The 288,358-nt window shown below is 38.3% G+C and overlaps 2 protein-coding genes and 5 long non-coding RNA genes across 12 annotated transcripts; 2 read left to right on the forward strand and 5 right to left on the reverse strand.

Annotated features, from left to right (window-relative positions):
* Window positions 1–1,748: 1,748 nt before the first annotated feature.
* ABHD3 (abhydrolase domain containing 3, phospholipase) lies at window positions 1,749–53,192 on the reverse strand. The gene is made up of 10 exons (XM_077899747.1): window positions 53,181–53,192; window positions 51,765–52,139; window positions 51,198–51,361; window positions 49,728–49,910; window positions 30,241–30,286; window positions 14,530–14,642; window positions 8,867–9,040; window positions 6,508–6,556; window positions 6,263–6,428; window positions 1,749–2,625 (listed from the first exon to the last, which is right to left on the reverse strand). Exons 1-10 carry the CDS (start codon window positions 53,190–53,192, stop codon window positions 2,447–2,449), a joined length of 1,461 nt encoding a protein of 486 aa, XP_077755873.1. The 3' UTR covers window positions 1,749–2,446.
* A 10,775-nt stretch (window positions 53,193–63,967) lies between these two features.
* LOC144315548 (uncharacterized) lies at window positions 63,968–72,881 on the reverse strand. Of its 2 annotated transcripts, none has more exons than XR_013381258.1 (4): window positions 72,633–72,881; window positions 68,535–68,632; window positions 66,070–66,105; window positions 63,968–65,539 (listed from the first exon to the last, which is right to left on the reverse strand). It is a non-coding gene; the product is annotated as an uncharacterized LOC144315548 (long non-coding RNA). The 2 variants fall into 2 exon arrangements; XR_013381257.1 differs by having other exon boundaries at window positions 72,336–72,881.
* An 889-nt stretch (window positions 72,882–73,770) lies between these two features.
* MIB1 (MIB E3 ubiquitin protein ligase 1) lies at window positions 73,771–210,788 on the forward strand. Its single transcript, XM_077900234.1, has 21 exons — window positions 73,771–74,038; window positions 95,051–95,222; window positions 97,958–98,087; window positions 105,399–105,503; window positions 107,953–108,019; window positions 109,605–109,809; window positions 120,975–121,158; window positions 127,980–128,124; window positions 129,897–130,030; window positions 134,147–134,254; window positions 150,906–151,103; window positions 158,798–158,949; window positions 179,949–180,081; window positions 183,583–183,669; window positions 185,413–185,574; window positions 189,360–189,541; window positions 191,287–191,479; window positions 195,566–195,644; window positions 199,133–199,246; window positions 200,545–200,645; window positions 204,316–210,788. The coding sequence occupies exons 1-21, from the start codon at window positions 73,810–73,812 to the stop codon at window positions 204,454–204,456; spliced, it is 3,021 nt and encodes a 1,006-aa protein (XP_077756360.1). The 5' UTR covers window positions 73,771–73,809; the 3' UTR covers window positions 204,457–210,788.
* LOC144315547 (uncharacterized) lies at window positions 166,229–172,343 on the reverse strand. Of its 4 annotated transcripts, none has more exons than XR_013381255.1 (3): window positions 171,698–172,343; window positions 171,201–171,376; window positions 166,229–170,028 (listed from the first exon to the last, which is right to left on the reverse strand). It is a non-coding gene; the product is annotated as an uncharacterized LOC144315547 (long non-coding RNA). The 4 variants fall into 4 exon arrangements; XR_013381254.1 differs by having other exon boundaries at window positions 171,730–172,340; XR_013381256.1 differs by having other exon boundaries at window positions 171,251–171,376; window positions 171,749–172,338.
* A 6,151-nt stretch (window positions 210,789–216,939) lies between the features above and the next one.
* Window positions 216,940–223,174, forward strand: LOC144315549 (uncharacterized). The gene is made up of 2 exons (XR_013381259.1): window positions 216,940–219,527; window positions 221,021–223,174. It is a non-coding gene; the product is annotated as an uncharacterized LOC144315549 (long non-coding RNA).
* Window positions 218,592–219,286, reverse strand: LOC144315546 (uncharacterized). The gene is made up of 2 exons (XR_013381252.1): window positions 219,062–219,286; window positions 218,592–218,844 (listed from the first exon to the last, which is right to left on the reverse strand). It is a non-coding gene; the product is annotated as an uncharacterized LOC144315546 (long non-coding RNA).
* Window positions 223,175–252,876: 29,702 nt separating the features above from the next.
* Window positions 252,877–253,922, reverse strand: LOC144315125 (uncharacterized). Of its 2 annotated transcripts, XR_013380903.1 has the most exons (4): window positions 253,769–253,922; window positions 253,479–253,670; window positions 253,118–253,313; window positions 252,877–253,005 (listed from the first exon to the last, which is right to left on the reverse strand). It is a non-coding gene; the product is annotated as an uncharacterized LOC144315125 (long non-coding RNA). The 2 variants fall into 2 exon arrangements; XR_013380902.1 differs by having other exon boundaries at window positions 253,118–253,670.
* Window positions 253,923–288,358: the final 34,436 nt, after the last annotated feature.

A 288,358-nucleotide genomic window follows, 5' to 3' on the forward strand; every position in this document is an offset into this window, starting at 1 on the left:
TCTTTTAATGCCATAAATTTTTTTTCATTCCAAAATTTGCTCATTTACGTAACTTACCATTTGAATAACTGTTTCCCCATACTATCACCAACACTATATATTATTAATCCTATATGTTATTAAACTTATAATCTCATGGTCACCATTCTCTTTGTTTTTAAATTATGTACTTCCTAAACTACTAGTGAGATTGTCCACCTTTTTATAAATTTATTGGCTATTATTCTGTGAGTGTACTTTGTATATCCCTGCCCATTCTTCTATCAGATGTTTCATTACCAATTTTTAAGAGTTTCATTACCAATTTTTAAGAGCCAAAGGGCTTTTGGGGATACTAACCTACTGTAGTATAGCAAATGGTTTTCTCTGTCATTTTTATTCTAATATTGTTCACAGTGGTTTTGTAGAACTGAAGTTTTCATCTCTATATAATCATATCTGTCACTTCTCTTTTGAAAATATTTTACTTATTTATTTGAGAGAGAGAGAACATGGCCACAGAGGGAGAGGGAGAGGAAGAAGCAGACTCCCTGCCAGGCAGAGAGCCTGACTTGACCTCAGTCCCAGGACCCTGAGATCATGACCTGAGCTGAAGGCAGAGCCTGACTGAGCCACCCAGGCTCTCCTTTGTCACTTCTTTCTATGCGGGTTCTCACTTTCATATTTTGCTTCAGATGCACCTCCCCACTCTAAAATTTTTCCCATGTTTTCATCTAGTGCTTTTATGGATTTAAAAAATGTTTCTCTCTTTAACCTAGCTGGAATCAATTTTTGTATGTAGAGGGACGTGAAGCACTACCTCTCCCCCTGTAGCCCTCACCAATGAGTAAACAGTTTTCTTGATACAATTTTTGTTTACAATTTAGAAGGTAAGTCTGAAAGGCAGGATCAGCTCCACATGAACCATACAGGCTGAAAGTAATTATTACTATTGAATCAGTATATATGCTGTCCAGACAAACAAAGCTCTGGTATCATCAGTGCTATCATTCTAGACACAGTTATAAGGGAGTTTACAAGCACATTATTAGGAACTCTCACAAAGTGGCACTTTTAGTTAACAATTTTGTGTTAATATGTTTTGTACATGATTCTCTTAATGTGATAACTGGGCAAAAATGTACATATTTTATAAACAGGTGGAAATAGTAAAAAGAAAAAAAAATAAGGGGGAAAGAGGTTGAATGACATGGAAGCTACCACTCTCGGCTGGCCAGTCCAACAACCATTGGCAATCCCTTCTCCTTTGCTTGCCTACATGACAAAAGAAAAAGTTTACAAACTTGATTTCCCAGCCTCCTCAACCAGGGTGCCCATATGGCCCAGTTCCAGCCAATGCATATAAGCACATGTCTTAGATATGTCTGGCCCCACTCCTTTCCCCTTTTCCACAAACCTGACGTCAGAGCTGCAAAAGACATCCTGTTGTCTAGGAGATAACTAGCTACCCTGCTAAGTGGAGTGGAAACAGAAAAATCCTGAGTCTTTGATGACATTGGAAACCCCTACACCAGTCCTGGCCTGCCTGGAGACTTTTTATCATGCAAGATAATTAAATATTGTAATTCCCAAGTCATTGTTAGGTTTCCTGAAGCTGAAAGTATTTTTAATTGGTACAAGTGATGTGAACCCTATATTCTGGAAACAGTGAAACAAAACATTTTAATATTTCTTACTAATGCACTCATGAAATTATCATAGATTAATTTCTAGGGATTACTTTTTTATAAAGACTCAAAAAGAAACAATTTAAAATGATAGAATTTATTTTAATATATTGATATATATGTATGCACATATACTATTTTAAAAATAAGCATGTAAACTATAATTGTTATAAAACATAAAACAGCCTTAATTTAATATTATCAGAGTAGTAATATTATCAGAGTATCAGCATGTATAGACATCAGTCTAATATTGTTGATTTGCTTTTTAAAGTTAGGATACATAAAAGGTTTAGTGCATTGTATTTTATCTTATTTCAGTTTTCATATTCTCGTCATTAGGTATAAATACCCTTAGGAATGTGCCAACTTACAACTTACATTCAAATAACCAAAATCTCTTAACAGTTATTAAAGTACCATTAAGTCACCTAAAATGAGTAATCTAAAAAAATACTAGCCTAAATTAAAACCCTGAGGAATTAAAATCTTTTTACACAATAGTTTTGGTTAAGTGCAATTCCATGTCTGACTACTTTAAGGTCATACTTGGTAAGGCATAGTAAAAATAAAATCTACATGAGTTACAATCTAAATCTATATTTCATTTCTTGCTACAAAGTTGTTTTGTTTCCCCCAAAAAAGTAGTTTTTGCATGTCATTCTGGACCTCTTCACCACCTGCTGGCTCATCTGTTTTATATACATACAATAGTTAAGATTTGGGCACTAAGCTGAGCTGCCTTTATGTGATGGTTCAGACAAAATGCACCTAAAGAATTACATGTTAGAGAGTTCATGTCCATGCTCCACCATGGCCTGTACAAACTGCTTGAAGACTCGATCCATGTAAGTGGACTGACGTGGCCAGATTCCCTCCAGAAAACCAATATGGCCTCCATAAGAAGTAAGGACCAATGCAACATTAGGGTTTTGCTTGGCAGTTTCAATTGGAATAGCTTGAGGTAAAAAAAGATGAGAGAGGAAAGGGTAAAGAAAAATACGTAATTATTACCAGTTTCCATTACGGCAAATACACACTTTTAGCATTTCCCATCGTTACAGACTGAAACACCATGACTTAAATAAATATTTGTAATGACTATGGCTAATAGAATAGGTCTAATTTGTATCAACCATTTATATTCTTATAACAGGTCATGGATACAGCTAGGTACTGAACCATTATTTTTAGAAGAATCAATCCAAGTGTTTACTCAAAACATAAAAGTATGAAAAGGCCCAGTCTTGTTTTGAAACAATAAAGTAATTCAAGGTATGGTGAATCCTTACATTATGCTGTAAGATCCTCACTTAGGTATTACATCAGGAAAACAACAACTCATCACCTTCATGAGAACTATAAATTCATTATGGATGAATTTGATTTATTTTATATGAAGTTAGATTCCTGAAGGGCCAGTTGTTGGCCATCTTAAGGATTCAAAGTTATACAATGATTTTTTTAAAATATTGATTGATTGATTGATTGGGGGCGGGGAGAGAGAGAGAGAGAGAGAGAGAGAATGAACAGAGGGGAGGGGTAGAAGAAGCAGGCTTCCTGATGAGCAGGGAGCCTGATGTGGAGCTCAAAGCTAGGACCCTGAGATCATGACCTGAGCTGAAGGTAGACACTCAACCAACTGAGCCACCCCAACACCCCTATACAATAATTTATATAGTAAAAACATATATAGCAAAAAAGAGTGCAATGAAATACTTCGTTTTGAAAATACAGTTGCTATATTTAAATAATTCACTAGTAATGACAATCTTCATATATGCTACAAAAATCTATCCCTTTTTTTTTTTTTTATGATAGTCACACAGAGAGAGAGAGAGAGAGGCAAAGACACAGGCAGAGGGAGAAGCAGGCTCCATGCACCGGGAGCCCCACGTGGGATTCGATCCCGGGTCTCCAGGATCACGCCCTGGGCCAAAGGCAGGCGCCAAAACGCTGCACCACCCAGGGATCCCTATCCCTTTTTTTTTTTTTTTTCTATCCCTTTTTTTAAAAGATTTTATTTACTTATTCACGAGACACACACACACACACACACACACACAGAGGCAGAGACACAGGCAGAGGGAGAAGCAGGTTCCACGCAGGGAGCCTGATGTGGGACTCGATCCTGGGACTCCAGTATCACGCCCTGGGCCGAAGGCAGGCGCCAAACAAGCTGAGCCACCCAGGCATCTCTACAAAATCTGTCCTGAGTAATAACTTCACTCTAAAGGATGTGAATTGAAGTTGTTTTATTTTTATTTTTTCTCCCATGCTTAGAGTTCACAGTGAAAATGTTTTGATTTAAGATCTATAATGAATCACAACCTGGCATGAGAACTGTTTTAATTTCAGATACTGCTAAAGCTTATCTCCTTAATTAAGTTAAGGTGGTTGTTGCAGTATTTTAGACCTTTAGGTCTTGGGCAGAGTCTTAAGGGTAAATGAGCTAATTAAAGGTAAGATCTCCGTACCCCACACCCTTCTAATGAAGGAAAGGAAGCTGACACAGCTCCTCTCACAGTTCTCTAGGAGAACGAAGACCCTTATAAGATGGAGCTGCTGCTGTGCGCAAATTGCTGGTTCTAACGATGTACTCAGTTTGACCCCTCACAATGCTCCCTGAAGAATAAACTTCAAGATCCTAAATCAAGGCTCAGCAACCCAAGCCCTTGCCCAAATGGGTCCTGCACTCACATCCTTAGCCAATGCCACCTAAAGAAGAGTATCTCTTATCTTGGGATAAGGCATGTGAGCTCAAGGGGAGGGGCGGGTGAAATGACATATTATTTTTGCTATTCCTTTTTCACCTTACATTAAAGGCTTTGACTTAGAATGCTTCATTTGCCTCTGATTGAATTATTATGAGTCCAAATTTCACACTCTGGATACACTCAGGAATTTCTAACACTGATACTTACAGTTCTATCAGAAGAACAAAGACTGTGCCACGTTGGAGTCACGTGAAAGATGCTGGCTGCCTGTGCTCTCAGAATGCAGACAATTGCCTACTATTTCAATGTGGCAAGACTATCTTAAGGACTTGGGAAAGAACAGGGAATAATGAGTTTAAATTTCAACCAAGGGGGCAGGTTAAAATGCTGAGAAATTTTGGTTGGTAAAAAAAGGGCCTGTGAAATATTAAAAAAAAGAGAAACACTACACTTTCTTAATCCAATGAAAATAGGCTAAATAACCACCACATAATTCAACGAATACTAAATTTCAGTTTCAGTTCTTGATTTGTGGTGAAAGGCCAAAAAGTTCCAGCCATCTAAAGTCACTTGCGTTTATCATAAATCACACAATAAAATGATAGGTGATTTTTATTTTTATATACTTTGGGGGATTTTCTGAACTATTGATAATGCATATATGTTGTGTTTGTAGTCAGATTAACTCTTTTTTTTTTAAATGAAGTACTTGGGGAAAATGTTTTTAAAGTATTTGGGGGGAATAAGAAGAAACTTTATAAAAGCTTTGTGGGGGTACTGGGTGGCTCCATTGGTGGAGGATGAGTGTCTGCCTTCAGCTCAGGTTGTGATCTCAGGGTCCTGGGATCAAGCCCTGCTGTCATGTCAAGTGCTCCCTGCTCAGCGGGGAGTCTGCTTCTCCCTCTCTCTTTCCCTCTGCTGCTCCCCGCTGCTCATGTTCTCTCTCAAATAAATAAATAAAATCTTTTTTAAAAAAAAAGCTTTTTGAAATTTCATTAGATAAAGAATTAGAGGTCAAGTCTGCTGATCCTCATGATGAATTCTTATCATCTTATGTTGCTTTGATGTATGAACACATGTGTATATATCTTTGCCACCAAATTCCGTATTTCTTAAATTACGAGAGCAAGGAAGTTAATTTGGGCATAATTTCCTTTTATAGTATCCAGGGAAAAGCAGACTGTTTCCCTTCAAATGTGACCAGATGTGCTTACACTCATTGAGACAGTCAAGGACATCATGTTTATAAAGTCTCAAGTTTTCTTTCAGGTTAAAAGAGGAGAAAAGTTCCAAAGCCTTCTGCTTAAGAATCTGAGAAGACGGGATCCCTGGGTGGCGCAGCGGTTTAGCGCCTGCCTTTGGCCCAGGGCGCGATCCTGGAGACCCGGGATCGAATCCCACGTCGGGCTCCCGGTGCATGGAGCCTGCTTCTCCCTCTGCCTGTGTCTCTACCTCTCTCTCTCTCTCTCTCTGTGTGTGACTATCATAAATAAATTTAAAAAATTAAAAAAAAAAAGAATCTGAGACGAAAAGGCAAATGATGACAGTGAACTTATGAGGCAAGGATATTGCAACATAATTTGTCCAAAGAACAGTGTATTTGATAAGAAGGAAAGGTTATAAAAAATGAGAACAAGTGAAATATTCAAAGTCATAATTCACTCAAAACCTCTTAAAATGAACCAGATAAGGGTCTGTGAAAGCATTTAAAATGATCTCAGACATTTAGATACTAAATTATCAGTATCTATTTTTTTCTATTGCAGTGGAAAACATTTTATATGACATTTTACTTCTCAGTATTGTATGTTCTTAAAAAGAACAGTATTTTAAAATGGCTACTTCATATCAAGATGTATAGAAATATGTTAATTTTACCATGACTTGGTGAGAAAACATCATCCACAGAATTCAGACACAACACTGGGATTCCTACTGACTTCAGCCTACGATTGGGGCTGGCATCAGTATAATAATCATCAATTGTTTGGTACCCAAACATGACTGAAGTGAATCGCTTATCAAACTCTCTGATGGATTTAGCCTGAAAAATAAAAACAGATTATCTCCATCCTTGGAATTGAAAGAAGAAATCAAAATTTTACATAAATTTTCTCTCCTACCTTCATAACATGATCCATGTCTATTTGTTTTACAAACATGTGCCGGTGCCTGCAGCAAAAGAATTTCAAAGGTAAAAAATTAAGATAAAAAAAACCGAAGGTCATTGCTATCTCAATCATACCTAAAGTACATCATAATAAATAACTGAACAGTCTAACACAGGGCACAAAGTTGGCACTCAAATATTTACTTAATCAGATTAGCAGAAGTACATTGATATTTTTCCTCAAGACAATTTTTAAAAGTACTTTTTTTTTTAGAGAGAGAAAGAGAGGGCTGGGGGGGAAGAGGAAGAGGGAGAGAGACTCCTAAGCAGGTTCCACACCAAGCAAGGAGGTTAACATGGGACTCGATCTCACATCTTTGACCATGACCTGAGCTGAAATCAAGAGTTGGATACTTAACCGACTGAGCCACCCAAGTACCCCCAAAGTACTTTCTTAAAAAATTGAAGGCCACTGATCTATATTTATTTTTATTTTTTAAAATATTTTATTTATTTATTCATGAGAGACAGAGAGAGAGAGAGAGAGAGAGAGAGAGAGGCAGAGACACAGGCAGAGGGAGAAGCAGGCTCCACACAAAGAGCCCGATGTGGGACTCAGTCCTGGGACCCTGGGATCATACCCTGAGCCAAAGGCAAATGCTCAACCACTTAGCCACCCAGGCATCCCTGAACTAATTTTATAATAATACACATAAATATTGCTTCATAACAAGTTGTACCTACACACTGCTACTATTAAATCAATTTGACTAAAAAGGCCTTAAGTATTGCCAGAAGCTTTCAATTGAATAAACCACCTGAAGACATTATTTTTAAAATGCTATGTTGAAAATTAAATTTTATATTTTATATACTTATTTTTTAAATGGTGGTCACTTTTCTTTTTTTCTTTTTAAATATTTTATTTCTTTATTTTTAAGTAAGCCCTACACCCAATGTGGGGCTTGAACTCATGAGTCAGGAGTCACATGCTCTACCAGGTGGCTCAACGACTCAGAGCCAGCCAGGTGCCCCTTAATGGTGGTCATTTTTCTTTCTTTTTTTTTTTTTTTAAAGATTTTATTTATTTATTCACAAGAGACACACACAGAGTGGGGTGGGGGGGGGGGGGAGGCAGAGACACAGGCAGAGGGAGAAGCAGGCTCCATGCAGGAACCCCGGGTCTCCAGGATCAGGCCTGGGCTGAAGGCGGTGCTAAACTGCTGAGCCACCCGGGCTGCCCACTGGTCATTTTTCTTATAAAATCAATGTTAATTCCCAAATCATTCTCTTCAATTTTCTTGCTACTGTCCCCCTTTTCACTGACAATGAGTAATTAGTGATCTAACTTTTTAATATTTTAAGCAATATTTTATAATCAACATATCTAACTTAATAAGGCTAAGTTTAATGTAATATCTAATATCAACTTTTGGGATATCTATGGTTTTCAATAAGTCCTGTACAAATTCACTGGACTTTTTATTTAGCATTTATATTACATTGATTAATTCACCTAAAAACAGATGGTAAAAGTCATCAAAATAGAAACAGAAACATCTCTCCTTTGGTACCATACCAATTTAAATGGTAGAAGATATACAAACAATTCCAGAAAAACTAATACAAACACAGTAGTCTGGTAATGTTAAGAACTGGGGCGGGGGTGGGGTGGGGCTGAGAATATCCAAGTGAAATGCATTTCCCTAAGCTTCTAAAACATATGGTTGCTTGTAGGGCACCTGGGTGGCTCAGTGGTTGAGCATCTGCCTTCGGCTCAGGTCATGATCCCTGGGTCCTGGGATTGAGGCCTGCATCGGGCTCCCCACAGGGAGCCTGCTTCTCCCTCTGCCTGTGTCTCTGCCTCTCTGTGTCTCTCATGAATAAATAAAATAAAATCTTGAAACAAACATATACTTGTAAGCATATGCTTAAAAAACTATATTATTCAGCACTAAAAACACTTAGTACATTGCTTATTACCTAGGAAAGAATTAGATATTTATAGATTAACAACAGGTAGAAAATCTGGGGAAATAGCCCATAATGTTATTCAACACAGTCAATGTTAACGTTTTTAAGTCTTTTGGAATAATTTAGAACAGTGATCTTCAAAGCAGGGGCACATACCCTAGGGGTTGTAAAACAGTCCACTGAGATACAGAAAGAAAACATTACAACCTTTATGTACATTTTTAGCATTTACTTAAAACCTTTTTAGTTTTGTATATAAAAATGAATATTTGGGTACCATAGTAAAGGTATATAATGTAAACATAAGTATACAGATCTTAGCAGTGTTATATAACTTTTTTCTGTTGAGGCATGTACCCCAAAAAGTTTGGAGACATCAGATTTTAAAGATGACTTACTTATTTACTGAAGACTGGAGACAAGTTGTCAAGTAATAGTTAAAAAGCAGCCAGTTGAGTGGTTTCTCCAATGACTCAGAGCAAGCAAAAGTATTCCAACCAACTGAAAAAGTTGCAGCTGCCTTTAAAGGAGTTTTCGGCCCAATTTTGCCCAGGTAATTCAAAAGCAGCATTCTAAAATGGGGAGAAACAGGAAACTTTGTGAGGAATTTGTTACCTCTCATGATATCTTATTTTTAACTATGGACTTTACCTTAACTATGGAGAAGAAAAAACATAAACCAGTGTTTAAGACCTTTATCTTTGGAAAAATATGCAAGTATCTTCATTTTTTCCTTAGGTTCACATACTTATTTATCTTGTAGTTGGCTGTAATGTGAATAGCCAAGGCATACCGTTATTATGTGTATGTGTATCCTTGTATGAAGGAAAATATAAGAAAAATCCTGTGTAAGAGTAGGGTGGGTTTTTTCCTTCCTTTCTCCCTTCCTCCTTCTTTCTCTCCTTCCTTCCCTTGCTTTCCTTCCTCTCTTTCTTTCATTTTAAAAAATAATATTGGAGGTTTATTAAAAATATGCAAATCCTTGGGCCCCAGCTTCTAAGTGAATGTTTAATTTTGGTATGTGAGGGGTGTTTCAGGCCAATTTTCCTATAATGGGCAATAGAATAAATATTTTGGGCTTTGCTGGCCATATAATAACTGTCACAACTACCTAACTACATGGTTGTAGTGCAAAAGCAACTATAGATAATACATAAATGAACAGACATTGCTGTCTTCCAACAAAACATTATATATGGATGAGATTTAAATTTCATGTAATTTTCACATGACACGAACTGTTATTTTTCTGATTTTTTTCCAGCCATTTAATTAAAAAAATTTTTTTTTTACAGACTTTATTTATTTAGGGGGAGAGAGAGATACACACTCACACAGCATGTCCATGTGCATGCGTGCACGAACTGTGGGGAGGGCAAAGGGAGAGCGAATCTTAAGCAGGCTCCATTCCCAGTGCAGAGCTGACATGGGGCTCCATCGCACAAACCTGAAATCATGACCTGAGCCAAAATCAGGTGTTGGATGCTTAAGTGATTGAACCACCCAGGTGCCCCTTCTTCAACCATTTAAGAATATAATAACCATTCTTAGCTCTTGGACAAAACAGATTGCCAGATTTGACCTGTGGGCCTTGGCATAGATGAGAGAGTGTGAGGAGTGGTTTTCAGACATGGCTGCATATTGTAATCACCTGGGGAGCTTTCAAAATTATCACAGATCTCTGGGTTTAACACTGGAGATTGTGAGTGATGGGTCTGGTTGCCTCTGAGCTCTTGCTTCCTAAATGTAGTCTCTAAAGGGCTCCCAAACTTAAGAGTTAGACTTTTTGAGTTGTGGTAGAGCTCTTGGCCCCCGAAGTCACTTGTTTTCTCTTCCTATCCTTTCCTGTTTAAGCTAATACAAATGTCAGAAATCCAAGTTTAACATTACCAAGAGAAAGGATGATAGCCTAAATTCTGTTTTTTATTATATATTTTTTTAAAGATTTATTTATTCATGAGAGACACACAGAGAAACAGAGAGAGAGAGAGGGGCAGAGACACAGGCAGAGGGAGAAGCAGGCTCCTCACAGGGAGCCCATTGTGGGACTTGATCCCGGATCCTGGGGTCACTCACTACCTGAGCCGAAGGCAGACACCCAACTGCTAAGCCACCCAGGCATCCCTATTTTCTGTTTTTTATTACTCCAATTGTGGAGGTTCTGAAATAGAATGGATAAAAATTCTGTATTATTCTCTTTCCCAGCCCAAGTGGCTTGCAGGGAATGGGATGAGGCTTCAGATCAAAAGTGGAGATTTTGTTTTTGCAAATGACTCTTAATAATGACCGTATTCCTGGTATACAGTACTGTGGTTCACTACGTCATTTACAGAATGTTTACTTTCCTGCAAACAGTTCATTCCAGGGTCCTAGTTTTGGTGGTACTAATTCTTTGGCTGGAAGTCACAGTGTGCTGGGAAGTTGGTATAATGGGCAAACTGGAAGGGTTGGAAGGGAAGCTCTCAGGAGTAGGAAGAAACAGTAGTATCCATGGCCAAGTCAGCAGAGCATGGTGGGAAATACTTAACTATTATGCAAGAGAAAAATAATATCAAGATGTCACTCCAAAAAAGGTTGTTTTACTTTGATAATAAAAGGACTCCATTTTTTTTCACCAAATGAAAAGAAACAGAGAGACAGAAAAGGAATCCATGAATTAACAGACTTAAGAGGCGGGACGCTTGGGTGGCTGAGTGGTTGGGGATCTGCCTTTGGCTCGGAGCATGATCCCGGAGTCCCAGGATTGGGTCCCGCATCAGGCTCCCTGCATGGAGCCTGCTTCTCCCTCTGCCTGTGTCTCTGCCTCTCTCTCTGTGTGTGTCTCAAATGAATGAATGAATGAATAAATAAATAAATAAATAAATATCTTTAAAAAAAAAGAGAGAGACTTAAGAGGCATACTAATCCCAATATATAGATATTCTCTGGTTCCTGACTCAAACACACTGTAAAACCAACTGTCGTACCTGGGTGGCTCAGTGGTTGAGCTGTGGGACCTAAGGAATTTAACAAAAATCCCCTACCCCTGGACAAGCAGAGCAGGACTAACTCCATTTTGTGCTGCACCCGCCATCTCATGTATAACCCCCACATGACCTGCTTATTGCTTAAGGCACTCCCCCACCCTAGTCAAGCAGCTGAGCACACCCTTACGGGAAACTGGCTCATATAGGAATGCGGAACCCCTAACCGCCAAAGAATGTAAACCCCGCCTTTTGCCCACCAAACCTGCACACCAATTCTGACCAGAGTGATAGGCTAGTTCAAACGGTCACTATAGGGTAAATGGTAATTCAATTGGCCACCTGCATGCGGACCGACATGACTATGCAACTTTCTTTTTTTTTTTTAAACTAGGGGATTGCTTTTTTTTTTTTTTTTTTTTTATGATAGTCACAGAGAGAGAGAGAGAGAGAGGCAGAGACATAGGCAGACTCCATGCACCGAGAGCCCGATGTGGGATTCGATCCCGGGTCTCCAGGATCGTGCCCTGGGCCAAAGGCAGGCGCTAAACCGCTGCGCCACCCAGGGATCCCACTATGCAACTTTCTGTGTGTGTTACAATCTCATTGGCCACTGGCCTCTATAAAACCGCTACGCCTCTTAACCTCGGGGTCCAAATCCCTGCTCTGCTGTGTCGGGTATACTTGGATCCAAGCTCGAGCTTGCAAATAAACCCTCGTGCGCTTGCATGGTGTCGGCTCCTTGGTGGTTTCTCGGATTTGCAATCTTGGGCACAACAGAGCATCTGCCTTCGGCTCAGAACGTGATCCTAGGGTCCTAGGATCGAGTCCCGCATCTGGCTTCCCACAGGGAGCCTGCTTCTCCCTCTTTGTCGGTCTCTCTCTGTGTCTCTGATGAATAAATAAATAAAATCTTTAAAAAATAATACAATAAAACCAACTGGGGAAACTGACACTGACAAAACACTTGATAATTCTTAGGAATTATTGTTAGTTTTGTTCGGGTATGATAATGGTATTTTGTGTGTGTGTGTTTTAAAGAGAGTCTACCTTTTAGAGATACCTACTGAAATATTTATAGTGATATCTGATATGTATTTAAGATAATCAGAATTAGGGAGGAATGGCGGGTGATACTGATTAACAAGACTATTGGTGAGTTGATAATTATAGAAGCTGCATGAAGAGTTGATTAATATTGAAGCCAGATGATTAGTATATATGGGGGGTCATTATACTCTTATATATACTTAGAATTTCTATACATTCTTTATTTTTTTAAGATTGATTATTTATTTATTTATTTATTTATAGAGACACACACACACACAGAGGCAGAGACACAGGCAGAGGGAGAATCAGGCTCAACGCAGGGAGCCTGACGTGGGACTCGATCCTGGGTCTCCAGGATCACGCCCTAGGCTTCAGGCGGCGCCAAACCGCTGCGCCACCGGGGCTGCCCTCTATACATTCTTTAAAGCTTGTTTACCAGCTCATTGGGAGCTGAAACCTGACTGGGTCTAGCATGGCGTGGATTCCTTGGCTAGACTCAGTTCTGGCTTAAATCCCCTACTTGGTCCCAGGCATCACAGGCTTGGGGATTACCCCAGTCTACAGGGGCACTGGACATTAGGATCTTCGACACTACGCTTTTGTCTGTTGCCTTTCCAAATGAAAAAAAAACGTGTCAAGCTGTAAAACACATCCCCAAGTGGTAAGCCCACTTGGGAACGTGTCACAGTGCTAGGCAACTAGAAAGGGTGCTTCCTTCAAACAATTTACAAGACATTAATATTCAACCAGCTGCAAAGGCTAATGGTCAAGTTTTGCCTTCAGGCACTGAGGATTCAAAGTGACATGAATAGGCATTTCCCAGGAGCTTCTGAATAGAGAATCTGGGCCTGTTTATGTAAGGTCTGGCCTTTAAAAAGTCAAGAATTTATATGATTAAGGGGAAAACTTCAGCCTGCACCCTGTCCTCCACAGCTCACATTATGGGGCATAGGAAAGAGAAGTACATCGAGCACAATTCGGAGGTTCTGACTGGGTTTTCTGCTCTGATTCAGATTTCTTCCTTTAGTAGGTCAAGCCAGACCTTCCATGCTAATGTAAGAAATGTATTCTTTTCTTCTTAGTTTTATGTTTATCAGAATCTAAAAAGCTGTGGTTAACAACTATTTTTCAGAATCTATCATTTGTAAAGCCTGTTCATCTTCAAGTAAATATGCTTCTGAGATGTTCTGAAAATTGAAAGATAAATCAATTATAAAATTAAGAAAAAATATTTTCTATCTCATGTGTTTGCTGATTTATAAATGTAGTTTTGGTCAAGCGTTCAGGGAATCTAAGCATGGTAAAATTCCAGATAATTAAAATTTTGGATTTTATTAAGTTCATAATCATTGGAACAAAAAGACAAATAATTATTAGTAGAAATGAGTAAACATGGTATAAATATTCCAACTAATCCTCAGTGTAACTGCAAGAAGCACAAAGTATAATAATATTCATATGCTTAAAATAGCAGCTAGAGTAGGGGTTAACAATAAAACTTCAGTTTCTAAGAGACCATTCCAGGGTAGGTCCATCTGCCCAGCAACAAAACAAAACAAACAAAACCACCACCACCTGGAGAAAAAAATTTTGAAGGCCTCTTCAGCTGGAGAGAGCAAGAAGTAATTATTTCTATGATCGGAATGATGAAAGTCAGGCTACAAGGTCAGCTTCCTGTGTGGTGCCAGAGGACGCACTTACAGGGACAGCTGGGAGTCAGTACTTCAGGGAATGGGAAGGTCAACATGGCAGCTGCTGAATGATGGGAATCAATGTCATAAGGTTTCAACAAGCCTCCAGGCTCACAAAATCCTGAGTCTCCCAAGGAAATACTTTATCCTTTTCACCACAGAGACCAACTGCCAAGCAAACATACTACAATTTGCCTGGATTAATTCCTTCATTCATTCAACCACACGTGGTAAAATAAGATAAAAATAATCAAACATTTATTTTTAAATGTCTCTGTGGCTTATAGTCTCCTGAAAGAAGCAGTCAAGTAAGAGCACTTCTCCCTCAGACATTTTAGGAAGGAAAAACCTTACCCTCCCATCGAAACCCCTGCTGCCAGGAAAGGAGCGGAAGGGTACAGACTGTGCACGTGGTGAATAACGGTCTCCAAGTCTTCGGTGTTAGCACAACAGTATGTCCTCGGTGTCTGTAAGCAGAGACAGGCAAAGTATAAAATTTGAAGTTCTAGAGGTTAATGACTTGTATAATGCAGAAATGTAAAAAGAGCAAGAAGACAAATATGAGAAAAAAACCTTTGTTTGAACATATTGTAACAATTTATCATCCTCCTATCTTGCAGTATATGCCATTTAAAGTCAACACTAGGTGCACCTGGGTGGCTAAGTCAGTCAAGTGTCCGCCTTTGGCTCAGGTCACGATCCCAGACTCCTGGACTGAGTCCCACATTGGGCTCCCTGCTCAGCAGTGAGTCTGCTTCTCCCTCTCCCTCTGCCTGCCATTCCCCCTGCTTATGTGATCTCTCTTTCTCTCTCAAATAAATAAATAAACTCTTTAAAAAAAATTACTATCTGAGTTGGCAATAACCAAAGACTTTGGTCATGCAAGGAAGGCTTGATAGAAATAGGGCAAGACCAACACAAATACCTTAAATTAAATAGAATACACAGTACCACATTCAAATGTCTCTCCAACTTAACAAGAACAGAGTCAATTTAGAAAGAAAAAGCAAAGAATTACACTTTAAAAAAAATTATGCCTGACAAAGCCAAAGTACTTCTTTATTTAAAAAAATAAGCAAGCTAGAAAACAAAAGAGAGTTTACAATAAGGCCACAAAAAAATTAAATTGTGGTTTGGTTTCTAACTGGGGAACTGTTTATCCTGAGTGCTGTCTACCAATGAGGTTGTGTGGTTTTCTGGTTTTCTGGTGTTTTGCCTTCACTCTAGATTAGGCAATTTCTAGCTGGATTTATTAATGACATATGTTCCTTTACAATAATATCTCCATACAGTCCCAGCTGTGCTATACTGCAACAGACATTTAGAATGTTAAAATATGTAAAGCTGATTATGCCTCAATACATAATGCATTAAAACAAATGGTTTTCATGTGAACTCCAGCAATAAGGGCTCTATTTCTATCAGGAAAGCTTCACAAATGCTTTGTTTGAGCTGTGGGAGGAGAGGGCAATCCTCTCTGTAGAATAAATGCGAGAGTGTGTACATGGATATGTGTGAGTGTGTGCATGTGAGATAAAATAACCAGAAACTGACTGACATGGAGAGGAAGCTGGTGAACGCTGCTATAATAAAAACAGTTACCTGTACCATTCCTGACTTTACTATTCCAATAAATGATGATCACAATAGTAAGGTTCTGTTCACCCACCATTCAATCGCTAAGGAGAAGCCTAAGATAACTACAATTTTTAATGATCCCTCCAATGAAACTCAACCTAAAGCATTCCCTACTGCCTACTCTCATCTCTTTGAGGTCTGCAAATAGGAAACTTTCCAAAGACAAATGCTAACCTGACAAGATTTACAGCAGATAACAGTTATTAAATAATTAATTCTGTGTCTACAAAACCCTAAGGAAAATCCCACTATTATATCTATTTTATATAGGAAACTGAGTTTAGGGAACCCTGGGTGGCACAGCGGTTTAGCGCCTGCCTTTGGCCCAGGGCGCAATCCTAGAGACCCGGGATTGAATCCCACGTCGGGCTCCCGGTGCATGGAGCCTGCTTCTCCCTCTGCCTATGTCTCTGCCTCTCTCTCTCTCTGTGTGACTATCATAAATAAATAAAAATTTAAAAAAAATTTTTAAAAAAAGGAAACTGAGTTTAGGGAAGTTAAAAGATTCCTGGCACACCTTACCAGCTAATATGAGACTGAGATACTTTATTTTATTTTATTTAAAGATTTTACTTATTTATTCATGACAGAGAGAGAGAGTAAGAGAGAGACAGGCAGAGACACAGGCAGAGGGAGAAGCAGGCTCCATGCAGGGAGCCTGACGTGGGACTCGATCCCGGGTCTCCAGGATCACGCCCTGGGCTGAAGGCAGGCGCTAAACCACTGGGCCACCGGGGCTGCCCTATTTATTTTATTTTTTTAAGATTTTTATTTATTTATTCCTGAGAGACACAGTGAGAAAGAGAGAGAGGCAGAGACACAGGCCAAGGGAGAAGCAGGCTCCCCACAAGGAGCCTGATATGGGACTCAATCTGGGATTCCCGGATCACACCCTGGGCCAAAGGCAGATACTCAATGGCTGAGCCACCCAGGCGTCCCAAAGCTGAGATACTTTAAAACATACATTGTGATTAAATGCATTTGAGGGGTTCAAATTCAATGTAAAATCTAAATGGATTAATATCTACTACCATGCTCTTTCATAGTGACTGAACAATTTGTCACAAGAATTCAGGTGAAGAAATCCTTACTTGGTATTTTTATTACATGAGAGTCTCTTCACACTGCATAGCTTTAAAATTTCTCAATTATTTGTGACAGTCACCAACATGTACTCTTGTCATGCAGGCTTGAAGTGAATGCATGCTCACACATGAGTTCATACGAATATATACACAGAGGTCAAGGTATGAAAAAAATGGCCTGCGGAAAATTATTACAATGAGAAAATAGTGCCAGGAAGGACCTGGTTCCTTATTTACACACATGGATATTGAGGCTCAGCAAGATTGAGGAATTTGCCAAAGGTCACAAAGTAACAGAGCCTGGATCACATGTTTGTAATTAGTTAACTACGTCTTGTAAAGCACCTGGATACCATGAGGGATTTAGTCAATAAATCAGCATCTGGGGCAGCCCTGGTGGCACAGTGGTTTAGTGCCACCTTCAGCCCAGGACGTGGTCCTGGAGGCCCAGGATTTAGTCCCACGTCGGGCTCCCTGCATGGAGCCTGCTTCTCCCTCTGCCTGTGTCTCTGCCTGTCTCTTTCTCTCTCTCTCTGTCTCCTTGAATAAGTAAATAAATAAAACTTAAAAAAATAAATCAGCATCTGGTATCATCAGATATAGGAATTGATTTTTCTGTAAATGTTTTTCTCTAGATGGATTACATTAAGATCAAAACTGATTAATACTGGCATGGATCAAAGTTGCCAGAACTCTGAAAACTCAGCAAAACTAGAACCTTTACGACATGATCTGCTTCCTGCCCACTCCCTTGGTTTCTGTGGTGGTGTTACCCCATTCTCCTCTTGCTGCTGGCTTTCCATTTCCTGCCTGGTTCCTGTCATTCTTCTCACAACCGCAATGTAAGTACTCATTCCCAAAAGTCTTGTCTTAGGCCTGCATCTGCTCCTCTGGTCAATATTTGATTCTTGAAGGACTTACCCACCTTCATGGCTTTATCAAACCACCTCTAGCAATGACCAAACCAACTCTGTACCCTCTCACCTCATCTTGAGCTCTAGATCCAAATTTCCAAGTTCTAGTAGGGAGCCTCACTATTGTGTTGTCAGTACTCCAAATTTAAAATGCCCCAAAGTAAACTCTTCTCTTTATATAGTGCTATAATGCTTCTCCTAACTTCCCATTTTTTTAAATAAACAACACCTATATTTTCCTAGTTGAAATGATAGGTGAGGGACGCCTGGGTGGCTCCGCGGTTGAGCGTCTGCCTTCAGCTCAGGGCGTGGTCCCAGGATGGATCCCGCGTTGGGCTCCCTGCAGCAAGCCTGCTTCTTCCTCTGCCTGTGTCTCTGAGTCTCTCTCTGTGTGTCTCTCATGAACAAATAAATAAATCTTTAAAAAAACCAACAACTGTAGGTGAAAGCAACCCTCTCAGGTCCTCTCCCTCCTCAGGAGCTTTGTACTATCACTTTGCTATGGCTCAATAAACCCTGTTTTGCTGCCTACCACTCTGTCTGGTCTTCGAAGCGGTATGACCAAGAACTGAGGGCACGAATGGAGAGAAAAATCCTGTAATGCTGATCTAAGGACACAGTGAGAAGACTGCTATCTGTGAACCAGGTAGCTGACCTTACCAGGTCCTTTGCGCCTCCAGATATGTTTGCCAATCCGCTTGGGATTTTCTACAAGAAGTCTGCTGCAATCTTGCAAGCCACCACCCTGGCTGAATAGACAGGCCCATCAGGCCACACACCTCAACGTACCCATAGGCCCTAACTGACCAATGGGCTACCTACAACCAGGCAGAGTTACCAAAAAGGGAGCATTCCATACGTCCCCATACCTCATCTTACCCCTTTACTATTTTTTAAAAGATTTTATTTATTCATGAGAGAGACAGAGAGAGGCAGAGACACAGGCAGAGGGAGAAGCAGGGTCACCATGGGGAGCCTGAAGCGGGACTTGATCCCAGGACCCTGGGATCACAACCTGAGCCAAAGGCAGATGCTCAACCACTGAGCCACACAGGGGTCCCTCATCTTACCCCTTTAAATACAGCCCCCACCCACTGCCTCCTGGCAGGCAGCCTCTCCTCTGCTGTTGCCTTGCAGTGTCTTCAATAAACTTCTCTCTCCTAAAAAAACAAAACAAAAAAACCCCCAAAAAACCGTGCATGACATTGCCTTCTCCCTCTCCCTTAATTTCATAGCCAATAAATTGCCAAGTCCTGTAGCTTCTTCTTCCTCAGTGTCTTGTGGGAAACACCAGAAACCCCTTCTTTTCACTCTAGTAAAGGCCTGGTAGGTTAGATTCTCCTGAGACAGGATGGGAGGACCAATAGTTCATTTGGAGGTGATACCAGGAAGCACCAGTAGGGGAATGGAGAAGTGAACTAAGGAGGGTCAATAAAGAACATGCGACCAAGCAGTTTGTGGCTATGGGCAACAGGGATCCAATCCTCTTGAGGCACTTTAGGACACTATGTGAATTTGGCTCAAACTGATCCCAAATGAGTGGCAAGACTGCTGGGTTCCGCTAGTTCCCTTCACCCACTGGTTGAAAGCTGCTGGTTAAGCTCTGGGACTCCTGGTTGGTCCTGAGCACTGGTCCAGGTGGCTCCAGTGGCTAGAGAAGCCCCTGGGCAAAGGGATGTGAGTGCTTGCAGGTGGAAGCCATCAGGGAGGCATGCACGGGAATTTTAAGTGCCACAAGAATAAGGCTGTGACAAGGGTATGGCACCAACTGTCTCCGTTACCAGGCCTTTTTGCCTCTCACTTGGACAGCTGCAATAACCACTTAACTGGTTAACTCCCAGCCTTTGCTTATAACCACTTATAATTCTATCTCTCTCTCACTGCCAGATTAATCTTCCTAAAGAACATTTCTAGCCCTAATCATGACAATATTTTTGCTTAAAATTCTTGTGAGCTTATTCACTGCTGACTGAATTAAGGACAGATACTTCTGCCAAGTGTTCAAGGCCCTCCACAACATGTCAAGCAACCTTTCCAGGCCTATATTTTACTATTTCTCCATGGGTAGAGTCTGGTCAATGAGACACGTCTATAGTTTTGTGTGCTGGCTTCATAGTATCTTTGAAATCTATGTAAACTTCATCTGCCAAGTATCCTTCACTGTCAACTCTGCCTGCTGAAATCATGCCTTCCATAAACATCGGGTAAAAGGCCAAGACTTGGCCCCCGACCTCTATAACCTCACAGCCTTTCCCAATTCTACCCTTTATTTTCCCAGCCAGTCTGCTCCTGGCCCACATTATTACCTACTTGTCCTATAACTATCTTACCTCTATCTCTGACAGTCAATACTTATTGAAACACACAGGACTGAAAAATGAAAAGACTTGATTGATTAATAACTTCTGCTGGTGCAAAACTATATGGTTATATCACATGACGTCTTGCTACTTGATGGTTCCAACAGGAAATATCATATGCTTGCTTTCTTCCCAGGGCTTGACTCTCACCAAAGAATGGATTCATGCAGGATACACAGCAAAGATACTAATTGCTAGGCCTGACAGAAATTTTTTTCAGGTCTAAAAATATAACTAGTGGCTTTTTAGACAAAACATTGGTTAATTCTCAGTTGCTAGGGCTACTAATGCAACCAGCAACTAATCCTATTGCAGTAATTCCTGTCTTTTTCCAAGCTTCCAGAACAGAGGTAGAGTAATCCATATCTAATGAGAAAAGGGATTACGGGAGACCGCGCAGGATTCAGCTGGGGGGTGGTGGTGGTGGTAAAAACTCTTTTTTACAGTGAGATGAGGATGGGAACAGTATTCTGGAAAAATGAAGAAAATCTAAAGGATAGATAACCTTCCAGCAGATGTTTGGGCATAAATATTTTACAAGTTAGAATAATTTGAAAATAATTACAAACCAAGATATTGTTCAAGTTGTTCAACTGCAGCTATGATCCGGGAGAAACAATAGTAGTTTGTTTAATGGCTTTTAGAGGTTCGTTTAAAGAAAATTACTGAAGACAAGATGAAGCAAAAATAATTCTTAATTGTTCACACATAATAGGAAAGGAATAAAGCATGTATTTTATATTCATCTATGGGCTACATACAATCTATCCTTCTTAATCAACTTCAAAAAAATAGACAAACTGAGTTCTCCCTAACCTGAAAGAGAATTTTCCTGTCCTGGTTTAAAGGTCATTTGTTTTAAAATGCAAATTTAATTTAAAAAGTTTTTTTTTTTTTTTTTTTGCCTAGAAACAAATTAAAATTCACCGTTAATCAGGTAGCCTGACTCTCTCTAGCTATTCTGGGAGGAGATGAATTTGCTAATCTGAAGCAAAAGCCATAACCCAGGACCCTTCTCTCAGTACTGCAGTGGCCTTACATCCAGTTCTGAAATGGGCCAGCTAGGATTTTAGTTTTCCATCCAGTAAAATGACAACTGAAAAAGACACTTATATGCCTTTTTAAAAAATCATTTCAATTTTGGTTGGCTGATGAATTTACAAGTATAGGTAGTATGCTATGACAGGGGCAAGTCTTACACTAACACCTCAAGGGTGTCTGGTTCAATGACCAGAGTTTGATAGTAACTTTTGCTACAAGTAAAATAATAATTTCATTTTTATTTTATTGTAATGTCTGATAATCATTTAGAACTTAGAATATTTCATTTTACAGCCTTCCTCTTTCAAGTATCTAAAGGTCTGTAACTGAAATATTGGCTAAGATGCCCCTCAAAGGAACTCTGTGACTCTTGGGTGCACCTAGGCTCCCAGAAGAAATCATCCTTTCATGAGTACTAATCATGCTTCGGAACTGATCTCTGTAGCGTTTTTATTGTTGCTACTGTTTTGTTTTCATTCCACCCACCCCTGGCCTAGTACTAGTGGCTAGATTTGCCTCTAGTCATTTGCCCACATTGATCTTATTTTTGGAAGATGAGTCTGTTAAACAGGAAGTCAGAGAAAACAACAGTATAATGAAACTGGCACTTTAATGAATAATCATTTTACATAGTTGTTGATAGACATGTAAAGTGACTAAGTGTCTACATGTGCCAGGGACTTTGATCGCTTCTTTTTTTTTCTTTAAAGAGTTTTATTTATTTATTCATGAGAGACACAGGGGGAGGGAGAAGCAGGCCCCATGCAGGGAGTCCAATGTGGGACTCGATCTCGGAACTCCAGGATCATATCCTGAGCCGAAGGCAGATGCTTAACCGCTGAGTCACCCAGAAGCGGCCCCTTTGATTGCTCCTTAAAATAACTAGCCACAAAACAAAGGGCCCCTGGAAATATCCTGGCCACCTCTGTGGGCAAGACGGCCTATGTGCCACATTCCCATTCATTTCTACATGGCTATAAACAAATGCACTCAAGCATATGCAGTCATGCTGCACAATAAATGACTGCAGTTTCGTAGTGGCTTAGAGCAGATCAGCCAGGTAGGCAGGAGTAATCCTTGGTCAGGTGCCTAAGAAGCAAGTCTTGTGCCCTGCCCTGGCTGGGTTTGGCACCAGAGATGGCTTGCCAGGGTCAGGGTTCCAAGGTGACTGCTATCACCTCACAGCAGTCTTCAGCCCTGCCTGTACTTTAGACTCACTGGGAAGTATTAAGACAAATCACAGACGCTTGGACTCCACCCCAGACCAAATGAATCAGGATCTCGGTGGGGGATGGGGTCCAGGGATTGGTGTTTCTTAAAGCTTCTCAGAGGATTCTAATGTGCAGCCAGGGCTAAGAACCAATTGCTTGGAGAGCAGAAGAATAAAGAATAGGGTGAGAACTGAGCCAAGGGAGGAGGAGGCTGCAGTGACAAGAATGACAAAACTATCTAGAGTGACTTCGAAAGAGGGAAACCTAGTGCTATGGGAATTCCTTGCAGTGCACCGGGAAGTGCTGCCAAACATCGCATACCTTATAGGAACACCCGCCCCATATTAAATTCAATAAATGGTAGCTAACTATTAAATTATTGTCATTATTATTCCTAGGAATTCTTTAATTAACATTCTTTTTTTTAAAAAAATTTTTTTTAAGTTTTTATTTATTTATTCCTAAGAGACAGAGAGAGAGGCAGAGACATAGGCAGAGGGAGAGGCAGGCTCCTTGACGGGATCCCAGGACCCCGGGATCACGACCTGAGCCAAAGGCAGATACTCAACCGCTAAGCCACCCAGGCACCCCTAAAAAAGATTTTATTTATTCATTTGAGAGAGAGAGAAAGGAAGCACAAGCAGGGAGGAGTGGTAGAGGGAGAAGCAGACTCCCCGCTGAGCAGGGAGCCCAACAAGGGACTAGATCCCAGGACCCTGGGCTCATTACCTGAGCTGAAGGCAGATGCTTAACCCACTGAACCACCCAGGTAACCTAAACATTCTTTTTCTTTATTTGAAAATTGTTTATCGGGGATCCCTGGGTGGCACAGTGGTTTAGCGCCTGCCTTTGGCCCAGGGCGCGATCCTGGAGACCCAGGATCGAATCCCACGTCGGGCTCCCGGTGCATGGAGCCTGCTTCTCCCTCTGCCTGTGTCTCTGCCTCTCTCTCTCTCTCTCTCTGTGTGACTATCATAAATAAATAAAAATTTAAAAAAAAGAAAAAAAGAAAATTGTTTATCTATAGAGAATTGCACAATCTTTTGTGTACCTACCACTTATACCAGTTGGTATTACTGAACTGGACCTATCAATGTTAGGAAAAAGTTCTAAAGGATTCAACACATTCATACCCATGTTTGGCTGAGATCAGCCTTCCTGGGTTGTTCTGATCAAGTGGAGGAGGGAGGCAGGGTTTATTTCTGGAGCACTTAGGAAAGAGCAGATGTGGATGGGGCACAATGGTGCGGGGAAAGGTATGGTGTGTGGGAAAGGGGGTGCCTGAAAGTATGAATATGACAACTGAATTGTGCCCTGACACTGCCCTATATGTTCCTCTTCCCTCAGACCATAAGGAAGGTCCTTAATCCCTTCTAAATGCCTATTTCAGAAAACGGAGCTTAGGAGGAGAGCCCTACACCCCTCCCATCACATTAACTTCCAAAGCTAAGGTGGAAAACCTCCGTAGGAAACAAGAGCAGATTTCTCTAGATCTGAGTCCTTCATGAACCTACCCATTATCTAATGTTGAGGTAGGTACCCTCTTGTTGAAAACCCTTTTTATCTCTAACCCTGGATTTTTAGCCTGACTTGACTTAAAGCCAGTGCTGAAAGGTAAAGACATTCCAACAAACAGCCTGAGTTTCTGCCCCGAGACCACCAATCAGGTTTATGACCTCAGGCCTGTCACCTCCCTTTTCTAGAGGCATCTTCACCTAAAAAATGAGCTTTTCAGGATTAGAGGATCTCTGAAGCAAAGTGCCAGGCAAGGGTGAGATAAGTGCTCAGAATGTAAAATGTCAGAATGTAAAATAAGCACACTGCTTCTCTCACCAAGAGAATATTGCTATGACAAAAAAAAAAAAAAAAAAAATCCGCTCACTTCCACAGTGTGCTTGGAACTGAAGGTGACTTACATTCTGTTGCAGTCCCTTGTCTTGTCAGAGGCTGATATCAGATAATGTGAGAGAAGTGGAATTGATCCGTAAAGCCACATTTTGAGCAGTACCTGCTTTAAAGTATCTTCTAGCTTCTGCTTTCCCTTTTGGCTCTCCCTTACCTGCTGAACTAGCTCTAACTTGACTGGAGAGTGCCTGAAGGAGGCTTTTCTTTATCACAGCTTTATGAGACATGATTCCATGCCATACAATTCACCTATTTAAAGTGTACAGTTCATGGGTGTACTCAGTGGGTTAAGCATCTGCCTTTGGCTCAGGTCATGATCTCAGGAACCTGGGATCAAGCCCTGTATCACATCGGGCTCTCTGCTCTGCAGGGAGCCTGGTTCTCCCTCTCCTTGCTCGTGCTTTATCTCTCTCTCTCTCTCTCAAATAAATAAATAAAATCTTTAAAGAAATGGGTTTTAGGATATTCAGAGTTGTTCAACTACCACCACAATTTCAGAACATGTTTACCTCCCTAAAAAGAAACCCTTTACCATCAGCAGTCACCCTCACTCTCTCATCCCTAGGCAACTACTAGTATACTTTGTCTCTATAGTTTTGCCCTTTCTTTTTTCAAGATTTTATTTATTTATTTATTCCTGAGAGACACAGAGTGATGCAGACATATAGGCAGAGAGAAGCAGGCTCCTTGTGGGGACCAATACAGGACTCTATCCCAGGAACCCTAGGATCACGACCTGAGCCAAAGGCAAAAAAACCCCTGGACCACCCAGGTGCCCCTTAATATTTTATATAAATGATATCATACAACATGTGATCTTATATGACTGCCTTCTTTCACTTAGCATGATATTCTCAAGGTTCATCCATGTAATAGCATATCAATAGTTCATTCTTTTTTATTTTTTTAAAGATTTACTTATTTATTTATTTATTTATTTTATTATTTATTTATGATAGGCATAGAGAGAAAGGGAGAGAGAGGGAGAGAGAGAGAGAGGCAGAGACACAGAAGGAGGGAGAAGCAGGCTCCATGCAGGGAGCCCAATGTGGGACTCGATCCTGGGACTCCAGGAACGCGCCCTGGGCCAAAGGCAGGCACTAAACCGCTGAGCCACCCAGGGATCCCCAGTTCATTCTTTTTTAATGCTGAATAATATCCAGTGATATGGAAATACTACATTTTCCTTACTCATTTATCCTTTGATGGACACCTAGGTTCTTTCTATTTTTTGGTTAATATGAATAATGCTGCTATAAATATTCATGTATAAGTTATTGTATGAAAATACATTTTCATTTCTCTTGGTTATACACATAAGAGTGGAATTGCTGGGTCATATGGTAATTCTATGTTTCACTTTTTGAGAACATGCCAGACTATTTTCCGAAGAGGCTAGGAGGTAATTGTATTTTAACTTTTTGAAGAAGTGCCAGACTCTTTTCCAAGGTGGCTATTTTCCTATTATGCCTAGAGACAAAGAAGTCTGTATGATACCATAAACAAAAAAAGGGGGGGGGGCACTATATAGCTTTCAACAAACTCAATTTTGCCTTTGTAAATTATCATTCCTAAACTAAGCTATAAACATAATGCTTCATAAAGTAATAATACTAGGGAGTGTGTGGCTAACTTGGATTCCTGGATTCCTAGCCTTGAAAACCCAACTGCAGAGAGCAAGAAAAGGTACCATCTACTCCAAGGGCTCCAGGAGCCCTGCAGGAATATCTGAGTGTCCATCTACTGAGACTAGGGCTTTCTGTTTCCTATAGTTAACAGTCCCAGGGAGGGCAATATGCAGGTTTCTCATTTCCCAGTGAGCAAGGCTTTTGGCTTTTCCACAATTCTGCAATGTGTAATTGGAAACGAGGACAAGATGGTAGTGGAAAATTTCTTTCTTATTCTTCTCTGCAGAAGTCATAGTAATCCCTATGAATTCCAAGTATATCACCAACATAATTTCAGCAAAACTTTTCCTTTTGCATTTCTTCCACTCCTAAGAAAACTGCTTACTCTAAATTCCATTTCACCTTTGCCAGTCTTTAATTTCAGTTGGAGAATGTGTCTTCCTGTTTGATCTTTGCTGAATCATCTTTTGTTCTTTGTTATGCCTTCAGGAAGGTCTCATTCTGGATCTGAGCCACATTAAATCCTTTCTGGAACAAGGTGAGGTATAAATAAACATAAGAGTTCCTCTAGTCTGAAATAGTAATTGTTCAGAGCTCTAAGGCAGAAAGGAGGATTATCAAGGGATTTAAAAATATCAAAGATAGTTCTAATAATCAATATTGGCATCTCATTTTTATGATCCATTAGGGTATAAGAAGTACATATTAAATTATAATTAATTTACTCCCTTAAGTTTCTTTTTTAAGGTAGTTATTTTAAAGCATATAATTGTGTTTTTTTGGTTTTGTTTTGTTTTTTGGTGGAGGTCCAGGTGTGCCCGCGCACCTGGAGCCCCCTAAAGCATATAATTATAATTACATTTCAGTTATTTTATATCTTTACTCTTTTTTATGTTAAATTACATTAGCCTTTGTGATACAGATAATTGCTGGGATGGGGTGGGTTGGGGGAGGTATTAGTTCATCAGAGTGCAACCCAGTGCTCTGTATAAGACTCCAGAGACCTGGGACACCTGGGTGGCTCAGTGGTTGAGCGTCTGCCTTCAGCTCAGGGCATGAACCCGGGGTCCTGGGATTGAGTCCCAGATCAGGCTCCCTGTGGGGAACTTGCTTTTCCCTCTGCCTATGTTTCTGCCTCTCTCTGTGTCTCTCATGAATAAACAAAAAGTCTTAAAAAAAAAAAAAAAAAGACTCCAGAGACCAAGCTACTCTTACCCATTCACTTAGAACTCTAAATTCTTTAACATTAAATAGAAGTTTTATAAAAAAAATAGAAGTGCTTATTTGTTTACAATCTCTTAGTAAGAACACGAAGTGTTCTTGGAGGTTTTTCAAAAAACCAATAAACGTTATGGCTAAAAGTTACTGGGCTGCTGCATTCTTTCAAAGCAAATTTCCAATTAACTTTCAGTGCTAAGGGTAGAAGGCTTTCCAAGCTTCTTGCTCTTCCTTTTCTCTCCTCCTTCCTCTTGGTTGTGTTCTAAGACTCTATCCACAGACCATGCCCTTTTGGTGTTCAAACTGTCCCTAAGCAATCTCAGCCAGTCCCGAGTTCTAGGCTGCACTTGTGTGCCCCTGCTAATCTGTTTCTTTCTGCAGCTTGTTTATCTCTCCTGAGGCCCAGTCTACAATATCCAACAGTTTAGTAGAAATTTACACCTGAATGATCTCAAAGAACTTGAAACATCTAAAACTAATTTTTTAACCCCTTAAATCTCATAAATTCTCCTAAATTTCCCATTTCAGCAAATATCAAAGCCTTTTACCAATCAGCCAAGCTAGAAATGTTGGCCTTGACTCTTCTCCCTTTGCTTCCTTGCAATATGATTAATATCCTTTCTGCCTTGTGAATACCCTTCATTTTTGTTCTCTCCTCTTTCTTCCTCCTACCTGTTTTTAAACTCTGGGTAAATCTGGGGCACCTGAGTGGCTTAGTTGGTTGGGTGTCTGCCTTCAGCTCAGGTCATGATCCCAGGGTCCTTGGATTGGGCCTAAGGTTGGGCTCCCTGCTCAGCGGGGAGTCTGCTGCTCCCTCTCCTCTGCGCTCCTGCTCTCTCACTATCTCTCTCTCTCTCAAATAAATAAAATCTTTAAAAAACAAAAAAACTCTGGGTAAATCTATAGTAACTTCTTTCCAACTGGCCTCCCAGCCTCCAGACTCCTTCCATTCTATCTCTTTTCTACAACTGCTGCCATGGTTCCCTCTCTCTAAAACATGGACACGATCAAATTATTTCATATGTCAATTATACCTCAATAAAGCTGAAAAAAATGTTAAATGTCAATGGCTCGACAGTACATTCCTTGGATTCTACATGATTCTTCAAAATCTGGCCCTACCCTTCTAGAAGCATCCCTGTCACCTCCTGAATGAGAGGAAATATAATATAATGGTTGAGGACGTAAACACACAGTCAGACTCCATGGATCTGAATCCTGGTTCCGAATTTCCTGGCTAGCACATGTTCTTAACCTACTTGTTCCTCACTTTCTTCAGTTGGTAGATGGGAGTGATGATGGCTATGTTTAACTAAATCATTGTGTTGTTACTACCGTTGAACATTAAGTACAAAAAGACATAACTGACATATTCTAAGGACTCAGTAAACGTTAGATAAAATTGTCATCATTATTCCTCCATCAGTCAGTACATGCTCTTAAATCTCTCATTCTTTACGCTGAGAAAGCCTCTCTATTCCCTCTCTGGGTTTAATACCACAGCCTTCAAGATCCAACTCAAACTTGCCTCCATTACCATGTTCTTGCACCTCCCCCAAGCAGTTGGTTATGCCTTTTCTTTGTATATCCTCTCAAGATCACATCCAGCATTGTACTGCATGCATATATTTTCAAGTATCTGAACTCTGTCCTACAACTTAAGTGAAAGCTCCTAGGGGTTAAGGTTGTAGCTAATATCGTGTCCTCACCTTGTCTTGAGGTGAGGTGTCTTGAGGTCACCTTGTCTTGTCACCTTGTTCTCACATTGCCTTGTCTACTGTCTGATTTAATAGGCATACAACACAGCTTTGCTGAACGAACAGATCTTTGTCCCTTACTTTATGAGACTTTAGTTTGCAGCACATTATCTTCTTGAGAGCTTCAGACCATTTGCTCCTGGTTTTTGTATCCTGGAAGCACCCAGAAGGATACATAGTGCATAAGAGCTGTTCAAAAATGATTTTGCTGGTCCAGGGCCACAGTGACAAATTAAAATCTTTCCCTTTAAGTTTACCTACCATCTGTCTACAAGATTTCTAAAGGGCTGGACTAAAGAAGGAAATGTGAACATTCACACCAAACTACTGATTGTGAGGTGCTTGAGAAAGAACATAAACATCTTATAACTTTAGTTTTTGGAATCATATTGACCTTGATTCCCTCCAGGACCTAAGTCCCTGTAAATCAAAGTGTAAGAAGAGCCCCTTCTCTCCAAAGTTCTCACAAAGTACCGACATTAGTGACATGATTATTATACATTTTTATTTCTAGCATGACTTAATTAATTACAATCTTAATATTACTCTCTATCAATGGGTCCAAAAACAAAACAAAATAAGGTTCCTTTCAATTCTAGTAGAATTGTCTTTGACCTGTTGCAGTTGTAAGGATTAACAGTTGAAATCCTTCAAAAAAATTTCAGTGAAAAAAAAAATTTTTCAGTGAATTCAGGTTCTCACTTCAACTCACAGGTTCAAACTCAGATAGAAAGATAATTTTCTACTTGGTGGAAGAACCTCTAGTTAGAACTTAAGGGGTCAGAGGGGGAAAAAAGCTGAGTAAATAAAAAGATTTAAATAATATTCCCCTGTGTAAACGTTGGCTGACAAAACAGGTACATAACATAGCACAATCCATTTCATGACAAAAGTAAATTTCTTAAATGAAAAAGAAATGTAGATAAATATCTATTGATGTCAAAATATCATAAGTATAAAAGTTATAAAATAGAATCTTAGTTTCCTTAAAAATAGAAATATATTATATGTAATTTCCTTATGACGTACAATCTGGATATACATAGACTAAGGGGATTCCCTGGTTGTATGAGTCTTACAGATTTCCTTTTTTTTTTAGCTTGAGTTCTCTCCATTTAAACAAAACAAAATTTCCTTTTTTGTTGTTGCTTATCTGTATTTTTCCACCATGAACTTGTATACAGTTATTTTATTTATTTATTTATTTTTGTATACAGTTATTTTAAATTAAGAATGTGCTTTTCATCAAAAAACTAGAAATAATTATTTTAAAAATTAAGCGATTGTCATTAATTTAGAGTTACTTACCAAGAGGTTCTCCCCTGCCACTCCTCTGTTGTTAAAAACCACACATCTAAAAATCAGGAAAGTAATGTCTGTTATTTTTACACGTAATTCTTGCTCACAATACATATGAAAATCATTTTAGCAGCACTGTTTTAGGGTACTAAGAGATTTTTAAAGATCTGTTCCACAGACATGAGAATGTTTGGCAATTTCATCTAAATGCATTAAAATATATTTCCACTTCTCTAACTTCAATATGTGAGTTCAAATCAGAAAATTGTATATTGAAGGGATGTTAAATTTTCCTACAAAAAGCAAAAATTTTACAACTTTTTCCTGTGCATATGTGTAGGCCTCCAATAAATGTCATTAAAACACTTCTAAACACAAGTCTTATTTATTTACTTATAAAGTTTTTATTTTTCTCAGTAATCTCTACACCCAACATGGGGCTCAAACTCATGATGCAAGCTCAAAAGTCACATGCTCCCCATAATGAGCCAGTCAGGTGCCCCAATACAATCAAATTTAAACATTTTTTTGCCTCCAACTAAAAAAAAAAAAAAAACAACACCCAAAAAACACAAAGGTCCTCTACCTATTCTATTTGTAAGACTAGCAAGTATCTATTCCTATTCTAAGAAATAGCTATTATTCCCTCAAGACTTGACAAATACAGAGACTGGAATTTTACCTGAGGTAAAAACATACCACAGGTAGGAGCCTGACATCTGAGCTGGTAGAAAGAGCCCCCACTAGGCTACTGCTTGGTGTTCAGTTGACCTAAGGGAGGAAAGACAAACTGTGTTTCCTATTATCTTATTTGCCTCTCCTGGGTCAATGGTCATATGCAAAGGGCTTAGAGCAGTGTTGGCTCATGGTAAGCATACGGGAAAGTCAGCTATTAGTAGCAATGTTAATTGTAGTGACATGGTAGCTTTAATAAGTCATTCTGCGCTTAAATTACTTATTCTTATTTAACTCTTGGTCAACCAGAACCTCAGATATGTATTTTTTGCCATCCTCAAACCAAATCCTGACTTGTGTCTGCAAGGATTCTCTTTGAGTGAATCTATCTTCATGTTGATTAAAATTCATTTTGTTTTCCTCTGCATATTTACCCAATCAAGGCCACTTAAGGTTCTAACTCTCTTCTTTCAGGGTGGTGCTTATCATTGAATGGGTTCTAAGTCCTGATAAACTGTCTTACAGAACATTCACAACTAACTCCTATGGTGGGGGGAGGGGTTTGATTTCAATGTGGCATTCAGGGTATGTTTCTGCAAACTTTCATCTGAAAGTTCATATAAAAATTTTATTAGGCCCAACTGAAAAAAAGGAAATGTTTAAAATATCAGAAATCTGATTTGAGAAAAAGCTAGAAATATTACATTGTATTGACTAGTCAAAGAAAGATCTTAAATACACTCTGAAAACATGTGGAAAAGTTGGGAGTAGGATCAGTCCTTAATCTTTTCTTGCTAAAAAGAATGACAAGACAGGGGCACCTGGCTGCCTCAGTTGGTGGAGTGTGCAACTCTTGATCTTGGGGTTGTGAGTTCGAGCCCCACACTGGGTGTAGAGATTACTTAAAAATAAAATTTTTAAAAAAGAAAAAGAATGGCAAGACAGGCTAGACATAAATAAAAATTTATGCTGGCCACATGCACTTACTTGCACTTAAGTCACGCAAGAATTGAGGCTAAAGTTGATGGTGACCTTGAACCTTGAAGCTCCTAGTTATCCAGAAAAGAACCATCTTTAGAGAGCAAACACTAAATAAAGATTAAAATGGCTTCTGAGGCAAGATGTCATCATGTGACTGCCACTGAGAGAAGGGAACAGAACTAGTGAGGGCAAAGAAAATGATGATCTGCAAACTCATGAAAAACAGTCTGTACATCTGGGATTTTCTCCCAGACTCAGACTGGGATATCTGCACTTTCCTTCAGGCAACTTTGAAAAGTAGATCATAGCTCTGATATCTCTTGCTAGAGAAGGAAATGTACCAACCTCTCCACAGGCATTTGTTCCTGACAATGTTCAATCAGTAGCAGTCATCACTGTATATACTTCTAGCCTTGGAAATTGGGCAGAGAGATAAGGAAGAGTGAGGGAGAAAAGCTGCTAGAGAGGAAGGCAGAATGATGGCTGCCATTCTGTCCTTTTTTTCTTCACTCCAGTTAGTGGCAAGTAACCAGCTTTTTCTTTCATCTAACAGCCCCTTTTCTACCCCAATAGCTGTCAAGAAACACTACATATAACGCTAAAACAGCTGATTATACAACTACCATTCCTAAGACATTTGATAAGCCTCTGCTAACTTTGTAACATCTCTCTCTCCAAATAATTTTTACAATTTCTCCCAATTTTTTTGATCTATGACTTTATTTTTAATTATCTTAAGCCTTCTCACAGAATTCACAAATTTGTGCTGCTGATATATCTCTTCTACTTTAACCCATCTAACCACTGGCAAAAGCACCATTACCAATCATATACATATGGTACTTCCGTGGTTATGTTTTTGAATAGCTGTTTCGAAGATGATCCTGAATTGTAACTTAGTCTGACTTAGTAAAGAATTCCCAAGCTAAGTCTGCTGCTTTATCTTGTCACACTGAATTTTAAAAGCATCTGACCTTAGAGATCTATAAAATGTGAGAAGTGTTAAATATTCTTTAAGATTATACATAAACCACACTAAAAAATGCCTTTAACTAAGCAAAAGGCGACATTTTATTTACTTATTTATTTAAAGGCTGTATTTATTTGAGAGAAAGAGAGAGAGAGAGAGCACGCACGAATGCAAGAGTGGGAAGAGGGGGGCAGAGGGAGAGGAAGACGCAGACGCCCTGCTGAGCCGGGAGTCCTGCGACATACATGACATGGTGGGAGCCGGGGAAGCTTGATCCCAGGACTCTGGGATCATGATCTGAGCAGAAGGCAGAGGCTTAACTGACTGAACCGTCCAGGTGCCCCAAAAGACAACATTTTATATGCAGGGAATTTTAATTAATTGGCATAGTTAAGACCAAAAAGATAAAGTAGACATTGCCCTCTTATCTTTAGCCCTTGCCTTTAACAGGCTAACGAACACAATTTGAAACATAGCTGAATCTTGCTGTTCTGTGAGACACAAGGGATTTCCTCAGTATTTAAATACATTAATATAACCACTTATAAAAATCTACATATAAAACCAATCTCCTATAAGTTTAGAGATGGCATTTACCATTTCTGTGAAAAGCTGAACATTACTAATCAATTCCATATTTTTAGAAGGGGGAAACAGTGACAGCACATGCTGAACCAGAATTACTATCAAAGTTCAAAAAGCTGATCATATTCATTTAACCACAAGCCAATCTTATTTAAATCAGGACTGTCCAAAAGAAATATTCTATCAGCCATTCATGATCTGAATTCTGGTGAATGAGATCAATTTAAATATGGTATACATAAAAAAAATCATGAGACATTTTTTTTTGTAATAAATAAGGCAATGGCCAACTATTACTCCTTAGTAGCTTTTTTGAGATAAGCTACCAAGTCTGCTCTTTTCCTTTAGTTTTTTTTTAAAGATTTTTATTTATTTATTCATGAGAGACAGAGAGACAGAGAGAGAGAGAGAGGCAGAGAGAGACATAGGCAGAGGGAGAAGCAGGCTCCATGCAGGGAGCTTGATGTGGGACTTGATCCGGGGTCCCCAGGACCACACCCTGGGCTGAAGGCAGCGCTAAACCACTGAGCCACCTGGGCTGCCATCTCTTCCTTTTCTTAAAACCAGCCAAGATCATTTTTTAAAAAATATTTTATTTATTTATGATAGACATATATATAGAGAGAGGCAAAGACACAGGCAGAGGGAGAGGCAGGCTCCATGCTGGGAGCCTGATGCGGGACTCAATCCCAGGGCTCCAGGATCGTGCCCTGGGCCAAAGGCAGGCACTAAACTGCTGAGCCACCCAGGGATCCCCTGGCTAAGATCATTTTTGTTTCAGGGATGTATTTCTTGGGGTTCTCCAAATACTCCATCAGTGTCACCTCTCCCCAGGTGATGCCTGTATTCTTGCTGGCATCCCTATAAGAAAATCTAGGGGCCTGACTTGTCTTTTGCCCAAGTAAACTGTGGAGATTTGACTCAGCTTTTTGCTTGCCTCCCTTTTCCATGGTATAAGCACTGGGCACACTTCTGAACAAAAGTCTTCTTGCCTTTCTCAACATCACTCATTTTTATTTTTTTTTAAAGATTTATTTATTTTAGAGAGAGAGAGAGCATGAATGGGGGATGGAGCAGAGGGAAAAGAAGGAGAGGAAAAGAATCTCAAGCAGACACCTTAAGGAGCACAGAGCCCAATGTGGGGTTCAATCTCACAACCCTGACATCATGGCCTGAGCTGAAATCAAGAGTTGAACACTCAACCAGCTGAGCCATCCAGGTGCCCCTATATCATCCACTTTTATTTATTTATTTTTAAAGATTTTATTTATTCATGAGAAACAGAGAGGCAGAGACATAGGCAGAGGGAGAAGCAGGCCCCATGCAGGGAGCCCAACATGGGACTTGATCCCTGGGTCTCCAGGATTATGCCCTGGGCCGAAGGCAGTGCTAAACCGCTGAGCCACCCAGGCTGCCCCTATCATCCACTTTTACTTTTTTTATTTTTAAAGATTTTATTTATTTATTCATGACAGATACACAGAGAGAGAGAGAGGCAGAGACACAGGCAGAGAGAGAGGGAGAAGCAGGCTCCATGCAGGGAGCCGGACATGGGACTCAACCCTTGGTCTCCAGGATCACACCCCGGGCCAAAGGCGGTGCCAAACTGCTGGGCCACCGGGGCTGCCCTACCATCCACTTTTAAATTGCTCTTTCGTCAAAGAGCAATTTAAAAACAAAGGTGTCCACTCACAAGCTGTATGTTCCACTCTCTAAACTCTCCCAAAGAGGGGTACCTGTGTGGCTCAGTCAGTTAAGCATCTGCCTTCGACTCAGTCATGATCCCAGGGTCCTGGGATTGAACCCTGCATCAAGCTCTCTGCTCAGCAAGTTGTCTGCTTCTCCCTCTCCCTGTCTTCTGCCACTCCCCCTGCTTATTCTCTCTCACTCTCTCAAATAAGTAAATAAAATATTAAAGGGGCACCTGAATGACTCATTGGTTGAGCATCTGCTTTTGGCTCAGGTCGTGATCTTGGGGTCCTAGGACTGGGTCCTTTTATAATGCCTTCTATTTTTTTAGGCTTTATTTATTTGAGAGAGAGTGAGAGAAAGAGAGGGCATGAATGGGGGAGGAGGCGAGGGAGAAGCAGGCTCCCTGCTGAGCGCAGAGCAGGTCATGGGGCTCGATCTCAGCACTCCAAAATCATGATCTGAGCCGAAGGCAGCTGCTGAATCGACTGAGTCACCCAGGCACCCTCATTTTTTTTTTTAAGATTTTATTTCCTGGGATTGAGTCCTGCATCAGGCTCTTTGCAGGGAGCCTGCTTCTCCCTCTGCCTGTGTTTCTGCCTCTCTGTGTGTCTCTCATGAATAAATAAATAAAATCTTAAAAAAAAAACCTCTCCCAATTTTTTAAAAGATTTATTTATTCATGGGAGACACACACACACACACACACACACACACACAGAGGCAGAGACACAGGCAGAGGGAGAAGCAGGCTACACGCAGGAAGTCTGATGTGGGACTTGATCCTGGGTCTCCAGGATCATGCCCTGGGCTGAAGGTGGCGCTAAGCCGCTGAGCCACCTGGGCTGCCCTCTCCCAAATATGTAGGAAATATTTATTTAAATACCTAAATATTTATTTAGATGTTCTTCTCAAAATGGAAATAAATATTAAAAATTACCAAATAAAGAATAAATCCGGTCTTAAGAACTCTCTGAGACAACAGAACATGTTAAAAGGAAAGCAGGTAAGTCTTCTTTAAGGAAGGTTAAATAAAAGGCATAGAGCTACCATAGCACAAGATTTCTCAACTTTTAGTGCTGTGGACATTTTAAACCAAATAACAGGAGAGGCTATCTATAGCCTCCTTTACTGAAAACCATTATTACAGTGAGATGGACCAGATAGCCTTGAATCTGCTCAAGCCCAGGGATCTGTCAGAGTAAAGAAATTTTATCAGATGACTGTAAGTACTTTCTAGTTCTAAGATTCCACAAGTCTGGGCAGTCCGGGTGGCTCGGCGGTTTAACGCCGCTTTCAGCCCAGGGTGTGATACTGGAGTCCCGGGATCGAGTCCCACGTCGGGCTTCGTGCATGGAGACTGCTTCTCCCTCTGCCTGTGTCTCTGCCTCTCTCTCTCTCTCTCTCTGTGTGTCTCTCATGAACAAATAAAGAAAAAAAAAAAAGATTCCACAAGTCTTTGAGTCTAAGAACAGAATCAATAATCAGAGGGTGGAGTGATTTCAGATAATAATAACAACACATTACCTTGATTATTGTTTGCTATGTGTCAGATCATGTTCTAGGCACTTTATATAAATATTAATATTGGAATAACCCCTTCATTCAAAAATTATTAAACAGACTATTTAATGAACTGAAGATTGAGCTAGAGCTTGTAGGAGAAAAATGAAATATAAATATAAGGTTCCTGGCCTAAAAGAGAGTATAGCCTAGTTATGTTGAAAAGAAATGCATCATGTTTTCAGTTGAACAACTACAATAAATGTAATATCATCAGGCAGTATACAATTCAATGTCCAATGAATGGTGTAGATAATAAAGCCTTGTGAGGTCAGGTTGCACAAAACTGATTAGGAAAGAATTTGTGGGAAAAAACAGATAGTATGCTGAGACTTGAAAAATGGTAAAGATTTCAGAAGAAGGGAAAATATGGGATACAACATGGATTTTAAGAAGTAATGTAAGCAAAGATGTAAGGTAAGAATGTATAACATTTTCTAAGGGATGAGAAAATATATCATCTTAGCAGAAACATGGCTACAAAAAAAAAAAAAAAGAAACATGGCTACACAGAGTATAATGACAGAAAAGAAGGATGGAGGGGCACCTGGGTGGCTCTGTTGGTTGGGTGTCTGCCTTTGGCTTGGGTTGTAATCCCAAGATCCTGGGATCAAGTCCCATGTCAGGCTCCCTATTCAGTGGGGAGTATGCTTCTCCTGCTCCCTCTGCCCCTCCTTCCCACCCATTCACGTGCTCTCTCTCTCTCAAACAAATAAATAAAATCTTTAAAAAAAAGAAAAGAAAAGAAAAGAAGGATAGAAAAAAATAGGTTAGTACCAAAATAGGCATAGGGTTCTGAATGCCAGGTTAAGAAAAGATAACAAGGTGGTTATACTTCCAGAAATGTCAGAGAAGATCTTATTAGGCCAATCCTTCCAATGAACAGTATCTATAAATTATAAAGGCAATGGAGGATGATCAAAGTAGGTAGAAACTAAATGAGAGTTGACACTTGGAAGAAAAAAAATGGCATTGGGTGAGCTCCTCTTTTTATAGCTTTTTGCCTGAGGGGAGGCACCAGTTGGTATCATTCAATGATGGATAAATGTCAGATAGAAATGCTATTTCGGGGGTGCCTGAGTAGCTCAGTTGGTTAAGCGGCTGCCTTTGGCTCAGGTCATGATCCTGGGGTCTGGGATCGAGCCCCACGTCTGGCTCCCTGCTCAGCAGAGAGTTTGCTTCTCCCTCTCCCTCCACCTCTCCCCATGCTTGTTTGTGCGCGCGCGCTCTCTCTCTCTCTCTCTCTCTCTCAAATACATAAATAAAATCTTTTTTTTTTTTTAAAGAAAGAAATGCTATTTCATGGGCTTGAGAAATCAGAAAACAGTTTGGTACATCTATAGCAGCTAGAAAAGATAGGACATTTTCAGAAAAGAGAGAGCCCCAGAGGAAGAATTCTAAATTCTGGGTAAAAACTGAGCCCACAGCTCTAGCTAAGCTTTCATCTATACAGATGTGAGGCTCTGAGCAAATTAAGGATAAAACACTGAATGGAGATTTCAGCTGCTCTCAACCACAGATGAAATAGAGTTTGAAGTTTGAATTTAGGCAAATTATTTGCCTGATGGGTGCCTGGGTAGTTCAGTCGATTAAATGTCTGCCTTTGGCTCAAGTCATGATCCCGGGGTCCTGGGATTGTCCCATGTCAGGCTCCCTGCTCAGTGGAGATCCTGCTTCTCCCTCTCCCTCTGTTTTTTTCCCCCTGCTTGTGCTCCCTGGTGCTCTTGCTCTCCCTCTCTCTATATATGTCAAATAAATAAATAGAATCTTTAAAAAATTATCCACCTGATAAGATAAACAAAAATCAATTCTCTTTGGAAAAATATAACAGAATCTAGAGTCTCTACAATGGATCATTCAAAATGTCTACAATCCAATCCAAAATTACTAGATCATGAAGAACCAGGAAAACATGTCAATACTCAAAAGATAAGATAGTCATTGTAACTGACTCTGAGATGATCCGTATTTTAGAATTAGTACATGAGGATTTAAAGCAGTTATTAAAACTATGCTAAAGGACATAAAGAAAAAATAAGTTTGTACTAAATTAAAAAAAAAGAAATCTCAGCAGAGGAATAAAACCTATTAGAAATGGAAATTCTATGTCAGAAAATATAGTATATGAATAAAATACTCACTTGACTTACAAATTATAGTTCCAATGTAAAGATGAAAGAGAAATAAAGATAGAAAAAAAATGAGGGACGCCTGGGCGACTCAGTGATTTAACGTCTGCTTTAAGCTCAGGGCATAATCTTGAAGTTCCGGGATCGAGTCCTGCATTAGGGCTCCCTGTAAGGAACCTGTTTCTCCCTCTGCTTATGTCTCTGCCTCTCTCTGTGTCTCTCATGAATAAATAAATAAATAAATCTTAAAAAAATGAATTAGAACCTCAGTGTTTTGTGGTATATTATCACAAGATCTAACACACATATATCTAATTGTGGTCTCAGAAGGAGAAGAAAGAGAATGGAGCAGAAAAATATTTGAGTAAATAATGGCAAAATTTTTTCCAAGGTTGATAAGACAAAAAACTCAGTCTCAAGAAGAGGAAGAGAAGCGGTAGGGGAATAAAGGAACAACAACAAAAAAAACCCAGAAAGCAAAGAGGAAAATGGTAGGCCTGTATCCACCATATCAACAGTTACATTAAATGAAAATGGAGTAAAAAAATCCAATTAAGATAAAGAAATTCTCAGAATGCCTGGGTGGCTCAGTGGTTTAGTGCCTGCCTTCTGCCCAGCGCATGATCCCAGGATTGAGTCCCACATCGGGCTGCCTGCATGGAGCCTGCTTCTCCCTCTGCTTGTGTCTCTGCCCCTCTATCTCTCTATGTGTCTCTCATGAATAAATAAATAAAATATTTAAAAAAAATAAATTCTCAGACTGAATAAAAAAGTAAGACTCAACTATATGCTATCTATAAGCAATACATTTTATTTTTTTTTAATTTTTATTTATTTATGATAGTCACAGAGAGAGAGAGAGAGAGAGAGAGAGAGAGAGAGGCAGAGACACAAGCAGGCTCCATGCACCGGAAGCCCGACATGGGATTCGATCCCGGGGCCTCCAGGATCGTGCCCTGGGCCAAAGGCAGGCGCTAAACCGCTGCGCCACCCAGGGATCCCAAGCAATACATTTTAAATATAAAGACAAAGATACTCTGAAAGTTAAAGTATGAAAAAAATGATGAAAACAGTAAGTATAAGAAGGCTAGAGTGGCTACAGTAATATCAGATAGACATCAAAACCAGAGATAAAGACAGACATTTCATAATGGTAAAAGAGTTAAGTCACAGGAAGACTAAATAAAAATCATAAATATATCTGTGACTAATAACAGAGCTTTCAAATACATGAAGCACAAATTGACAGAATTAAATGGAGAAATAGAAAATCCACAATCTTGAATCAGAAAAGACCCCGAATAGCCAGGGGAATATTGAAAAAGAAAACCAGAGCCGGGACATCACAATGACGGATTTCAAGTTGTACTACAAAACTGTGATCATCAAGATAGTGTGGTACTGGCACAAAAACAGACACATAGATCAATGGCACAGAATAGAGAATCCAGAAATGGGCCCTCAACTCTATGGCCAACTAATATTTGACAAAGCAGGAAAGACTATCCACTGGAAAAAGGACAGTCTCTTCAATAAATGGTGCTGGGAAAATTGGACAGCTACGTGCAGAAGAATGAAAGTAGACCACTCTCTTACACCAAACACAAAGATAAACTCAAAATGGATGAAAGATCTAAATGTGAGACAAGATTCCATCAAAATCCTAGGGATCCCTGGGTGGCGCAGCGGTTTAGCGCCTGCCTTTGGCCCAGGGCGTGATCCTGGAGACCCGGGATCGAATCCCATGTCGGGCTCCTGGTGCATGGAGCCTGCTTCTCCCTCTGCCTGTGTCTCTGCCTCTCTCTCTCTCTCTCTCTCTGTGACTATCATAAATAAAAAAAAAAAAAATCCTAGAGGAGAATACAGGCAACACCCTTTTTGAACTTGGCCACAGTAACTTCTTGCAAGATACATCCATGAAGGCAAGAGAAACAAAAGCCAAAATGAACTACTGGGACTTCATCAAGATAAAAAGCTTCTGCACAGCAAAAGAAACAGTCAACAAAACTAAAAGACAACCTACAGAATGGGAGAAGATATTTGCAAATGACCTATCAGATTAAGGGCTAGTATCCAAGATCTATAAAGAACTTATTTAAACTCAACAGCAGGGATCCCTGGGTGGCGCAGCGGTTTGGCGCCTGCCTTTGGCCCAGGGCGCGATCCTGGAGACCCGGGATCGAATCCCACATCGGGCTCCCGGTGCATGGAGCCTGCTTCTCCCTCTGTGTCTCTACCTCTCTCTCTCTCTGTGACTATCATAAATAAATAAAAATTTATAAAAAAAAAATTAAACTCAACAGCAAAGAAACAAACAATCCAATTATAAAATGGGCACAAGACATGGACAGAAATTTCACCAAAGAAGACCTAGACATGGCCAACAAGCACATGAGAAAATGTTCCACATCACTTGCCATCAGGGAAAAACAAATCAAAACCACAATGAGATCCCACCTCACACCAGTGAGAATGGGGAAAATTAACAAGACAGGAAACAACAAACGTTGGAGAGGATGTGGAGAAAGGGGAACCGTTTTGCACTGTTGGTGGGAACGTGAACTGGTACGGCCACTCTGGAAAACAGTGAGGAGGTTCCTCCAAGAGTTAAAAATAGACCTGCCCTATGACCCAGCAATTGCAGTACTGGGTATTTACCCCAAATATACAGATGCAGTGAAATGGCAGGACACCTGCACTGCAATGTTCATAGCAGCAATGTCCACAATAGCCAAACTGTGGAAGGAGACTTGGTGTCCATCGAGAGATGAATGGATAAAGAAGATTTGGTCTATATATACAATGGAATATTACTCAGCCATTAGAAATGATGAATACCTACCATTTGCTTCGTCATGGATGGAACTGGAGGGTATTATGCTGAGTGAAGTAAGTCAATCAGTGAAGGACAATAATTATATGGTTTCACTCATACGGGGAATATAAAAAATAGTGAAAGGGATTATAGGGGAAAGGAGAGAAAGTGGGTCAGAAATATCAGAGACAGTGGCAAAACATGAGAGACTCCTAATTCTGCGAAACGAACAAAGGGTAGTCGAAAGGGAGGTGGGTGGGGGGATGGAGTGACTGGGTGATGGGCACTGAGGGGGGCACTTGATGGGATGAGCACTGGGTGTTATACTGTATGTTGGCAAATTGCACTCCAATAAAAAATAAATATTAAATAAAAAAAGAAAATCCACAATCTCAGTTGATTTCAACTTCCTTCTATCAATAAGATGAAAAAAAGCTAGTAAAGATATAAGCAGTCTGATTAACACTACCAACTTTTTGCCCTAATTTACATTTATACAACACTACATCCAACGGCATAATACATATTTTTTTTATAAAAATGATACTACTTCAACATTTCCAACCTCACTAATGTTCTAAAGATATTAAAACAGATGAATATAACTCATGTTCCTTTTTCTAGAATGCAAAGTATCAAAATCAAACATAATAATTAACAAGAATATATTATTAACTGTATTACACACCCAACTCCTGATTATCACATAGTAATGGAGAGCAGTGAAACTTAATCCATAATTCAAGAACCTCATTCTCTTGTTTCAACTCTTTCCCTACAAAATCTATTTCCTGAATATGAAACATGACTTGTTTGCCTGTTATAAGACATAACGAATTTCTCTGATGAAAGAGTCTTATGATATTACAGGTCTATATTATTCTGACAGACAATAATCATGAGAAACCAAGTAAAGGAGAGTTTTGAAGAATGATCAACATTTCAAGAATCTAAAAAAGAAATAATACATTTATCTGTAATAAGGCTGTATAGTTGAATCTTAACCTTGTCACACATTAACTGTCTAACTTTGGTGAAATTATGAACACTGTAGTCTTGATTTTGGTTGGCAAAATTAGCATAATAATACATCTCTTGGCATTAGGTACATGTTAAATAAAACAACCTAAGTGAAGCAACCAGGATGTGGTCTATCATGTGGCAAGTAATACATAAAGCTAAATTTAATTACTGTAAACCAAATGGCAATTCTGGTTATCTCTTGCTGATCAGAAGTTCTGAGTGGCCCTATGAACTAAAAAAAAAAAAAAAAGATCGACAATAATTAGCGCAATTCATTTTTTTGGGTGTAATATTTTTTTCAAAGGATTTATTTATTTATTTATTTATTTTTTCTGAATATTTATTTATTTATTCATGAGAGACACACAGAGAGCAGCAGAGACATGGGCAGAGGGAGAAGCAGGCTTCCTGTGGGGAGCCCAATGTGGGACTTGATCCCAGGACCCCAGGACCACGACCCGAGCCAAAGGCAGATGCTCAACCACCAAGCCACCCAGGTGCCCCTAGGTATAATATTTTAAAACCAGTAGTCATAAGGAGAAGAAAAGTTAAAGTTCTCCTTCATGTAAAGACACTGAAAACTTTATACAACTAGCGCTAAGCTCTCTTTCAGGAACTTCTTATAACATTTTTTAGAATCTTTTTTCCCCCCATCAGCTCTCCCATTTTCCCTAACATAAGTACACTGTTTTCTGATGTTCTTAGATTTTATCTTACTCATTTGAATTCTAGCTGGGTCTCTTTGGTATCTCTACAGATTTTGTCAAGTAAAGAACCAGTGGAACTAGCTTACAGAAAACCCTACTTAATAACAGAAGTGCTCTATGCTAATAGTATGAACTAATAGAAATAAATTCTTCCAGTGTCATAGATTACTGAGGCAACTTTAGGAGCCAACATTCAGTCAGAAACTCCATCTTAGCAAGACATTACCTTCTTTCTATACCACTCATCGCCTGGCCAGGCACACTGATATCCCTGGGCCCTCCTGGAATGGTTTCTTGCCTGGTAATAGGGCGTAGGCAGTAAGTACCTCTTTTCTATCTAACTGGACTAAAAGAGTGTGACTCTTCCCTATGCCAAAGACATGATTCACTCCTTTAAGATTCACAGATAATACTTTTTTAAATGTTCATTCTTCGTATAGATACACGCAATCCTTGCAGTTCTATGACATATACTTATCTTGACAGATGAGAAACTGAAGTATAGAGTGATTGAATAATTTGTCTGTGGATACACAGAAGCATATAACAGGGCTGGGACTTGAACCTAAGCAGACCTGATTCAATAATCCACTTCACCACCTCACTGTGCCGCCCTGGGCTATTTAAACTAGTAACATTAATGTTTCTTTTTCTATAGAAGAGGAGTGTTCTGAACACAGAGTACTCTTTGAGGGCATGTCAACTCTGATTAAAAAAAAAAAAAAAAAAGGCTTTGTCCCTGAAACTTTGTTAACTGAGGTATCATTTTATAATGGAACATCTAACAATTAGTTCCCTAGGGAATGAGACCACTTGTCAGTATCCACCATAACTTTTTTCAGAAATATCATTAAATAAGGTGAGCTCTTCACCTAGTACCTTCTACTATGCATCATGTCATCTAGCCAGTCTTACTGTTAACTAAAGTTAACAGTTAACTAAAGTCTTTCTCAAAATGTTAAAAGTTAAATTGTTTTAACAACAACAAAAAAATGGTAAGAATACTTTTAGATAAACACATCCTGGTGTTAAAGTGATTTTTTATCTAAGATACTGCTTTTAGACTGCGAGTGGTCAGAACTTGCCCTACTGTTCCAGCTACCACCCCTTCCTTCCTCTCTCAGGAAAAGTCCATAGGTGACCTCTGAATGCCCTTCTGATACTGTAGGAAAAGCTATGTGTCACCTAAAGCTTAGTATCTCCTAGTGATACTTGCCCTAAATCCAAAGTTCACAGGTCCAAATCCCAATCTGGAAAGCAAAGGAACATTTATTTTTTATTTAAACATTTTTTGGGGGGCAGCCTGGGTGGCTCAGCGGTTTAGCGCCACTTTCAGCCCAGGGTGTGATCCTGGAGTCCTGGGATCGAGTCTCATGTCAGGCTCCGTGCATGGAGCCTGCTTCTCCCTCTCCCTGTGTCTCTGCCACTCTCTCTCTCTCTCTCTCTCTTTCTCTCTGTGTGTTTCATGAATAAATAAATAAAAATTTAAAAGTGTTTAAAAAAAATTTTTTTAAAGATTTTATTTATTCGTGAGAGACACAAAGAGAGGCAGAGACATAGGCAGAGGTAGAAGCAGGCTTCCCGTGGGGAGTATAATGCAGGACTTGATCCCAGGACCCCGGGATCATGACCTGAGCTGAAGGCAGATGTTCAACCAACTGAGCCATCAAGGCACCCCACAAAGGAACATTTGAAACTATTTTTAAATCATCTCCCACTTCAAATCTCAAACATGTAAACGATGGACATGGCATCCTTGCTATGAATAGGTGGGCTCTGCAGTGAAAGATCTTAATCCTGTCAAACCACCTTTAAAAGCCAGTGCTTTCTGTAAGTAGTTTTAAAAATGTGGCAAGAAAAAGAAATTTCTTGAAACAAACACCCACAATCTTGAAAAAAATCCCTCCAATTAATCCTTTTGTTCTTTTCTTTTTAAAGATTTTATTTATTTATTTATTCAAGAGAGACGCAAAGAGAGGCAGAGACATGGGCAGAGGGAGGAGAAGCAGGGTACATGCAGGGAGCCCGAGCCCGATGTGGGACTCAATCCCAGATCCTGGGATCAGGCCCTGAGCTGAAGGCAGGCGCCCAACTGCTGAGCCAACCAGGTGTCCCCTTTCTGTTCTTTTCTAATCCCACTCCTGTTTGCCTCCTTGCCCCTTTCCTCTGTCAAACTTACAAGATGTGTGATCCACTCCTGCTTTGTCTCCTGAGATCATCCTAGCCCTCAGGAATTGGGCTTCTTTCCTCATTGCCTTGGTGAATCTTCTATGATTTTGCTTTATCTGTCCTCATTCTTCTTGCCCTTTCACTGGCCTCTGGCACTGCTGACCTGTTCCTTCCGTCTATAAAATATCTCATTCGGTGTCTGATATTCCAGAATCCTGGCACTTGTAATAATGACAACTCAGTGCTAGAGACTGCCAGTTATCTCCCAGTATCCATCCTCCTCTTCTTTCTCTGTCACAGAATCTCCTAAGTTTTCATTTTCAAGCCTCCCTTGAGGCTGAGGAAGAGCAGGCCTGTATGATATAAGCAAACATGGTATGCACAAACTGCTGGAAAGCATCCTTAAAGAAAGATGATGCATTCTCTAGTCTTTTTTCTCCTTCTTGGGTATTGGAATGTAGATGTGATAGCTGGAGCTAGAGCAGCCATGGATTATGATGCAACACTTCCTGATACTATAGAGCCCTGGTCTAATTTCTTTTTAAAGTCACTATTATTTTGAGTTTGCTATTATTTGTAGTCAGTCCTGGTTCTCTCTAATGCATTTCTTTCCTACTATTGCATATTCTTTGTCACTTCAGCTAGACTGTATACTCTTTGGGAATACAGGTTCTGATAAAAATACTTAATGACTGACCTAGATTTCAATGGACTTATTATTACATAATTCTGGATGGGTCGATCTTTTTAATATTAGTTGGGGGTGGAACAAAATAGTAGATTAAGCCTCTCAGGGATCCCTGGGTGGCGCAGCGGTTTGGCGCCTGCCTTTGGCCCAGGGCGCGATCCTGGAGACCCGGGATCGAATCCCACATCGGGCTCCCGGTGCATGGAGCCTGCTTCTCCCTCTGACTGTGTCTCTGCCTCTCTCTCTCTCTGTGACTATCATAAATAAATAAAAATTAAAAAAAAAATAAGCCTCTCAATAAAAGAGATCAAAGTAGAAGATGATTTGGATGTTCTCAGAGTTACTGTTTTTTCCCCCTCTTTTTAGTTGTAGTGCTAAAAATTAATTCAACAATGGGAAAAAGATTTAAGAAAAGAGATAATATTCAGGTACATAAAATAATATCTATTAGACTGTATTACCAAATAGAGATTTAAAAAAAAAAAAACAAAGCTTGAATGAATGGATAAGATTTCTAACTACTTTATCCGCTACTAATTCTGAATTGGTGAACCTTAACTGAAAAGTTCTGTCTTTGTCAGTTTTCAGGTACAGGAAACACAAGTTTTGGGGCACCTGGGTGGCTCAGTTGGTTAAGTGTCTGCCTTCAGTTCAGGTCATGAACTTAGGGCCCTGGGATCCAGTCTCGCATTGGGCTCCCAGCTCCACAGGGAGTCTGCTTCTCCCTCTGCCTCTCCCCTTATTCTCTCTCTCAAATAAATAAAAATCTTAAAAACAAAACAAAACAAAAATGGGGATCCCTGGGTGGCTCAGAGGTTCAGCGCCTGCCTTTGGCCCGGGGCATGATCTGGAGACCTGGGATCGAGTCCCGTGTCGGGCCCCCGGCATGGAGCCTGCTTCTCCCTCTGCCTGTATCTCTGCCTCTCTCTCTCTCTCTCTCTCTCTCTCTCTCTATGTCTGTCATGAATAAACAAATAAAATCTTTAAAAACTGCAATAAAATAAACCAAAATTTTAAAATAGCAACAATAGTAAACCTTTATGTTTCACTTTATCCATATGCCACAAGTTAAGTTCTCTCTAATGTTTAAATCATATCTCAGCAGTGAAGCAGCAACAGTTCCCTGGTGATCTGATCCTCTCTACACATTCAACCTTTATACAAGATAGTAACAGGGCTTAAAGAAAATCATACCCTCAAGGTACTGAGGTGTTTATGATGCCTACACAACTCTTACTGTGTAAGAGACATTATAATATAATCCAAACATTCCTATAAGGAAACTAGATGTTCATATTTCCCAAGAAGTAGGTTTGCTCATACTTGCTCTTTAAATTATAAAAAGTGTTCTATTCTGATCAGGGAATAGAAGGTCTGGGAAGGAACATAAAAACATTTCTAAAGACCCACTGTGTTCAAGTCACTAAACCAAGCACTTTCTATACTCTAATTCATTTAACCTGTCTATAGTAAGTGAGAAGCTATAATTGGTAAAGTTAAAAATTAATTGCTAAGGTCACTCAGTAAGTAAAAGTTCTAACATTTGAACCCAGGCCCAGCTCTAAATCCCATGCACATACCACTCTATTACACAGCCTCAAAGGATTTCTACCAAAGTTCAGACCTTTTTTTTTTTTTTTTTTTTAAACTCAGTGATCTTTGGAACTGCCTTGCTATCTGTGGTAGGCTGCAAAAATATTTTGTAGGCTATCCTATCAAGAAGTATAGTCTAGGGATCCCTGGGTGGTGCAGCAGTTTGGCGCCTGCCTTTGGCCAGGGCGCCATCCTGGAGACCCGGGATCGAATCCCACATCGGGCTCCCGGTGCATGGAGCCTGCTTCTCCCTCTGCCTGTGTCTCTGCGTCTCTCTCTCTATGTCTATCATAAATAAATGAAAGAAAGAAAGAAAGAAGAAAGAAAGAAAGAAAGAAAGAAAGAAAGAAAGAAAGAAAGAAAGAAATCTTAAAAAAAAAAAAAAACAAATGAGGATAGGCCCAAAGGCCACTGAAAAGTTTATAGACCTTTGCTCATTCATGGATTCTGCTACTTTCAAGCCCAGACTAATTCACTGCTAGTGTTCAGAACCGCAAATAAGTTGTCTTCAAAACAGCTGACAATGATTCAGTCCAGTCTTCCCTTCCCATGGGCTCCTTGTGGCAAGGACAACTTCTCACAATTCTTTCTTTGTATCTCCTCATAGTATCTAGCACAAAAATCTTTCTTATATCATACATTCTCAATAAAATTTCTGAATCAACAGTAGAGATTTTAACTCTTGGGGGAGCTGGAATCTTCCAAAACCTTTGAAACACAGTGTAATGATAGCCATGGTCATGAAATCTGGCAACTTTTACAAATGATTGAGAAAAGCCTTGTTGTACTGGTAACTCCAGGGTTTACGAGATTTAGTCCTTGAATTTCAACTACACTGTTTTTGAAGGCACTTCCTAAGTCTTGGGAGACAGCTCAGGCCAAGTATAGAATCAGCAATTTAAATATGCACAAAAGGCTTTATGATCTGTACTTTTTGAGAGTAAGTTTTAGCAAAAAGTTGGAATCAAGCCTCACATCTAACTGGATGGTGCTAAACATGGAATAATGACGAATTCCTGCTATTAGTGCTAATTTTACTGGAATAATACTTGTGGAACACCTATCAAAATGTCTGAGAGACTGTCATTTCATGGACAAAATATGTTTTATCTATAAAAGATCAGAGTTAACTTGTTAAAATTGATTTAGTTCTTATGATATTTCCCCATTCACATAAGTGTTGTTATTATAAACCCTACATCAAATTTTTATACAATGTTTCAAGTTTAACAAAAGATGCAACTCAGAGTGTTCCATTACAATAATTACCATCTGCTAAAAAAGATGGACCACAGAAAAGCAGTACTTTTCACAATGATTCTGCTTTAAGAGTTTAGAGCTGAACCTGAAACTTATGATTGCTAAACCACTTGCAAAAATTGAAATTGTACCTGGTCACTAAGATAAATAATGGATACTAATGAATACTATGGCATTATTGACTGGACATTAGTAATGTGTATCTGCAAACTCAGGTGGATGAAGAGGCATGTATTACCTCTGGAAAAATAAGTATCATCTACAAGCTGATTCTGAATATTTTTTTACATTTGAGATCTGAGCCAATGAGACAAGATTAGTGGATTCAGGGCTCAAATATGGAATGAGACATGCGGGTCACCATGTACTCTCTCAGGGGTCTGTAATGGCTATTTTCCATAGCAATCTTTTTAGTGAACCTACTGCTTCTCAGACCTGGGTCCTATGTCAATTCCTAGGTAATACTAATTTCATTCATTCATTCAAGCAAAATCTGCTGAGTGTCAATTATGCTAAGTTCTATTTCTTGGGAGATGATTCAGTTATGCATCTTCCTGGGGGAAAAAAGAAAGGCAAAAGAGGAAGGAGAGAAAAAAATAATTTAGGGGATTGCTTAATCCATACAAAAAATAACAAATATTACTGGTACCTGTATCCTAATTCTTCACTAAGATGAATCATATGAAGGATATATGATTCCTTGCTTGTTCCGGTGAGGCCAGGCAACAATAAGATAGTAGGTCTGGTGGTAGCATCCATATAACATTTACTGTTATAGTTATCAAACCAGTCCAGTGAAATCTGTCCTCCATCTGCAGTTTTAATAAGTTCACTGAAAAAAAAAAAAAAAGAGACACACTCATTAAGTGTTTTAAGTCATGTCTTAATATTAGTGTCTTAATTTTTTTAAATATATGACGTGATTTGGTCATCTGAAAAGAACTTTTTTTTCAGCATTCACTAACACACACTTCTATCACTCTCTGTTATTACTAGAGTGATATGAAATAAGCACCATAAAGTATTTCCAGCAACATCCCAGAAAGGTAGCATATAAAAATGAACTTCAGGGACTCCTGAGTGGCTCAGCAGTTGAGCACCTGTCTTTGGCTCAGTGAGTGATCCCAGATTCCCGGGTTCGAGTCCCACATCAGGCTCCTTGTAAGGAGCCTGCTTCTTCCTCTGCCTGTGTCTCTCATGAATGAATGAATGAATGAATGAATAAATAAATAAATAAATAAAATCTTTAAAAAAATGAACTTCAAAGTACTTCACATATTTATCTTAATCATTCCCTCATTATTCTAAAATATCCAGTATTTAACCCCTATTTGATTGAGGTCACCCAAATAATTCATTAGGGAATTATGAATAAGTAAAATGCTGATCCGATCACTGCTGTGGACCTTTGACTCAATAATGCAGTCTCCCCACAGAGTATATTATAAACTGTGCTTCGTAAGTATTTGAAAATACGTCTCACACAGTATCTCTGAACTTAAAGAATTTTCCCAAATAGTGTAAGTTCCAGGCAACAAAAGGAACTTGAGAAAGACTAGATGACTCAGGGAAATTAATATTAGGCACCATCTAAATCTCCTGGTTACTGAAAAATTCTGGACCATATCTTTAATACCTCAAGGACATGATCATCAAGAACCCATTTGCTTTTTAAGAGGATGTCCTTTTACAGGAGTCCATCATGCCAAATCCAAATTAATTGGCATCCTTCTCCACTCCATCCCTACTCCCAGCATCAGTGAATTGGTACACATCATCAAAGGATCTAGGTCCTCAGGGACAGATGCATGCCACATTGGAAAAGAGTAAACCGCCAAACACTTCTCCAGAAATAAACCGTTTACATCAAGGCTTGGGTGTGCACACACATGCACACACACGCGTGCATACACACACACTGTGAAAGGCAATACCTGAATATTTTCCTGCAACTGAGTGTATGTGTGTGTGTGTGTGTGTTTTGGGGGAGGGGGGTACCGATTTCCATGTTCATTCCCCCTTTCTTGTCTAGCTGCTTACCAAAGGTTACCCGAGAGCTAGGAGGATGCAGGAAACCCCGCAGTTTTGAATGAATGACTGAACACGTAAAGGTACTTACTTCCTGTACTGCACTGAGGGCTTCGAAGTGATGAAAGGTCTCAGGAGTGTCTGTCCTCGACTCTCCCAGCACCAGACTGTCGGGTAGTACGTTTCTGTCACCACGGGACAGTGGTCCTGAAGAAAGCGGCTGAAGCTCTCACCCCCCGTCACTAGCTGGGGCTTCTGTGGGGGGGGGGGGGAGCCAGTATTACGGCAGAGGGTCCAGAACGAAGTTTCTGCCCACCGTACCCCAGAAATGGGCAGCCCCGCCCCTCGCGCGCGCTCCCTTCCCGCTTCCATCTGCTCCAGAAGCCCGGCCCGCGTTCTTCGCAGTCGCACGGGCCGGACCCCTCGGGACGGAGGCTAGAGCCGAGGTGAGGGCGTGGTTCTCGGAAGGGCCGGCGGGCGGCGGCGGGCGGCGGGGCAGCGCGAGGCCGGCGGGTCCCGGGGCCGTCCGAGGGCGCCGCATGCGGGCGCAGGGGCAACCGGCCGGCCGGGGCGCGCTGGCCTCCGCGACGGCCCCGCCGCCCGCGCCCGCGGCTGCAGCTCCCGCCTCGCGCGCTGCCTGCGCCAACCCCCGGCTCACCTTGGCGATGCTGCTCAGGTAATAGCAGGCGTAAGCGACGCTGAAGCCCAGGATCAGGGATAAGCCCACTCCCGAGCCGAAGAAGCCGACCCGGACGTGGTGCTCCAGGTAGAGGGAGAGCTCCCGGGAGAGCATCCGCAGGTCCATCGCTAGGCGCTGCGTGGCCTGGCTGGGGGCCCGCCGGCGGCCAGCACCGGGAGCGGGCGCGGCGCCGCGGGGGATCCGGGAGCGGGGCGCCTCTCGCCCCGCGGAGCGCAGCTTCCGCCAGCGGGCGCGGCCCCGGGGCCCCGGGAGACGCAGCCCAGCAGCTGGGCGCCGCCGGCTCCGCCCCGGCCTCCCCGGAGCCGCCCCCGCCGCCAGCCACTCAGGAACCTTCTAGACGCGCGGCTCCAAGCGCGGCCACCGTGGGGGCGAACCGGGACTCCCGGCCGGCTCGCGCTCAGCCTGGGCGACCCCCGAAGGTGCGCAGACAGCGAGAGCCGACTTGGGGGGCGGGCGCGGGCGCGGGCGCGGGGGCGCGGGTAGGCCCGGCGGTGCGCGGCCGGGTCCCGGGCCGGGCACCTGCTCCTGTGACCTTGAAGGATTCCGCGCGGCGGTGCGCCTCACTTACTGTGAGCCCTATAGGGGCTTAGGGTGCCCCGGAAAGAAATTGGGGGAGTTAATGCGAAATATATGTTGGGAGAATGCACTATGTGCGGGGAGAACATCCTACGTCCCTCAGAAAGTTGTTTCGCTATCAAAAAGAGAAAAAACTCTCTATAATGAGGATATTCATACTTTAGATTCTTCTGAATCCTTTCAGTTCCTTAAGTATGCCTTACGTGGGAAGTGATTACGGAAAATAAATAAGGAGATCAAGGAAAGGAACTAGGCTTCAAAAGATTTTAAAGCCTATTTGTGGTTCGCTAGTGCCTTGAATTTCTGGAATTACAGAAATTCAGTTACTTAACGTACGGACCAGAAACCGTTATCAAGGATGTTTTCCTAGGCCTGTTTATGGCAATACGACTAAACCAGGAGATACAGGCATCTAAAAGAGCTAGAAGATTTAACAGTCTATTACTAAGAACTCCACCCACCTAGAAGTACCAAGAGTGGCAAGACTCAAGCAGGCAAAAAGAAAGAGATAGGCAAAAAGAAAGGGCTGTATAGACTAGGAAAAAATTTCACAGGATTGTAAATTAATCATAAAAACTAGTGATCGATAAGTGGGATGAGCCAGAAGTGAGCCATTTATTAGGTCACGGTAACTTGATGGTTGTCAGCACCCAGAATAATATAGTTGCCTTCACTGAGCCTGTTTTTTTTTTTAATAACCTGTAGAATAATAATTTCTACTTTATAGAGTCTTTGAGATGGCTAAATGAAATAATGTATGCACTGGTCTCACTCTGAGCATAATTCTTTTTCACTCACTGGTTCTTGCATCCGAGCACACCCAGAAAACACAAATATACATGCTGGTTGCCATACTTGACAATTTACATGCAGCATTCTTTTTTTTTTTTTTTTAAAGATTTTATTGATTTATTCATGAGAAACAGAGAGAGGTAGAGACGCAGGCAGAGGGAGAAGCAGGCTCCATGCAGGGAGCCCAACATGGGGCTTGATCCCAGGTGTCCAGGATCATGCTCTGGGCAGAAGGCAGGCGCTAAGCCGCTGAGCCACCTGGGCTGCCCAGCAACATTCTTTATAATGCCTGCATGCACCTTCTGCTCTGCCTACCGGTAAATACATATATATTTTATTTTGCTTAAGTTTACAATAATACCGTAAAATACTTCCTGAGCATCACAATGTGTAGGAAGCATCTAACCAGGGAGTAAACAACTCTGAATTCATCCACTAAGGCAAACCATTTATTCTTTTGGAGCTTCAATTCCCTGACTATAAAATAAGATGGTAGAGACTGAACTTTCTTTTCTTTTAGAACATTCACAAACTTCTTTAAGACCTATCCCAATTTAGAAATACCAGAAAGGGAGACAGAACATGAGAGAACAAGGGGAAACGAACAAGGGGTGGTAGAAAGGGAGATGGGCGGGGGGTGGGGGTGACTGGGTGACGGGCACTGAGGGGGGCACTTGATGAGATGAGCACTGGGTGTTATTCTATATGTTGGCAAATTCAACACCAATTAAAAAAAAAGAAACAACTGTCAGATAACTTTTGTACATTAAATTTTTTTTGTAAAAAAAAAAAAAAAAAAGACCTATCCCAATTTAGATGAAGAAACGAGAGCTCAGATCCTAACATGACCCCTAATAACTTCTTCTGCTGGTGTCTATGCCTGTGTATAATTCCTTCTCCCTGAGTGCAGAGAGGACCAGTGACTTGCTTCTAACCAACAGAATATAGTAAAAGTGATGAGATGTCACCACTTCTGTGATTACATTATATTATGTGACTCTAGCTTAGCAGACAGGAGCTAAAAGGCTCTCCTGCCACCTTGAGGAAGCAAATAGCCATATGAACTGCTGATGGAGAGGACCACATAACAGGGAACTAGTGGTGACCTCCAGGACTTGTGGGGGAGCCTCTAGCTGATGACAGCTGAAAGGTCAGGCCTTTAGTCCCACAAGTGCAAGGAAATGAATTCTGTCGACACCCTGAATAAGCTTGGAAGCAGATTCTTCCTCAGTCAAGCCTCCAGATGAAAACACAGCCTGCCCAACATCTTGACTACAGTCTTGTGAGATCTGGAGCAGAGCCCCAGTTAAGTCGTGCATGGAGACCTGATCCATGGGGCTGTTTAAAACTGCTAAATTTATGGTGATTTGTTATGTAGCAATAGAAAACTAATAGAGAAGATGAAAAAGTCCCACAAAAGCATTCAGATATTAATAAATATCAGCGGTTCATTTTTGCCTACAAATGTACATTTGAGCCTTAAACAACACAGAGGGTTAGAGGCACCAACCCCCGCACAGTCAAAACTGTGTATAACTTTTGACTCTTCAGACACTTAACAGCCTACTATTAATGGAAAGCCTTACTGATAACATAAACAATTAATACATATTTTGTATGTTATATGTATTATATACTATATTCTCATAATAAAGTAAGCTAGAGAAAAGAAAACGTTATTAAGAAAATCATAAGGAAGAGAAACCCATCTATAGTACCATACCATATTTATAAAGAAAAATCTCATAGGGCGCCTGGATGGCTCAGTCAGTTAAGTTTCTGCCTTTGGCTTAGGTTGTGATCCCAAGGCCCTAGGCTGGAGCCCTGCATCCCGCTTCTTGCTCAGCGGGTGGCCTGCTTCTCCCTCTCCCTCTGGCTCTGCTCCCCCTGCTTATGCTCTCTCTGAGAAATAAATGAATAAAAAATCTTAAAAAGAAAAGAAAAAAGTCCTCATGTAAGTGGACCTGTGCAGTTCAAACCCATGTTGTTCAAGGGACAATCATATTTATTGAAGGAATGTTTTAAATAAATTAAAGTTTTCAGCTTTCTTTCTTTTTTTAAAGATTTTATTTATTTATTTTAAAGCAAGAGCAAGAGGGAGAGAGAATGAGCTGGAGGAGGGGCAGAGGAGGAGGGAGAGGGAGAACTCTGTGCTATTTTCACAAACCTGAGATCACGACCTGAGCCAAAACCAAGAGTCAGATGCTTAAGTGACTGAGCCACCCAGGTGCTCCAATTTCAATTCTTTCAATCAATATTCAAAATTAAGAAATACTCTAAGATTTTTAACACTTTTCTTTATACTTCTCTTTAATTAATTGTTACAATGAACATTTATTACTTTTTAAACAGCAAAAATGTCGTTTAAAAACATACAAAATTAATTGTAAAGGAATAAATCATGTGAAAAGATATAGCTAAAAGTAGGAAAGGCCAAGCATTCTAAGATGTGATGGAAAACAAGTTTTAAATAGGAACAGGTCTTCACAAATTGGGTGGAATATGCCCTGGTTTCTTTTACAGAGGAATGACATTTAGAAACCAAGATATGGGCACTTGGTGCCCACTGGGCACTGGTGTGGTCATTGCTACTGAGGTATCATTGTGTCTAGGCCCTCTCAGCTGACTGAGTTAGGTAATATAGCTATGTATACTAACCCATGTGTACATATATTTATAACTGTATCTGTATCTATATCTATAGTTGTTTTTGTATTTATGCTTCTGTATTTACATTAAGCTAAAGATGAGTTCAGAAAAAAAGATGATCTTTTTTTAAGCCCTCCCTGAGGGCTTTTAGGAGGAAGTAAACTTCTTAATTAGTAATGTTTCTGGGTGGTTTTTCTTTAATTTTTGGATAAAGCAAAATTCTATCTATAACAGGAAACACCTTATACACTTAATCTCCTCAATTCTATGGCAAATCAGCAACAGGAATCAGGCAGAGGACAGAATGGTTTATACTTACAGAGAATGCCAGAACTGAAAATCACAAGGCATACATTTAACAAAACAAAAATTTTAGGTTACATTCAATTAAAAGAAATATCATAGCTCTGGGGCATCTGAGTGGCTCACTTGGTTAGAGGTCTGACTCTTGATTTTCGCTTAGGTCATGATTTCAGGTCATGGGATCAAGCTCTGCATTGGGCTCCACTCTCAGAGTGGAGTCTGCTTGTCCTTCTTCTGCTTTTCCCCTCAATTTTCATCTCTCTCTCTTTAAAATTAATTAATTAATTAAAATCTTTTATTTTTTTAAGATTTTATTTATTTATTCATGAGAGACACAGCAAGAGAGGCAGACACATAGGCAGAGGGAGAAGCAGTCTCCCTGTGGGGAGCCCAATGTGGGACTCTGTCCCAGGACCCCAGGATCATGCCCTTAGCCAAAGGCAGATGCTCAGCTACTGAGCCACCCGGGTACCCCCCAAAAATCTTTTTTTTTTTTAATTTTTAAAATTTTTATTTATTTATGATAGTCACACACAGAGAGAGCGAGGCAGAGGCACAGGCAGAGGGAGAAGCAGGCTCCATGCACCGGGAGCCTGATGTGGGATTCGATCCCAGGTCTCCAGGATTGCGCCCTGGGCCAAAGGCAGGCGCCAAACCGCTGCGCCATCCAGGGATCCCCAAAAAAATCTTTTTTAAAAAGAAATATTATGGGCAGCCTGGGTGGCTCAGCGGTTTAGTGCAGCCTTCGGCCCAGGGCCTGATCCTGGAGACCCAGGATCAAGTCCCACATCGGGCTCCCTGCATGGAGCCTGCTTCTCCCTCTGCCTGTGTCTCTGCCTCTCTTTCTCTCTGTGTGTCTCATGAATAAATAAATAAAATTTTTAAAAAAGAAGAAATATTATAGTTCTACATGAATTGTTATAAAAATTGTAGATGTCACCAGATTATTTATTAATAAACCACTGTGACCCCAACTCATCAGTTCTAATACTTATCACTACACTAACTGTAGCTCTATCTTTAGCACTAAGAATCCCTAACACTACGAAGCCCAACTTTAGCACTAGCAACCTGATTTCCAACTGATTGAATTTTGTGGGGAAGAGACTATATTCTGGGAACTGAGGCCAGAGACTTCAGGATGAAAAAAGAAATTTAAGTAAAAGGGCTCTAGTTACTGTCAAAAAGTCATGTTAGGAGGAATGTTCATGGGGGGCTCCCGATGGAGGCCTAGGGAAGAAAAAGAAGTTGAATTCTTGGGAGGCTTCAGAAATGGTCAAGGAGGCAGATAAGTTTGTTGTCCCCAAACCCCAGTCCCAATCTGTACTCCCTACAGAGCAGGGAGCTGGTGCGAGGCTCAATCCCTAGACTCGGGGATCCTGACGTGAGCTGAAGGCAGATGCCCAACTGACTGAGCCACCCATGTGCCCCTTATCACTGGAATCTTGAGTAAAAATCTGCTTAAAGTTTCCCTCTCAAGCTTAATCTGTGTTTATTAGATTCAGGCTATGGTAGCCAAGTAGTAGCCATAATAGGGAGATAAATTAACCTGCTTCCTCCAAGGTAACTGAAGTCATTTGGGAATGCCTTACTGTGGAGAGGATTAATTTACAGACTAACCCAACTGGAGGAACATAAAGTTGATGCTTCCACTTCCTCTTCCTCCCTCCCCAGAGGGAAACCAAAGATAAATTTTGTGTAAGATAGAATGACGGGAAGAAAGAGAGAGAGAGAGGGAGAGAGAGAAAGAAAGAAAGACTCATATGGGTTCCAATTGAAATGTTGAGGTCAAAATTATCTGAATGGAACTTTATTTATTTTTAATTTATTTACTCATGAGAGGCACAGAGAGAGGCAGAGACACAGGCAGAGAGAGAAGCAGGTTCCCCATGGGGAGCCCAATTCGGGACTCGATCCCAGGACCCCAGGATCACGACCTGAGCCCAAGGCAGACGCTCAATCACTGAACCACCCAGGCATCCCTGAACAGAACTTTTAATAGAATTCTCCTTCATGCAGAGATGCAGCTTTCTGATCATATGTAGTTGGAAAGAGAAATATTTTTGGCTGCCTTGACATCTCTGAAAACACTCTCCCTTGTTAATTCTCAAATAGCTCATTTACAAGTAAATGTACCCATAGTAGATAAGTAAGGAGTGGTCATGTGAAAGAACTGGAAGAAATGTGCTAAAATTAGTTCTTAAGCCAACTTATTTAAGTAACAGCAACAACATAAAAAGGAAAATAGATTAGTAAATTCTTAGTTGCATACCTTCCAAATTTACCTGTATATGCACACTTGTGTGACTGATGGGCTATGGTCCTTGAAGCGGAGATTAGGGGGATGAGACAATGCCCTTTTCTACCTCATCAAAGGTCACAACCTATGGTAGGCAGCATTCTATGATGTCCTCTCAAGATTTCTCCCACTGGTGTACACACCCTTAGATAATCCCCCACTCTTGAGTGTGGGTGAGACATATCAATATGATTGGATATCATTTCTGTGATTATGCTACATTATATAGCAAAGGTGAAGTGATTTTGAAGATGTAATTTAAGAAGCCCCAAGCAGTAGACTGAGTTAACCCATAGAGAAATTTCCTGGGTGGGCCTGATCTAACCAGGTGAAGCTTTTTTTTTTTTTTTTTTAGATTTTATTCATTTGACAGAGTGAAAGAGAACACAAGCAGGGGGAGCAGGCAAGGGAGAAGTAGGCTACCCTCCAAGCAAGGAGCCCGATGCAGGGCTCGATCCCAGAACCCTGGGATCATGACATGGATGCTCAGCTGACTGAGCCACCCAGGTGCCCCTCAGGTGAAGCTGACATAGAAGTCAGAGACTCTTCTGTTGGCCTTTAAGAAGTAAGCCTCCATGGGTTCTACAGCTGCCATGAAATGAATTCTCCGAATAACCATGGGAACTTGGAAGAGGATCCTGAACCTCAGATGAGACTATAGCCATAGCTGTTGAGTATGTTAGCTGTGGGTTTTCCATCAATGCCCATTATTATGTTCAGGAAATTCCTTCTTGCTCCTAGTTTGTTCAAGGTTTTCATCATGAAAAGGTGTTACATATTTTCAAATACTTTTTCTGTATCAAATGAGATGATCATCTGTTTTTTTCCCTTTATTCTGATAATGTGGTATAGTACCTTGATTACTTTTCATATGCTGAAGCACCCTTGCATTCTAGAATAAATCCTAATCCGCTGTGGTGTATAATCCTCTTTCTGTGCTGTTGGGTTAGGTGTGCTTGCATTTTGTTGAGGATTTTTTCCATCTATATACATAAGGAGTTGTTTCTAGTTTCCATTTGTGGTAGCTTTATCTGGCTTTGGTATCAGGGTAGTACTGGTGTCATTAGAATGAGTTAGGAGTGCTTTCTTCAATTTTATGTTTTGGAGGAGTTTGAGAAGCATTGGTATTAATTCTTTAAATGTCTGGTAGAATTCACCAGTGAAGGCCAATGGTGGTAGGCTTTTTTAGGGGGAAGGTTTTGCTTTTGGGTATTTTTTTTTTTAAAGATTTTATTTATTTATTCATGATAGAGAGAGAGGCAGAGACACAGGCAGAGGGAGAAGCAGGCTCCACACAGGGAGACCGATGCGGGACTGGATCCTGGGACTCCAGCATTACGCCCTGGGCCGAAGGCAGGCGGTAAACCGCTGAGCCACCCAGGGATCCCCATAGGAGGAAGGTTTTGATTAATGACTCAACCTCTTGTTATAGGTCTGTTCAATTTTTCTGTTTGTTCTTGAGTCAGTTTTGGTATTATATGTTTTTCTAGAAGTTTGTCTATTTTGGGATACCTGGGTGGCTCAGTTGGTTAAGCGTCTGCCTTTGCTCAGGTCATGATCCAGGAGTCTTGGAATTGAGCCACAAGTCAGGCTCCCTGCACAGCATTCCCTCTGCACACACCCTCAGCGCTGCTGCCCACCCCCCTTCAACTCTCCCTGCCCCTACTGGTGCTCTCTTGCTCTCTCTCAAATAAATAAATGAAATCCTTAAAAAAAAAAAAAAAAAAAGAAAGAAAATAAGCTTGTCTATTTCATTTAGATTATCTAATTTGTTTGTTTACAATTGTTCACAGTATTCTGTTATAGTCCTTTTTATTTCTGTAAGATCCATAGTAATCATCCTACTTTTAATCTGATTTTAGTTTTTTGAAGCTTCTGTTTTTTAGTCAGTCTAGCTAAAAATTTTTCCATGTTGTTGTTTCCAAAGAATCATCTTTTGATTTCATTAATTCTATTGTTTTTCTCTTCTCTATTTTATTTGTGCTCTAATCTTTATTATTATCTTCCTGCTGCTTCTTTGGGGTTAACTTGCTTTTCTTTTTCTAGTTCCTTAAGTTATTAGGTAAGGTTATTGATTTGAAATCCCCCCTTTTTTTTTAAGATTTCATTTTTTTATTCTTGAGAGACACAGAGAGAGAGGCAGAGACATAGGCAGAGGGAGAAGCAGGCCCCCTGTGGGGAGCCTCATGTGGGATTGGATCCTGCCACCTGAGCCAAAGGCAGATGCTCAACTAGTAAGCCACCCAGGTGCCTCTCTTTCTTCTTCTTAATGTAAGCATTTTCAGTTATCAATTTCTCTCTGAGCACTGCTTTCTCTCTATTCCATGAGTTTGGGTATGTTATGTGTTTTCATTCATTTTAAATTAATTTCCCGTCTCTCTTTTGATTTCTTCTTTGACCCACAGGCTTCTTAAGAGTGTGTTGCTTTGGAATGGAATATTACTCAGCCATTAGAAACGACAAATACCCACCACTTGCTTCGACGTGGATGGAACTGGAGGATATTATGCTGAGTGAAATAAGTCAATCGGGGAAGGACAAACATTATATGGTCTCATTCATTTGGGGAATATAAAAAATAGTGAAAGGGAATAAAGGGGAAAGGAGAAAAAATAAGTGGGAAATATCAGAAAGGGAGACGGAACATGAAAGACTCCTAACTCTGGGAAACGAACTAGGGGTGGTGGAAAGGGAGGTGGGCGGGGGTTGGGGGTGACTGGGTGACGGGCACTGAGGTGGGCACTTGATGGGAAGAGCACTGGGTGTTGTTCTATATGTTGGCAAATTGAACACCAATAAAAAATAAATTTATATATATAAAAAAAGAATGTGTTGCTTTGGGGTGCCGGGGTGGTTTAGTCGGTTAAGTGTCTGACTCTTGATTTTGACTCAGGTCATGATCTCAGGGTCGTGAGATTGAGCCCCATATCAGGCTCTGAGCTGGGAGAGGAGCCTGCTTGGGATTCTCTCCTGCCCTCTGCGTCTCCCTCCCCAGTTCATGTTCCTGTGTACAAACTCTCTCTTCCTCTCTCTCAAAAAAAAAAGGTGTTTTTTTTTGTTTGTTTCCACATATTTGTGAATTTTCCAAATTTTCTTCTGTTATTGATTTCTAGCTTCATTTCATTGTGGCCAGATAAGATACTTTGTAGGTTTCAGTCTTTTAAAATTCATCGAGACTTGCTTTGTAGACTAGCTTATGGCCTTTCTTGGAGAAGTTTCCATGTTCAGTTGAGAAGAATGTATTTTGTTGCCGTTGGGTGTGATGTTCCACATATGTCTATTAAGTCTAATTGGCTTATAGTGTTGTTTGAATTTTCTATTTCCATATTGATTTTCTTTCTCTTATTACTGAAATGGTACAGTGAAGTCTTCAACTGTTATTGTAGAACTGTCTGTTCCTCAATTCTGCCAGTTTTTGCCTCATATATTTTGGAGCTTTGTCGGTAAGTGGGTATATGTTTATAATTGTTGGACGTTCTTGATGGATTGACCCTCTTATCAATATAGGTCTTTGCTTGTCTTTTGTAATGATTTTTTTACTTAAAGGTTTTTTTGGTCTGTTTGTAGTCTAGCTGCCCTAGCTCTCCTTTGATTACTATTTGCATGTTATAACTAGGCTGAATATGGACTGCAAAAAGATATGTCTAAGTCTTGACTTCTACTTATCTGGAGATATGATCTTCGATGCAGATGCAATTAAGTGAATGGTTCTTGAGATCATCTTGGTCTTAGGTTGGGCCTTAAATCTAACGACAGGCATCCTTATTAGAGAAAGGAAAGGGATATTTGAGAGACACCCACAGAAGAAGGCCATGTGAAGATGCCAGAGGGCATTGGAGTAATGTATCTATAAGCTACAGAATGCCAGCAGCAACCAGAAGCTAGGAGAGAGGCATGGTGTGGATTTCTCCTCAACTTTCAGAAAAAGCTAACCTGGCCAACTCCTTTATTTTGGACTTCTGGTCTCTAGAACCACAAGAGGATACATTTCTTTTGTTTTCAGCTACTTAGTTTGTGGTAATTTGTCATAGGGAACTAATCCACATGGAATATATTTTTCCATTCTTTCACTTTCAACCTATTTGTGTCTTTGATGCTAAAGTGAATCTCTTATAGACAGCATACAGTTGGATTTTTTAACTTATTTTTTATTCATTTAGCCAATCTCTGTCTTGTTTTTTTTTTCTCTGTCTTGTTTTTAAAAACAGCTTTACTGAGATATAATTTATATACTATGCAATCTCTTTAAAGTGTGCAATTCAAGATCATCTGGGTGGCTCAGTCAGTTAAGCATCAGACTCTTGGTTTTGGCTCTGGCCATGATCTTGGGGTTGGGTTGTGGGATCCAGTCCTCTGTCAAGCTTTATGCTGCTGAGCATAGAGCCTGCTTCAGATTCTCGTTCTTCCTCTGCCCCTCCCTCCTTCAAAAAAAGTGCACAATTAAATGGTTTTTAGTATATTAGATTATATATATATTTTAAAGATTTTATTTATTTGATAAAGATAGAGAAAGCATGAACAGGGGGAGGGGCAGAGGGAGAGGGAGAAACAGACTCCCTGCTGAGCAGAGAGCCTGATGCAGGGCTGGTTCCCAGGAACCTGAGATCATGACCTGAGCCAAAGGCAGAGACTTAATTGAGCCATCCAGGGGCCCCAGATTATACATTTTTAAAAATCTACAAATAAACATATATTTCTGTAGCAAATATATGCGGTATTTTGTTATATGTATCACATGTGATAGAATGCATATAACAAAATTTGTTAATTTAACCATTTTTAAGTGTAGAATTCAGTGATATTAATCACATTCAGTATTGTGTAACCATTGCTGCTTTTATTTCAAAACTTTTATTATTACCTCAAATAGAAATTCTGTAATCGTTGAGCAATAAATAACTCCTCATTGCCCTTCCATCAACCCCCATGGTAATCTCTACTCTACTAGCTATCTCTGAATTTGACTAGCATTGGTACCTAATACAAATGGAACTATACAATATTTATCCTTTTCTGTCTGGCATATTTCACTTACAATGCCGCCAAGTTTCATCCATGTTGTAGCATCAGAAATTCACTTCTTTTTAAGGCAAAATAATATTCCATTGTCTGTATATACCACATTTTGTTTATCCATTCATCTATTAATGAACACATGTGTTGTTTCTACCTTTTGGCTGTTGTGAATAATACTGCAATGAACACTGTTATACAAATGTCTGTTTGAGTACCTACTTTCAATTTCTTTCTTTTTTTACTTGAGCATAGTTGACACACAATGTTACATGAGTTTTAGGTATACAACATAGTGATTTGACAAGTTTATATTTTGTGCTGTGCTCACCACAAGTGTAGCTGTCATCTGTCCCTGTACATTGCTATGAAAATATCATTGATTTTTTTCCTTATAGCTGTGTCTTTTCTTCCCATGACTTATTCATTCTGTAACTGGAAGCCTGTATCTCCCACTCCCCTTCATCCATCTTGCCCAACTCCCCGCCGTCCCTCCACAGTTCCTTTGGGTTTATATATAGGAGTGGAATTGCTGGATTATATTGTAATTCTTGGTTTTTAATTGTGGCAAACATAACATTAAATTTATCTTTTAAAAAAAGATTTTATTTATTTATTCACGAGGGACAGAGAGAAAGGCAGAGACACAGGCAGAGGGAGAAGCAGCCTCCCCATGGGGAGCCCGATGTGGGACCCGATCCCAGGACTCCAGGATCACCACCTGAGCCAAGGGCAGACAGATGCTTAACCACTGAGCAACCCAGGTGCCCCTAAATTCATCTTTTTAGTGCTTTTAAGTTTGCAGTTCAGTGGCCTGCGTTTAGATTGGTATGCAGCCATCATCCGTCTCTAGAACTTTTTCATCTTCTTGATAGAACACTCCAGTGAAATGTTGTAATGTGTGATATATCTTGGAAGTAGAGAAGTTATAACTGAGAGAAAGTTTATACAGTTTGGCACTAGGAATTCTAATTGGACTCTGCCAGTTCATATCTTTTCTGTGAAGGAATGCCTGAGAGCACTCAAAGGTTCATAGTAACATGTGGAATACTGAAATTTATATGTTGAGTGTCTGATCACATGCCAACAGGTAGGGAAAAATTGTCCTATAAAGTCTTCATTGGAAAAAACAAGACAAAACAAAACAAATCTTTCACAGAAATTTTGTTGCATTTCTCAAGTTCTTACTGTTGGCAAATCTAGTTTGGGAGGACAAGAAAAAAGTGTTATTTGTTGTTTGGGATCTGGAGTGCTGGTATAAATTGGTAGGAATGATGCAAGTTTGTCATAGCTCCGAGACAGATCCTGACAGGCCAGGGGCATGGGGGCTATACTGTCCCTACTTCTTGCGCAGAGTGCCTTCGAGAACCAGCCTGTAACACAGGTCTAAAATTATGAGCCCTAATAATGCTTGCATTTCTGACAATTTTGGCCACAGATGTGTTTGCTGTGACTCCTCCAACACCAACTCTTGGCACTTCTCAAAACTATGCATGTTAGGATATATTTAAAAAATGAACCTTGAATGAAGAGGAGGTGAGTCTTCATGAGAATGGACCCTGTGACACAGCCAAAACTTTATCCTATAACTCTTCCTTCCCCTTTTTTCCTCCACAAAAGGAACCAGCTGCCATTTTACAGAGTTAAGGAGCATGAGGGAAATTTCCCTTTTAGAAATTCCTAGCTAATATAGAAGACTCATATAAGTTGAGTATGAGTTGGGATGAGTATGCTAATCCCTACCCGCACTCAAGCCATTAAAATCCATTGGTCAGAGTAGTGGTCATGAAGGTCACATGGTTAATCCAATTTGGGCTCTAGTACATTGCATTGTATGATTTCTTTTTTTTTTTTAAAGATTATTTATTTATTCATGAGAGATACAGATAGAGAGAGGCAGAGACACAGGTAGGGGGAGAAGCAGGCTCCAAACAAGGAGCCCAATGTGGGACTGGATCCCCGGTCTCCAGGACCACAACCCTGGGCTGAAGGCGGCGCTAAACCAGGAGCCACCAGGGCTGCCCGCATTGTATGATTTCTGAATGCGTAGCTGGAATAGACATTCCTAGCAACTGGAAGAATATGCATATTGGCTCCTGATCTATGGAGTGAAACATAATAGTAGAAAGTTCTAATGAAAATTCTGTAATTGCCTTTTCTTACCCCAACAATAAACCAAAAACTTTCCTGGAGGGATTGCAGAGATTGGAGCCACCATCTGAGTTGAAAAATGCAAATAAGATTCCTAATCAGTTCCCCATTTAACCTGCTATTTAAGCTTGTAAAGGAAGATGGCTCTTGTGTGTTATTGTAAACTTAATCAGATAGTGACTAAATTATAGCTGTCTTAGATGTGTCTTCTTTATTTTTGTTTTTATTTTTTTATATGTTGCCTCTTTAATGGAGCAAGCATATCCATATGCAGCTCCAGCTTTTGCAGCTGTTGATCTGGCAAGTCATTTTTTTCTCTGTAACACCTGACAAGTAGCCACACAAACATTGCTTTCAGTCTTTCCTCAGGGCTGTAATCTAGGTTACTGAGGATCCATTACAGTTAAGGCATTATATTGATTTGACTTGGTGGTCTAGAAGTGTCAAGAACCCTAGATATAGTATAAGACCCATACATACCAGTGGATGGGAGATATTCTTCAAGAAAATTTTGGTCTAAAAAAAAAAAAGAAAAAGAAAAGAAAATTTTGGTCTTATCACTTTGGTGAAGTTGCCAGGAGTCCAGTATTAAGGAGCATATCAGGATATCCTTTCTAATATAAGAGGCAAATTGCTGCAAACTGCACTATTAGCTGCTAAGAAATAAAACACTTGGGACTTTTTGGATTTTATAGGCAAGATATATCACAATTATATATGCTCTTTCCCATAAACAAGTTTTGAGTAGGTTCCAAAGCATGAAAATATTCTACAGTAGGCCTAGGCTGCAGGGCAATTTTCTTTGCCATATGGGTCATGTAACCCAGGACAGCCAATGTTGTTAATATCAGTGACATGTGGAGATACTATATGGATCCTTTCAAATGCTGATAGTAGAATCCCAGTGCAAAACTAGTATTTTAGAGCAAAATTATACTCTCTTCTGTCAATAAATATTTTCCTTTTGAGAAATAGCTCCTGTTTGCTTTTGAATTGTGACTGAAACTAAATGCCTGACCATGGGATATCAACCAAGATATGTGCTTTGAACAGGTGACCAATATATGGTATTCCCACAGTCAGAATCAATAGATTCAGGAATCAAGGTGTTGACAAAGAATTCTTCCTTGCTTCTTTCCTGTTCTGGTGTTTGCTGGCAATCTTTGGCGTTCTTGTCTTAGAGGGCATCAGTCCAATCTTGGCCTTATCACATGGCCTTCTCTTTGTGTCTGTCCATCCAAATCTCCTTCTCTCTTCTAAGGACACCAGTCACTGGATTTAGGGCCCATTCTCTTTCTGTATGACCTAATCTTAACTTGATTACATCTACAAAGACTCTTTTTCAAGAGGTCAAATTCACACGTGTCAGGAGTTAGGACTTCAGCATATCCTTTGAGAACATAATACAACATGTAAAACTTGTTATGTATAAAATCCATTTTGTGTATGTGTATAATGTTATGTATGAAATGTATAATGTTACGTGTAAAATCACTCCTCCTTTCCCTTTCTCCTACTATTTTGTGTACTGAGTGTTGGTGATTGTTTAATTTTTCTCTTTTTTCCTGGTCTAGCAAAACATCTGTCAATTTGCTGGTGGTTGTTAACTTGAATATAGGTTATAGGGCATCCAGGAGGGATTATGGCTGAACCAGAAGTGGAATTAATATATTCCAGATATGTATATGGTAATGAATAGGACCTTGTGACTTTTCTTTTGGGGGGGGAGAGAAGGTGAAGTCACCTTCATTTTAAGTGGCATAGTTGCATTCTCCTATGCAGATGTATGAGTTCTTTGTTATATGAAGTTTAAGTGTGGCAGAACAGTGAGAACGGTACTGAGTATCTAAAAAGGTAGAATATTCCTGTTACTTGTAGGAAACTAGTGAGAGATCAACTGATAAGAGGAGAAGCCGGTTTTTTGTTTCCTGATTCTCTTGGAGCTTCCTGCAGCCTCTTGGAATTGCCTTGCCCGAGTAGGAACCCAAAAGCTGCAGTAGAGCATGCCCTGCACTCATGGAGCTCTGACTTTGGCAATAGTCATGACAGTGCTAGGCGACACTGGGTAGCTAGTCTCCTGCAGCTTCAGTGTGAGGGTCAGCTCTTGGCTTATTGTAACGTAGCGGAAGTTCTAACATCAGCAGCTCAAGGACACAGTAATTATGGGTCCTAGGTAACATCATTTCCTCTTTTTCTCCTTTTGCCGTCAGTGGGTAGTGGGGAGGGGAGAGGAAGGTCGTGTTTTCACGTAGTTATTAATCTGTCTTTGCTTCTTCAGCCTTTCTGACACTTTTGCAAATAATTTGGCGTATTCAATTCCCTTTGTTTAAATATATGGAGTGATTTATGTTTTCCTAAGTGGATACTGATACACTTTTCTTCTTGGGTGCACACAGCTAGGCTACATTTTTCCTCCCTTTCAATTAGATGTGGCTGAGTTCTAGATGATGGGATGTAACAGAATAATATATGCCAGTTTGGGGCTAACACTTTTGGGAAGTGAGCTACGCTCTTCCCTGCTTCCTTCAGCTACACATGGATAACTGTGGGGCATCATGGAACAAGAGCATGAGTCTCTGAATTACTATGTGGAGGAAAGTGTTAAACTACTACATGAATGGAAAATAAAACTTAATTGTATTAGAGTCTTTATAAGTTTTCGGTCTATTTGTTGTAGCAGATAGTGTTACTGTAAACTAATATTTTCTCCAAATATTACACATTTTTATAGATTGTAAAGTATCCAGAAATTCATTCCTAGTAGTAAGAATAGTAAGTGAATAACAAAACTACTTTATTTCTGGGGCAAGGATATATTTATTTTATCTCACTTATGATTAGGATAAAAAACTTACTAGTTTTCAATGACCCAAAATGTTTCTGAACAAATGGGTAAACAAACATATGTACAAAATAACTGGATTCTACACATGATAAATACATACATGACACAGTGGTTTTCAAAGTGGTTTTCATGGCGTTCTATTGCAAGAAGATGTCATCTTGGCCTGGTGCTTATTTTGGAGAATACCAATGTAAACATCTGGGGATACAGAGGATGATCTATTAAGGAAAGTATGTAAATTTTTCCATATATTTTGTATCTTCTACTCTCTTACAGGCATACCTTGTTTTCTTGCACTTTGCTTTATTATGCCTCAGACATTGCCTTTTCTTTTTTTAAAATAAATTGAAGGTTTGTGGCAACCCCTGTGCTAGGCAGGTCCATTGGTACCCTTTTCCCAACATCATTTGCTCACTTCATGTCTCTATGTCACAATTTGGTATCTCTCACAATATTTCAAATATTTAAAAATTATTTTGTTATGGTGATCTGTGATCTGTTATGGTGATCTGTGATCAGTGACCTTTGATGGTACCACACAGACCATACCCACATAGATGGTGAACTTAATTGATAAATGTTGTGTGTGGTTCGACCAGCTGTTCCTTCATTTCTCTCCTTCTAGTAGGTGCCTCCCTATTCCTTGAGACACAACAATATTGAAAGTAGACCAATTAATAACTACAATGACCTCTAAGTGTTCAAGTGAAAGGAAGAGTCACATCTCTCACTTTAAATCAAAAGCTAGAAATGATTTACCTTAGTGAAAAGGCATGTTGAAAGCTGAGATAGGTTGAAAGCTAGGTTTTTTCCACCAGTTAGCCAAGTTGTGAATGCAAAGGAAAAGTTCTTGAAGTAAATTTAAAGGTGCTAAATCAGCGAAAACACAAATGGTAAGAAAATGAAACAGCTTTATTGCTGATATGGAGAAAGTCTGAGTTGTCTGGATAGAAGATAAAACCAGCACAACATTCCCTTAAGCTGAAGCCTAATCAAGAGCAAAACCATGACTCTTTACAATACCGTGAAGGCCGAGAGAGGTGAGGAAGCTTCAGGAGAAACGTCTGAAGCTAGCAAAAGTTGGTTCACGAGGTTTAAGGAAAGAAGCTATGTCCATGACATCAAAGTGCAAGGTGAAGCAGCAAGTGATCCAGAAAATTTTGGTAAGATCATTAATGAAGGTGGCTATACCAGATTTTCAATATAGACTAAATAGCCTTCTATTGGAAGAAGATGCCATCTTGGCCTTTCAGAGCTAGAGAGGAGAAATCAATGCCTGGTTTTAAAGCTCCAGAGGGCAGGCTGGATCTCTTGTTAGGCGCTACTGTAGCTGGTGACTTTAAGTTGAAACCACTGCTCCTTTGCCATCTGAAAATCCTAGGGCCGTTAAGAATTATGCTCAATCTACTCTGCCTGTGCTCTATAAATGGAACAACAAAGCCCGGATGACAGCACATCTGTTTACAATATGGTTGACTGAATATTTTAAGGCTACTGTGGAGAACTATTGCTCAGGAAAAAAAAAAAAATCCTTTCAAAATATTACTGCTCATTGAGAGGTCTGACTCTTTTTTTTTTTTTTTTTTTGACTGACTCTAATTTTGAAAGAACTTCCACTGTGGGTAAAATTCTATCAAACAGTATTGCATGCTACAGAGCAACTGTTTGTGAAAAAGAGTCAACAGAGCAGAAAAATTCATTGTTGTCTTGAGACATTGCCACAGCCAACTGAACCTTTAGCAGCCACCACCCTGATCAATCAGCAGCTATCAATGTGGAGGCAAGACCTTCCATCAGCAATATTACAACTCCCTGAAAGTTCAGATGATGGTTAGCATTTTTCTTTTTAGCAATTAGGTACTTTTATTTTTATTTTTTAAAAAATATTTTATTTATTTATTCATGAGAGATACAGAGAGAGAAAGGCAGAGACACAGGCAGAGGGAGAAGCAGGTTCCATGCAGGGAGCCCGATGTGGGACTTGATCCCGGGTCTCCAGGATCACGCCCTGGGCCAAAGGCAGGCGCTAAACCGCTGAGCCACCCAGGGATCCCCCACAATTAGGTACTTTTAAAATTAAGGTATGTATATACTTTTTAGATGTCATGCTATCACACATATAATAGTCTACAGTATAGTGTAAATATAACTTTTATATGCACGGGGAAGCCAAAAAATTCATTTGATTCACTTTATTGCAATACTTGCTTAATTTGGTAGTCTGGAACCCAACCTGCAATATCCCTGAGGTCTGCCTGTAATTTTGATTTTTGAGCATATTTTATTATACCTATAACATGGTAGTACACATATAATTCATGCACAAATAAGTACATATATTGGAAGTACATGTTCAAAAATTTTGTACTGAAAGGATGTATAGTCAAAACCATTTAGAGACCATTGGCAAAATGTATTGAGTAGTCTTGAAATAGTGTTATTAGCAACACTAGTGTTGCAAACAGCAACATGATAGTGTTATTAAGTCACAGGATATTTAATAAGGGGATGGATAGATAAGAGAGCACTTAATACAAAGAAATACATACACTACTACATAGGTTATAGTCTAAACTGTATTTCTTAACTTCCTTGTAATCCTGGACAAATTACTACTTAATCAATCCTGACCTCATTTTCTTCTTATCAAATATGAGGACTGGGCTAATTTGAGGTTTCATATTTATGCTCACTTATACTCCAGAGGTTTTGATGAGTTTCTGTACAGCTGCTGCAAAGGTAAGAGATAGGAAAGACTATAGGCAGGCTCTAGCCTTTCTATATTGCCTCACTACCTAGCTTCCTTTATTGATCAAATGTACAGGGTAAGAACAGAGGGTCTGTGGGGTGGCTACGGAGAAAAGAAAACCACCAGGCTAGATCATTTCTTAAGATCTCTTTTCATTTTAAGGGCACATAAAATTCAAAGCTGTTATAACTAATCTTTGTTATCAAAAACAAAAGCCTTTTGGCAGCCCGGGTGGCCCAGCGGTTTAGCGCCGCCTTCCGCCCAGGGCGTGACCCTGGAGACCTGGGTTTGACGTCAGGCTCCCTGCATGGAGCCTGCTTCTCCCTCTGCCTGTCTCTGCCTCTCTCTCTCTCTCTCTCTCTGTCTATCATGAATAAGTAAATAAAATCTTTTGAAACATCAGAAATTTGGCTGGCCTATTTTGAACAAATAGTTTAAATCTTGATTGGTCTCTCAAATTAGCTCTATTTGGTCTTTGGGATTCCATATTGGTATCTTCCCTCACTTTTATTTACATGAAAAATTAAGCATATTTTATTTATTTTACTACATAATAATTAGTTGGTCACATTTTACAGCCCCTTTCTTTCCACTTGATTATTGTCTTTCCATTTGGCTATTTGATTCTGTTGGAGTATTCCTGCTACTGTGACTCTCAGGAAGAGCAATTGTTTATGCTAAGAATGCCTCCATGCCAGCTGAAAAACAATGGTTTTTAAATCCTACACACCATAATATCTTTTATTTAAAGATTTTATTTATTTATTCATGAGAGACACAGAGAGAGAGAGAGGCAGAGAGAGAAAGAAGCAGGCTCCATGCAGGGAGCCCGACCTAGGACTCGATCGGGGTCTCCAGGGTCACGCCCTGGGCCAAAGGCAGGCGCTAAACCGCTGAGCCACCAGGGCTGCCCCATGATGTCATTGAAACAACAGCAGGGGGATCCCTGGGTGGCGCAGCGGTTTGGCGCCTGCCTTTGGCCCAGGGCGCGATCCTGGAGACCCGGGATCGAATCCCACGTCGGGCTCCCGGTGCATGGAGCCTGCTTCTCCCTCTGCCTGTGTCTCTGCCTCTCTCTCTCTCTCTCTCTGTGTGACTATCATAAAATAATAATAATAATAATAAACAACAGCAGGCAGAAACCACTCTTACCAGTCCTCTTATGTTCCTTTCAGGATTGTCTTTAGCATATAAGGGCTGAATCACGTCGAGGGTGGAGGTGGTTATCAGTGGGCAAGATACATGTAAACTGTCTCAGAAGCTTGTAGTGTCTGGAGCCTCCTTAGCACCCTGACTCCGCAGGAAGTAAGAGCCACCGTGGGTTCGAAGGACTTTGCACTTTGCTCACACTCGGTACCATTCGAATCAGCTTAAAAATACGTCCCTCATCGCCCACTCGGGTTTGCTATGCTCGCAATTTACACACACACAAGTGCACGTCGCCCTTACTCTGCGCCGTGATCTGTCCTACTTCCGATCCCGTTAGCAAAGAAGGCTGGAAGAACGCGGAACGCCCGACCCACACCGTACGCCTAGGTCCGCTGGAACTTGGAGTCTGACCTCAGCCCAGCTGCCGGGTCCCCGCGCCGGCGTCGAACCGCAACCTCGGTTACACTTCCTCCAGCCCCACCCCCGGGCCAGTGGACGGGCTCTGGCCCCGCCCCTTTTCTCCCAGCCAATGGGGCGCGCCGCACCTCTCCGTCCGGCCACGGCCCCGGCGAGCCGCCCCTCCCGCTCCTCAGGCTCCCGCCGGCCGTCGCCGCCCCTCCCGCCGCGCTTTCCGGACGCGGCGCATGCGCACTCCCGTCGGGCCCTGGAGGGACGCTTAGGGATCGATTTTCGCCTCCTTTCTTTCTCCAGTCGCGCGACTCTCTAAAATCCCTTCCGCCCTACTGTCGCTGCGGCTCCCTCTCCTAGTCCGAGAAGGTGCCGCTCCAGCCTTGAGTGCGTCGGTATCCGGATGTGGAGCCGCTCTCGCCCGGCGGGGACTCTGTGGCGAGGCGGGGCGCGGCGGCGTGCGCGGGGGCAGAGAGAAGGGGGCCCGTGGGCCCGGGCGCTCGCCGGACGCCGGGAGGTACCACCGCTGCCCGCGGGGGAGGACGCGGCGGCGCCGGCGCTCGGGCGCCCACCCCGGGGCGAGGGGCTCGGGGAGAAAAAAGGCAGGCAGTTAAGCTTGCTCCCCGCCGGCCTCGCCGTCCCCCCCGGGCTAGCCTCCCCCGGCCCCCTGCGCTCCCCGCGCTCCCGGCCGGGGGAGAGCGTGGTTTCCTGGCGGCCGTCGCTGTAGCCCGGCCGGGGAGCCCGGAGGAAGCGGGGCAGTCCCCGCCCACGGCCCCCTCCCCTCTGCCCGCCCGCCGCCGCCGCCGCCGCCGCCGCCGCCTCGGAGCCGCTGCGGTCAGGCCTCCAGTCGGAGCGGGGGGCGCGGCGGCGGCGGCGGCGGCTCGAGAGCGTCTGCGGGCTTGCCGGGGCCCGCGCCGCCGCCCCCGTGAACTATTCCCACGCACCCCGGGGCTCGCTGCCGCTCCCGCCGGCGCCGAGAGGCCGGCCCGGGCCCAACTCCCTCACGGGGCCCCCGGCGGCGGCGGCGGCGGCGGCGGCGGCGGCGGCGGAGCCCACCGCCCGGGCCCCAATGAGTAACTCCCGGAATAACCGGGTGATGGTGGAAGGGGTCGGGGCGCGGGTAGTGCGCGGCCCGGACTGGAAGTGGGGGAAGCAGGACGGCGGCGAAGGCCATGTGGGCACGGTGCGGAGCTTCGAGAGCCCCGAGGAGGTGGTGGTGGTGTGGGACAACGGCACCGCCGCCAACTACCGCTGCTCCGGGGCCTACGACCTGCGCATCCTGGACAGCGCGCCCACGGGTAAGTCTTGGTCCCCTCACCCCCCACCCCCCCCCCCGCCCCGGGCGGCGCGCTTGTGGAGGAGGGGCGAGGCCGGCTGGGCGGCGGGCAGCCTGCGGGGAGCCCGCGGTAGAGCGGGAGACAGCCACAGGGATGTTGGGTCCAGTACCTGGTGGACGAAAACTTGGACAACAGACCCCGCCACCCCCACGGGAAATGGTGGCAGCACCGTCACCAGGATGCTTGCAAGCCTGGAAGGCACAAAGCGCCGGGAAGACAACAGACTGGTCCCCTCCTCCTCCTCTAGGGACAGGGTCTGGAGAGGCCTGGCTAATAAGCCATTGAAATTAATCAGCCACCGAGTGATCACTGTCTGGAGAGAGGCTTGCCGAGCCATATGGTGTTTAGTTGACGGGTTACGATTGCCGAGGGGCCTCCTGTAGCTCGGATTCGCTGAGATACCGTGTGTGTGTGTGTGTGTGTGTGTGTGTGTAGAAGGGTGTGCGTTACCTCCTGTAACACAGAACGACTCGGAGTTCGGTAGCTGAATGTTAATTGGGACCTTGTGGAATGATGTTTCGTCTACATTGTTTCATTACCCACAGAAGGAAAAACACTCTCTAAGCTGTTGAGCCATTTCCTTGTGTTAAATACTTTTTCCAAGTGGAGTAGACACCTGCCTTTTTTTTTTTATTTTTTATTTTTTTTGGTCGCTAATAGCCCATCTCGTATGTAAAGTCATATAAGAGACTTCGCCGTTCATGCACAATGAGTCAAGGTCCTCGATTCACAAATTTTCAGGGATCGGACTCTAAAATTTTTTTTTTTTAATTTATTTTTATTTTATGATAGTCACAGAGAGAGAGAGAGAGAGGCAGAGACACAGGCAGAGGGAGAAGCAGGCTCCATGCACCGGGAGCCCGATGTGGGGATTCGATCCCGGGTCTCCAGGATCGCGCCCTGGGCCAAAGGCAGGCGCCAAACCGCTGCGCCACCCAGGGATCCCAGGGACTCTAAAATTTTTATGCAATGTGGTAAACGGAAGAAGGTTTGTGTTCATAAAATAAAGATCTAACTTTATTTTATTGGATTATTTTAATCAAAACATTTTAACAGATTTGTCCTCGATACTCTATTTAGTAGAAAGTAGTTAAAATATAAAATTTGTTACTTTTCTGAATGCATAAATAAGCCACTTTTAAAAAACTGAGGTATCATCGACATATATTAGTCTTCTGTGTACAAGATAAAGATTTGTTTGTATATATTGCGAAATTATCACAGTAAGTCTAGTTAGTATCCATCCATCATCATACATAGTTAATAAAATTTTTTTCCTTTTGTGACGAGAACTTTTAAGATTTACTATTTTAACAACTTTCAAATATGTGATAGTGTTATTAATTGTAGTCACCATGCTGTACATTACATCCCATGACTTTATTTTATAACTGGAATTTTGTACCTTTTGACATCCTTCACCCATTTCACCTACTCCCACCTCTGACAACCACCAATCTGCTATTTGTACCTATGAACTTTTTTTTCAGATTCCATGTATATTTGAGATTATATGGTATATCTCTTTGTTTTATTTCACTTGGCACAGTGTTGTCTAGATCCGTCCATGTTGTTGCAAATGGCAGGATTTAATTCTTTTTTTATAGCTAAGTAATATTCCATTATATATATATGTGCCATATTTTCCTTATTCATTCATTGTTGTTGGACTTTTAGATTGTTTCCTTGTCTTGGCTATTGTAAATAATGCTGCAGTGAACATGAGGATACATTAATCTTTTTGGGTTACTGTTTTCTTTAGGTAGATACCCAGAAGTATTGCTGGATCCTCTGGGAGTTCTATCTTTCTTTCTTTCTTTCTTTCTTTCTTTCTTTCTTTCTTTCTTTCTTTCTTTCTTTCTTTCTTTCTTTCTTTTTTTTTTTTTAAGATTTTATTTATTCATTCATGAGACACACACAGAGAGAGAGAGAGAGAGGGAGAGAGAGAGAGAGAGGCAGAGACACAGGCAGAGGGAGAAGCAGGCTCCATGCAGGGAGCCCGACGTGGGACTTGATCCCAGGACTCCAGGATCAGGCCCTGGGCTGAAGGTGGCACTAAACCGCCGAGCCACCCGGCTGCCCCGGAGTTCTGTTTTTAATGTTTTGAGGAACCTCCATACTGCTTTCCATATTGGTTTATACTAATTTATGTTCCCACCAACAGTAAACAAACATCCTTGGTTTTGTCCACATCCTTGCCAATCCTTGTTATTTCTTGTCTTTTTGATAGTAGCCATTCTAGCAAGTGTGAGGTGATATCTCACTATGATTTTGATTTGTGTTTTTATGATGATTAGTAATGTTGAGCATTTTTTCACGTGTCTGTTGACCATCCATATGTCTTTTTTGAAAAAATATTCAGATCCTCTGTCCATTTTTAAATCAGATTTTTTTTGCTGTTGAATTATGAGTTTTTATGTATTTTAGATATTAATCCCTTCTTTGTATTATTTGCAAGTATTTTTTCTCATTCAGTAAGTTGCTCTTTCATTTTGTTGATGCTTTCCTTTGCTGTGCAGTGGTTTTTTAGTCTGATGAAGTCCCACTTGTTTCTTTTCATTTTTGGTGCTTTTGCTTTTGGCATCAAGTCCAAAAAAATCATTGCCACAATCATTGTTAAAGAGCTTACTGCCTCTGTTTTCTTCTAGGAGTTTTATGGTTTCAGATCCTAACTTTAACGTCTTTAATACATTTTGAGTTAATTCATAAATAAGCTACTTCTAAGGCTTTATCGTTGAGTTTGACAAAGCCTAATGAATCTGAAATGGGTTCATATTTATTATTAGCAGCAACAAAAAGGAAACACAAGCCAGCTCAGTTTTTTTGAACAGATAATTCATAAAATTGTGTTTCCTAGCTGGCTATTTAAATATTTGAAAAAGATGTATATGCGTGTCCCAAAGAAAAGATTCAACGGTACAAAAAGGGCCAGCCATTGTTATCAGTTTCTTGTGTGTTCTTACATAATACTCTATTTATTGCAGGCATGTTTATTAATATACTGTTAATCTATCTTTTTAAAGTACAAATGGTAATAAGCTATATTCTCTTTTGCACTTTGGTTTCTTTCACTTAATAGTGTATATCGTCAGTTATTCCATGTTAGCACGTGTAGGTCTACCTTATTCTTTCATAACTGCATAATATTCCATACTTAACCAGTGCTTTCTTGATAGGCATTTATATTGTTTCAGGTCTTATTTACAATGATGCAATGAATAAATTCTGTGCATATGTGCTGAGTACTTCTGATGTGGAATTGCTGCATCAAGGGATACACATATTTAACATTTTGATAGATATTGACTAATTAATGTCCAAAGACATTTTACTAGTTTACACTCCGACATGTTATACTGTATGAGGCATATACCTGTTTCTGCACACTCTTAAAATTTTATCTTTGCTACCTCAAGCTAAAGTTTGACCACAGTTCCATAATTTGGAGTCATTTTGGTATCAGTAATTGCAGGTTTATGGGGAAATTTAAATATCTTTCTAGGGTAAAGTGTAACAAATCCTATACTACAGCAGTTTTTGAAGGGTTATTAATGTTGTCTGTATGCTTTGTAGTATGAAGTATATCTGTCATGAATAGTTTCATTATCTTATATAAAAGATGTTTTTAGAAGTAATTGTTTTAAAATCTCAGTTTAATTTACAAGATAATTTTACTTATTTATTTAAAAAATATTTAGTTATTAATGAGAGACACAGAGACATAGGCAGAAGGAGAGGCAGGCTTCCCGCAGGGAGATGCGGAACTTGATCCCAGGACCCCAGGATTACGACCTGAGCCAAAGGCAAACTCTAAACCACTGAGCCACCCAGGTGTCCCAATTTTACACATTTAATTTGCTGTGTGTAACAATTCATCTTGTTCATCTGATTCTTTTAGCAGACATTTTTTTTTTAAAGATTTATTTATTTATTTATTCAGAGAGAGCGAGGCACAAGCAGGCTCCATGCAGGGAAGCCTGACATGAGACTCGATCCCGGATCTCCAGGATCACACCCCGGGCTGCAGGCGGCACTAAACCGCTGCGCCACTGGGGCTGCCCCTTAGCAGACATTTTAATAGCATTTCTAGCCTTATGCAGTGCTGTTGAAATGTATTTTAATTCCTAGGATTTAATTTCTTCAGTATTTTTTTTTTTTTCCTTAAAGGATTGAATAAATCACAAGCTCTTAGATCTGGCTTTACCCCCAGGACTATCCTACTACTTTCAATTTTCTTTTCTCTTTTTTCTTCAAGATATTTGATAATTGATGTTTATTGGTACCTTATTACATTCTCAGGATTTATTAAATATTATGTATAGTTCTGATTTTTACATAGTAGTTAAAATAAAAATAAATTTAACCTTTTTGAAGTAATTTCAGGTTTACAAAAATTATAAACAGAAAAATAACATTGGTTATTAACGAATCTACAGACCTTATTCAGATTTCACCAGTTGTCCCACTAATGTCCTTTTACGGGTCCAGGATCCAATCTAAAATCTCAATTACTTTGAGATGCTACAGTGCAGCATGACTAGAACTTTGAGCTGCATGTGAGGCTGTCAGATTCTCTAGCTCCAGTTGGTCAGTCTTTACTCTCGTGGTATTATTTTTTTACTTTATCAGGGTTCTTAATCTTTTAGATTTTCTTTGTTCCAAGCAGCAGCTCAAAGTTCTAGTCATGCTGCACTGTTGAAGTCAAGCTCTGCCCTTGGGAGAGTATATGACATTGTCACATCTATTTAACTATCAGATCTTACCCAGTATTTCAAATTACTGAAAACTTACCTCTTTTGTAAAGCTTCTTTTGTTTTTGAGAAGAATTAGCCTATTAATATTTGCTTTTAAGTATATGGTTAGGGCCAACATAAGTAATTACATTACCAGGTGTAGGCGAAAATTTTGTTAGAAATTAGAAGCCAGGGGATCCCTGAGTGGCTTAGTGGTTGAGCACCTGCCTTCGGCCCGGGGTGTGATCCTGGGGTCCCGGGATCGGGTCCCGAGTCCGGCTCCCAGCGTGGGGTCTGCTTCTCCCTCTGCCTGTGTCTCTCATGAATAAATAAGTAAAATCTTAAAATGAGATATTTTATGTATGAGATAAATGGATTAAATAATTGTATTTATTTATTTTATTTTTAAAATATTTTATTTTTTTAGTATTTTTAAAAGATTTTATTTACTCATGATATATACATATATATCATCTCTCTCTCTCTCTCTCTCTCTTATATATATATATATATATATATATATAAGAGAGAGAGAGGCAGAGACACAGGCAGAGGGAGAAGCAGGCTCCATGCAGGGAGCCTGATATGGGGCTTGATCCCCGGTCTCCAGGATCATGCCCTGGGCAGAAGGTGGCGCTAAACCGCTGAACCACCCGGCCTGGCCTGCCCTGGGTTAAATAATTTTAAATACAAATTTCCTTCTAGCTTTGAAAATTTGACTTGATGTTAAGAGTAAAGAGCTAATAACTATTCATAGAACTAATTCAGAGCTAACCTGGAGATACAAATTTAAAAACGATAACTTTCACCCTGATCAGATTGACAAAAATTGAAAGTCTAGAAATAGGATGTATTGATAAAGAATATGGGAAATCAGAACTCTCAGGTTATTAGTTAGTGGGATAGTAAATTGATAAAACCAATTTAAGAAGCAATTTGCCAATTTTGTAACTTCACAATGCACATATTCTGCAACTAAGGAAATCTAAGTGTATGTCTAGGAGATCCTCAGGCACAAGTCCGTAAAAAGGTATACAAAAAGAAATTAATTGCATTATTGTTTATAAAAGCAATAATTTGATAACTACTAAAAGATTATATGTAGAATAATTTGTCATGTTACATGAGTCTCATACAATAAAATATTAGCAGTTAAAGTGAAAGAATTAGTGTATATTTACCAAATATATGTGAAGTAAAAAAGTAAGTTTTAAAAAGATACTGTAGATAATACTATGCTTTTTATGCAAATTTTATGAAAAATTGTGAAAAATATACGTAGAAAAAGGATAAACACCTAGACAGAAAGGATCCAACCACCAGGGTGGTATTTTGGTATTTTGCTTCTCAGAATATTCTTTTTTTAAAAAATGAGAGCAATATGATTTTTTTCACTGTTTCTGAAAATCTTAGTTTAATATGTTAGTAAATCAAATAAATCTAAATTGACCTTGTTTCCATTCTTGATTTTGCTAGATGCTGTAGCTTTTAGGAGACCTCATGAAGATAGATAGTTGATCCACAGGGAAGAAGTGTCTTTCTGAGTATATTATCCTGGTTATTAAGCTCTTATGTCTTGGCTTCTACTCTATGAGGCTGGAATAGGACTCTGCATTTTCTTTTTTGCCAGCTGGGTCCTTGTTGGTTCTGCCAGTAGGGGATGACTGGAAGGCTGAAGTGGGAGAAGAGACTTGTTTTTTTCTGTTTTGCTTGCTTGCTTTTGGTATCATCTCATCCATCAGGATTTCAGTGTCAGTATTTGATTCCAGTATAACCAGAAATATCCTTAGTGTGTCCCCACTCACTGACACCAGCACCAACCAGTCACAACCCCTCCATTCATTAAGTTCTGGATCCTAGCCCTATGGGACCCCTTTTTAAAGCCTCTTACATTTTAGTAATCCCTTTTTTTGTTGTTGTTGTTGTTGTTTCCCTTTTTTTTTCTGTTGTTTCCCTTTTTCTAGAAGTGGTGATTTTTTTTTTTTTTTTAAAGATTTTATTTATTCATGAGAGACACAGGCAGAGACACAGGCCTAGGGAGAAGCAGGCTCCCTGCAGGGAGCCTGATCCCTCCAGGATCATGCCCTGGGCTGAAGGCGGCGCTAAACTGCTGAGCTACCAGAGCTGCCCTAGAAGTGGTGAATTGGTGTGGTTTCTATCTCCTGATTGGACCCTAATACTGTTTACTAAATTTTAATTCTATTTTTCTATTCCATTACCAGTTACATATAAAGTTTTTATTAAAATTTAGCAAGTAATTTTCCATCTTTTCTGATGCTAATCATTTCTCATGTATGAATGTTTTACTTAATATATTTTAAATCAATGAATTCTGAATTTTCTGAACTTAAAATGAGGTAAAATATTACTTTGTTTTAAGGATGTGAATATGAAAATTTATTGGTGATACACATAATTTAATATTAAAGACTATATATAATGATAGAAACATCTCCAAACATCAATTTACATCTTGTTTACTCTAGTTTCATTTGGACAGCACTTATTTTCTTACATCATCTCTACCTGGGACACATTAAATGGGTATAATTAAAAAATCTTATAGAAAGCTTACCACCAACACCTTTTCATTCCAGAAAATGTGTGCGATTTTGAAATATTTACTTTGCATTTATTTTGTAAGTGAAAAATATGGAACTCATTAATTTTTGCCTCTTAAGCACTTTGTCTCAAGATAATCAACGTGTGTCATTAGCCTACCTTCCACAAATCCAATTAATTAGGCACAAAAAAGCTGCAGCATGTCTTAATGTGCCAGAGGTGAGCAACAATGGTGGGGCCTGGTTACTCTCAGTCTCTCACTCACCTTCAGTACACCTGTGTTCCCTGTGTGATGTGTGAATTTTTGTATAGGTCCTCTGAGGGTGCTAGTGTCAGCTGACTAATTTACAGTTAGTAAAAATCTCACTCCTAGATTTTTAGGAAAAAAAAAAGTTTTTGTGAAAGTCTACAACCCCTTTTTTAGAATGCTTGGGAGTCGAGTTTATACTTTTGGATTTTAGAACTATAATATATGTTTGCGACACAGTACGAAACACCCACTTTGAAGTCCACATCTGGACCATGTAATCAAATAAATTAATATTTCTGCAGGGAAGCATGTGAATAATTACACTAAGGGGATGATAAAGACTACCTACTATATATAGCCTTTTGTTTTTTCAGATCAAGGTTTATCACTAAGTGAGTTTGCTGCTAACTTTCAAAACACTTAGAGTTTGTAATTATAGGTAAGACATTGTGGACTTCTATTTTCTCCTGCATTTCAAAGGATCATGTTCTGTATCTCCTGAGTTGTATACCTCACTTGGGGAAACCATTGCTCTAAGTCACCTAGAGGAACTTAGGCATTTTAAGTACTTATAGGAAAATGGCTTTTTAAAAAAGAATATTCCTCATCTTCTTATCTTCTTTTTTTTTTTTTTTAAAGATTTTATTTATTTATTCATAGAGACACAGAGAGAGAGGCAGAGACACAGGCAGAGGGAGAAGCAGGCTCCATGCGGGGAGCCCGATGTGGGACTTGATCCGGGATCTTCAGGATCACACCCCAGGCTGCAGGCAGCACTAAACCGCTGCGCCACCGGGGCTGCCCTATTCCTTATCTTCTTAAACTCATTTATTTTCATATATCCCCATATCATTCAGCTTGCCTCTTTTACCATCATGTCTGGATTACAGTGATAGAACATCTCCATTGGACCTAGGAACATAGCAACAATTTTCATTTTTTTTTAATTGAAATAAAATTGACATACAATGTTATATTAGCTTTAGGTGTACAACAGTGATTGAGCAGTTCTGTCATTACTCAATATTCACCATACTGAACGTAGTTATCATCTGTCACCGAAGTTATTACTATATTATTGACTATATTCCCTACATTGTACTTTTCATCTCTGTAAGTTATTTATTTTGTCACTGGAGGTTTGTACCTCTTAAACCCCTTCACCTATTTTTTGCCTGTCCCCCTACACCTTTCCCTTTTGGCAACCACTAGTTTGTTCTGTATGAGTTTCTTTCCCTTTTTGTTGTTGGTTTTTTCATTTTTTTTAAGGTTCATGTATAAGTGAAATCAAATATTTGTCTTTTTCTGTATGAGCTCTTTTACTTAGCATAATACCCTTTAGATCCACCCATGTTGTGAAGGGCAAGACTTCATTCTTTCTTGTGTCTGAGTAATTAATTCTCCATTGTGTGTGTGTGTGTGTGTGTATACACACATCATTATTCATTCGTCTGTTAATAGACATGCAAGTTACATCTTTATTTTGGCTATTGTAAATAATGCTGCAGTAAACAAAGTGGTGCACATATCTTTTTGAATTAGTGTTTTCATTTTCTTTGGGTAATACCCAGCAGTGGAATTACTGGATCATATGGTAGTTCTATTTTTGATTTTTTTGAGGAACCTCCATAGTGTTTTCCATACTGGTTCCACCAGCTTACGTTCCCTCCAACAGTGCATGAGAATTCCCTTTTCATCACATCCTTGCCAACATTTGTTATTTTCTTTTTGATACCAGCCATTCTTACTGGTGTGAGGTGATATCTTACTGTTGTTTTGACTTGCATTTCTAGATGATTAGTGATGCTGAGCATCTTTTCATATGTCTATTAGCCATCTGTACTTCTTTTGAAAAATGTCTATTCAGGTATTCTGCCTATTTAATTGGTTTGTTTTACTGTTTAGTTTTATGTGTTATTTATATATTTTGGATATTAACCTTTTATCAGCTATATCATTTGCAAATATCTTCTCCCATTCAGTAGGTTGCCTTCTTGTTATGTTGATGGTTTCCTTTGCTGTAAAAGCCTTTTAGTATGATGTAGACCCAATAGTTTTTTTTTGCTTATGTTTCCTTTGCTTGAGGGAGGAGACATCCAAAAAAATGTTACTAAAGCTCGTGTCCAAGGGATTACTGCCTAAGTTTTTTTCCCATAAGTTCTATGATTTAGGGTCTTATATTTAGATGTTTAATCCAGTTTGAGTTTATTTTCATGTATGTTGTCCAGTTTCATTCTTTTGCATGTAGCTGTCTAGTTTTCTAGTTTTCCCAACACCCATTGATGGAAGAGACTCCATTGTATATTCTTGCCTCTTTTGTTGTAAATTAATTGACCGTATAAGCGGGGTTTTTTTCTGGACTCTCTATTCTGTTCCATTGATCAGTGTCTATTTTCGTGCCAGCACTGTAGTGTTTTGATTACTATTACTTTGTAGTATCACTTGAAATCTGAGATTGTGATATCTTCAGCTTTGTTTCTTCTTTCTGAAGATTACTTTGGCTATTTGGGATCTTTCATGATTCCATATGGTTTTAGGATTATTCTACCTCTGTGAAAAATGCTGTTGGTATTTTGATAAGGATTGCATTAAGTCTGTGGATTATTTTAGGTATTACGAACATTTCAACAATATTAATTGTTCCAGGCTATGGGCACAATGTCTTTTTCTGTTTATTTCTATTGCCTTCAGTTTCTTTCATCAATATTTTACAATTTTCTGTGTTCAAGTCTCAAGTCTTTCACCTCGGTTGAATTTTATTTGCAGGTTTTTATTCCTTTTGATACATTTGTAAAAGGGATTTTTTTTTTAAAGATTTTTTTAAATTTTTATTTATTTATGATAGTCACAGAGAGAGAGAGAGAGGCAGAGACATAGGCAGAGGGAGAAGCAGGCTCCATGCACCTGGAGCCCGACGTGGGATTCGATCCAGGGTCTCCAGGATCGCGCCCTGGGCCAAAGGCAGGCGCTAAACCGCTGCGCCACCCAGGGATCCCAAGGGATTGTTTTCTTAATTTCTCTTTCTGCTACTTCATTATTAGTGTTATTAGTGCAACAGATTTCTGTATATTAATTTTGCATCCTGTAACTTTGCTGGATCCATTTATTAGTCCTAATAGTTTTTTGGTGGCATTGTAGGGGTTTTCTGTGTATGGTAGGTAATCTGCAAATAATGATGAATTCCTTATCAATTTGGATGCCTTTTCTTTCGTTTTTCTTTGCTATGGTTAGGATTTTCAGTACTATCTTGAATAAAAGTGGCAAGGTGGACATTTTTGTCTTGTTTTTGATCTTAGAGTATTGAGTATGATGTTAGTTATGGGTTTATGATATATGACCTTAATTGTGTTGAGGTGTATTCCCTCTAAGTCCACTTTGTTGACAGTTTTTGTTAATTTTAACAGTTTTTATCTGTGTAAACAGATTCTTGTGAAATAGTCTGGTACTTATCTTTAAAACTGTTTTGAAGGGAAAATGGGTTCTGAATTCTGTATAACTGGCTTGTACATGAATTGATAGAATACAACTAAGATAAGGTGGGATTTAACTTAGTGGAGGAGGTAAGGGAACATAGCAGATAGTCCAGACATTCATTTATCATTTTGGAATACTTTTTTTTTTTTTTTTAAAGCACATTTACCTTTGTAGGTAATTGCATTGGTAAGGATTGGTTTATATTCTGTAAGCACATTCATGATAGGGGTATTTGGTTTTCTCCCGGGGTAGATTTATCTTCTTGATGATAATTTTGTTCCTAAAAAGGCAAGAAATGAGATGGAAACTTTTGTACTAAAAAAAAGTTATTTGATTTTCAAGAGTTTTGCAGGGCTAATGATAATTATAACAGCTTGACTACTAGGATAGGACTCAATAACTTACAGTATTTTGAATCTAAAAGGTTGAATGGGGAACATGATGCCCTAGATATGTAATTATTCTTTATTTTTAAAAGATTTTATTTAGTTACTCATGAGAGAGGCAGAAACATAGGCTGAGGGAGAAGCAGGCTCCCCGTGGGGAGCCCCATGCAGGACGGGATCATACCCTGAGCTGAAGGCAGACACTCAACTGCCACCCAGGTGTCCCTGTAACTATTCTTTAAATAAGATCAATTGGAGAAAAAAACCCTGGTGGAGCGAAGACCTTAATAAGAAGGTCAAGCTTTGTAATCAGACCCACCTAGGTTTGAAATTGAGCCTGTCACTTACAAATGTGTGACTTCAGATAGGACTTACCTGAGTCTCAATATCTTCATCTATACATGGGGATCATAATGCCTACCTTTTAGTATTGTTGGGAAAGTTAAGTAAGATGTGTGTGAAGCACATTAGCTTGATGTGATAATGAATAGTGGCCAGTATTATTAATAATAACAATCTTATTTTCATTAATTTAGTATTTCTCAAGAGAAAGGAATGTAGGATATACCAACCAGCTGGCAGGTCACAAAGGCCTTACCCTCATTAGGAATTTTAATTATTGTTGAGACAGTTTCTAAACTAGTAAGTAGTTTGAAGGTTCAGGGAGAGTAAGATTCATACTATTGTCGGTTAAATCTCTTTAATCTCTATAATACTTTTTGTTACATTGATTTGGGGTTAAAGTTGAATGAATCCTTAAATCAGAGATAGGATTTCTTGTTTGGTTGAGTGACATCAATACTTATGCCACAATAAGTAATTAATTATGTTTAAATACAGGCTAATGACTTGTAAATTATTATTATTTTTAACATTAGGTGAAATCTTTCAATTCGGGCACAAATTTAGAAGATTAACTAGGTGCCATATTAGTCTATTAGGATTTTTTTAATTTTAAAAATGTTTTAGAATTTATCGCTTAATAGGTAAGATATCCAAGTAGATTAATGAGTGGTAAGTAGTTGTGAACCCATCTAAAAACAAAATGCCGTATATACTTCTACCCAATTTTATTACTTTCCCTCCCCTTTTAAGGTAACCATTATCCAGAAATTTGTTACCACTTTTGGGTTTTTTAACATTTATGCTATGTTTTTATGTACCTGTAAACTATATATAGTACTTAATTTGCAACATTTTGTATTCTTGTATAGTTTTTAAAAATTCAGCATTATGGTTGAAGGATTCATTTCTGTTGAATTGTGTGACTATTGAACATTAATTTTTAGGTATTCCATTCTATACCTAATATATGTTTCCATTCTTTTGTTAATGAACAATTATTTTGTTTACTTTTTTCTTTTGCTATTACACAAAGTGATAATTTAGGTGTTTTTGTTCCATGTTGAAGTGCTTTTTGTAGAGTGTACTGCTTGTAGTGAGAATTTTAGTTCTCTCTTTCAATCATCTTTTCTAACTAGAAATTTAACATTTTACTTAAATAAATCCGTGCTTTGTGATTCTGAGCTGTTTTCCTTGGCTCCCTTAAGAACTGTGGTCATTGATCTTGACCAGCATGATTTATTGTTCTCATAAAATTTTCCAACAAAAAGACCTAAGCTATGTAAATTATCTAAGTTTTTGAATTTAGATGAGACGCCATTAAAATGTAGAGCAGATGGTCGTTTGAGTATTGGTAGAATGAGTCAAAAGCTGTCATCAGGTGGTTCATTTAATGGTGGCAGATGTTTTCATAAAGGGTAGCAAAGGAAAAGAGCATTAAGTCTCGAGGGTAATATGGTATTCTATAGGAAGGAGAAAAAGGACTAATAGGTTTAGTTAGGGAATTAAGTTTTATGAAATGAACATTTTAAGGAATAACACTTGCCAAAGCTAAGGAGGTTTATACTGGGAGGGAATGGTTTTAGAGGAGAATGGATTGGGTGGATGTAGTAAGGGGAAACAAGCCACTGATGTAAGAGATCAGTAAAATGTTGGTTTTGTTTATTAAATACCCTTTCTCCTTTTTGTATTTTCTTTAAATATCAACTTTTGTTTTAAAGTCAATTGATTGCATTCTCATTAAAAATTCTGTAGTGCTTATTTTGATGGTGGAGTTGACTGCTTTGTTTACTTTTTCCAATTCTCAGCCTTAGTCTCTTTCACAGCTGTTCAGTAGCTTTGTTGGCATTTGAACTGTGAGAACCAAGAAAGGATTTGGATGTGCTTTTGTGTGCATTAATGGTTTTCTTGAAGTATTCTTTAAAACCATGCATTGTAGGGTTTTTTTTTTTTTTTTTTAACCAGTTATTGTGTGATTAAAATGGCTCCTTTTAAAGAAAACTTAGATTATGAGCTCAGGAATGTTGTTATCATTGTGCTTTGTGGAAAATGAGCTTAGAGATGAAAAATAAGTCAATAAGAGTAGCTGAAAACTGGACTTTTCATTTTTGGTCAGATCAGGCGGTTGGGATACATTTTCTCTTTGCCCTCATCAATCTACTCTTATTTGAAGAGCTGCATAGTTAAGGTTAAACCTCTACGTGCACAGTGGATACTAATTTGTTTAGTGCATTTTACTTTTTGTGATGACATAGGAGCCTACTTTAGATCTATTCAGAAACTACTGTGTGGACACTTACTGTTACTGACATTTGATATCAATTATGGTATTTTGGTCATGGTGCTTTCCTGGGGTAAGACAGGTTAGCCTGTGACTGCAAGCATGGTACCAATGAGGAGTGTAGTCAGATAAAGCATATGCTTTCTTTTCATGAAATAGTTGTTAGTGTAAAGGGTTAAAAGATAAAAACTTCAAAGAAGTAGTTACATATTCTATTTCTGGAGTATTGGAAAGTTGGTTTCTGTAAATATTTGCTGTAAATATCATGTTTTTGTTTTATTTTAATTTATAGGTTATTTACATTAGCATCTCTGGTGACAAGCTCATATTAAATGCTCCTCCTCACTCAGCTGCTACCTAGAATTAATATACACTTAGTGTAGAAGATTTAGGAAACCACAAAGGGTAATCCCACCAGTATATTTTGGGGGGATTATCTTTCTGGTTTTTCTGTGCAAGTGTATTATGTATCTTATATAATGGTATACTATAGTTTTGCAAACTACTTTATAAAATAGTAATGAGTTTGTGGAAAAAATGAAGTTTATCATGTCAGTAATATTTCTTCTACAACATGGTTTAATTGCATGGAATTTCTATGAATTACCATAGCTTACGCATAAATAGCCACATAGTTTTGATGTAGGTTATGTTAAATTTTTGTTTTTATCTACAAACAACTTAGTATCTTTGGATGTACTTTTTAAAAAATTTGAAGACAGGGTCAGAGCCTTAAGGCATTTGAATCATTTTGCAAATACCTTTCACAAAGATTGTTGAATTTATAGTTCCTTCTCAGCAAAATCTGACTGGCTCATTCTTCACATGCATGTATTATTTTTAATCAGTGCCAATTTGAGAGGATGAAATTGGACTTGTTTTGTGTGTTTAAAATAAATCATGAAAATAATATGTTTATGGGCACCTGGGTGGCTCAGTCGGTTAAGCATCTGACTTTGGCTCCAGTCATGATCCCAGGGTCCTAGATTCGAGCCCCACGTCAGGCTCCCTGATAAAACAGCGGAGAGCCTGTTTCTTCCTTTCCCTCTGCTGCTACCCCCCCCCCCCCCCCCCGTCTACTCTCTCTCTTTCGCTCTCTCACTCAAATAAATAAATAAAATCTTAAGAAAATAATATGCTTATAATAAAACTAAACAGTTCTAAAGTATATAGAATTAAACATGAAAGTGATCATCCCTTATCCTCCTGTATCCTGAACCCTGTCAGCTGTTTGGGGTAGGTTTTCAGATTTTCTCTATCTGTATATTGGGTGCTCATGTGGACATGTGTGTGAATTCTAGTTTCATGTTATCTTAGACTACTCAATATTGTAAAATATGTTCAACTTTTTTTCTAGCACTTTTATGATTTTCTGTCTTCATATTTAGCTTATTTATCTTTAGTTTGTTTTTGGTATGTTGTGCTGTGGGAACTATAATAAAATTCATACTTTAAAAAAAAAACTTACTTTGTTTCAGTTAAAATGGTTATAGATTACCCCAAAACTTAGTGGTGTGAAACAATTTATATGTTCATGGCTTCCATGGATTGGAGATTTGGAGACAGTTTGGTGAACAGTTGGTCTCTGCTCTGCAATGTCTGGGGCCTTAGCTTGAAGTGTCAGACCGTGGAGGGGCTGGCATAGCCAGGTTCCCTTGGGCATCTCCTTCTATCTCTATGCAGCTCTCTCCCTGTTCTCCTCTATCATAGTCATCTTCAGGGTAGCCAGACTTAGAATGAAGAACTCTCAAGGCATGCAGGGTCTGAATTCTGAGGGAGAGAGAAAGACAAGTGGCACCTGCATTGTCTTTTATGATCTAACCTCAGAAGTCACGCAGTGTTACTTCTGCTTCCTTATGTTCATCACGGCAGTTGCCAATGTCCACGTTCAGTGGGAGGGAAAAGAAACCCTCCTCCTAATGGTCTTCTGTCATTATCACATTGTCACAAAAGTAGTTAAGATGGATATATATCGGTATGGTCCCCTTTGGAAAACATAATCTGCCACACCATTCCTCCACTGTAAATATGTACTTAGTCTTTCAGGAATCTAACTGGTATAAAATTTACATAAAGAACAAAGATACACTTGTATTTCATTATTAAAATCTGTGAATTTTAAAAAACTCATATTGTGAATTGCTATTTCTTATTATAAGTTGCAGTTTTATAAAAATTTACAATTCAGTTTAATAGTCCTGTGTCAGATATTGTTATGATATTTGTCATTTCTATCTCTTGATTGATTTTAGAATTTAAGAAATATCTGTGTGAGCTAGAATAATTTCTTAACTTTGTAAACATTTGCTATTTGTGTTGGGAAATAATAACTACAAGAATAATTGTAGATTTTTTTTCAAAATGAACATTATAAAGAATTATGTATTGATTTAAAGTAAAATATAGTAAATTCTTAGTAACTCAAGAGATGATTACCCAGTTTATGGATTATTTGGTACCTTAAGAAAATCTTTATGTGATAAAAAACATAACTTTTTTTCTGTGAATTCATTTGTATTCTCAAAAAATAATAGATAATGGTTGTATTTCACCTTTGATTTATGTTCTACATGACTGAAGCGTGTAATACTAGTAAATGCTAGTAGGTTTGAGTTGTATGGCTTAAACCTGTGGTTTTAATTTTAGTAGACATTCAGTTTAGAGTATAATTTCTTTTGTGCCTATCGCTGGTGATCATTTTCATGGTTGATGCAGTCAGACTTAATTAGCCATAGGATAGTATACTGGTGAGTAGTGGATCTACTGGTTTGTGGGACTGTTGAGTAGTAGTGGATCTGCTGGTTTGTAGGACTATCTTGCATGGCAGTTGTGTTCACTGTTGCTGTGCTGGAGTGAAAACATTTTAAGAGGAACTGAGAAGACATATATAACTGCAGGTAAATCAAGTTTTGGGGGAAAACCTGAGATAAAACAGTAATGAGAGAAATGCCATGGAGAAGGTAGGTAATTTGCTAAAATCACATGAATAATTGAATATTCCCTCTAAGTAGTCTCCGGGAAATTGAGAATTTAAAAGTTCTTTGATTTTCTGTATAAGTTGCCAAATTTGCTTGGGATATATGATGATTTTGATCACCAAGTTATTTAAGTAGATGATGATTAGTACATTTAATAAATTCTGTGTTAAGATTAAATTAAATATAGTATAATTTTTTTTTTATATTTGCATTTTCCTTTAAAGCCTTTCAAAGTGTTTTTACCTCTGGAAATCCCTTTAGCATCATAAGGTCCCTTTCTAAATTGTCTTTGTCGGCTTGGGCTACCATAGCAAACTACTAGAGTGGGTGGTTGGTTAACAGGAATTTATTTCTTGTAGTTCTGGAGGCTGGGCAGTCCAAGATCTAGGTGCTGGCTAATTCAGTTCCCTGATGAGAAGTGTCTTCGTGGCTTGCTGCCTTCCCCCTTGTGTCCTCTTGTGGTAGAGAGAGAGAGACTGCTTAACTTTTTTCTCTTCTTTTAAGGATACTAGTCTCGTTATGCAGGCCCCATCCTCATTATCTCTTCTAAACTTAGTTATCTCTCATAGGTTTCCCCTCAGATATCAGCACATTGAGGGTTAGGGCTTCAACATATGAATTTTAGGGGGAGGAGAACACTTTCAAACCATAACACATATAAAAGGAAGTATTTTCTCAATTTATAGATGAGAGTATTGATCCCAGAGTATTTTAAATTAATTCCTGATATTTCCTAGCAAATAAGAGAACTAGTTTCTTAAATATCCTTGTTTTTACCATTTACTGAGACCATTTAAACCTGCAAGTCAAAAACAAACAAACAAACAAACAAACAAACCTGCAAGTCAGAAATCATGTCTTGTTATTTCCCGGCCTGACTAAAGTTTATCTCTAAGTCTCTGACAGTGTTTCACATTTTTGCCAAACAAATGAAGCTCCTCCTGGTTCATTGAACACATGCTGTGCTCTTCTGAGATTTCTTCTTTCTTCCTTTGAAAGGTCTACTCATCAAGTATTTCTAGAAAACTTGTCCTGATTCTTTTTTCATTTTGTTTCTTAGATGAGTATCTATTAATAGAGGTCTGGACTTGGAATTTTAAGTATATGCTTATTTATGTATGTATGTTTGTATGTATGTTAATGGCTCTGTTTCTGTTTTTTGTTTTTTGTTTTTTTAAAGTAGAGCAGTTCTTGATTTCAATTTATTGTACTATTATTTGTTCCTCAATATCTCTTATCTATTTGTTTTCTCTTGAATGATCTCATTTATACTTTTTGGGGTTACATTTTATAACTTTTGTTTTCTAACCCATAACCACCAACTCCTAAATTGCTCCTGACTCTGTTTTTTTCCCTCGGCTTCTACTAGTTTTATCCTTATTTAAAGTACCATTATTTTCACATGGATTGTTATGTAAATTTCTTATAATTTGACCCCTTTTCTCCAGCCACTTTAATTTTCTTCCTTTCTGTTCTCCATACTACATCAGGAATGATATTTGAAAGCAGCAGAGGGCCTGCCCACACACAGTAGCAGTGAAATAGTGAATGAAATCAGTAGGTACTGATGTCTGCTATCGTCCCTATCCCTGAAATCAAGAATTTGTGTGGCAGGAGAGTGTGGAATCATTGCATGGGAAAAGTATTTGGTGTTGGGTGTCGTGCTCTTTTGTAGTTCAGTAGGGATCCCAACTTCCTTCTACTTCCTCCCACCCCCTTTTCATTTAACCATCTCAGCTCAAGTACAAGTTTATCTTTGTGTTCGACTTTTTATTTAAAATCTGGTTACCTAATAAGATTTTAAACTTGAATATGGAAAGTGGGTTTTTTTCTTTTCCTTATCAGGAAACAGCAATAATGTGTTAGTTCTTCTAAAGTTTAGTAATAACTTTACTACTTTTGTGTTCTAGCTCGTGTGTGTGTGTGTGTGTGTGTGTGTATATATATATATGTATATATAGCACTTTCTTTCTTTTTTTTTTTTAATTTTATTTATTCATTAGAGACACACAGAGGCAGAGACATAGGCAGAGGGAGAAGCAGGCTCCATGCAGGGAGCCCGATGTGGGACTCGATCCTGGGTCTCTAGGATCAGGCCCTGGGCTGACGGCAGGCGCTAAACCATTGAACCACTCAGGGATCCCCTATATAGCACTTTCTTATTTGATTCTCAGAACAGCCCTTATCTTTATTTTTTTTATTTTTATTTTTTTATGAAATAATGGGAGAATTTAATAAAATATACTAGTTGAGGACAGTGGTTAAGTTCACACACAGATCACTGCGTTAGAAAACCCAGATTTAAATACTAGTTCCACTGTTTCATTGCAGTATTGACTTTTTTTTTTTTAAGATTTTATTTATTCATGAGAGACACAGAGGGAGAGGCAGAGACACAGGCAGAGGGAGAAGCAGTTTCCCTGCGGGAAGCCCGACGTGGGACTCAATCCCAGGACCCCTAGATCATGATCTGAGCCATCCAGGTGCCCCAGTATTGACTTTGCTTAGCCTCAGTTTTCTTATCTATAAAACTCAAAACAAGACCTAATCTTTAAATAACACAATGCCTCCTCCAAAGGGAACGGAGTTTCTGAGAACTAAAGAGACTCCTTTTATTTAATCATGGAAAATTACTAAACTTACACAAAATAGAGAATTATATAATGAACGTCCCTATTACCCACCTTCAACATGAGCAGTCTTGTTTCATCTAAACCTTATCTTCTCTGCTTGAAGTAAATACTATTATTTTATATGTAAATACTTGAGTTAAAATGAGTCTTTCAGGTACACAAAGATAGCTAGTGAAAGCCAGAACTCAAATCCAGGAGAGTGTTAGTGTTGTATGGCAATATAGCCCTTGCTTTGTAATTCAATATTGGGCTTGATACATACCATAACATAGTGACACTAATGTTCACAGGCCCCACATTGTTTAAAACTTCCAGTTATTTATTTATTTATTTATTTATTTATTTATTTATTTATTTATCTATCTATTTATTTATTTATTTTAGATTCTATCTATTTATTCATGAGAGGCACAGAGAGATACAGAGGTAGGCAGAGGGAGAAGCAGGCTCCATGCAGGGAGCCTGATGAGGGACTTGATCCCAGGACCGCAGGATCACGCCCTGAGCCAAAGGCAGACTCTCAACTACTGAGCCACCCAGGCATCCCAAAAAACTTCTAGTTTTAATTTCTAACTATAACAGATAGTAAAGAAGCCTTATCCCCAAATTTGTTACCCTAAAATGTTATTTGCATTACTTTAATAGTGGTACCTTTTATAGTCTTTGTCTTTGTCATTCATGTATCATTTTTAGTGGAAGTCATATTGCCAAATGTTTATTTCCTTTTTCTAGACTTTATTACTTCTTGTTCTGTAGGAAAACAAACGAGCAATTTCGACTATAGTATACTGTTTTCTTTGTACACTGAAAACTTATTTGGTAATCTTTTCCTAAAGTTTGTTTTTTTGGGATGGAGAGTTTGGCAATATCCAGGGATAGATGCTTAAATTGATAGTTTGTTTCTGTGATATCATGATGATAAACTTGCTTTTTCTTTTGGCATAATTGTTTACCTGGAGAGTAGGTTGAAATTCTTTAAGAGATTCTGGGTTTTTGATGTGGTTTTACCATATCTACTTAGTGGTAAATGATTCTTCTTTCTGTCACTAGATTGAATATAAGTTTGTTTGTGGATGACAGCAAAGACAGTGCTATCAAGAAGTACTCTTAACTAGTGAATAAAGAAGTGATAGAAAATGTTTAGTCTATAATTTATACTGATGTAAACACTTGAAATATGTTGTCTTGAAACTATGTATGGTACATTTGAAATATTATTTCCTACCCTTTTGAATTACTTTGCAAGATGCTCTGTTCTTATCTTTCCCCCAGGGAATAGTATTCAAGTAAATAATATTTGTAATTAATGCAAGCATGTATCTTTGTTTTAATAGGTATCAAGCATGATGGAACCATGTGTGATACCTGCCGCCAGCAACCAATCATTGGCATTCGATGGAAATGTGCAGAATGTACAAATTATGATTTGTGCACTGTTTGTTACCATGGAGATAAACATCACTTAAGACATCGCTTTTATAGAATTACTACACCAGGAAGTGAGAGGTAGGGTAAACAGTTTTTTCTTTAGTTATAATTCCTTGTGTATATTCAATTTTTTATACTATTCCACCTTAAAAATAGGATTTGGAAGTGGCTTGACAGCTAGCTTAATATCAGGATGTAGGAAATAAGAGGCTAGATATGGACCAGGCCTGCCATAGAGTGAGAAAAGAGTTCTGTGAAGTTGGAGCTGTATGTATTTTCAGGATAATTTGAGCTCTTCTTTGTCTAGCAGGGAGACTTGGCATTCCTCAGTATTTGGAAATGCAAGGGCAGCCCAAGAGAGGCTGATTATTTTCTTCTTACTGTGCATTCTATTCTGTTAATCACTACCAGATGAACACTAAGGGCCCATTGATTGAATCAATAGGCGATTATTAAGACTATGTAGCCCCTCTTATGCTTGTGTACATTTGAAGATGACTAAAACACAATATTTCTTTTTGAAAAAGATCTATTTATTTAGAGAGGGCAGAGGGAGGGGCAGAGGGAGAGAGAGAGAATCCCAGCAGACTCCCCACTATACACAGAGCAGGAAGCAGGGTTCAGTCTCATGACCCTGAGATCATGACCTGAGCTGAAATCAAGAGTCAGATGGTCAACTGACTGAGCCACCCAGGTACCCCTAAAATAGAGTGTGTTTTTTTTTCTTTTACAGATTTTATTTATATATTTGATAGAGAAAGCACAAGCAGAGGGAGAGGAGAAGCAGACTCCCTGCTGAGCAGTGAGCCTGATGTTAGGCTTGATTCCAGGACCCTGGGATCATGACTGGAGCCAAAGGCAACGCTTCCAGGCAACTTCCCTTTTTCTTTTTTTCTTTTTAAGGAGTTTATAAGCTAAGGGATTACTTGACCAGCAGTGATTATCATGTGATATTTTGGACTATATATAGAGATTATTAGTATTAAGACACTTAACAGGGATCCCTGAGTGGCGCAGCGGTTTAGCGCCTGCCTTTGGCCCAGGCGCGATCCTGGAGACCCGGGATCGAATCCCACATCGGGCTCCCGGTGCATGGAGCCTGCTTCTCCCTCTGCCTGTGTCTCTGCCTCTCTCTCTCTCTTTGTGTGACTATCACAAATTTAAAAAAAAAAAAAAAGGTTAAAAAAAATAAGACACTTAATACTAAGTGTCTTAGCAAAGAGAGGTTAATATTGATAGTGAATTAGTACAGAATTTCAAGTGATTGAATCTTTTCATGTAGATAGATAAGAATAATGTATAGGAGCAAGAATCTAACCAGTCCTAGGGTGGCAGCAGGAGTAGTAGAAAAATGGGTTTGGGTATCAGATTATCCCAGTTCAAATTCTGGTCCTGCTCTTTATTAACTGAATAGTTTTGAACACGTTGTTTATTGTCTTTTGCTTATAATTTTTAAAGTTAGAGCATAATAAAGATATTTTAAAACTGAATAGAATAACGAGATAAAATTAGCAAAACAAAAGGAAAAACCCCAAACCTTTTTGATTTTATGAATGAGAAGGATATAGAAGAATAAGGGAAAGATGGCCTTGGAGAACCTTGCTGGTCCAGATTATTGAGTATAGAATTCTTTCAAGGCCCATAGTCCTTTTGTAAGTCACTACTTTGGAGACAAGTTAGTGTTGGATCAAATCCAGGCCACTGATGTATTTTACTTGGCTATACTGTGCTCTAAAATTTTGAACACATGTGCACTTGCACATACACACACCAAAGACTGGCCCCATTGGGGATTTGTTCATGGTAACAGTTGGATGACAGGAGCATCTGTACCCATTAGACAAATCATAGTCTTGAGTTCCCCCAAAGTCCCTGCCACTCCCTTTTGTCTTCCTGTGCCTCGGATCAAGTGTCGCTTGCCATTTGTCATTACTGTGGTGTTATCTTTTGGGCCTTAATATATGCTACTTCCCTGTAAGGATAGGAGTTTGCCACTTCTAAAGTGGTGAAGGATATAGTAATACTCTGAAGAGGTTAGACTGGATTCATATGTTGATTTCATTCCATTTCATTATTATTTAGCTCTTGTGACCTTGGGTAAATCACTTACCTCTTTGAGACTCTTGTTTCCTGATTTGTAAAATGGATAAATGGATAAAATAACAATTGCTTCTCTTAAGGAATATAACAGACTTTTACACTTTTGTAAGCTTTTACTCATAGTAAAAGCTCAGTAAATATTAGATACTATTCTAATTACTACTGTCATCATCATCATCACCTGTGGAACGTAAAGGTATTTATGTATCATGCTGTTAAGGTATTAACTAGAACAAAGAAAAATCTTTTGTGTTTTTAAAACAATCATTTTTATATTTTTATAATTTTATTTTTAAAAATAAATTGGGGTGCCTGGGTGACTTGGTTGAACATCTGACTTGGTTTTAGCTCAGGTCATGATCTCAGAGTTGTGGTATTGAGCCCCACATCAGACTCTTAACTCAGTGAGGAGTCTGCTTGAGATTCTCTTCCTTTCCCTGTCCCTCTGTGCCCCCCCCCCCCCGGCTCGCTGGCTGTCTCTCTAAAATAAATGTAAAAATCTTAAAAAATTACAGGCAGGGCACCTGGGTGAGTCAGGCATCCAACTTGTGATTTCAGCTCAAGTCATGATCTCAGGGTCGTGAGATCCAGCCTGGCACTGGGCTCTGTGTTGAGTGTGGAGCCTGCTTGGGATCATTATTACCACCCCCCCACCCTAAATATAAATGTAACCTATTTTTGTATAATTTTAAAATAAATACTTTTATTTTTAGGGTTCTTTTAGAGTCTCGTAGAAAATCTAAGAAGATTACAGCCAGAGGGATCTTTGCAGGTGCCAGAGTGGTACGAGGAGTGGACTGGCAGTGGGAAGATCAGGATGGAGGAAATGGACGTAGGGGAAAGGTGAAATTTTTTTTTTATTAATTCATGTTATTGTAGAATATTTTATGTTCAGGAGATTTTTATTAGTATCATTGAATTTCTTGGCCCATTTTTTCTTATGCCAGTAACAGTTTTTAAAATCTTCATTTCTTTTTTTTCTGGAAGAAAAAAGATTGTTTCTGCCACATTGTAAATATTGACATTCATCCGGAAAGTTATTGAGTAGATTTTACCTTTTACTTTGAGGTTTCATATCGCCATTTTGCTGCTCAGAATGTATTTCTGAGTATCCTCTTTGGGCCAGTCCTCCTTATACAGTATGTCATCCGTTTGACTTTTTTGTTACTAAGATTTCATTTGAGTTTACTTGTTTTGTATTTCATTCCCTTGAAAGTCTGTTTCTAGGGGTGTGTAATAGCTACTTTTGTTATCTAGTCTATTTAACTCTGTTACCCTTCTCAGGTAATTGGCCAGGAGTCAATTATAGCAGTTATTCTGAAGGGAATTTTGGAGGCACCTGAGTGGCTCAGTGGTTGAGCGTCTGCCTTTAGCTCAGGGCATGATCCCGGGTCTGGGGATCAAGTCCCACATCGAACTCCCTGTGAGGAGCCTACTTCTCCCTCTGCCTATGTCTCTGCCTCTCTCTCTGTGTCTCTCATGAATAAGTAAATAAAATCTTAAGGAAAAAAAAAGGGAATTTTGTGTAGCTTGTTTAATTGGGGTGGGATAGCCAGAGATATTGGGGTAACTTAGTATAAATGCTTTTGAATATAAAATTTTTAGATGTTTTTTTCAAATACATCTTTTTTTTCTAATGTTTTATAAATTGTTGAGTATTATGTTCATTTCATTTTTTTTTTAAATTTTTATTTATTTATTTATGATAGTCACAGAGAGAGAGAGGCAGAGACACAGGCAGAGGGAGAAGCAGGCCCCATGCACCGGGAGCCTGATGTGGGATTCGATCCCGGGTCTCCAGGATCGCGCCCTAGGCCAAAGGCAGGCGCTAAACCACTGCGCCACCCAGGGATCTCTGTTCATTTCATTTTAAATAATAAGGTCTAATTTTAATGTTTGGAAGTTAGACAGATTTGTTTTAGCCATTATATTTTAAGTACTTAGATTTTTAGTAAGGAAGCAGACTTTGCTTTTTGTTTAATTTGGTAAATATTTATTGAACACTTAGGATGTGCAAGATTCTCTTCCAAACATCAGGGTTATGGCACTGGACAAAAGAGACACTACTCTCTTGAAACCTACATTTTAATTCGATTTGATAGGGAAAAAATATACATCTAAATTTTGTGACTAGTAGGGGCTGTGGACCAGCAGCTTAAGGTGTTCCTGACAGCTTGTTAGAAATGTAATAGGTAGTAGGTCCTCTTTCTTCTAGACCTTCTAGATTTTCATCTACAGAAAGATTGCCTGGGTCATTTATATGCATATCAAAATTTGAGCACTGCTCTGAAAAGTAGAGCAGTGTGAATTTGGAAAAAGTGTCACCTCTAGATGGATGGAATGCTATGGGGACATGCATGGCAAGCCCAATGCAAGAGAAGGCACTGATTTGTGGGTGGGGCAGGAACACCCTTGCCCCAGTGCATAGGTCTTGGTAAGTGGAGCATGGGCTGGATGTCAGCCCTATTCTACTCCTTACCCTTATGCAGTGAACAACTTTCATAACCATTTATAGCAGTTCTATATCATACAGAAGAATGTATAAAATATGTGAAAGTTTAAAGAATAATGGTAAAATGAACAGTTTTGTTCTTTTTTTTTAAATTTTTTATTTATTTATGATAGTCACAGAGAGAGAGAGAGAGAGGCAGAGACACAGGCAGAGGGAGAAGCAGGCTCCATGCACCGGGAGCCTGATGTGGGATTCGATCCCGGGTCTCCAGGATCGCGCCCTGGGCCAAAGGCAGGCGCCAAACCGCTGTGCCACCCAGGGATCCCTAGTTTTGTTCTTATACAGATTAGAGAATAGAATGAGTACCTTTAAAAGAGTATTTTTTTTTTTTTAAGATTTTATTTATTTATTCATGAGAGACACAGAGTGAGAAAGAGGCAGAGACACAAGCTGAGGGAGAAGCAGGCTCCATGCAGGGAGCCTGATGTGGGACTTGATCCTGGGACTCCAGGACATGCCCTGAGCCAAAGGCAGATACTTAACCGCTGAGCCACCTGGGCATCCCTAAAAGACTACTTTTTACCCTTTCACAGTTGTAAGTCCCCCAAGATAACGGATTTCTGCTGTCTTTATTCCATGGTTTTTCTTTACTGTTGTAGGACAGGACACAGTGTTGTGTCCCACAACATTTAGGATTTCATTTTTTTTTTAAAGATTTTATTTATTTCATGTGAAACACACCGGGGGGGCAGGTGGGGGGCAGAGACATAGGCAGAGGGAGAAGCAGGCTCCATGCAGGAAGCCCAACGTGGGACTCGATCCTGAGTCTCCAGGATCAGGCCCTGGGCTGAAGGCAGTGATAAACTGCTGAGCCACCCGTGCTGCCCTAGGATTTCATTTTTGAAAAGACCCAGTATCAAGCACAAATTTAGTTATTGTAAGGCTAGAGTAGAATTGTCACTTTTAGATTAAAAAGTGACAATATAAACTGAATAGTCTCTGGTTTAACCTGTCTTGCTTCCCTGGAAGTTGACAAGAGTCCTAGGGTAGTCAGTGGGCAAGATCCTAGGAAATACGGGGCTTCACAAAGGACCTTAAGCAGGGCAGAAGTATAGGCCAGATGGTGAGCCTTGGAGAGGCATACAGTCAGAGGGGATGAGTTACTATGTATGTTTTGCTTCTAAGCTTACCATGGGCCACGTCAAAGTTTTAGGAGTAGGTCAAAGCAGACCGTTCTGTGGTGTGAGATGAGAGACCTTAACTGATCTAGGTGTCAGGGAATAGGGGTGCAGGGAAGAGTGGGAACTTCATTATTACTTAGTCCAAACAAGCCAAATGCAACTGAGAATTTGGGTCAGGCTCAACTTGGTCAGGTCAGTCCTTGGGTCAATAAAATGGTATAGTGGCAATGGGAATCTTGGTGATACCTTTCAGCATGTCCGGCCCGTGGCTGTATTTGGACAGAACATGCTCTATACTTGGTGCCCAGCAGGTGCCTTTGCCTCTTTCCTGGCTGGATCTCCTGTTTTTTATATCCTATTATATCATCTTACTTAGCTTGCTCTTTGTTTTGAAAGAGTATACTTCTAATAACTTCTTTTGAATGAGTGCATGAGAAGTAAATTTTTAATATTTTTGTTCTATAATGTTTTTTAAGATGCATTACTTTTTTTTTTTTTTTTAAGATTTTATTTATTTATTCATGAGAGACACAGAGAGAGAGAGGCAGAGGCACAGGCAGAGGGTGAAGCAGGCTCCATGCAGGGAGCCTGATGTGGGACTCGATCCTGGGTCTCCAGGATCATGCCCTGGGCCGAAGGCAGGTGCCAAACCGCTGAGCGACCCGGGCTGCCCCCTAAAAATTTTTTTAACTATATTTTTCCCCACAATCAATTATATGGTCAGAAGGTTGGAAATTATTGTTTCATCAGCTTTTGAAGGCAGTAGTTGAAGTCTGAAGCCACATTATAGATGGAACTTTGAGTTTCTGTTATTTTGGCACTTCTTGTGGGATAAAAGGTAGACATTTTTGAAGCTTTGAGTCATCATTATTACATTTTTGATTTGTTACGATTTAATCCATGTTGCATTTTAAGAACAAAATGAGGAAAAATAAATGAAACCATCTCATACATGTGACTGAGTAAGGAAACTTAATATCATGATAAGTCTGTTTAAGCACGTTTGATATCAAATGTTTTTAATTGTCTGACTTTTATTTTGGCCTGAATGTGTATATGAAGAACTTTTTGGAGTCCCCATTTTCCCTTCAGTGTAGGCTGCTCTATCCCAGCTCCCTGATTAATCTACATGAGTAGTGTATAGTGTCTTCTTTTCGTATCTTTTTTTTCTTCCCTTGTGTGTGAGGTTCAAGATTCTTACCTCACTGCCATTGCTATATGTACTCAACTAAATGGCCATGATGAGCTATATTAAGGGGTAGATACCAGCCCAGGCTGAGACTGAAGCACGCTCATGGTCTTTGGCCCATCCCATGCCAACATGTCCTGTGATTGCATGGCGATAACAAAATTCACACATAAAAATAAACATGTCAAGTGTAGCTTTTGGCAAACATGATGCAAGGACACCATGGAAGCATGTAATGTATTCTTAAAGGGCTTCTTAAGTACCACTACTTTGTTAGTATTTGAAGACTGTTTTTATTTTACAAATGCTTTGGAATATTGAGTATGTGTTAAAATCCTTTTGAATATGTGTCAGTTGTATTTTATATATGCACATTAGATGTATTTCTTTCCAGAAAACTTAAAAAAAAATTTTTTTTGAAAGTGTGTGTGTGAGTGGGGGAGGGGCAAAAGGAGAGAGAGAATCTCAGGCAGACTCTGTGCTGAGCACAGAGCCTGATGTAGGGCTTGATTTCACAATCCAGAGATTATGACCAGAGCTGAAATCAGGAATCAGATGCTCAGCTGACTAAGCTACCCAGGCACCCCTAAGAAACTTTCACTATGGAGAATTTCAAACATAGATCAGAGTAGAAAGAACAGTATAGCAAATTCCTCTGCACCCATAATCCAACATCAAAAATTGTCAGTATTTTTTTAAAAGTTCCATTTATTTGTTGAAGAAATCAGGTTCTTTAAATTTGTCTAATTGATTCTTTATGGTATTCTTTTCTTGTTCCTCCAATTCTTGTGTTTCTTATAAACTAGTTGTTAGAGGCTTGATTAGAGTTCAATTTGTTTTGGTGAGAGAACCTCTTAAGTGGTGCTCTGCTCTCTATTGCATCCATCAGGGCATGTAAAGTCAGATTATTTTACTGATAGTGATGTTAAGATTTATCAGTGGAGGCAGGTTTGTCAGTTTTTTGTTTTTTTTTTAAGTTTAATTCTTTTATAGGGTACCTTAGCAACCTTTTACCTGATGGTTTTTAGCAGCTATTCTGCACATCTTTATGAATCAGAATTAAAATTGTGAAATTAATGTAGTAATTTTCTCAAGCCTCCCACTTTGTTTCCCCCTCAATAATAAGTCAGATCATTTTAACAAATGAAGGAATTTCATCTAGGATTCAGAGCTTAATTAATGAGCTTACTAATATCCCACATAATTTGAAACATAAGACGAATTTGAAATATAAATCTTTGTTTTTTAGTCAAATTTTTTTGTGCCCCTTATAAAAATACAGACTTACTTGATCTAGCATTGCATTTTTTAAAAGATTGATTTATTTTAGAGTATGTGCAAGTCTGGGGGGAAGGACAGAGGGAGAGAGAGAGAGAGAATCTTAAACAGGCTCCACGCCCAGCATGGAGCCTGACTCTGGACCTGATCCCATGATCCCAAGATTACACCCTGAGCTAAAAGGAAGAGTTGGATACTCAACCAGTTGAGCCACCTAACTGCCCCTAGCATTGCATTTTTAAAACAAGGGAAGTAGTTTTAGAATCAGAAGGAATACTTTACTAAAGATTGCATATTTTACTTAGAGTGTTAGAAGTTGTTGCTTTATAATGTTATGTAGTGGTTAGTTGTGCAAATCATTAAGGAAAGCAATGCAGTGATGAACTGTAAATTCAAGGTGATAGTTAACTGTTGAGAGGTCAGAAGGATGGCTTGATGGGAGGTACACAGTGGACTTAGAAAGTACTGGTAGTGTTCTTTTTCATAGGCTGTTATTCATTTTATTTTTTATTCTTTAAAGTTTACATGTTATATTTTGTATGATTTATTTCAAAATTTAAAAGAATGGACTCAACATTTTGAAATATTTCTCAAAAATTAATCTTTGATTAATCTTAAAGCCTTTTTATCTTTACAAAAGCATCATAAGTGTAGCTTACAAAATGATTTTTTTAGTACAGGGTAAAAACAAGGAAGAGTGATATATATATCTTTTTTGAAATAAGGTTATGCTTTAAAATTATATTTTAAGGTCATGCCTTAAAAATTATATTTAACATCAGCCTGGCATTCTAAGTAACTGTAAAGCATGGCTGATTATAAGTGTCAAGATGGAGAAAAGAAATGAGTTGCACATGTGTAACTCCCCATTCTTAGCTCTAGACTAGTTTGAGAATACCCAAGTTTAGCATTCATTGTGTATTGTTTGTTGTTTTGAAAAACTTTATTTATTTATTTGAGAGAGAGTGAGAGAGGACAAATGGGGGAAGTGGCAGAGGGAGAAGGAGAAACAGGCTCCAGGATGAGGGCTCCGTCCCAGGACCCTGGGATCATGACCTGAGCTGAAAGCAGACATTTAATCAATTGAGCCACCTGGGTGCCCTGCAGGCATTTTTATGCAGTTGGATCTTGGCCCTTAAGCAGTAGCAACCCCAGTTGGTTGGTTAGTTTGTTTTTATTTTATGTCAAAAGAGCTTATGAATCAGTCTTTTGGATGTGGGGCCTAGAGATTGTGTCTGAATTTCCATTGTAGGTATGGTGTTTTAGCTTAGATGGCTTGCCTTGTGGGACAGCTGAAGAATATAGTGCTTGGAGGAGCAACATCAACTCAAGTTTTCTTAAATACTGGCTTTGAGCCTTGTGCCTCTCAGTTTTTAGCTGACAAGAGAGCAGATTTATCTGGAATCATTCTGGATACCTGGTCAAAGATTTTAAATTTTCTGATGAATAATGGGTTTGAGATAATATACTATTCTTAAAAGGAACCCTTTAAGAATCAAAATTAAAAAAAAAAAAGAATCAAAATTTAAAGTTTTGTATTGAATTGTCTATTTTCCAGTAATCTATTACTCTAATCACTAAGCCTCAAAATTTCTATAGTGATTTTAGAAATTACCTTATAATTCTGAAAAATGTTTTTAGTTATAATTCAGTTATATGTTAGAAATGACATATGTGGGCAGTGGGCAGCCTGGCTGGCTCAGCGGTTTAGCGCCGCCTTTAGCCCAGGGTGTGATCCTGGAGACCTGGGATCGAGTCCCAAGTCGGGCTCCCTGCATGGAGCCTGCTTCTCCCTCTGCCTGTGTCTCTGCCTCTCTCTCTCTCTCTCTCTCTCTCTCTCTCTGTATCTCATGAATAAATAAAATCTTAAAAAGAAAAAAAAGAAAACTGTTAAAAAAATAAAGATAAAAAAAAAGAAATGACGTATGTTTGACAAGTATTTTTCATGATCCTGTTAGGATAATAGCTGAAATGATAATTAAGATTTTAAATATAAGAGACCTAAATTCTCCCTTCCCCTTTTAAAAAATTGTTTTCTCTGACAATTCTCTTAGGTAACAGAAATCCAGGACTGGAGTGCATCAAGCCCACATAGTGCAGCGTATGTTCTCTGGGATAATGGTGCTAAGAACCTTTACAGAGTTGGCTTTGAGGGCATGGTAAGAATCACAAAAGATAAAAATTTTGGATAGATGGAAGAAGGGAAATAAAAGTTGCTCTTATTGTATTCTTTTTTTTCTCTTTGGTCATATTCTTTTGTCAGAATACAGCTATCTGAATCATGAATTTGCAATAGGAAAAAATTCTGTAAAGTGAGGATGTATAATAAACTCTACATTTTTAGTACATTTGTTTACACTATTTAATAGTAAATATGATTTTGTCCTCAGTTAATATTTGGGTAACTTAATATAGATTGTGTAGAGCCAATCCCTTATAAATCCACCCTAGGAGCTTATTTACTAAAATCTATCAAGATTTATAATCTTTCTGAAAGAGGCTGCTCCTTGGCATGGACACAGAGTATAGTATTATAATGAGGTTTTTATAGAATATTTATATTCTAACTCTGGTAGCTAATAAAAGTATAAATTATAGGTGTTAAAGTTGTTTTTAAGGATATATTTTTCCCTCTGTATTTTTAAAGAGTAGTATTGGTAATTGAAAATGATTGACCTATAACATTTTAAATTACTTGAGTGCTTAGGAGAATAAGCCAGAGCACCAGCTGGTGCTGTGTAAGAGCCTCCAGTGACCAAAGGCATATGTTTGGGTACCTGAAGCTGGAACCAGAATAGGATAAAGACTGTTGAGCCTCAGGCCCGACACTATTTCCTCTGAACTGGAGAGGCGGTGGTAAGGCCTGGTGGAAAGAGTCATCATTTTGGACTACCAGTGGGAAGTGAGCTCAGTTATAACAGGGTGTGGGGGGTGGGGAAGTTCAAATCAAAGAATACTGGAAAACAAATCTCCACTATTCTTTCCAGCCAGTGGATTTTTTTCTTATTCATAAAATAAATCAATGAGTTATGCCTGCAACAACAACAACAACAACAATAACAAAAACCACTCTGGTGGTTCATTAAATGGATTGCTCTATATTTCTGCATTTCATGGATCACTGTTGAAATGTTGACCTTGGTTATTTAATTTATGGAGTATAACTAAATATTAATGCCAGAATATTAATGCTTTTTATATCTTTTCCATCTTGAATACATTCCTCCTTCAAAGAATTCTTTAAATTTCATTATTTCCCAACTGTTTTGTGCCCCTTGGTAGGAGGGGAAAAATATCCCACTATCCCTTTGCTTTTAATTTATTCCATGTAAGTCACAGTGTGAATCTAAACAAATACTTGATTTGCCAGGTTTACTACTTGTATATAGCGTTCTTTTTTAGTTTTCCATTAGTATTTTGATGCCTCCTTCTGTTTGTAAATTGTGGATTTTGGGGGGATTCTAATTTCTAACTTGCTTCAGATGAAGCCTTAGAAGTTATATATGTAGAGGTACTTAACAAGTAGTATATATGTAGATCCTTTTTGATGGCTGAGTAGTACTCCTCTGTGCAGTTATGCCATTATATATTTAATAAGGTTTCTGTTGATGGTATCTAGGTGGTCTTTTTTAATTGTTGCATGCATTCTTTCAGTAAGCATCCTTGTACATATATTTTTGCACATCTCTGGGTATATTTCTTTAGAATCAATTCCTGGAAGTGAAATTGCTGGGTGAAAGTATCACATTAAAACAATTTGACACCTGTGTCTTTCTGATTAGGACTGAGCTAAATGTGATGTTGTAGTGGCAAAGGAGGCTGTCAGAGAGTTGAAATGTGTGTGTGTGTGTGTGTGTGTCTGTCTGTCTGTAAAGTAGCTCCTTAATACAGTAAGTATATACTGATCCCTTATACTATTAGGCACTTTTAAATCTAAATTTTCATAGTAACTCCCAAGATTGCTCTTCTAGTTTCACATTTTCTGTACTTTTGATTATATCACAACTGCCTCCCCATTCAAATACTTAAATAATAATTATAAAAACTAAGTGAGAAGGAACTTGAATTGACCAAGTTACGAGCTAAGGACTAAAGTTTATGTAAACTTAACTGGCTAAGGAATCAGAAGACTGAATTTGGTCCTATCCTTTTCTATTTTCTGGCTGTTTAGTTTGGGATAATTTTCTTTATTAAATGAGTTAATACTTGCCTTGTGTATGTCATAAAATTGATTGAAAAGAGCAAATGATTTGAGCTCTTTTTTCATAAAAGTATCCTTAAAATAGAATGTGTTTTGAACATTTTAAATAATAGGTATTTGTTGAGGTCTTATGTGTTTTTGAAAATATTTTAATGGTAAAGATCCAGACATTTTAATTTTGAACTTTAAAGGTAAGCTCAAAGTAAATGAAGTATGACCTATCTGGAGATCAGGATTTTAATTTTTGATGGATACTTTCAAGAGCAGTGTTTAGTGTGATTGTTAACCTAGAGCTACTCTTAACTTTTGCTGAGGGTGTATTCTGAATGAACATTTTTGCCTATTTTAGGTACTGAGCTATACTTGAAGTTTTCAAGCGTGATTTTTCTGGTTTCTTTTCTTCTTAGTCTGATCTCAAGTGTGTCCAGGATGCCAAAGGAGGTTCTTTCTACAGAGATCACTGCCCTGTGCTAGGTGAGTCAAGAGACTAGTGAAAATTACTAAATAGTGTATCAGAGTTTGTGAAATCAGAAAATGTTTAAATTGGATTTAAAAAAAAAGTTACTTAAAGATATAACTTTTTCGGTTTTATTTTGGTTTTTAAAGCATTTGTTCTTATTTTTTAATTTATATAGACCCTGAAAAAGTTGTCATGTCTTGTGAATTGATATACCACTTTTATGTCATAATACATTTGAGTCCTTTGTCTTTTAGTTATAAAATAATGTTGAAAAATTGTGTTAGAGTTATCAGTATCTCTTACATATTAATAATAGAATCTGGCAATTTAATGCTTATAAATTCCTTAGAATTTTTGTAAAATTGCCTTCTAAATATAAAAGTAGTTAGAAGATTAAGGTTATATAATAATTATAATTTTCATCTGTCATTAAAAAAAAGGATAAGAAAAAAAAAAAAAAAGGATAAGAAAACAAAACTATCTTCATATTGTAGATTCTTTATTGTTGCCACAGTAAACATTTACCACATTCTTCTAATTAAGGCTTTAGTTTTTGAATGCTCATCTTTTCATGTGAACTCTGTGTTTCTCTTTTTAAATACTTTGATTTCCCTTTTGGCCAAAAAATGCTGTTTTCCTGCAGGGTATCCTGATTTTTTTTTTTTAAAGGATATTGTAGAAGAAATACTTATATTTTGACAAGGTCATCCGTTTTTCTTGCTTTTAGAAAACTTCCTTGTTTTGTGTCTTGCCTTCACAGGAAAAGTGTAGAATCAACATACATACTTTGGATTCCTCATTGTGGTAGTTTATGATTATGAATCTTTTATCCCAGAACTAGCTTTGAAAATATTTTAGGGAATGGGCTTTTAAATATTTAAAAATGTTCTGTAAGAAAAAAATCACAAGGGCCATTTGGTAAAAACTAGTACTAAGTCATTCAGAGAAGAAAACAATTTCAAGGTTCTTTCAGATTCTCTAGTTATTATGGCTATTGTTACTTATTGAATCTCAATAACTGTCTAATTGTAGTGTAGTTATTGCAGGGATAACCAACAAGTCATCCATACAGAAAAATGACTATTTTTAAACCTAGAACTTTGTACTTTTTTTTTTTGAACTTTGTACTTTGATATAGGGTTGCATAGTCTAATAGATTTGTTTTTGTTTTTGTTTTTTTTAAAGACTTTTTTTTTTATTTATGATAGTCACAGAGAGAGAGAGAGAGGCAGAGACACAGGCAGAGGGAGAAGCAGGCTCCATGCACTGGGAGCCTGATGTGGGATTCGATCCCGGGTCTCCAGGATCGTGCCCTGGGCCAAAGGCAGGCGCCAAACTGCTGCGCCACCCAGGGATCCCAGTCTAATAGATTTTACACTTGTTCAGTTGCTGTTACAAATCATCAGATTATTTTAAGTTGTGAGTCTGATTGTTTTCTTTCTTAGTTTTAAGTTCTCTAGCTCTAGAATCTGATAAAGTATAGTCTCAAAACATTTTAAGATTAGATTAGATTAAAATATCTAGAGCTTGTTCTTTAAAAAATAATGCAGTTGCATGATGTTGCTGTGGTTTTCCTTTGTCAACTCTCTGCAATTACAGGTGAACAAAATGGCAACAGGAATCCTGGTGGATTGCAAATTGGTGACCTGGTAAATATAGATCTTGACCTAGAAATTGTACAGTCTTTGCAGCACGGTCATGGAGGATGGACTGATGGCATGTTTGAGACTTTAACTACAACTGGAACTGTTTGTGGCATTGATGAAGATCATGACATTGTAGTACAGTATCCCAGTGGCAATAGGTTGGTGATATTTTTAAATTTTTAAATGGCCAATAAAGTTAGTATATAGAGGAAAGAGCCTTAGAGGAAGCAAATTATATGCTATAATTGAAGATTCCTTAAAGCTAGCTCTGAGTAGATAAAAATCCAGAATATGTTGGTAAAGTAGAGGGGAACAAATGTTTTAAGTGTGTGTGTGGTATGTATGTGAATTTATATATTTTTGATACATGTTCTGTGCACTTTTTTCCCCCTGCTGGGGCAGAATACATTGTATCAGTGTTAGGTCAAATATAGCTAAAATGTTCTTTGTTCATAATGGACTGTATCAATTTACCTTGAATGAGAAGAATAAAATTAGAACTCTGGCCTGTTTCCAGAGTCCTCTCTTGGTAACATAGCTTTTTGTTGCCACAGATGTGTGCATGCACCAGTCCTTATTAGCAACGTATAATTGCATGCATTTTCTCACTATATCTTTGCACATACAACTTCCTCCATGCAGAATACCTTTTTCTGCCTCTTTGTCTGGATTAATCCTCTGTATCCTATAAATACTAAGTTTATGTGTTTGGGGAACCTCCTCTCATATTCTACTCTACATGGTATATATGCATATGCTATCTTCTGTTTAGGTCTCCTGTTATTGTTGAAAATGATGATTTGTTTTACCTCTAGGTTGCAGGTTTCTTGGAGCCTTTCATTTATTTGCTCTTTTAAAAAATTTATATATATATATATATTTATATATATTTGCTCTTAAGGCCTAAAATATATTCAGTTTACTAGTATAGTTGTAATTTAAAGCAAAAGCAGTAAATTGAGTAATTGTCAAAGCTTTGTTACTTACATATACATAAAGAAACTAACTCATGGAGATTCTTCAGTGGAAGAATTACTTGTCAGAATGAAGAAAATTAATGTTAAGTTGCTTACGAGATTATAGAATTAGCTCTAATTGTGTTTAAATCTTAAGGATACACGTGGTCATACCAAGAGATGAAGAAAAAGCATTGACAAAATCCAACTCTTTTTCATGATAAAAACACTAATTAAAGTAGTAATAGGGAACTTCTTCAGCTTGGTAAAGGGTGTCTATGAAAACCCATAGCTAACATCATACCCAATTGGTGAGAGATTGAATGCTTTTCCCTTAAGAACAGGAACAAAAAAAGGAACAGGAACAAAATAAAAATGTCAGCCCTCTCCACTTTTATTTGGTATTGTTCTAGAGGGACGGTTAGGCAAGAAAAAGGGACAATTAGGCAATAAAAAGAAAGAAATAAGAGAAAAAAAGGAGTTAGACTATATTTATTCACAGATGACATGATCTTGTACACAGAAAAACCTAAGGAATCCACAAAAAACTATTAACTGATAAAATGAGTTCCCAAAGTTGCAGGATACAAAATCAATGTAGATAAGTCAATTGTATTTTTGTATACTAGCACTGAACAATTTGAAAATGAAATTAAGAAAACAGTTTCATTTATAATAGCATCACAAAGAATAAAATACTTAATTGGTTTAGCTCAAGAAGTGCAAGACTTGGAGAGCCTGGCTAGCTCAATTGGTAGAGCACGTGACTCTTGATCTCAGGGTCTTGGGTCCGAGCCCCACACTGGATGTAGAGATTTTTAAAAATTTTCTTTATTTAGTTGAGAGAGAGTGAGTGTGTGCACATGTGCACAATTAGGGGGAGGGGCAGAGGGAGAAGCAGATTACCCACTGAACAGGAATGCTGATGTGGGGCTCAATCGGTGACTCTGGGATCATGACCTGAGCTGAAGGTAGATGCTTAACTGACTGAGCCACACAGCACCCCTGTAGAGATTATTTTTTTTTAATTTTTATTTTTTTAAAAGATTTTATTTATTCACGAGAGAGAGACAGACAGACAGACACAGGCAGAGGGAGAAGCAGGCTCCATGCAGCGAGCCCGACGCGGGACTCGATCCTGGGTCCCCAGGATCACGCCCCGAGCCAAAGGCGGCGCCAAACCGCTGAGCCCCCCCCCGGGCTGCCCTAGAGATTACTTAAAAAAAAAAAAAAAAAAAAAAAAAGTTGGCAGCCTGGGTGGCTCAGCGGTTTGGTGCCACCTTCTGCCCAGGGTGTGATCCTGAAGACCCAGGATCGAGTCCCGCATTGGGCTTCCTGCATGCAGCCTGCCTGTGTCTCTGCCTCTCTCTCTCTCTCTCTCTCTCTATCTCTCATGAGTAAATAAATAAAATATTTAAAAGTTAAAAAATAAAAAAATAGTGCAAGACTTGTCCACTGGAAACTACAAAACATTGTTGAAAGAAATTAAGGAAAACCTAAATAAATAGAAAGATATCTCATGTTATGGATCAGAAGGCCTGATAATTGTTCAGATCTTGTGTATTAGTTTCCTAGAGTTGCCATTACAAAGTGCCACAAACTGGGTGGCTTAAACAGCAGCACTTTATTCTTTCACAACTTTGGAAGGCTAGAAGTCTAAAGTCAAGGTGTTGATGAGATTAATTCCTTGCAGAGGCTCTGAGGGAGAATCTGTCCTATGCTTCTCTTAACTTCTGGTAATTATTGGTGATCCTTGGTGTTCCTTGGCTTATAGATGCATCACTCATTTCTCTGCCTCTGTCTCCACATGACCTTCTCCTCTTTGAGTCTGCATGTCCCTGTGTCTTCACGTGACCTTTTTTTTTTTTTTTTTTTTTTTCCTCCTGGGTACAGATTTTAGTTTGAAATGCATTTAAATCAGTCTCTCATCGGTCAGGCTCAGTTGTATAAAATTATTTGAGACCAAGAGCCACATAAACAATCCCCCAGGCCCACTATTTTATTTTGGGCAAGTCAATATTTGTAGCTTAACTATCCATGAGGAAAGAACCCTGAAGAGACATAGAAAGAAGTTAGCTGAATTCACGAGAATTCTAAAATCTTTTACATAGAAAATGACCAAAGCTGATTTCACATGACTTATCAGGATACCACTCATTGGATTTATGGCCCACCCTAATCAAGCATGACTTAACTTGATTATATCTGCAAAGACCCTGTTTTAAATAAGGTCACATTCAGAGGTATTGGGGATTAGGATTTCAATATATATTTTTGGAGGACATACTTCAGCCTATAACACATGGCAGTTTTTCTCAAACTAGTCAAATTTAAGGCAGCTCGTATCAAAACCCTAGTGCCTATTTTTATAGAAATTGGCATCCCAATTCTCTATTTCATATGGAAATTCAAATGACCCAGAATAGCCAAAACAATTTTAAGAAAAACAAAATTGGAGGACTCACGCTTCCTAATTTCAAAATTTATGATAAAGCTACAGTAACCAAGACAGTATATTATTGACATAAGATAGACACGTAGGGCACCTGGGTGGCTTAGTGGTTGAGTGTCTGCCTTTGGCTCAGGGCGTGATCCCGGGGTCCTGGGATTAAGTGGTGCATTGGGTTCCCCGCCGGGAGCCTGCTTCTCCCTCTGCCTATGTCTCTGCCTCTCTCTGTGTGTCTCTCGTGTAAATAAATAAAATTTTTTTTTAAAGATTTTATTTATTTATTCATGTTAGTTACACAGAGAGAGACAGAGAGGCAGAGACACAGGCAGAGGGAGAAGCAGGCTCCATGCAGGGAGCCCAACGTGGGATTTGATCCCAGGTCTCCAGGATCGCGCCCCGGGCCAAAGGCAGGCGCCAAACCGCTGTGCCACCCAGGGATCCCAATAAATAAAATATTTAAAAAAAATTATTTGATTTTTTGACAAGGGTCCAACTCAATTCAATGGGAAAGTCTCTTCAGTAAATGATGCTGACAATATATGCAGGCATAGCTTGCAGATATTGTAGATTCCGTTCTAGACCACTGTAACAAGACAAGTCAAATGAATTTTTGGTTTTCCCATGTGTATAAAAGTTATGTTTATACAATACTGTAGTCTATTAAATGTGCGATTATACTTTAAATACTTTATTGCTAAAAAAGTCTAATTATGATCTGAGCTTTCTGTGAGTTGTAACCTTTCGGTGCTCACGTTAACGTCTATGGCTGCTGCCTGATCAGGGTGGTAGTTGCTGAAGTTTGGTGTGGCTTTGGCAGTTTCTTACAACAGCAATGACGTTTGCTGCACTGATTGACTCTGTGGCATGCAGTGCTGTTTGACCCACAGTAGAACTTCTTTCATAGTTGGAATTAGTCTTCCCAAAGCCTGCTTTTGCCCTGTAAACCAAAATTATGTAATTTCTAAATCCTTTGTGGTCATTTCAACAGTCTTCACATCATCTTTACTAGGAATTAATTCCTTCTTAAGAAGCCACTTTCTTTGCTCATCCATAAGAAACAACTCCTCATTTGTGAAAGTTTTATCATGAGATTGCAGCAATGCAGTCACATCTTCAGGTTCCACTTCTAATTCTAGTTCTCTTGCTATTTCCACCACATCTCTAGTGACTCCCTTCCATACCTCAAGAGAAGTCTTGAACCCCTCAAAATCATCCATGAGGGTTTGACTCCACTTCCTCCAAACTCCTGTTATTACAATTGATATTTTGACCTCTTTGCATGAATCACGAATGTTCTTAATGGCATTTAGAATGGCAAATCCTTTCCCAAAGATTTTTGATTTACTTTGCCAAATTCCATTGAAGGAATCACTATGGTAGATACAGCGTTACAAAAATGTACTTTTATTTTTATTTATTTTTCATTTAATTTTTATTTATATTTTATTTTTGAAGATTTACTTATTTTAGAGGGTGAGAGGATGAGGGGAGGGGACAGGGGCACAGGGAGACAGAGAATCTAAATAGACTCCATGTTGGCAGGGTGCCCAATGTAGGCCTCAGTCTTACAACCCTGGGATCATGATTTGAGGCGAAATCAAGAGTTGGACACTTAACCAACTGAGCCACCTAGGTGTCCCCCAAAATGTATTTTTTAAATTCTAAGATTTGAAAGCCAAAAGTATTCCTTAATCCATGGTTTGCAGGATGGACATTATATTAGCAGGCATGAAAACAGCATTCATCTCATTGTACATCTCCATTACAATGGGGTTGGCCATATGCATTGTCAGTGCAATAAAATTTCTAAGGGATTTTTTTTTTTTCCCTGAGTAGTAGGTTTCATCAGTGGGCTTACAGTATTCAGTCAGCCATATTGTAAACAAACATGCAGTCATCCAGGCTTTATTATTCCTTTTTTAAAATTTTTTTAAAATTTATTTTTATTTTTTTATTATTCCTTTTATAGAGCACAGGCAGAGTAGATTTAGCATAATTCTTCAGGGCCCTAATTTTCAGAATGGTCAATGACATTGGCTTCAGCTAACGCCACCAGCTGCATTAAGCCCCTAACAAGAAAGTCAGTGTGTCCTTAAAAGCTTTGAAGCATTGATACTTCTCTTTAGCTGTGAGAAGTCTGGATAGCATCTTCTTCCAATAGAAGGCTGTTTTGTCTATATTGAAAATCTGTTGTTTAGCATGAATTACCTTACCAAGATCTTCTGGATCACTTACTGCAACTTTTTTTTTCTTTTTAAAGATTTTATAGGTTTATTCATGAGAGACACAGAAAAAGAGAGGCAGAGATATAGGCAGGGGGAGAAGCAGGCTCCAGGGGAGGCTCCTGTGAGGAGCCTATGCAGGACTCGATCCAGGATCCTAGGATCACGACCAGAGCTGAAGGTAGACGCTCAACCACTGAGCCATCCAGGTGCCCCTCTTGCTGCTACTTCTGTAACAGTACTTGCAGCTTCACCTTGCATTTTGATGTCATGGAGATGGCTTCTTTCCTTAAACCTCATGAACCACACTTTGCTAGCTTCAGACTTTTCTCCTGCAGCTTCCTCTCTCAGCCTTCACAGAATTAAAGAGAATCAGGGTTTTGCTCAGGTTAGGCTTTACCTTAACGGGATATTGCGGCTGGTTTGATCTTCTATCCAAACTACTCAAACTTTCTTCATTTCAGCAATAAGACTTTCTTCATTGCATGTGAACACTTAGAGGCCATCGTAGGGTAATTAATTGGCCTAATTTCAGTATTGTTGTTCTCAGAGAGTAGGGAGGCTGGAGGAGAGAGAAAGATGATAAACTTCTGGTTTTTGTAGCAGGCAAACACAAACATTTATAGGTTAACTTCTCTGTATTATATGGGTATGGTTTGTGGTTCCCCGAGTCAATTGCAATAATATTGAAGATCACTGATCACAACAAAAGAACAAACAAAAACAGAGATCACTGGTCACAGATCATCATAACAAATATAATGAAAAATTTTGAAAACTGAGAATTACTAAAATATGATAGGAATTGAACAAATGCTGTTGGAATAATGGCATCAATAGCCTTGCTCCCACAAGGTTGCCACAAACCTTTGATTTATAAAAACATCGTATCTATGCAGTGCAATAAAATGAGGTATACTCATACAAATATCTGATCATTATGTTGTACACCTTAAATTCATACAAATATATATCTGATCATTATGTTGTACACCTTATACTAATATAATGTTATATGTCAGTTATACCTCAAATAAATAAATAAAGCTGCAATGAAAAGAAAACGGTGTTGAGTCAGCTAGTTATCAACATGGAAAGCATGAAATTGGACCCCTGCTACACACCATATAGAAATAGGACATAAAAAATGGATCACAGGCCTAAAATGTAAGAACTAAAACTATAAAATTTTTAGAACAAAACATAAGTATAAATCTATGTGACCTTGGATTAGATGATAGTTTCTCACATGTGACCTCCAAAGCAAAACAATCAATCAAAGAAAAAGTGCGTAAATTAGATATCATCAAAATTGGAAATTTTGTGTTTGAAGAAAACTATCAAGAAAGTGAAAAGGAAATTTCACTTTCACCATGGAATAGGAAAAAATATTTGCAAATCATATGTCCGATTTGGAAATTGTATCTAGAATATATAAAGAACTCTTATAATTTATCAATAAACAACTCATTTAAAAAATGGGCAAAGGATTTGAATAGACATTTTTCCAAAGAAAATATGGAGATTGGGATCCCTGGGTGGCGCAGCGGTTTGGCGCCTGCCTTTGGCCCAGGGCGCGATCCTGGAGACCCGGGATCGAATCCCACGTCGGGCTCCCGGTGCATGGAGCCTGCTTCTCCCTCTGCCTGTGTCTCTGCCTCATTCTCTCTCTCTCTCTGTGACTATCACAAATAAATAAAAATTAAAAAAAAAAAAAAAGAAAATATGGAAATGACCAATAAGTGCATTGTGTTAGTTTGCTAAAGTTGCTGTAACAAAATACTACAGATTGAGTGGCTTAAACAACAGAAATTAATTTTCTTACCATTCTGGAGGCTGGAAGTCCAAGTTCAAAGTTCCATCAGGGTTGGTTTCTGTTGAGACTACTTCCTGGCTTGTAGTAGGTTGCCTTCCACCTCTTCTCTGTACATGCTCAGAGAAAGACATTTCCCACATCTGTTCCTCTTCTTATAAAGATTAGATTAGTGCCCCACCTTTATGACCTCATTTAATCTTAGTTATTTCCTTAAAGGTCCAATTTCTTAATACAGCACAGTAGGAGGTAGGAGTTAACACCTATGAAAATATGCTCAACATTATTAGTTACTGGGGAAATGTAATTTAAAACCACAATGAAATACCACTTCACAAACTAGAATGGCTAGAATTAAAAAAAGTATATAATTAAAGTGTTGGTGAGGGTGTGGAGAAATTAGAACCATATCCTTATACATTGATAGTAGGAATGTGAAGTGGTCTTGATGCTTTGTAAAACAGTTTGGTAGATCCTCAAAATGTTAGAGTTAGCATATGATCCAGCTGGTCCACACTTAGGTTTATACTCAAGATAACTGAAAACATGTGTCCACACAAAAACCTATATGTGAATGTTTATAAAAGCATTATCCATAACAGCCAAAATATGGAACGACCCACATGTCAATTAACTGATGAATGGATAAACAAAATATGTATCAATATAATGGACTATTATTCAGTTATAAAAAAGAATGGAATACTGACATGTGCTACAACATAGATAAATCTTGAAAGTATTAATGCTTAGTGAAAGAAGCCAGTCAAAAAAGGTCACGGATTATGTGATTTATATAAAATATCCAGAATAGACAAAAATGTAGAAATGAAATATATTACTAGTTGTTAAGGGCTGCGGTGAGGGGTAAATGTGAATCAACAACTAATGTTTTGGAGTGTCTTTGTGGTGATGAAAATGAAATTAGATAATACTCGGGTGTACAAGACCGAATATACTAAAACCCCTGAGTTTAACACTTTAAATTAGTGAATTGCATGGTATAGGAATTAGATCTCAAAGCTGTTAATAAATAGGAAAGGAAACAATCTTAAATTCAGATTAGTATGTAAACATTTAGTGTTACTTTTTACTAACATTTCGTGTTACCTTGTTTGTTGTTTGGAAATGTTAAATTGGGATTATTACTTGCCAAATTCTTGGTCGAAATTCTTTCTCAGGCAATGTGTTAATAGTGACTTGACATTTGAATTCTAGAAAATAATTTGTTGCTTTTTTCTTTTTAAAGATATTTACATGAGAGAGATACACAAAGAGGTATGACCAAGAGCATGAGTGGGGAGGACAGGGAGAAACAGGCTCCCCTCTGAGTAGGGAGCCTGACATGGGGCTCTATCCCAGGACCCCAAGATCATGAGCCTGAGCTGAAGTCAGGCGCTTAACAGACTGACTGACTCAGGCACCCACCCTGTGGTCCCCTGCTTTGAAGGGGTTTCCTTTTTTGGTTTGGGTAGACAAAACCAGAAATAACTGCATTAAAATGTTGTGAATAGTCATGATAGATGAGTATTCGGGGTATTCTGAAGGTGCAAAAGAAGAGTGCTAATTTCAGTGAGGCAAATCAGAAGAAACTTCAGTGAGAGACAGTTATCTTTGGAGCAAGTTTAAAAGATGGAGTCCATGTCCATCAGGGAGGGAAGCACCGTAGGCAGAGGGAAGGACTGGAAGAAGTAGTGGTGTGTTCAGGCTGTAATAGGTCTAATAAATGTTGGAGTATTGGGAACAGGGGAAAAAGCTCGGTGATTGTAAGGCTAAAAAGGAATGTTTGCATATCTGATATATTTTTTAAGGATTTTATTTATTTGAGAAAGAGAGCAGAGTGTGAGAGAATGTGAGCAGGGGAAGGGGCAGAGGGAGAGAGAGAGAAGCAGGCTCCCCACTGAGCAGGGAGCCCAACCCGCTGCTGCTTGATCCCAGGACTCTGGGATCATGACCTGAGCCGAAGGCAGGTGCTTAACTGATTAAACCACTCAGGCGCCTGGCATGTCTGATTTTTATTCTTAACTGGTAGAGGCACTTCTTTCTCTTTGTGGTTGCTTTAGAAATAAAAGTTTACTTGATTATGGGAACTTAATAAGTTTTTATATGTTATGATCTCTCAGTTATTTATATGCTGATGACCATTTGAATTAAGGGGAGAGGGAATAATATGCCATATCATAAAAGCTTATTTGGGGAACCTTTCTTCTATGGAGTGACGTAATAAGGCTGGGGGAAATGTGTTATATGTTGTGGTACGTCTATTTTATAAAATATTAAGTAGTCAATAAAATGGTTATAAAGATGGTAGCAACATAGAAAAATGCTTATGTGCAGCAAAGAAGAAATCAGAATTCAGATTTGTTTTGAGACGGTGATTACAATTATTTGAAATACCCATGTGTGACCAGTTAAAACTAGATACAATTTTTACCCATGAGATTATTAATGGTATGGTGAAATGGTCACTCTCTAGGGCAGTTTGGCTCTATCGAAATTATAAACAAATGGATACTGTGATTCGGTGGCTTTTTAAGAATCACTAATGAAAAACTGACCCCATGTGCACAAAGATGTACATATAGGGATGTTCTTTAAAGTATTGTTTGTAATAGTGAAAATACTTTATTATTTATTGACTATTTATTTATTTATTTATTTATGATAGACATAGAGAGAGACAGAGACAGAGACAGAGACACAGGAGGAGGGAGAAGCAGGCTCCATGCCGGGAGCCCAACGTGGGACTCGATCCCGGGACTCCAGGATTGCGCCCTGGGCCAAAGGCAGGCGCCAAACCGCTGAGCCACCCAGGGATCCCCTATTTATTTATTTTTTAAAAGATTTATTTATTTATTTATGAGAGAGAGAGAGAGAGAGAGAGAGAGAGAGAGGCAGAGACATAGGCAGAGGGAGAAGCAGGCTCTTCGTAGGAGCCCGATGCGGAACTCGATCCTGGATCCTGGGATCACAACCTGAGCTGAAGGCAGCTGCGTGACCGCTAAACCACCTAGGCATCCCTTGAAAATACTTTAAATGATAGTAGGAGAATGGCTAAATGCATTAGTGTATAACGTTGCAATGGACTACTGTAGCCATTTAATTGAAAAAAGTTGATTTATATCTATGACACTGAAGAAGAGATACTTATAAAATCTCCTGTTTGTGAAAAAGGAAACAACTGTCTGTCTACATTATAAGTATTAGCTCACTAAAAGAAAATCTCAAGGATACACAGTGGGATATTTTTGTCCTGATTTCATTAGACTTTTTTTTTTTTAATTGAAGTGTGGTTGGCACCACAATGATATTAATAGTGGTTAGTAGTGGGATAGGGAATGCTGATCCAGGTCTGTTTGTATGAAGTAGAAATTTTACTTTCACTTTATGTTTCTGAAATGTTTTAGTATTTAACAATGAGTGTGTATTGTATAACAATTTTTAAAAATATTTTTATTTATTTGAGAGAGAGTGAGACAGAGCAGGAGCAGCAGGGAGGTTTGGGAGTTGAGGGCCAGAAGGAGAGGGAGAAGCAGACCCCTCGATGAGTAGGGAGCCCGGTGCAGGGCTTGATTGCAGGACCCTGAGATCATGACCTGAGTTGAAGGCAGACGCTTAACTGAGCCACCCAAGCACCCTTATAACAACTTTTAAAACATGCAAGGTTAAACTAGACAGAAGTATATCATTTTATTGCAGCTAAGCCTTTTCTTAAATTCAGAGAATAAAATTATAAAAAGAAATACATATAATTCAGGATGTCATTGCAAAGGATTGCTTTACTCTGTTGATGTGTTACAGGATTTTTTTCCCTTCAGTATTTAAGAAGGTTGTATTAAAATTAAGTAAACTTACCCATTTTGAGTTTTGGCTTGATTTTTAGGTGGACCTTCAATCCTGCTGTTCTCACTAAAGCAAACATTGTTCGAAGTGGAGATGCTGCTCAGGGTGCAGAAGGAGGTACCTCACAGTTTCAAGTGGGTGATCTTGTACAAGTTTGTTACGATCTGGAAAGAATCAAACTTCTACAGAGAGGACATGGAGAATGGGCTGAAGCTATGCTCCCAGTAAGTATATCTAAAATAGTTTAAGACTCGGAATAATATAGTTTTAGACTAGGAATTATATTATGCTTTAGTAGTTTTTAAAAAAATACCTTAATTTTGGAAACTAAATGAGCATACTCCTCGGAGAATTGTATTGTTCACTGGCAGCTAGGCATACTTAATGCCTTTTATTTTCTAATTTATTCCAGTTAAATTAGCCCAGGAAGGTCCAAATATGGCTACAGTTAATAGTTTTTGCAAGATTTGTTAGTGGAGATTGAAATGTAGGTAGAAGGCAACAGAGACTTTCCTGATACTTAACTCCAGAATGAGAGGTACGTGCTCATCCAGTTACTAGCAGTGCTAGACCACTGCTGCTTTCCTCACTTGGCGGTCCGCCTCTCTAAAACTCAGAGAGTGAAAGAACAACTCTGAATGTGTGCCTTCTGAGGTGGCTTTGCTCCCAAAGAGTTACAGTTTAATATGTAATTTATTTATTCAATACATTTTTCACCAAATCTTCAGCAACAACAGAAAAATTTGTTCTTCTCACTTTGCATCCATCCTCTTTCTCCATCTATACCTTGCTCTTCTGTTCTTCCTGCTGCCCTCCCATACTTACTTGCCCTATATCCCATTTCCTCTCACTTTGCTGTGTCCTCCTGTTTAGTCCTCCACTTTGCTACCCCTGCTCCTGTCTCATCCAGTTACAGAACTTGTCCTCTCCTGTTCCTCTAGTCCCATCCCATTCAGTGCCTCCTCCTTGTACCAAATACCTCCCCTCCCATCCATCTTCATGTCTCATCCCGCCAACCCTGCTGTGTTGTCTAGTGCCCTGTCCTGGTTAGCAGCTCCTCTACCTGTCTAGCCCCATCTCCTGGCTCATCTAACCCTCTGCCCCCTCTCATCCTTTCCAGTGCCCCCTCCCTTCCTTCATGTATGCCTTACTCCTTCAGCAGATATTTTCATACAAACAATGTGGCTATTAGGCTTCAAGGATGTAATAGTGAATGAAACAAAAAGAAATCTATTGTTATGGTGCTTTCATTTGAAGACATTTCATAGTTTGCAGATGCTGCTGACATTTTTTTTTGCTTTAGTTAGATAGCGACTGATAGCTGTATGTTTTACAGGAGCTGTATTTTAGAATCTTTATTTTTGTCTAAAAAATTAATTTGTATATGATCTTTTTTGCTTTTGATATCAAAGTTGGTTAAAAAAAAGTATTGATTGTCTTTAAGCCTCACTATAGTATAGTGTTACCTAAATGTAATCTTTTGATGTACTTTCATAGGAGCTATATACACCATTTTAAGGTTGTTTTTTTTTTTTTTAGGTCAAGGTGTTTTTGTTTTTTCCCCTTAGCTGTGTCATCTTATATATAGCAGCTTATGTGTTTGGAGTGCCCAGTTATTCTAAGCACTGTGCTAAATGATGAATATATACATACATGCACACACATATACATGTGTACACACATAAATACATATGCAGACTGTTTGTCCTAGGAATATTATAAACAGGTGGTGGTATGACCTCTTTGTTTTAAGGATGAGGAAATCAGAGCTAAGATTCTGAGCTGAAATTGGAACCCAAATCTGTTTTACTTCTTTTTGTTTTTTTTTTAAAGATAGATAGATTTATTTATTTATTTATTTATTTACTTATTTATTTATTTATTTATTTATGATAGAGAGGGAGAGAGAGACACAGGCAGAGGGAGAACAGGCTCCATGCCGGGAGCTCGACACGGGACTCGATCCTGGGACTGCAGGAACGTGCCCTGGGCTAAGGCAGGCGCCAAACCGCTGAGCCACCCAGGGATCCCCGTTTTACTTCGAAGCCTAAATCGTCTATCTCCATAGTAGGCTGCTATATAAGCAAAACCTGTAGATTATATCTAGAGGAGAATTCTGGGATTCCAGTGGTGGTGGCATAGAATTTTAATATTCCCAAATCATTTTGAGAAAAATAGTCAACAACTAGATTAGCATACCCAAAAAAAGAAAGACACAAATATCTATATCAAAACCAGGTAACAGAGTAGCCTGTCGAACCCTAAAATATGAATGAGTAGTGACAAAACATTGACTGCTCCTAAGACAACAGCTGTTTGTCTGGCAGCAGAGAGAATGGAGCATTGGCTGGCCCTGAGAACAGGGGTGCTCCAGCATAGTTAACAAGTATTCATTAGCTAGTGTAGGTAGACTATGTGGAAATGATAGCTGACCCGGGGAGGGTTCTTGCAAACTACATTTTGGGGTGAGGGTAATAGGTCCATGCTAAAGTTTGAAGGAGTTGGAGCAACCTGGGTCTGTAAACACTCAAAACTAACCAGCCATAGTGCTCTTCCTGGGCAGAGCCCTCCATTAAGTAGAGAGTGCTGAGAGTCGAAACTAAATTTTTAGGATAGAGACAGTCGGGGCAAAGGAAAGATATAAGTTGGAAGGGATCATAATCAGATCCCAATACACAGTTATTACTGAAAAAAAGACAGTAAGGAATAGCATAACTTCTTTATAGACAAATGAAAGTACACTAGAAAGATATGCACAAAAAACTAAGATCTAATGATTCAAAATGAGCTAACAGAATGATAAAAGATGAATGAAGAAAATGGATCATGATTAGAAATGAGGTAATAGAACTTAGGAAAGAATTAAAAAGAAAAGGAAGATAATTTCAGAAAAATGAGTAAGCTTGACACAACACAGATCAAATAAATATGACAGGTAATACCCTAAGAAGAACAAAAGGTAAAAAGGGGAGGAAAAACTCAAAATAAAAAAGATGAAAGTATTTCAGGTAAAGTGACAGATATAGAGCATCTAATAGATGTATATTAGGAGTCCTTGTGGAAAAGGAAAGACAAAAGCCAAAGCAAAGGAATTAAACAACTGCACTAATTTATGATTCCAGAAAAAATGTCCCCGAATTAAAAGATTTAAAGCTAAATATGAAAAGGACCCATTGCATACCTGGGAAAACTGAGAACACAAAACACTGAACCATATTCTGATAAAATAACTGAATCTTCAGGAAAAGAAAAAAATTCTTTGATATCTAGGAAAAAAGGTCAAGTTTTACTTATAAAGGAAAGAAAATCTGGTCTCAGTGCTTTATGATTTCAAATGAAATAACATTTAAGGTATTCAAGGGACAAAACTGAAAGCTAAGAGTTTTATATATAACCAAGCTGACTTTAAAGTATAAAGCCTACAAATTGATATGAACAATTAAGAATTCAGAGCATCTTGTTCCCATTAGCTTTTTCTGATTAATCTATTAGAAAATGTCTCAGGCAACCAAGATGTCGGGAGAGAGATCAACTGAAGGGGCTGATAGTGATCATTAAATATGTATGTATTCGTTGAACTAAGATTAAATGATAGTTGAAGGGGTAGGGCTATATAATGGTTATATGCTCTATCAACACAGATTAAGTACAACTGTCAAAAAATGGAGTGGGAATGAAGGGAGCATATGGAAAGTTTAGTAAGCTGATTGCCTTTTAGTTATTCACTGGAACTAAATACTATTATTTTAAATCAAAATCTTGAAGGAGAAAGAAGGTAAGGGTAAGACCATGAGTGACTAATTTCAGTATTGTACATACTGGGGAACGAGTTGACTCACTCAAACACTCTGACTCTTTTTTTTAAAGAGGGATAAAGTTTTATATGTATATAAATTATATATTAATATTATTATAAATATAACTATTAGGACAATGCAGAGTTTATGTGGAAAGAAAGCAAATGGTGGAAGGATTAACCATTAAGTTAAAAAACATGTTTTTTTTTTTTTTTAAACCGTGTTTCATATCTAAAAAAGGAATGTAATATAGGGAATAAAGGTAGAAGGAAAATGTCTTTGAATATGTCTTGTTTTATAGATTTGATTTGAAGCCACATAACTATTTTATGTAATTATAAAGCAAACTTAAATTCCTTAAAGTGGAAAGTAAAATGAAGTAAGTAAACCTAAATGTGTATCTTATTGGCATAACCATACAGAGAGAAAAGTACAAGTAATTTTGAAACACAGTAATTTGTCTTTGTGTCTTTTTAAGAATATACTCTAAAGAACTGCATATAAAAAGCAATTTTTAACAATTTTTAGAGACCTTATTGTTTGTGATAGTATTATTATCCTGAGATTGTTGTATGTGTGAGATGACAAAAAAACAAGTGAGTAGTTATATGGTAATTTTAATTCTGTTATCCCTGGTGACCTTGAGAGCCAGAATGATCAGAGTAGGAAAAGGTGATACAGATGTAACATAAAAGAGGCTACAAAAAACCCTGTAGTCTTGAGTTTGAATTGGAAAAGTGTTTTTACTTATGATTTATTTTATCTTTAAGACAAAACACCCTCCCATCACTATTTCCTAGCTCTGCCCATGAAAAGACCTAGAAACAATAACCATTCTAGTAACAGTAACCAGCCTTCATGCCCAGATTACAGTCTTGAAATAGCCTTTCCGTCTGTAAAGAAACAGTCTTGGAGAAGTGGCTAATTCTAGCTCTTTGTCAGGAAGTGAACAAGATGAGCCTCAGAACAGATAGCAATGAAGCTTATCAAAGATTTCTAGATCATGTTAAAAGGATCTAGCAGCCAACTTGGAGTGCTCCTTATCAAACAAATGCAGAGACAGATGAACTTATTAATTATACCAATAGCAAAATTGAGATTTTAAGAAACTTCATAGGACAAATAACCCTGTTTCTTCAACAAATAACTGGAAAAGAAAAATATATGTATAAACTTTATTTGAAACTTCATTTAAGCAGACTGAAAAAATTTACCATTTATGAGGCAATTGGAAATTTGAATGCTGGTATTTTATGATATCACAGAATTAATTGATAATTTGGGAAGGGTTGGTAGTAGTATTGTAGTTTTGTTTTTTAAAAAAAGTTTACATGACTAATAATACAGGAAGGGAGAATAGGTAGGGGAAAACAAGATTGGCCATGAGCTGAAAATTGTTAAAAATAGTTGATGGGTACAGATTCAAAATACTATTGTGTACTTTTGTATGTTTTAGACTTTCCACAATTAAACATTTAAGGGGAGGGCAGCCCCTCTGGCTCAGCGGTTTAGCGCCACCTTCAGCCCGGGGTGTGATCCTGGAGACCCAGGATCGAGTCCACGTCGGGCTCCCTGCATGGAGCCTGCTTCTCCCTCTGCCTGTGTCTCTCTCTCTGTCTCTGTCTCTGTCTCTGTCATGAATAAATAAATAAAATCTTTAAAAACAAAAACAAAAAGCATTTAAGGGGAAAAAAAAAACAAAGAATGCAGCCTCAGAGTTTGAGATGATGGAAAATTTCAAGAGAAAATGTCTAATTAGAAGTTAAAATTGATGTAAGAGGGGAGGGAGAGGGATAAATAAAGTTAGAGATGTATATTTTGGAGTTTTTCGAAATAAGGTGATAGTTGTCAAAGTGGATTAAACTTTTAAGGAAGAAGAGTAAAAAACTAAGGAATAAAATTTGGGTGAGTGAATAGATTTAGGAATCTGAAAGAGGACAAGAAGCCAGGGAGTAGAGAAAGAGAAGGAACAGGCAGAAAGGTTAGACTGTCATCTGGAAATCAAGGGAATAGTTTCAAGTATTTGGGGTCAAATGCTGTGGAGAGGGTAAAGGATAAAACACTGAGCGGCAGTCTACTTTGTGTTAGGAAGTAAGATCTTATCACTGTTCTTTACCAGTTTTCTAGTGCTGTGATTTGCTATCCTGTTGTGCTTAAGAGAATGGGTTTTAGACTGGAATTTGAAATTGGGGCTAATAATAAGCACTTTACTTTCTGGATTACGTATGTTAGGTGAGTTAATTCGTTTAAAGCTCTTAGAACAGTACCTGCCACATGGTAAGAGTTGCTGTTGATTGTGTTCTGGACCCAATTGCCCTCAAGAATATAAATACATTTTTTAAAAAAGATCTGTTTTATTTTGTTTTATTTATTTATTATTTAGATTTTTATTTATTTATTTATTCATGAGAGGCACAGACAGAGAGAGGCAGAGACAAAGGCAGAGGGAGAAGCAGGCTCCCTGCAGGGAGCTCGATGTGGGACTTGATCCTGGGACTGATCCTGGGACTCCAGGATCACGCCCTGGGCTGAAGGCAGGCGCTAAACCACTAAGCCACCCAAGGATCCCCTATTTGTTTATTTTAGAGAGAGAGTGCATGGGGAGAAGGGACAGAGGGAGAAGGAGAGAATCTCAAGCAGACTCCCTGCCTCAGAGCATGGAGCCCCCACACAAGGCTCCATCCCACAACCCTGAGATCATGATCTGAGTTGAAATCAAGTTGGACGCTTAACCAAGTAAGCCACCCAGGCGTCCTCTTTTCCCATACATAATGGTACTATATTCTTTTGTCTTGGAATGAATATTGATTCCCTTTTTGGTTTAAGTATAGTTTGTTTTAGAAATCAGATTTTATTTTTTTAGGCTAGATTGATGATGACTTTTGGACTACTTGATTTACAAATTCTCAAGATGTAAGATATTATGGAGTTAAAAGGTTAGATATCAAAAAGCAAAATATTGTGACTTCTTATGAATGATAGACTCATTTGTTTTTCATTTCTTTTTGATTTTATATTCTTGTGGAAGTATAGTGGCTTTGTTGATGAAAATATTTTTTAAAGATACTCTTTAAAGTTTGCAGCTAACAAATATCCCATTTGAATATGTTGTCCTTTACCAATTTCTTCATTAGGAGCAAAGGAAAATTAATACTTTAAACATGTAAGAACAGATGATTGATTTCTTTATGGTATGTACTTTAGACTTGGGAACATGAACTGATTTTTTTTTTTTTTTCTTTTGAAAGACTTTAGGTAAAGTTGGCCGAGTACAACAGATTTATTCAGACAGTGATTTAAAGGTGGAAGTTTGTGGAACATCTTGGACATATAATCCAGCAGCAGTTTCCAAGGTCGCATCTGCAGGATCAGCCATTAGCAATGCATCTGGTGGTATGTTTGTGTTGTTGGGTATTTATTTATTTTTAAGATTTTATTTATTTATTCATGAGAGAGAGAGAGAGAGAGGCAGGTTCCCCGCAGGGAGCCCGATGCAGGACTTGATCCCGGGACTCCAGGATCACACCCTGAGCCAAAGATGCTCAACCACTGAGCCACCTAGGCATCTCATATTGTTGGGTCTCTAAAAGTAATATGGTTTACATTAGAACCTTCATTAATTCCTTGATTATCAGGTACAGCTAATGATGTGTGTTCTTAGTTTTCTCCCAAATCACATGACCTCACTTGAATGTTAACTAACATTTACACTTTCGCTAAAGGTTTTTTTTTTTTTTTTTTCATATAATGAATAGTTTTTGTTCTGGCTGAGGTATACTCTGGAAAATTTCCATAAATAGGTACTTTTTCTTGGGTGCCATATCAAGGGCTTTCCACATCAAATCTGAGATAACTGAAATTCAGTGTTGTACTTTTTAGTTGGAACTTCTGCCAAGAAACATGACATTCTTAGACTGCTTTTTTCTCTTTTTATTTTCAACATTATTGCTAGCAGAAGGCTTTCTTCCTGGATATTTTTATATATCAGCCATGTTTTTTTCTTAGTATTTAATACTAATTATTATACTATAGAAATGTATAATAAGTAGAAAATCATTTTGAAATGTGAATAAGATGGATGATTGGGTAGACTCATGACAGTCCCTCCCTGTGCTCCAGCTTTATATACAGAGCCTCAATTCATACTAGAACAAATTATAAGTTACTGTGTATTGTCATTCAGAAAAGAAGGTAGAGCTATAACTAAATTTTAAGAAAGTAAAGAGAACATTGGGTGACTGCCAACCTAATTTTATACGCTTTCTACTACTCTGTTGCTGTCTCTTCTTTCCTGATGTAATTTGCTAGTGTGCTTAAAATTTAAATCAGGTGGTATTTATTTCTTACCTTGAGGTTAGATGACATCACAGCGGGCTGACTACCTACAAATTCAAAGAATGAGACATAGTTAATATCCTGCTCAAATAATGTGGACTTGGTGTTGGTCCTCTGCCTCACTTTGTGATTGCTTTCCACTAAGTAGATCCAAGAATTAAGGAATAGAACTGCTGGGTAGTTTCTCTACTGATTAATGCTACTTAGAAAAAAAAATCTTATGAAAGAGTCTATGTAAATATATCCCTAGTTCTTTTTTTGTTTTAGTCAGTACGAATCAGGTGACACCTGTTGAAGTATGTTAACATTTAGATGACCATTTTCAACAGAAAGTTGATTTGTCCCTAAGACATTTCCCCACATATTATAGGGATTACATTGCTTTTGAATCATAATCAATGATTTATTGATTTCTTCTATGGTCTGTAGCATTGAGCTCCAAGAATCAATGTGGTATGTTAAAACCTGAAAGGAAGTTTGTATTGTTCTGATACTCCCATGGTAGTGTGTTCATTTGTGATTATCTTTGGTATGACTGCTAAATCTTGAATTGTTATTTGTATGTAATGCTCTACTTTTTCTGAAATTATAACTCGAAATACATTAATTGGAGAAAACTGGGAATACTTACAGGTTAGAATTTAATGCAGGTTTATATGGTAATAAAACTTGCATGAGTAATAATCTGTAGTATAGTACAAAAATAACATTAATGATAGCAATAATAAAAAAGGAAAAGTATATATTACAGATATGTGAGTAATGCTTGTCTGTTAGTAATTAAGGTTTGAGATTCTTCTATGTTAACCACTTTATTTGATGCTTTACAGAAAGACTCTCTCAACTCTTGAAGAAATTATTTGAAACCCAAGAATCTGGTGACCTCAATGAAGAATTAGTTAAAGCTGCTGCCAATGGGGATGTTGCTAAAGTGGAAGATTTGCTAAAAAGACCAGATGTGGATGTGAGCATTTTAAAAATTATTTGAAGCATACACAAAAATCGCATAGTATAATGAACATCACACAGTTCAATAATTATTGGGATTTTTCCACATGTGCTTCATGTAGTCCTCCTTTGTTTTTCTCAGGTATTTTAAAGACAACACTGGACATCATTCTTCAAGTACTTTTCTAAAAGATAATGAGATTTTCTTATTTTAACACTGTGACCTTTTAAATTTATAATTGACAAAATTTACATTTAAGTTTTTTTTAATTTAAATTTTTATTATTTTTTTTACATTTAAGTTTTTGAGTGATCATTGTCCTTTCCTATTTCTCATGGAAATGTCCTCATACCATGTCTTTTAAATATCTTTTAATAAGTTTTATAAGCAGTGTTCTATACCTCTTCTCAAAACATTTAATCTAAACCTTTTCCAGTGAAAGTTGACTATTTTTAGTTTATAATGCAGATAAACTAGAGGTCATGCATTTTGTAAATCTTAATAGTTTATTTTTATCATTCTCACAAGCCATATTTTAGGTGGGCCATTTTAGTTCTAGTTAGTCATTCATTGGCTTTGTTATTGCTACTATACGGCACCAATAGGATGTTCAGTGCTGGCCCAGAGATTGTAATTGGAGTGGCACAACATCATATTCCAAGGAGCTCATGTGGCATTTCAGTTATTAGGGAGATGTCATTTGTGGCAGCGTAACACAGTGGTTTCATGATTGTGAGATATATCACAAATAATTTGTTTCAGATATCAAAGTACTAAATATTTTTTATATTCAAGCAGATTTACATTTTATTATACTTAATTTTTCTTCATTTAATTATATAGTTTTTTTAAAACTAAAATTTAAAATGTAGTTTTAAAGGGAATTTAAAGGCAAAAAATAATTATACAAGGTTCATTATGAAAAACATTCCTATCTCAGTTCTGTTGACTCATCCTTCAGGGGCAACTATTTTCACCTCTTTCAGTTGATTTTCTTCAAATGTTTACCTCCACATTTCCAATAACATACTTCTATAGTTTTCTTCTTGATTTTTGTGTTTTAGGAGTAATCTTTTGGTAATTTAACTGTGAAGATGAGAATTCAGCTTTCTTTTCTACTTCCAGCCCATTCCCTCCATGCACACACACATTCCTCTCTCAGCTTCTTAATGTGGTTAGGTTGTATGGTAACTTTGTTAAGATTAAAATTAATTGTGCATATTATTACTTAAATGACATTCATATCTGACCTGTGGATGGTGCTAGGTTGTATTTTTCTATATAACTATTTGCTTCCTTCATGTTCATAATTGTTCTTTTACTTAAAAATATTGATGTGTAATTTACATATAATGAAATACATGGATCAGTCAGTTTTGACAAATGCATACATCCACGTAATTCACACCCCTACTAGGTGTAGAACATTTCCTTTATTCCAGGAAGTTCACTTGTAGTTTTTCCTCAATCAGTCCCTCTTAACTTCAGACATAATTTAAAGTTTCTTATTTGTTTGTAATCCATATTGCTATAAGTAATTCTTCTGAAAACTTCTATAGTTGTCTAATCTCCAAGACATTCAGGCATGTAGTGTATCTGTTCATTTCTACTTCTGAAAGATGATAACATAGGAGAAAACATAGGTGACTTTGGGTATGGTGATGACTTTTTAGATACAACATCAAAGATATGATCTGTGATTTTGTAGGAGTGATAGTTTTGTATTTTACATTTAAGTCTGTGATTTGTGTTGGGTTAATTTTTATGAAGGGTATATGGTTTGTGTCTAGATTTTCCTTGGATTACTTCTGGCATTGGCCATTAGGTCTTTTTTCTTGGTCTGGTCTGACTCCCCAGAAAGGTCTCTTAATTCTCCTGCAGAGAAGGTGTAAACCTGGCTGCCAACCTCAGGAATAGTGAATAAGGGAAGAGGAACTGGATTCTCAGCATTCATCTGTAAATATTTACATAAAACTTCTGATTTTAGTACTTTGCCCCACTGATAACAGTGCTTGGTTTCTGTAGGCTAGAAATATTTTACTCTTTCCAGAGAATAAACTTTAAGGCTTCTGCTAGCATCAGGGTGGACCACTAGCTCAGCTGAGCAGAGTAGGGGAATCCAGGGATCTAAATGCTTTTTAAACAAACTATCAGCCAATATTTTTGTGTTTAGCACTAACCACCACATTATCCCCATATCAAGAGGTATCCAGTCAGTACCTGAGCTTTTTGATAGCATAACAATACCTACCTTCCTTGGTAGAAGGGTTGCTTCTAGGTTTTTCGCATAGCAGGTTTAGGGGCTGCATTTCAGCTTCCTGTATAGGTGCTTGCACCCGGTTGTGGGTGTGTTGTTTTTCTAGTTCTAATTATCTTTGTGGTTTGAGGCTTCAAGGAAAATAAAACTTTACTCTTGTTTTAGCAAAATGTTGAAAGGTAATGAACACAAGTGCTCATCCAACCTTCAATTAAAACACACTTAAAAGAATATACTTTTTAAAACAAGTTTTATTGATGTATAATTGTACTGAAAATAAATACATAAGGATATGGTCTTTAAGTCTCACAATACTGAAAAGCTGTTCTCTTGCTTATATATTTGCTCAGCTTCAGGCTCTTCTAATGGGATTTTTTTTTCCCTTTAGCTTCTTGTTTTTCATAGCATCCTCTTGATTTTTAGATATAAAGGATTCTTGAATATCTCTAACTGAAGTTTCTCAAAAGTTTTCTTTTTTTCTCTTGTTCGTTTCTTCAGTGTCTTTTTTTTCTTTCTTTTTTTGAGTTGTTTTGTGTGTGGTTTTTAAAAATTTTTGAGGTCTTCCTCAAATCTCTGATCTTTGGTTGACCATTGATATCTGAATAAGACCTTAAAAAGCTTACTGGTAGTTCTTTTTGCTTGGATAGGACTTAGTGACTGACTTTGCATTATGGTGGTTGCATGTGTGGAGCTTTTGGGGTCTTTAAATGCTGTCATGTAGAGGTCTGTTCTTCTCCATGACTATGCAGTTGTTCAAGAGAGGAAGGCATTTTTCTGTCTAGGGACTAGGAGCATGGCAGCCAATGTCCTGTCCTTGAGTTTGAGAAGAGTGCCCTAGAATGTGGCCATTTCACATCAGACTTCTGTTTGGGGTTTTTCTTATGTTAACCCTCTGATGTACTTGCTTTTGCAGGCTTTGACTGCGTGTGAGGTTCCCAGGTTTTGTATTCCTTTTCTCTATAAAGTCAGTCTGCTTTGTCCTTTTCAGACATGTGTTTTTATTGTATTCTGATGTTAGCTTTCCCTTTCTTACTTAAAAGCGAGTGCATGCGTGTGAGCAGTGGGGTAGAGGGGCAGAGGTAGAGGGAGAAGTAGACTGCCCACTGAACATGGAGCCCAACGCGGGGTTGTATCCCAGGACCTTGAGATCATAACCTAAGACGATGTCAGCTGCTTAACCAACTGAGCTGCCTAGGTACCCCCATCTTGTTACAGTCTTTTGGATGGGAGTGAATGGGGTGGGTTTAATGAATTATACTTAGCCTTGAGTATGTCATGGGGAAATTATGCATTTACACAACATCTGAAGTGAAGAAAAGGTTGGAAATTATTACTTTAGAATGTCATAGTTATGTATAGCTACCCTGCTAATTCATGTATGTATTCCTCATGATAATTTACTGACAATATTCAATATATTTGTTGAATTGAATTTATTTAAATAGTGGACAATATCTTTTCCAAAAGTTTTCCATTCACTTCATTGCTTTTTTCTCATTGAAATATAGACTCTGAGCTTTAATAATTCAAATAGAAGTAAATATACAAAACTAATAGAATTTACTTTTCTCCCTCAGTTCCTTTCTTTTTTTTTCAGCTGTGCAGATTGGCTAAAACAGTTGTTTCATAGCTCTTTGAACAATGGAACTTTCATCTTAAAAAAAGGAAAAAATGTCTGTTTCCCTCCTCTAAATTACAGAAAAGTTTCTGGTGATCTGTATACTAGGATATATGGCATACCAACCTAAATTATTTTCTAAGAATCATACAGTGTGCTAGATTTATTTATTTTTTCAATGTGCTGGATTTAAACCTATACTGTATATTGGCTCCTTGTGATTTGTGACAATCCTTCATCCTTTCTTCTCATTTAGGTAAATGGACAATGTGCTGGTCACACAGCTATGCAAGCTGCTAGTCAGAATGGACATGTTGACATTTTGAAATTACTTTTGAAGCAAAACGTGGATGTAGAAGCGGAGGTAATTAAGTTAAGCTTGAGAAATACTTAAGTAAAAATCAATGTCCTAGAAATGATACTTCTTTATTATAAGATAAATTGGTTTCATTCCTAAAATTTAATGATCACCTAAGGCTCTTCTGACTGAAAAGAAAAATTTGACAAGAGGTAACTTGAAGTATTTCTTGTTTTTCTCTGATCTCTTAATATTGTAGACATAATCCTAAGAGAAGATAGGAGTTGAGTTTTCCTTTACTATGGTTGGACCATCCTGCTGCTAGGAGCCCAGTTGGGTTCATCCAAGAATCATTCTGAAGAAGTTGAGGGAAGGGGGAATATATAGATCATGTAGGTCAAGATTTATACTGATCAGTGTCACTCAGAGGCCTTTTTTTGTTTTTTGTTTTCCCTCTAATAAGGGAATCAGTAAATTAGAATTTGTTTAGTCTTATTGTTGCTTGACCTAAATGTAGATCTTTGAAAATCTTACAGGACGTATTTATCATTATGTGTGTGTATATATGCTTAATTATTAACTAATTTTTAATTTGACAGAGAGAGGTAGCGAGCAAGAGAGAGCATGAGCAGGAGAGAGAGGGAGAAGCAGGGTCAGACATGGCGGGGCTCAATCCCAGGGTTCTGGGATCATGACCTGAATCATAAGCAGACACTTAACCAACTGAGCCACCCAGGCGCCCCTATATATGCTTAATTTAATTTAGAGTATATTCTTTTTTTTTTTTTTTTAAGATTTTATTTATTTGACACAGAGAAAGAGCACAAGGAGGGGCAGTGACACGCAGAAGGAAAGTGAGAGGCAAGCTCCCTGCTGAGCAAGGAGCTCCAGTGTGGGGCTTGACACTGGGATCATGACCTGAGCTGAAGGCAGACAGATGGTCAACCAGCTGAGCCACCCAGGTGCTCCTTAGAGTATAGTCTTTTAAACGGGAAATGAATATTTTTTACTGTCATTGGAATTTCAGTTGAGGATCTCTATGTGTGTTGTGAAGGATGTCTTCCTTTATTATAGTAAATTATAACCTCATTATTGAAAAAATGTATTAAAATCACATTTGTTGTAGTCAAGTGGAAGATTATTTAGAAATAAGTCAAATCCTATCCAATTTAGACCAGATAGAAAGTTGTCATTTTGTCCAAATGATACTCCCATCTGAGGAAGCTTAAAGGACTTGAATTTCTGAGGGCTAAATTAGTGGACCAGCCTGTTTTTATTCATTAAAAAAATTTTAAAGATACATATTTGAAAAGAGAAGCCTTCTATTATTTTTGCTTTTTTTCTCAGATTGAATGTATTTTGATTTGTTGGACAGCTACTAAAGAATCTTTGGTGTTGTGGTTGTAAATAAGTAATTTCTGATGGAATTTTCTATTGTCTTAAAAAATACTTGAATTTTTAAATTAGTAGGTAGATATCTATAAACTATGATAGTTTAATTACTGTAATGTCTTTATGAATGAATTTTATGATTTGATTTTGTTTTTACAGTAGTAATTTTTAAGTCACATATTTCTTGGTTATGATTTTAGGAACCCCAGTGTATGTTACAAGATTTTTTTTGATAATGAAAGAAAGACTTAATTTAAATATAGTATATTGTAAATAGAAGAAAATTACTTTATTGTGTTATTTTAGTCTGGCTTAGGGAAATGGAATGAAATTCCCTAAGTTGAATTCCACCTTGCCCTTTTTTTTTTCTTAAGTTTTTATTTATTTGAGAGACAGAGAAAGCATAAGCAGGGAAGAGGGGTAGAGGGAGAGGGAGAAGCAGACTTCCTGCTGAGCAGGGAGCCCAACCTGGGGCTCAGTCTCAGGACCCTGGGATCATGACTGGAACTGAAGGCAGATACTAAACTGACTAAGCATCCAGACACCCCAAATATCCCATTTCTTTATTTAATGCATCTGGAAACTACAATAGCAACAACTCCTAAAATACCAAAGCTCTTCTGATTGATTATAGCTAATAAGGCAAGAGGCCAAAAATCAAAATTTTTGGCCTAATTTTTTATTAGGCCAAAAAACTACACTGGGTGTTATATGCAGCTGTTGAATCACTAAATTCTGATTCAGAATTTAATTGATAAAACTGACAACATGAGACTCTAGCCCATTTGTGTTTCTAAAGACTTTTGTTCACATGAGAGGTTGTGCACAATGGCGGTGCAGCTGTGGTGTTGGGGACAAAGTTGGCACTGTTCCTTTACTGAACTCAAATACAAAACAAATGGTTAGTGATTATTATAAACCTGTTAAGATTGGAGGTGAAGTGTGGCTCAGTAAACTAAGTGTTTGCAAATTTCTTTTAGAAAGTTTGAAAACTAGATCTGTTACTAGATCAGCAGGATACATTTGGACTTCATCCATACCTCCTCATTCAGATTTCCATTTTGTGCATTTTCGGTTTTAAAAACCATTGTAGTCAAAGGGACTACACGCATGCAGTATATTCATGCAGGACTTGGGGAGTGCAGGCTCTGGGTCAGTTCTGTTCAGGGCCTGAGGTCGCCACCGCCCCCCATCCCGGTGCTACCAGAAGGCCCTGCTCCCTTGTCTCAGCACCATGGGAGTGGCCTCACCTTGCTGCCCCAGCCAGGAAAGTGGGCAAAGGGCAGGGGCCCTGCACCTCAGAGCTTGTCCTGGTGGCCTGTGACTGTCAATAAAGCTTGGGTTTGTAAAGATAAAAACAAACAAACAAACAAACATAGGTTTTTTTTCTCATAGGTTGTGAGATAGGTTAATTGGATAATGGGCAGTTGATGTAAAGTAAACTGGGTGTGGGATGCCTGGGTGGCTCGGGTTGTGCCTCTGCCCTTTGACTCAGGGTGTGGTCCTGAGTCTGGAGTCTTGGGATTGAGTCCCACATCAGGCTACCTCTGAGGGGCCTGCTTCTCCCTCTGTGTCTTTGCCTCTCTCTCTGTGTGTCTCTCATGACTAAATAAATAACATCTATAAAGGAAAAAACTACACTGGGTGTTATATGCAGCTGTTGAATCACTAAATTCTGCCCCCAAAGCTAATAATACAGTATATGCTAACTAAATTGAATTTAAATAAAAAATTTTAAAAAATAAATTAAAAACCATTGTAGATGTAATTTGTAGAAATAGTGTGAGAAAGGGATATTTATACATCAGGTTAAGTAAATAACACAGCTTCCTAATTGGCAAAGAAAAAAACTACATTTAAAAATTAGGTTAAAATATAAGTACAATTCACAGCCTAATTGCTAAAACAAAAAAATCATCCAAGTATCATTTTTCTGGATTTGAAGAATTTATTAGAAACAGCAATATAGTTTTTTTAGAATAGTAGTTCTCAACTGGGAGCATTTTTGTCCCACAGGGGGACATTAGGAAATGTCTGGAAATTTTTAATTGTCACGACTGGTGGGGAGTGTGGTGGTGGGAATACTACTGGCATCTACGGTGTAGAAATTAAGGATGCTACTAAACATCTCATAGTGCACAGGAGAGCTCCCACAACAAAGAACTATCTGGCCCAAACTGTAAATAGTGCCAAAGTTGAGAAACCCTGGTTTAAAAGATAGAGGAAATATTTACTTTTACAAAATGCACTTAAATTTGTGATTCATCTTTTGCTGGCCTTTTTATAAAGTGATTTGTCATCATTAATTTATTATTGGGAGTTTTAAATATTTATAAAAGTAGAAGAGTATAATGAATCCTGTATTCATCACCCCACTTCAGTTATTTTCATGGCCAATTTTGGCTTATTTGTACCTTCCTCCCTCTCTATTCCCTCTACTGAATTATACTGAAGCAGATCAGATACCTTATTTCATCTGTAAATATTTTAGTATATATTCTAAAAGATAAGTGCTATTTTTTTTTAAACTTCATTATAGCTTTACCAGACATAAAAGCAATGATAATTAACAGTGATTTTAAAAAATCTAATTGTATTAAAAGTTTTGAGGTTAGCTGAAGAATAAAGAGAATAATACATTTTGTTCTCTAGTTATTTCATTCTGTAATGAGATTTCTTCATCTGCTTTAGGAGGCAAGCATAAGATAGTATAGATTAGGGATTGAAAGCTATTTTATATTGTCAAGTATTATTGGAATAAAACACAGTCATTTATTTATTGTGTATGGCTGCTTTCGTGTTACAACTGCAGAATTGAATAGCTGTGACAAGACTGTGTGATTTGTAAAACCTAAAATACTTACTTTCTGGTCCTTCACAGAAAAGGTTACTTGCCCCTATTATAGATGACTATTGCATTTTTTTTAGTTGATTTAAGCTGTTATTAAACTAAATTATTTGGTGTATATTATATCTTTCTAATATATGATACCAGATTACATCTTTTTTTTCCTACTTCTTTTTCTTAGGGAGATCTCCGCTATTTTGGAAAGTTCTCTCCATGTATGACCTACTAAATAATGTAGGATTATATTACATTACATTGTTTCCTTTTTTTTCTTTTTAAAGATTTTATTTATTAATCATGAAAGACACACAGAGAGGCAGAGACACAGGCAGAGGGAGAAGCAGGCTCCATGCAGGGAGCCCGATGTGGGTGTCGATCCCGAGACCCCGGGATCACGCCCCATGCCAAAGGCAGACACTCAACTGTTGAGCCACCTAGGCGTCCCACATTCTGTTTCCTCCTTATATAGGTAAAGGCTCCTGTGAGATCTTACGTATGTTTTTATAGGTGAGCTAATAGGACTGTGAGATCTTATATATGTTTTTATAGTTGAGCTAATTTTGGATCCTGCAGGGACTCAGTATTCACCCTCACCCCCACTGATGAAGTATAATTTAAAAAAAGTGTGGAAGATTGAATAGAAGATCAGTTTTAAAAAGTATGTCATTTAACAATAAGTTTTCAAATACAGTACAAATATATACTGCAGTTGTCAGGAAACTTGGAGCAGTTTTATCATTTAAGGTTAATGAAAACTGTTCTGAAGAAGAGGACTAATAGTAGAGAACAATACTGAATTTTGTGAGAAAACCCAAGTTTTAATGGTATTGTTGCTGTCTAAAGTGATACTGGGCAAAAAGTTTAATAGGTGTAAGCTTCAGTTTCCTTATAAATGATAATAACTTAAAAGGTTGGAGTGTGGAGTATGGTAAGTAATTAAGATACTATTTATAGTATACAACACCACCAAGGGAATCTGTGGTGTTCTTATTGCTTTTGTTTGATTGTTTCTTTCTAAGTGGCAGAAGGCAGAGAATATGATTTCTTAAGAAACAGATACTCATTCTGCTGATTTTTACCTAGTGATGGAAACAAAACTGTAGAATATTTTATGTAAACGTAAAACTAAGAAGGAAAGGGCAAGTAGGCTTCAAGACTAGTCAGTTTAAGGAAATTCTTCTCTTAAAAACAGGAATCAGGATAGTAACCTCCAAAATAGCTCTAGGAATTGATGTACATAGTACATCTGAGGATTCGTGTTAAATCAGACCTATCCTGGGAGGCCATCCTTTCGCTGTTCTGTCCTATCTAATCCTTCTTACCTGTGATATTTTTTCTTTGGGCTTTTTACTACCTAGCATTTACGTTTTATTTACTTATTTTGTTTATAATGTTCTGTCTCCCCAACTAGAATATAAACTGTATGAGAGTAGGAACTTTAACTTGCCCACTGCTGTATCCTCACTGTCCAGAACAATACTGAGCTTGTAGTAGGCACTCAAGCAGAATGTATTGAATGAATCAAGCAGAATACACCACTTTCAAACAATGGTATTGAAGTTTTAGTGTGCTCAGAATACTTAGGATCTTGATGAATTGAATGAGGTTTAGGAAAAAGAAGATGAAATACAATATTATTTATTATATCGAGGGATAATAAAATAGTTGAAAGTGTCAGTATATTCAGGAAATGTTTAATTCCATTGATGTGAAAAATCATGGTGGTTACTGAGAAGATTCTGGAAATATATAGCATATGAAATAGAAATTCATCTCCTTACTAGATAATAAAAAAATGACTGGCAGAATTCTTTCTTTTGAAGTTTTTTTCAAAAAATTGTATTTATTTATTTGTTTATTTATTTTTTAAAGATTTATTTATTCATGACAGACACAGAGAGAGACCGAGAGGGAGGGAGGGAGAGGCAGAGACACAGACAGAGGGAGAAGCAGGCTCCTTGCAGGGATCTCGACATGGACTCCATCCCAGGTCTCCAGGATCACACCCCGGGCTGAAGGCGGTGCTAAACCACTGGGCCACAAGGGCTGCCCTATTTACTTATTTGAAAGAATGAGCAAGAGAGTGAGAGAGCACAGGCAGGGGAGCAGAAGAGGGAGAGGAAGAAGCAAGTTCCCCACTGAGCAGGGAGCCCGATGTGAGATTCGATCCCAGGATCCTGGGATCATGACCAGAGCCGAAGGCAGATGCTTAATTGACTGAACCGCTCAGGCACTCCTGACAGAATTCTTTCTGATGGAACTATGTCAGAACTCTGGATTCTATTGAAGTTTGCTATGTCCAGAGGAAGACTTAGAGGTTAATTGTGGTTAATTTTTTTTTGTCAATTTTAGCTCTTAGTTCAGCAGGAACTACCTAAACCTTACCCTCTAGTCCAGTGACAGGCAGCTGTGTTTATGTTCCCAAATCAGCTTTCAGGGCCAGGATGGGCAACAGACCCTTTTTTTTTTTTTTTTTCCAATGCTGGGATCTGTGTTCTGATCACTGATTGCTGCTTCTAATCATGGAGGTGCAGACACAGAGGTGGGCAGCCATTGTTGTATCCTCCCATTGTTGTAAGCCATTTCCCCTTGGCTGAAGTGACTTCAGAAGGTTTGAGAATTGGTACCACATCTACTCCCCCCCCATTTTTTTCTTTTTCTCCTTGTGGGAGCCTGGCATTAGACTAAGGATATTCAGAAACCACCACATATATGAGAAATTAGAAAGTCCTTGCAAAGACCTTAAGTTTACACCTCAGGCTGTAAGCACAAAGACAGCCTAAAATAATAAAAAACAAAACAAAAACAAAAAACAGCAGACCCTGCAAAAGGAGAAGAATCTAATTTCCAGAGTTACCATGTTATTAGAATCAAATGTCCAACTTTCAACAACAAAAAAAAATCACAAGGCATACAAAGAAATAGGAAAGTATAATCCATTTAAAGGAAGAAAAATAAGCCAACAGAAACTACTTGAGGAAAGAAACCAGATGTAGACTTGTAAGACAGACTGTAAAACAGTTATCTTAAAGATGCCCCAAGAACTAACTAAAGAGAAGAAACCAAGAAAATGATATATGAACAAAATGGAAAAATCAATGAAGACATAGATAACTTAAAAACAAACCAAAAGGAAATTCTAAAGTTGGAAAGTACAAGAGCCTGAAATAAAAAATTCATGGAGGAGGGATGCCTGGGTGGCTCAGTGGTTGAATGTCTGTCTGCCTTTGGCTCAGGGCATGATCCCGGGGTCCAGGATCGAGTCCTACATAGGGCTCCTTGCAGGGAGCCTGCTTCTCCTTCTGCCTATGTCTCTGCTTCTCTCTCTGTGTCTCTCATGAATAAATAAATAAAATCTTTAAAAAAATTCATGGAGGAATTCAAAGGCAGATTTAACCAGACAGAAGAAAGAACCAGTGAGCTGTATGATAAGGCAATAAAAATTATGGACTCTGGGGAATAGAAGGAAAAAAGATTGGGGAAAAAAATGAATAGAACCTTAGGAAACATGTGGGACACTATCATGTGGACCATTGTATGCATTGTGGCAATTTGAGAAGGAGACAGGATTGTGTGGGGTGGAGTCGGGGAGAGGGGAAGTGGCAGATTATTCAAAGGAACTATGACCAAAAACTTCCCAAATTTGATGAAAGACATGACTATAAACATCCAAGAAGCACAGTGAATTCCAAGTAGGGTGAACTCAGACCCATACTGGGACACATTATAATCGTTCTTCTAAAAGCCATGGGCAGAAAATGTTGAAAGCAACAAGAAAGGTGACTTGTTACTTACAAGGGATCCTTGTAAGATTTTCAGCAGATTTCTCATCAGAAACTTTGGAGGCCAGAAGATCGTGGCGAACTGATGTATTCAAAGTGCTTAAAAAGAAAAAAACAACCTGTCAACTAAGAATCCTGTATCTAGTGAAACTCTCCTTCAAAAGTGATAGAGAAGTTAAAACATTCCCCCAAACTCAAGGAATTTATTACCACTAGACTTGTCTTGCAAGAAATCTCAAAGGGAGGCTGCAGGTTGAAATGAAAGAATATTAGATCAGGGTGCCTCAATGGGTCAGTCAGTTAAGCATCTGCCTTTGGTTCAGGTCATGATCTCAGAGAGTCCTGGGATTGAGCTCTGCATCTGTATGGGACTCTGCTCAATGAGAAGCCTGCTTCTCCCTCTCTCCCTGGTGTGCTCGCTCGCTCTCTCTCTCTCAAATAAATAAATAAATAAATAAATAAATAAATAAATAAAATCTTTAAAGAAAGAAGGAACATTAGCTAGTAACTTGAAGCCATATGAGGAAGTAAAATGTCAGTAAAAGTAAAATATGTAGGCAGTTTTAGAAGATAGCATTATTTTAACAGTGGTTTATAATTCCTCTGTTTCCCACATGATTTAAGAGACTAATATATTTAAAAAGTTATTAGTCTAAAATTAGCAGGATTGTAGCTTTGGCTTGTAAATCCACATTTTGTTTTCTACATAGTTTAAGGAACTGATGTATTGATTGATTGATTGATTGGAATTGATGGATTTAAAAAATTATTTGTTTTTGAGTACACAATGTACAAAGTTGTAATTTTATAACAATAATTGAAAGGATTGCAGATGGAACTGTAAATGAGTTTTTATGTGTTATTAAAGCTAAGTAAAATGTTTTTTTTTACTTCAAAATATCAACTAAATATGACAATAATGTAGGAAATGTAGCTATACGGCATCAAGAAAACTTAGAGAAAAATGACAAAAGTAAGTTATTCCGTATCAGTAGTTATTTTTAAAGATTTTATTTATTTGAGAGAGAGTATCAGTAGTGGGAGCCGTACGGAGAGGGAGAAGCAGACTCTTCATTGAGCAAGGAGCCCAATGGAGAGGTGGGGCTTGATCCCAGGACCCTGAGATCATGACCTAAATTGAAGGCAAATGCTTAACTGACTGAGCCACCAGGCGCCACTCTTTATCAACAATTACTTTAAATATAGGTGGATTAAACTATAAAAGAGACTGGCAGAATGGATTAAAAATTGATCTAATATAATTTGTGTATAGGAGACTCACTTTAGATGTATAGATACAAATAGGTTTAAAGTGCAAGGATAGAAAAAGATATTAATGCATATAGTAACCAAAAGAGGGCAGGGATAGATATATCAATTTTAGACAAAACAGACGTTAAATCATGAAGATTGTAAGAGACAAAGGAGGACGTTGTATATTAATAAAAAGTTAATACAGCAAGAAGATACGGCAATTACAAATATTTATATACTTAATAATAGACCATACAAATATATGAAAAAAATTGACAAAGGAAAAAAAGACATTTTTACAATAATAGTTTGAGACTTTACATAATTTGTATCCTACTCTCAATACCTAACAATAGCATATTCATTTATTCATTCTTCTCAAGTGTATCTGATATATTCTTTGCGGTAGACTATATGTTAAGTCACAAATTAAATCTCACTAGATTTAAAAAGGTAGATGCCTTACAAAGTATTTTCTTTGACCACAGTGTAATCAAGTTAGAAATCAGTAATGCAAGAAAAACTGGAAAAATCACACATTTGTGGAAATGAAATAACATACTTTTAAGCAATGAATGGATCAAAGAAATTGTGAGGGAAATGAGACAATACTTAGAGATGAAAACAAAAGCAGAAGATACCAAAATCTGTGAGGGGGCACCTGGGTGACTCAGTCAGTCAAGCATCTGCCTTTGGCTCAGGTCATGATCCCAGGTCTCTGGGACTGAGCTCCGGGTCAGGCTCCCTGCTCACTAGGGAATCTGCTTCTCCTTCTCCTGTTGACCCTCCATCCCCATCATGCTCACTCTCAATTAAGATCTTAAAAACAAACAAACCTGTGGGATATAGTGAAAGTAGTGCTAAAGGGGAAATTTATAACTATAAATGGTTACGTTTAAAGAATTGATCGCAAATCATAAACCTAACTTGACAACTTAAGGAACTAGAAAAAAATTAAATTCAAAGATAGCAGAAGGAATGAAATAATAAATATCTGAGCAGAGTTAAATGGAGAATAGAAAAGCAATAGAGAAAATCAGTGAAACCACAAGTTGGTTCTTTAACAGAACTGATAAACATTTATTTGGCTAGACTGTTTAAGAAAAAAGACTCAACTTAAAAAGACTCAAATTACTAAAACTGAGAAATGAAAGTGGGGACATACCAATACTACAGAAATAGAAAGGTTTATAAGAGAGCACTGTAAACAGTTGTATGCCAACAAATAACATAACCTAGATGAACTGGACAAATACCTAGAAACACAAAACCTACTAAGACTGAAATGAAAATATAAGAAATTTGAATATACCTATAACTAGTAAGAAAATTGAATCAGTAATAAAAAATCACCTGACAAAAGCCCTGGACTTGATTGATTCACTGATAAATTTTACCAAACATTTAAAGAAGAAGTAACAACATTTGTTCTCAAAATTTTCCAAAATATCAAAGAAAGAGAAACAGTCTGTGAAGCCCCCATTGCCCTAATATTACAGCCAAAGATACTATAAGAAAACTGCAAACCAGTATCCTTTATGAATACTGATGTAAAATTCCTCAATAGAATACTAACCAAATTCTACATATTTAAAGGATTATACACCATGATTAATTTAAATTTATTCCTGGAATGGAGGATGGGTTAGTATACAAAAACAATGGATTAATGTGATATACCACACTAACAAACTAAAAGGGAAAAATTATGTGACCATCTCAGTTGATGAAGAAAAAGCATTTGATTAAATTTAATGCCCTTTTATGATGATAAACAAAAAAGAGCAAACTAGGAATAGAAGTATCTTTACATAATAAAAGTCATATATGAAAAACTGAAAACTTATCCTTTAGGATCAGGAAAAAGATAAGGATGCTCATTTTTCTACTCCTATTCAACATGGTACTGGAAGTCCTAGCCAGAGTAATTAGGCAAGATAAAGAAATAAAAGGCATTCACATTGGAAAGGAAGAAATAAAATTATCTCTGCAGATTATATGATCATATATGTAGAAAATCATAAAGTTCCTTACAAGACTTTTAGAACTAATTAAGATACTCAGCAAAGCAAGATAGAAAGTCAACACAAAAGCTAGTTGCATTTAAGTACATTAACCATCAACAATCAATAGAGAATATTAAGAAAACAATTCCATTTACAATAGCATCAAAAATAGTAACAAAACAAAACAATAAAACCTTAAGAATTAATTTAACCAAAGAGGTGAAAGATTTGTACAGTGAAAACTATAAAACACTGCTGAAGGAAATTAAAGAAGACATAAGTAACTGGAAACATATTTCATGTTCATGGATTGGAAGAATTTGTGTTGTTACATTAATACTGTCCAAACTGATATACAGATTCAGTGCAAAGCTTGTCAAAATCTCAGTGATATTTTTTGCAGAAATGAAAAAATCCATCTTACAATTCAGTATGTCCTATCAAGATACCTCCAGGTAGCCAAACCCATGTTGAAAAAGAGTAACCAATTTAGAAAACTCCTAAAACTTACTGCAAAGCCACAACAATAAAAACAGTTTGGTACTGGCGTAAACACAGATATATAAACCCACAGAATGGAATTAAGAGTCCAGTAACATATCCTTGCATACATGGTCAAATAATTTTTGACAGGGGTGCCAAGACCATTCAGTGGGGAAAGGGCAGTCTTTTCAATAAATGGTGCTGGGAAAAAAGATTATCTATGTACAAAAGAATGAAGTTGGACCCTTACCTAACATTGTCTACGGAAATTAACTCAGTAGGTCAAAGACCTAAATTTAAAAGCCAAAACTAGGGATCCCTGGGTGGCACAGCGGTTTGGCGCCTGCCTTTGGCCCAGGGCGCGATCCTGGAGACCCGGGATCGAATCCCACATCGGGCTCCCGGTGCATGGAGCTTGCTTCTCCCTCTGCCTGTGTCTCTGCCTCTCTCTCTCTCTCTGTGACTATCATAAATAAATAAAAATTAAAAAAAAAAATTAAAAAAAAATAAAAGCCAAAAGTATAAAACTCTTCAAAGAAAACATAAGGCAAAACTTCTAAATTTGGGTTTGGCAATGATTTGTTGGATATGACACTGAAGGCACAGGCATCAAAAAAAGAAATAGACAAATTGGATTTCCTGAAAATTAAAAACTTCTGTGCACCAAAGGACAGTATCAACCATGAAAAGACTACTTACAGAATGTGAGACAATACTGGCAAATTGTATGTCTGATAATGGGTTGATGTTCAGAATATACGGAGAATTCTTAAAACTCAGCAACTACAAAAACCTGATTCACAACTGAGCAAAGGACTTGAGTAGACGTTTCTCAAAGAATATATATAGATAGCTCATAAGCATATGAAAAGATGCTAAATATCACAAATCATTAGGGAAATGCAAATCAAAACCATAATGAAATATCACCTCACACCTAGTCAGATGGCTACTATACAAAAAAAACAAAAAACAAAATAACTTGGTGAGGATATAGAGAAATTCGAACCCTTCTGGGCTGTTGGTGGGAATGTAAAGTAGCTGCTGTGAAGAGCAGTATTGTGGTATGTTAAAAAATAGAATTACTATATGATCCAGCAATTCTATTTCTGAGTTATATACCCAGAGGAGTTGAAAGTAGGGCCTCCAAGAAATAATTGTATACCCATATTCATAGCACTATTTACAATAGCTAAAGCCTGGAAACAACCCAAGTGTCCATAATGTGTGAATGGCCAAACAAAATGTGATGTATACATACAATGGAATATTATTTAGTTTTAGAAAGGAAGGAAATTATGACTCATGTTACAACGTAGATGAATCTTGAGGACATGATGCCAATTGCAAAAATGCAAGTACTGTATGCTTCCATTTATGTGAAGTACCTAGAGCATTCAAAAATCATAGAGACAGAAAGTAGAATGATGGTTTCTAGGGGTTGGGGAGAAGGGCAATGGAGAATTACTGTGTAAAATGTATAGTTTCAGTTTTGTAAAATGAAGAGTTCTAGAGATGGATGTTGGTGATGGGTGCATAACAATATGAATGTATTTAATAGCACTTTATAATTAAAGTGGTTAATATCACTTTATACTTAAAAATGGTTAAGATGGTAAATTGTATGTTACTTGTATTTTGCCACAATAAACATTTTAAAAACATGATTGTAACTAAGGCATATTAAAAAATGAACTCAAGGGGATCCCTGGGTGGCCCAGTGGTTTGGCGCCTGCCTTTGGCCTGGGGCATGGTCCTGGAGTCCCGGGGTCGAGTCCCACATCGGGCTCCCGGCATGGAGCCTGCTTCTCCCTCCTCCTGTGTCTGCCTCTCTCTCTCTCTCTGTATGTCTATCATAAATAAATAAATCTTTAAAAAAAAATTGAACTCAATACCCATTTTGGTTCTTACTAGCTCGTAGGTACTATAGTGCATTCTGGGAATAAAGATATTGAAGATAAATGTGCTTGGAAACAAATAATTATACTACTGTGTGATAATAAGAGAGATAAGTTAATTTTGTGAGAGGGGAGGGTTCATAGGAGAGGAGTTGCCTGAGCTGAATTATAAAGGATGTCTATTCTAAGCCAACAAGGTGATGAATAAGAGCATTGAAGTCTGAGGTCAAATAACTTGTGCATGAACATAGGGTTTCAAATAAGTTGGTAAGGTAGGGTTTTATATGTGAGACCACAATGGCAGCAGATGTGGTCTACAGAAGTAGGCTTTAAATGAGGTTTGTTCTGTATATAGTAGAGTTACATTAAAAAGTTTTAAACTAAACTAAAAAGTGTGTGTGTGTGTGTGTGTGTGTGAAGAATAGGTTGGGGTAAGATAAAGTGGAGGCAGAGGTAAGCAATGGCAATAAGCTAGGTGAGTGAGAATCAAGGCCTAAATGAGTGGTAGAACCGGAGAAGAGAGAGGAGATCTGAGCTTAAATTCAGGAGTAACAGCCATAGAATTTGGTTCTTATATGTATTGTGGCTCAGGGACAGAAGTAGGTGAGTATGACTTACAGATGGGATTTTGATATGGTCTGTGGTTCTATCAGCTGAGCTAGGGAGGATTAGAATGAGAGCAGATTTTGCAGAGTTCACAGAAAAGGGGATAAGAGGGTAGAAAGGAAGAGGCATCCTTTCTTTTTAATTTGAGGCCCCTGCACAAATCAGATAACTTTATTGAGGTCAGCTGTAATATTGTCCCTCAACTCTCATTTGGTGCCAGCATCAGAGTCCTAACAATGAACTTTTAAAATTAGTTTTATTTGAAATACTTAAGATGGATTCAGAACTAAGCAACAAAACCTGTTAAGATCCTTGTGCAGCTGAGGTTTTATATTTGGAAGAAAAATGAAATAAATTTGTTATTTTCTAGTGTATATATATTCCAGATTCTTTATTTCTCATGTATATCTTTTTGACACACATATATATATATATTAGAGGTTTTTCTTAGTTTTTTTTTCCACATAATTTGTTGAATAGGACCTGCATAACAGTGTTTCAGTAAGTTTTCTAACAGCTATAAATATGTGATACATTTCATAAATAGTTCTGTTTTTATTCAGTGTTAGTGGAGTTGATGTTCCTTTTAACAGAAGAACCACTTAGATTGGCTTAAAAATTGTAACAAAACATCTAAATTGAAGGGTAGGAAGAGCTTAAATCTAAGATTCTGAAACATACTACTGGAGAGATTGATCTGTCTCTCGCACACATGTACATATAAACATAGAATTTTCTTTTGTAAAAAACTTGTTTCTCTGGGTTGTTTAAATACAGTGCTACTCAAAGGCACATGAGTTGAATCTTAAATCTTTGATGTGGTAGTGTGCCAGTTCCTTGATGCTCAAGTTGACAGGTAACAAAACCTCCTGCTTTGGCTTAGCTAGGTTATTAGGAAGAAGTACTGCTGAGCCATAGTTTCCTACCTTTTCTTTCTTCCTTTTTTTTTTTTTTTTTTTTAGATTTTATTTATTTTCATGAAAGAGACAGAGAGGCAGAGACACAGGCAGAGGGAGAAGCAGGCTCCATGCAGAGAGCCAGATGCGGGACTCAGGACTCGATTCCGGCACTCCAGGATCACACCCTGGGCTGAAGGCAGGCGCTAAACCACTGAGCCAGCCAGGGATCCCCAGTTTCCTACCTTTTCAAGGATGGTTGTCAAATTGCTGTGGACTCCTAGAAGAGCGGTTTTACTTTAAATATCTGTCTGAGAAAATATTTTGAATTCAGCAGTTTTGAATGAACTGTTGTTTTGTTTTTAATTTACATCTGTGAAAAGTAGTTCACATAATCCTGAGTACTATACGGATTTCAAACCACTTGCTAAAACTAGAGTCCACAAGGGGTAGGACTGTGGGTTGGGAACCAGTGTTCTAGAGAAAGGCTTAAAACATGCTTATTTCTGGTGTTAAAATTTGAGATGTAGTTTGGAATATAGTATCCTTATAATATCCATCTCTGTCTGCATATAGCAAAGTAATGGGACTTTTTTTTTTTTTTTTTGATGTGCACTACATATATTATCTTCATGGTGCACTACAGGCATTTTATATCTCCCTTTAAAAAGTAGTTTCCTGCAGGGGTGCCTGTATGGCTTAGTTAAGCATTGGACTCTTGATTTCAGCCCAGGTCATGTCTCAGGGTTGTGAGATTAAGCCCTACCCTGGGCTCTGCAGAGTCAACTTGGGATTCTCTCTCCCCCTTCTGCATCCTTTGCCCCTGCTCACACACATACACTCTTAAAAAAAAAAAAAAGTTTCATACACTTTAAAAAACTTTAAGCATTTGAGTCTTTCTTTACTTCTCATCTCCAAAAATAGACCTATTATAAAAGGTAAGGCATACTTGCTGGATTCTTCCGAAATAGTTTTGGAATTTCAGATATATGAAGTTATGCTGATTTGTGTTTCATTTTTAGCTTTTAAGGTGTACTTAATGTTTTTTGTTCTTGAATATACAGAAAAGTATATGCTCACCAGCTAGATATCACCAATGTTAATATGTTGATATATTTCTCTCAAAGTTCATTGAGATCATAGTTGGCATCCTTTCTTTTTTTTTTGTAATCATTCAGCTAATGTTTATATAATTTTTATGTCATTAAAAAGTCTTTGTAAAATTGTTCAAATATAAAAATATATATAGTTGCGTCATAATTTAACGTTTTCCTAACATTGACTTACCATCATTCCTGGTAAATTAGGAGTAATGAAAGATCAGACTACTTCTGATATAAGTATTGGTCCAGTATATATGTGACATAGTGTATTGATCCAGGTTCATCATTTATCTTTGGAGTTAATCACTATTCAAGTGAATTTCTAGTGGGCTCCATTTTGTGTTTTCTTTTCTCACATTAATTTGGTTCTTGATGAATTATAGCTTCAGGTCTTATTTTTCTTTCTAAAATATTCACTCACTAATTCATATTTAAATGCTGATGTTTAGGATAAAGATGGAGATAGAGCCGTTCACCATGCAGCTTTCGGAGATGAAGGTGCTGTTATAGAAGTACTGCACCGGGGCAGTGCTGACTTGAATGCTCGCAACAAGCGGCGACAGACGCCACTTCATATTGCTGTCAATAAAGGCCATCTTCAGGTTGTGAAGACTTTATTGGACTTTGGCTGTCATCCTAGTCTCCAGGTAAAATGACGTATATTCTGCTGGTGTTGCTAGGATTCTGTTAAAGGGAAATATTGAGTTCTATGGTAAGCATTCCTTTGTTATCCACATGTTTTTGTTTGATTAGTCATTGTAAATGATACCAAAGGCATAGACTGTGATAAAATTGGCAGCTATTCTTCTTAGAAAAGCCTTTAAAAAAAAAAAAAAGAAGAAAAGCCTTTTTAAGGAAAATGTGAGTGGATTGGTTTTATATTGGAGGGTGGGGATGGAGACTTCCTTGCAGAAATACTGGCTTGAATTAATTTGATTCAACTTTATTGATCATGACAGTGAGCTTCAGCAGCTTAAGGAAGTATAATGGGCTGCATTTCATGATAGTTATTTTATAATTATCTAAATTATTTTAATTGTAGCCTAATTTATCTTAGAGTCTCGATCTAGTCATTAGGAAGATTTTCTGTTTTGGAAAATACATAGGATTGAAGAGTTGATTTTCAGTAGGACCTATTTTTAAAATTTTTTTTAAAATTTAAGTTCAATTAATTAACATATTATCTATTCTTAATTTCAGAGGTGGAGGTCAGTGATTTATCAGTCTTATGTAATAACCAGTGCTCTTTACATCACATACCCTCCTTAAGGTCCATCACCTAGTTACCCCATCCCTTTTTAACCCTCAGTTTGTTTCCTATGATTAGGAATCTCTTACAGTTTGTCTTCCTGTCTGATTTCATCTTGTTTTATTTTTTCTTCTCTTTCTATATGATACTTTATTTTGTAAATTCCACATGTGAAAGAGTTTATATGATAATTGTCTTACCTGATTGATGTTTTCACTTAGCATAATACCCTCTAGCTCTATTCAGGTTGTTTCTCGAGTGGCAAGATATCATTCTTTTTGATGGCTGAGTAATATTCCATTGTGTGCATGCGTGTGTGTGTGTGTGTGTGTGTATTACATCTTTATTCATCTGTTGATTGACTCCTAGCTATTTCCATAGTTTGGCTATTATAGACATTGCTGTTAAAAACATTGGGTATAGGTGCCCCTTTGGATCACTATTTTGCATCCTTTGGATAGATACCTAGTAGTGCACTTGCTGGGTCATAGTGTAGCTCTATTTTCAACTTTCTGAGGAATCTCCATACTGTTTTCCAGAGTGGCTGCACCAACTTGCATTTCTACCAGTAGTGTAAGAGGGTTCCCCTTTCTCTGCATCCTTGCCAACAACTGTTGTTTCCTGACTTGTTCATTTTAGTCGACTGGTGTGGGGTAGCATCTCATTGTGGTTTTGATTTGTATTTTCCTGATGCTGGGTGATGTTGAGCATTTTTTCATGTGTCCTTTGGTATTTGTATGTCTTCTTTGGAGAAATCTGTTCATGTCTTCTGCCTATTTCTGATTAAAATTGTTTTTTGGATGTTGAGTTTGATGAGTTCTTTATAGATTTTGGATACTAGCCCTTTTCTGATAAGACATTAATAAATATCTTCTATTCTCTCGATTGTCTTTTGGTTTTGTCTACTGTTTCCTTTGCTGTTCAAAAGCTTTTTATCTTGATGAAGTCCTAATAGTTCATTCTTACCTTTGTTTCCCTTATCTTTGGAACTTGTCTAGCAAGAAGTTGCTGTGATGAAGGTCACAGAGGTTGCTGCCTGTGTTTTCCTCTAGAATTTCGATGGGTTCCTGTCTCACATTTATATCTTTCATCTATTTTGAGTCTCTTTGTGTATGGTTTGAGGAAATGGTTCAGTGTCATTCTTCTGCATGTGATTGTCCAATTTTCTCAACACCATTTGTTGAAGAAACTGTTTTTTTTTTTCCATTGGCTGTTCTTTCCTGCTTTGTCGAAGATGAATTGACCATAGAGTTGAGGGTCCATTTCTGGGTTCTCCATTCTGTACCATTGATCTATGTCTATTTTTGTGCCAATACCATGCTGTCTTGATGATTTCAGCTTTGTAATAGAGCTTGAAGTCTGGCATTGTGATGCCACTAGTTTTAGTTTTCAATACTCCTTTGGCTATTTGGGTTCTTTTCTGGTTCCAAACAAATTTTAGGGTTATTTGTTCAAGCTCTGTGAAAAAAATTGGTATTTTGATAGGAATTGCATTGAATGTATAGGTTGCTCCAGGTAACAGACATTTTAACAATATTTGTTCTTCCAGTCCATGAGTGTGGAATGTTTTTCCATTTCTTTGTGTATTCCTCAGTTTATTTCATGTATGTTCTATAGTTTTCTGAGTATAGATTATTTGCTTCTTTGGTTAGGTTATTCCTAGGTATCTTACGGTTTGGGGTGCAATTGCAAATGGAATTGGCTCCTTAACTTCTCTTTCTCCTGTCTCATTGTTACTGTATAGAAATGGAACTGATTTCTGTGCATTGATTTTGTAACCTGCAACTTTGCTGAATTTCTGCATGAGTTCTAGCAATTTTGAGGTGGAATCTTGGGTTTTCCCCATAGAATATTATGTCATCTGTGAAGAGTGTGAGTTTGACTTTTTCTTTGCCAGTTGACATGTCTTTTATTCCTTTTTGTTGTCTGGTTGCTGAGGCTAGGACTTCTAGTACTATGTTGAACGGCAGTGGTAATAATGGACATCCCTTTTATGTTCCTGACCTTAGGGGAACAGCTCTCAGTTTTTCCCCATTGAGAATAATGTTCACTATGGGCTTTTCATATATGGCTTTTATGATACTGAGATATGTTCCCTCTGTCTCTTCACTGTGAAGAGTTTTAATCAAGAAAGGATGCTGTACTTTGTCACATGCTTTTTCTGCAGCTATTGAGAAGATCATATGGTTCTTATTCTTTCTTTTATTAAAAAAAAGTATATCACACTGATTTATTTGTGGATTTTAAGCCACCCTTGCAGCTAAGGAATAAATCCCATTTGGTCATGGTGAATAATCTTTTTAATGTACCATTAGATCCTATTGACTAGTATTTTGGGGAGAATTTTTGCATCCATGTTCATCAGGAATATTGGTCTGTAATTCTTTTTGGTGAGATCTTTATCTGGTTTTGGGATCAAGTAATGCTGGCCTCATAGAAAGAGTTTGGAAGTTTTCCATCCATTTCTATTTTTTGAAACAGCTTCAGAAACATAACAATTCTTTAATGTTTGGTAGAATTCCCCTGGGAAGCCATCCAGCCCTAGACTCTTGTTTGTTGGGAGATTTTTGATTATTGCATCAATTTCCTTGCTGATTATGGGTCAGTTCAGGTTTTCTATTTCTTCCTGTTCCAGTTTTGGCAGTTTATAGGTCTCTAGGATGCATCCATTTCTTCCAGATTGCCAAATTTGTTGGCATACCGTTGCTCATAATACGTTCTTATAATTGTTTGTATTTCTTTGGTGTTGGTTGTGATCTCTTTCATTCATGATTTTATTTATTTGGATCCTTTCTCTTTTCTTTTTGGTAAGTCTGGCCAGTGTTTTATTGATCTTATTAATTCTTTCAGAGAACCAGTTCCTAGTTTCGTTTATCTGTTCTACTGTTCTGTCAGTTTCTATTTCATTGAGTTCTGCTCTAATCTTTAATTCTCTTCTCTTGCTGAGTTTACGCTTTGTTTGCTGTTCTTTCCCCAGCTCCTTTAGGTGTAAGGTTAGGTTGTGTATTTGAAACCTTTCTTTTTTTCTTGAGAGAGGCTTGTATTAATGTATACTTTCCTCTTAGGACCATCTTTGCTGGATCTCAAAGGTTTTGAACAGTTCTGTTTTCATTTTCATTTGTTTCTATGAATTTAAAAAATTCTTTAATTTCCTGGTTGACCCATTCATTCTTCAGTAGGATGTTCTTTAGTTTCCATGTATTTGAGTTCTTTCTAAATTTCCTCTTGTGATTGAGTTCCAGTTTCAAAGTATTATGATATGAAAATATGCAGGAAACGATCCCAGTCTTTTGTTACTGGTTGAGACCTGACTTGTGATCTAGGATGTGATCTATTCTGGAAAGTGTTCCATGTGCACTCGGGAAGGATGTGTATTCTGCTTTAGGACGAAATGCTCTGAATATATCTCTGAACTTCATCTGGTCCAGTGTGTCATTCAAAGCCCTTGTTTCCTTGTTGAATTTCTGTTTAGATGATCTGTCCACTGCAATGAATGGGGTGTTAAAGTCTCATACTATTGTTGTATTATTATCAATGTGTTTCTTTAGTTTATTTATTAATTGGTTTATATAATTGGCTGCTCCCCTGTTAGGGACATAAATATTTACAATTGTTAGATCTTCTTGTTGGATAAACCCTTTTAACAATGTCCTTCCTTATCTCTTATTAGTCTTTGGTTTAAAATCTCATTTTTCTGATTTAACAATTGCCACCACAGTTCTTTTTTTTTTTTTTTTTTTATGTCTATTAGCATGATAAATGGTTTTCTGCTTCCTCACTTTCAATCTGGAGATGTCTTTGGATCTAAAATAAGTCTCTTGCAGATAGCATATCGATGGGTCTTGCTTTTTAATCCAATCTTATGGCCTATGCCTTTTGATTGAGGCGTTTACTCCATTTATATTCAGAGTAATTATTGAAAGAGATGAAATCATTTAGGGCCATTGTTATTACCTGTAAAGTCACTGCTTCTGTATATCGTCTCTGTTGCTTTCTGGTCTTTGTTACTTTTGAGGGCTCTCTTCGTTTATTTTATTTATTTATTTATTTATTTTTAATAAAATCTTTTTTTTTTTTTAACTTTTTTTTAAAATTTTTATTTATTTATGATAGTCACACAGAGAGAGAGAGGGGCAGAGACACAGGCAGAGGGAGAAGCAGGCTCCATGCACCGGAAGCCCGACGTGGGATTCGATCCCGGGTCTCCAGGATCACGCCCCGGGCCAAAGGCAGGCGCTAAACCGCTGCGCCACCCAGGGATCCTGCTCTCTTCGTTTAAAGGATCCCTTTTAATATATCTTGCAGGGCTGGTTTAGTGATCACAAATTTTTTTAGTTTCTGTCCCAAAAGCTTTTTATCTCTCCTATTTTGAATGATATCCTAGCTGGATAAAGTATTCTTGGCTACATGTTTTTTCATTTAGCACCCTGAATATATCATGCCAGTCTTTTCTGGCCTGCCAGGTCTCTGTGGATAAGTCTTCTGCCAGTCTAATGTTTCTATCCTTGTAGGTTATGGACCTCTTGTCCTGAACTGCTTTCAGGATTTTCTCTTTATTTCTGAGATTTGCAAGTTTCACTATAGTTGTTGACCTATTTTTATTGATTTTAAAGGAGGTTCTCTGTGCCTCCTGGACTTGAATGCCTCTTTCCTTCCTCAGATTAGGGAACTTCTCCACTATAATTTTCTCCAGTATACCTTCTGCCTCCCCTTTCCTCTTCTTTTGGGATCCCAATTATTCTAATGTTATGTTGGTTTATGGTATCACTTATCTATCAAATTCTGTACTGATTCTGTTTCTGTCCATCCCATTCATCCTGTGTTTGTCTCCCACCCCCATCCCCACCCCCACCCTAGTGTAGTTGTACTGCCCTTGATAGGGATCCAGGCTAAGTAATGTGCTCTGATTGCTCTAGGTGGCTTTTGTACCCTGAAGGCTTTCCCCATCACTTTATTTTTTTTTTAAAGATTTATTTATTTATTTATGATAGACATGGAGAGAGGGAGAGGCAGAGACACAGGCAGAGGGAGAAGCAGGCTCCATGCCGGGAGCCCGACGTGGGACTCGATCCCAGGACTCCAGGATCGCGCCCTGGGCCAAAGGCAGGCACTAAACCGCTGAGCCGCTGAGCCACCCAGGGATCCCCTCCCCATCACTTTAGAAGATAAGAATGAAAATGGGCCTTCCAGTCTCCAGCCTTGGAGCCCAGAGCTCCCAGCCCCAGTCCTCATTGTGCCCTCAAGGAAAAGCAGCCAGTCACTCCTGTCTGCTTGGTCTCTGGCCACACTGTTCACCCAGCCTGTGACTGAGAGTTTCTATCTCAGGCATATGACCCTCTTTGGAGTCTCCAAACCCTGCAGACTTCTGTAGGGGGTTCTCATGGAGGTTCTGCTGCTTGCTGGGTCCCTGCTCAGGGAATGGTTGCCTGACTGTGCTGTGGTACGTGGTTTATGGCATCCCCGAGCTGAGATCCGACTCCTGGGGTCTCTGATGTCAACTGGCTTCTCCGCTCTGATGCCTGGGAAACTCTTCTGCACTCAGGCACCTCCAGTCTTCCTGTGACCCTGATGATCCTGAGACCACAGTGTCCCACCTAGGATTCCATCCTTTGCCACCTAAACACCTTTCAGGCCAGGACATCCCTCAATGGAGCAGACATCTAGATGTTCTCATTTTGTGCTGTTATATCACTTTCCGATGCTGGCTGCCAAGATAGACCACCAAGGTCTATATATAAGCGATATATGTCTTCCCATATATAGCCTTGGATTTAACCTCCTACCTTGAAGAAAGTGGTCGATTTTCTATATGTAGAGTTGCAGCTATTCTTTTCTTAGATCTCTGGTTGAGTTGGCAAGTGTTCAGAATAATTTGATAGGTGTCTGTCTGAATTCCTGGAACCTGAGGAAGCTAAGGTCTCCTATTCCTCTCTTGTCTTGGACTCCTCCACCTTCTTGGACTCCTCTAGTAATACCTAATTTTTGAGGCGAGAGTCACCTAAGAGATAATTCCTATCCACAGTCTTAGCAACCAGATGGATTAGATTGGATTGGTATCAGAGAAGCAATGAAGAAATAAAATAGGAGCAATAGGACTGAGGATTTGAGAACTGAAAGAATTGGAGATTTTGTTCAGCTAGATGGTTATTGGAGATTGATATTTCTGAGGTACGGCATTTTGGAACTGGCATGGTTTAGAATTTAAAGCCTCTAAGTGGATTATAGAATTGGGGGGGTGGTGGAGGAGGAATTAGAGGGTGTTAATCTGTTGAAGGAGAGAGAATTTATACCTGTTGATTGTTTTTGGTCTGAAATGGGAGATAGTCATTTGTTGAGAGTGAATGTGGAGTAGTAAGTCTACAAAAGATCATTGAGAAGAGTGATAAATGTTTGGAATAGCTACTGTGGGGACAAGAAGGAAGGACAGATCAGGGCTTATAGAAGCTTATTCCAGCCATATTAAGAGCCTATCTCAAGTTGAAGACTGAATTTTTAGTGACATTAGACAGGAGGCTTGAGAGTGCCTGATTGGATTGAATTTGGGTTAGGAATTTGTTATGAGGGCCCTGGGATCATGACTCGAACCAAAGGCAGATGCTTAACTGACTGAGCCACCCAGGTGCCCCATCCCCTACAGATTCTAAATGTGCAGCCAAGGTTGAAAACTATTGATTTTTAATTCATTGCTCTAGGGCCCCAAGACTGGTATAGGTTTGTTTTGAAATTTTAGGGCATAACAGTTCTAATAGGAATATGGTGTAGTAGGAATGAATTTTGGGGGCAGCTTTTTTCACTTCATTAATTTTTGTAATTAGCTAAATCATATTTGAGCATGTTTTGAATTTTATTTTTCCTTTTCTTTGGTAGGCTACAACATGTTTATTGTATTCTAGATTGAGTATGAGTTTATTTACTATAATGAGGCTAACATTTCTTGCCTGCATCTTAAAATTTAACACTGGATGTTTTATTAAAGGTTTTTGGATATGGCTTCTGTTTAGTAGTTAAGTGTGTATATATATATATATATATTAATATTGCATGTGATGTTTGGTGCAAGAACTAATGAATGTCTCTTCAAATTAAAAAAAGGATTCTGAAGGGGATACTCCTCTTCATGATGCAATAAGTAAGAAACGTGATGACATTCTGGCAGTTCTTCTAGAAGCTGGAGCAGATGTTACCATTACAAACAATAATGGATTTAATGCTCTACACCATGCTGCACTAAGAGGAAATCCCAGGTAAAGATCACATCTTTTACTATTTTATATGCAGTTTAAAAATAGTTTCCTAGTACTGGTTCTCTTTCTGATACTGATGAGGAAATAATGGCTTATTTTAGTATTTTATAAATCATTTTAAAGGCTGTGAAAGTTATGTCTTCACTAAATAGATTAGTTTTATTTATTTTTTTATTAAATTAATACAAGAATTATGAGGTGACTTTGAAATATATTAAATATGGTTATAAAGTATCAAGAATACTTATATTTAAAGATTTAATTAAAATACATTCCTTTTTGAAGTTTCTTTCCTTTTTTTTTTTTTTTAAGACTTTATTTATTCATGAGAGACACACGGGGGGTGGGGGGTGGACAGAGGCACAGGCAGACGGAGAAGCAGGCTCCATGTAGGGAGCCTGATGTGGGACTTGACCCTGGGACTCCAGGATCATGCCCTGGGCCAAAGGCAGGGGCTAAACCCCTGAGCCACACAGGGATCCCTGAGGTTTTATGTTTCTTTTTCTTTTTTTTTTTAAAGATTTATTTATTTGTGATAGACAGAGAGAGAGAGAGAGAGCCAGAGACATAGGAGGAGGGAGAAGCAGGCTCCATGCTGGGAGCCTGACGTGGGACTCGATCCCGGGACTCCAGGATCGTGCCCTGGGCCAAAGACAGGCGCTAAACCGCTGAGCCACCCAGGGATCCCTGAGGTTTATGTTTCTTAAAGATCATTCTCACTGTGTCCTTTCATCTTATGTTATCCATTTACATGTTTTATTTTGTTTTTTTTGTTTTGTTTTTTTTTTTTGAAGTAGGCTCTATGCCCAGTGTGGTGCCCAACTTGGGGCTTGAACTCAAGACCCCGAGATCAAGACCTGAGTTGAAGTGAAGAGTCAGGCACTTACCGACTGGGCCCTCCCCAGCCACCCCATTATTTTTTTTAACTTGTGGCTAAATAATTAAGTACCGAATTCCTTATTAATAATATAATTATATAATCTTCTAGTGTAGTAATTCCCCAGCTGTTAACAATAGTGTTAGTCCACTAAAAAGCAGTATCTGCTGGGTATAGTTTGAGAAAAGCTTCTGGGAAATCAAAGAACTTTAAGGATCTGCAAAGTCTCACAGAACAAGAAAACTTAGTTTTTTTTTTAATCTAGAGCTTTCTGTGAATAATAAATGCTTAACTCTTGAGAAGCATTTTAGAAAATTCTGTATTAGATGTCTTCTGTTTATAGTTGAATTAAGTCTGCGTATCTTGACTGAGGGAGCTAGCAGTTCACTCTGAAGTTTACTTAGTTTAATCTATCCTGAATTCTTTTTTTAAAAGTGAGATATAATTGACATATGGTATTGTTAGTTTCAATTGCATAATATAATGATTTGATACATGAGTATGTTATGAAATGATTGGTTAACATCCTTCACCTTCACCACATGTGATTACAAATAATTTTTCTTGTGATCAGAACTTATAAGATTTACTCACTTATCAACTTTGAAATATACAGTACAATATTAGCTATATTACATCCCCATACATTCTTGTCCTCTGGTTCCATATTGCATTTTTATATCGTGTATTGTAGTTTTTGCTATTTTTTAGCTTCTTAGGATCACCACTAGAGGGTGAGCACAGAGAACAAAAGGATTTTCCTGCTATTGCTTGTTGATGCCCCTAAAAATGGGTACATAATGTGGGAGGAAATAAATGACCATATTTTAGATTGTGTCTTGATTTGTTTTCCAAATTATAAATATTTGAACACTTCATACTTTTTGGCATTGTGAAGGTGACAAAATAGTATTATATGTTTCCTGCCTCTCAGACGATGATGATAGCACTTACCCAGGCAAGGCCTCTACTAAATGGTTTACATGCATTATCTCCTTTAATCCTTTCAACAGCTTTTTGAGGCAGGTGTTAATATCCTCTTTTTATAGAAAAGAATATGAAGCTTATAAAGAGATGAATTTACTTATTCAAGATCACATAGCTGACTTATGAAGCAGCTAGAAGTTGAGCAAGAATCTGACTTTTTTTTTTTTTAAGATTTTATTTATTAAAAAAAAAAAAAAAAAAAGAAAAAAAAAAAGATTTTATTTATTTAGGGGCACCTGTGTGGCTCAGTGGTTGAGCATCTGCCTTTGGCTCAGGTTGTGGTCCCGGGGTCCTGGGATCGAGTTCCACATCGGGCTTCCCACAGGGAGCCTACTTTACTTCTCTCTTTGCCTGTGTCTCTGCCTCTCTCTCTGTGTCTTTCATGAATAAATAAATAAAATCTTTTTTTTTATTCATGAGAGAAGCAGGCTCCCTGTGCGGATCCCGTGACTCCAGAGTCACTCCCTGGGCCAGAGGGAGGCGCACAACCGCTGAGCCATACAGGCGTCCCAAGAATCTGACTTAAAAATAGCTCTTAGGGGCACCTGGGTGGCTTAGTTGGTTAAGTGTCTGACTCTTGATCTCTGTTCACGTCTTGATCTCAGGGTCGTGAGTTCAACTCTGTGTGGAACTGCACACTGGGCATGGAGCCTACTTAAAAAAGAAAAAAGAATAATAGCTCTTAACTTTCTTGTATTATTTTTTCTGAACTATGGTCTGTATTATGGTTTCAAGACAAACACATGGACAATGAATGATTTAATTGTACATGATGTACATCCATCATTCCCCTTGCTGCCTCTTTGTTTAGGATTATCTTTGACTACTCTCTCACTAATTCTTCTAGTTAGTTATCAAATTCCATTAATTCTACTAGCCTTTTTTCCAGTCTATTCTATGCTTCCTATTCCCGTTGTTGCTAATCTAATTACTCACCACTTTTACTAAAACTATTATAGTATCTTTCTAATTGTTCTTTCTGATTTTAGTCTTATCTCTGATTTAACTTTCATACAGTTACCAACTTACATTCTAAAGGCATAGGTATAACGGCTCCTCTCCCCTGTTCCCAAATCTTTAGTTGCTTCCTGTTGTACATAGAATAAAATTTGTACACCTTGGACTTGGCTTTCATACTTACTTGTGGTGTGTCTTAAGCCTGTCTTTCTAACTTTATCTCCCATTAATTAAATTCCCTCTTCTTACTTTGCTCTTTAGCTATATGCTGTTCCCATTTTCTAAAATATTTTGTCTGTTTTCTTCTTTTATTTAAGCATTTTCTTTTGTCAGGATGCTCTTAATCCTCTTTCCTTCTTGATTTTGACTGTCTTTTTTTTCAGAGCTCCTAGATCTCATCAATGGAATCATTTTCTATTTGCCCTATACTTCTTTTTTCTTATTTTGCTGCACTTTCTATCTGTGGTATCTGTGGTATTTCTATGTTTCTTTCTGTTAAAATTGTGGGCACTCCTATTCATCTGTATCTCCCACAATGCTTTGTGATACGGATTTGTTAAATGTTAGTCTTAATTTGACAGTCAAGACAGTGCTAGATATAAGATGTTATATGACTAGTTACAGATTCTGTAGAGAAACTGTTAGGCGCTCAAACAGCAATTATTTCAAATTAGAATAGTCAAAAGAGATTTTATTTGGACGCCTGGGTGGCTCAGATGGTTAAGTGTCTGCCTTCAGCTTGGGTCATGATCTCAGGGTCCTGGGATCAAGCCCCATGTCAGGCTCCCTGCTCAGTAGGGAGTCTGCTTTTTCCTCTCCCTCTGCCCCTCCTCCTGCTCGTGCCCTCTCCCCACCCTCAAATAAGTAAATGAAATCTTTTTTTAAAAGAGAGAGATTTTATTGAAGGAATTTAGCTTATATTAAATCAAAAAGTTTAAGATAAACTGAAAATTGAAGAGTTTAGGAAATGAGTAACTTTTAAATATTTTGAATTATTTCACTTTGCTGGGAATAGGGGTAGTATATTTAATAATGCTAATAAAACTATACAAAGAGGAGAGAGGATACTAGTTACATTTCTTCACTTCTTGCATATATCTTGAGAATTCCTCTGAAAATTTATAATGGTGATTCTTTCAATTAAATAATTGGTGTCAGGTAGCATTAAAAAAAAGGGAAAAAAGCCATTTTTATTCTGCAGCAAAGTGGTGGTTTAATTAAAGCTACATAACTGTTTTTTATTTCTGTTTCCTTAAGACATTTTATGCAGTTGTAATGTTAGATTACCAGGTAAAGAGTGGGATTTTAATTGGACACTAAAGAGTACCGGAAGATGATACAACTTCTATATCAATTGAAATTGCAAATTGAGATCGTTTTGAGTTCTCTTTTTATCAGATTTTTTTTTCTCAAAATATGCTTTTCTTTCTTTGTACTGATCAGTGTTGTCAAAAAACAGAAAGAATCATTTTTGGTCTACTCAGAATTTTTTTAGAAAGTCTTGGCCTTAACACTTATTTGAGAAAACCAGATATAGTTCATTTATTATTTCTGGAACCTGATAAAACTAGCATTTTTGAAAAAATATTAGATATGATTAATATGTGCCAACATTTTCCCCTTTGTAAGCACTTTTTAATTCATATAACTTTTTAAAAAACTCCTATAACTTAATCTGTTAACTTGGATTGTAACATTTTAATTTGTTCTTTGTAATCTTTGTTTTAAACTACAGTTATACTTCCTTAGTATACTTGGCTTAATTGTTGAACTTCATGTATAGTCCATTTTAATTGCAATTCATGGTACTTCAGTTAGTGCAATTTTTAGCTAATTTTGAGGTTTTTCTTTTATTAGAATACACATATATTATTTCTACAGAAAATCATTTACATCATTGTGAATGTAACTTAATATCAGCACATTTACTTACAATTATTTCAATTTATTATGGTTTGCAATATGGAAAAGTTTCCAAAATTTATATATACATGTGTATATACGTGGAACTCAAGTAGCATTCTATTTCTTAGCTTTGCCATTAGTAAGCAGTAATAATTTTTCAGCAATAAGTTAACACAGTAGAGTTATTTATTGGTTGTACTTTTTAAAAAGAAAATATAATTTCCCTGGTTTTCAAAAAATATGTCTAGATGTCCAGTATTTTTGAAGAATATACTTTGAAATCTAGATTTCAAAATCTCAAATCAATGCAGATTCTGGATTTCAAAGCTGATCTTAATGTTTCCTCATGGTATAACAGTAAATGAAATACAGACATTAAGAAAGTTACAAAGCCATTTCTTTTCTTTCAGAATTGTGGGAGACAATGTAAGCTTTTCATTCTGAGACACTGAGTATGTTAGTATCATGGTTTATAAAATTTGGAGCATTTAGAATAGCAGTTACAATATATCTTAATACAGTTTTTTTTTTTTAATTTCAGAAATCTTAACCAAGGACCATGCTTTTTCTTATTTTTAGTATTTAGAGATACTTTCCCTAGACTTTAGTTATATTGCCTTTAAAAAAAAAAGATTTTATTTATTCATGAGAGACAGAGAGAGAGAGAGAGTGAGAGAAGCAAAGATACAGGCAGAGGGAGAAGCAGGCTCTGTGCAGGGAACCCAATGTGGGACCCCATCATCACACCCTGGGCCGAAGGCAGGCGCCAAACCGCTGAGCCACCCAGGGATCCCCCTATATTACCTTTGTTTGTAATATGTGAAATTTCACCTTTTTTGTAACAGGTGAAATTTCAGTTTTAAATGAAGAGCAGGAAGCATTTCTGTTGTTGAAAATGAAAATTAATTTCTTTGGATTAGCATTAATTGGCACATTACTTAGATACTTTCTGTGAGGATGTTGATTTTTGACTGTCCTTAGGTTTTTAGATCTCCTTTAGAGGCATGAAAATAAATTAGTGGTATTCTCTGCAGAACTGGCCAAAAACCAGCCAAGTATTTTGGAGATACTGATATTAGATAGATATTTTGGAGGTATTGTTAACAGTATTATAATGTAACCTCATGTAGTGTTATTCACAAATTTTTCTTTAATATAAATTTTCTTTAGTATAAATATAAACTTTTCGTTAAAGTAAAACTTATATTAATATAAGTTTTTCTTTAATATAATTTTTACAAAAGTAACAGGAAAATATGAGTGAACCACATGATGTGATATACTTGTGTTTTTAGGTTAGTGCTAAGATAACTTCACAGGCATTTTTTATGTGCTTATTCCCACAAAAGGACATACTAAATCTCACTGAATATGAGAACAACTCATATTTTTCCATTTAGAATGTATGATATACCTTTAACTTTTTAAATTCTGAAATAAAGCCTGGTAAATGAGACTATGTTGAATATATGAAGATTTGATAATCCAGGCCATATCTTTGTGTTTAGTGTTTTTCTTTTCTTATAAACTCTGAACATGCTGAGTGCTGTATATAAAAAGTAGCTGAGTGTATTAAATGATACTATACTTATAGTGTGTCCAGTTTCTCTTATATGTGCCATGCATCCACTCTTCAAACATGATGTGCTTTATTAATGTGACTAATTGAACTGTGATTAATATGAGCATGAAGGCTTAATAACTTGAATGAAGTGATAAGATTTATTTCTATATATACTTTCCTTTGCCTACGTCCTTTTAAGGGGTGATCTTCACTTTGAAGTAGAGGAGTGCTCTATTGAAGGTTATTTGAACATTATATTTTTAAACTACTACTTGGTGGCAGTAACTCCCCATTAATTACTGAAATGCTTGTTTCCATGTGTTAAAGAACATTATATCACCTGTAGTTGTATTGCAGGCAGTAAGAAAAATAGAAGAATGTTGGATACCTTGTAAATTTTTTTCTCTCCACTGAGAGAGGAGGCTTATGTGCATATATATATATTTGCAAAGGACAAAGAAGACAGTGAGGAGAGTCACAGGATGTTATTATTAGAAGAGGTCTTCATCTTACAAATAAGGAAACAAGTATGGAGAGGTGGAATACCTACATCGTAAAAAGCAGTGACACTTAGCGTTTCCTTTCTTTTCTGAAGGGTAAAAATTTTTGTTTTCGGGTTGGAAGAACTAGAAACTGTTTCAGTCTCTCCATAAGATATTCTGTAGAATCATTCATTTCCTTTTTCACCTTATCTATCAATATTCAGGTAAATAGCAGTAAAATTAAATGCTAATCCTGGGATCATGACCCAACATTTCTAGAGTATTATATTTAATGTTATATTTTTCTTTAATTTAAAATCTGTACATGTCCATGTGAACTGAACCACACTGTGGTGTTCCCTTTATGGTTTCACGTAGGTTTTGGGCGACCTTCCCAAATATTTTCTTCCTTTGAAGGAAATGTGTTTGTTTCTTTTTATTATGCAGCATAGGCTACATTTCATTACCATTTCTTTTTTGAAGGATAAAAAAATGTAATACCGAGACTGTAAATAAGTAAAAATATTTTATTTGCAATCCTTAAGTCATCTACACATTTTTCATAAAACCTTTTATAAACATTGTTAACCACTATGGTTCTCCCAAGGAGAATTAACAGTAACAAATTATTTGATTTAAACCACAGCCTGAATAATTTAAATAAGCTGAAATTAGTCAACATGTGATGAAATTCATAAATGGAAACGTTGGCTGTCCTGTAGTAATCAATGCATAGCTACAGCTGGTTGAAGGGGACCAAATCCATTGAAGAGGCGATTTGGTTCCATTTTACCAGCTCTAGCAAAGCATTGCAGTGCTGCTAGTTTGGGATACAAAAGAATTGAAATGCTCTTTATTTGTACAGTTATGGTTATGGACTTTCTACAAATATTAGAGACAGTACTCTTTAGTCATTACATATAAACTTTTCTATTTTGAGACACTTTTCCTACTATTTCCCACTTGAACAGAGTAGAAGTCTGTGCATGTTAACATTTTGTTGTCGCATTAAGGAATTATCAATGTATACCTTTGCATAATTCTTAAATGTAGATTAATAATCTGTTTTAAAACCAACAGCATTTAAAGGAACAAACAGACCTTAATGTATTTCAATGTACTATTTTGTATTTATCGTTAGGTGGTAAACCAAGCAAGTATGCTAATAGGTTAGGGAAGAGTACTGGTAGTGCTACCTTTCTTCCCACTGCTCCTTTATTTAGTATTATATTTGAGGACTGATAGCAAGTTGCTGACAGGGAGGGGGTGGAGGAATATGAGTGGCCTTAAGAAAGTACCTCTGCCCTTTGGTTTATAAATAGATCACATGTGTATTTGGTGTATTGCTTGGACTTCTGTTGAAAGGAACTACCACACATACCAGCTTTTTTCTTTGTTTTTGCTAATGTAGTGTTACTAATCATAGGTTAGTATATTAACCTTTTTTTAAGGTCTATTTTCCTGACTGAATTCTCCAGCATTTTGGGTACAGATTGCCCAGTTCCTTCCATTATCAGCTTAATAATGCATGGACTTGTGGTGCATAGCTATAATCAGTGAATTTGAGTATTAAAATCTACATGAGTAATATTTTAAAAGTAAGTACAGCAAATTTTTGTTATAATGTGGTTTTAGTGTTGTGTTTCAGTATCAGGGATACTGTTTCAGTATCAGGAAGGGATATCTTTTGAAATATAAAGATATTTTGCAAAAATAAAAGTTTGAGATATTATAGTTTGCCTATAAAGTAAGAACTTTGAAAAATAAAGAAACATTTATTGTTTTGAAGTAAATGAGGAGAAGGTCAACAGTAATTTAGGCAATATTCAGACTGTTCTCATATTAAGTATATTCTGCATCTGTTGGTTGGTAAGTATGCTGCTGGTGAAATTAATGTAACTACAATTCTTTCCATTTATTCTAATAGAAATGAAACAGGTGTTAAATTGCCTGGACTTAAGTGCTGAAGATAGCAATAAAACTGGCTTCTATTTTTACTAGTTATATGGGAGCTGTTTAGCAGATCCAGTTGCTCAAGTGTGCTTTTGGATGACAGTTCAGTTTCATATACTGGCCATATCGGGGCAAGGAGAGGCCATGGAAAAAAAATAGTACAGCATTTGATAATGTCAGCATCTGTTATCCCTGTCAGAGAGACAGTTGAAATGTTTGAGTTACACCAGTGTCAGCAGATGCCCAGAGTTTACTATGTACTCAGTTAAAAATGAACAGCTGATCTAAGTGATGGATGTGACATTTTAGAATGATTGAAAATACTCAGATATGTTCATTTAACTTGTAGGCACTAGAATCAGTATATAATTTTGCTTCTTAAAATGAATAACAGATGTTGTCATTTCATTTTCTGAGGATTATGTACTCTTAACATGATAGCAGTGAGATTCTTTGTCACCAGGATGTTTTAAAGTAATTATTAAACATTTTTATTGTGCCTATAAAATAATGAATATAATTGTTCTACAATTTTACAATGTTCTATAATTTTATAATGTTATAAAACATGAGTATAGTAATGCCTTTTGAGTTGTTTTGTAGAGGAACCTGTACTTTTGAGATACATATTTTCAGTGATAACCATAGTTAACCTTAGGGACATTCTGTTCAACTTGGGACACATAAAAATTGTCAAATATCATTATGCTCTTTATACATGTCTGAATATTACAGTTGAAATAATACTTGTAATAAGGAATGATTAGAGTATATGAATATTAGTATTTCTTTTTTTCTAAATCTGTCATAGTAGCTTGAAACAGGTACTGCTTGTAAAGTATTGCCAGTAGCTTTATTATTTATGAGTTTTATTAAGTATATATTATACAAAATAAATTTTGTGTAAGATACAAAAAAAGTATTTTGGTATCTCCAACACACTACAAATAGTGGGTGGGCCTATCATGTTTGTCAAAATTGAATCGCTGTTGCCCAGTACCAGTGAAAGATGATTATTCTGTCTGTGTAAATTGATTTCTTAACTATAGCATTTTCATTTTATGTACTGCTTTGGAGAAAGCAAATTCAAGAATAATATAATAAACTAATTTCTTTTAAATATTTGGCAATCTGTTAGCAATGTGCCCTGTTAACCTACAACTGAGGCCCAGAATTTTGTCATTTTTCATGCATAAATCTTTGTTTTAAGTACTAACAGCATTTAAAACAAAGACTGGGCTAAGGACCTAATTAACTTGAGGACAACACCACTTTTTATTTTTGAAGAGTAGAATGTTACTTAAAAGATAGTCTTTTCGAATTACAACTATGATAGCTTTCAAAACAGAAAGCCTAAAACAACAAACAAAACTTGCTTCAGAAATTCTTCTGTTAGCAGACTAAATTTATTAAACTATGAAGAACAGTTGTTAAAATGTAATGATATCAGTTTTTGTTATATTTTAATCTTAACAAATCAGTTGATCCTACTAATATGATATATTTCAATTAAGATCAATTTGTAGAGACAGAAAATAGGTCATGTGTATCCCTTCCTCTTTTGTTCTGGTAATACTAGCTTCTTCTCTGTATTCAAATTGTAGTCATGTAAGTACTTAATTTAAAAATGTAAAACAATAGTATATTTTAAACTTAAAAGATTTAAAAAGAGTTTCATGATAATTTTGATAATTTTTAATCTCCTTAGTTAAACTTTTTTCTCTTCACAAAGTAGAAATCTTTGCAGCATTTAGTTTCCATCTAAAAGTAGTAGGTACATTTTTGTGGTGTATCGCCAAAGGTCATTTCTTAGATATTAGGTTAATTTACAGTCATTCACATAGGAAGAAGCAAAGGCTTATTTTAGCTGCAGTGTAGTTCCCTCCTGGCAGTTTATTGCCTACCAAAAATACATACTTCTTTACATTCCATAGCATTGTATGTTCATATGGGTACATAAAGAAGTATGTACTCTGAGTAGGTTTTACTAAGTTGTTAGCTGTAGAAACATGAAATATTTTATTTTTCCCATTTGTTAGTAAAACATACAGCTTACTGATTCAGAACAGTGGTAGATCATTTGCAGAGACTACCAAAGACTAAACTATAACAGATTTACCTGAAGCATGGCATTAGTGCCATTTGTGGCTCCTCGTTCTTGGTGGACACAGACACTTCTAAACACTAACCAGTTATCTGTTGAACTTTGTCCTGGTCTGGTTGTTTTTGCCAGAGATTCATAAAATCAGTGGAGTTTTTACAGAATATATTTCAGAAACTTGTAAGATCAGCCTAGTGTTTCTTCATAGTCTTCAGAGCGAATTTCTTCTTATTTTGTAGTTTGCTTCTAGATCCTACAAGTAGATAGTAATGAACTCAGTGCATATTCTTTTTACAGACTATATATCTTACCAAAACTTAACCAATTAACCAATTAGTACTTCTTCTGATATTGTGTCTAAAGTTGAAAGAAAAAAAAAGTAAAGTTGAAAGAACAAGGAGAAAAACTAGATCTTTTTAGAGTGTGAGTGAACTGAATTTTTAAAGATGATGAATTATTTTTTTAAAGGTCACAGATAAGGAATTCATGATTATTTGAAAACTTCTTTGTCCTTCCTTTGTCTTAATTAGTTACTTAACTGAACTTTGCATTTTGGTGCTTTTGTTTGGGTTGAATACACATTCAAATAGTTGGATAAATATGTAATTTGGGGGAGTTGGGTTCTTTTGATTATTATTATTTTTTAATATAAAGGATAACTACCAAGATAGTCAACTTTTCTAAAGTCTCACTGAAAAGAACTGAAAGGTGTTAGCCTATGAGCACGGGGGTTTGAGCTTGATCATTTAGCTTGATAAGACATTATAGTTGGTGAGTTGCCTTTAACTTTTCTGGTATTAAGAGGTTAATTTAAAAGAACACCGTAAGAAATGTTCATATTTAGGAAAGGAGAAAACACAACGGCAAGGAAAGTAGAATTTCTGCAGCCTGTAATAAAAAGTTAGTGCAGTTCATAGAGAGCAAATCAGAACGTAGCAGTAGAAGGCCCAGCACTACAGCAGTTTCAGCAATGCAGCATTAGGGTAACTTACCATGCACATTCTGATTTATTTTGTGACCAACTTAAAGTTAGCTTTAAAAATTATTTTGTAATCTGCCAAGTCTCTTGGTTGACTAAACCTTGAAATAGACAGTTAATAGTTTTTAAAAGGTAGCATACTTTGGGAGCAGAGTGTGATTTACTAAGGATGCAAAATCATCATTTAATCTGAAACAAGAAAGACTAACTCCTTAATGATGTCAGTGACAATAATGGATTTATGCATTTTTGAGATCAAGAATTATCTGCCAAGATACTTGAATAACATTCCTTTTTACGCTATATAAGCTGTTTACTTGAACTATGAAATTAGGTAATGCCCAGATAGACTTTAACAATAAAAGCATTTATCACATCAGTAATTGGTAAGCATGCAGAAAGTCATAAGCATCCTTAAAAGTGCAGGCCTTGTGGTGCTCTATTACCTGTAAGCTTAGTGCCATGCAGCATTTGCAGGAGGAAGAAAGATAATGACCTAGATAATCACATCAGCAGCAGCCATCTCCTCTTGATTGTTCCTTCACTCTATTCGCTGATTCAGCACTTCTTTCCATGAGCCGAGGGAAGCAAGGGGACCGTATCAGTGAATACAGAACCTCACCTTTTAAGATACATTTGAAAAACAAATGAACAAACAAAAACAAATAAGCCATCTTTTTCCTCTCCCTTCCCTTCACCTTAAAAAAATAAAAATGAATGAAATTTGGCTATTTGACTTGGAAGATCCTATTACCAGTATTGCACAGATACGAGTACCTTGTATCTGCTGTACAGAAAGTTAAACCACCAAGGAGGGTTGATATAATGGCCAAGAAAATGAACCTCACTTATTTTTCAGATGAAATGCTTCAGAAGAGGGGAGAAAGTTGTAGAGGAAGTTAATTTTATAATCCAAAAAAGACAGACAAAAACCAAAACACACCTCACTCCCCCCAAGTAACTGTAAACATTCACCCTATTTTCCTTTGCCCACCAGAATACATTGGGTTCTTCTGACTTCTCAGGAAATATTCTGTATCTTTCTTGCTGTGAAGTTGTTTTTTTGATTTTTTTGGTTTTTGGTTTTTAGTTTCCAGGATTAATTGGTAGATCTGTATTGAAGCCACCTTGTCATATCCAGAGGTCAAGTCTGCAAGCAAGGTCAGGACTTCCACATGGTCACTACAGAGGTTAACTTATATTCTTCTCTCAGTGGCCACAGGCTAAACTGTTACAGCTTTATAGGCAGCTAAGCATTTGAAACATGCACTCCCAGGCAAACAGGCTCTCTTGTGCCTCTCTCTTCCCTGACCATATTTAGTCAACCATAGCAAAAAATAGTCTCTCAGCTGTCGATTGTCGATCCAAAAGCTGAGGAAGCCTCTATCTTGCTTTCTGCCTATTGATTGTTCATCCTGCGGTCCACAACACTGCTTTGCCATTTGTTCTGCCTTTTTTTTTTTTTTTTTTTTTAAAGCACTGCCAAATAAAGCGGTCTCTCATGTTTCCACTTGCATTTCCCAGATTTTCACTGAGCTTGCGCTGAGACTAGGAAAGCCTGATGCAGCTGTCACTATACTTAGAAGCACTGCAGAGAAAAAAAGAAGAGGAAAAATATTACCCTGGCTAGTTGCAAGACAGTCTTTAGACAGACCTGGAACAAGTAAAATCCTTCTGTTGCCAAAATATATTTCATAACCTATTTTTTGTTGGTAAATATATTATGAATGATGGTATTTTACATAACTAAAGGCCTGAAGATATTTTGCAGGGTTATCTTTAGAGCTAGTTGTTGCTAAACATGCTTTTTAAATTTAAGAAATAATATTTGAATGGAAAATATGTAGAAATGGTAAATAGAACCTGTGTATTAAAGATGGAAAGAAATCATTAAGGAAGAAAAGAGTAGTATGTAAATGAAATCTTGGAAAAATGCTACTTAAAACTTTTAATTTAGTGTCAGTTTCAGTTAATTTTTTGTAGTGCTTAGATGAGAAACAGGGTCTAGAATGCTTTTAAGTAATCATGTACTTTTATATTGAAACTGTATTTACATACAGAGCTATTAAAATGCACTTTTATTAATTCTATTTCATTTTTAAATGTGAAGTATTTTTTCCTTCCTTTGACATTGCCATTCCTTTTAAATTTTCTGAAATAACATTTAGGCATGATCCTTTCTACTTTACCAGAGACTGAAATTAGTCATTAATCTAATCTGTAATGTTGCCACATAATAGTATATGCTTCAAAGGAAAAATACTTTTGCTCTAAATTTTTATAGCATATTCACAATAAATTGTAATGTTGAAATTTGCTTTTTTTTTTTTTAACTAGGGAGAAAAGAATATTATTACATCAAATCTAACGTACTTACGGAGATACAGTTTTAGGATTTTACAAACCTAAAAATGCCCAAGAACAAACAAACAGGTTTCTTTCCTAAACCAAACCTATACCTTGTTCTTACTTGTTCTTAATTCAAATACAGTATTCTGGTAAGTACTGATTCAGTTAAAAATTAAGAAAAACTGTTACCAGTTTTTTAAGCTCATTCTCCTACGAGGGAAGTTTGTCCCTGACATTCTTTTTGTCTTTAGCATTTAATACCATAGCAGGTGAATTATTTTGGATGGCTATTTTAAAGCAGTGCTTCTGTAGACATTTGGCAGTTTTGAAAAGCCAGCTTTCCTAGATATTGGAATACTTTTACACATATTGTGAGATGATACATGTCTCAGATTAAGATAGGTTAATTTTCAGGTTTCTAAATCACCTCATTATTTCCTAAAACCATTTTGTAGCAGTGAAAGGTTGTTGTTTTGTTTTTAAAGCAAACACATGAAGTGCTGGGCACTTTTCTAAGCCCTTTTCAATTTTCACAGTAACTTCTTTGAGATAAGATCTATGATTCTTCTCATGTTTTATAGATGAAGAAACCGAGGCATCACAATTAAGTAACCTACTCAAGTCACCAGCCATTTAGTTTGCTAATGCCAGAATTTGAACCCAAATAGTTTGGCTTCAGACTTTAAGCTCTTTACCACAACAGTATGCTGCTGCTCTTGTTTTTAATAATGAAACAAACCAGTTAGGGAATTACCTACCATTCTCGGGGGCTTGAGAGTATACCAAAAATGTAATAGGCTGCTAATGCCTCCATTATATTCAGAAAAATGATCGTTTCTTCTTTCGTTCCAGTTAACAGAACTTTGAGCTCCTTTTACTAGGCATACAAAGGGGATATAAAGATAATTAAAATGGGACCCTGGCCTATAACATAGGAGAAATAGGAACTGACTGGTCATTTAAGAGATAATTTTGGTTGTCTTTAGTATCAGAATACTTGAGTATTCAGCTATACAACTCTTCTGCAGCTTGAATTATTGTATATCTCTTTCATTTTGAGCTAAATTCTGCTACATTACTAAATTTCCACTTAATGAAATTAAGCTAAATTAATGAGTTTTTTTTAAAGATTTTATTTATTCATAGAGACAGAGAGGGAGAGAGGCGCAGAGACACAGGCAGAGGGAGAAGCAGGTTCCATTCAGGGAGCCTGACGTGGGACTCGATCCAGCTCGATCCAGGGTCTCCAGGATCACGCTCCGGGCTGCAGGCGGTGCTAAACCGCTGCGCCACCTGGGCTGCCCATTAATGAGCTTTTTAATTGTGGTACTGTCAAAAAAAGTTGAGGAGGGAGCACATTAAAAAAAGTTTAAAAACATCTATTCACTAGTTAAAAGTAGGTGAAAGAAAATAAAAAACAGCCATATTCATTTATTAAAGTGATTACCATGGATAGATTTTGAGTATACATCCTCTCAGTCTTCTTGTCTGCATCCATTCAGATAGGGGTGGGTATCGAACAAAAATATGTATAGAATATCACATACTGGTTTGCATTTAGTATGCCCTAAAGAACTTCTGCTTGGGATTGATCAACTTTTAGTAGATTCCTTTATGAATTCTGGCTTTATTATTTAAGGGATTGTTTCATTAATTTATTTAGCAAGCATTTATTGAACACTTAATATGTGCTATTCAGCGATTCTAATGTGTTTTTACATTAAGTAATTCTAATAGTAAGGCCTCCACACTTCAGCTACTTGGATTCATTTGGAAAACATTGCCTGTCTCTGAAGAAAGATTGTAAAACATGGCAGGCCCTAAAAATGGACCCAGTGCCATTTGACTGCTACATACCAATGTAGACAGCTGCTTGTCCCCTCTACTTCTTAGAACTCATTTGTTCATCATTCAGCAAACGTTTGAGTATTACCATGTGCCAGGGATTATGCTAGGCACCACTATTAGTTGTTCCGGAACTTAATGCTTCTTTGGCACTGTTCACAAATGCCTGCTTAACTGGTAGTAAGATCTTACCTTTAAACCATCCATGTCCTTAACCTCTTGGAAAACAACTAGATTGAGAAATAAAGAAGAGTGTATGGGCATTAGGAAAAATACCTCCAAATCTCATACACTGTGCTCCACAGGTGAGAGTTTTGACTTAATCAAATTATTGATGTGTCGAACTGGTCACACCCTGATCTCAGCAACTCTATGGACTTGAGTGCTTGTAGCATAAGTCTCCTCTTCAGGAACTACAGCACTGCAGGGGATAGCTGACCGTGGCTTTCCTGGTTGGATTATGGGCTCCTCAGACTGTCCACCCCACAGAAGTAGGACTAATTAACAGAATGGATTGGTTCTGAAGTGAAAACATGATCTCTGAAAATCTGAATTTTGCATTTTAGTATAAGGATTTGATTTACTTTATAGAATGTAATCGAGAAGGGACTGGGATCATTTTTGTTACTTGTAACAGTAGCTTGGAATTACCATCTTTCTTTTGCCCTGACAGTTCATTTACACATTTTGTACTGAGAGGAAAAGGCAAGAAGACATAAGGTAGTGAGATAGTAGAGAGAGTAGGTTTTCAAAAATACGTCTCTATTTCTGTTTAAATGCCTTACTAACCTTCTGAGCCATGGCTCTTCTTTCTGAGAGACTTCAGCTTTCTCTCACTTGTTCACTTAGGAAATACAAGCCCAGAAGGACAAGTTATGATGGCTTGGACATCCACATGTCAGTGGATAGCTTATGCTCAGAGAAGGAAACTGCTCCTCTTTCCCTTTCTTTTCTCTGAGTTATTGGCAGCATAATATGAGAAGGTACTTCCGAAACAGGAATGCGAGATAGTGGGAAACATGGTTTCACAAGAACCATCTTCTCAAGGATATTCAGTAATTTGACTAAAAAAAAAAAAAAAAAAAAAAACTTCGTAAAAGTAGCATGAACCACACTTTATAATGTAAAACTTACGTCATATTTGTATAGTTTGGCTATAAGAACTAAAGTAGCAAGTTAAAAGATGTTAATATAGTAAGCCTAAATATTATTCTAGTGTTTTGACTTAAATTTTAAAAATCTGATACATATATACATAGCTAAGTCAAATAGTACTACAAAGCTTATAATGAAAGAATGTGTTCTCCTTTATCCCTCTTCATCCCTTTGCTTCCCCCAACACCCTCCCTATTCAGTAACTTCCAGCTTATCCTGCAGTTTTCCTAATTTATCAATTGTAGATAATATCTACTGATGTCATGTCATGAGAAATGAAGATTTAAAACTATTGACATTGTCTCTTACACCATTTCTCTCAACATAATCCTATCAGTTTTTGTTTAAATCAATAAGTGTTTACTATCTTATGATTTCACTTTATTTTTAATAAAAGTTTTTTTCCTCGTGATTTATTGCTTATATCTTCTAAACTCTCCAAAAGAATCATAAAAGCCTTATAAGTTCATTTCTTACATGGTCATTTCTTACATAGTCATTTCTTACATACATATGTGTAGAGTTCTAGATAATGTTTTGGCACCAAGATTATGCCAAATCCAAACATCCAGTAGTACAATGTGGTACCAGTTTTTTCCCTGTTAAGAATCTGAGTCAAAGTTACATAGTATCTACTATCTCTCTCTCGTTTTTTAAAGATTTTATTTTTAAGTAATCACCCAATGTGGGGCTCCAACTTACAACCCTGAGATTAAGAGTCACATACTCTACCACTGAGCCAGCTAGGCACCCCAATATCTAGTATCTTATTTTAGTCTACTTAAGGAGGAAGATCAGAATACTCACAATTACTGTAAACAAACTAAAATAGGAAACCTGAGCTTTCTGTGAGATCCACGAATGGGATTTAGGGGTTTGTAGACGCTTTCAAAATTGTAGGCAGAGCTATAGATACGTGCATTTCTCTGGGACATATAGATACGTCCATACTTTTCCATAGATTTTGAAATAATTTTGTCACCCCAAAGCAGTGATTATGACTTTAGTAACAACCACTAAAAGCTGTATTTAAGTTGTGATACTCTGTATACTTTGGGTTACAGACCTATTTTAAAATCTGACAAAAGCTGTAAACTTACAAATTTGAATACAGTTTTAGAAGTTCTTGGATCTGGGCAGCCCGGGTGGCTTAGCGGTTTAGTGCCGCCTTCAGCCCAGGATGTGATCCTAGAGACCCGGGATCGAGTCCTGGATCGGGCTCCCTGCATGGATCCTGCTTCTCCCGCTGCCTGTTTCTCTCTCTGTGTGTCTCTCATGAATAAATAAATAAAATCATAAAAAAAGTACTTGGATCTTCCAGAGACTGTTTAGAGATTTCTTGGGCTTCCTACATGGGATTCATAGACCATTATATTAAAGAAATATGTTCTGGGTCTTGTTAGGCCTTATTCTCATTTTATAGGCTTACAGTTTCATTTATACACTCTTACTCTACATCTTCAGCCTATTTCTCCATATGTTTGTAACATTTCTCTATTTCAAAATTTTATCTTTCATATGTATCACCTAAGAAAAACTATCCGAATATGTGTCTTATTATCATTTCTTGTCTTTTAATACTCTGTTGGCACAATTTTATTTATTATGTTTTCATGTTCCTTTATATTTTATTTATCATAAACAATAAATGAATATAGCAGAGAAAGGCTTTTTAATAATTTTTGGATGTAAAGCTTAATACTTGTAATTATGCTTGCTCCCCTCCACCGCCTTGTTGGCACAAATTTAAAAGTGTTTCAGTTTTTATGTCTTTTGTTAGGAGTGGGAAAACCCCTAATGTCTAATATGTGTATATCAGGTCCATGCCAAGTCCAACACTCTTTATAGGGGTAGTCATTTTCTCAGTCTTAAACAAAATAGTGGATACATATATTAAGGGAGGATTTTTCGAAGTTATGAGTTTTCTGCATAAAATCTTTCTGTTAAGCAGTTACTGGTATATGGTAAGAAAAGTTGCTTTTAATTTTACTTTTCTTTTTTGGGAGTGGGCTAGGTATTTCTTTAAAAATAATTTTTTTTAGTTGAGTGTAGTTGACATATGATGTTACTTAGTTTCACATGTACAGCATAGTGGTTGAACATCTCTATATGTTATGCTGTGCTCACCGCAAGTGTAGCTGCCATCTGTCCCCATACAGTGCTATTAAATATCATTGACTATATTCTCTATGCTGTACCTTTGACCCTTGTGACTCATTCATCCAGTAACTGGAAGCCCGTATCTCCCCCTCTCTAACTACTCCCCTCTCTTCTGGCAACCATCAGTTTATTCTCTGTATTTATAAGTCTGATTCTGCTGTTTGTGTATTCATTTGTTTTTTAGATTTGACATGTAAGTTAAATCATGTAGTATTCTCTACCTGACTCATTTCCCTTAGCATAATACCCTTTAGGTCCATCCTTGTTGTCACAGATGGTAAGACCTCATCCTTTTTTTCTTTTATGGCTGGGTAATATTCCATTGTGTATATATACCACATCTTCTTTATCCATTTTATCTGTCAGTGGACACTTGGATTGCTTCCATATCTTGGCTCTTGTAAGTAATGTTGCAGTAAACAGGAGTGTACTGTTTACTGCAACAGAAATGTATGTATGTTTTTGAATTAGTGTTTTTGTTTTCTTTGGGTAAATACCTTGTAGTGGAATTACTGGATCATATGATGCTTTTATTTTTAATTTTTTGAAGCACATATTTTTTTCCACACTGGCCGTACAAATTTATATTCCCACCAGCAGTACACTGGAGGGTTCCTTTTTTCCTACCTCCTCACCAACACGTTATTTCTTGTCTCTGATTTTAGCCATTCTGACGGGTATAAAGTGATGTCTCATTGTGGTTTTCATTTACATTTCCCTGATGATTAGTAATGTTGAACATCTTTTCATATGTCTGTTGGCCATCTGTATGACTTCTTTGGAAAGTTATGGACCTGAAAAATGTTCAGGTCCTCTGCCCATTTTTTTGATCAAATTGTTTTTTTTTTGGTGTTGTGTAAATTCTTCACATATTTTGGATATTAATCTCTTCTCAGATATATCATTTGCATATATCTTCTCCCATTGAGGAGGTTGCCTTTTTGTTTTGTTGATAGTTTCCTTTGCTGTGCAAAGTTTATTTTGATGTAGTCCCAATAGTTTATTTTTTGAAGAAGCATCACTTCTTGATAATGACTTCTCCTCCTCTTTTATGCTTTACTTTTTGATGTTCTTTAGAATAACTTTCTTGCTCTGGAAATATGTTGTTATTGATCCCAAAATTTTAAATATTGTAATTACCATTTTGTGTGTTTTGATACCAACTGGATTTAGCATTGCTAAATGATATATATCAGATTTTTAACTACAGTTCATGATAATCTACCAGTTACATGAAATTTGTCTTTTTATCACTATTATTCCTACTTTGTTGTTGTTAACCTGGCTTTTCTTTATTTACTCTTTCATTAATAGATAATATTCAAGTTGAACCTAAGAGTTTCCACAAGACCATAAATTGTCCTTGTTTGGATCTATTTCTTTCTCCTTTTTTTTTTTTTCTCTCATTAGGTTTTTCCTTTTGTAACACACTCCTATTCTAGTTTGATTCTATTCCCTAAATGGTGATAGTTTCTTTACCTCCTAAAGCATCAAAAAGCTGCACATTAGAGATTTAGAAAAAAATACAATTCATGTTTCTCTCAGTGCATAATTTTCTTTAAAGAAGAATGTTTTTATTTGATTTCAGAAGTTTTCTTTGAACATTTTTTCTAAAGAAAATAGTGAAATATTTAATTAAATATCAAATTATGTAAATCTCAAAATCATGTAAACTTGACTTTCAGTGCAATGCGTGTTTTACTGTCTAAATTACCAAGACCATGGATTGTGGATGAGAAGAAAGATGATGGTTATACTGCCTTACATCTGGCTGCGCTAAACAATCATGTAGAAGTGGCTGAACTGTTGGTACATCAGGTAGGAAAAGCTGTGCCATAATTTTTAACAATTTTGGACCGTTGCCATTTGTTTATTACTTCATCAACTACCTATTGATAGGTTATAGTAAAATCCCATGATTATGGAAATTCAGATATGGTGCATGCACTCCATTCTTCTGCCTAACACTTTTAAATGGAGGGTAGTGGTCTGTGTGTGTGTAGCCCGATTATTCCCTTCTACAGTGTTCCTAGATTGGTTCCATGAAATAGGCATAAGTGATTTTCCAGAATCGCTACCACTGTTGTCAGAAGTATCCATCAGCCATAAGGCCAAGAACCATTATGTTGGTATCTAAGCTAGTGTGGCCAGTTGCTGTCAGATAACTCCAGGCTACAGCCAGGACCTGGGGATTCAGTTCATGCCTACTGCTGGACTCCAGGAATCTATGACTGGATAGCAGCAGGTTCACTTCAGTCATTTGATTCATCTTTGAAATAAGATGACACCAGATTTTTATGAGATTGGATTTTGGGGGAATTTATTTACTATAGTTTTTTTTTTTTTTTCAATTTTTTTTTTATTTATTTATGATAGTCAGAGAGAGAGAGAGAGAGAGGCAGAGACACAGGAGGAGGGAGAAGCAGGCTCCATGCACCGGGAGCCGGACGTGGGATTCGATCCCGGGTCTCCAGGATTGCGCCCTGGGCTAAAAGCAGGTGCCAAACCGCTACGCCACCCAGGGATCCCTATTTACTATAGTTTTATGATGTTTTAGTTTTTCAGCAAAATTTTTAAATACTTCAATGAAGCATATGCCATATAGAAGCACTGAAGTTACCAAAGAATTATCTGTGATCTCTGATTCACAGAACTTAGTCTAGTTAAGAAGATGAAATAGCAGGAACATTTAGTAAATTGTTCATTATGTGTGATTAGCATCACATTGAAGTATAGCTGACACACAGTGTTTCATTAGTTTCAGGTGTACAGCAGCATAGTGATTTGACCATTTGGATGCTATTCATTATGCTTTGCTCACCCCAAGTGTAGCTATCATCTGTCACCAGTACCATTGACTAATAAGCCTTTATTATTAAGGTTACTATTCTTAAAGTATTGTTAATTGTGATAATTTCCGTTTCAATGCAAAATACAGATAACTGACAATATGCCAGTGTCACACTGTCTTGATTATTGTTTTTAATTAGGTCTTGAGATCCGTTAAAGTAACTCTTCCAACTTTGTTCTTTGTTCTTTTTTCTGAGAGTTACTTCGATATTTTAGATTTTTGAATGTCCCTATAAATTTTAGAATCGGATTACTAGTTTCCATTAAAAAGTCTTGACATTCTGGTTGCACTGCACATTTTAGATTGAACCTTTTTTCCCCCCAGATATATCTTAACTCGTTTCTTTCATGCTGTTGTAAATTGTATTGTTTGAATTTTCAGTTTCTAATTGTATATTACAAATAAATGGAAATAGTTATTTTTTGATGTTGACCGTATTTCCTGTGATTTTGTTTCAATAATCACATATTAGAAATTACAACCACAGTGAAATACTACTAATCTGCTTCTAGTACTACTACTATCAATGAAAATAACTAAGATTAACCAAATGTTGGTTGGGATGTGGAGCAATTAGAATTCAGACATTGCTGGTATTTTTTAGAGCCACTTTGAAAGTTTGAAAGTTTTGGCAGTTCTTAATAAAATTATGCATGTATTTACTATGCAACCTGGTAGCCCCCCTCTAGGTATGTACTCAAGAGAACTGAGGACATATTTCCTCACAAATACTTTAGTGCACAATATTTTTAGCAGCTTTACATGTAATAACCTCAAACTGAAAGTGGGCCCGATGTTCATGAACTACTCTCTAGATAAAGGAATTAAAGTACCTCCGTACAGTGAATACTACTTTGGAAAATCTAATGATGGAAAAGTTCAGGAACTTAAAAAAGAAAATCTCTCACTTTGTGCATTTAATGAGAACAGGCATGGTAAGAAAACAAGCTGAGATCAAGTTCTTCCTGATGACACCCAGAGAAACATAAATAATAAAAACAAATCAGAAACTCCAATCTTCCAGAATATGTCATAGCATTATTGGAGTTTCAACTCTACCTAATACCCCAAACAAGGGCACAGGTCGGGTTTCAGAGTTGTATTCAGAGGGCATGAATGGTTGTAAGATGTAAACAGAATGATAAAGTTTATCTTACGGATCTGTAGCCCTTTTCTTAATTTAATTTTTAAAATTATTACACAAGACATTGTATATAGGGTGGTTTTACATGCTTTTTTTCTGAATCTTTACTGGAGGGGGGGAAAATTTTTTCTTTCTTCTGTTCTAGGTTCTTTGGCTGGTCTAATAATTAAATTGACATGAGACATAACAATAGGAGAAAAACACATTTAATTTTGTATACGTGGGAGCTCAGAAAAATATGAGACTCTCCAAAGTGAGGCAACTTTTTATACCTTTTAAACAAATAATAATTTGTGGAGAATACACAAAGGGGTTTGCACTTGGGTTAGCAAATAAATAAATGAAGTAACAAAGTTTAGATAGTAATTCTTGGTCCTTAATTTCTTAATCTCTGGCAATAAGGATGCCCTCTACCCTCCAGATGCAGAAAGGATAGCCTTCACATGGGGAATTTATTTTCTGCTTTCAGGGGAACGAAGGAAGGTCAGAGTGTCCTTGCTCTGGCTATTTCTTAAGTAACTTTAATACAAAATAATCAATATACCAAAGTGGGATTATTTAGAGGCAGCCCACCCTTAATCCCATCATCATATTGACCCTGTGAAATAAGTTGCACTATGACTGTGTTAGAGTCGAGGAAATGATCATGAAATAGCAGAATGCCTCTTAAGTTCTAGAAGCTCTAGGTCCCCTTGTGCCAATAAGTTTAGGACTTTTGCTTTTCAGTTCCTTTCCTCTGTCCTTGGCATCAACTGTTCTCAAATAGTGCTTTGACTATCCCAGGACCCTGGTAGGACATTGTGCTTTCCCTTTAGTAAGTATTTTTATGTACTAATTAAGCATTGTCTTCTCACCCTCCAGCGAAGTTCCTTTTCACTGAATAAGAGCTCAGTCATGCAGCAAGAGGAGGTGACCTTATTAGGTCATTAAAGTAAATCTAAATCCAATATGAAGACTCACTAATAGAACTTCAGGAAATATTATTTACAATGAAAAGGAGGTAATTACCTCTGTTGCTATATAATGGAGATTGAGAGGGAGATGTGTTTGAGCTCTGTACTGAACTTCGTTTTTTAACTGTTCCTAGATAGAGTCACCATAATAAGTAATTATTGTAAACTTGCTGTTCTATCTCAGAAAGTTTATTGCCCCATCTAATTCTTGCTGTATCGCCAGCTACTGTTATGAGAACAATGTTGCTATAGCTAGAAGGGAGGAGAGTGGTCAACAGTGTTCTGTGTTGTTTATTCCTAATGAAGAGTTACAGTTTTAGTGTCCAGGGTTGTCAAATTTTGAGTATGTAAACTTCATTCTTCTTTTTCAGGGTAATGCTAATCTGGATATCCAGAATGTGAACCAACAGACTGCCCTACACCTTGCTGTTGAACGACAGCACACCCAGATTGTGAGGGTAAAGTATTTACTAAGAAGAATCTTACCTGATAGTTATGTTTTTAGACAGATTTCTAGAAGGTCTTGAAAATTATACATGGTTAGATCTTTCAAAAAGCATAGTTGGTTGTAAAAATTATGATTTTAGGCTAATATTTTGTATTAGTTGGGTAAAGAGTTTTTAATTTATAATAGGGGAAAAAATCTTAAAACTGATATTCAAGGTCTGTTGTATAATTTTGTTGCCAGACTTGCGACTTCCCAAAATATTAAATCAGAGAATTTCATGGTAACATATAAACTGGCTTTTAAAAAGTACATTTCCTCTTAATTTGTGTAATTGAGAGTGCACTATAATTAAAAGCTTAGGTTGGACGTTTACTGCACAGATTCCAAAAAAACTGAAATACATATTTTTATTTGACTAATCTGATATTCCAGAGAAAATATTTGAAAGATTATCGGTTTAAAATTTTTTTGTAGAGCAGTGATTCTTAAAGTTTAGAAGCTGAACCAGCAGCATCAGCATCACCTGGGACCTTGGTAGAAAATTCTTGGGCCCCACCTCAGACCGACCAAATCAGAACCTCCAGGGGTGGGAACTAGCAATCTGTGGTTTAACAAGTCCTCCAGGTAATTCTCATGCATGTTCAAATTTGAGAAACACTGTCCTAGAGTGACATTTTATGTAAACTTTTGGGAACAAAGTAAAAAAAAGGAAAACCACCAACAAATGATAATTTGCCAAGACAGGTAAGACCATATGCTTGAGATTGTCTTCTGTTGTGTTTTTTTTAAACTCTGTGACAGCATTTGTAGAAAGGATTAGGAAAATCAATAAAGCACTATAAGTAAAGTCTTAAATATAAAGTTATATTTATTAAGATATTTTTGAGTTATATCAATACCTCAGTAGTTTAGCACACACTTCACATTGTTACCTAAAATTCTTCTTGCTAAAAATATTTTCATTTATCTGTGATTTTTTGACTTTCCTTATGACTCTACATTTGGAGAAAATTAACCACAAAGAGAATAGAATAAATAACTTGCTTGAAATAAGTTAATATCTTTAAGTAGTAGTAGAATTGTGAACATTTACGATTTGGTCCTATTGGAAGTACTTAAAATATCCCAATTCACATATCTGCAATTAAAAGGAGAAAAAGGGGGGATAATGGCTGGCTCAGTCAGTAGAGCATGAAACTTTTGATTTTGGGGTTGTGGATTTGAGCCCCACATTGGGTGTAGAAATTACTTGACAAAATCTTTTTAATTTTTAAAGATGTATTTATTATTACAAATTTTATTTATTCCTTTGAGAGAGAGCTAGAGCGAGCAGGGGAAGCAGGGGTCCAGGGAGAGGGAGAATGAATCCTAAGTAGACCCACGACTCTGAGATCACTACCTTCAGGTAGGGCCAGGGATCTGTCAGTGTTACTTTATTTATCAAAATTTATTTTATTTAAATTCAATTAAATAACATATCGTGTATTATTAGTTTCAGAGGTGGAGTTCAATGATTTATCAGTTGTATATAACACCCAGTGCTCATTCCATCAAGTGCCCACCTTAATATCCATCACATAGTTACCTCATCCCCTAACCCCTCCCCCCCCAGTAACCCTCAGTTCGTTTCCTATAGTTAAGAGCCTCTTATGGTTTGTCTCCCTCTCTGATTTTGTCTTTGTTACTTTAAATATGTAGTAATTTCTTATCGGCCAGAGAGACCTTAGCAAAATAAGATGTCTTTCTCTTTTAGCTTTTGGTCCGTGCAGGTGCCAAATTAGATATTCAGGATAAGGATGGGGATACTCCTTTGCATGAAGCTCTGAGGCATCATACCTTGTCTCAGCTGCGTCAGCTCCAAGATATGCAAGATGTGGGGAAGGTAGATGCTGCATGGGAGCCATCCAAAAACACAGTGAGTAAATTAATCTTTAATTCTGTACTACTGGAAGTATCTTTTAATGCAATTTCTATATTTGTGGTTAATTTAATCTGTTTCTGATAAAATATTTTATTAGAACTGCATATGTAGAAACTTAGTTTATGGACTAAGTAATAGTTAATTCTGAGTATATTGTTTCTAATTCTATTGAAAGTTGTTTGGTTATTTTTTAACTTTAGCCATTTATATGGGTGTGCAGTGGTATGTTGGGGTTTTGATTTACATTTCCCTAATGACTCAGCAGTCATTGATATTGAACATCTTTTCACTTGCTTGTCAGTCATATGTATTTGATGAGGTATCTGTTCACATTTTTTGTGCATTGTTGAACTGATTTCTTACTATTGAGATTTAAGAGTCTGAATTCAAATTCTGTATCAGATACGGGATTTGCACATATTTTCTCCTCATCTGGCTTGTCTTTTCATTCTTACAATAGTGTTTTTGGAAGAGCAGAAATTCTTTTTTTTTTTTTTTTTAAGATTTTATTTATTCATGAGAGACACAGGGCGGGTGGCAGAGAATAGGCAGAGGGAGAAGCAGGCTCCATACAGGGAGCCTGATGTAGACTCGGTCCCGGGACTTCAGGATCACGCCCTGAGCTGAAGCAGGCGCTTAACCGCTGAGCCACCTAGGTATCCCCAGAAATTCTTAATTTTGATGAAGTCTGATTTATAAATTTTTCTTTCATTGTTTGTGTTTTGTGTCCTTTCTGAAAAATCTTTGCTAAACCCAGATCACTAAGGTTTTCTCCTCTTTTGTACTAGAAGTTTATTAAGTTTTAGCTGTTACATTTAGAACTATGATTCTTTTTTTTTCCTTTTGAAATCAAGTTAACATATAGTATATCATTAATTTCAGGGTAGAATTTAGTGATTTGTCAGTCTTCTATAAACACCTGTGCTCCTTACATCAAGTGCCCTCCTTAATGCCCATCACCCAGTTTATTCCATCCTTCTACCATTTTCCCCTCCAGCAATCCACAGTTTGTTCTCTATAATAGTTCAGAGTCTCCTATGGTTTGTCTCTCTGTTTTTAACCTATTTTATTTTTCCTACCCTTCACCTGTGTTCATCAGTTTTGTTTCTTAAATTCTACATATAAGTGAAATCATGCAGTACTTGTCTTTCTCTGACTGACTTACTTCACTTAGCATAATACCCTCTAGTTCTAGCCAGGCCGTTTCAAGTGGCAAGATTTCATTCTTATTGATGGCTGAGTAATATTACATTGTGTGTGTGTGTGTGTGTGTTTGTGTTTGTGTTTGTATACACACTGCATCATCTTTTTTTTTTTTTTTTTTTTTTTTAAAGATTTTATTTATTTATTCATGATAGTCACACAGAGAGAGACAGAGAGGCAGAGACACAGGCAGAGGGAGAAGCAGGCTCCATGCACCGGGAGCCCGACGTGGGATTCGATCCCGGGTCTCCAGGATCGCGCCCTGGGCCAAAGGCAGGCGCCAAACCGCTGCGCCACCCAGGGATCCCCACTGCATCATCTTTATCCATTTTTCCATCGATGGACATCTGAGCTTTTTCCATAGCTTGGCTCTAATGGACATTGCTGTTATAAATATTGGGGTATAGGTGCCCCTTTGCACTATGTTTGCATCCTTCGGATAGATACCTAGTAGTGCACTTGTTGGGTCATAGGGTAGTTGTATTTTTAACTTTTTGAGGAACCTCCTGCTGTTTTTCCAGAGTGGCTGTACCAGTTTGCATTCCCCCCAGCAGTGTAAGAAAGTTCTGTCTTTATCCACATCCTCACCAACAACTCTTGTCTCTTGACTTGTTAATTTTAGCCATTCTGACGGGTGTGAGGTAGTATCTCATTGTGGTTTTGATTTGTATTTCCCTGATAATGCCTGATTTGAGCCTTTTTTTCATGTTGTTGGCCATTTGTCTTTGGAGAAATGTCTGTTCATGTCTTCTGCTCATTTCTTAACTGGATTTTTTTATTTTTTGAATGTTGAATTTGATGAATTCTTTATAGATTTTGGATGCTAGCCCTTTGTCATTTGCAAGTATCTTCTCCCATTTGGTAGATTGCCGTTTAGTTTGGTTGATGGTTTCCCTTGCTGTGCAAAAGCTTTTTGTCCTCATGAAGTCCTAGTAGTTCATTTTTGTTTTTGTTTCCCTTGACTCTGGAGACATGTCTAGCAAGAAGTTGCTGTGGCCGAGATCAAAGAGTTTGCTACCTGTGTTCTCTAGCATTTTGTTGGATTCTGTCTCACATTTAGGTCTTACATCAGACTGTGTTTCATTCGGAGTTAATTTTTATTTTATTTCATTTACTCATGAAAGACAGAGAGAGGTAGAGACACAGGCAGAGGGAGAAGCAGGCTCCATGCAGGAAACCCGATGTGGGACTTGATTCCAGGACCCCAGGATCACACCTTAAGCCAAAGGCAGACACTAAACCACTGAGCCACCCAGGCGTCCCTCATTTAATTTTTATATATGGTATGAAGTATGAATACGAGTTCATTTTTTGTCTTATGGATATTCCAGTTATTTGACCACCATTTGTTGAAAAGACCTTTTCTACTGAGTTGCCTGTTGTGCCTTTATTACAAATCAGTTAACCGTATATGTGAGCCTTCCTGGATCCTGTATTCTTTTAATCTGTGTCTTTAACTATGTGATACCAACCCTCTGTCTTTATTACTTTAGCTTTATAATAATCATTCAATTCAGGTAAAAGTCCTCCAACTTTTTTCTCCTTTTTCAAGGTCATTTGAGTATTCTAAGTCTTTCACCTTTCCATGTGAATTTTAGAATCATTTTTAAGAATGTGAAGGGGCTCTGAGACCAAGGTGTTTTAGAATTGCTGCCTTTCTATATAACCATTGGTAAATTCTCTTAACTCCTGTGTGCCTCCTTTCTCATTTTATAAGGGAGTGGAATAATTACCTCCATATAGTTATTGTAAAGATTAAATGAGTGAATTCATGGAAAGTGCTAAAAGTAGTAGTTGGTCCATTGTAGATGCTCTATGGATGTTTGAGAACATGTTTGAATCAGTAGCTCATATGACATCAGAACCTGCTTTATTTCCTCTTCCATTTCTTGGCTCAGTTCCTTGGTATTGGAACCAAGGAACTAAGCCTCATTTCTCTCTCATCTCTCCTCTTACTATTTCATGTTCGTTATTAGCACCTCCAGAGCTAAATTGAGTAGAGAAGGGACTACTGGGATGCCTGGGTGGCTCAGCAGTTGAGCATCTGCCTTCAGCTCAGGATATGATCACGGGGTCCTGGGATCAAGTTCCACATTGGGCTCCTTGCAGGAAGCCTGCTTCTCCCTCTGCCTATGTCTTTGCCTCTGTGTGTGTGTGTGTCTCATGAATGAATAAATAAATAGAGAGAGAGAGAGAGAAGGGACTACTATTTCCTCAATATGTCCATCAGAAGTCCTGTTCTAGGGTCTTATTGGCCTAATTGACCTGATTTTGTCATCCCTGAACTAATCACATAGATGAGGTGGATATCTGACTGGCCTTAGCCTTTTTTGGTCCACCTGTAAAACTAGAGAGTTCTCAAGCTATATACCTGAGAAAACTGGAGTGAAGAGGGGAATAGATATTAGGACTGCAACTCATAAAGGCCCACCATATCTGCGTAAGCCATTAGTTCTTTCCAGACATGTATTTTTGTATAATAATGTGTCTATTTTGTATAATACATGCACACACATATTTGGTGGTGAGAATTGATTCTCAAGGAGAAAATCATGACTCTTTTCATTTGATTTCAGTTAATAATGGGACTTGGTACCCAGGGGGCAGAGAAGAAGAGTGCAGCGTCTATTGCCTGTTTTTTGGCTGCCAATGGTGCTGATCTTAGCATTCGAAATAAGAAAGGTCAATCGCCGCTTGATCTCTGTCCTGATCCAAGTCTCTGCAAAGCACTGGCAAAGTGTCATAAGGAAAAAGTCAGGTTTGTATCATTTATTATCATAAAAATATTCTCTCTGTATAAAGTACCATGTGGTTTCATAATGGAGGACTTGATTACTTGAAAATGTCTTTGTCTTTGCTCATCATCTTTGTGTTGACACTTTCTTCCTTAAAAATTTTCCTACAGGCACTATGTCTCTTATGTGGTATTTTCTACATTACTGAATATGATGTTTTATGCATAATAAATGCTAAGAAACTTTTCTAAACCAGTTTGATCTTCTAGTACTCCTACATATTAGAGGAATTTATAAGAAAAAGCCTTACTAGTGAAGTTGCTGTGATTAATGTTAGATGTATTTAAAACTTTTAATAGACTTTTTTACATGCTTACCAGTAAGGTGTATCTTACAAAAACCCTGTGATAATTTAGTAATTCTAGCACACTGCACATTGCCTGACAGGTATTCACTTAAGTATCACTGAAGGATTGAAAGAATTTGAAAGAATGAACACATGAAAGAACCAATTCCTGAGGGGGGCACTTCATGGGATGAGCACTGGGTGTAATTCTATATGTTGGCAAATTGAACTCAATAAAAAGAAATTAAAAAAAAAAAGAAAGAAAGAACCAATTCCTCATAGAGTTGTCTCTAAAAATGATTTCATACTTGTCTTCTTTTCTAAAAGTAAAATATATCAGTGATTTTAGTTATTTATAATGCAACTGATTTTCTTATGAGATACTGTAGACATACAAAGATGTATATTTCGTTACATTTTTTTTTTTAATCTAAATGGTACTGTGTATCTATTATTGCCCTTTCTACTTGGTTCTTGTCACTGAACATTTCAGTAGTTGTCCTTTAATCTTGTGTTTCTTGCCTCTTTTATAATTTGGGTATAGTGATAAATGGCTTCTCTTTGGAATCCATACATAGAGCTGTGTTAATGGGAAAATTAACATAATGAGGTATATGTATTTCTCTAAGTGTATCCTTAAGGAACATAAAATCCTATTACAAAATGTCAGTGTGCATCAAAAAATATAGAATGCACTATAATTTCTGCAGTAATAACTAACCGGTGTATAAGATAAAGTCCCTTTGCGTGTGCATGCATGGGTATTCGTGAGTTTCTGAAGATTGTGGTAGAAATCGTAAAATCGTATCCCCTTTTTATAGCTGTAGTTGGTCTTATATATGTACTTCTGTGTCTTGTATCTATTTATTTATAGATGAGTTCTGTCTTTCCATAGTAGAGTTTTCTGCTCCCCAAGGATACATTTAGAGAAATGTCTGAACAGCAGCTGCAATGACATGTTTTCCACAGTGCCATGTCAGTTATGGACTTTGATGATGCTTCATTCTGCCTGTAGTTAAGGAAACTAATGTGGGCTCTAGCTAGAATTTTTGTTTTATTTCTCTGCCCTTCTCTGCTGGGTCTGTTATAGATAAAACAGATTCTGAGTGAAACTGTGTTTATGTCAATTTTTTTGTGAGTAATGTTTTTGATTTCTCTGTTAGAAGAAGATTCACCCTTTTCCATTGGGTGAGCTATTCAGTTTAAAATTTGAATAGTATTAGAAGTACATAAAGATGCAGAGGTGTATATAAATAGAAAAATATAGCATATACTATTTCTTATATGGATGTTACAGCTTAATTTTTTTAACATAACTAAAGCTGTTTTATGTATACTAATGATGCTGCCGATTTTTTTAAAAGCATTTTAATTAATATAAATATTCTGATAGGATTGATTATAAATATTTTCTTTTATTAGTGGCCAGGTGGGTTCTCGAAGTCCTTCTATGATTAGTAATGATTCTGAAACTTTGGAAGAGTGCATGGTGTGTTCAGATATGAAGAGAGATACTCTTTTTGGCCCATGTGGACATATTGCTACCTGTTCTTTATGTTCTCCACGAGTCAAGAAATGCCTCATCTGTAAAGAACAAGTTCAGTCCAGGACAAAGGTAATATATTTTTAATACAATATTTTATCATTTTATGAAGTTCTTTGAGACTATAAATAAGATTATATGATGCCATATATTAAATTTCATTCTTTCTAAGAATGATTTAAATACAAGAATGTATAATTTATATATTTATCAAGAGAACAGTTTTGAGTTTCCTTATTTAAGTGTAAACTATAGAAGTTAAAAATAAAATTGATCTACTCTTTTGCTGTCAAAGGCTCTTATAACCTAAAGATGTACTTAATTCCATTTTTTATTGTAGTTATTTTGAGTACATGGACTCATATTTGACCAGTTGTTCTGTTGTCGTTTGGTAAAATGTCACACATTTTGGATTTGTTTTATCATGGTGTTGTTTGTTTCTTTTTCCTCTGTGTTTCCTGTAAATTGGAAGTTAGATCTAATGTCTTGTTTAGAGTCAGCTTAAAGAATTTGGCAAGAAATTCTCACGGATGATGCTACTCACTTTGTATTGTGTCCTACCAAGAGGCAAATAAAGTCTGATCATCCTGTTGTTAATGAAAGCCAATTCTGTATCCACTCTGAACTTTTGATCTTGTCTGACTCTGCTTTTTGAGAAGTAGTATTTTCTGGGTTTCCGGTTTCATTCTTTTTCTGTGTAACTCAGTGCTTTATCATAACTGTACCGTCTTACCCATTTGGTTTGTACTGAAATAATTGATTTTCCTTTTAGTTTTTTCGTATGTGTGGGTAAAATGAGATTTAAGTTTCTTACAAATGATTTCTTTTAAGGTGAGTAGTTTAAACCGGAAGATATGTTTGGTTTTCTTTGGTTTCACTTATGAAGTTTATACTCTTTTTTTTATTCCTTTCTTTTTATTTGCTTCATTTTCCCCTGATGTTTCTTAAGCTATTCATTTACCTTCATTAATTAGAAAGGAGCTAGCATTAATTCTTATAATGAATTAGTTGACAGTGACTTAAAAGGTATTACGTTGCCAGGGCTTTTTACATTTTCATAGGGAACCTTCTAAGACTGGATGTTTTCTATGATCCAGAAGAAGAATTTTTGGCACCAGAAAAAGTACAGGGAAGTTATTTTTGGATAGGAGATCCTGGAGTAGCAGCATTAGGCACATAGCTGCTGAGTCCCTTTGTAAAGGTGGGAAGGGTGAACTCACAGCACTTAACTGTCTGCAGGTACTCTGTTGGCATTTTATGTGTGTTATATCTGTGTCATCTGTACTTAATTGATGAAGATCATTCTACTTGGTACTTACAATTTGATTTAGTTACCTGCTCACTAAACAACAGTTTAGGACTGCATCAGAAAGAATTTCAGCCATTCTCTTATTTTTAGATCTGTATAATCTGCTGTTGCACTTGAAACTTTTTGTGTAGATAAGTGTTATTTCAACAAATCTTTATTGAGCACTTGCTTTATAGTCAAGAGCGAAGTGTATATAATTCCCTTCTTAAAAATATGTAATCTGCTGGTAAACTATGACTTAGATTAAAAGCTACTCTGCCATATAGGATGTTGTAGGTACTTTAAGAGAGATGTAAAATGAGTTGAGAGCCCCACATTGCCTGCCAGCAGCAAAGTCTTAGATACAGAATAACCCTTACTGGTCATCTAGTCCAGCTCTAGGATTCACAGTTGAAAAAAACTGAAGCTCAGAGAAGCATACCCAGAATATTAAATGCAGGTCTCTTGATTCTTTCTTTTTTTTCTTTTTAGATTTTTAAAAAATTTATTTAGTCATAGAGACATAGAAAGAGAGAGAGAGAGGCAAGAGACACAGGCAGAGGGAGAAGCAGGCCCCATGCAGGGAACCCTATGTGGGACTCGATCCCAGGTCTCCAGGATCACACCCCGGGCTGCAGGCGGCGTTAAACCGCTGCGCCACCAGGGCTGCCCAGGTCTCTTGATTCTTAAGTCCTTGTTCTTTCCCCTGTGTGATGATACACAGACATAATTTAGAAGTGTCTACAGAAGGAAGATTGATGCAACAGAGAGCTAGAGAGGGAGGAATATGCTGTCATTCCTTTTTAGACCACTTCTGAATTCCAAGAATTAGGGGGCTGTTACATTGACTTTCAAATGATGAAATTTTCAAACCTGTAGAAAAGTAGAAAAAGTAATATACCCACCAAATAGATCTGACAGGTTAGCTGCAGAGCCTTTGGATATAAAGAAATAGTGACCCCAAGTGGTTAAAGGATAATGAACATCTTCATTAAAGATGAAACAAATTACAAAACTAGTATTTAGAGAGGAAGGGGGAATAAACAAGCCTCATCACTTTAGCAATTAAAGAAATATAAATAAAAAATTATGAATTACCATTAACCATTCCTATCAAATTAGCATAAGTGAAATTTAAAAAATGCTAGCTAGGAAAGTGGAAAATGGGCACTCTCTTAAACACTGCTGGAGGCTTACTAAATGGGTTCATGTTTTTGAAGGACTGTCCTGACAATATTTATGAGCCATTATAATAAACATACTTTACTTAGTAATTCCATTCCTGGGAATATAACCTGAGGGGGAAAAAAATAACCTGAGGAAAAAATTCAAAGGGGAAAAAAGCTAAGGCTACAAAGATTTTCTTCATATTTATTAGGGGATTTGGTAAGTAAATGACTGTTTAAATCAATTTGCTAGATTATTTTAAACTCTTTATTTACAATTGAGATGTATAGGGATCCCTGGGTGGCGCAGCGGTTTAGCGCCTGCCTTTGGCCCAGGGCGCGATCCTGGAGACCCGGGATCGAATCCCACATCGGGCTCCCGGTGCATGGAGCCTGCTTCTCCCTCTGCCTGTGTCTCTGCCTCTCTCTCTCTCTCTCTGTGACTATCATAAATAAGTAAAAATTAAAAAAAAAAAAACAAAAAAACAATTGAGATGTATAAACAATTGCATTGGAAATCTTTTAAAGAAAAAAAAAGGAAATCTTTTAAAGAAATAGCACATCATTATATAGAGAGGAGAAGAGAATTATGCATTGGACACTGATTTTATGTTTGATTTTGAAATAAACACTCCACACATAATATCTCATTTATCCTTTACTATCCCATGAAGAAAGGTTATTCTTTATCATTCAGATAAAAAGAGCTGTGGCCCAACAATGTTTTAGATAATTTGTTATTATTGGAGCTGCAATTTGAATCCAGGAATACAAAGATCTCAACAAGCCACGTCTTACGGTTTTCTCCTGTTATTCAGCTACAGAAATTCTATGTACATGCAAGATATAAGTTACGAAAGCCCATAGAAAGAGCATGTATGCAATATTTAGGTGAAGTGATAGGTGAGTGATCCTTTTTGGACAGTAATATTAAATGGTGCAAGATATGGGTGAATGTGAATGTCAGTGTGTATCAGAAAGAAGGAGAACAGGTGACAGATGGATGTGAAGCAAGGGCAGTGGGACAGGATGGGGGTGAGAAAAGCCAAGAGCCAAGATTAAGAAATAGCTATGCACTCAACACTCAGATGAAGTGGAGATGAAGAGGAGGTAAAATTGAGGGAAATTCTGAACAGGTTATGTAAGACTTGTGGCTTCAGAGATTAGGTAGAAAGAGCAGCCTAAAGCCATGATCTCCCACCAGCATGGGGGAACTGACCAAGTCCCGGAAAAGTTCCTCAGATGTAGATAGACAGAAAAATACCACTTGGGATCTAGCATTCTGTGAATCTGGCTGGGTTTTTTATTAATATTAGAAATCTAGCTTATCTTATATTTATTTTTATACTTCTTTATTTGTTTTTTTAATTTTTATGTCAAAATAGTGTTTGTTTTGTTTTGTTTTGTTTTGTTTAATTAAAGTCTTTTCTGGTCTTTCTGACCACAAAGGAAACGAAGTTTTCTTTATCATTCTTTGGGACAGAGCGAGATCAACATTGACATAGGACCTGTGAAGGGCCAGGGAATATAAAGGTGGAAAGATGAGTAACCAAGAGAGTAGAGGACAGAGGAGGAATGCATATTGTTTCCTGTGCTGAGATTGCTGCCTTATAGAGGAAATACACTTGGATACAAAATGCACTGTTAGAGTTATGAGATTTATCTGTAGATGTTCACACTTGTGGTATAATGTCTTTTTTGTAGATTGAAGAATGTGTGGTATGCTCTGACAAGAAAGCAGCTGTTCTTTTTCAACCTTGTGGACACATGTGTGCTTGTGAGAGTAAGTAGCCTACACAAAACTTACTCAGTGTTTTTATAAAAATAGAAAATGAAACAAATTATAACTTGGAGGTTTTTTTTTTTTTAAATAACCCATGAATATGGGATCCCTGGGTGGCGCAGTGGTTTAGCGCCTGCCTTTGGCCCAGGGCGCGATCCTGGAGACCCGGGATCGAATCCCACGTCGGGCTCCCGGTGCATGGAGCCTGCTTCTCCCTCTGCCTGTGTCTCTGCCTCTCTCTCTCTCTCTCTGTGACTATCATAAATAAATAAAAATTAAAAAAAAAAATAACCCATGAATATAAAACATTGGTGGGCCTCTCTAGTACCTTCCGTCTCTTCCTCTGTACTATATGTATAATGTCACCTATGTCTCTCCTTGTTCTACCGACTCACATTTTGATTTCATATAAATCAGCACAAGATGATTCTTCTCATACACAATAGAAATTTATTTCCAAAAATGAATTTTGAAACCTTTAGTCTAGCCCTTTTCACATATAAAGTAGCACATCTTCATTTATCTTCACCGTGATATTGCCTCTTCTGCAACTTCCCCCTCCTACTGAATCACCTATAGCAACTATTTGGGGCTATAATGTCTGGCCTTGTTAACCTTTCTTCATCTTTATGTCAGAAGAGCTGATAGGTCTCTTTGGGAGAATATATTAAAAGTTCAAGTAATGTTTTAAAATATCTCTTAGGCCTTTGCTTTTTATATCTCCTCTTGTTCTTTTCAAATTCATGTACTGTTCAACATTTGCCTCTTTCTTTGTCTTTTTTTTGTTTTTGTTTTTGTTTTAAGATTTTATTCATGAGAGACACACAGAGAGAAGCAGAGACGTAGGCAGAGAGAGAAGCAGGCTCTCTGTGGGGGGCTTGATGCGGGACTCCATCCTGGGCTCTGGGATCACACCCTGAGCCAAGGCCCTGAGCCAAAGGCAGATGTTCAGCCACTGAGCCACCTAGGCACCCCACTTAACTCTTTCCTGTTATTTAACTCTGCTGTCACAGTGCAAAGACAACCGTAGACAACATGTCAATGAAAGGCGGGACTGCTTTTCATTAAAACTTTACTTACAAAACAGGCATGGGGTAGGGGTGCCTGGATGGCTCAGTCTGTTAATCATGTAAGCATCTGACTCTTAATATCAGCTCAGGTCTTGATCTCAGGGTTGTAAGTTCAAGCCCCTGTGCCTAGGGCTGTACTTTGGGTGTGGAGCCTCCTGAAAAAAAAAATTAGCAAAAACAAGCACCTGGTTGGGTTTGGTTTGTAGGCTATAGTTTGCTGGCCCTTGTCATGGACCTGAGTGAGACCTACAGAGAATTAAAAAGCTGGTTATAATGAGTAGTTGATAATATTTTCAAGCCTTACTGCAGTACTTTCCCTGGAAGTTTCCCAAAGATTTTACATTGTCTTTGTATTTACATGTAACAAGAGTAGCAGCTTTTATTAAGTTCTGAACTCTTACCAGACATTTTTTAATAAAGATTTTACTTATTTATTTGACAGAAAGAAAGTGAATAAGCAGGTGGAGCAGGGGAGGGAGAAAGGCTCCCCACTGATCAGAGGGCCCGATGTGGGTCTCAATCTAGAACCCTGGGATCATGACCTGAGATAAAAGCGGATACTTAACTGACTGAGCCACCCAGGCGCCTCTAGACATTTTTTTTTTTTTTTAAGAGAGCATGAATGTCCAGGGAGGGGCAGAAGGAGAGAGAGAATCTTAAGCAGGCTCCACACCCAGCATGGATCCTAGTGTGGGGCTCGATCTCATCACCCTGAGATCATCACCTGAGCCGAAATCAAGAGTCAGACCCTTAACCAACTAAGCCACCCAGGCATCCCTTGTACCAGATATTTTAATCTCTTTTAGTGTTTCCTCATTGATCTTCAGAAAAACTGTAAGAAGTAGATTGTTTTCTCCATTGTACAGACACATTGTTAAACATTTATTTGCTTGGGAAGATAAAATTGAGGTGGAAAATGCCCCTCTTTCTAGGAATGTACAGTGAAGCACTTAGTCCATTACTTCCATCCCAATAATGTTAAGCAGAATATTGGAACCTTGAAGAGTATAAAATGTCCTTGACAGGACAGAGGAAGGAGAGGTTGTATTTGTTTTGGACAGAAGGAAGAAACAGTTTTTTTTTTTTTTTTTAGGAAGAAACATTTTATAGAAGAAATATAACCACCTAACTTAATAGTTAAAAGAATTTGAGATAATTGTGATTATGTATTGAGGCATTTAAATTAATCCTTTAAATTTAAGAAAAAAATCTGCCTTCAGATTGAAGACAAATCTCAAATGAGATTTCTACTCCTACCTAGTGCATCATGCATAAGCCAGCATCAGACCCATCTCTGTTTAGTCCTTGACATGAGATCAACCTTCATATTCCTTGTCTGTCCTAAACACTAGTAGGAGTATATGCCTTATCTTGTCCATGTCGGTGGTTTTGTGCCTTATTAAAGTTTAGTGTTTGTTCATAAATTATCCCTAGATACCTGTCACGGTTGTCCTATATTTTCCATGTTTTTTATTTATTTATTTATTTTTTTAATTTTTATTTATTTATGATAGTCACAGAGAGAGAGAGAGAGGCAGAGACACAGGCAGAGGGAGAAGCAGGCTCCATGCACCAGGAGCCCGATGTGGGATTCGATCCCGGGTCTCCAGGATCACGCCCTGAGCCAAAGGCAGGCGCCAAACCGCTGCGCCACCCAGGGATCCTTCCATGTTTTTTAAATGATAAAAACACTTGGTACATAGACTAAGGAGTATACTTCTATAGTAAATGCTAATGGGAAAGGATATATTGAAGCACTATATGTTATTTAGTAATTAGCAACTTTAGATGTAGAATTAACAATCCACAACCTGTAATTGTACCTAGGTATTTCTTTTTTGGAATGAGAGAGCATTCCTCTGATATATAAATATCAGAAAGTCCATTCTGACACATTTTTTTATATGTTCTTGATTGCTACATTAAAAAATAATTATTAAACCATTTCCTTATTAGATTACATCAACTTGATAGAGAAGGAAGAGAATTCTTCAACATATTTTAGGAGTTTTAGAGACAAGCTATTCATAATAGAAAGTATGTTTAGAAAATAATGTGAGCAATTTTATAGTTCTTTATTACTTAAAACTTAAGAAAATTATCTCCCTCCTTTATTTTCAACCTTAAGATCTTGAAATATTTTATTTAAGAAAACACAAAAATCTCTTTAACAATTTATTCTAATGTATTAGAAAATGACATTATTTTCGTAACAGTGGGCTTCTCTCTTCTAGAGGTTGCCTATGGAGAATATACATTCATAGGTTGATAACATTTTACAAAGGTAGAATCGTGTATGCATAGAATTTGTTTAATGTTTATCTCAGTGTGAAATTTGAGTTACAAAAATGAGCAGAGAAAGGCGACCCTCTTATTTGTTTTGTCTCTTATAAGAAGTATCCTATTGTTATTTTCCAGACTGTGCTAGCCTGATGAAAAAGTGTGTGCAGTGTCGGGCAGTAGTTGAACGAAGAGTGCCTTTCATTATGTGTTGTGGAGGGAAAAGTTCAGAAGATGCCACTGATGACATCTGTAAGTGTATTCTCTTGAGCTTTTTTTTACTTCCTTCTGTTTGGAACTTCCATGAACATTTGTCTTACGTGTAGTACACTGTTGCCTTGTAAAGCACAAGGTATGTGACCTGAATCTACAGAGGAACGGGTGGGGTTTTGCTCTTGTTACAGGAAACTTGAAATTATATTTTTCTAACTTGCATTATGATCATAGAACTATAAGCATTTATTTTTTAAGAAACTTTCCATATATGATATAAAGAAAATCATTGTATTCTTGCTTAAAGAAAATATGCTCTTTTAGGATTAAATTTAGTATATCTTGGCAGAACAGCATATTACAATTTTTTTTTCAGTTACACAAGTATTAACACATCATTCCTTTGTGTAGCAGGTTTTACCTAGTGCATGTCAGTATTCTGTATAGTGTTTATTTGGGACAGAGTAACTGTACATATACTGAAGTATAACTCAAGAAGTAGAAAGGTGAAAAGTAAATTATTTACTTTCAACATTTTAATACAACAGCTGTATAAAGTATTTTTCAACTTTGCTCTGGATACAAGCTTGGGTTATATCTTTGATTTCTTTGTTCTGTGTACACATGAGGAATAACTTTAGTGTAACCACTTTTGCTCAGGGCTTTTGGTCTTTATCACCAGTAGAGTTGAATAAAAATCCCAGGGACAAATTAACTAGAGTTAAAAAAGTAAAAATCTAGAGAGTAATAAAAGTTGGAAACAAAACAAAAAACAAGTTGGAAAAACAAATTTCCCTCCATTTAGCAGACCTACTGATGGTCACAGCTTTCCTTGCATGGAGTTCCTCTTCTCCAATCAATAGCAAGGAGGGTTGGGCATAAAGGAAGAAGCCTAGGTTTTTGTGTGTTCTCATAAACGTCATCTAACAGACTTTATAATTACTGCTGCCAAAACTGGCTTAAAAATGTTGTGTTGCCTCCATCCTTGGGTTTGTGTACAACATGAGAACAGAGAAAACAAGCATAAAATGTATTTGTGAGCTTGCCAAAGGAACCAAGTAGAGCCTCGGAAAACCCAAACATCTGTATGTTGATTGTTGTCTAGCTGAATTAAATATAAATAGAGAATAATGTGCAAATTTATTTCTTTCTGAAGACTATAAATGAAGGAGTATAATGTGAATGTATCTTATTGTCCATGAATGAGAAAAAATTTTAAGGAGGATTTTATTAATAGTCTTGTGTTTTTAATAAAGCAGTAATAATTTTAGAAATAAAAAATTCATTGATGTGTCAAAAAAGTCATAACATTAAAATATTTTACTCCTATTGTATAGCAAGTGGAAATATTCCAGTGTTACAAAAGGACAAGGATAATACCAATGTCAATGCTGATGTGCAAAAGCTGCAGCAGCAGTTACAGGACATTAAAGAGCAGGTAATAATGATTTCTTTATGGTAAATGATGATTCTAAGAAATGGATTTAATATTTTTCTGTAAAACTAACGTTTATGTAGTAAGTGAGGTTCATATTAGGATGTCAGTTATATATTTGAATATTTGCAAAAAGTATTATGATTTGAAGATTTAATCAGGCACTTCTAAAAGAAGAAATGCACAGGTGACCAATAAACATGAAAAGTATTCAACCAGATTAGTAATCAAGAAATGAAAATTGGGGCACCTGGCTGACTCATTCAGTAGAGCAGTTAGGACTCTTGGGGTCGTGAGTCCAGGCCCCACTTTGGGCATAGAACTTACATTAAAAAAGAAGAAGAAATGAAAACTAAAACTACAGTGAGGTGCCTTTTCTCACCTACCGGACAGCATGGAAAACTCAGCGTTAGAAATTGTCAATACAAAGTGTTAGAATACAAAGTGTTAGAATACATAGCAGGCAGGCATAACTCACACACTGCTGATGGGAATATAAATTACTAAAAATACTTTGGAAAAGTTTGTCATTATAATAGTATAAGTAAGTAAGATATTGTTTTGGGATGCAAACTTGTAAAAAAAAATGTACAGATGTGTTCAATCAATAGAGAGGTACATAAAGTGCCGATTACATACATCTGATCAGTTTGTGAACTGTTATCAAGCTGTACGTTTATGATTTGTGCACATTTCTGTATAGACGTGATACTTCAGTAGAAAGGAAAATATATTCTCTCTCTCTCTCTCTCTCTCTCTCTCACACACACACACACACACACACACCACCCCATAAAGAAAAGCAAAGGAAAGAAGAATGCAATATTTAGAATAGTGGGTATCAGTGAGGGGTAGATGGAAAAGATTTGAGGATGTATGGAGAGGCTTCAAAAGAAAGGGTAGCATTGTATCCTTTAAACTTGTTCTTCATACTTATACATGCCAACAGATGTACTCTTTTATCTACTCAATATTTAATAGCAGCAACAGTAAAATAAAGAAGTTAGTTAAAACTTTTTACATATATAGTAAGAAAGTCTGTCCCCCGCCTCCCCGTCCCCACTTTACCATTAGTCCCAGCAATTAAAGCAGATCCAAAGAATTGAGAAGCACAGGGTATTATTTCTTTAGTTTGGGTATCACATCAGTGTTGCCATACAGTTGTTAATCATCTCTCTTGTCCTCGTACTGAATTTATAAGAAAGTGACATAATAATGAGTCAGGATAACTAATGACCCTTGTGATATAAGTAATATGGGTAGATACAGTAATTTAGAATTAGACATGTATATTTACTAGGAATTTAAACACTCATATGAAAAGATGACAACTCTGTGACTGAGCTAGGTTTTCTTTTGAAATCTCGCACCAGTAAAACTTACTGTGTAATGAATAAGTAAAGATAAACATGGATTTTCCAGTTCTTATGTAGGAACATAAAAATAGGAACATATTTAGCTCATTCTAATATAAAATTAGAACATTTCAAAAATCTTGAAGCTCCTTAGAAACTCATTTCTTTTTCACTAAGACACTTATTGGAAGGTAAAACTGATTTTTTTAAAAAAATTTTTAAATTTTTATTTATTTATGATAGTCACACACAGAGAGAGAAAGAGAGGCAGAGACACAGGCAGAGGGAGAAGCAGGCTCCATGCACTGGGAGCCCGATGTGGGATTCGATCCCGGGTCTCCAGGATTGCGCCTTGGGCCAAAGGCAGGCGCTAAACCGCTGCACCACGCAGGGATCCCTGATTTTTGAATATATCTTCTGCAAAAAAAGCATTTCATCCCCTAATTGTGAATTAAAATTGTTCTTAAAGTGAACAGTGACAGCTTCTGAGCCTTACTATGGATCCTGAAAAATTCAGCTCTACCTTTATCCAAGTTTAGCACTCCAAAGAAGTGTCTTCTGTAAATAATCTTCATGACCATATTTCATTACTAAAATATTTAAACAGTCACAAGAAGATTCATTTTCTGAGGATTGATGGGATTTCTTACAGGGAATCCTTCAAGGTTACCAAGACAAAGCAGCTAAATAATCCTTTTTAAAATTTAAATCTCCAATCTTTCTATTTCAATTTCTCTCCAAAATTTCTATTCCAATCTTTCCAGTGTAATTTCATGTAGTAATAAGTATATATTAATCTCAAAGAAACTTAACCTAGGCTGCATAGATGTGTTTACTTTTGGAAATAAGAGCTATTAATTAACTGTATATAACTTGTGAAAATTTAATGCAAAAGAAACTATTTAAATGGCACTAGAAGGCACGTTTGGCTTTTTTCCCCCCCCAGAATATTTATTTATTTACTTATTTTGTATGTATTTTTTATTGGAGTTCAGTATGCCAACATAATAGCATAACACCCAGTGCTTCATTTGGCTTTTTTAAAATAAAAAAATATGTAATTTTCTACAGCTTTGTTTCTCAAACTTTTAGATAAGTGTGAAAATTTACTTTAGAAGGCTGGGGTTTGTGCTCGCTTCAGCAGCACATACACTAGAAGGCTGGGGTTAACAATAAAGATTACAGTTCTTTCCCCCTGCCCACCACAGTGATCTCTGGTTTTGTTGAAGTTGATCATTACATTTTCTTGTAGGCTTTAGGCCTAGTTTATTAATCTAGACCTCCTTTTTTAATTATTTCATTTCTGTGTTATTTGGGGAAAAGTATAATTTAGAACAAAGTATTGTGATATATTAAGGTAAAATATTTTTATAAAGCATAAAATGTTCTTTTGTGAATGAATATATGAGCTTTCCTAGGGTGTTTTTACAAAAGTATACCTAACATTCTAGTAATTATTCTGAGTTCATGAGGTTACATTTATTAATATGTAACCAAGACTTATGGTTTTTAACATAAGGGGGTTCTACATTGAAAATTATCCAGTGAAGCATGTTTTGGAGTGAGAGCCCTGAGGCATAGGACCCCAGTTCACATTGTGGCCTGCTGTGGGGAAGGGTTTATTAGCCCCATGAAGTCTCAGTTTCGTGTTTTTTGTTGTTGTTTTGTTGTTTTTAAGATTTATTTATTCATGAGAGACACAGACTGAGAGAGAGAGGCAGAGACATAGGCAGAGGGAGAAACACACTCCTTGCAGGGAGCCCCATGCAGGACTCAATCCTGGATCCTGGGATCACGACCTGAACTGAAAGCAGGTGCCCAGCCGTGGAGCCACCCAGGCGTCCCAGTTTCCTTGTTTTTAAAGTAGGAGTGACAATAGGGCTGAGATCCTATCATAGTGTATGTCCTGTGGTTTTACGGACATCTCTACATTGCTCCCTCTCTCTCCAGTAGTCCTGATAATACGGTCATAGTTTCATACAAGAATAGCATAGTACCCAGAGTTGGGGAATCTGACTTAGGCTGCAAGTGGCTGTTTTTATCCATTTCCTAGTAGATTTTGGCATTGGCATTTTTTGTTTTATATAGTATTTATTTGTAGTGCCTTTGATATAGTCCTGACAGTACAACCAATATTTCTATTTTATAGGGATGACATTGTAACTATTTAAAATTTTTTAATTAAAAAAATTTGTTTTTATACTTTAGACTGACAAAAGATTGAAACAACAAAAGAAAATGTTACAAAGTTGTTACATGTTACAGTTTCAAAATATGAAATGTTTCAGCATTTATTACTTTGTTATCTCACATTCCAGACCATGTGCCCTGTGTGTTTGGATCGGCTGAAGAATATGATTTTCCTATGTGGCCATGGAACATGCCAGCTCTGCGGAGACCGAATGAGTGAATGTCCTATTTGTCGCAAGGCTATTGAACGAAGGATTCTTTTGTATTAAGAACCTCAGTGTGTTTTCATAGCTGAAGTATTTGGTCACGAGCTCTTAGTAATCTATTAAGCTAGTTGGAGGGTCTATTGAATTGATTTTTAATACCATAGTTTTTTTTCTAGAGTGTAATTAGACTGTAAATGTGCCAGAACAAAAAACCTCTATAAAACAGTGTTTGAAGTTGTGTTTTTTGTTTTTGGTTCTTTTAATTTGAAACATCAAATCCATGTAATTCATAGGCAATTTACTTGTCACTTCTAAGGGAAAAATCCTTTAAGGATCTCCTGTTTTTTGTTTTTTGTTGCATTTTTTCTTCTAGTTTATAAATTTGTTAGGCCTCAACAAATGTAGTTCCTTATGATCAGCTATCCTTCAATAATCATGATTTTACACAGTGGGTTGACATAGGTACTCAAAGCAGTCATACATCAAATGAATGGGGCAAGGCAAACCATTAGGTCACATGTATCAAGTGACAAATTATAATACAGGTTTTACATGGTTAATATTGAAGAGAGGATTATCTTTTTAAGAAAAAAGTTCTGCAAATGATTGATTCTGAATTCTTTGAATGAAAGCATGAAATGAGAGTAGTGACTTTGCATTTAGCCTCATTTCTAGACTTAAAAGGAAAATTGTTTAACTTGAATCAAATTGCCAGTTTCAAGATGATTGACATGAAAAGGAAAAATAAGCAGTCATACTGGGGAACTAAGGTGGGGGGAAGTGGCCAGTAAACGAGTACCTATTAACTGACCATTAAAAGTTGCCTTTCATATATATTAATTTATACACTGTTCTGTTTCCCAGCCTTTAAAAAAAAGTCTGTGAAAAGTATACCTCAGTTTTCCCTGTGGTTCCTTATCCAGGCTTGATCTGACCAGTGAAATAATGTTGCCCTATTTGGGTCTCTGAGGTTCCATGTAACTTCTCTCATGTACTGAATAGTACCCACAGTGATCTGAGAAGGATAATGCATTGTCCCAAGGCAGCAATCTTTTTCTTGTCCTTATCTGTTCATTCTGACAGTGTTACTGGTTCTACCTTCATCATAAGCCCTACTTCTGTTTTCTTTCAGTTGCTAAGGCTTGTAAAGAAAACACTCTCCTTATACCTACATATTGAGGATGTTAGTTAAATTGCCAGTAGTATCCAAGACATAGTAAGTAACCTAATAATAAATACTTACTTTAGATTGACCAGGACATTAACAAAAATATGTCTGATTATCTGTAGTTTGTTGTTTTTTTTAACTCAAACCGATTCTAGAGCATCTGATCTTTTCTCTCTGAATGAGTAGTCTTACTTTATCTAGGATGAATCTACATATAAATAAGTGTTTTGGGGTCATTGCTGCTAGATTATAAAAATATCACCTGTTTACAGTGGTGTCTACTATATACTATGTATAAGCTTATTCGTAAGGATGTAGCTATCTTGTGTTTTTTTCCGTTCTTTGATTCTGGTTCTTTCTTTTTTTTTTTTTTTTTCTTTTTTTGTTTGGTTGGTTTTGTTTTGTTTTGTTTTTTTACAACAACTCAATTTAAGAATATTCCTGGCAATTTAATGACTGCTGCCTTTGCAAGTCCTGATGAAAACAGTGGTGAGCTTTTGCTGACTGATTTTGTAGTCTTGGTACTTCCATATCTGTGTTTAGCTGAATAACTTAGAATTTAGAACAGTAAAATTTTTATAAATTTTAAATTTGAAAACTTATATGGATTCAGTTATCTAATAAAGGGCCACGGAGGCTATTTTTTAAGCCATATTTTAAAGTTACAGAAAGATAGAACATCTGACATGATGTTCACTTAAAGAAACAGACTATTTTCTTTTAGATTTGAAAATAGCAAAAGTCAGGATTTTTTTTTTTTCTTCCATGCCATAGGCGGCCCATCTCTTTTCCACTAGATCAGTTGGAGAGGAGGGAACACCTGGCTGACTCATGCATGGTTCAGCCATCAAGTGAATTTTACGGTCTAGAGCTCTACTTTACTTAAGTCCTTTTTGTCTTAGGAGCTTGCAGTGCTTAAACTTACATCCCTAAAAGGTAATTTCCTTTTCCAGACTAGTTTGTATCTTCGACATTAAAAATACAATAACATAAACTATTACAAAAAATCATAAGGTCACTATGATTACAATGCTGTGTACTTGTGAATTTTCTATATTTGTACCACTTTGAAATTTGTTTAATGAATAGATGTCTCTCTATTTGTGTTTCAAGCATCTGAAAAATTATTTTAAATTTATTTTGTGTTTTTGAGTGAGATTAAGATAAGAACTGAGTTAAGTGACTTTCTTCTAACTATGAAAATGCTACCTCTTATATGTCTCTCAGCAGCACTTTCCCAGTTAGGTATGTTTCCTTCTCATCAGCTCATTATCATGTGCCTCAGAAGAGCTTTTACTTTTCCTAGACTCATTAAAAAAAAAACAAAAAACAAAAAAAAAACATAGCATTCATTTGTTCGAAAAAGTATTTATTGGGCCTCAGAGGCTAGATACACAACATTGAAAAATGATCAGGATCTTAGCACACACAGAATCTCTAGTGCAGCAGTTGTACATTTGAAGAAATCTGTAGTCAAGAAGGGATCCAAAGGTACTGATAACATTTCTTCCCAATGTTTCAGAAGAGTTGTCATTAAGTAGCATTTGGATTCCCTCTTTGCCCCTTCAGTCCTACCACATTTTCTCCTCTACTCTAAGACTATCAGCTTTGTTGCCTGAAACACATACACAACTTAACCAGATGGTGCTATTCTAATCGTTTTTGTTCACATAGTTTAACATTCATACTGCTTATACTATATATGTATTTAATTTTGTTGGGAGCAAAAAGGCTTTTCAAGAGATCATTTTGTATTAGTGTAAGAATAGTATATTAGACAAATGTTTAGCTTAGCTGGCCAAATCATAATTGGACAAGATGTTTGTAATTTTATACATTGCAAATTGACCAGCTGGTTACTGAGACATATAATTAATTAATGACGTTGAAAATACCATTCTTAAATTTGTATCTTTGATGGCTTTAGCCTGTAAGAGCATTTTAGCATATTGAAATGAAATGCATGCTGCTTAAGATTTGTCCAATTCGAATTTCAAAGCTTGCTGGGTCATGTTCTTGTTTGTTATAAATTTTGAATTGAACCCTTTTCGGCTAGGAATTATTTACACTTACAAACTAAGAGACTTAGTGATGGGGTAGGATAGAGAGTAAGGAGTTGCTGTCAGTGTTTGAATTTAGAGAAAAAAGGGATTTGAGAAAATCATGTAGATTTCATCAAAGCAGTAAGCAGAGAGAATATACTTGATTGAATAATAAAACAGGTCTTTCAACCAGTTTTTAATGTCATTTAATTGACAGTTGCTTTGTAAACTATATGGTTTAATATGTCTGGCTTTAAAAAAGTCCAAAGGAAAAGCACCTATCCTGTCAGAGTGTCTAAAATGATATAGTAAAATAGTTTGTGTAAAAATTGAGATTTTGGAATAGAATTTTTTGTATTTTTTTATTGTGGTAGAGATGCAACATGAAATTTACCATCTTCACTATCTTTAAGTATATAGGTCAATAGTGTTAAGTATATTCATGTTGTTCAACAGCTATCTAGAACTTCCTCACCTTGCAGAATTAAAACTCCATACCCATTAACTCTCCTCCCCCCAGTTGAATAGAGTTTTCATTAAATGTAAATCAAGAAACAACTTGAATTATCTTAATTGTGTTTGCAAGATTTAAAGTCATGGTCAACCTTAAGTTCCTAAGATTTGGGGGATGACAGAATTTATTCCCTTCCTCCCAGCTGTTATAAATCATAATTTGAGTTGGTATTAAATGTCTGTTAATTGGAAGGGTTTGTTACTTCGTTTAGAGCCAGAGGAAGGGGGAACACATTTTAAACATTAGAATTAGTTTTAAATTTGTAGTGAATTGGGAAGGTAATAGATTTTCACAGACTGTGTGCCTTGTTGAAAATGTCAGTTGTCTTTAAGTCTCCTTGAAACAGTCTCAAAATATTTTTTTCCTCTCAAAAACACAACCTAATTTTATTTGCTTGAATATTATGATAGGAATGCTTACTGATATTACTTGATAATTATATAATAGCCTTGGAACTTTAACATTTATATATACACACATATATAAAAAACTATAGCAGTATTAATAATCACAGTTGTACTTCTTTAAAACATTAAATTTGAGGAAAAACTATTTAATGCTGTCTCGTGTACATTGCTTTGCTATAGTGAGGGGGAAAACCCTTTAGATTGAGACTCAGTTTACTAATAAATGGTTAGTAGAGGATGAAACTAGAGTGTGAAAATATGAACGAGTTAGTGGAGCTGATGAATTAAAATCATAAGTTGCTACATTGGCATTTTCTACCTCCTTTTCTGTCAGAGTATTACTTTTCCAGCTTTTATTCTTTTTTGTGACTAAGGAAGAGATGAGAACCCAAGGTTCAATTTGGAATTTTTATGTTGTTGAGGATTTAAGCAGTAGGTACAGGAAGGGTGACTTGCCACATCAATTTTGCGTGTAAATCCATAACTACAGGTTATGACTGACATCTACAAAATGTGTAAGAAAGGTAATATTGCTGAATATTTTTGCTTTTCCTGTACAGTCTACATGACTTTGTTTCATAAACGTGACTTCTTTCCTCCAAAATGCAAAATGGTCATGTAATTTTCTATAAAATAAACAGGCCATTTTGTCTGAAATCTATAATTTCAGGAAGCTATTGGAAGTTCTGACTCAGGGCTTTGTAACAGTTTAAGCAATTGTTAATTATATTTTGGAAAATCCATCTACATAATTCTTCAGTGCCTTGAAAGAATTATTAACTTGGCAACACTACTAAAACTTTTTAGAAGACTGTCTTTAGTGTGGGTGCATCATCACACACACGTTTATAAGATGTATTGCTTAGCTTGTGTTAATAGCAATACTGCATGTGTGCTGGGTTTGGGTAATTCTTTAAAGGAAGTTTTCTAGATTTGCACTTGATATTTGTTTTTTTTTTAAACTGATATTTATGGCCATGACACTGTTACCAGAAAAGTAATTCTATAAGTCATTATGCAAAGTCATGTATAGGTAGCATCTGGGAAGAAGAGCTAGGGTTCATACAGTTTGCTATTTTAATATGAAAGGAGAGTCTGTTTGGTAAACACAGATTGTCTTCCCCTCATGAACAAAAGATCTTTTATTAAGTGATTTGGTTTAAAAATATTTTTTTTAAGGAAATCATGGATTGCATGTTCTTCTTAATGCTAGTCTTACTTAGCCTGAATCCACAAAATTGTTCTGTTAATTTCAGTATGCTTGTCATCCTAAATACAGTATATTCAGTGTGATAGAAAGCAGTTTAAATGACACATAGGAATGTTTTGCTTTGTATTTTTTCCAGTGTTTTTTAGCTCCCACTTGATTAAAGTCTTGCTCGTGAATATAGTTTCTGTATGGCAAATGATTCTTGCTTATTTAGCTTTTGTTAAAAAACACTTAGCAAGAGCTAAGCTTTTAAAAATAAGTGCAAACATTTACCATTAATAAAACTTACACTGTAATATTATATAGTGCTTTTCTCTGATCTTTTGAAAGTATTCATATGAATTTTGATTTTTAAGGTATTGAAAACATATCTCAGTATATCAAACCTATTATTGGAAAGGAAATTACCATGTGTTTGAAAAACAAGGACATACATCTTCAACTCAACATAAGACATAGGTGCCCACATCTAGAAGGCTGTCATTACAGTTGTTTACATTTAAGGTACCTCTATCTAAAGGGCCAAAGAACCTTTTCATATTTTAACACAGTCTTTCAGGATATTGTGAAAGTAGTCTCCATAGGATAAATTTGATAGAAAATCAGTCAACCAGTTAGGAAGACTCAATTTTTCTATATAAAGTTTATTCCTCTTCATAATTCAGATGTAGATTTCATTTTCAAAAGATAAACATTTTAAAGCAATGATTTCTTTGGCTTTTTTAGTGTTTTGTGACTAAATCAGTAATTGAATGGTTTGGAGTTATTTTTTTCAAGTTAATAGAAGCAATTATTTCTCATTGAGAGGTTGTCTGGTTCTAGTTCAAAAGATTCAGTATGTGTATCTGGAATGTTTAAGAAGGAAAACCATCTGAAACAAAATATTTTAATTGTTTATTTGAAAAAAGCGTATGTATTCCAACTTTAAAATTGTGAATTTATTTTTTGATAACCTCTAACTGTATTTCTGTTGCTGTATAATTAGATGTTTCATGGCAATATTTTTTATTAAATTGAAACTGTGTAGGTTTTTAAAATAAAGACATTTCAGAAAGTCTGATTTATATTTTTTATCAAAATCTGATTCATATTTTTTATTCATCCTTCACAGAAGTTCAAATTATTTGTTAGTCTTACAGTGTAGCATTTCCCAAATTTACGGACAGTGAAAACTTTTAAATGGTGCATTACAGAGTAGTGATAGTTTATAAGATAGAATGAAAGCATGGATTAAAGTAGGACACCAAAAATTATTTCAGGTAATTGCTGAATAATGATCATTTGACAAATAGTTTTTTTTTTTTCCCCCTTTAAAACAAAACTAGTTGGTAAACTCATTTTGTTAAACACACAGAAATAAACCTTATAAGGGCAATATTATGAAAGGATAGGACAGATCCAGAACAGAGCCCATTGATCACTGAATAGGTGACATAGCAATGAAACTGTTAGGTAACGCTGCCTTTGCACTAATGCTCTAATCAAATGTAATGTGTTCATGCTTTAGGTTCCTCTTTATATCAGGTTCTTGCATTCTCAGATATGGCAGCTTTCTGAAAGGCTGATTTTTCGAGTCAAATAAATATTCTTTACTTTTCATTTAAGAGTATTACCCTCCCTTCCTGTCTCTCTTCTTCCTTTCTACAGAACACCAAGTAACATCTTAAGTGGAACATTGACCTACAGATTGGAAAACGCTTTTACGGGTGATGCTAACTAACCCTGATTTAACAGGGAACTAGGGAAGCAACCAAATCAGAGAACCCTGACCATGGCCAAGCCATACGGAAGAAAGACTGAGGTTCAAAGAGATTATATGCTCTCAGTATGTATGTATAGCACAAGAGTATTGTAGTGGTTTCCTATTGCAGCTATAAAAATTACCAGGAATGTAGTGGCTTAAAACAACAGAAGTTTATGATCTTATGGTTCTGGAGGCCAGAGATCTGACAGAAAGCTAGTCAGAAAACCCCAAAATTCTTGGAGTTCGAACAACACATTTCCAAATAACATGGGTCAAAGAAGTCTCAAGAGAAATTATAAAAATGTTTTGAACTAAATAATGAAAATGTTTTGAAAATACAACTTGTCAAAATTTGTGGGATGCAATGAAAGCAGCTCAGAAGGCAATTTATAACATTGAATAGAAACATTAGGAAAAGAATTATAAATGGTTAATCTAAGCTTCCACCTTAGGAAACTAGAAAAAGAAGAGTAAACTAAATCCAAAGTAACCAGAAGAAAAGAAATAATAAAAAACAGCAAAAATCAGTGAAATTGAAGACAGGAGTTCAACAGAAAAATCAAAGAAACCAAAAGCTGATTCTTTGAAAAGATCAATAAAATTGATAAACCTCTAGGCAGGTTATCTAACAAAAAAAGAAGACTCAAATTACTAGACTCATGGATATTAACAGGACAGTAAACAACTCTAGCCCACAAACTTGATAACTTAGATGAAATTGACCAATTCCTTAAAAGACAAAATATACCAAAACACACAAGGTGAAATAATCTGAATATACCTGTATCTATTAAAGAAATTGATCAGAAAGGGAGACAAAACATAGACTCCTAACTCTGGGAAAGGAACCTAGGGGTGGTGGAAGGGGAAGGAGGGTGGGGGGTGGGGGTGAATGGGTGACGGGCACTGAGGGGGGCACTTGACGGGATGAGCACTGGGTGTTATTCTGTATATTGGCAAATTGAACACCAACAAAAAATAAGTTTATTATTAAAAAATAATAAAAAAGAAATTTAATCAGGGCAGCCCGGGTGACTCAGCGGTTTAGCGCCACCTTCAGCCCCAAGGGCCTGATCCTGGAGACCCGGGATGGAGTCCCACATCAGGCTCCCTGCATGGAGCCTGCTTCTCCCTCTGCCCATGTCTCTGCCCCCCACCCCCCATGTCTCTCACGAATAAATAAAATCTTAAAAAAAAAAATTGAATAATTAATTAATTGCCTTTCAAAACCAAAAGCAGCAGGCCCAGATGGATTCACTGGTGAATTTTAGCACAAACGTTGAGGAGAGAAATTATACGAACTCTACAGTCTCTTCCAGGAAGTAGAAGGCAACATTTCCTTAATTAACTATCAAATCAGACAAAGACATTACAAGAAGGGAAAACTCTAGGCCAATATCTCTCATGAACATATATTTAAAAATTTGCAATAAAATGTTAGCAAATTGAATCCAGTAATATATAAATAAAAAGAATTATACACCAGTATACCAAGTGGGATTTATTCCAGATATACTGATTTGGTTCAGCATTCAAAAATTAATGTAATCCGTCACTTCAACATACTAAAGAAAAAAATTATGACCAAATCAATAGAATGAGAAAAACCATTGGACAAAATCCCCATTTGTGATACAAAGGAAAACTTATTATTAATGATGAAAATTCTCAAAATAGAAGAAAATTTGATGAAGAACTTCTATAAAAATCCTACGGCCGACATCAAATGTAATGGTGAGAAATTAGATGCTTTCCCCTTAAAGTTGGGAATGAGGGGGCACCTATGTGGCTCAGTGGTAAAGCTTCTGTCTTCGGCTCTGGTCGTAATCCTGCTTCTCTCTCTGCCTAATGTCTCTCACGAAAAAAAAAAAAAAGTTGGGAATGAAGCAAGGATTTCCACTCTTTACCACTCCTGGTCAGTGTTGTACTAAAGTCCTGGCGAAGGCAAGAATAAGGAAATAAAAGGTATGCAGATTGGAAAGGAAAAATTGAAACTATATTTGCAGATGACATGATTGTTTATGTAGAAATTTCCAAAGAATTGACAAAACTTGTGGAACTAATGAGTGTTGATACCCATAAAATAATTTGCTAGAATTTTGATTGAGACTTAAGATCAGTTGGGATGAAGTGAAATCTTAACAATATTGAGTCTTTATGAACGAATATTTCTCTATTTAGATTTTTTCTCTCCTGAGAGTTTTATACTTTTCTTCATATAGTTCTTGTACATATTTTCTTATATTTATACCCAAAGATTTTAGAGGTTTTGGTGCTAATGTAAATGATACTGTGTTTAATTTTTCATTGTTCATACATACAGAAGCAGTTAACTTTTGTATATTAACTTTATATCTTGTGACCTTGCTATAAACTGATCCTGAAGCTTATATGGAAAGACAAAAGACCCAGAAGAGCCAACACTATACTGAGGAAGAACAAAGTCCTAGGACAAACACTCGACTTCAAGAGTAATCAAGGCACTGTGATATTGGCAAAAAGCATTGTTTCTTGGCCTTTTCAATGGAAAGGGCTAGGATTTTAAGATTTGTTCAGAGACAGAGTGAGTAGCGGGAGGTGCAGAGGGAGATGGAGAGAGAAAATGTCAAGCAGACGTCCCGCTGATTGTGGAGCCTGCTGTGGCGGTCTCTCACCACCCTGAGATCATGAGGTGAAATCAAGAGTCAGGCACTCAACTGACTGAGCTATCCAGGCGCCCCAGGAACATTTTTGAGAAAATATACGTGATGAGTTCAAGCTGAAGTTTCGAATTCAAATTCAAGACTACTGGCTATTTAAGCTCACTGATCTTATATCTATATCTCTAGTCAATCATGAGAAAATGTGTTTTCTTTGTTACACAAAGACAATGGTAACAACAATAGTTTCTGAAAACATTAAAAAAATTTTTTTGTAGTTATATTAGAGTATATCTCACTGGGGATATTTAGTCAAATTACTGTGTTTTAAGTCTCCTAAAATAACTCTTTATGTGTAGTTATGCTCCCAAGTGGGTATACAGGTTTACTTTTGCTTTTGGATATTAGAATTGCTTCTAATGAATGAATATTCATTTATTGAATTTCATTTTAAATGATGTAAAATGTGTACCTTGTTCCAAAGTGAGTTATATGAAAATATATTCAAAGAAGTCAGCCTTCCATCCCTGTCCCATCAGCCCTCCATTCCCCATATAAATAATATGGCTTATTCTCCATTATTTTTATCTTAATATTAGGAAATACACACATGAATATATTGATACCCCATTTCTTTTTTAAAACACAAATATGCCGGGGTGCCTAGATGGCTCAATTGGTTAAGTGGCTGCCTTCAGCTTGGGTCATGATCCCAGGGTCCTTGGATTGAGCCCCTTGGTGGGCTCCCTGCTCAGTGGGGTGTCTGTTTCTCCCTCTCCTTCTGCCCCTCCTCTGCTTGTGTGTGTGCTCTCTCTCTCATAAGTAAAATCTTTTAAAAAATAAAACACAAATGTGCTGACTATGCATGAAGGCTCCACCTAATCTCTCACATTTTAATAATATTTTATAGAACTTTTTCCCCCTATTGCTCTGTAGAGAGACACAAAGGGAAAGTAGGGGAGGTTATTATTTCAGAACTTAGGCACTTTGGTGGGATGGTGGTCTATAAAGTCATGATTCTGGGCTACCCTGCTTGATGAGTTGGAAGGTCAAGGTTGCCTGAAAAGTTATGAGAATCATTCCAGGGGTCTGGCCAAATTATTCGAAGCCAGGCTGGTTGGTTCCCTCTAGCCCAGTCTCTCCAGTTTAATTGTTCCTGTTATCCGTTAGCCCCCATCTCCTGTCCTCTAGGGAAAAAAGGGACAGAAGAGTGAAGAGGTATTGCCCAGCCCTCGGTACCTTCTGTAGGGCAAAAGCAAGTCAGCTTATGCGCTTATTTAAAGCCCCTTCTCTCTATCTTGTTACCCCCAGGCTTGGGAGAACCCATCCCCCGAAAAATGCTAAGGGCTTCTTCTTCTTCTTCTTTTTTAAGAGCTTATTCTAAAACATTAGGAACCTCAAACTGCAGGTTGAGAAAATAAGGATTGTTTCCTTCCAGTTATAACAAAGAGCACTTACTCCTGAGTGGGATCTTCCGCATTTCTATGGGAAGAGAAATGAAGACACACACCAGAGCCCAGGACTGTCCTGCTGGCTCCCCTGGGGAGGAGGGTGGTGGGGTTCTCTGTGCCCCTCCAACCCCATCCCTCCTGGAGAATTTTGCTTGCACAGGGGAAACAAAGCATCCTGGATAAAAAGTGTTTTTTATCTGTGTATTGTCAGAGACTGTGTCAAACCTGGCTTCAACTAAGAGAATTGTTCTTGGAAGAGAAGATGCCATTTTTTCTTTTTAAAAATATGTTTTTTTAAAGATGCTATTTATTTATTTGCCAGAGAGTACACAGGTAGGCAGAGCAGAAGGCAGAGTGAGGAGAAGCATTCTCCCCAGTGAGCGGAGAGCTCCATGCAAGGCCAATCCCAAGACCCTGGGACCATGACCTGAGCTGAAGGCAGAAGCTTAACCCACTGAACTACCAGGCACCCCTTAAAAACATGTTCTATGCAGGAGTGTGAAGGAACTGTCTACAAGCATCAAGGTAATGAGTAAATATGACATCATTCTGTTTAATGATAGCAACAAACATTCATTTATCGCCTACTGTGTGCATGCACAGGCACTTGATACACATCTGATTCAATCACTAGCACTATGAGTTTCATTTTACCTATGAGGATGGGGAGCTCAGAAAGATTAAAAACATTGCTCACACTCTTTAATTTAGGTAGTAGCTGTGTTAGGATCCAAAATTGGTTTTCTTTTTATCTTTCCTTCCTCCCTCCTTTCCTTCCTTTCTTCCTACCTTCCTTTTTTTAAACAACCAAAGGGCCATATTTCTGACAGCAATACCTCCTGCATTTGATGAAAGCTCTGAAGTGTGTCAGAAAAAAAAAAAAAAACTGATGTGAGAAGGAACTGGAAATGAGAATTTCAAGTTGAATGGGAAGAACCTGGGCAGTTAGTAACTTACTTCACCTTTCTACTCCTTGAATTTTCCCCTGAAGAATTGTAGGAAAACAAGTTCCCCAAACCGGGGTCTCCATCAGATGCACCAACCTCTCTCTCCCACAAGAGGTCAGTAAAATCCTCTTAGTGAATTAAAGACCCATTCCTTCCTGGTTAAACCACTCCTGGGGTTAGCAGCCGGACAGTAAGGATCATTCCATTACTGAAGGGACTCTGACCTTCATATAGTCTCTTCTCTATCATGCTTCTTTTTCCATATTGAGTTTGCTTGACACCTGAACTCTATCCTCATGCTACCAGGTGTGAAACAAATGCAGTGAGCACAAAAGCTCAATTCTCTACTATTAGTTTAGTGATGTTTTGGTTAAAAATTGCTAAAATAAAAAAAATTTTTAATTGCTAAAATATATACTAATTATAAAATATGATTACGAAGTATTTTTAAAAATTCTATATCTTGTAATTCTAGTATCTGAATAAGTATTTAGAACAAGAGATGACATGTCTAAAGCAATAATATGTTTAACACTTCATAAGTGCCTTCGAAAGCACTGTGGTTTATGCTTTATGTGGCATTTGAACCCTGGCAGTCTGGCCTGTGTCTCTGCCTGTAGTCATTGTAACATCCTGCCTCTCTGCCAGAGAAACAGGAATCTGTGTCTTCCATGGTTCTGCAAGAGAAATTTTCAGGTGTATAAGCTAATACAGACATTGAAGAAGTGGCTCAAGATCTTGTAGAGACTGGGAGCTCCTATAATTTAGGACACCCTCTTTAGAAAAACAATGAGAGTTATAAATAAAAATGTAGACATGAAAGTAAGGTTTTAGTTAGAATGAGAGAATAAATCACAACAAATCGTAATTAGAAAAAAGACCACAAACATCTCCAAATTTAGGGTGAAAAGCATATTTCCTAACAGAACTGCCTGATACATCTAATGCTCTCCCCTCACATCTTGACAGAAGAGAATGTCCATTTTGACTATTGTTAATGAGAACCCAATCTTTGGCTTTCCATTTCTGTGTGACGACTGGAGGAATTTGTCACAAGCTAGTTGCTGGCTGCATTCGTTTCAGGCCATTTTCTGGTGTACACCCAGTGTCCTGCAAGTGCCGGGCACCACGAGACACAAGCCTATTGCGATACCGCCTTGGCCCTGCTCCTTTACACCACAACACCAGGAGCAAGAGAGATGGGAATGTTCCTGGAAGCCATGTCTATGCTAGGATAGCTTTGTGATAACTTAAGTATACGCAGAGATAACTGCAAGCCCCATCAACGTATCCAACTAAATGCCAAGTAAATGTGTCTTTAATATATCCTCATCTATGTCATCTCAAAAATGGAGTGGCTACCCCATGGCCACCTGACACAGAGAAGTGAAAAAAGCAGAAATGGCAACAGAAAGCAATCTTACCTGATTGCAGCAAAAATACATATTTGCCTATTTTACAAACACCCTGACCGAATGAACACACTGTTGGACTCTTCCCAGGCGTTGGACGGGGCCGGTGTAGTGAGAGCCCTGCAGCGTAAGCTTCTTTGGTTTTAAGGTATATCCCTCTGTACATATCCTTAGCGAACTCAGCCACGCCCCAGCCAGACTGGTCGCAGCACACAGCAGAGAAACGATCGAAGCCCACCGCCGGCAAGAACACCTTCATTCCGTGACAGGATCCCTCCGGTGCTAGTCAGGCAAGTCACAGGGTTCCTCTACACCTCCTAATATTGCCACCTCTGCTTTGGACAAAGTGCATTTTCGAGTGGCTGGGAGCATGGGTCTTTGTATCAGTAAGAAGGACCGGGGGCATCCATAGCACAACAGAAGTGAGTGTGCAACTGGGACTTAAGATTATACAGCCTTCGTGTGTCAATTATCCACTTTTCCCAAGACTCAATAGTGATAAAAGCTTTGTTCATACTTTTCCCTTGGCTTACAACCTTCTCTATCCAGCACACATCCCACATTCCGACCCTGAGCCACGAAGCCTTCCCAGCAGCCCCAAGGCCCACGGCTCTCTCCTCTCTGAACTCCTACACATTTTCACAAACAATTCCCGCAACAAATATTTGTTAAGTACCCATTCTGGGCTGGCCTTCAGTTAAATCTTAGTGGATTGCTTACAAAGCATTTTATGTGAGTCCATCTCTGTTTAGTGAGATTATAAACAAATTGGTGACAGGGACCAGGGTTTCTTGCTGGCCTATCACAGCTCTGGGCACGTCAGCACTGAATAAATACTAATTTGATTGATGCAGTTCTGTCTCCTTTCTGAGGACCAAATCTCTTGGCAGCTTCCCCTGAGCTGGCCCGGAGACTCCCTAAGTGGGTGGAGAAGGTAGAGTTATCTTCTGAAGAATTCAAATGGAGCCCCACCCCCACCCCCCATGACTTTGCTAATGGGCTCTTAGATACTCTGCAGCTCAATATTTGAAGCAACTTTTCTTCTCCAGTAAACTAGTTAGAAAATTTGACTTTTGACAAGATGGTAGTCCAAATCTAGCTACTGACCCCCCACTCCCATCCCCAATGTCTTACTTTGTGAGGTAGCCAGGTGTGAGGGCACTGGGACTCGGACCCAACTCAGAACCCCATGATGCAGGTGGTCATGCTACATGTTGGCACTTCTGCCCTTCACTTCTCCTGTTTCTGTCTGGGAGGCAATAGAGAAAAGTAGGAAAAGCAGATTCAAGTCTCCCCCTGACCTGGGTTCAGTGCTGGCACTGCCCTCACAGGCTGTGGGAGCCCTTAGTCAAGATCCCCCACCCCTACCCCTGGCCTCTCTCTCCTCCTCTGGACATGGAGTGTTCACAGAATGCATGACATCAAAAAGCTGTGGAATTTATATATGCAAGGATTCTGGGTGATTGCTGGAATTCAGTTTTCTCTGTGCAGGTTCTCTTCTCTGTCTCCCAAATCCTGTCCCGTAAATTGGTGCAGCCACTATGGAGAACAGTATGGAGATTCCTCTAAAAATTAAAAATAGACCTACAGGGACCACACAGTTAAGTGTCTACTTTTGACTCAGGTCGTGATCTCGGGGTTCTAGGATGGAGCCCTGCATCTGGCTCCCTGCTCAGTGGAGAGCCTGCGTCTCCCTCTCCCTCTGCCCCTCCTACCCCATTTGTGTGTGCACTCTTTCTCTCTCTCTCTCTCAAATACACAAATAAGATCTTTAAAAAAAAAATAGACCTACTATAGGATCTAGCAATCTTCTGATAAATATATCAAACATACCTTTGGAATATTGATCAGAAGAAAATGAAAACACCAATTTGAAAGGATGCTCACTCCCATGTTCATTGCAGCATTACTTACAAGAGCCAAGATATAAAAGCAACCCAAGTGTCCATTGACAGATGAATGGATAAAGAAGATGTGGTACATATATACAAGGAATATTACTTAGCTGTAAAAAGAGAATGAGACCTTGCCATTTGGAAAACATGGATGAAACTAGGGGGTATTATGCTAAGTGAAGTAGGACAGAGAAAGACATATACCATATGATTTCACTTACATGTGGAATCCAAAAAGCTGAAACAAATGAAAAAATAAAACAAAACAAAAACAGACTAAAAAATACAGAGAACAAACTGGTGGTTGCCAGAGGAGAGAGGAGTAAAAGGGATAGACAGGCGAAGGGGATTAAGAGGTACAAACTTTTAGTTCTAAAATAAATAAATTGTGGGCATGAAAAGTACAGCATAGGGAATATTATTCAATAACACTGTAATAACTTTGTATGGTGACACATGGTAACTAGACTTGGGGTGATATTTTAGTATATATAAATATTGAATCACTGTGTTGTACACCTGAAAGTAATATATTGTACAGCAACTACAATTAAAAAAAATTCTGTCCCTGTAGATGTCCTTGTCCAGATAAATCCCTGCACTGTCTAAATTTACCCCTATCCCAAGCTATGGAGCTTCTAAACTTTCTTCTCTCTTAGCCTAATGATGGAACTTGTGTGGGGATTCAGTAGCAGGTTTGGTATTTCTAGGAAGGAGCTCTGTTTATTCCTATTCCTTTTCCATGATTGAAGAGTAGTCCTGTCCAGAGAGCTGGAAGTGCCAAGACTTCCAGAAAGTTATCTTCTCTCCTGGCACTGGGTGGGCATCTAACACCAACAAGTAACTTTCAGAAATAGAGTAGCATTATCTGATTTTTATGAAACTTAAAATCTTTTACTCTACTAACCCCAATTTAAGATCTGAGCTTATGAGGCTTTGCCATTTGCTGGGTCCTTATCTATGTCTTAAATGAATAAGGATCCCTTTATCTGGGTAATCTCTCTGTGTCTCATCTTCCGCATCTGTAAAATGGGAATATTCATGGTATCTGCCTGACAGGGAAGTTATGAGTTAATGTCTTTGCCATCTCGATAAAAGGCAACTCTACCTTCCTATTGCCAGATCCAAAAACTCAGTGTTCATCGTCTTTTGATTGATTTTTTTTTCCTTTTCTCTTTCCTTAACTCCAACCTGTCAGCAAATCCTGTTGGCTGTACCTTGAAAATTGAATCTGACTGCTTCTTCCTGCTTCTCCTGCTACCTGGACAAAGCCACGCCCTCTTGTCGGATTATGACAATAGTCTTACCTGTCTGGCCTCTGCTGCTTGCTGTCCCCTTTCAGCCTATTCTTCACATTACTGCTAAAGTGAGCTTTCTAATGTGTAAATCAGACTAAATGTCTGACTAAAAAATAAATAATAATAGGTATCTCCCACACTGTTGTGGGATTAAACATGATACTCATATTTGCTAAACCCATAATAGGGTGATTGGCTATAGGAAATGATAAATGTTACTTAGCCTTCAGGTTGCATTAGTGACTGTGATTAGGACCCTCCAAAAGCTTTGCATCGCACTCCAACAAAACAACAACAACAATAACAACAACAATTCTTCCATGCTCCAGGCCTAATGCATCCTCCTTCTCATCACTAATTCCATTCCTGTCCCCTGGCTGCGGCACATGGGCTCCTTTCTCTTTTTTGAACGTTCCGAACACCTTTCTACCCCAGGGCCTTTAGCATTTGCTGTTCCCTCCCTCTAGAATGCCCTTCTCATTAATATTCACAAGGCTCACCCCCTCTCCCCCACTTCTTTTAGGTGTCTGTTCAATTGTCTCCTGACTAGAGAGGCCTTTCCAGATGACCCTATATTGTATAACAGATCCCCATCCTTACCTACCCTCGTCCCCTACCCTATCATATTTTCTTGTTTATTACTTTTCTCCCCCAACTAGAACATGAATTCTGAGGGTAGGGCCTTTGACTCTCCCAGTCACCATTGGATTCTTAGCGTTCAGAAAAGTGTCTGGCACATCATAGCAAGCACTCATTAAATATGCGTTGAAAGATTCGGTTAAGTGAAATTGCTTCATAAATTAAAGAGAATATACAAAAAAGGAGTTGTCAGTCACTAATGCAACCCAAAGGCTAAGCAATATTTATCATTTCCTATAGCCAATCACCCTATTACGGGTTTAGCAAATATGAATATCGCGTTTAATCCCACAACAGTGTGGGAGATACCTATTATAATTTATTTTTTAGTCAAAGGAATTATTTTCTTAGGAACTTAAGTAGTGACGAAGAAGGGAAAATAGTTACCAGTTGGTCAAAATGCTGCAGACCCACACCCAGAAAGGCTCATGCCAGCCTTGCTTCTGTTTCCTCAAAGCGACTCCTGGGAGCGACGCTGGGCTCGGTGTGGGGACAAGATACTGAGTAAAGCGAATCATTTTCTCCAAACCATGCTGACCTCTCATTTCACTCGCCCTTCTCCCCTCCTAATCTTCTAATAACTTTATTGCTGGGAAAAAGGCCAAGTAGGGAAAACCCTGCTGGCAGCCTGAGAATTCTTGTACTGAAGAGGCCTTTGAGGTCATCTGCCTTCCCCCTTCTTTTGACGCGGGAGGAAATTCAGCCCCCTGCAAGGCGATTTCCCGACAGCTCAGTGTTACTTTTTACTTTTCTTAACCAAACTTCTTGTCCAAAATCAGAAGATGAACCGTATACTCCATCGATGTATCTTGAGCCTTGCAAGGTACCTGATGATTTTTAAGGGGCAAGGAGCCACATTTGCTCTATATTTACTGACTTCTTTTGGCAAAACTGACTCCAGTTAGATCCTTTTAAAAATATGTGGGACCCCATTCTCTTGAGTGATTCATGGGCATCTGTTCCGATGACAGCAACACAATAACATATTTGGCTATATGAAGCACTAGGGTTTCACCATATGGTATGGAGATACCTCTTCCCAAAACCTGCTGCCAGAACCTATCGTCACAAATCAGAAATCCCAATCTCAAGTGGACAATCAATATTCCTGGAAAGATTTGTAAGGGGCAGGCAAGACAGCTTTGCTCAGAAGAGAAGGTAAAAAACTTCTTCCTCAGGACGCCTGGGTGGCTCAGTCGGTTAAGTGGCTGACTCTTGATTTCGGCTCAGGTCGTGATCTCAGGGTCGTGGGGTTGAGCTCCACATCAGGCTCTGTGCTGGGCATGGAGCCTGCTTAAGATTCTCTCTCTCCCTCTCCTTTTGTCCCTCTTCCTCCGCACTCTCTCTCTCAAAAAAAAAAAAAAAAAGAAAAGAAAAGAAATTGTTCTTCTTCATATGTGAATTATACAAGAAAATGAGAAGTGCAAAAAGACCAAAAACAGTGTTCTAATATTAATTTCTTTTTTCATCTTGATTTTTATTAGCCCAAGAAATATTGTTTTATTTCAAAATATGTGCTTGCCATAGTCTTCACTGAATAAATTAAAAACAATTGTAAATGTATTTTAGCTGGGCACCTGGGTGGCTTAGTGGTTGAGTGTCTGCCTTCGGCTTAGGTGGTGATCCCGGGGTCATGGGATTGAGTCCCACATCAGGATCCCTGCAGGGAGCCTGCTTCTCCCTCTGCCTATGTCTCTGCCTCTCTCTGTGTGTCTCTCATGAACAAATAAATAAAAATATTTATAAAAAAATAAAATGTATCTTTTGTTTTTTCTAGAATTCCTTCTAACTGTAGAAACAGGAAAATATCCTAATTTCCAATAAAAATGCCAGTATCAGCATAACATAGTAGTACCAAGCAGTGCCACTCTATTATGCATTTCCTGGGCCTCTTGTTAAAATATTATTTTAAAAAGACATTCGGAGTGCCTCTGGTGCCAAGTAGGTGCTGCCTGGATATTCTGTGATGATGATGAACAGCCTTCTAAGTACATGTACTGAGTTTAAGAAACATAACACCACAGCACGTAAAATCACATGCCAGATCTCACAGAGCTGCCAAATCACATCCGCCCCTATCTCTCTGGATGATCCTTCCCCAAAATATAGGCCTGGCATCTTGCCCTGAACATCAGCCAACTGGACATTAGCAGACCAGGGCAGAGAGGGAAATCCAGATACGTTCCCTTATAAATCTCAGCCAAAGCCAAATCTTGATTATCTGTGGTGTTTGCGGGCAGCAGAGGAAGGCGCTGTGGGGTGTGAGTAAGTAAAATTTGCAGATAAACCTAAATCTTATTTTAGATCATCAGAGAAAAAATAATTTCCGAATTCTCTGCTTTTGAATGCAACAATGAAAGAGATAACAAGTAAAGACAATTTATAGTTGGAGTCTTTTGAATCTAACCAGTTTGCTTTCTGGGTGAGATGCTGATAAGAGGTAAAATAGCCAAGATGTGGGTCCCCAAGTAGGCTTGCAAAAGCAGGGAGGCCTCAGGAGTTCCCAGTCTTGAAAATGAGTCCCCAGATAATTGAGAGTTAACTCTAGTACTGATTTCTTTTGTAATTACCCTGGAGTTAGCTTCTACTGTGTAAAGGGCACTAGCCAGCTGCAGAGATTAAATTTTTATCCAGAGGTTCACATTAATATTTAAGTGCCTCAGGTCAAATACCTTAATCCTTGAGTAATAAACTGTATATTTAAAAGTCTGGTACTATATATACACATGCATGTAAATGCCCTGAACGTGGCCCAGCAGGACACACAGCAAATAGCTAATAGAAGTTACATTATGGAAGAGATATAGGGCTGGTGGGACTAGAGGTGGAAACAGGGGTAGTAGAGAGCAAAAGGGGTGCTTTAAAAAGCTTTATGTTTAAATTTTAAAATGAGACTATATTCAGATAAGAAACATAAAATATTCTGAAAGTGAGGTCTCTTGAGTAGAGGGCAGGGGTGTCATCTGAAGCCCCATGTCCCTGGCATGTCCATATACTTCTGCCGACCTAACCTGACAGCACTCCTTACAAGTTTCTTTTAGTAATTGCCTTTGCCTAGTTGAAGTAATTTTATTTGCTGAGAAATAAATCATTTGCAGTTATCATTTGTCATGTGACATTTATGTAGTTCTTACATTGTGATCATGTTTAAAATTCCTTCCTGTTTCTGTACTCTTGAAAGAAAGGTATAAGCTCCCCCCTTTTTTTTGTAGGTAAAGAATTGTGACAAAAAAACAAAGTATCTTTCCAAGGCCTTATGGCAGCAGACAGCAATGAGTAGAAACTGTTTGAGGTATTCTTTTTCCAAGTCTTTGCTGATCTAACTAATGGATGCTTGTTGCAGTGCTGACTGGATCTGGCTAAGTCCTCAAATTCCTTCCTGTTCTGTAATCTAAAGTAAGATCTCCTCACTGGTCAGAACTGGGGACAGATGAGTGGAGAAGTGGGTTCTTTCTTTCTTCAAGGGCCCTCTCAGGAAGATTCCGCATGATGCCATCTGGGTTCCTTATGGGACACTGACCCAAGCTAACAATGGGCAAAATCACGAGAATGGCCTTTGGGACTGGGGTGAGCGTTCAAGTTTCTCTCTCATGGATGACAGAGAGTGACAATATACAGGAGTGACTTCCACCCTGGGGGACATTAGAGAGAAACTTGTTGAAGTTTTGGAGGGGCAAATTGATATGTCTTTATTTCCTGACGACGGGGACCTTGTTTCTGCTCTCTCCTACCAAGCCCCAAGACAGAATTTATATTCCAAGAGAGGCCAACAGCTCTTATAAATTGGAAGAAATTGAATTGATAATGTTTTCTCCCCAACTAAGTGGTCTGTATTTTCTTTTGGTTATGAATCAGGATTTAGAATAACATAATAGCAATTTATGCACAGGAGGTTATGCCAGTCAAATGAAGAAGATACATTTTCCTCTTCTTCTCCTTTTCTTTTTTTTTTTTTTTTTTTTGTTATTGTTGTTGCCCCATTGGAGAGGGGAGAGAGTCTCGGAGGAGAAAGGCTTTGACAGGTACAGTATAACTTATCAGGCTTTCAAGTAACGAGCTGAGGTTAGCCTTAGTTCAGATATGTCAGAGCTGTCAGAGGCCAGCCCTGAAATCTGTAAGACATTACAGACTGAAAAGCCAGCAAGGACAGCTGAAGGTCTCCATGGGAATCCCAAGACACCAAAGAGTCTGGAGTGTCTCCATGCTTGGGCCTGACCCTTGATAATCCTTGGAGTTTGCTTTTTTGGTTATTGTTACAGGATTACTAAATTTGTTGGATTTTATTCTTTTGGCTCTTGAAGTCCCATTACATGGCTGGGATAATTCATCATTGTGTGGGGAGAGGTGATTCCTCACCTCTGCAGGGTCTACCCTGGGCAGCTTGAGTATTAGAGATTAGCAAGCAGAGCCAACACAGTTCTCCATGCTAGGAAGGGACAGAAGGAAAGCATGAACACACAGATAGAGTTTTTAGATGCTTCTGAGTTGTGAGTGCTGGTGTTAAGAGATGTAAGTAGATACCAACAGATGGTAACAGAATGAACTTTCTGAAATGTGGCTTCTCTCCGCATCCTGCTCACCTCAACATGAGTTGAGAAAATTGAATACTCCCTCAAAGAGCATAGAATAAGAAATGGGATTTAGAATTGAAACTTTGTGCCACATTTACCAGTGGCCTTCAGTTATCCACTTAAGCTCTGACCCTTAGTCTTCTTATAGGTAAAATGGGGATGCTGGTAATGGTTAATCCATAAAGTTGCTTAAGGGAGGATCATGTAGAGACATTATAGTCTATGATGTGAAATTCCAGTGTTCTTTATTAATAGTGGCGTCAAGATGATCTATGAACTAGCACAGACTTTGCACAATAAATGAAGGATTGTACTGTCAGAAGATTACCCCAATACTTTAATCAAAGAGAGGTGATAGAAAAAAAAAAAAAAAGGCAGATTGCAGCCGCAGCCAAAGGTGGTAAAAGAAATTCAAATCCTTAATTAAAAGAATGTCTCCCAGGGGGCCAAAGGTCTCTCCTCCACCCTTTGCCTTGAATGGGGTCTTACACATTGTAGGAGCCTGCAAAGTCTGTTGCCTAACAAATCAAGAAAGGCCTATCTGTCTAATCCAGCCTTGTGTGGAAGAGATGGGGTGGAGTTGGGGAGAAGATTTGGGTTTTTCTGGAATAAGGCTGAATAAAAAATTTTTATCTTAAAAATCCTGTGGTGTGGCAGCCCCGGTGGCTCAGCAGTTTAGTGCCGCCTTGGGCTCAGGGCGTGATCCTGGAGACCTGGGACCAAGTCCCACTTCAGGCTCCCTGCGTGGAGCCTGCTTCTCCCTCTGCCTGTGTCTCTGCCTCTCTCCCTCTCTCTGTGTCTCTCATGAATAAATAAATAAAATCTTAAAAAAAAATCCTATGGTGTGACATGATGGGTTTATTTCCTTCCTGCGTAATCTTGGCTTTCTCACAGTTGTTCCATTTCTAACTAACACCCTAGTTCATATAACTCCTCTTAGAGAGAGAGGCTGCACTGCATGAGGCCATGCTTTAATTTTATCTTTATAACTTAAAATCTAATTATCTGTCTCTCTCTGTCTCTCTGTCTCTCTCTGATTGTTGATTCTTTTATTCTTGTTTATCCAAAAGTCAAATGTAAGATTCCAAATTGTGCTTCCAGGCTGATCCCTGAGAACTCACTGCTGGTTTTGTAGGGAACAGAGCAGAGGTCAGGAGATAGGAAGGGCAAAGTGGAAGGAATTTACTCAGATCTACTCTTGTTTTATTTTCCATGGAGTCTCACTGTAGCTATGTTATGAATATAGTCAGTTACACAAAGCCCCATGAAGACAGAATATAGGTTGGCCTCTGCTTAATGCTTATTGAAGCCATACATTTCACAGTTTAAGATTTTTGGGTGAATGTTCTTTTTCAGTAATATCTACAGAGGACATGTGAACTACACATGAAATAAAAGTACTTTCTTTACTTTGAAATTTGTTCATTCTTCTATCTGTCCTCAATCCAAAAATGCACACTCCAACTGCAGGGCTGAGACTCTCTCTCTCTCCTTTGCATCACAAACAGCCCTACTTCTTCCTTTCAATCGTTCACAGCCCCAGCCCAAACTCTTCCTCCACAAGGCCATCGTGGACCAAACCAACCCATGGAGCTCTTGGTACAGTACCTGGCACATAGTAAACGCTCAAAAAGATCTTAACCGATAGCTTAACCGATAGTTTGTTACTGGCTATTGCAAAGACTTCACAGCTTAATCACGGACAATTCACTGACAGGTGAAACACTACTTTTATTAATGTTCGGCATTATTTGCTTTACTCCTAGAGCATCTCATTTGGTTGTTAAGTGATAGAGTCCCTGCTTTTTCTTAAAAGCTTTTTAGGGCAGCCTGGGTGGCTCAGCGGTTTAGTGCCACCTTTACCCCAGGGCGTGATCCTGGAGACCTAGGATCCAGTCCCACATCGGGCTCCCTGCATAGAGCCTGCTTCTCCCTCTGCCTGTCTCTCTCTCTCAAATAAATAAATAAAAATTTTAAAAAAAGGCTTTTCATACAATTCTAATGTATAGTCAGAGTTACTAGGCACAAGTTTTTAAAAGTACTCATGTAGTCCTTTTCATTTCTAATTAGGAATTCCCAAGATGCATGGATTTACATTGTTTACGCTTTGTGTCTTTCCTAGTGTCCTCATCTGGTGGCCATTTAGTGAGCTGAATGAATGAGTGTTTTGTGTTCTTAGCTACATCTGTAGTGAGAAAATTCACTATGAATGAAGTGGTTAAGTCAGAAATAGGTGGCTGTTGTTGACTATAGTTAACCCTACATAGTACTTCCCCTGTGCCAAGCACTTAACATACATGGACTCACTTAACTCTCATGATGATCCTATGTAGTAGTTACATTATTATCACCATTTGATGGAGCAGGACACCTGAAGCTCAGAAAAGCTAGGCACTGTATGTAAGGAGAAGCCAGCACTCTAATCCTGACCTATGCATGACTCTACTGTCAGCTCCTGTAGGGGACCAGCAGATACCACATTGCCTCCCATATGGTAGATCAGTAATAGTTGTTGAAGGAAGGAATAAATAAAAATTATAATAGTCCAGACCTGGACATATTACACTTTGATAGACAAAAGGAAAATCTGATAAAATAATCTAGGTTGAGTTGTGGGAACCATGGCATCTCAGGGATAGGGATCATGTCCCAGGTGTGGCCATAGAGCAACCAGAGGTCCTACTTGCCTTGGCCAGACCTAGTAGATACCAATTGTAGTTATTAATATGGTCCTTTTTTCAACTTTCTGGTTTGGATGATAAATTATATCAGCACCCTAAATCTAGAAATGGTTAAGGAAAAAAAAGGTAGGCTCTCTGAATGCAAGGAGGTATATAAGGAAATAGTATAGATTAATTGGTACTCCACTGAGGTCTACTTCTTTTCCCTTTTGATGCACGAATATTATGATGGTTCAGTATATGAGCGTGCTGATTGCCCCTGCTTCTCTACTCTATGGAATGGATCCCAGGATCTCCTATAGGTTTGTTGACTACATGAAGTTGCTCCAGACAGTTGAGGTTTCAGCTCTCTTGCCCCACCCCCCTCAAAAGCACATTCATGGTCATCACATCTCATGTGCTACTTATGGGTTTGGAAAATACATGCAGTATACTGCTGTGTGTAAGATTATTACCTGTAAAATCGAAATATTTGCCTCAGTGTTTGTTAGTTTGTCATTTTGCTTGCTTTTTCTCTCTCCCTATTGCAAAAATCCCTTCTTTATAGGGAAAAAAATCACAAATAATATTAACCATACTATCGTGGGGATGTAGATTTACAGCAAAGTGATGGGAAACCTCTTTTTAAATATAAAATCCCATGTAAATGTTCAAGAGAAATTGCTGGCCAGGAACATGAGCAGGTACAGCTCAAAAGATAGCGTATCAAATCTAGTTTCCCTAGAGATGATCTTCCTATTTGCCTCCTGGGTCAGAAGAGCTTGAGTTCCTTTGCAACCTCCTCTGAAGATGCAAGTCCTCGAACACATACAGGCCAGGTGTTTTCCATAGGACACAGTGGAATTTACCAGCTGGTACAACTTCCTTTCACTACTGTTCTGCCAAAACTATAGTTACTGACTTTCAGGAAGGCATCTTTGGGGGCCCATCTTTGCTCTCATTGGGGGCAAGTCTAATGTGGGGGAAGGGGGGAATAGGGGAAATTTTAGTGTCATCCATGTGTTGGAGCTTATTACGAAAACTGATAATCTTGGTGATGTAGGAAATGACCTAGTGTATACTTCATCCTGACCTATAAGATAATCCACTCTGGTGATTAAATGTTATCAAAAAATTGAGGGAGAGGGCGTTTAGGGGAAAATGGCAAATGCTTCTCATTTAATTGTAGGCCTGGAAGATTTCTGAAAGACTTTTCAGTCCAACTATCTCTTCTTTCAGTTGAAGAAAGCAAGACCCAGGGAAGTTACAAGCTGTACCCAAAGAGGGCCAGTTGGTAGGAATGGGCTGGGGCCAGCCCAGGAGCGGCAGCTCCTGAGATCCAGAGCACTTCCTGCTGCTGCCTGTGAGGGTGGTCTTCAGCCTGCTTCCGAGGGTGAGGGGGTGAACATCCTCTGGGTGAGGCTGCTTGGACAAAGCCTTCAATGGTTCACAAGACATAGCTCCCCACCCCCCCCATCCCCCCCCACAACCCTGCCACCAGTGCTGGCTGCTGCAGCCTGTGGGGGACGCTGTGGGTTCTGGACTGCGAAGGCTGGGAGGTAGGGGGCTGGGATTCCAAGTAGCAAGTGAGTGATCAGAGGTGCTAGAGCATAAAAGGAAAGGGCTGCAGGAATGAGACTCACAGCTTATTAGAAAGGTCCTGTGGCTCCCAGCTCTTTTCAGATGTCTGTACCTTTCATTCATTTATGACGCTGGTGGAAAGAAAACCAGAGCTGGCCATTCCCAAATCCTTTAAAATCACCGCTCTGTAGTCCTCTGTGTTTGCAGATGTAAATGCTAAAGGTCACTAGGGCTTAAAACACCCTTTTCTCTCCAGGATCCTCACCCCCAGGTGCCAAAACTGGTTGGAGAGAGTCTCCTTCCAAGAAAGCCAGGGTGACTGGCCCGCACCCACCTACCCACCACCTTGCTGTCACCCCCAAATAAACCAGCTGCCTGGAGCTTAGGATTTTTGCAGCTTCCCTAGGCCCTAGTGGGCCTGAACTCTGGGTTTTGGAGAGGCCTCTTTGCTGGGCTGGTTGCTAAGGCCAGTGCTGACTCCAGGCCTGTTATCAGGAGGATAGTTTAAACAGGCCTTATCGCTGTGTGTTCAATCAAGGTTTATGAGGGCTGATAAAGATGTCACCTAGTTGCTTCGTGTGTTCATTAAAACTCTATTCCCTGGTGGGATGGAAATGCAAAGATGTTTGTTTTATTTTATTTTTTAATCAAAATTTTGGGAATAAATACATATTGTTCTTTTGTTAAATATGGCACTTGTGGACAAGCTCATCTGTGTAGTCAAATCCATTTGTGCCAGCAAAGAGGGGGTGAGGGTGAGTCTCTGTGGCAGTACCCCTGAGACCAACACATTAAGCTTCATAGACATAACACTATCTCTAATATCGTAGGTTATCATAAGTGCTTCTTTAATAATTTGATAAACATTACCTTTGGTTCAGGTGCAGCAATAAGCCATTGTGTGCTTTTAATTTTGTGTCCTTTTATATTACTAGATCATTATAACAAAAAAGATATTTGCTTTAGTGGGTTTTTTTTAATAAGAGATTTCCAACCAAATAGGTTTGACATAATCTCCCTTTCTATGAGTTTTTTCTCTTCTGTTAGGAAGAGAGGAAAAAAGCAAACTAGCCCATATTACCTTTATGCACTAAATAATTAGAGCTTTGGGGAGCAGAAAACAAGCATAAGAAATCATCCCTGCTCACAAGAGCTTTGGTACTTTGTTCGTTATTGCTTTATGCTGAGACCTTGTCCAGAGCTTGTGCCTGGAGTAACTCAGGGGTTCATTTATTTTTCTATTTATTAATACTAAGAAAGAATTGCAGAATAGAGGATAAGAAATGTTTTTAAAGGGCGCCTCGGTGGCTCAGTGGTTGAGCATCTGCCTTTGGCTCTGGTGGTGATCCGGGGTCCTGGGATCGAGTCCCACATTGGGCTCCTCACAGGGTGCCTGCTTCTCCCTCTACCTGTGTCTCTGCCTCTGTCTCTGTGTCTCTCATGAATAAATAAATAAAGTCTTTAAAAAAAAGTTTTTAACTTTTCCGCCAACCCTCGCCCCTTGCTTGTCCCCACACTCCCAGTTCAAAAGGTACCTTTGTTTTTTTATCTTTATTTTATTTTATTTATTAAAAAGATTTTACTTATTTATTCATAAGAGGCACACAGAGAGAGGCAGAAACATAGGCAGAGGGAGAAGCAGGCTCCCTCTGGGGAGCCTGATGTGGGACTCAATCCCAGGACCCTGGGATCACACCCTGAACCAAAGGCAGACGCTCAACCACTCAGCCACCCAGGCACCCCTTATCTTTATTTTAAATCGCAGTAAAATACACATCGCATAACATTTACCACCTTAGCCATTTTTAAGTATACAGCTCAGTAATGTTAAGTATATCACACTGTTAAGTATATCACACTTGTCTCCAGAATTTTTCATTTTGCAAATCTGAAACTCTAGATCCATTAACCAACAGTTCCTGATTTCTCCCTCCCCTCCAGCCCCTGATAAGCAACATTTTACTCTGTTTCAATGAGTTTGACTATTTTAGATTCCTCACATAAGTGGTGTCAAGCAGTGTCATGCTGGGTTATTTCATTCAGCATAATGTCTCAATGGTCATCATCCATGTTGCAGCATGTGATAGGATTTCCATTCTTTTTAAGGCTGGATAATATTTCATTGTATGAACACGCCATATTTCATTTATCCATTCATTCATTGATGGGTATTTGTGTTGCTTCCATGTTTTAGCTATGGTGAATAATGCTGCTGTGAACACGAGTGTACAAAATATCTGTTCTAGTCCCTGTTTTCAATTATTTTGGGTACCCAGAAGTGGGACTGCTAGATCATACTATCATTCTTTTTTTAGTTTTTTGAGGAACCAACACAGTGTTTTCTATAGCAACTGCACCATTTTACAACTTTACCAACAGAGCACTGTTGTTTTTATTTCTCTACATCCTTACAACACTTCCTTATTTTCTGTGTGTGTGTGTGTGTGATTTTTAAGTAACCATCCTAATAGATGTGAAAGGATACCTGCTCTTGAGTTATTTGTCCACCCTGCTGATTCGAATGTGGAAACCATAATCCCAGTGTGATGGGCCCTTTGAGAGGTAATTGGTCTATGAGGGTGAAGCCCTTGTTTTGGGGTCTGTGTCCTTATAAGAAGAGTCCAGAAACCTAGCTTGCTCTTTCTACCCTGTATGGATACACCGAGAAATCAGCTGTCCGCAGCCTAGATAAGGACCCTTAACAAAACCTGCCTTGCTGGCACCCTGATTCTTGGCCTTCCAGCCTCTAGAACAGTGTGAAATGAATATTTGTTGTTGATAAGCCACCCAGTCTGTAATATTTTGCTATGCTAGGGGGAGGTGACTAAGCTCATGCTGCATTGTGGTTTTAATTTGCATTTCCTTAATGATTAATGATGTTGAGCATATTTTCATATGCTTGTGGGCCATTTGTATATCTCACTGCTGCCTTTTGACATCTTCATAGCTCTGTACCTTCTGATAATTTTACCTGACCACCTAAGGAGAGCTGTTGGCCAGCAGGCTACACGCAGGCATTGCCTATATTCTGAGCCAGTCTGAACATCTCTGATGTATGTTGACCACTAAGCATGAGTGCCTTAGGGATAGAATGGCTTGTTCATTTAATGTTATTTAATTAAATGTAATGATTTTTAAACAATTTGTGAACACATCTCTTCTCTATCATCCGAGGTCAAACTCTTTATAGAGATTTTTTTTTTTTCTCACTGTATCCCACAATGCGGATCTTAGAGGCTCTAGAGGGAAAAGAAGCAAAGTCAAGTTTATATGAGGAGGGATAGGAAGGTGGGGGAGGTAGAATGGGAAGGAGAGGGGGAAGCTGAGAAGTCAAAGAGAGGAGTGGGCATAGATTATATGGAGAGGATGGGAGGCTTGCAAGAAGATGTTCTCTTGGGGATGGTAGGAGATGGAAGCTCATGATCTTTTTGTGTCAAGTGATGGCCAAATGCTACAAGGTTCCTGGAGATTTGCTTACTATCTTAGGTTATACCTCCCCAGAAACAGACCCCAAAACAAGGACTTGAGTCCAAGTGGTTTATTTGGGAGGAGAGTGCCCGAAGCCTAAGTCAGAATGTGGAGAAGGAGCAAAGGGAAGAGAAAGAAGTCACTCTAGGATGTGTCTGAACCAGCTACTCATGGGGGCAAGTGGACCTCAACCACCCTGGGGAACTCAGAGAAGATGAAGAACCAGCTGCAGAGTTACTCCCTTGAAGGTCGAGGAAGCTGAGATACTTGTTCCCTAACTGCCATCCATTGTTGACTGACAGCTACTCCCTGTAGCTGGGGTGTGTTAGGTCCCCACAGTTTGGCCTCCCCTGTGAGCAGGTGCAGACTGAATACAGAACATAGTAGGAGGGATCCCTGGGTGGTGCAGCGGTTTGGCGCCTGCCTTTGGCCCAGGGCGCGATCCTGGAGACCCGGGATCGAATCCCACGTCGGGCTCCCGGTGCATGGAGCCTGCTTCTCCCTCTGCCTGTGTCTCTGCCTCTCTCTCTCTCTCTGTTACTATCATAAATAAATAAAAATTAAAAAAAAAAAAAGAACATAGTAGGAGACACATGCTGGAAAGCAGAGTGCGGGGAGTAATGGGTGAGGCACTGTCAGCATCTGCCACACTTAAAACTTCTACTGAATGCTTCCAAACCACTCTATGATTCCTCTTTATTCATGTTATTTTTAAATTATTTCTATTGATTATTTCAACTTATTATTAATATTTTACTGTATTCATTGATTCTAAGAGAGACTCCCTTCCCCCATTTAACACCTCCAAAATTACAACCCCACTCATCATCCACAGGCTGTCTTTCAGTTGCTCTTGGCCAGCAGGTAGTTGCAACGAGTGTTTTCCTTGCCTGTACATGAATGACTTTGGGAAGCATTCTTGGTGGCATGACAGGACAACTGCAATCTCTTGATGCTTCCAAAAGTAATTAAGAACCATTTTTATCAGGTTGAACCATAAGAAATCATCATTTTTTAGTCACAAGTGTCAGCAATTTCATGGGCTCTTCTAATAAAAGTTACATCGTGAACACTCTGGATGAGAATGGAACTGCTTGGCATAGGCAGTGATGAGTCTGAATTAAAAAGTAACCCAAAAAGTTGGATTCTGAGTATATGGAAAGGAGCTTTAGAAATACCCTTAACAATTTGTTTCATTTATATTTTCTTTCTTTTTATAGATGTCAAGGATAATATTTTAAAAATCTTTTCAACTAGGTTAAAAGCACTTGTAAAAGTATAATATTAAAATTTACATGATAAGAAAGCATTGTGTTATCATTTAATTGGTAATTTTTCTTCCTCAGTAACATAAAATAATGAGACATCTTACAATTAAAAAGTGTCTCAGATTTGGTGAACTGTATTTTTTCCCATGGATTTCAGATGCAGAATGACGTTAACCATGACTCTCAGATCATGTCATATTTTCACTAGAGGTTCATATTTTCACTAGAGGTTTGTGGCAGTCCTATTTCTTATTTTTTAAAAAATTTGTATTTATTTATGATAGTCACACAGAGAGAGAGAGAGGCAGAGACACAGGCAGAGGGAGAAGCAGGCTCCATGCACTGGGAGCCCAACGTGGGATTCGATCCTGGGTCTCCAGGATCGTGCCCTGGGCCAAAGGCAGGCGCTAAACCGCTGCACCACCCAGGGATCCCAGTCCTATTTCTTATTATCTGATTCTTCCTTTCATCCACATTCCTCACTTCTATCATCTCATGCATATATACAGACACTTACCCTTTGTTGGTTTTAGACATTGCAAGTATCTTTTCCCATTTCATCTTCCTTTTAATTTTGTCTATAGTACTTTTTATTGAATAGAAATCCCTAATTTTGATGTAATTAAGTTTGATTTTTCTGTAGTTGCCTGATAGCTCATGAAATTTTATTTAAGGAGCTATCTGTCTCTGGGTCACAAAGATTTCCTCCTATATTTTCTTCTGTCTACTTTATAGTTTTACCTTTCATATTAGGTTTGTAATCCATTTTGAGTCCACATTTGTTTCTGGTGTTAGGTGAAAATTGAATTTTCTTTTTTCTCCTTATAGTCAGCAAGTCTTCCCCAGGCATCTACTGAACATCCAGACCTTCCACCATTGATTTGTGGCGCCAACTTTATCAAATGTTAAGTTTCCACGTATGTGTGGGTCTATCTCTGAAGTCTCTAATTCTGTCCCATTAGTCAGTTTGTCTGTTCATACATATATTACACTGCATTTATTATAATGGCATTTCAGTATATCTTAATATAAGTTAGACTAAGTCCCTCTCTCCAATCTCTTATAAAGCCAGTTAGCCATTTTAGTGGCAACTTCTATATAAATTTTTGAATAAGCTTATTGAATTCCTAAAAAAGTCCAATTGGAATTGCACTGAGTGCTTAGATTAATTTGGAGGAGAATTAAGGAAATTCATCCAAGAGCAAGGAATATCTTCCTATTAATTCAGATCCTTTTGTACCTCCTTTATTAGAGTTTAAACCTTCCAGAGAGGATTTATAAAGTTATGCATCTGACTCTTGGTTTCAGCTCAGGTCATGATCTCCCAGTTGTGAGATCGAGCACTCTGTGCTTAGTGCAGAGTCTGCTTCAGATTCTTTCTTCCTCTCCCTCTGCTTCTTCCCCTGCTTACACTCTCTCTAAAATGAATAAATAAATAAAATCTTTAAAAATTTTTTTACAACTATGTTCATAAGAGAACATAGTTCTTCATAATTTTTCACAAGAAAAATTTTTACGACTATGTTCATAAGAGAGAGGCCTATAATTTTTCTTTTCTTTTCTCTTTCTTTCTTTCTTTCTTTCTTTCTTTCTTTCTTTCTTTCTTTCTTTTTTATGCTTTTCTTTTCATTCCTAGTTTTTACAAATTTACTTATTCGAGGTGGGGGAGGAGCAGAGAGAGAGGGACAAGTAGACTCCTCACTGAGCATAGAGCCTGACATGGGGCTTAATCTCAAGATCCTGAGATCATGACCTAAGCCAAAACCAAGAGTCAGAGGCTTAACTGACTTAGCTACCCAGGAACTCCTAATTTTTTTTTCCTTATCATATCCTTATCTGATATTGGAATCAAGGTTACATTTTCTTCTTGATTCTTTGAATTTGTTCTGTTATACTTTCTCCAGTTTTTTGAGTTGCACTCCTATCTCACATGCTTATAATCTTTCTTGTTTTCTGATAAATGTATTTAAAAATCTAAATTTCCTTCTAGTATTGCTTTAGTTGTGTCCTCCAAAATTTGGCATATAATGCTTCATTATTATTTAATTCTAAATATTTATTTTCTCTTAAATGAAATGTTGCTCAAAATGTTATTTAATTGCAAAACATAACATTATCTTATGCTTTTTGGTTTCAATATATGGAAACACATTAGTAATTTTATTACATTATATTTGGAGACAGAATTTATTGAAGCCACCTTAATGGTCTAACTAATAGTCTGGTTTTGCAAATATTCCACATGTACATGAAAAGAATGTGTTTTCTGTTTGTTGAATGTGGAGTTATATATATATCAAAGTTTGTGGTTGTTAACTATATTGTTCTGATCTTCAATATATCTTATATTCTGTTTTACCTATTAGTTCCTGAGAGTGATGTGTTAAAATTTCCAATATATAATGGTTAATTTCTGTATTTTTCCTTATCATTCTGTCAGTTATTACTTTATTTGTTTTGAGATTGTATTATTATGTGCCTACATTTTGGATGGTTATATCTCCTTTTCATTTCCCCTTTTTCAGTATATGCTGTCCTTCTTTTTCTGATTTTTTTGCCCTTAAATTTTATTTTCTCAGTGCTAAGATAGCTACATCAATTTTTTCTTGGTTCATACTTTCTTAGTATGGGTTTATCTATTTTTTATTTTTTTAATATTTCAGTGTCTTTTTGTTTTAAGTAGCTCTCTTGTAGCCAACATATATTTAAATTTTATTTTAAAAATCCACTTCTAGAGTCTCTATCTTTTGATTGGTGAATTAAGTTTTTGAAAAGTTCTAGTATATTTATCTTCATCATTTCTTGACATTCTTCCTGCTTTTCATTAAAACAATTTCTCTCCTTCTGATATTCTTATTAGACATTCACATGTATTCTATCTTTTAAATCTCTTAACTTTTTTTGTAGTATTTATCTTTTCCTATTGCCTATTGAGAAAATTCTTCTACCTAATTTTGCTAATTCTTTCCTCTGTTATTTTTTTTAATCTATTGTGTTCCCTCTTTTAATTTTTATGCATTTTATATTTAACTTTCTACTTTTTTCTTATGATATTTAATTCTTACTTTATGGCTCTAATATAATCCATTATTTCCTTATGTATAGATGCAATGCACATTTTAAATGGTCTATTTTTTTTTTCAATTCTGCTTTACCTAGTGTGCATTGTTTAGCTTACTGTTTGTCAATTAAGGAAATTCTTCTCAGGTATCTATTTACTTGTGCTTATGAGTTTGTGTTCACCTGAGAATAACAGCTGCTCTTTCTGGCATTGTGTTTGGTGTAAAGGATGAAGGCCAGACCTTGGGACAAGTCCTTCTTTGTAAGTATTAGGGAGAGGGGAATAATAAACTCCAGAGCAGAGAACTCCAGGCACCATAAAACCACTGTTGATTGTTCCTTTTCCAGGAATGATCTCCACCAGGCAACTCTGCTTCAAGAATTATTCTTTAAATTCTTAGAAACAAGCAGCACTGGGTAAAACCAGTTGGTAGTATCCTAGCCATGGGGTCAGTCCAGATCCGTTTTTACCAGTACCTCATTCCAACAGGACATTAGTGCTGCCCCCATGTTGCTATTCTAACATGGGACAGTGTGGGCTATTGCCATCAACCTCTTTGGTGAGGCATGAAAAATAAATTTATCTGTCATCATTTTATTTAAAATAAAACATAATATTTTATTTATGATACATATGTACATACATAAAGTTTACATTTGCTTATTTCAACAAATTAAGCAATTTAGGCACCTATAAAGTTAATATTCTTCCTCTCCTATCATTAACCTCTAAAATAATTGATGTAAACATTTTTTCCCCAAATATATTGTTATAGAAGTTTCTATTCATCAAATCATTATTCTCAACTTGTTTTTTTTTTTTTCAAAAGAAACCATAGTCTTTATGGCTATCTGTCCAGATATTTATAAATTAATTCACTCTTTTCATTTTTTTTTCTTAAAGATTTTATTTATTTATTCATGAGAGATGCAGAGAGAGAGACAGAGTCATAGGCAAAGGGAGAAGTAGGCTCCCTGCAGGAAGCCCAAAGCAGGAGTCGATCCCATGACCCGAGATCACACCCTGAGCCAAAGGCATACGCTCAACCACTGAGCCACCCTAATGATTTTACTTAAGTAATCTCTACACCCTATACAGGGCTCAAACTCAGAACCCAGAGATCAAGAGTTGCATGCTCCACCTACTGAGGCAGCTGGGTGCCCCAAGATGATTTATGTAATAAATAATACTGGCATAACTAGCAATTTCCACATAAGACAAAAAGTGTTATTGCTTTGTTACATCATGTGCAAAAACAAGCTCCTGATACAATGATTTAACTGTAAACAAATAAAAATATTAGGAGAAAATTTAGAATACTTATATAGTTTTAGAGTTGGGAAAAATTATTAAAGAAATGTTGGAAACCTGAAAATAATAAGAGGGGGAAAAAAGTGAACAGATATAAATCTATAAAAATTTTTAATGTTTTGTGTCTCCATATGACATGGATAACTCTAAAATTTTTTCTACATGTCATCTTAAGGTCAAATAAATATTCAGGTCCTGGATTTTGTCTGGTAAGTACTGGTGAAATCTTATTATAAAGTCTATATAACTACATCTGTATATCACTATACCTAACTATTTATCTGTATCTATATAACTGTATTTAATAGAGTTGTAATGGGATTTTGGTCTAATGATCATGTCTCTTGAAATCACATCTCTATAGTCTGGAAATTGAACAGACCCTATAAAATAATTCTTAATTGGAGAGTATTGTGAGGAAAAAAGTTACATTGTTCATACTACTCTGAGTTTGTGTGTGTGTGTGTGTGTGCATGTGTGCTGAAGTTTCTTCTAGAAGGGACTTTGGAAATTTCCTTCAGTAAGTAATGGAGGTGGAATGATGGCTGAAGATATTTTAAGAATAATTAGAGTTCTTTTGTTTGACTTTTAGGTAGCAAAATATTTATTTGTGGTTGGCATGCAAATATACATCTGATATTTCTTTTAAAAGGGGACTTTGTTAACAGACACCAGATTTTTTTCTTTGTTCCAGATGATTAATTATAGTAAAGGAGCAACAAAAGTATTGATTTGCCCCATTGGCACAATAAAGGAGCATTCACTCTTTTAAATCTTTAGAAAGACATTTATTGCCCTAATTCACTAAGATCAATGGTAATAAATGAAGAGGTTTCCTCCGAAGTTAGGTTTATAACCAAAATCTTGTTTAATCAGGAACCTTAAAGATGATCCAGCTCTAGGTCAATCTCATCAGTAGATGGAGACAGTGGGGGTGGGGTATTAAGTAACTTTTCAGAGTTATGAATAGCAGTGCCAGGACTAGAACCTCCCAGCTGTTGTCATCTTGATAGTGAACCAGGCCATCAACAATAGGTGGCAGAAAAAGACTGGTGCCAAAGGCATTGTCTCAAAGGCACTTAAATTAGAAATATAATAGTTGTCTCCCTAAAGATTTCCTACTGTCATAGCAAATGATTATATGATTACTTATGGGCAATAGCCACCTCTTGACACTTTCTGTTGTTTTCTTGGAGAGTCCACTGAAAGTAGATGTCTGCAAGGCAACATCCCAACTATATACACTCTGAGTCCTGATACTTCAAATGTCAATGTTTGTGTGTATTTGGGCAGTTGTTGACTGAACAGTTAAGGGCAGGGAGAGTGACTTATGGGATTTGATTAGGCAGCATAAAAAGAGGGGATTACTTGTTTCATACATTCCTGTTGAATCTATCCTATGTGAATCATTGAATTACCTTCTTAATTTCGATAATGCTGTTATCCTAGTAGAATGTACTTGGGCTTCCAGTTCAAAGTTAATTGTGATTCATTCACATGTCAAGCTCAAAAGGCATAAAATGGAGATGAGGAAACAAAAAGCAAATGGATATTTTTTTTTAAGGAAAGAGACTTAGCTGTGAAGACAAGTGGGGGGCTACTTAAGAGGAGATGTGTTTAAGTTTGCTTGGGATCTAGGAGGAAAAATTGTATGACACACATTGGGTTCCCTCCCCCCACCCACCCAAATTGTTGCATTCTTTCTCATTAGTATTGGTCAGAGGTTTTCAAATACACATGATGTGGGAACAAAATGATATCCTGTCGACTTAATATCTTTTGTATCTGCCCCTTGCTTTCTGCCCCTGCTGCTATATCTGTATCTTAGCCATTTATCACCTCATGCTTGGAAGATTTCAATGGTTTCTCATTAATCTCACTGCTTGTGTCACTCCTCTTCCTGTCCATCTGTCCATTCTCTATGCTACTTTCAGTAGGACATTTCCAAAATTGCTAATTCTATTCCATTACTTGAAATCCTTTGGCGCTTCCCATTGCCACAGGATATGGTTTAAAATTCTTAGCCTAGTAGTTAAGTTCTGGCTCCTGCCTTTCTCTCCACCTATATCGGTCATTGTACTCTCCTGGTTGCCCCACCCTTCATTCATCATTCATTCACTCAACAGTCTCCAGTGGGCGTCCACTAGCTACCAGGGCTTGTGCATGTGCTGCATCCTTGGATGTAATGGGAGCAAGATGCTGCCCTGGAAAGAGAAGAACAACCAGGGCCATTCATGCTGACTGACTTTCCTGGTCTCTATCATGAATATAGTAAAGCAAACACAAACTACACACCCTTTGATGACTAATTGTTCGCTCTGTTTCATAACCTAGTGTGATTTGAAGTAAAAAGATCCTTGTTTCACACAGCTAAGGGAATGAGAGGACAAGCTACAGACTGAGAAAAATATTTGCAAATCACATGCGTGATAAAGGATTTGTATCCAGAATATGCAAAGGAGTCTCAAAACTCAATGATAAGAAAATGAACAAACTGAATAAACAAAGGGCAAAAGATTCCGACACTTTATTAAAGAAGATATATGTTGGCAAATGAGCACATGAAAAGATGTTCATCATCATTAGTTGTCATGAGGGAAACGGAAGTTAAAGCCACAAAGAGGTATCACAGCTATTAGAAGGGCTCACATTAGAGACCAAAACACACCTCCCGGACTATACTAACTGCTGATGAGGATGAAGCAACTGAAACTTCTATGCCCTGTTGGGCATAGAAATGCACACTGGTACAACCAGCGGGGAACACAAGTCCGAAGTTTCTCACCAAGTGAAACTTAGGTTCACCATACATCTCAGCAATCACACTTCTAGGTATTTACCATGTGAAGTGAAAGCTTATATTCACACAAAAACCTTTATGTAAACGTTGGCCCCCAACTGGAAAAAAAAATCCCAAATTTCCTCAACTAGTGAAAGATTATTCAGACTTGGTAGACTCAGCAAAAGAAGAAGAAGAAGAAAGAAGAAGAAGAAGAAGAAGAAGAAGAAGAAGAAGAAGAAGAAGAAGAAGAAGAAGAAGAAGAAGAAGAAGAAAAGAAGGAGAAAAGAAGAAGAAAAGAAGAAGAGAAGAAGAAGAAGAAGAAGAAGAAGAAGAAGAAGAAGAGGAGGAGGAGGAGGAGGAGGAGGAGAAAGAAAAAAGAAACTAACTTCTGATATAAACACTAACATGTTTGAATCTCAAGGGCATGATGCTAAGTTTAAAAAGCCACCATTAAAAGCTATAGACCATATGATCTCATTTTTATGACTTTCTGGAAAAGGTAAAATTGTATGGACAGAAAACAGATCAGTGGCTGCCACAGCTGGGGAGAGGGAGGAGTGTTGGTGTACGAAAGGGTCTAGGGAAGGATTTTGGGTTGATGGAACTGTTCTTTATTTTGATTGAAACCTGATTACATGATACATTTGGCAAAAGACACAGAACTGTGCATGAAGAAGGGTCAATTTTAGTGTATGCAAATTTTATCTCCATGAAAAAAAAAAGATCCTTGTTTAAATATAAGAACCAATGAGGCAAAAAAAAAAAAAGGAACCAATGAGGTGTATCTGTCCAATTTCAGCTTTTTGTCAGTTCCACTCTGGCATTCACACTGAGCTGTGCCGTAGAATCTGGAGAATCTGGGGTTGTAAGGTAGCTGTGGCTTCCAGTCCCTTCTTCCCTGGGGGAGCAGTGCATTCAGCCAGCTGAGAGAACCTTTCCACAGGGGCCCACGTATTCCTCTCCAACTTTCTGTCCACTAACCCCCACTCTTCAGTTCAGGAGTGTGTTGAATAATCTGATGGGTAATTTACTAAATTTGAAAGATAAATCAATAGGCTATCTTTTTTTTCTTTAATCTCACTAAATTAGTCATTCAGATGCATTTTAGGGATTACACTTTCTATCTTGCACACTAATGACTTTTCCAACGGAAATGAGTTAGCTTCTCCAAATCCTTATTGTTCTTTCTGGGTTTCCTTTCTTTTCTCTGGGGCTTCTGGTCTCTACTGAAGATTCCAGGGGTAAATGTAGATGCAACTGGTAGGAGAATTACTCATTGTTCCCTTCTCCTGCCACACTGCCAGATGACTGGTCCTGGCTTTTGCTTCAGGAATTGTGATTATCCTCCTCACAGCAGCCTGGCTGTTGGGCTCAGTGAATGGTTCTGAGGGCATCTTCATTCCAGAGCAAGTAGCTGATTTTCATTTTCCTTAAATATAGTTTCTGTTTTCCGGTGCTAGGCTTGAATAGACTGGGTGTTAAGAAATCAGTACTAAATAAATAAAAATAGAATTTTAAACATGGTTAAACATGAACATTTTGCACATTTCCGAGGCTCTTTCTGAATTAAAATGAAAGGGGAGGCTAGTTCTTAGACTCTAAATTACTACTTTTTAAATTTAATTTCCTTGCCTTTTTTTGGGGGGGGGGAGACATCAGTTAAAACTAAGGAAATCTGAATATATACAGAGTTCAGTTATTAATAATATATCAATATTGATTCATTAATTATAACAAATGTTAACATATTAATGTAAGATGTTAATAATAGGGGAAACTGGGCACAGGATATATGGAAACTAATATACTCATGATTTTTTGTAAACCTAAAACTGTTCTAAAAAGTAAAGTTTATTTTTAAAATAATTAAAACTTAACAGGAGGTCTAAGACAATGCCAATCCTATTTACTCCCCATAAGCCCATTTTGAAAAGGAAAAAAAAAAAAAATCCAAGGAAGTACTGCAACAAAATTAAAAATGAATCTAAAGAAAAAACTACTCATGTGTCATTGTATATTTGACACTTCTGTATTATTGTACCTCATGATACAGAAAACGCTAGTAAGCAAAGAAGTAAAGTTTTTAATTAATTCAAGAAATAAGGGCGCCTGGGTGGCTCAGTCTGTCTTGGGCTCAGGTCCTGGGATGGAACTGGGAGCAGCTCTCTGCCCAGCGGAATATGTGCTTCTCCCTCCCCACCCAGCTTGTGCCCAATCTCTCTCACTCTCTCTCAGATAAATAAAATACGTAAAAAAAAAAAAAAAAAAAAAAAAATTCAAGAAAGATTTTACTGTGTTGCATACTATAAAATACTAAGCGGTCTATCAGCAAAATCTTTTCTGTTATCAATGTACTGCAAAAATTGCTGAGAGTGCTAAAATTCTTACCATTTTGCAGGGAAGGCAAAGATACTGATTACACATAGATGTCCATAGGAAATATAAAGTGATTACATATTTACAAATTGAATGACCACTGGAGGAGGGGTTCTCAAAGTGTCCAACTTTCTTGCTTTAATCAAGCATAATTTTAATCAATTTTCTTCAAGCTGAATTTTAGAATTTCCCAAGATGCATCTGCATTCAGATCTATTGAAACAAAATATTTCCAACCTTAATTCTTTCTACCTTAAGAGAGGACCAAGATTTCACCGTGAGAGTAAACACGAGAATTCACTGTCTGGGGCGACACAGGAGAGCTGGGAGGGGGTGGGGAGGGTCCCCTCCTTCCCACCCCCTCCCGGTTTAAGGACACAGCGCCCAGGGGGTGGGGCAGAGGCCAAGACACAGCGTTTCCTGGAGCCCTGAGCCCTCATTGAAGGGCCTGGGAGCACTTTCCCTTCCTGCAGTGAAGGCCAGCATTCTTTCACAATTCCACAGCTGACCCTGCTGCACAGATTAATTTATTTTTCCTGAATCCATCTTGTCAGAAAAATTCCAGGGCCAGAAACCTAGCTATTTCCAAATCAACCTTTCACCCTAGTGTTTCCCAGGGATGTTCTTAAGGAAGTGCGAAATTTGTTTTGTTTCAGACCAGGTGACTTGACTGACCTAGGATGGGCTTCGGGTCATTCTCCTGCCACAGCTGCCTTGAGCAGGCCATTCTGTAAACCAAAGGTTGTTTTTTTGGTTTTGTGTGTTGTTGTTGTTGTTGTTGTTGTTGTTGTTTTTTAATAAGGCCTGCGAGATGGGAGCATAAAAGGAACCTGCCGAGTGCCACCTGAACATTTCTTATTTGTCCACAATCGATCATCCCATTTTCAAGGCCAGCTGAATCCTCTCTTCACCAAGACGTTTTCTAAAGCACTAGCTTTAATGGATGATGGCATGTTCCCCCCCTAAGGTTGAAGCTCCTAGGTAAACATCTTTGGAAACCTCGCGTGGTGCATACCTAAGATACATTTGCTCACACATACTTGGGGACTATTTCCTAATGGAACGGTTTTATTATTTTTTATTTTATTTATTTTATTTATTTAAAGGATTTTATTTATTTACTCATGAGAGACACACAGAGAGAGGCAGAGACAGAGGCAGAGGGAGAAGCAGGCTCCATGCAGGGAGCCCGACGTGGGGCTTGATCCTGAGTCTCCACGATCATGCCCTGGGCTGAAGGCGGCGCTAAACCGCTGAGCCACCCGGGCTGTTCTTGGTTTTTTGTTTGTTTGTTTGTTTGTTTTTGTTTGTTTGTTTGTTTGTTTGTTTTTTAAAGCCTATAGCACCTAGTATTACTAGGTCGTCTCCCATCCAAGTACTAACCAAGGCTCACCCTGCTTAGCCTTTTTTTTTTAAATTTTATTTATTTATGCATGAGAGACCCACAGAGAGAGGCAGAGACATAGGCAAAGGGAGAAGTAGGCTCCCTGTGGGGAGCCCGATGCAGGACTCATCCCAGGACCCTGGGATCACACCCTGAGCCAAAGGCACATGCTCAATCACTGGGCCAACCAGGTGCTCTCCTGCTTAGCTTCTGAGATCAAAGAATGAACCTGTTCAGAACTGTAGACTGTTTCATCTGTTTTGGAGTGTAGATCTCATTTGTGGACAGGTAGGCATCCTAGCTCTAGAGGCTCAGAACTCTGGGAAGCTTGGTTGGGTGTGCTCAGACTTTCACCCCCACCTTATGATCTCTTGTCTTAATCTGAGGACCCCCTAGCAGATGAACATGGAGCTCTAGTTTTCTTCTCCTGTCTATATCTCTCTCTGCCTCCCCCAGTTTCACCATTGTTTAATGGTATTGACACATGATGATAAAGATAATGGCAACAAGAGAACAGAGAGGTGGCATAGCATGGTATGGATTCTGCAGGTGTGGACTGTCTACATTTGTTTACATTCTTTTTTTTTTTTCATTTGTTTACATTCTATCTCTGCTGCTTATGAGATGTGGAACTTGGGCAAGTTGCCTGACCTCTCTGTGCCTCAGTTTTCCATTTGTAAAACCAAAATAATGGTTTCTAGTTCATAGGAATGTTGAGAATTATGAACAAATCTATGCAAAGTTCTTAAAATTTCTATTGTTATTGGTAGTATAGCTACCATTTATTGAATGCTTACTAAGTGTCAGGTGGTAGTAAGAGCATCTCACATGTTATTTTACTTAAATGTTATTTTATTCCTTACGGTGACCTTGTGAGATGAATATCCTTATACTCATTTTATAGGTAAGGAAACTAAGGCTCTGTAACTCATTTGGATCATTCTGCTAATAAGTGGTGGAGCCAGAATTCAAATCCAGGGCTGCCTGCATCTGAAGCCTTGCCCTTAACCAGTTTACTAATACATCTTCTCATGCGAATGTGGCTAATATATGGTACGTTAGTTCAGGTAGATTTCTTTTTAATCTGGACTTGGGCATATATGGACCCCTATTATTTTTCTCATCTTCAGTGACCTCTTGTCTCCTGTCATAGGTGGCAAAATCCTTGACAACATCTCGAAGAAAAGTGGAAGCTGGGACAACATCTCAATCACAGCTTTGGAGGTCTTCAGGATGGCTGGATGGCTCAAGGAGCTGCGCATTTGTGAACACTAGGCTGCCTGGGGTTGGTGGGGATTTGGGATGGCAGAGGAGACTGGGTGGTTAGACTTTGGTCTTTACTTCCAAATAAATGCTCCTATGACCACTTAATCAAGTTGTCTGGAGTTAAGGCTACAGATGTACGTGATACTTGCCCTTCTACCATGTAATTAGCTTATGGTATCTGACACAAGTCAGATAGATCGAGGCTTAAATGTTTCTTTCTGCCTTACTAGGAAAACCTAGAAAGTTGTTTAATTTCTCTGAAGTTCTCTGAAAAGAAGACACTCGATTGATCAGGTTTTTGAGGGAACTAAAAAGCATGTGATGGCTTTAGTAGGCACTCCTAAGTATTTGTTTCTTTGGTTCCAATCTAGAACTGCAAGTGTTGGCAAGACTTTTCTAATTAATAACAGAAGAGGTTTTTTAAATGATCAAACTTAGCCTTTATCACTAAGTAGAAAACATTCAGTGTGTGTCCTCCAGACCTGCATGATAACTGAGAGCTAGCCAGGTTACTGCACGAAATACGTAAGAATCCTCCGATTATTATGATGGAGGATCATCTCCAATTTGCACATGAGAAAATCAGGTTCAGAGAAATGATTTGTCCAAAGTCATAGAGCTGGTTAATGGGAAAGTCAGGATGGATTCTCAGAACTCTAAAGCAGGGCCTTCTTCCTGGAGATAGCATAAATGCCATTCATTTCTTCATTCATTTGTCAAATTTTTGTTGGAGCTTGGCATAGTTTTAGAGGTGATTGTGTAATACAAAGAAACGTATGTGGGAATGTATACTGTGATTGAAGAAATAATCACACATGTATTGCAAACAAGAGCCTGAACTCTGCCCCCTTCTCACTACAAAACACTTGAAAATTCTGGATAAAAAACCCAAATATTTTAAATTGCATAAGTGAGCTCATAAAAATGTAAAGGAAACCACCAAGTTACAAACAAACAAACAAACAAACAAACAAGAAAACAGAGGAAACTGAAAAACAACATGTTAGACATTCAAGTTAGTGTTGGGGCTCTCCTGGGACAGGAGTGCTGGTCTCCCTAACCTAGAGGAATAACTTCTATTACCCAAGAGTCAGAGGGGATCTGAGACCTGCCTAATTCTGGGACACCCAGGGGGCCACACTCCCAGTGAAATGATTGAATCAAGGAGGAAAAATAGCCCTCCAGCAAAGTAAGACAAGGAGAAACTTGGCTTGGAATGAGGTGAAATAAAATATGTCCTGTGAAAATCCGTAACAATAGGTGCCTCGTAAGTGGTTGGGGTTTAAACTCATGGTACCAACATGGTCCAGGAATAACCCCACCCAAGCCAACTGACTAATGGGAAAACAGTGCTTCAATGATATTACCCCTGGGGTACATGGTAGAAGCCAAGGGAACATGGATCTTGAGAGATATATAGTCAGCCTAGGCTGCCCAAGATTCAACAGGCAAAGCCCTATAGAATAGGAGCTCACAACTGTAAGTCCCGAACACACACACACACACACACACACACACACACCAGCATCAGCGTACACAGTGTCTGTGGAAGATGCCACAGAATAGCCAAGTTTGAAGACTTGGTGTTTTGGACTCTAAAGGCTGAAGTGGACCTAGGGCTGGCTGCCGTGGATAAGCTGGTGTCCTCAGTGTGAAGGTCAGCCTGCACCAGGACAAGGAGGTAGGTCTTGGCAAGTCTTGCTTAAGGATAGTAAGTGGTTAAGGCTAACAGGAGCTGAAGGTTTTGTCTGGAGGTCAGTGAAGAATAAAACTAAAATATTGAATGAAGGCCAAGTTGTCAAGGACTTACCAAAGGTGGTGAGACAAGACAATGAAAAATTTAAAGAAGTCTTTCCAGAATGTCTGGTGGTGCTTAGAAAATAAGGAAGGGGATAAAATGGAGGGCCAGAGTTAGTATCTGGTGGGACACAAGGCACGTTGGGAAGATGGATAAGGAAAAGGAAAAGCCTGATTTGGGAAAGCGAGCGGAAAGCATAAAGACTCCCCTTATTTTAATCCAGAAGTTTCAAACCGAGTCCTGCAGAATGAGGTGAGCCCCGCCCAACCATCTGAGGACTGACTGACATCGAAACTAGCACTCTGAATTCCACAGTATTGAGACCTCGAAGTTCTGTGTTACAGATGGCACATTTACAGGTGAGGAGAAGAGTCCCTTTGTCCGGATGAACCATCTTTTCTCCTCCACCAGGACTTTAATTTTCGCTCTGCAGCCAGGAGCAGGCCAAGGAGTTTGAGACTGAGCAGAAGGAAAGGGAAGAGGGGTTTGCAGGAGTTTCCTGTGGGGCAGGCTCTAACCCAGCTTTGTTAGCCCCTTGGCAGCAGAGGTAAAATGAGCAGGGACACAGGGGAGTTGGGGCCTTGAGTTGGGTAGAAACTGCTAGAAGATGCAAATTGATAAATAAACATCAAAACAATGAAGCTCTGCTAATCCTCAGACAAAGGACAAATTGCTAATCTGACCTCCCCGCCAGGATGGCTGCCTCAGTTGAACAAAGACAGCTTTTATAGTTTATGTTTTATTTGTAAACTGACAGCGGCTGGTCAGTTAAATGGATTTTCTTTCACCTGCCTCCAAGGGGTGGGGAGGTGGCCCGTAATCCTTTCTTTCTCGATGGAGCTCACCGCAACAGTCACCTGATCTGACCAGGAAAGGCCTTGGCGGATGTGCCAAATTTTAGCCACTTTAGAGTAACTGCCAAATTCCTCGTCAACAATGGGGCCAGTGTCTGAGGGGGAAAGGCTGGAGAGTGGCAAGCCTTTCCGGGTTGTAATTCATGAGAGACCTTGGGTTTCCCCACCTCTCTCCAGACTCCCAATTCCAGAGTTCGAGGCCTTCTCTGGGAAAGATGGTTGTGAGAGCACATTGGTATTGGTAGTTCTCTGAAAAGTGTCTGTCAGTCAGGCTCCTTCCTTCGGGAAGTGGGCTGCCTCCCCCACTCCCTTTGAAGAGCTGTCCCTTAGCCCAAGGTGTCAGCTCATTATTATTCCAGAGGAGAGCCTGGCACTGAGATCTGACACCCACACCAACAGAGCTGGCCCACACCTAATCACCTGGGGAAAATCACACATAAGTCCCCTTCTCCAGTCGCCTCTGGCCTCTGTTACCTGCTCCCCAATCTGCCTCCTGTCATCCCACTTCCTCCACCCCAAATGTCAAGGTGTCCTAGCTGAGATGAAGAATGGCTACTGAAGGGGAGGAGATGGTATTTTTCTGGAGTAACAGCCTCTCTTAACATGCATCTTGTTGCTATCGCACATGCAGAAATCCTGCTCAGGGGCATATGGGCCAGGTGTCTGTAAGTATTAGAATTCCAAAGGTCTTCACAACCTCAGGATCAGGGACCAGGAGAGAATAGAAATCATTTCTACAGATTGTTCCTGAAACTCCAAACCATGGCCACAACAAGGGATGATTTCAAATAGGGAGTCAGGATGAACCAGGAATGAGTGGGACGTAGACCAGACAGGGCCTGGGAGTTGGGGCCTAGGAGACTGGGTGAGGTGGGGGTCATGCCAGACGTGAGGAGGGGCAAGGGAGAGGAGCAAAGAGAGAGAGAGAGAGAGAGAGAGAAGGAGATTCCTCTATGAGTGCAGAGCCCAACTCGGGGCTTAATCTCATGATACTGAGATTATGACCTGAGGTGAAATCAAGAGTTGGTCACTCAGTGGACTGAGTCACCCAGGGGCCCTGGATATACTTTTAATAAATGTTGGCTATGTATTTAAGATACATGTTCTTTATCGTTTAAGAGTATCGTAAATACAATATTGTAGATCGATTATACTTCAAAAAAAAAAAAAAGATGAGATATCTGGGTGGCTCAGTCAGTTGAGCATCTAATCTTGGTTTTGGCTGGGGTCTTGATCTCAGGGTCTGGGGATAGAGCCCTGTGTTGGGCTCCATGCTCAGCAGAAAGTTTGCTCAGGATTCTCTCTCTCTCCCTCTGTCCCTCCCCATCCTCCTGTTCTCTCTCTCTCTCAAGTAAATAAGTAAATCTTTAAAAAAAAAAGTGTGTGTGGGGCACAGTGGTGGCTAAGTGGCAGTCAGGTAGGCATCTAGTTTTTGGTTTCAGCTGGGATCATGATCTTTGGGTTGTGAGCTTGAGCCCCATGTCAGGCTCCATGCTGCTGAGCGTGGAGCTGGTTTAGGATTCTCTCTCTCCTTCCTCTGCCCCTCCCCTGCTCTCTCACTCTCTCTAAAAAAAAAAAAAAAAAAAAAAAAAAAGAGTGTGTTAGTATTTCAAGTTGGAAATCTATTGAATAGATTTTTTGCAACTATTGAGATGAATATTTTTTATTAAAAATGTTTCCATATTAATAGATTTTTAAATATGAAACCACCTGGGTAATCCTAGGATAAATGCTCATTGAACGTAATAATCTATTATGTGATATATTGCTTTAATTCAACTTTATAAGATTTCATTTATCAGAGTAGTCTTTCCAGTATATAAATGTGAGCAAATCATTTCACAGTTCAGGTTCACAGCATTTGCTAGACCACATCTGTATTGCATACTCGGGACCCTACTCTTCTCATGGCATTTGACTCTTCTTTTACCAACTATGCTGTATCCTTAAACCATACCCAGTGGTTCCTGGTTCTCTGGGTATATTACCCTCCTTCATATTTTTGAGAAGGCTGTTTTCTTTGCCTGGAAATCACCCCCTGCCTTCCACATCTGTGGGCAAAGCTTTGCGTATCCTTCATCTCACCGAGAGGTTGCTGTGCATTGATAGCCTCCATTACTCCTTCTTTAGTTTTCTTTTAATGTCCCGACTATGGGACTTATCACCCTGTATGGAAATTCTTTGCTTACAGGTGTTTCTTATCCACTAGCCCAGTGTCTTCCAAATTGGGACTGGAACATGCCAGGGGGTAAGCAAAAGAGTTGATAGTGGGGAGAGGGAAGAAAATACTATAACTTACACTTATATTGTTTATCATCTCTTTTTCACATTTATTTCTATATTTTATTTATTCCTGAGAGATACTGGATCGTGAGGTCCGCATTGGTGCTTATCCCTGAATCAATCACTGCGAGGGGGAGGAAATGAGGTATTGGCTCTAACCAATGAGGGCTCACAACTTGAGCTGAGGGTGAGTAAATCCCGCCCAAACTTCATGTCTGGAAGAGGAAGTCATGCTGCTGAGAGAATCACAGGAGTACTGCAGCAGGTGCCCCAATAAATATTGTTACTGTTCCTATAAAATAACCACATTCCACATTCTGGAGAATGTTTCCTTAGGGCAGATACAGAGTACTCCCCACAACCCAACCTGGGTAAATAGTAACCATTATCTTTTGGGTTCTAAGAAATATTACATTGTTTTATTCAGGCCTATCCCCTGGTCATAGATTCACATTCTTCAAGTGTTTCTTCAGTAAGTTCTAAGTGGATTTTTATGTCAGAGCTGGCCTAGATCCAAAGCTATCTTTTCTGTGAAGGTGGTGATAGTGATGGTGATATCCTCATCCATCTGAGATAGAAAGAGCTGGAAAAAATTTATAGGCCATCAGCTATTTGGACCCACCACCCAGCCTGGTGTGTCTTTTATCACGTGGAGTTACCCTCCGTGGGCCAACTCCATGAAATGAACATATTACCTGCATTAGATGTGAAGCATATTCAAGGCTTTGAAAGAAGAAGGACGTGAAACAAAACCACATGCAGACATATCAGCTGATGAATGACCTGTGGATGGGCAGGAGCTGCCATTTACAGCTGAACTCTGGCAAAAGGGTAGAGAGATGGAATGAAACGGAGGGCAGCTCTCAAACTTCTTGGCCTTGCAGTTGCCACCTGAGGGTGATAACATGGCCAGTGGGCATAAAAAAAGAAGTTCACTGGCTTTGGTTTCCGCAGATCTTGCTCAATCTCCGTGAGGGTAATGATTTCTTATGGTTCTTACAAGACTTTTGGGTCCTTTCTGTCATATACATTTATCCAACAAGACCTAGAGCTCACCGTTCCCTCTGGAGATGTGTAGGAGACAGATCTTGGGTTGCTTTGTTACCGACATCTTTCACATCTTGTAGGACAATGCAACTTGGCCATCTGTGGTTCATTGTTTCCTTCAAGGATTCAGAAGACATGTGAGACTCAGCTGTGTTTCCTGAGAGGGAAGCATTGATGAGGAGGCTCAGGTGATGCTTTGTTCTGGAGGGAGCAGGACATTCATGGTTGTATTAGTTTTCTGTGGCTGTGGTAACAAATTACCACAAACTCAGTGCCTTAAAACATCACAAATACATTACCTTATAATTCTGGAAGTTAGAAGTCTTAAATCTTATGTATCAGCAGGCTGCATTCCTTCTGGAGGCTCCAGGGGAGAACCCGTGTCTTTGTTTTTTTCACTTCTAGAAGCCACCTGTATTCCTTGGCTTGTGACCCCCTTCCTCCATCTTCGAGTCCCTCTGTCTCTGTCTCTCTCTGACCTCTGCTTGCATCATCATGTCTCCTTTTCTGACTCTGACCTTCTGCCTTATCCCTTATGAGGTCAATTGTGATTATATCATCTCACCCCAAGAATCCAGGATAATCTTCCCATTATAAGATCCTTAACCTTATCACATCTGCAGAGTCCTTTTTGCCAGGTAAGGTGACACATTTACAAGTTTCAAGAATTAGAAGGTGGACATCTTTGGGGACTGTAATTCTTTCTACCATAGTGGTCTATTTTCTCCTTCTCTTCTGCCTTTTACCTTTTTTCCTTTTAAAAATTGATTTACTTTTTGTTTCTAATAGGTAGTATATTTCATAGAGTTCACAAAAAGAAAAGAATTTCAAAGGAGATATCCAGATGACCAATAGGCTCATGAGAAAATGCTCAACATTATTAGTTATTAGGGAAATACAAATCAAAACCAAGAGATGCCACTTTATATCCACTAGGATGGCTGTGACAAAAAATACAGAAAATAACAAATCTTGGTAAGGGTATAGATAAATTGGAACCCTAGTATAATGCTATGAGGATGTAGAATGGTACAGCCACTGTGGAAAACAATGGTTTGGTGGTTCCTCAAAAAGTTAAACATAGAATTGCCATATTATTCAGCAACTACTCTCCTAGATGTATATATCCCAAAGAATTGAGAGCAGGGACTCCAACAGAAACTTGTACAAGAATGTTCATAGCAGCATTATTCACAGTATCCAAAAGATCCATCAACAGAGAAATGGATGAACAAAATGTGGTACTTACGTACAATGGAATACTATTCCATTATAGGAAGGAATTAAGTATTGATGCATGCTACCATGTGGATGAATCTTGAAAACATGCTAAATGAAAGAAGCTAGATACATACAAAAAACAAATATTGTATGATTCCATTTATACAGAATATTTGGAGATGGAATGGAAGCAGGTTGATGGTTACCAGGGTCTAGGGAAAAGAGAGAATGAGGAATGACTGTTTAATGGGTACTAGGTTTTCTTTTGGGGGTGATGAAATGTTTTGAAACTTGGTAAAGGTGGTATTGGATGATATTGTGAAGGTACTAAATGCCACTGAGTTCTGCACTTTAAAATGGTTGATTTTATTTTATGTGAATTTCCTCTCCACTTTTTAAAATATGGAAAGCAATAAACAAAGTATACATTAAAAAATCTTACTCCTACCTCTGCCCTTTCTGCTCTGTTTCCCTCTACCCATACAGATAGCTACTTTAATTAGTTCATTGCATATCCTACCAGTGGTTCTTTATGTAGAAACAATCAGATGTGAGTTATTCCACTTTTATTTCTCATTCCCATCAAAGGTAGAACAGTCTATATAATTTTTACTGTTTTACATCCGATAATACATACTAAAGTTCTCTCCATAGATTCAATATTTTAACATCTATGATATGCCACAGCATAAACTATGTAGCATAGTTTATTTAATATAAGCATTTAATGCTATACATTTCTCTCTAAGCATTGCTTTAGTTGTATCTCATGAATTTTGACATGGTATGTTTTTTTATTATCATGCAGCTCAATATATCTTTTTGATTTTCCCTGAGACTCCTTCCTTCACCAAAGGTTTATGTAGAAGTAAGCTGCTTAATTTCAAAGTATTTGGACATTTTCTTCTTATTGATTTCCAGTCTAATTCAATTATGTTCAGAGAATGTTTCATAGGACTTCAATTCTTCTCATCTTTTTCCTCTTTCCCCTATTTTTTTATTCTTTAAGCCCTTTTTATTTTAAAATAATTGTAAATTCAGGCAAGTTGTAAGAAATAGTACAGAAAGATCCATATACCTCTAACAGTTTGAGCTGTGTCCCCTACAAAATTCATATGTTGACCCTGCAGGACATCAGAACATGTCTCCAGACTTGGTCTTGGTAGACGTAATCAAGTTAAACTGAAGTCATTAGAGTGGTCCTTAACCCAGTATGACTGGTGTCCTCATAAATGAGGGAAATGTGAACACAGAGACACACATACAGGCAAGACGATATGAAGACACAGAAGACAACATCTGTAAGAGACCTGGAACCGATTCTCCCTCACAGCCCTCAGAAGAAACCAACCTTGTTGACAACTTGATTTTGGATTCTAGTCTTCAGAGCTTGGAAACCATAAATTTCTATTATTTAAGCCACCCAGTCTGTGCTGTAACTTTGTTACAGCAGCCTAGCAAACTAATAGACTTAACCCAGTTCCACCCATCTTGCAATCTTACATAACACAACCAGAAAATTGACTTCAATATCATCCACTGATCTTTTTTTTTCAGATTCACCAGTTTTATGTGCAATGGTGTGTGTTTGTGTGTGTGCGTGTTTAGTTCTGTGGAATTTTATCATATATAGATGCATGTGACCACCACCACAGTTAAGACACAAAACTGATCCATCACAAAGGCCATCTCCTTCCCATCCTACTCCCCAACCCCTGGCTCCTATTAGTCTGTCTCCATCTCTACAATTGTCATTTCAAGAGCGCTATATAAATGTAATTATACAGTATGTAAGCTTTAGAGATGGGCTTTATTCACTCAGCATAATTCCCTTAAGACCTATCTAATTTGTATGTATCAGTAGCTCATTTCTTTTATTTGCTGAGTAGTAGTCCAAGGTATGGATGGATGTACCATAGTTTTTAAACCATTCACTGGCTGAAGGACCTCGGAGTTGTTTCTAGTTTGGAGCTATTGTAAACAACACTGCTATAACCATTAACATACAGGTTTTTTGTGTGGACTTAAGTTTTCATATTTCTGGGATAGATGCTAAGTGACTTTCTTTCTTGGTTTTTTTTTAAGGTTTCATTTATTTATTCATGAGAGACAGAGAGAGAGAGAGGCAGAGACACAGGCAGAGGGAGAAACAGGCTTCCTGCAGAGAGCCTGGTGTGGGACTCGATCCCTGAGCTGAAGATAGACAGATGCTCAACCACTGGGCCACCCAGGCGTCCTCCTAAGTGATCTTCTTTTAAAACAGCACATAATTAGGGACGCCAGGGTGACTCAGCAGTTGAGCACCCCCCTTTGGCACAGGACGTGATTCTGGGGACCCGGGATGGAGTCCCACATCGGGCTCCCTGAATGAAGCCTGCTTCTCCCTCTGCCTGTGTCTCTGCCTCTCTCTCTGTGTGTCTCTCATGAATAAATAAATAAAATATTAAAAAAATAAAACAGCACATAATTGGATCATTAAAAAAAAAAATCCATCCTACCAATCTCTTTCAATTGATTTGCTTAGACTATTTATGTTTGGAGTTAAGCCTACCATGTATTGCCTGTTTTTTTTCCCCTCTCTGCTTTTTGTTCTTCTATTTTCCATCTCATGTTTTCTTTTGGGTTATTTGAATCTTTTTAGTATTCTAGTTCATTTATTTAGTATGCCTATGTGACTGTGTGTGTGTGTGTGTTACTATATTTCTTTATGTAATATTTTTTTGTGATTGCTCTAGGAATTACAAAATACATCCTTACCTTTTCATGGTATTTTACCACTTCAAATGGAATGTAGAAACTTTACCATATTGTGCCTATACTCTCCTGACTTCATTTTATAGTTGTTTTCGGTATTATACCTATATACATTGTACCAGTGTCATATCTTTGGTTTTCAACCATCAAGTAGAGTTTTAAAAACTTTTTTAAAAAAGATTTTATTTATTTATTCATGAGAGACACACAGAGAGAGGGAGAGAGGCAGAGACACAGGCAGAGGGAGAAGCAGGCTCCATGCAGGGAGCCTGATGTGGGACTTGACCCCGGGTCTCCAGGATCAGGCCCTGGACTGAAGGTGGCGCTAAACCGCTGAGCCACCTGGGCTTCCCGAGTTTTAAAAACTTGAGAGAAAAAAGTCTCTTATATTTACTCATGCATTCACCATATCTGTTACTCTTCCTTCATTCCTGATATTCTAAGTTTCCACCTGGTATTGTTGCCGTTCTGTTTGAAGAGTATACTTTTAGAGCAGATCTGTAGGCAACAAATTCTTCTTTCTTAGCTCTAAGACCTTTATTGCACCTGCATTTCTGAAGTATATTTTTACTGGATATAGAATTGTGGGTTGACCATTGTTTCCTTTCAGTGTTGTTAAAATGCTCTTTCTTTTGGCTTCCATTTCTGAAAGAGATGCCTGCAATTATTGGGGTCATTGTTTCATTGCTCCTTATAAGTGATATGTTGTTTCTTTCTAGTTGCCTGCATAGATTTCATTTTTGTCTCGAGTTTTTAGTAGTTTGATCATGTTTCTGGGCATGGGTTTTTGGTTGTTTGTTTTTTTTTAGGTTTATGTTTTCCTGAGCTTATCCAATCTGTAGGTTTTACATGTTTTGCCAAATTTGGGGAGTTTTTTTTTTTCAAGATTTTATTCATTTATTCATGAGAGACTAGAGAGAGAGGGGCATAGACACAGGCAGAGGGAGAAGCAGTCTCCCTCTGGGGAGCCCAATGCAGGAATCAGTTCCAGGACCCCAGGATCACACCCTGAGCTGAAGGCAGATGCTCAACTGCTGAGCCACCCAGGCATCCTGGGGAGTTTTTAATCAGTATTTCTTTTTTAAAAAATTGTTTTCTACATTGTACTTTTTCTATTTTTAGGATTCTAATGACACAAGTGTTAGGCTTTTTGATGTTGTCACTGAGATTCCTGGGTTTTTTTTTGTTTTTTTGTTTAGCGATTTATCCATTTATTTTTTATACAGGAAGAAAGTGTGTATGAACAGTAGAAGAGGCAGTTGAAGAGAGAGAGAGAGATAAAACCTTTGAGCAGACTCCAATCTGTCTTTACGTTCACTGACTCTTATGTCATCTCCATTCTGCCATTGAACCCATAAGTGAGTTTTAAAATTTTAGTTATTAGGGACTCAATTGGTAGAGCAGAAACTCTTGATCTTGGGGTTGTAGATTTGAGCCCTGTGATAGGTGTAGAGATTACTTAAAATCTTATTAGAAAGTTTCAGTTATAATATTCTTTAGTTCTAAAACTTCTATTTAAAAAAAAATAAAAAATAAAAATAAAACTTCTATTTGATTTTATTTATATTTTCCTGTTCTTTGCTGGGACTGCCTATCTTCCATTTGTTTAAAGGAGATTTGTCCCTACTTGTTAGATCATATTATAATAGCTGCTTTAAAGTCTTTTGCAGGAAATTCCAACATCAACATCATCAGCATGCAAGTTGAGATTTTTCTGGTTCTTCATATGTCAAGTAATTCTGTCCTGGATTCTGGACACTTTTTAATATTATGAGCCCTGGGTCTTATTTACATTGAATGAAAAATAGTGATTTTTTTACTTTAATAAGCAATTGACCTGGCTGGGGTCAGGCTGTAAGTTCCAATAAGCCTTCTGTGGACTGGAGTTTCCCCAGTGAGCTCCACTTTTAAAGTCTGCAGTGCTATTCAGATCTGTCCTGCATGTGTGCCACCTGGTGGCCAGTGTGGGATGTGGGTTGATGGTCTATCTCAGTTTATAGTTCCATCTAGAAGCTTTTGGTATACTGTTTACAGTCAGATTCATACACTTAGGGGTGAACCCATGGATTTATAAATAACTTTATCGGGTCACTTCCCCAAACTCTTCCTTCTCTACAGTGTCCCCAGTACTTTCTGATTCCTGGGGTCCCCTTTTTACTCCTCCAGCCAGAAGAAAACCCAGAAAGTGTTGAGACTTTCTCCCATTCTCTTTGAACATTAGAATACCATTTTTCTGTTCCTTAAGCCAGAACCAAAAAAGTTTCTTGGAGTACACTTCCAGTTTCAGGATACCTTAAGTCTAGACTGGGCAACACCAAAGCTAATAGTAAGGTAAACTCAGCATACATTCAGAGGTACTTTGACGTCTGGTCTTCCTGTCCAATCCATCTGCTACTATTTACCTTACAGAGACCTCAAACTGCTGGCCATGCATTCTCCCTGGATTTACAACTGCATTCAGTGGGAGGGACAGGATAAGTGTGCTTAATCCACCTTACCTGGAACCTGGGGCTGAGTTTTGAATCACATAGTTAATTTGATCAGTACCCTCTAAATGGACAGGTAGGCTATCCTTCTTGCCTTTTAAGTTGTGGTGTTTCTGAGAATTCTGTTTTCTCTTTTTCAATTTTCATAATAGTACTTCTCAACTCAGTTTCTCATTAGAATCACCTAAAAAGATTAAATAAAATATCCCAATGTCCAGGCTATCCTCCAGACAAATTATACCAAAATCTCTGTGAGTAGAACCCAGGCATCAGTACTTACTTTTTTTTTTTTCTTTTCTATGTCACAATCTTTACCCCATTCCCTAATCATCCAAACCTACTCTTCCTATAGATGCCTTATTTCATTCAATATTGTCACAATCCACCAGACTCCCAAGTAAGACATGTCAGAGTTGGCCTTACAGCTCCTGAATCCTTCACATTCAGGGCACTGTCCATCCTGCCAATGCTAACTCAGAAATGTCTTCAAATGTGGTCCCCACCTTTATCCCCTCTAAGCCAGCCCATCCTGTGTCTGGATGAACGCATGGCCATGTCTTCAATTCCCTCCCTGTCTTGGCAAGAGCTCTCAGGGCTACCTGGGGGATATTCCTAAAAGAATTTCAGGGCACCTGGGTAGTTCAGTTGGTTAAGTATCTGACTCTTGATCTTAGCTCAGGTCTTGATCTCGAGGTCATGATTTCAAGCCCCACATTGGGCTCCATGCTGGGCATGGAGCCTATTTAAAAGAAGAAGAAGAAGAAGAAGAAGAAGAAGAAGAAGAAGAAGAAGAAGAAGAAGAAGAAGAAGGAGGAGGAGGAGGAGGAGGAGGAGGAGGAGGAGGAGGAGGAGGAGGAGGAGAAACTCATCATGGTGTTCCCCTTGTAAAGCCTGTGGCACCTCCTTGCCCACAGTGTAGAGCTGAGCCTTCCATACTTGGCCTGGACAACACTTCTCCCATCACCTGTGTACCTCTACTCCCCATGTCCCAAAGTCACAGAGGTAATCCCTGAAATAACTCCAGGCCCTATCATGCCTTCTCATCATGACTTCTACTGAAATGTTTGCCCCCTACCTTGATACCCGAGCATCACTTTTTCGACCATTATGAACCAACTACTCACCAATGCTTCCAAGCTGATGTCATTTCTGAATCTTCTATGTTTCTTTAGCTTTGACCATAACTGTATAAGAGTGTATATAAGTGTATAATAGGGCACTTAGGTGGCTCAGTCAGTTAAGCATCTGCCTTTGGATTGAGTCACGATTCCATGGTCCTGGGATTGAACCCCACTTCGGGCTTCCTCAATCCCTACTGCTCCCCCTGCTTGTGCTCTTTCTCTCTCTGGCTCTGTCTCTCTCTCAAACAAATAATTAAAAATCTTTTTAAAAAGTGTATAATAGTGGCCATGAGAGTATAAAACTCCATAGAAATAGTCTGTTTACATGCCTGCCATCCTCACCAGGTCGGGAGCATCTTGAGAATGGGAACTGATTAATATTTGTCTTTCCAGGGAAGAACACAGTGCTTGACTCAGAGCAGACCCTCAGTGGACATTCAAACAAATGAATGAATTTGTAGCAGACGGTGGCCAACAGCAGCAGCTTTGTGAGATTGGGGAAGTGAAAGCAAGAAGATGAAATGTAGATATTAAAAAAAAAAAGCAAGAATGTTTACAAAATGGCATAAGATCACCAGAGCTCCTTAGCGTAAAGTGGGTAGCCATTTCTGATTTAGGTGAAGGCGTTGATACTTCTGATTTAGGTAAAGGCCACTTCTGAGTTAGGTGAAAGAATCCTAGATGTCATCTTATCTGAAGGAAAAAGAAAGATCAGGAAAATACAATAAATTTGTAAAACAGTTATAAACTAAAACTCTCAGGAGTGGAGGAAGTGCCTCTGATCTGGGGAACAGCGGCATCTTGCTAAACTTGAATTTGACTTCCAGGCCATCATTTGCTGCAGGCTGAGCTTGGGCAAGTTTACTAACTTCTCTGCATCTCAATTTTTAACCTGTGTAACAAACACAATATTTCCTACCTCATAGGACTGGGTTGAGGGTTGAATGAGTTAACACATATTTCTGGCATGTAGTTAGGGGTCCAAGGAATAGTATTACTTTTATGTTCTGGCAATTGAGGGAACGAGTTGGCAGAAGTAGATGAAAGAGGCACATGTATATTTCTGTTGGGTTCTTTGTTGACTCCAGCTCCTTAATGAGAGAGGCTCTGGATTTCCAAGTCCTGAAGTCCAGGGATGGGCTAACAGGCTCACGTTCTCCTCCAGCTTGGTCCAGTTAGACCACCCCTCCACTCAGAGAGCCACAAAGCCCACCAAGAGCCAGCATGAATCTTTATGCAGGGAGGGACTTTATTTCTCATCTAAGTGTCTTTGACACCTGAAATAATAGAGCAAATTTTAACATGCTCTACTTGGAGAGGCCTTATTTGCCAAGGCTCCTCTAAAAATATATTGTTGGGATTTAAAAAAAAAAAAAACCTCCTACTGATTCTGAAGGTGTCTGCAAGCGCTATCTTCTAAATTTATGTCAACAGGAATAGCCAGACCTTGGGATGTCTGTTCAAAGTATATGAAACATTCAGCTACAAAGATCACCTACATTTTCAGTTTACTAGCAACAGTTATATTATTGCTGTTTGGTTTTATTTTTTATTAACTGATCTTCATTGTTTATCACTTGTGGTAACTCTGCTTTCTGATAACTGTAAAAAAAAATGCCAAGTAACTCAAGAGAACAATCAAAGCAAAAACAATCAGTGTCCCTGAAGACATCTCATGAGTCCATGCAGAGTCTCTCCCGCTGGGAGGGCAAAAAGAACCTCATCCCACCAACATCGTGTGTGGAAAGCAACTCAGTTTCAGAAGAAGAAGGTTGGAAGGAAAGAAAGAAAATCACCATTGACCAAAAGCTTACCATGTGCATTTTCTGTATCTTCTCATTTAATTCTTGAAAGAATTCTGCAAGAAAGTCTTATTGCTCCCATGTTCGCAGGTGAGTAAACTGAGACCCAGAGATTAAATGACTTGCCTCAGTTTTCTCACTCACCGGGAGGCAAAGCTGAGACTTGACTATAGAATAGCCCATTCGAGAACCTCCCAGGCAGCATGAGTTTTCAACTGAAGCAACAGCTACTTAATTTTCACCTACTTCTCATCTGCCCTTCTCCACCATCTTCTCCACCCCCTTTTTCCTTCTACAAGCTTCCTCTCTGTGACTTCCAGCTGCATGGTAATTCCCCAACTTCCAGGCAGCAATATATCTATAGGGATTAATGGAGGACAGATTTGAGAATATATTCAATCCATTTGCAAATTCCACTGTAATGTACATCGAAGTGTGTGAATGTGTGTGTGTGTGTGTGTGTGTGTGCAAGGAGGGGGATAGGAAGGGAGGCACACATCTATATTTCAAATTAGCAAATCAGTCATGAGTTACAGCTCCATGCCAGGGACGTCTTTAGATAGCCAGACACACAGATAATCAAGGCATAGATTAACTCACTCTGACCATGCAGTAATTTAAAGCTCTCCGCTTATATGGCCAATTCGTGGTGGTGAAACATTCCTATGGCATATGGTAACCTTTAGTAGAAAACTTGCAGTGAGAAGTGCAGGATCCCTATCAGACGTGCAAAGAACATGTGGTTGATATTAGAGTGTGTGTTCACCCCTCCAGTCCGTGGGACCCAGACAGATTTCTCTCCTTTCCCAAGACCAATTCAGGATTGGCTTCTCTGCATTTAGAAACAAAAACAAAAACAAAAACACACACACCCTCACACACACACACACACACACACACACACACAACTCCACTCATGGGACTGTTGGAATTGTAACTATTTGCTAGAATTTATGATGAATTAAGCAGTATAGCATAGGGCTTTAGATTAGGAGTGAGGAAGCCCTGTTATCCCCTCTGAGTGGCTGTCAAGGATAGTGTCTCTGTATTTTCTGAAGGATCACCTGCAGTCCTGAAAAGCAGTGATTCTAATCATTAGGATCAGAAAGAGAAAAGCCCTCTGGGGCTGACTATTTGAATTCTAGGGCTCTCTCTGGCATTAGCTATTGATTTTTTAAAAGATTTTATTTATTTGCTCATGAAAGACACACACAGAGAGAGGCAGAGACATAGGCAGAGACATAAACAAAGGGAAAAACAGGCTCCCTGCAGGGAACCTGATGCAAGACTTGATCCCAGGACCCCAGGATCATGACCTGAGCCAAAGACAGACGCTCAACCACTGAGCTACCCAAGTGCCCCAGCTATTGATGTGTGACCTCCCTGAGGAGATAGAGGCCCCCAGGCAAAGCCTCCTAACTTCTCCACCCCACCATACTCCTCTCTTTTTCCCTTCCTCCATTTTTCTTATCAATACCTGACAAATGTGTTCCATCCTCTTGAAAGTTGGCCTGTGCTCTAAAAGAGAGCTCCTCATAGCACCTGGGGACCTTGTAAAAATTCAGATTCTGGTTCCAATGATTGGGGATGGAGTCTGAGATTCTGTATTTCCAGCAAGTTATCAGGCGATCCTAATGCTGCTGGCTCATGAACCACGCTTTCAGTAGAACATTAATCTATTAGGGTTGCCATAACAAAATATCACAAACTGAGTAGCCTAAATAACAGAAATTTATTTTCTCTCAGTTTCTGGAGACTAGAAACCCGAGATCCAGATGTTGGTAAGATTTGGTTTCTGGTAGGAACTTGCTCCTCAGCTTGTAGATAGCTATCTTCTCTCTATGATGTCCTCACATGGCCTTTTCTCTGTGGACCTACATCCCTGGTTGTCTCTTCCTCTTCTTACAAGGACACTAGTCCTATCAAATCAGGATCCCATCCATATGATCTCATTTAACTCTAGTTACTTCCTGAAGACTTTGTGTATATGGATCCAGTGTTAATCTCTTTCTAACATGTGAAATACTTGGTATGGGGCATAGGAGGAAACATGCATGCCTGAGGTGGATTCTAAGAGGGGATTTTGATGGTATGGAGAACCTACTTTCTCCAAATTCACATAGGGGTCACAGGTCTATCCCTATTCCTCCTTGACCTCTAGGTTTTCCATCTATAATGGTATAAGGATTCAAATTCTCTGTTTTCTACCCAGAAAAGTAAGATGGTTAATTTTATGTATCAACTCGGCTAGACTATGGTGCCTAGTTGTTTGGTGAAACACCAGTCCAGGTATCACTGTGAAGATATTCTTTAGATGTGACTAATGGTTGAGTAAGTAGACTTTGAGTAAAGCAGATTTCCCTCCATAATGTGGGTGGGCCTCATCCAATCAGTTGAAGGCCTAAAGAGAAAAGATTGAGGTCCCCAGAAAAAGAAAGAATCTTGTTTCCAGACTGCCTTCCACTCAAGACTGCAACATCAACTCCTGCTGGAATCTCTAGGTTGCCTGCTGCTCTACAGATTTCAGACTTGCCAGCCCCCACTATCACATGATGCAATTTCTTGAAATAAATCTCTCTCTCTATATATATATACACACACACACCTCCTATTGGTACTGTTTCTCTGGAGAACGCTGTCTAACACAACAGTGCTTCTCAAGCTCTAATGTTTATATGAATCTCCTGGAAATTCTGTTCAATCACAGCCTCTGATTCAGTAGGGCCTGGGATGGGACCTGGAATTCTGCATTTCTAAGTACCTGGCTGATGCTGATGGGGTGGATCTGTGGATGGCACTTTGAGTAGCAAGAACATTTTCTCTGAATTTTCAGAGCATTTGGGAATGCGACCAAGTCTTCTCAGAACTTTAAAAAATTTAAGGGTAGCTCTTTCCTCAAGAACAAGAATTTGCAAGCTTTTTTTGTAAAGGGCTAAATAGTAATTATTTTATATTTAAGGGCCATATGGTCTTTGTTGCATCTACTCTACCTTGCTGTTGTAGCATGAACACTATCACAAATAACACATAAACTAATGAATGTGGTTGTGTTCCAGTAAAACTTAATTTACAAAAACAAGATGTGAGGTGGATTTGGCCCATGGGCCAGTTTGCTAACTTCTGGTATATAGAGTCACTGGATGGTGAGGTTCCTTGGGACAAGGTTCTTACTCATCTTGGTAGCTTGCCTCATGCTGAAAAAGTCATGAATAAATGCTTAATGAACAAATAAGTGTATTGAATAAGGTCATTAAGATTTGGCTATTCATCATCTGCAAGGTACAGATTCTCTGTTACTGTTCTTTGTTCTCTTTTATTGTTTTTTTAGTTTCAATTTCAGGTAATGAAAGAATGGCTCATAATTTTTGTATAAGTGAACTTTCTGGCAGACGCTTGCTACCTCTGGTGCCCAATTTTTAGGTCAGAAATATATAAATAGAATTGATAAGAAAATTCACTAGTTCCATGTATGATATGGAAATGTATAATGGGAATATTGTAACAAAAAAAAAGAAAAAATAACAATGTAAGTATAGCTAATGTATGCACAGTGATTCTTAAATTTGTGAAATATCTTATAAAATGCATAATGTAATATATGTGGCATAGAAATTAATTGGATCACTAATGTAAGTCATTTTTATATGTTAAAAAGGATTCAGATAAAATGTTATTACATTTGTTTCATTTTAAATATAATAGATGCTCATTTCAGAAAATGGATTTAAAGTTCTGTATAATCATATATGCCAAGGAGTAGTAAAAGGTTGGGAAAATTGCAGTTTGTAGGGGGATTTGAAAGCCCCATATTTGGCATTATTTGACTGTATTATGAGTTGCTGGGGCAGGTTGCTCAGCAAATGGGGATCAGCTGTTATGATTGCACTCCTTACTCCAGTGCCCTCCTACCTCCTTGCTCTAAACTCTAAGGATTTGGGAGGAGGGTGTAGAGAGGAGTCAATGCAGACTCATGGCTTTTAATGCCATTCTTTTAGATGGTGGGTTCTTAATACCATGACCAGGTACAGTGGACTGCATGCCAGCCTCAGTGCTATAGCTTCACTAACAGAACAGCAAATTTAATATTTATGCCCGGCTAAATTGAAACATTATTTCCCAAGAGCAAAGCAGGTTTGGTCTTTGTCACTGCACCCATATTTGCTTATAAACCCCACATACAATTGGTTCCCTCCCTAAATATTTCCACAAAGTGGTGATGGCTGTTGATGATGAAAAAGATTTATTAGTAAATGGATTATAAAGTACTTGACTAATCAGAATAAGGGCTAAATAACCCTTTGACAAGGCCAGGCCATGACAAGAACTGATAACCTGAGTCTCACTGGCTCTTTGTGAAGTCTAGCTTTGGCAGGCACCCACATAATGTGTCACCTGCATCCCCAGCAGTCCTCATTGATTGGATGTGTCTTCTGATGCCAAGCACCATGGGAGCTATGCAGAGAGTGCATAGTTCTGGGCTCCTATCCTAAAACTGACCTCATGGCAATGGGATGACTTAACCTGTTGGACAGTTCTTACTATCTTTTCATAGGTACTAAGTAGTTTGTACATTAGAGGAAAACATAATTTTAAGTGTTTAAAAACACTACTCATCAAACAGATACTTATACACCATGTTCATAGCAGTATTGCTCATAATAGACAAACATGTAAACAACTCAAATGTCCATCAACAGATGAATGGATAAACAAGTTATGGTAGATAGGCACAATGAATTATCATTCAGCTTTAAAAAGGAATGGAATTCTGATACATGCTACAACATAAATGAATCTGGGAAAGATTTCGTTAAGTGAAAGGAGCCAGACACAAAAGGACACAGATATTGCCTGAATCCCTTACATGAAGTCCACAGATGAGTCAGATCCACAGACAGAAAGGGAAATGGTGGCTGCCTGGGGCTGGGGCAGGTGAGAATAGAGTGTTAGTTAGTGTTTCATGGGGACAGAATTCCAGTTAGGGATGATGAAAAAGTTCTGGAGGTGCATGGTGGTGATGGTTGCACAATAGTGTGAATGTACTTAATGCCACTAAATTGTACACTTACAAATGATTAAATGGTAAATTATATGTTATGTATATTTTACTACAATAAAAAAGCACATGTGGGCACACACACACACCACTACTCAAAGCATTTTCTCCCTTCCTTCCTTCCTTTCTTTCTTTCTTTCTTTCTTTCTTTCTTTCTTTCTTTCTTTCTTTCTTTCTAAAAGATTTTATCTATTTATTTGAGAGAGAGGGCAAGAGAGTGAGTGAGAGAGAACACAAGCAGGAGGAGAAGCAGCAGAAGAAGGAGATGCATACTCCCTGCTAAGCAGGGAGCCCAATGCAGGGCTCAATCCCAGAAGCCTGGGATCTTGACCAGAGCCGAAAGCAGACACTTCATTGACTGATCCACCCAAGCACCCTTCCAAGGCATTTTCTTTTATGATTTCTACTTAAAGTTAAGAAAACCAAAGACTTCATCATAAATTTGAGCATTACCTTTGCCTTTCAGTGACTCATGTCCCCTCCCAGGCTGCCATTGTTTTGTTTTTAAAATTTTCTCAGCTTTACTGAGGTGTGATTGACAAATGAAATTGTAATATATTTAAAGTGTGCAACGTGGGGCACCTGGCTGGTTCGGTCAGTAGAGCATGCAACTCTTGATCTCTGGGTTGTGGGTTTGGGCCCCATGTTTGTGTCAGGGATTACTCAAAAATAAAATCTTTAAAAATAAATAAGTGAATTAATGACGAAAGAAAGTGTACAGTGTGATGATTTGTTAGTGTGAAAGGACTCCCACTATCACCTCACATAGTAACTTTTTTTTGTTGTTTTTTCTGGGTTGTTTTTGTGTGTGTGTGTGTGTGTGTGTGTGTGTGTGTGTGTGAGAACATTTGAGTTCCTTTGACACAGTGCACAGGAACTAAGTCAAGGGCAGGTTACCCTGACCTCCCCTCGCTTATGGCCAGAGAAGACAGGCTGATGTCAAGTGTTGGCAAAACAGGGAGGAATGAGAATGGGAGTCTGCAGGACTGGGATGGGGAGCCAGCCCTATGTGGTTGTTAGGAGGAAATTAAATGATAGTTAAAGAAAGATGACAGCTGGTAGACAAGACTGGGACAGGAGATGTGGGGAAGGACAGGAAGTGACCCCTTCAGATCCGAATGAGGGCCTCTGTGTAGGAGGCCCTGTGGGGCTCCTGGAAGTGTGGAAGGCCGAATGGCCGTCAGGGTGATTTGGGATGCTTAAAATGGTGTGGTCCAGAGCAGAGCTGGGATGTACTCCATGCTTCCTATTTTCTTATCTCTTGAATTTCAATCTATTTTCTTAAAAGAACTTGACCAGCAGTTTCCTGTGTCTGACTAGGAAAATTTGTGTCTCTGTGTGTTGTTCTTCCCTCACTACTTAGAAACCTCTGGAAATTCCTTTCCTAATGGCTGGAGAGCAGCGCTGAAGCTATTGCTTTGGTTGCCAAATGACTTGGATAGAAATCTGAACTTGCTATTCTGCTGTCACTAAACATTGAGGTGCTGAGGGCTCCTGGCAGGGCGCTGTGGAAAGTGCAGGGAAGCACCTGGCACAGGGCGCCGGGGATTTGCGGCCGCTGTAGGTAGTGAGGCAGGAAAGGGGAAGAATTTGTGTAGCTGGCCTAATCTCCCAGCCCCACTCAGCTCCTGTGTCCCTGGCTGCTCAGAATTTCATGCTCAGACTTCAGCTGAACTCTGTCAAGACCAACTTCTTACAATTTTGTGCATCCCTCGGGCTCTGTCTCCTGGCAGGTGAAAATGAGTTGTATTTACAAATGTTTCCCCTGGCAGGGGGGATGACTGGGTGGCTCAGTCGGTTGAGCTTTCAACTCTTGATTTTGGCTCAGATCAGGATCTCAGGGTCATGAGACAGAGCCCTGCATGGGCTCTGCGCCCAGCAGGGAGTCTGCTGGAGAGTCTCTCCCTCTGCAGACCCCCACCCCAAATAAATAGATCTTTAAAAAAAAGTTTCCCCTGGAATTTCCATGTCAGACAGCAACAGGATTTACTTAGGCCACAAACAATCTAATAAAAGACTTTCAATGCAAAAGACACAAGTAGGAGTTTCACAGAGAAGATACATGTGGCCAACATACATACACAGAGATAACCAGTATTCTCAGTGGTCAGCAAAATGCAAAACAAGTCCACTGTGACAACATTTCACATCCTTTCAATTGGCAAAAATTAGGAAGTCTCACAAAATCGAATGTTGGAGACGATGGTAATCTCAAAAAAGGATCTCTAACACATGGGCAGTGGGAGTGTAAATTGGTACAACCACTTTGAAAATCTGCTTGGCATTGTTTCCTAACGTGGAACATTTATAAACTTTATGACCGAGCAATTCTACTCCATGATATATGTCAAAAAGCAATCCTTGCATAATATAATAACAGTAATAGTAATGCACAAGTCTGTTCAAACAGTGCTATTCACAACAGCAAAGAACTGGAAACACCAAGAGAATAGATGAATAAATATTATACAGCAGTCAAATGTATGAACCACATACAGCAATGTGAATGAAGCTTAGCTATATTAAGTGAAGTGATAAATTCCAAAAGATTACAAACAGCATAACACTCCATTTTTATAATCAAAAACTAAAATAAAAGTATATACTTTAAAACATAAATAGTCAGGATGCCTAGGTGGCTCAGTGGTTGAGCGTCTGCCTTTGGCTCAGGTCGTGATCCCTGGTGCTGGGATGGAGTCCCTGATTGGGCTCCCTGCAGGGAGCCTGCTTCTCCCTCCGCATATGTTTCTGCCTCTCTCTGTGTGTCTCTCATGAATAAATAAATAAAAAATTTAAAAGAAAACCTATATATAGTCAATATAGTTAGACAGGAGAGTGAGGGCATGGTGAATAGGAGTGCAGGTGGGGAAAAAGAGGGCTAGGATGGGGTCATCTGAATTGATGAGGGTTATGATCCAGTGACTTGCTTTGATTTTGGATGGTGGGTTTGAGGGTGCTAATTACCCTCTTAAAAATAACTAACGAAATAACAGCAGGTACAGGAGACAATGAAGTGTTATGAACCACAATTAGGCTTTGCTCATAATCTGACCCTATTCTCTGGAGGCCGCCTTGGTCCCTCACCCCCCAAGAAACCAAAGAAGCCTCACTTAGGGTCAGCAGAACAGCGGCTCCCTCCACAGGGTGACTTCTGTCTCCCGTGGGAATGTCTATCCCTGCCATGGCCTTGATTGTAGCTTCAGGATATCTGCAAATTCCACTCATCAAGACTCACTTCTTTTTGCTCCAGGCACCCTTGGCTTCTATTATCATGCAAATAGTGTAACTGCAGGAGCGGCAAAGTATGATTTATTAGTCTTGAATTTGTTTTTAGAACAATCTCAACTATCTTCCCCTGTCTTTCTGTATAGATTAATTTCAATCCTTTTAACAACTGCGTAGATTTATATGCATCATGATTTATTTAAGCTTATCCTTTTATTGATAAGCATTTAGATTGTTTTTAGTTGTTTTGCTTTTACAAAAAGAAGCTACAGTAAATATAAATGCTGTAGGGGATATTCTTATACCCTCTGGTAAGTATGCTGGAAGAGGGCATTTCTAGAATTGCCGAGTCAAAAGAAACACCTGTTCACATTTTGGTAGCCACTGCCAAATTTCCTCCAAAATGGTTATATCCATTTCTAGGTTCATCAAAAGTGTGTAATGGTGGGTGTGATTGGCTAGGTGCTGAAGCAACATGTTTAGTGGCTTTCTTTGTTTCCTCTGAGCCTGTCCAGTGGGAGGAATGGCTCTGAGAGAAGGGCCCACCACCCAGAGGTAAGGCTTGCCTCCTGACTGTTAACCTCTCCCCTCTGGTCAGGTTGGTATTGGGCAGAGGCTTGGTGATTCCCTTTGGCAACAGTAGGGGCAGTGTCTCCCCTTTGCCTTCTTACTCGCCCTGTGGTCTCCTTTACGCTGGGAAACTGTGAGCACTTCTCCTCACCTGCCTCAGGGGGATGCTGTTAGGACTTGTGAGAATCCCTTTGGGACGAAAGGTGCAAACACAGTAAGTCCACAATGGCACTGGGGGAGACCCCAGAAGGGAATGTCGCAATGTCAGTAAAAGCCTTATCACTCATTCAGGAACTTGATGTCTCTCCTTTTGGATACAGGCTTCTCAGGGCTTGTTTTCAAGACACCTGAAGCTCACATTCGGCTGTGTTTGCAGTAGAAGAGCAGAAAAGAAAAGAATCTTTCCCCTTGGGATCCCTGGGTGGCGCAGCGGTTTGGCGCCTGCCTTTGGCCCAGGGCGCAATCCCAGAGACCCGGGATCGAATCCCACATCGGGCTCCCAGTGCATGGAGGCTGCTTCTCCCTCTGCCTGTCTCTGCCCCCTCTCTCTCTCTGTGACTATCATAAATAAATAAATAAATAAATAAATAAATACAATCTTTTCCCTTGATCCACCTTTTAGGGTTTCATCAAGATCCATTTGTCATGCTTTCCACAGAGTTATGCCTCCCTTAGGGTAATATTTTATTAAGATTTTGGGCCAATACCCTCAGTGCTGTCTAACCACAGTCCAGTAGCCCCTTCCTGGACCCAATCTCTTGGCACAGCCAGGTGTAAAAACAGGGGCAGCACTGACCCAATGACCCTTTATCTTAGGAGTCTCCAACCCCGGCCCGTTGATTCTTGCCTCTAGGTTTATCCTTTCAAAATACAGTCAGTAGAAGATACAGTAATTTGTTTCCCTGCTGGTAAATAAAAATATAATAATACCCAAAGTCAGGAAGTAGTTATGTAAGCCACTTTGCACCACATGACCCTTAGCAACAGTGACATACAGGCCACTGAGCCGTGCTGTGGCTTCTCAGGGCCTGCTGGGACCATTGGCCTATTGTTCCTGAAGTACTCCATTTCTGCTCTGGATCACCATGAGCCACAGGCAGGCTTTTTAGACATAGTTACAAACCAGAGCCAGGTTTTGAGGACGATTTTCCTAAGTCTAGGTGAGGTGCTTGTTGAAGATTTAAATTATGTCCGTAGATGATGTAGCATTGAAGTTTCTCTAGCTGTGAAACAGTATCCAGAATTGATCTGGTCTTAGGTATGACGAAGTAAATTTAATTAAGGAGATGTTATGCATGAGGACTTTGAAAGACATGGAAAAGCCATGTATACTCTTTGGTGTATTAAGTATTGATTTGATATATTAAGTATCATCTTTATAAGCATGAAAGCCAAACATGAGGGACACCTGGGTGGCTCAGTGGTTAAGCATCTATCTGCCTTTGGTTCAAGGCATGATTGATCCTGGCGTTCTGAGATGGAGTCTCGCATCGGGCTCCTCACAGGGAGCGAACTTCTCCCTCTGGTCTCTGCCTCTCTCTCTCTGTGTCACTCATGAATAAATAAATAAATAAATAAATAAATAAATAAATAAATAAATAAATAAAATCTTTTAAAAATCCTTATTAAAAGAAAAGGAAAAAAAAGCTGAACATGATGCTCGAATGCTGCCATAGAGTAGCAACCATTTAGAATAACATTAAGAATTTAAGCTTGATAATGTGATTAATTTTTACACTTTCAAGTATACAGCTATAACATCATGCTATCATAATTTAAAGGTCATAGTTTACAAGATACAAGTTTTAAGGATATAGTAGAACACTAAATGCTTACAATGCCCCATACTAGAAAGGTTTAATATGTTTTCTTTTATTTAATCCATAAAATAGTACTATGAGATGAATAATAAAATTTACTCATATTACATGTCATGTACCTAGTAAGGGTCAATAAATAGAAGTACAGTAATAATAGTGATAATAAATTAGATTTATTTAGTGTTTATTATATTTAGGGAGCTAAACTAAGCACCTTTAGGCGTACTATTCATTATTTTTCCTAATCCTGTGAGGTAGATATTATCTTATGTTTTCCTTGAGAAAACTAACAGAGAGAAGTTAAACAATGCACCTAGGGCCACTGCACTGTTAAAAAGTAGGGGCTAGGATTTTAACATATTGATACACAGGGTAAAGCAGAAGCCTGCTTCTTCTTTTTAAGTGAAAAAAAAATTTTGTTTCAATTTCCATTGTATTCATAAATACATTTGGGAAGAATGCTATGCAACTGAACATTTTCTGTTCGAAGGAACAACTCTATATTTGAGAGTCACTTATTATAAACTAAATCTTATTTTCCCATAGGAGCAACGCTGCAGTGAAGGGCCTTATTCTTGGCAGAGAATTTCACACCAAATAAATCAAACCAATGACCAAAATATGGTGGAAGAGCAAGACCAAACAATAAAGTTATGCTCCAAAGTCAAAGGATTTTTGCACTCAGAGGGGTCTCAGAGACTATATAAATAGCTTCAAAAGGGTTTTAGGGGTGACTGGACGGCTCAGGTAGTTAAGCATCCAACTCTTGATTTTGGCTTGGGTCATGATCTCAGGGTTGTGAGATGAAACCTGCCTCAGGCTCTGCTCAGAGTGAGAAGTCTGCTTGGATTCTCTCTGTCTCCCTCCCCCTCTGCCTCTCCCCCTGCAGTCTCTCTCTCAAAATAAATAAATAAAACCTTTTTTTAAAAAAAAGTGTTTTTAAAGCAAAAGAACCCTTTCTTAAGCAAAATTTCATTAGTTCCGGGATCCCTGGGTGGCGCAGTGGTTTAGCGCCTGCCTTTGGCCCAGGGCGCGATCCTGGAGACCCGGGATCGAATCCCACGTCAGGCTCCTGGCGCATGGAGCCTGCTTCTCCCTCTGCCTGTGTCTCTGCCTCTCTCTCTCTCTCTCTCTCTCTCTGACTATCATAAAAAAAAAAAAAAAAAAAAAAAAAATTAAAAAAAAAAAAAAATTTCATTAGTTCCATATACAAAATAGCTAAAAGAGGAGCCACACCATTTGTACAAGACAGAAGATTTTGTACACACACAAAAAAATCAATATATAAATACACTTGTTATGTGTATAATGCATACATATATATGTTGTATGACATATATACACATATAGTACAAATATATATAATTGTTACACCTTGAGCACCGCCCAGGGAAACCAAGAAAACCATGGCAAATGGGTTGGGGTTGAGGGACCCTTGTGTGCCACTTTGTTCCTTTATATTGTTTGAAGTTTTAAACTACACAAACACACAAATACAGCAAACGAAATTGCTTTGCTCTGTCAGTTCTTCCTCCCTCCCCTCTCCTCCCCTTCCAGGTCTACGTGCTCCCCACTGAGAACTGCCCACAGGAGCTGAACCTTTGAAAACCTCTTTCCTGCTGCCTACCAGCGAGGGGCATGGTAGTGAACCTCCCCAGGCCTTCATTCTCTCATCTGAAAAGTGAAGACACAAAACTCATATGGTTGTTGGGAAGATTAAAGACAGTCTGTACAACAACAGAAATAGAGCAGGAGCCACAAATATGAGCCATGTTTGTGGGTTTTTTTTAGTAGCCACTTGAAAAAACAAAAACAGGGGAAATTAACTTTAATAATGTATCTTATTTAACCTGTTATATCTAATATATTATTTCAACATGTGATCAATATAAAATTATTACTGAGATATGCTACATTCTTTTCTTTGTACTTTATTATTGAAATTGTCTGTTATTGAACATAAAGACTCCTAACTCTGGGAAACGAACTAGGGGTGGTGGAAGGGGAGGAGGGTGGGGGGTGGGAGTGAATGGGTGACGGGCACTGAGGGGGGCACTTGACGGGATGAGCACTGGGTGTTATTCTGTATGTTGGTAAATCGAACACCAATAAAAAATAAATTAATTATATATATAAAAAAGAAATTGTCTGTTATTTTATACAGATGTGTATATCTCAATTCAGACCGACCTCATTTCTAGTGTTCAATACCACCTGTGGCCAATGGCTGCCGTGCAGATCTATAACAAGCGGGGCATACTGCCTGGACTTTAGTACAGGCTTAGTAAATGCTAGCAATCATTAATTTTGTACCTTTTTTGTGCTGTTTTGTGTACCTCCCCCTTCTCTGTTGAACTTTTGCTCATACCTCAAGACCCAGCCAGTTGGCCACACCTGCTGGAAGTCCTTAATGCATCCTGTCCTGATACCCTCTTCATTCTCTGCTTCCTCAATACCTATCTCCATTGTAGATATTATATTTGTCTGTCTTAAGAGCTATAAGCCTCTTTTTTTGCTCTTTATAACCCTGGGACACATGGAAGGGACTGAATAAGTGCCATTTGAATGAAGAGTTGCATGCATATTCCTTCATATTGGTGGCAGGGTGGTTATGGACTGCTTGTTTATTTCTCTTTGTTATTTAATTTTGAAATACTGGCTGGCAGAGCCAACTCCTTTGCCTTCTCAAACTGCCTCTCAAGGTCATTTCCCTAAGCTGGGCCTTGTTGCAAAAAAGTCATGATAAGAAAAGCAAATGTCTTAATTAAACAGTGGGCCCAGAGAGAAATCATGAAATGTAAGCAGGATCACCCAAATACACACAAGTCTTTCATGCACCCTGTTATTTACATATTATACATCTTTGAGAAATAGAGAGACATTCCTTTCAGACACTTGGCCTATGGGTAAGAAGCTTATGAAATGGTTCAGAAGATGAGTATGCCAAGGATAGCAGGGAGAGAATTTCCTGTGAGTGTTCTCTCTGGGAGTGGGCTTTCTGTGTGGGGTTAGGGGGGCCCTGGCACAGAAGGGGCCCCTTCGTCCGGCAGTTGGGGTGATGATGATTTAGAAAGCCAAGTTTCTGTGTCTTTGCTCACGTTCTCTTTATCAGGGCTCTAGCACCCTATTGGCACACTGCTCTTTTTCCCAGGTCCCTGACCCTTCCAACTCCCAGAGTGGGTGGGGGCAGGGGGTGAGAAGGGATACTGAGGCATTTTTACTCAGGGCTCATTTTCACCTTTTGTCAAAGCTGTGTGTCAAGTTTGGCGGACGTCTGCCTAGCGCATCCATGTCTCCTGTAACTTTAAGGAACTGTGGCTTTTCTGCGTTTGATGTGTCTTAACTTTAACACAAAGCACACCAGGGCTGGTTAATGATCATGAACTGTCATGGCAGCCACTCTGCAAAGGTGACAGTGATGGATGGGCCTGCAGCATGGAGGGAGGCGGCTGGGTGCAGAGGCAGAAGGTTTATTTAAGCCAAGGCTGATAATAGAGGGGCCTTCTCAGTCACTGGCCAGCAGGACTTAATGGGATAAAAGGGGAGGCGAGCCCTCCTTCTGCACTGCCCTCGGAAGGAACAGTTCTCCCTCTCCTCATCTGGTTTTCCAAATAAAAGCATTCCTTGAAGATCCAGATCTAAATGAAATTTTCTGCTGGGAGGGGGAAAAAAGCCCATTTCTGTAATCAACTTTAATCAACTTTGTTGTCTTTCTTGGTTCGTTCTCACATGTTTGCCTTGAGTAAGTCCTTAGAAAACAATATCCCAAAAGAAACTGTAGGGATGGGCTTGAGTAAGAATGAGTTCAATCCTCTGAAAAGGTTTAATCCCGTTGGGATTACCACTGAAATATGACCAGGAGTACAGATTCTGCATGTCAGTTAGGGTTCTGTGAATGATCATATCTGGGAAAATAATATTTATTAAAAAGTGATTTAGTAAAATTTTTCCACCTATCTTTGAGTTTGGGTTTATTGATCACTCCATCCAGTCCTCAAACTAGAGACAGCATCTGTATCTTTTCTTTAGGTAAATATCTCGATATCACTATCTCGTGTAAACTTTGCCTGTAGTCCTGTCAGACAAGTCACAGTGTGAGCCACCGTGGTTAGAATCCCAAACTTCTCCCTAGCCCCAGTTGTGGCTGTGCTCCTTATTGTTTCAGTGAAATAAGCTCTAGCAGAATGGCCTAACCACATACCCCTCCTTTAGAGATGCCAAATTCGGATTACCCTGGAACCTTTAATCTCCGAGAAGGAGATGTGCTGTCAGGATCCACTGATAATTCTCTAGTGTAAGAACTAATGCCTGATGAAGGAGTTTAGCGGGCTCTTCAATTACTAAGTTCAGCAGCTTATGGCTCCTACTCATTGCTGGGCAGCATAAACATCTGATTTTGGTAAATAAACTCAGGCTATCATGCAACTGTCCCACACACTCTTAAACTGTGAATGACAACTCGCCTGGGAGGACTTGGAGTCTAGAGCTGAAGCTTTTGGGTGCAGAGGCTCCAAGGTTCCAAGATAAACAAATCTGTCGGTGAGAGTGACCAGAGTGTTAGGTCAGTCCAAGGGTCACTTATAGGTCATCCCACTGGGAGCTTGGTCTCTGCTTTGTGTTTATCCTGGGAGGGGAAGAGCAGGAGGGGCTGGGGGCAGAGGGGTGGGTCTCCACTGGGAAAACATCCCTGGCCTGCTCATCAGAGCCTCTGGAAGTGAATCAGCACCCATCTCACTCTGAGTAATCCAGTAAAGGGTAGAGACACAGGCTTCTGTGTTTTATTGGAGTTAATGAACAGTCCTTTTGGAAATACAGATCACAGGATGTGCAGAGCTAGCTCACCTGCGCTGCAGAATCAATCAAGGAATTTTCAGAGCCCACTGTGAGTTAATAGATCACTGTTACAAAAATTGTGGTCATCAAAATTGGGGACCCAATTGAAGGAATGGAAAACTCTTCCTGTCCCTATCCCTCTTCTGGATCTTACCAGGTTTCCTGGAAAATATTTCCACAATTTTACCATCTTTACCAACTGGGGACTATTTTGGAGAAGATCCTAAACTTTGTTTTTTCTTGCGCTTGGCTCTTTAAGATTGATAGGTGAAAGTAGGGCGTATGGATTAGGGCCCTCCTTAATTGATATTTGGCAAAGTAAAGACCCTTACCTTCCCATGGATTGCTCTGTTTAGCCACTAATTCTTTCTCATTTGGAGGACAGTCTCACTAGTTCAGGAAAATATAACATTAAACAATTAGTTTAGAACCAATGGCATTTTTTTGTTTCAAGACAGCAGATGAAAAAGACTTTCAAATCCAAGATTCAGTTGCTGCTTTGAAAAATAGCCTTATCTAATAAGAAGTCTAAAGTTTTGCCTACTCCATAGGCAAAAAAATGAACCTCAACCCAAGTCTCACACATTACACAAAAATTAAGTCAAAATTGATCATAGACTACACAAAATACAAATTTTAGGCAACATAGAAGAAAATCTTCAAGATCTAGGGCTAGATAAAGACTTCTTAGAGTTAATACCAAAAACACGATCTATTAAAAAAATGATAGAGTGTACTTCATTAAAATTGAAAACTTACTCTGTGACAGACCATGTGAAGAGATTAAAGAAATAAACTAGGGGCTGGGATAAGATATTTGCAAGGTACATATCTGACCAAGGACTAGTATCTAATATGTATAAAGAATGCTCAAAACTCAACAGTAAGAACATCAAACAATCCAGTTAGAAAATGGGCATTTCAGAGAAATTGAAATTACATTCAATTACATTCCTGGGCATTTATCTCAGAGAAATGAAAACTGGTATCTACACAAAAACCTTTTTGTGGATGATTATAATGGCTTTATTTCTAATAGCACCAAACTGGAAACAACTCAACTCAGATGTCCTTCAACATGTGAATGATTAAACAAACTGTGGCACATCCATACCAAGGAATATAATTTAGCAATAAAAAGAAATAGATGATTGATACATGTAACAGCTTGGAGATATCTCAAGGGCATTATTTGAATGGGAAAAGAGAGTCAAAAAGCCAACAGGTTGTATACTGTAGGATTCCATTTATATAGCATTCCTGAAATGACAAAATTATTGAAATGAAGAACAGATGAATAATTACCAGGCATTTAGGAGGTGGTGAGATGGAAGACAAATACATGTGGCTCTACAGGAGCGACAGGAGTGATCCTGGTGATAGACCTGTTCTGTTTCTTCACTGTAGTAATGTCGATATTCAGGTCATGAGATTGTGCCATGGTTTTGCAAGATATTACCAGTCAGGGAAATTGGGTAGATCCATAGGATCTCTCTGCAACGTCTTACAACTGGATGTGAATGTACAATGTAAAAGTTCAATTAAGAGTATTTTTCTTGGCAGCCTGGGTGGCTCAGCGGTTTAGCGCCACCTTCAGCCCAGGGCATGATCCTGGAGACCTGGGATTGAGTCCCACATCAGGCTCTCTGCATGGAGCCTGCTTCTCCCTCTGCCTGTGTCTCTACCTCTCTCTCTGTTTCTCATGAATAAATAAATAAAATCTTTTAAAAAAAAGTATTTTTCAGTGTTATCGGGATTTGGAATTGAATATATTTAAATTATGAGCTTGCCTGGTGTGTATATTTTAAGTAGTGAATCAAATTAATCTTTAAAACATCTATTTTAATTATGCGTAGTGTTCTGGAATGAACTGTAGTATAAAGTGTCCTATTTGTTCCATCATAAAGCCTCTCAACCACTCCTCAATTATTGATTTTCTTTTCATGCACACAGTATGTATCGTGTGCGGACCTGAACAAGGCTAGGAGCCACTCACTGTCCTATTTTGAGGAAATGCCATTAAGTCACGATCTCTGCACCTAGATTCATGGCTCTCAGATTTTTAGAAGAGAAATGTGGAAGTTTGATATAGATTCTTTTGTGGGGATCCCTGGGTGGCGCAGTGGTTTGGCGCCTGCCTTTGGCCCGGGGCGTGATCCTGGAGACCCGGGATGGAATCCCACGTCGGGCTCCCGGTGCATGGAGCCTGCTTCTCCCTCTGCTTATGTCTCTGCCTCTGTCTCTCTCTCTGTGTGACTATCATAAATAAATTTAAAAAAAAAAGATTCTTTTGTGAAAGACACTTTCAGAGTGTAGGTTTCTGGTCTTTTGAAAAACCTACTTCAGAATTTGCAAAGAAAATACAAAAGGTCAGACAGGCTTTTGTACATGAAGTATAACAGCTTCATTTCCAGGCGACTCTCTGGTTCCTCCCAAGGTGTTGCTTTTCAGATCACTGGGCTTTTCAAATGATATGGGAAGTGAAGAAGCCCTTCTTTTTTTCCTTTAGAGTTTTGTAGATCACATATATTATGTCACTAAAAAAAATGAGTGACAATGTAAAGGGTAGATAGATGGAGATTTTGTTTCCTCTCAAGCCTCCTATCAAAAATGAGTCTGCCAACACCAACATTCAATTGTTGGAATTCTTAATCTGAGGCTTCTGGATAAATCTGGGCATCCTCTGAAATTGTGTGCTATATTTGGTACATGTTCCTTTTCCTGGAGGGAGTCGAGAGTTTCTAGGTCTGTGAGTCAGAAAATATAAGAAGTTTTATTTTAATGGATAAAGGGCCAAGGAGAAGTAGTAAGACTTAGAAATATGTGGGGAAGAGCCTGTTCACAGCCAGATCACTGAGCTGGCTCCCATCTCCATCGATGGCAGCTACTCAAGGATTGAGTCCGGTAGTACCTTCCTTGAAAAGCTTTCTCTGTTCAGCTTGCTTCTTCTCAGCCAGAAGTCATCTCTTCTCTGAACTTTGAGCATCTTTGTTTGCTCCTCTCTTGAGATGCATGGCACTTTCTATGATATGTGAATCTAGTCTTCTCCTTTGTTCCTGACTTCTGTACTATTGTGGATTTGGTCTAAGTAGATAATCTATAAATATTTGTGGAGTCAGTAAACGAATTGTAGACAGTATCCATTTGGTAGATAATGCCACTTGGTCCCTACAGGTTTGGCAGGGAGAGGCTGGGAGATCATATAGTTTCTTTATCTTTTCAGCAGGCCAACAGGAGCTGTGTGGTGTAGGGCATTGACTGGGATTTCACATGCTGTGGGCTGCCCAATGGGGAAAGTCTAGTCAGTCCTTCTTCAGGGACCTCTGTACCTCCGTGGTCCAGCCTAGCTGGAGAATTGAAAATTGTACCTTTCCTGTCCCAGTTGTCTTATTTGGGAAATACTTAAAAAAAGAAAAAAAAAATCGCCCCCAATGCCCAGGTTTCCCATTCTCTGTAGATAAGTCTATTCTTTGCAGGGAGAGTGGGAGTGGAGAGAGAGACTCAGGTATTCCCTGTTCCAGTGGAATTTGCCCCAACCTCCCACAGCATTGCCTCCAGGCTCTGTCTCGCATTCTTGGCTTTTGGAGAGGGGAGGCAACCCCCTCTTATCTGGGATTGCCTGCTTAAACAAACGCAGCGTGGAGGTATTGTCCTTCGGAAACTTGGCCTGGGACACTTTACCAAGTGTCTGCAAACATTTAGACGCGCAAAAGTGCCCACCGTTAACGCAGAGTCATTGTCTCTGCTGAGGCTACGCTTGCCTGAAAGAGGTTTGGGGTGGGGGGTGGGAGGTGGTGAGAGTGGACCCGAGGGAATCCCTGGGCTGGGGCTCTGGGCCAGGGGATTGTGCTGCTGTTTGTTTAAACAACCTGAGTGTAATTGGTTTGTTTGAGATGCTTTGGGAAAGTGGGGGAAGGGAGGCAGCTCACTGGGGGAGAGAGTCACCAACAGGGACTTTGACGGGTGGCTGGCTGGGTGGTTGTCAACCTCCTGATTGCAAAGCCAGGGGGAAGGGTGGCCCTTCCGGCTTGACCGTGGGCACATTGGGACCCAGGGCGCCAGGCCAGACCACACCGTCCACAGATTATCAATGCTGGCACTCAGAGGATAGGATACAAGGAATATGTAACTTAAAACCAACGGTCTCTAATTTGACCGTAACAATCCAAAGACAGCACAAACACATAGACATTTGTTTGTTTTCACATCTTGTTTTTATCAATCCCGCAAAAATAGTTGTCCTGACCGACCCGGTTTCAGCAAGGAAAGATAAGAACGCTGGTGAGGAATTCCTTAGGAGTGCTTACATCATTTCTGGGGGGATGCAGAGGGGCAATTAGGGAGTATTCAACAGGCCCATGGAAAAAAAATAAGACTTTTTTTATTGTAGAGACCATACCCTTTCCGTTGACCTGGGAAAAAGGACAGAGAATGGTAAAAAAATGAGAAGAATTTGGGAATAATAGAAGGAATCTCTGCAATGCTGGGCCTGGCTGCACCACCCTGAGTGATCAGGCCTCTCACGTGAACCAGATTCTTGCGGGTGCTGGGGGAGACTCCAAAACCAGGTGTGACCACTTCTTAGGGATGCTTACCGCAGGAAGGGTTGGGAAAGGTATGGGGCTCTTGTGGCACTGCAGGCCCTGACATATGCTATTTTATCACCACTACAACCCTGTTACATCAAATTTACAGAAAAATGGACTGTGGCCCAGAGGGGTGAGGTTAACCTGCCCAGACCACGAAGACCGAAATGGTCAGATCAGAATTTGAATGAAGTTGACACGTCCTTCTGTTTTTGAAACGCTTCCTCTTTCCACCATATCATACTTGAACACCACCATCCCTCCACCCAAAATAATGAAAATATAGAATTCATCACTCACTGTGCAAGTTAAAAAACAAGGCTCTTCTGATATGCTAATGAACATCACACATACAGGCCTTCAGCTAAATAAACAAGCATTAAGGAAAGGATAGAAATGTTAATATCTGTAAAACCTCCTGATCTGATTATTTGTGGACCAAAGGCTTGTCATCTTTATTTATTTATTTTTTAAGATGGCTATTGGTTTTGGAGCTTGCCCCTTGTACTTCCTCAAAATAAGGTTATAACTAAGTATTTCGTAAGAGACTTAGTGGAGCAGCCTCTTAGAGAGTGCAATGCCCTCTCACATGGTCGTGACATCTCCGTAGCATGAAAATAACTTTGCCAAGTTAAAAAAAAAATCTGTAAGAGTATTTGGTGAGTATTTTAAAACCCTGCTTTCAGAGAAAAGGGCTTTATGTATTTCCTGAGCAGCTTGGTTTTGTGCAGACTTTCGGGTCGGCTACTTTTGTTGCTCTAGGAGGTGGGTATCAACCATTTCACGGACACAGCGAACCACAGAGCAAACAGTGCTGTCACACTCAGCACAGAACAGTCCCTGTTCTTAGTCTATTTGGCGACTCCATTCTCCTAGGCTTGGAGGGCTTCTTAAACTATGAGCCAAAGAACTTCTTCAAAGTCAAACCATGACCATGCCGGTAGCTTCTTCTAGCACTTCAGGTCTTTGACACCGGAAGGCTGCCTGGCTTCAAACACTTTAAAATGAAAGGTCTCAGCTAAGTAAAGGGAGTATTTGCAATATGGATAAAAGTAAACAAGGTGAGGCTGGCGGGAGAGGGCTGGAGGGTCAGACAGTGTCTTTTTATCAATCTGTGCATTTTGCAGAGGGCGTGGAGGGTGAGTCTTGGGGACATGAGAGGGGCTAAGACAGTGAGGGACACTCCTGGCTTTGAGCCACACCGCGAGGTGCGCACTCCCCATTGCCAAATGGGGGCCTCTGAGCTGGTGATCAGTTTTTTTCCTTCCCCTACCCTCTATGAAAAACATCATGCTGATAAATCTCAGAATAACAATTTTATTTTGCATCCTTCTGTTCTCAGCGAGGTATACATGGGTCCTTTAAAGATCAGGATTTTTTTTTTCTTATATTAGATGGAGTTTCCTTCCGTACTCTTTTAAAAATTGCTACCTCCTCTCCCAGCCCCCATCCCAACTCCCCAAATTCTTAACTCCAAACACTTGAAAGGTTTAAACTTTGTTGGTTTTAATGATGGCAATTTACAATTGACAAATATATTGGTAATGGGCGTTCTTTCCTGTAGGTTTGTTTAGAAGTGAAAACAATGTGGCCAGTCATAAAAGTTTCTATTTATTTAGGCTGGATAGTTCACTTGTTCAGAGAAGGGACGCTTGTCAGCGGAGAATTAGATTTGGTGCGACATGTTTCATGGCTAAAGCCTGAATAGAGACTAATGTCTACAGCTCAGGAAAAATAATCACCATTTTAATGGATTCAAATTCTTTTGCATAGAATAATCACAGGTTAGTTTAAATGAGACACTGCCTGTTTCACAGTTATCAGAAAATATGCTGATATGTAAAGATATACTGAATCAAAATGACTCAGATACCTGACTGGTGCAACTGGGCAGATGATGATACCAGTTCCCATGGAAAGGCCCAGGGACAAGTTTGTCATATGTTTATTCCCTGTTTTGATCGTTTCCAAAATGTCATTCTGTCATTTATGATGAAGACAGGAAACAGAACAGTTTGGGCTGTGCTTAGAAGTGCATGTCTGGATTCAAAGTTCATGGGTTGAAATCCCACTCTCACTACTTGCTACTCCTGTGAGCTAGGGTAAGTAGGATTATCTTTCTGTGTTTCGCTATCTTAATCTATAAACTAGGTATAATTGAAGAATTCAGTGAGATTATATACCTAATCTCATGCACTGAGCACACAGTAGATGCTCAATACATGAAAGCCATTTTTAATAGGTGGTGGTCGTGTACCAATATTCCTATTAGCAGTAATATTTCTCCTTGGGAATAGCCTGGGAACAGTTGGAAGAGGTAATTCTAGGTGTGTGTCTTGAAGGGCAAACACAGCAGGAAGGGACATGTCTGTACAAGTTCCTAGATGTTGCCTGTGGCTATGAAAAAAAAGGGAAGCAAAGAAAGCTTTGATTGTGGCTTCTTAGAAAAAATGGTGGGCAGGGCAGGAGGGAAAGTGGGGATAGAATCCTGGAACTGAGAACAAATTCTCTGGGCCTTAATGTCTTTATTTGTAAAATGGGGATTAAAAATACCTAAATGACAGGGTTGTTGTGATGATAAGTAGGGTCATTATGCAAACGTATCCCACTTGGATGGAGATGCAGGAAATGTTTGTTTTCTAAACAGAATCTGACTTCTAACTGAATAATGAATCTTTGAAGGCCTGAGCCTGAAACCTGCAGCAGTCTTTGAAATCCACCCTGAAGGAGCAAGGACTGGGCCCCAGAAGGTCACTCTCAGCCAGGCAACAGACCTTTCACCCAAGTGGCCTTTGGTCCTTGTACTCAGGAGCAGGAGCAGAAGCCCTGAGCTCACGTCCTTTTAGGCCTGGCCATGTTTTAGGCTTATTGTTCTGGGAGGCCTTGTGCTGTTTGTTCATCGAATCTGTCAGCAAAAAAGACAAACTGAATATCCTTCCCTTGGACCCCTGGCTCATGTCCCACAAAGAGAAGTGTCCTGCCCCATAGGAGCTGGTCCCTCTGTCTGTACTTCTTCCTCCATGTCCCTACTGGAATGCCGTGGGCAGGGAGTGATGGCTGGGTGCCTGCGGAGAGGTGCTGACATCTCTGCCTCTTTGGGTCAGTTCTCACTTGGTTCCTTTCTCCCTAATTCCAGGCTGGGCACCAGGGAGGCCCTGGGACAAGTTTGTCACTGGAGAGCTTGCCACCCCCTACAAAAGTTCTAGATTATTGTATCTCCTCTCTCCGCCTTACCCCTTGGGGATATACTGGATGTGGGATAGCTGCCTGAGTGTCCCTTCCACCAACCTTGGGACCAGGATGTGAATCACCAAGTTGAAAATGGCTAGTGCTTCCAAGCCTGGCAGGTGCCCAGCTGCCCATCACCCCACCCCTCTGTGCCATTAGCTTCCCCTTCATCTAGTTTTTATTTATTATTATTATTTTAAATTGGGGCTTACAGAAAGAATACTACAAAAGACAATTATTATGTCCAAGTTACAGAAAGTCCCAAGGCTCAAACAGCTGTGATTCTTCCCCCCCCCCTTTTTTACCTGTTAAATGGTGAATCTAGGGGTTCAACGCCACTTTTCCTGACTGGAGATGCTCTGTTTACTACTAATTTCTCTGCCTGCTGCCTCTCCTAAGTCGTGTGTGTGCCTACTGTGTGACTACCACTCTCTGGCCTGGCTTGCAAAGGCCCCAAGGTCATCAGCCTGCCATCTGGCAGGGACCCCCCACCCCCATTTCTCTACTCTGTCTCCTGGGCAGGGATCCCTCCCACCCTACACACATATTCCAACTAGATTACAGTGCCCCAAAGCCTTTTGGCTGCCATAGGCTTTTGGGTGTCCACTTTGGACCAGCTTATGGCTGCTGCACTGGGGTTTTTCCCTTTGGAGAAGCAAAGGCTCCATCCTTTCTTGCTGACTTCACAACATCCTGCTCCACTTTGTGAGATGGCGGTGACTCACCATGAATAATCCCTATTATTCACACTCTTATTCTCATAATTCAAATTAATTATGAAATGCCCGTCTTTGCAAGGTTCTCTATGGGGTTGCGTTGCTAGAGGAAAATAAGGTGTTAGAGCCAATAAGTTTAATCAGTAACATAAGCAAAGTGTAGGTTCTCCAGGAAAAACTTCTGGAAAGGCCTCCATGGGGCCTGCTTCTAATGAAAGGAGTAGGCTTCCCGTGTAATAGGTCGCTATACATTCCTACTCACACCTATGGATTTAGTATTTATTAAGCACTGGTAATGTGCAGGACTGAAAGTTTCTCTTGTCACCGATGAGCATTCCATGCTATTGAAATGAGATGGGGGAAAAAATGAAATGAGATGGACAATTACATATCTTCAATTTCATTATACACACATACACACACATACCTCTATGTATGTATACACATTTCTTTTTATTTTTTTCTTTTTTTGTTGTTTATGGAGTCAGAGAGATCTGACAAATTTCAGATCCCTCTCTCATTACTCACTGGCTCTAGGACCTTGGGTCTGTCTCTTAACCTCTCTTAGCCCATTTCTCATCTGTAAAATGTGAGCACCATGCTTTCGTTGAAGGATTGTTGAGAGGCATAATCAAGATAAGGTGTGTGGTCAGGGACCAGCAGGGACCTGCAACATCCCCGGGAGCTTGTAGAAATGCAGAATCTCAGGCCCCAACCTGGAGCCCTGAATCAGATCTGCATTTAACAAGATTTCCAGATAATTCCTGTGCATGTTAAAATTCAGGAATCTCTGTTCTCAAAGAAGGAATAATCAAGTGTATGGATCTATTTGGGGAGGATAAGAGCAGCAATTGATGCATTCTTGATTTGTAGCCTTTTTTGAAGTGACTGTCTCAGAGCAGTGTTGCTGGTTGGAATTGGCTCTTGATAACATTCAGAGTAATAGCCTTTAGGATCTGGTGGCAGGTGGAATAGGGCAGTCCTGGGAATGGTACGGGGAGGGGGAGGAGCGGTCGAGGACTGTGGGCAGGAGGCAGAAGTTGACAAGGTGGAAAGGATAGAGAAACAGTGAGGAACCTGAGGTGGAGAAGCATTTTTTTCAAGGCTGTGGGAGCAAAAAGAGGAGAGACACAAGCGACAATGAGTGTCTTTCCACAGAATTTGCTAGAGCAAAAACTTTTATGAAAGTCACAACAGCTTTGATCCAAGTCACATTAGGCTAGATCCAATATAATATATTCACTTATACAGCAGGTGGTAATAAAGCAATATTGTGATCACTTTAGAAAATTGATGTTGGAGCTGGAAAGGATCATTTGGGGGATCATTGTTCTGATCATTTTTGTCCCTGAGGCCCAGCTAGCTAGATTCAGGATTTCTCATGGGTGCCACTTACAGTGTGACCAGGTTAAATGATCTCTTCTCACTATGCCTTTTCTTTATGGCTGTGAATTGGAAAAATAAAAGTACC

Source organism: Canis aureus, chromosome 6 (genome assembly GCF_053574225.1).
Source record: "Canis aureus isolate CA01 chromosome 6, VMU_Caureus_v.1.0, whole genome shotgun sequence".
In the NCBI taxonomy this organism is placed as follows: domain Eukaryota; kingdom Metazoa; phylum Chordata; class Mammalia; order Carnivora; family Canidae; genus Canis; species Canis aureus.

Coding starts and splice junctions, on each gene's coding strand:
- ABHD3 (XM_077899747.1), bottom strand. Junction 51,362..51,764: donor ACCTGAGCAGCATCGCCAAG/GTGAGCCGGGGG, acceptor CCCCCCCCACAG/AAGCCCCAGCTAGTGACGGG. Junction 9,041..14,529: donor GCAGGGGTTTCGATGGGAGG/GTAAGGTTTTTC, acceptor TCCCCATTTTAG/AATGCTGCTTTTGAATTACC.
- MIB1 (XM_077900234.1), top strand. CDS start 73,810: ATGAGTAACTCCCGGAATAACCGGGTGATGGTGGAAGGGGTCGGGGCG. Junction 105,504..107,952: donor GAGTTGGCTTTGAGGGCATG/GTAAGAATCACA, acceptor TTTTCTTCTTAG/TCTGATCTCAAGTGTGTCCA. Junction 108,020..109,604: donor AGATCACTGCCCTGTGCTAG/GTGAGTCAAGAG, acceptor CTGCAATTACAG/GTGAACAAAATGGCAACAGG.